This window comes from Lepisma saccharinum, chromosome 3 (genome assembly GCF_977018435.1).
Source record: "Lepisma saccharinum chromosome 3, izLepSacc3.1, whole genome shotgun sequence".
Taxonomy (NCBI): domain Eukaryota; kingdom Metazoa; phylum Arthropoda; class Insecta; order Zygentoma; family Lepismatidae; genus Lepisma; species Lepisma saccharinum.
In genome coordinates, this window is record NC_139231.1 from 45,245,021 (window position 1) to 45,533,378 (window position 288,358).

The 288,358-nt window shown below is 38.1% G+C and overlaps 2 protein-coding genes across 6 annotated transcripts in view; both read right to left on the reverse strand.

The window, feature by feature from the left end:
- Window positions 1-73,673: 73,673 nt before the first annotated feature.
- Window positions 73,674-235,448, reverse strand: sigmar (Tumor necrosis factor alpha-induced protein 8-like protein sigmar). Of its 5 annotated transcripts, none has more exons than XM_083119854.1 (5): window positions 235,366-235,448; window positions 151,973-152,120; window positions 142,619-142,692; window positions 88,194-88,345; window positions 73,674-75,081 (listed from the first exon to the last, which is right to left on the reverse strand). In XM_083119854.1, the coding sequence occupies exons 3-5, from the start codon at window positions 142,626-142,628 to the stop codon at window positions 74,668-74,670; spliced, it is 576 nt and encodes a 191-aa protein (XP_082975980.1). In that variant the 5' UTR covers window positions 142,629-142,692; window positions 151,973-152,120; window positions 235,366-235,448; the 3' UTR covers window positions 73,674-74,667. The 5 variants fall into 5 exon arrangements, with proteins under 5 accessions (XP_082975980.1, XP_082975981.1, XP_082975982.1 ...); XM_083119855.1 differs by having other exon boundaries at window positions 235,261-235,401; XM_083119856.1 differs by lacking the exon at window positions 235,366-235,448 and adding an exon at window positions 186,549-186,609.
- Window positions 235,449-245,307: 9,859 nt separating this feature from the next.
- The window catches only part of betaggt-I (geranylgeranyl transferase type-1 subunit beta), a 75,577-nt gene continuing 32,526 nt past the window's right edge, over window positions 245,308-288,358 (reverse strand). The window contains exons 5-9 of the mRNA XM_083118497.1: window positions 285,252-285,371; window positions 269,084-269,194; window positions 266,849-266,978; window positions 265,938-266,093; window positions 245,308-251,442 (exon numbers count right to left, since the gene is read on the reverse strand). Of these exons, the coding sequence (XP_082974623.1) occupies window positions 265,966-266,093; window positions 266,849-266,978; window positions 269,084-269,194; window positions 285,252-285,371 (489 nt within the window). The 3' untranslated portion in view covers window positions 245,308-251,442; window positions 265,938-265,965. The remainder of the gene's footprint in view (window positions 251,443-265,937; window positions 266,094-266,848; window positions 266,979-269,083; window positions 269,195-285,251; window positions 285,372-288,358) is intronic.

Genomic DNA, 288,358 nt, shown 5'->3' on the forward strand with positions numbered 1-288,358 from the left:
TTTCTCAGATCATTACGCTTCGTTGGAACATAAGCTTCAGTCACTAAATTCTGACTTGAACATCGTCAGTAACTGGTGTGTATCTAACGGTCTTAAAATAAATCCAGAAAAATCCACTTTCATGATCATTGGTTCTAATTATTCAAGGTCGTTAATTAAAAATATTAAGATCGAGCTCAAAATGAACAATTTGCCCATTGTCAGGAATAACACTGCTAAAAATCTTGGTCTGATTTTTGACGAAATTTTTGATTGGACAGAACATGTAAAGACGCAATGTAGGAAAGCCTATGGAACACTTAGGAATCTGAATCGTTTCCGTGACTTCCTCCCTGCGGAATGCAAGCTAAGACTCATCCAAGCATTAATCTACCCTTTGTTCGACTATTGTGATAATGTTTACGGCCCTCAACTCTCGCAAAAGCTCAGTAAAAAAATACAAATGGTGCAAAATGCCTGCTTCCAATACATTTTTCAAGCAAAAAGATCCGATCATATTCTTCCATTCTTAAATAATAATCAGGTTCTTACCATGGCAAACAGAAGGAAGTTGCACTATCTCTGTTTTATACGCCGCATACTGACAGAAGGTAAACCACAGTACCTGTTTGAGAAGATGCATTCCCGTAGGGAAATCCATCAGTATGTTACCCGTAAGCGGAACCACTTCGATTTACCCCATCACTCTACCACGGCCTACAAATCATCTTTCTCCTTTTCGGCTCCCAAAGCATGGAATGCATTGCCTGCAAATATCGCTAGTGTAAACAACCCATTATATTTCAAAGGAAAAATAAAAGATCTGCTGTTAATGGAACAATGGCAGAGTCGGGGCACATACTAAAGGTATCAAGTCACTCACTATAAGGAATTGTATTATTGTATTATTATTATTATTGTCTTTTTGTATTTCTAGTTACTTTTTTTTTTGTATGCAACTAATTCCTATGTATTTTTTTCTTTCTTATTTTTTTTCTTTTTCTTTTTTATTTGTATTATTATTATTATTATTATTATTATTATTATTATTATTATTATTTTACGTTTAGCTTACTGCTCCATAAGCTTATAATAATCTCATATGTATTACCATATTGACAAGGGTTAGGTGGCAGAGCAGCCCTTGGCTGAACCTCGCCCGCTGAATAAAGAAAATTTATTATTATTATTATTATTATTATTACTGTCCCAGTAACACAAGAAACAGCAATATTTTGTGTAACCAGTCTGCATTCCCAGCACAACCCCAGAACTTTGAGATCACCACAGATTTTCCATTTGTGGTTTGAATAGCTAATATACTTCAGAAGTAGTCTCATTTTCTCGTAGGTTTCTTTTAACTGAATGGAATGGGCCATTGGTATCGAAGGTTTCTCATTTCTGTTATGCAAAAGAACAGCTTTGAGACTACTTTTTGAGTAATCTATGAATAGGCGCCATTCTTCCGGATTGTGAATCATTCAAAATTTTGTAAGCAGCCCATTTATGTCATTACAATATACCACACACACTGCCATTGAGAAAAAAGTGGAAAGACCAAGCTGTCATTTACGGAAATATATACTAGTGTTTGGTTGTAGCAGGTTTTTTTCTTGAAGAAGAGACCCAAGAAATTCTGCTTGCCTTTTTGAAAGACTTAGATCTCTTACAATGGCTATGGTTGAGGCTGTGATTTAGATGGCGTGTAATCAAGATCTTAGTGATCTATTGGTTGGTCACTACCATCGTCTATTTCATCTTCCAGTGTCCATTCCGCTGGTAGTTTTGGAACTGGGAGAGAATCAGAATGCGGAACTGGGCGCATTGCAGAGTCCAAATTTGGATATGAAACTGTTTGTTTTGATTTACTTGAGATTCCTGTTACTTTCGTTAAACAAAAGTAGCAATCTTTTACGTGGTCTCTAGGTTCCCTCCACAACTGTGGTACGGCAAATGGCATAAATGGGTGGGTTCCATGCAACCAGCCTCTTAAATAGCAGGAGCAACGTGAGACACTTACCTTCATCTACCTTTGATTCAAAATACAACTCGTATGCCTTTTTGACGAGCAAAGAAATGGGATGTCTTTGGGACTTGGTCATAAACTCGCCACACACATAACAGAAAAGGTTTGGTGAATTAACACACTTCCTAGACATCACTGAACACAAGAAACACGAGAACACACATAAACAGTATTCTACACGTTAGGAGTTTTGCACGACATGCACTGCAGGAACAGACACTGAGTGATCCCACTAGCAACTGACTGATGCAAATAACTACAACTCCACTATACCTCAACCAATTGGCTATCTATCCCTTCCCTCTCCACCCCTTCCCATATGCACTGTCAAGCCTAGTAACAGGCTGTGCTGATAAGCACCGCGACAACAATAACATGCAGTAGTGGGCTGATAAAATTGCGTTTTCGGAGAAAAGTTTAGGTGATAGCGAAAAACTGTTTTCACTATCATCATCAGGGCACTGAACTCCATAGGAATCACATGTTTTTGTTCTGCGGCAATTTTCATTGTCGCACAGTGTAATTATGGTTTAAAAACAAAATAACATTAGAGAGATGACATCGTAAAACAAACTCACCTACACAGACGCCGTGAATTCAACAGCAACAACACGCCAATATGGCCGCTGCTTCTTCTTGACTAGTGGAGTGTAGTTCACAATCTTTCCGCTAGAGAGGATAACTAATAACGCCAGAACCAAGGTACCCAGTTACACACCACTACCCGATCTTACCCCACCTTCCCCTATAAGATGATGTTTTGTAATTTTCATCATTCTAGTGTGAATATTCGTCTGAAGAAGACACTGTTAGAGGGTGAAAACGTTACCTTCTTAGTGTATATATTTTTTATACAATAAATTCTGCCTTGGTCAGTATTTTAATGTTTTATTAACATGGTAGCAAGGTTTAACAGTTCTTTCATGTCATTGATTCAGTAAAGTTGGCTGTTACTATTACCATAAGTGAGACTAATAGCGCTGATGGCAATGAAAATATCCCTTGTACGCCACAGCAACAAGAGAAACGATTTGGCAAGCACAATCTCAATAAACAAAGTAAGAGTATTATTGCAGATGTGTACAGTTCATTTCAAACATTAGCTGATAATCGAGAAATGGCAAATACTAAATTTCAAATAAGTTCAGAAGTTGACTGGAGACGCATGTGGTATAAGCAGAATGACTGTTCGCAGCATTAAAAGGGTCACAGAGGATACACAAGGAAATGAAAACAACTTCCATACACCACAGAAACACTACAAGAGAGAAGAATATAACCAGATTAGTAGTCTGATAAGGAAGTACTGTGTAGGTAGGCTTACCATACGTCCGGGATTAACCAGGACAGTCCTGGTTTTTTAGTGCTGTCAGGGATTGCAAAATGTACAGGATTTTGAGAATCTGAACATGAAAATAGCTACCTGTATTGAATATTCATGACCAAAATTTATGACCGGCAAGGATCGATTATACCTTTTCTTTCTTCGAGATATCTAATTCTGAGCGGTTCCGTTTCCGTACTTCCGATAGCGTCTTGGTGGTCTTGCAAGCGTGTGAAGTAACTCGTCTACACGTTTTTGATAATTCTAGGTACTTACAAGGGCTTTGCATTGGCAATGGGCAAAAGAAAGTGTGTATCTAACGTTAACAAAAAAATATGATCCCATAGCAGCACAAGGTTCCTTAGTTTGTTGCCTGCAATAGAAAGAATTCTTGCCATTTTTGATGAGCTAAAATCATTATTCCTGTCTTGTGACAAATGCCCAAAATTATTATTTGATTTTTTTGAAAATCCAGAAAGTGAATTGTATTTGTAATTTTTGCATGGTTCTCTACAGTTATTTAATAATGTAGTTTTAAATTCGAAGCTAATTCTATCACAGCAACAGAAGCATTTCAGACATATTCTCAATTAATTTGTCAACTTCAGGAAAGAAAAACCCATAAATTTAAACAATCCTCTGCTAAATAATTGCCATGTACTCGAAAAGAAAATAATTATGTTCAGGAACAAAAATTATTCTCAAGTGTAGACAATTTTCATAATTCTAGTATCCAATACTTAGAGTTGTGGAGAAACAATAATAATAATAATGTTCCAATAAAATGTTAAGGCTTTTAAGTAATTTCAATTTATTTTTGTAAAAAAAAAAACTGAAATTCAGCAGTAATGAGTTGATCGTGAGTATGTCCTTGGTTGGACCCAAAAATATATGGTAAGCCTATGTGTAGGTCCGTTTGTAGTGTGTATGATTGTGCAGAATATCCAACTGCTCGAAATATGGGACTTGATTTATAATAGACTTTCGAGGTTGAAGGAAATAGGTATTACGAATTTTGCAGAATAGTACATAATAAAGTACAAAATAATAATGTAAAAGTATAAATTATTGTAATTAGAGAGAGAGAGAGAGGGGTGGGGAGCATCAGCCCAACATGGCAACAGCACCCTGGGAATACATGACTGTGAGGCTCACATTTCTGTGTCCCGCCCTACAGTATGATTATTAATTATATATATATATATATATATATATATATATATATCACATTTAATACTCTCGCAGTTGCAACAGTATCCAACCTAATGTAATCATAAAAGAAAAATATTGTTCTGCACAAAAACGAAGTAACCAGAAAACCAATTCAGTATATGTTGATGGTTATGTATGGAATTCATGTAAAAAATACATGTTTAGCATGATATCAAAATTACACAATCAAAACTTGGACTAAACTTCAACTCTTGAGAGAGAGAAAATACAGTACTGCAAAATAGTACTAAATATTTTGAAGATAGCAGCACTAGACCATTGGGTGTAAGAGCCTCCCCGATGGTGCAGTGTCGTCACTTAGTAATCAAGGGGTCCCGGGTTCAGGTTCGATTCCCAGTGGAGGCACATACTGGTTCGGATCCCACTTTAAACTATGGGTTCAGTTCCAATTAGCCTGGACTTAAATCACCAAATCAATCAACCATTGGGTAGACATCAATTGACGAATTCCCATTTCATGTGAAACTAGCATATAAATGTGTTGGCTTACAGATCCAAAAAATCGTTCCATATGGAAGATGCAGTAAGCAGGCCACAATTAGGAAGGTGCAAGGGATCTCGTGCCTCAGATGCTGAAAGACCAGTGATTGTTTTATTTTACTTCACTTTTGGCTAATCACAAAGATCAGGATGGAAGGTAGTAAGACAACATTGATAAAAGAGCAATCACAAACACACAAGGACAGAACACAATACGATCCCCACAGAAGATCATACTGGCTGCAGGTCCAGAAGCCAGAGACTAATTAGTCTGCAAAATAAAGTTCAGGGGTAATTAAAAAAAAAAAAATCCATCAGACCCTGAAAAGGTTGGCGAGGAATCATGTGTATTATAGAGAGGGTAAAAAATATTGTGATTTTAATATTAAAATATATTTCATTATATTTATATTGAAAAAACACATTCTTTCAAATCATATGCTTCTACAAGGTGCATATGTTAAACTGCCCAGTGCTTCCACAATATTTCATACTCTTGCTGGTGCAATTAACCCACTGTACCTCCTCAGAATTATATTGGTTTTTTGTTTGTAATTGACAGATTTTTCACGTTTTACATAACATAAAATTGGTTCCAGTGTACTGAAAACACAAATGATGAAATTATTTGATCCTAAAGTATGGCCAGCATAAGTAAAATCATGCCATCTGTAAGTACTTTTGTGCTTTTTTATTAGTAAAACAGTTTATATGCACACTAAGGTAGGGAAAGAACAAGTCTGAAATTACTATCAGCTCCAAATCTTAACACTCCTAACCTAAAAATGTAAAATTATCGCTGCTGTTGTGGAATGTTGGGTTGGATGCTACATTAATTTGTGCGAAGCTTTCGGGATATTCTGCTTCACAGTAAGGTAACAGAGACTTTACTTTACAATAATGCATTTCTGAGAGGTAAAAACAACTGAAAACATTCACAAACAACATAATGTTCATAAACCATGCAAAATATTTCACTTCCTCGAGGGGGTACCTTTTCCAACCTTATATCTTAACGTGCCTCTCCAAGGACCCCTTCTTAGCACTCCTCCATTAAATTCCACCAATTTTACAGGCATAGTATCACTTGCTCAGGGAAAATAGCAACTGACTTGTAATTTATGGTATGAATTTTACATTCTAATTATGTATGTGAACACACACAAACATACTTCCTTAGCTAAGTGATTACTTATTGTGTGTTTCCTGGAGTAATTTACCATTGTGCTGTTTATGAGCAGCCATTTGTTTACTGTAAGCTTTCTTCGAAACTGCTGCTCGCATCTAGGTATCATGGTGTGAAGGGTTTTCTGCTTTGGGCCTGATACTGCATAAAGAGAAATACTAGAGTTGTTAGGTTCCGCATGTCAGGTTTTGGTTTAACATCTCTGAATTCTTTCATATCTACTCTTGATCACAATAGCTCTTCGAACATTGTGTGAACATGTGGCAGCATAAAAATACGGTAACAGTCTGTGTCTAAGATGACAGAAGAATGGCTGCTTGATGCTTGCGTTAAGTTACTCTTTTACATTTTCCTTTTCAAAACTATAGGCTGTGCTTACTCAGGGTGGCTACAAAAAAGCAGAAATGAAATTCCCTGACTTTTCCAGGTTTTCCAGGACAAAATTTACATTTTTCCCTGACAATTACAAACTAAACTACATTGATGTTTTTGCAAATAGAAATAATAAACTCATACAGATCCACGTATGGTTTTGTTAAGTTCCAATATTATCTTCTATGAAATTGACTTAATTTCTCTATTCTCTATGATTTGAATTCAAACTGCAAAATAATGAATTTGGAAAATTATTACAATTCACAAGCTAGGGAAGGATTATGGAATTTTGTCATACGCAGTAAGTTTGAAATAAAATAATTGATTATTTTTAAAGTTACGACTAAATGAGATAAGAGTGAAGAGTGATTGATTAACAAATACAATTTGTAATTTATCAGTCTCCTTATACATTCTCGGTATTATATGTTGATATTTCCACAGAGGTTTGGAACCCTCTGCTTGCAAGAACCATGAGTGCGGACTCATTTTTCAATGTATAAAGCTACTTCTCTATTCTCTGTAAAGCAAACAACTCAACTCTTGCATATAAGTGAAACAATTGAATCGAACAAAATAAAGTGTCATATTTCCTTACATTATCAATGGGATTTCTGCTACAGTACAGTATATCTAAGTGAAGTACTGTGAAACTGACAACATGCAGTTATATCATACCATTAATGCTGACGAAAAGGGTATGTAGCTATTAGAAATTAACGCAAGGAATTTATAGAATTGCATTGTATAGGTACCTAATTTAGCTAACCAAACATTAAAACAGGAACACTCTAATAATAAAAGCTTCTGAAAGTTCATATACGAGTGGCATCCTGAAAAAAGCTCCAATGGTGCCTATACGCAGCACTAGTGGTCGGAGAGCGACACACACACATGCAGGCAGAAAGAAGTGGCATGTCGATGTAATCTGGTACAGTTGCAATGCAGCCGTTTTAGGACAGTTCTAGGTTAAAGATTGCATCTCTCATACAGTCTCTCACCGATTGCAATGTAGCCTACATTGCACGCTCGGAAGTTGGCACAGAGCCACCAGCAATCGTGTGAGGTGTGCAGACCGGACGTCGCGAGTGGTCAGAAGACTGTGCAGACATTCATGGAAGACCAATCAAATGTGCACAACCCCATACAGCTGAGTACACATGGGCCTTTTGCATCACTTCAGGTGATATCTTGGACCACTCCCTGTACAACCCTGGCCTTGAATGTACCGACTTTCATCTCTTTGTTTAACTGAAGAGGTTTCTGGCAGGGCAAGGATTTGACAGCTACACTGCTGTAGAGATAGTTCCAGTCTTTGCTGTCAGACACACATAACAAGGGTATACAAAATTTAGTGCATGCTACGACAAATGCCAGAACAATGGTGGTGATTATGCTGAAAATTACGTTAGGACTCACTGTTACTAATGCAATAAATTACAATTGATATTCTTGTTTATGCCTAATCGGTAGGGACCTTGATATTTTGTTATTTTTTTTAAAAATTGGAGTTTTTTTTTGTTTTTTACTATACAGTGTTATTTTCCCCAAAATTCACATTTTCATTTTAGCGCATTTTCTGGCAAATATCTGAAATTATACTTTCATGGTGTTTTTAAACTACTGTTTCAAATTTAAGTCACATGGCTTACGCTTCTTCGTGAGAGTTTGATATCTTGAAAGTTATTTTGGGAAAGTTATTTTCCATACCCCTTTTTTAATTTTAAGGTAAGGATTTTAGATAATCGAATTTTCCCCGTATATACTGAAGGGTGCATAATGACCATAAGTGGCAACGTACCCAAAAAATTAAAATCAATCAATCTCACATGACAGATACCGATATATTATGGCACCAAAAATTGGCATTATCTTTTTTGACTTGTTAGTGTTACGTTTCCCAAAATTCGCGTTTTTGTTTTAGAACATTTATCTGCCAAATATACCGAAACGTAATACTCCATTGTGCTTTTAAACTATTATTTTAAATTGTAGGTCACATGGTCTACGTATTTTCGTGACAAGTTTGATATGTTGGAACAGATTTTTTAAGGAAGTAAAAGTAAAGTGCTCCCCTGCACTTTTCCATGAAGGTGTATAGTAGGTGTGGAGTTAGGGCCCCACACTTTCTTGATCACGGCTGAAGATAGGGGTGATGGATGTAATCAGCACCACGCTTCTGACTTCCTTTATCCCTCAAAGTTTCCTCAAGGTACCAGCTTCATATGATGCTGGGTGGGCGCCGGAGCAGTTTCAATAGGTGGAAAACATCCCGGTTCTCCACCTCAAGGGATCGACCCCGGGTCCCTCGCATAGTAGTCAGCTCCATTATTACTCGCTCGACAAATGCCGATGGTGCGCACTTAGTTTGGTAATTCAAAACATATCTCGTGCGACAAATACGAAGATGTGGCTCCCGTGTAGCAGTAGATACACACTCGATCTCCTGTTAGAACCCTGCCACTTTGCTCTGTGATGCAAATGGTTTTGATAGAAGTTGAAAAAATCATGGGAAATACATGATTTAATGTGGCTGTCGAAATAATTCCGTGTATAAAACAGGCATTATAGTTTACTCTTGAATAAAATTTTGGAAAACATGCATGTTCTATGTACACAAACATGGCCTAGAAAAGACAAGAATGTTTTCATTTCATGGAATTTTTCGTTGTTTTAGGACATTACTTTTAAAATAATCGCTAAAAACGCCAACAATTCGCATTATTTCGAACGGGCGAAAAATGTGTCCAGACATCACTGCACATTCCTAAACATAACTTCACAGCAATTACCATTCTTCACGGTTTTGGCGTTTGCGAAAAATCAATGTCCCCTACTAATTGGGAATTACTTTCTGGACACCCCTCGTATAAACCAGTAGATGGAAATTAAAAATTTAGCAGGGCTGGCAGAGAAAAGTCAATTCTTGAAGAAAGTGATTTGCTTTTATGATTGAATGATTCGAGTAAATATATCAGAATATTGACGTATTTATTATTAGTATTTTATTTCATAATAGTGGACATTAACCTTACTCAGTGAGATATTAATGACCATCTCTCATGAGTTTACACAGACAGGACAGAGAGTGGCTTTAATTTCATTGCAATACTAGTGTTGCCGTAAATTTGAGATTGGGAGCATGCACTTGCCAATTTCTATAACGTTCACCAATGCAGATTTATGTTTCACTTTTTCGTGATAGTATTCAATATATTTGGTTGGATTTTTCTTGATATCTAAGAATAGTGCAATGTCATTGTAAAAGTATGTGAACTTGTGCGAAACCAGTAATACGCCAAGATGATGAAAGAAAACCTTCGTAAGCACTGCTACATTAAATAAGGTGAAGTGAGCCAGAAGAGTAATAGAATTCCAGCAGCATATTTACAGTCTAAAGCTCTTCTTGTTTATGCATTCGATTTTTGTTGGATGTTGCAGTCCATGCAATTTCTGTCTCATGTTGTAGTGAGATACTTTGTCGGGTGGCGATGTTCGACAAAAATCGTATGTATCAATGGAACCTATTTGTTTCCATGTTCCTTCAGTTTGCCCAACAAAATGACTTACTACGACGTACGACAACTATCGGACGGCGCCACCCGCTCTTATTCCCTCCATCTGTTGACAAGTCCAATTACTACTCCAATACGGACAAGAAAAAATGATAATTCAATGGATTTTCCACGTAATATTTAGAGGCTTAACCTTTACTCCCCCGATGATACCATATGGTATCATGGTGCTGATTACGATATGAATGTGCTTTTTGGACCTTCATACTCTTATGTTTGGGTGGAAACTCTGACACAGGTCTGGAGCAAGCCTGGGAAATTCATATTGATGACCAACCTCCCCCCCCCCACCCACCTTCTCCGCAACATGCCACATTTCCGAACAGAATTTCACATTTTGGCTCATTATTCAACTTGTATGGCACCCAGGAACATGAAACATGTTTCACTCTCTTTGGAAACGTCCATTCTTTGAAGGGAATACTAAGGTTTTCGGGGCTTCTCCCGAAAATAGCGAGAGAAGAGGGGGCGAACTCCAGATTTTTGTTTTTTTTCATTGAAATTCGGGGGTCGTGCCCCCAAGCCCCTCTTCCTCGGTCCGGCGTTCTGAATTGTACACGGTTAGCATGCTCTGATGTCTTAGCTGCAAAACAAAACTTATCCGAAGTAGATTTCTCCCATAGTGCCAGAGTTATAACAATTTTCTGAGCAATATGCAAATTACCTATTTTTCGTAAAAAACAGTGTTTCACATTTTGGCTTATTATTCAACTTGTATGGCACCCAAGAACATAAAACGTGTTATGTTCTCTTGAGAAATGTCCATTCTTTGAAAAGAATACTAAAGTTCGCGAACTCTCCCCAAAATAGTGAGAGAATAGGGGGCAAAACTCCAGATTTTTATGGTTTTTCGATTGAAATTCGGGGGTCGTGCCCCCAAGCCTCCCTTCCTCGGTCCGGCGTTCTGAATTGTACACGCTTACATGCTCTGATGTTTTAGCTGCAAAACAAAAATTATCCGAAGTAGATTGCTCCCATAGTGATAGAGTTATAACAATTTTCCTCCAAAAATGCAAATTACCTATTTTTCGTAAAAAAAAAAAATCACATTTTGGCTTATTATTCAACTTGTATGGGACCCAAGAACATGAAACATGTTTCATTCTCTCGAGAAATATCCATTCTTTGAAAAGAATACTAAAGTTTGCGGCTTCTCCCCAAAATAGTGGGAGGGGGCAAACTCCAGATTTTTATGTTTTTTTCGATTGAAATTTGGGGGTCGCGCCCCCAAACCCCCTTCCTCGGTTCGGCGTTCTGAATTGTACACGGTTGCATGCTCTGATGTTTTAGCTGCAAAACAAAACTTATCCGAAGTAGATTGCTCCCATAGTGCCCGAGTTATAACAATTTTCTGAGCAATATGCAAATTACCTATTTTTCGTAAAACCTAGTGTTTCACATTTTAGCTTAATATTCAACTTGTATGGCACCCAAAAACATGAAACATGTTTCATTCTCTTGAGAAATATCAATTCTTTGAAATGAATACTAAAGTTCGCGGCTTCTCCCCAAAATAGTGGGAGAAGAGGGTGCAAACTCCAAATTTTTATGTTTTTTCGATCGAAATTCGGAGGTTGCATGCTCTGATGTTTTAGCTGCAAAACAAAAGTTATCCGAAGTAGATTGCTCCTATAGTGCGCGAGTTATAACAGTTTTCCTCCAAAGAGTGTTCGAATTTAAAATTCCGCCGAGAACCCCGGGGGAGAGAAATTTCGCTCTCCCTCTCTCTCTCTCTCCTCCTGCCATCACTGATTTTTGGCGCCATGGTTGTGTTGCGCATAAAAGGAGCCTAAAAGTTGAAACTTACGAACGAGATTTCCTGTTCCCGTTCAGAGTTCCATAACGATATCTTTAAATAAATAAATTTTTTAAAAAAATTAAAAATCAATGAAGACGAAATTCCCTGACATTTCCCTGACTTTTTTTGACACCTCAAATTCCCTGACTTTTCCGGGTTTTCCAGGTCTGTCGCCACCCTGTTACTACTTTCTCAAAGGTTACAATTTACTTTCACCATCAATTCCACTATTCTGTAAGACTTCCTAATTCTTTCATCAGTTACCATCATTTTAAATGTTATTTCCATTTGATGTTACCATTCTACTAATGTTTTTCTTTAATCAATCATATGAAAAATAAGCAAAATCTTTGAAACTTAATTATATTGCAAATGTTTTCAAGTATGAGGAAAAAAACATTGAATGTCTATCAAAACAAGTGAAGTGAAGAAAAATAATATAAACAGAGCTCACTCTAATTGAAACTGAATATCAGAGGAAGCAACTCTCACTACATGCAATAAAATAATCAGATCTAGTATACAAGATACTTAGGGACCTCCCTGGTATCATAATAGTCCTGTCTAATTTACTGCACTTTTTGACATTAGGTGTAGTACAGGTTTATCCAGGTGTCACGTTGCTGCAAAGAAATGAGGCTCAGCCACAATCAAGTAGATGGATAGTGGTGTTCAAGTTCAGAAGACTCAGCAGTCTGCTGCTTTAAATGTTCATTTGATTGGTTAGCATGCACCACATGACCATATACCACACATTACACCACTCCAGAACTTAGTGCAAATGGTGCAGGCACCAAATCAATGAAGTAGAAGATTCTGTGTTGCACTGTGACACACGAGTGCAGAGAGTCAAAAGTGCAGCAAACTAGACGGGGTTATATTCTAACACTGGTATGGGATCCAAAACAAGGTAACAAACTGCATGTCCAGTCCTGAATAGCCTGAAGGGGTATTATAATGTATTCTCAAGTATTGTTGTTACTGCACTATGCAGTGTTAGATTTCTCTTTTAAAGCAGTTTTCACATTATTCAGTAATTGATTGATTGATTTAAAATTTTTGGGTGTGTTGGCACGTGTGGCTATTTTGCACCATTCAATATATACGGGGAAGATACCCCTATCTAAAACTCTTACCTCAAATTTAAAAGTGGGCAATAAGTCCCTTGAGAAAGTTTAAAAATGCAAGCCGTGGTTGGACTTCCATCGAACAGACATTAAAAAACGGTAAGGGTGGCTTAAAAACTAATAGGTAATAAATCATAAGTTAAATCATTCACACAGCACTGTAAAACATGGATCGATGGGGAAGGGATACATTTTTTCCTAAACAGCCAATAAATATCTAAGGAGCAACAAAAAAAACCTTCTACTATAGGTCTTTTCTACTCTTACGGCAGGAGGCCCTCATCCTGGCAAGGGAAGTGGGGAATACGCAGCAGACCAACCATACAGCAGAGGTGGTACAGAGTGTTACGATGTCGAGGGAAGTAGGTACTACCCCCACCTCGTTCTACAGGCTGCTGCGTTTCTTATCGTGCTGGATTGGTTTCTTCCCCGCTCTCCATTTCCCTTGCCAGCATGTAGGGTGACCACGGTAAAAGTAGAAAAGACCAATAGAAGCCTTCGTTCATCTTCCTCTCCATCCGTTCAACTCAGGAAGGAGACCTGCTCCATTCTGGCCCTCCCCTACGATTTTTAAATGCAACCACCAGTAGTCCGAACCACAAGCTGCCCCTGAATTTGCATAAATGCAACTTAATGTAGGAAGATAAAAACGTAACTACCTAAATATAATGGGAAAAGTGTGAAATAATGAAAAACTAGTAATGATAATCAGCACTATTACGAAGGAAGCTACACTTAGCACTTATTTTGAATCCCATTATGGTCCAAACCAAATGCTTGAAGTGAGGGGTTCAGGGAATATCATAATTTGTGCAAATCATTCCCCCACCTTCTTTAAATTAGGCACACACAGGAGATGTACTACATAGATTTTTCAGAGAAAAATGCAGGCTCAACGGGATCTATTGCCTTTGAAACACTGTAGATGTTGACGTTGCCTGGTGTCAATTCTTTAAATTAGGCACACACAGGAGATGTAGGTTCTACGTAGATTTTTCAGCAAAAAATGCAGGCTAGATCAGGACTCAAACCCAGGTTTCTGGCATACCATGACATTGCTTTACCACTGAGCTACTGAGCAGGCCTGATTCTTCGCTGTCGCCTGTTTTACCTGTGTGGAATCATCTCTGCAATTGCTACCCCAACAGGATCTGTTGCCTTTGTAACACTGTAGACATTGCCTGGTACCTTCCAGTGTAGAGATGTCAATTCTTTAAATTAGGCATACACAGGAGATGTACTACATAAATAAATTGAAAATGCTGCATGTCTGCGAGGGAGAGAGAGAGACAGTTTTTCATAAGAGTTTTCTCTGCTCTTCTTAGGTTATTTAGAGATGATTCCACACAGGCAGGCCCGTAGCTAGAGGGGGGGGGGGGACTGACCCCCCTGTGAAAAATACAGAACACATTCCTACCTGGAATTCTCATTAATCTTTGCAATTATATCATGTGTTACTCTAGCAAGTAACAACATAACAAAGACACTTATTGATTGTGATTTATTAGGGTGTATGGAATTACATATAATGGAATTGGAAGGAAAAATTCCATTCCAGATTTAGACTTCGGGAAATGATTCGCAATTTTCAGTAGTATTGTATTAAAGGTGCCTAATGTGTTCGGATGTTTTTCTTGGATGTGTAGCTATGAACTTGGAACTGCTTAAATTTTTGTTTCCCAAGTATACCTTTTGGTAATAGTGTTTCATGTGGTACAGAGAGAAAGTGGATATTTGATTTTTCTTACTCAGCGTTGCTTTACTGCCACTTCTAGCTAATCGCAACAATGAGTGATGGCATGAAATTGATGAAGACATACTCATAAACGGTGCCGCAACCGCAGGGGGCATTATCCCCCCCCCCTCCCTCGACCTTGGACAGAAGTCCATTCTAAGGGAAGCAAACATTGAAGTAAAAAAACAAGACTAAGAGAATCTAAGAATAGCAGGACAATTGGATACTCATGATGGAATTAGTTTTTAAGTGTTCCTTGCATTTTTCATCCAGATGGCCAAGGGCACTTACAAGGGGCAATTGGCCGGTAAAAATTTACTATCCTTCGGACACCTCTAATTTTTTCGTTTCGTCAATTTTTGACATTCGTACTTACGTATCTGCTTCGCGGAACATTCCTGAAGGTGTATCAACGTTGTTTTGATGAAATTTGAACTATGTTTCCTAACCTAACAGAACTAACCTAACCACGCGCCAATGGTTCGTGGTGCTAGCACCAATGGTTCGCAATTATTTCCAATTTCTAGATCCTGATACTAACACGACACCAAATTTTAACTATGTTTCCTAACCTAACAGAACTAACCTATCCATGCGCCAATGGTTCGTGGGGCTAGCTATTCTCCGTCGAAGAATTAATTTTCAACGAACAACATGAATTTCAGCTATGAAACATTCCCACATCACACAAAACACCTTCCCGATGTTCGACAATGCTACAGGAACTTATTACGGTAAGTAGTTTCTTCTGTAAAAATAAATAAATGTGTCCGAAGGATAGTAAACGAGTACCCAGTACGGTCTTCTCACTTGTACTTACCGTAAAAAATAAATGGTGAATATCAATATAACTTTTCGCATGGATTTCTGCTTTCACTTTAACCATGCGATAAGTGGACTCCTCAGTAGAATGGTTTAATTTTCATACTTGCATTGGCACATCAGTTTCGCTAGAGAGTTCGTACCTATAAGTGAAACTTTCATTGAAAAAAAAATATCGTTAGTTGTTCCCTGATACCAATATCTCAATTCAATGAAGTAGACGGAGTTATCATAAAATATTGCCATCTTTTCGTTGGAAGCAAAATTGGTGACAAGTTCATCAGGTTGCTCAAGTCAGTGTCACTTCTAGTCGAATGAACACTCGTCATTCAACTCGTTTAGTGAATATATCAACTGCACACGTAAATTAGTAAGTGAAGTTAAAAAAAGGTGAAGTTCTAACAAATAGTGGCATTTACGGTATTATATCTAAAGTTAGTGAAAATGATAACAATATAGATCATGGTCTTTAATTCATATCTTACCTACAATTTCTACATTCTCTTCCATTCGATTTAGTGTAAAATTCCTTCCATACACGGAACGCGCAACACCTGAGCATTTAATTTTCGTTCCAGCCGATTCCTGTTGTTGCTGATTTCCGGTTCCGTCTGTATAGCAATGTTGTTACAAAATGCCCCACACAGAGAGAAGGGGCCATATTGGTGGTGACGTCATAGCAGAGTATTCTGAAGATTTTATAATTTTGTTTGGTTCTATTTTCCTTGAAATCGAGTAGAGGGAAGCACGGGTGCCCACAGCGTGGTTTCATGACGCGCCTGCGTCATGGGAATTTTTAGGGGGGACAAAATTTTATACCAATTCTATATATCTTCACACAAAACTTCGGGGGGGGGGATCGATTCGGTCGATTGACTTTGCTATTGGTATTTAGTTTTGGTTATTATGTACAGTTTTTCTACCTACCTGTGGGTGATTGCGGCGATAGGGTTGAAATGAAACACCACCTCTTACCTATGCCTTTAGAATCGGTTTGGATGGGGGGGATGCTGTTCGCATTAATATAAGGTTAGTCGAGCAGACAAATTGTGAAGAATAAGGTTCAGTACACTAACAATGGCAGTGGCCTGAGCAGTTTTGTACGTTTTATGTTAGCAAACATGAAAGTGAGCCTATAGTACCTAAAGTATACATATATTGCTTAAATATGTCTGTATTACGTATATTGGGTGCGTTCCGAAAGTCTTAACGAAACGAACGCATTCAACGAAAATAACTGGGCTCATGAATCTGGTGAAACCAGTTATTTTAGACTTATGGCACACTCTAGGCGAGAGCAAAGGCGCAGCGTTTCGTTTAGAGAAAGTATCCACATGGCGTCCAGCGGAAGAAATGTCCTTATGGCAAAAATAAATTCTACTGGGGACACTATTACTCATTTTAATCACATTCTAAGAACAGTTAAGGCATACTCATCTTGTGCATGTTGCTTCATATCGCTCTCTGTTAAAATTATAATACATTTCCCGAACTAGTCCCGCGACAGGTTAAGTTTGCAGCAACTTTTCGCATATAATAGACCCAAAAGTGCACACAGAATGTAGTTCTGCTGCAATACTACCGATTGTCTCACTGTCTGTGATATGAACAGCTCGGCAGTTGAGGCAAGACTTGCATGGGAGATGCTGAGCGCCATTTTCGCGTGGTTTAATACATAAAATCTGCTGCAAACTTAACCTGCCGCGGGGCTTAGAGCAGTTTGAATCCATCAAGCACGCGCGTTGTCTCTAACTAGCAGACGATTCTCAGCGAACAAACCTGCCTTCTGGTTCGTGCGTTTGGTGAATCTCGTTCTTGCACGAAACGCACGGAATGCGACTTTTCATCATATCATCACTCATCCCCATCTTCGCAAATTAGCCAAAAGAGGCACAAAAGGCGAAGTCAAATAAAGCAAATCAATCAATCTGTGGTCTGTTTTAAATAATGCACACAAACTTTGGAGTAGCCTACGTTATTTCTTCCACATCTCAACAAACACCAGTTACAGCCCGTCTTAAATGAATGGTTTCCCTACTCCACTACTCTCTACTCACATGTACAGTGGGATCCATGAGTATTAGCGTGCAAATTGTCCATGACTATTTTCATTAATTTTTCTCTTGCATGCAATGTGTTTTTAAGCGAAGGATTTTTATGTATGCTGGTGTAGAAGTTGTCAACAGCAAGCTTTGAGTTTTATTTTAATGCTTGAAGCTCTTATTGGGTCAAATAAAGTGCATGAATATGGTGATGGACAATTTGCAGGGTAATACTCGTGGATCCCACTGTACAAGTAAACTTCAAATACCAAGGAAATTGTATTACAGAAAGGTACTGTTATCGTTGTGAGTAGCGATCATTAAAATATCGATCAATATTAACACTATACCCAGCGTTCTGTATTACTATTTACCCATTCAGCACAAATCTCCCAGGGATATCCATCCATTGGATATCCACAATCTCCAGATCAGATCCATGGATATTATGAACATCCATTGGATGTCCATTAGATATTCATTTCTGGATATCCGGGAAAGTAGTAGTTGAATACGATAGTGGCAGTTTTCTCCATGGGTGGTCCTTTATTTATTTGCACGTACTTATAACTAATTTGCACGGGTTTTAATTAATTTGCATGTATTTAGAACTAATTTGCATGTACTTAGAATACTTTACATTTATGTATTTGCTTATTTATAACTTTTATGAATATATAATTATTTATTTTATTAAAAATATGTATATAGAAGGTAATTAGAGGTACTAAACGCTATGCATATGGTTTTATTGTTCATTACTGCAAAGTATCTAATGTATAAATCGATAATATTAATGTTTATAATATTGAAAATAAGTTTTCTATGGTTTTTGAACCGCTATGAATGGTGGTAATGGTACGAAAGAAGACGGTCCCGGTACTCGAACCCGCGATATGCAACGTTATTAATTAGTACTATGCAATAATTTCATTATGTTATGAAAGACGGTGGTTTCATACGCTAGACAGAATACTGTCTCCGAATCTCAACTTGACGGTGAGGGTAGACGAGAAAGGAATTTGGGAGATGTGCGGTCAAGGTCAAATGACGTCAGAACGTCAGAACAAAGAAAGAACCCGATTGACCAATCCGAACCGGTTTTTTCAAGGTTAACCAGTACGCAAGAACAGGTGAAAGGTATGCAATACTGTAGGGCAGGGGAGGGATTGATCCAGACAACAAAGGAAGTCTGGGAATGCGCAGCAAGGGTCAATTTTTGAAACTGTGCGTCGCTTGCGTGCTAATTCAATATTCCGCTCAGGTTTGCCCCAAGGCACAGGACGCTTTATACGCGGGTTTTAGGCTAGAGCGCTTGCATGTCACAACAGGTCTTTGTCTAAGTAAGCCAAGTTTGCCCAGAACACAAGGAAAAAGGATTTTTGGATACCCAATTAGATTGGAGCGAAAACTTTACTTTGAACAAGGAGAACGAAGCGTAAGGGTTTTTTATATGTACTATGAAGAAGGGAGAGCTATCAGGGACGGGGCCTACAGTTTTCACTATTTGCTTTTATCACGGGGTATCGAACCTAGGACCCTTTGATTATTGATTTAGGTAGTAAATTTATGTTACTGTGTGCTATTTAATATAATATTGAGTTTATTTTTTACCAAACTTTGACTTTATGTCAAACATTTTCCCAGCTTATTCTTATTATTACTCAAATAACACAATTTAAACGATTCTAGCAACATTTTTTATTAAATTTTGGACTCACAAAGACATTTTTTTCAACTTTTGATTTATTATTTTACAACTTCATGTTAATTTTTTACCAAAAGAACACTATTTATACTATTCAGGCAACATTTTTTATTAAATTTTGGACTCACAAAGACATTTTTTCAACTTTTAACTTATTATTTTACAACTTTATGTTAATTTTTTACCAAATAACACTATTTATACTATTCAGGAAAGACTTTTAGTTACATTTTCGACACACAAAGTGTGTGTTCTCAACTTCTATCTGTGTATTTCACAAGTTTAGGCTTATTATTACTCAAATAACACGATTTGAACGTGTTTTTTTATTACATTTTAGACTCACAAAGATATTTTTACAACTTTTTAAATTATTATTTCACAAATTTATACCTATTTTTACCAAAATAACACTATTTATATTATTCAGGAAAGAATTTTAGTTACATTTTCGACACACAAAGTGCGCTTAGTCAACTTCTATCTGTTTATTTCACAAGTTTAGGCTTATTATTACCAAAATAATACAATTCAATCTGTTTAGGAAAGACTTTTAGTTACATTTTCGACACACAAAGTGTGTGTTTTCAACTTTTATCTGTTTATTTCACAAATTTATACCTATTTTTACCAAAATAACACTATTTATGTTATTCAGGAAAGACTTTTAGTTATATTTTCGACACACAAAGTGTGTGTTCTCAACTTTTATTTGTTTCTTTCACAAGTTAAGCCTAATATTTACTCAAACAACACGATTTGAACGTGTTTTTTTTATTACATTTTGGACACACACGCACTCACACACACACACACACACACACACACACACACACACAGAGAGAGAGAGAGAGAGAGAGAGAGAGAGAGAAAGAGAGAGATTTTTTCCAAGCTTACAGGATTATTCTCTAGTTTACTCAAATAACACAATTTAGATGTGGTTTGAATTAAATTTTGTACACATGAAGTGTGTTTCGTCAAGTTTTACCCTTTTATTTTACAATTTTAGGCTTAATATTACTCAAATAACACAATTTAATCCAGTCAGGAAGGATTTGTTATTATATTTTGGATGCACAAAGAGATGTTTTTACCTTTTTTACTGATTTTTTGCAGGGTATGTATTATTTTTTATTTATTTTGTTTTGTATCATATATACATTTACAAATTTTTAACTTAGAGTTTAGTATTTATTTAAATCTTTTCAGAAACACTAAAGAAAAAGTACTTTTATCTAAAATGTAAGCCACAGAATATATTATTATTATTATTATTATCATTATTATTAGGGTTTACGGATTTCCACTATGCTATTTTTGGTTCTGTATTTCTATATGTATTTATTTAGGTCAGGTTATGCCTGCTACGTAGGAGAGTTTGTTTATTTTGAGTTTGCTGAGTATTTTGTTACTTTTATACTAGGTAAAGTTCCCTAAATATATCAGGTAGGGCTCCATCCATATATTTTTGTTTTTGCTGTTTGGAGATGATGCGATCAGCATCACTCTCCATCTGCTTTTTATTTTATGTACCCAATATTATTTTGATGCTTAGTGAATTCTAGAGCCTATTTATGCAGGAGAGAGGGCTTGAAAATTTTGATCTCAGATAACCCACAACTATTTGTCAGAGTATTTTAAAGGATATTTTATATTTATTATGTGGCACTAGAATATCAAAGCTTGCTTAATTTTTATGTCTGTAACGCTGTTATTGTATTTCTAGCTAAGGCTTACTGGATAAAGTACACGAAATGTTTATCATTTCGACTATTTACCTTTATACGAGGCCAAATTTTTAGTGTAACGAAAATTATTGTGTGTCTATAAAGACTGAAATTCTTTTACCGATGGGTCCATAACTGGACGCTTACCAACCTTGTTCCTTTCTTTTAAAAAATATATATATATATATATATATAACCATTTATCAATATATTGACAATTCACAGGACAAGACGAAGTTCACAGACGACTGACTATATGGACCATAGGTCCACTTGCTAAACTTTTTTCTATGTTAGAAGAATAACTTAGCCTTATAGCCTTTTTCAAGGTATATTTGAAGTATTACTGGTTTTTTGGGTGCATCATCACTTGGGTTATTTCCATTTGGTTTATTATACGAGGCTACAATCACTATCTCAACACTGAAATTCTCTGATTGAAACTAAAAGCTTAGGCTGTAACTAGGGACTTAGTATGTATATCGACAATTTATAGGACAACACGAACCTTACAAAGGATTATAGGTGACTAGGACCACACGCCAGAGCTTTGTTAATCTGCAAGAAGCATTTACAGCTAATATTACGTGGAAATGAGTTTGATTTTTACTGTTTCACAAGAATGCTATGCTTTATACACCCAATATTTGCTTTTTCAAGTAACTACTTGTACCAGAAGCACTTACAGGCCAACCCTAACTAGACTTCGACTTATTCTATATCAGGTACTAAATTTATAAAGAACTATGATTGTGTATATTTCTGAGGAAGTACGCAAAAGCAGATTACCCGATTAAAGTATCTGAAAAACAGATTTTTCTATGCAAGTATATTTTTATTGACTGGATTTATTTAACAGATCAAACAGGAAGACTGCAAAATTCATTAAATGTAGTTCTATAGTATAGGTGGTTTCAGAGATATAAAAAGAACAAATATAAGATTTCGCTTTTGTTTTGCTTTTGATGCTAATCGCGACGCTAAGGGTAAATGGCGAGGAGATGTAACGGAGGAGAAACAGTCCCAAAAGTTATGGGCTGCATGTAAGTTAATACCACAGAGATATTACAGTAGGTGTAGGTTCTACCACCAGAACATTTCTATTATAATAATACTGGTTATGCTGTACTGTTAGTAAAGATGCTGATATTTGAGAAACTTAAAAGCTTATTTGCAAAATTTTAAGATAAATAATAAATATAAACATATTTTATATCCATTCTGCACAAGATCCGATGACAAAATTTAAAAATTGTAATCGCCCAGACAGGGACTCGAACCCTGGACAGATAGGTTAAAAGCCTAACGCTATACCAACTAATCTATCTGGGCACAAGGTATTCTTTTTTTTTGAAAGTTAGTTATGTTAAGAAATATATTGAAACACTTGAGAACACTCTTGGTCTGGTTCGACAGAGAAGGAGACAACATTTCCAAATTTTTACAGACTGAGTGTATTTTTCCACTATAGAGGCCTTCACTATATGTAATTCGAAACGCTAAAGTTCAGCTAGCTTCCAAAATTGAGGTAAAGATTGTGTTTGGCGAGATTAACAAGTTACAATTATATCCAGTTACGGACAAATAAAGCTAAAACTCTCAGATTTACTGTACTAGCCAAGTTTTAGTAACATTTTCTTCACTTAAGTACAAATACCAAAGAAATAGGTATATTTTATTTATAATTTGACAAAATGTACTAGTATTTAATTCACAAAGTTAGGTAAAAAAACAGTATTTTTTAAAAATATTGTTACTGCCTTCAAATTTTATGTTATTTAGCCACTAACAACTGGTTTACACTGTTTGGCATCCTTTAAAAAGGAATTATTTGTTTAGTATTTTTACTACTTTATATTTATTTAAGAAAACAATTCTACAGTTTAACTTAATTTTAACAAATTGTTACTAATTTATATATCAAAGTTATGTTATTTAGAGTGTATGAAGGCGTATAAAGTTAATATTTGTACTGATATTTGTACTTATCAGTTCAACTAACAATTATATTTTACACACAAAAGATAATGTTTACAGTTAAATTACTTGAATCAGAGAATAATATTTTACAGTAATTGATTCATTCAGCACTAGTCAGTACTTTTATGCATCAGAAAGTTTTCTTAATTTTCTATTACGCATGCTATTTTGGGCTATTCTTAAAATGTATTTCTAGGGCAAACTGGTTTAATTTTCTGCTTATAATGCAAAGTTGACAGTTTTCGCACAATGCATTGTACATTTGTTATATTCACTACTTACAATCCAAATATTATGCTTATTTAATGTATAACTAACTAACTCTCTAGCCTTCTTAAACCCGAATGTTCATGGCTGCAGCAACACATGCCTTTCATCTGTCCCTGTCCTGAACAAGATCTATATACTCCTTTCCTTCCCTACCAATTTCCTTTAGGTCCATCTCTACATTATCCCTCCATCTTTGTTTTGGTCTTCCTATTGGTCTTTTACCATCAGGTTTCCCAACAAGAATCCTGTATACTCTTCCTTTCTTCTCCCATTCGTACCACATGATCTACACACCTAAGTCTTCTTGATTTAATCATTCTAATAATATCTGGACATGAATACAAATTATGTACTTCTAAATTATGTAACCTTCTCTACTCATCTGTCTCCTCATCTGTTTTTAGGCCCAAATATTTTCCTAACGATCTTATTTTCAAATACTCTCAATTTATCCTTTTTCAATGTAAGAGACCAGGTTTATTTACTGTATTTAACTTTTATTTTTGTAATTAACAAAAATTAAATAGCTTATACTGTAGTTATTATATCTTTTTCTATCAGCTTATTTTGAAATTAATATTATTAGGTATAGTCTTTTATTTATAACTATATTGCTTTTTTTTATCAATTTATCTAAGAGTGCATGCAGACAAACACATGTGTACACACTTTTATGTAAATAGATATTCCTTTTTTCAATATTTTAGTATGAAGATTGCACTTTAGCTATTTAAGCAAGGGTAGGAAAGGTAGGATTTCTGAGAATTTGTTGCAGGATTTTGTTATCCAAGTATAGATGAGAACTGAGCTGGGAGACTGTTTTGAACCTTTTCATGAGAGTTTGCATGTGAACTGTATGCAAATTGAGCACTATTGACTGTGCATGCTTCTAAGTTTTGCTGTTATTTCACATCAACTCTGTGAGACTGTAGACAGTTTTCCCATTTCAAGTAGTTTTTATTGATTGTATTTGTATATGTTTTGGGGACTTAGCAGTTTTATGTTATGAGGCAGTTTGTTGTAGAATATTTTTACCGGATTGTTTTGAGATATTGAGTGTCTGCTGTTTTACTTGTAATTATTTTCCTTCTTGTGTTGTGTATTTGACTATATTTTGTCCAAGTTCGTAGTATTTAGAATAATTGTTATTGACTTGTAGATGTAGGGAGTAATAATCCTTTGCAAGATGCCCTATACTTTAGTCTGAACATTATTCTTAGTGTTCACTTTTGAAGCCTTAGTATTCTGGTAGTATTATTAATGTAGAGGTAAATTAGGCTGAAATGTAGGCATTTTTCTGATACATTATACTCACTTAGTTGTTTCAGCATGTAGAAGTTGCATGATGGTTTACTGCTGATGATGTTAATTTGCTCTTCTTATGTACTACGTATGATGTAGCTTACTTGAGTAATTGGAATTTTCTACTGAAAAAAGGATTGCTTGTCTATTTTATTCCTATGTTGTTGAGTTTGTCCATAAGCAAGCCATGTTTTTACTCTATCCTATGCCTTGGAAGAATCTAGATATATTGTGTTTGCAGTTTTATGTTTCTCTAAGGTTGCAGCTATGTAGTTTTTTAAACTGTGCTATGGGTGTGACTATTGATTTCTCTCTCTGGATGCCATGTTGGTTTCTGTGTATTCCTCTTGCTGCTTAAATTTCACTTAGGTTGTTTGCTTTTTCTTAGATCTTTATTTGTTTATTTGTTCAGTATTTTTGATTTTTTTGAATTTTAATTACTTTAATTTTACATTAACTAACATATTTTACTTTAACAACAAAAGAATTTACTCTAGTATAAAAAGTTTTTCTAACAAAAATGTACTATAATAACTTTTAATTTTAGAAAATTGTATTTGTATTGTATGCTGAAACAACTAAGTGAGTATAATGTATCAGAAAAATGCCTACATTTCAGCCTAATTTACCTCTACATTAATAATACTACCAGAATACTAAGGCTTCAAAAGTGAACACTAAGAATAATGTTCAGACTAAAGTATAGGGCATCTTGCAAAGGATTATTACTCCCTACATCTACAAGTCAATAACAATTATTCTAAATACTACGAACTTGGACAAAATATAGTCAAATACACAACACAAGAAGGAAAATAATTACAAGTAAAACAGCAGACACTCAATATCTCAAAACAATCCGGTAAAAATATTCTACAACAAACTGCCTCATAACATAAAACTGCTAAGTCCCCAAAACATATACAAATACAATCAATAAAAACTACTTGAAATGGGAAAACTGTCTACAGTCTCACAGAGTTGATGTGAAATAACAGCAAAACTTAGAAGCATGCACAGTCAATAGTGCTCAATTTGCATACAGTTCACATGCAAACTCTCATGAAAAGGTTCAAAACAGTCTCCCAGCTCAGTTCTCATCTATACTTGGATAACAAAATCCTGCAACAAATTCTCAGAAATCCTACCTTTCCTACCCTTGCTTAAATAGCTAAAGTGCAATCTTCATACTAAAATATTGAAAAAAGGAATATCTATTTACATAAAAGTGTGTACACATGTGTTTGTCTGCATGCACTCTTAGATAAATTGATAAAAAAAGCAATATAGTTATAAATAAAAGACTATACCTAATAATATTAATTTCAAAATAAGCTGATAGAAAAAGATATAATAACTACAGTATAAGCTATTTAATTTTTGTTAATTACAAAAATAAAAGTTAAATACAGTAAATAAACCTGGTCTCTTACATTGAAAAAGGATAAATTGAGAGTATTTGAAAATAAGATCGTTAGGAAAATATTTGGGCCTAAAAACAGATGAGGAGACAGATGAGTAGAGAAGGTTACATAATTTAGAAGTACATAATTTGTATTCATGTCCAGATATTATTAGAATGATTAAATCAAGAAGACTTAGGTGTGTAGATCATGTGGTACGAATGGGAGAAGAAAGGAAGAGTATACAGGATTCTTGTTGGGAAACCTGATGGTAAAAGACCAATAGGAAGACCAAAACAAAGATGGAGGGATAATGTAGAGATGGACCTAAAGGAAATTGGTAGGGAAGGAAAGGAGTATATAGATCTTGTTCAGGACAGGGACAGATGAAAGGCATGTGTTGCTGCAGCCATGAACATTCGGGTTTAAGAAGGCTAGAGAGTTAGTTAGTTATACATTAAATAAGCATAATATTTGGATTGTAAGTAGTGAATATAACAAATGTACAATGCATTGTGCGAAAACTGTCAACTTTGCATTATAAGCAGAAAATTAAACCAGTTTGCCCTAGAAATACATTTTAAGAATAGCCCAAAATAGCATGCGTAATAGAAAATTAAGAAAACTTTCTGATGCATAAAAGTACTGACTAGTGCTGAATGAATCAATTACTGTAAAATATTATTCTCTGATTCAAGTAATTTAACTGTAAACATTATCTTTTGTGTGTAAAATATAATTGTTAGTTGAACTGATAAGTACAAATATCAGTACAAATATTAACTTTATACGCCTTCATACACTCTAAATAACATAACTTTGATATATAAATTAGTAACAATTTGTTAAAATTAAGTTAAACTGTAGAATTGTTTTCTTAAATAAATATAAAGTAGTAAAAATACTAAACAAATAATTCCTTTTTAAAGGATGCCAAACAGTGTAAACCAGTTGTTAGTGGCTAAATAACATAAAATTTGAAGGCAGTAACAATATTTTTAAAAAATACTGTTTTTTTACCTAACTTTGTGAATTAAATACTAGTACATTTTGTCAAATTATAAATAAAATATACCTATTTCTTTGGTATTTGTACTTAAGTGAAGAAAATGTTACTAAAACTTGGCTAGTACAGTAAATCTGAGAGTTTTAGCTTTATTTGTCCGTAACTGGATATAATTGTAACTTGTTAATCTCGCCAAACACAATCTTTACCTCAATTTTGGAAGCTAGCTGAACTTTAGCGTTTCGAATTACATATAGTGAAGGCCTCTATAGTGGAAAAATACACTCAGTCTGTAAAAATTTGGAAATGTTGTCTCCTTCTCTGTCGAACCAGACCAAGAGTGTTCTCAAGTGTTTCAATATATTTCTTAACATAACTAACTTTCAAAAAAAAAGAATACCTTGTGCCCAGATAGATTAGTTGGTATAGCGTTAGGCTTTTAACCTATCTGTCCAGGGTTCGAGTCCCTGTCTGGGCGATTACAATTTTTAAATTTTGTCATCGGATCTTGTGCAGAATGGATATAAAATATGTTTATATTTATTATTTATCTTAAAATTTTGCAAATAAGCTTTTAAGTTTCTCAAATATCAGCATCTTTACTAACAGTACAGCATAACCAGTATTATTATAATAGAAATGTTCTGGTGGTAGAACCTACACCTACTGTAATATCTCTGTGGTATTAACTTACATGCAGCCCATAACTTTTGGGACTGTTTCTCCTCCGTTACATCTCCTCGCCATTTACCCTTAGCGTCGCGATTAGCATCAAAAGCAAAACAAAAGCGAAATCTTATATTTGTTCTTTTTATATCTCTGAAACCACCTATACTATAGAACTACATTTAATGAATTTTGCAGTCTTCCTGTTTGATCTGTTAAATAAATCCAGTCAATAAAAATATACTTGCATAGAAAAATCTGTTTTTCAGATACTTTAATCGGGTAATCTGCTTTTGCGTACTTCCTCAGAAATATACACAATCATAGTTCTTTATAAATTTAGTACCTGATATAGAATAAGTCGAAGTCTAGTTAGGGTTGGCCTGTAAGTGCTTCTGGTACAAGTAGTTACTTGAAAAAGCAAATATTGGGTGTATAAAGCATAGCATTCTTGTGAAACAGTAAAAATCAAACTCATTTCCACGTAATATTAGCTGTAAATGCTTCTTGCAGATTAACAAAGCTCTGGCGTGTGGTCCTAGTCACCTATAATCCTTTGTAAGGTTCGTGTTGTCCTATAAATTGTCGATATACATACTAAGTCCCTAGTTACAGCCTAAGCTTTTAGTTTCAATCAGAGAATTTCAGTGTTGAGATAGTGATTGTAGCCTCGTATAATAAACCAAATGGAAATAACCCAAGTGATGATGCACCCAAAAAACCAGTAATACTTCAAATATACCTTGAAAAAGGCTATAAGGCTAAGTTATTCTTCTAACATAGAAAAAAGTTTAGCAAGTGGACCTATGGTCCATATAGTCAGTCGTCTGTGAACTTCGTCTTGTCCTGTGAATTGTCAATATATTGATAAATGGTTATATATATATATATATATATATTTTTTAAAAGAAAGGAACAAGGTTGGTAAGCGTCCAGTTATGGACCCATCGGTAAAAGAATTTCAGTCTTTATAGACACACAATAATTTTCGTTACACTAAAAATTTGGCCTCGTATAAAGGTAAATAGTCGAAATGATAAACATTTCGTGTACTTTATCCAGTAAGCCTTAGCTAGAAATACAATAACAGCGTTACAGACATAAAAATTAAGCAAGCTTTGATATTCTAGTGCCACATAATAAATATAAAATATCCTTTAAAATACTCTGACAAATAGTTGTGGGTTATCTGAGATCAAAATTTTCAAGCCCTCTCTCCTGCATAAATAGGCTCTAGAATTCACTAAGCCTCAAAATAATATTGGGTACATAAAATAAAAAGCAGATGGAGAGTGATGCTGATCGCATCATCTCCAAACAGCAAAAACAAAAATATATGGATGGAGCCCTACCTGATATATTTAGGGAACTTTACCTAGTATAAAAGTAACAAAATACTCAGCAAACTCAAAATAAACAAACTCTCCTACGTAGCAGGCATAACCTGACCTAAATAAATACATATAGAAATACAGAACCAAAAATAGCATAGTGGAAATCCGTAAACCCTAATAATAATGATAATAATAATAATAATAATATATTCTGTGGCTTACATTTTAGATAAAAGTACTTTTTCTTTAGTGTTTCTGAAAAGATTTAAATAAATACTAAACTCTAAGTTAAAAATTTGTAAATGTATATATGATACAAAACAAAATAAATAAAAAATAATACATACCCTGCAAAAAATCAGTAAAAAAGGTGAAAACATCTCTTTGTGCATCCAAAATATAATAACAAATCCTTCCTGACTGGATTAAATTGTGTTATTTGAGTAATATTAAGCCTAAACTTGTAAAATAAAAGGGTAAAACTTGACGAAACACACTTCGTGTGTACAAAATTTAATTCAAACCACATCTAAATTGTGTTATTTGAGTAAACTAGAGAATAATCCTGTAAGCTTGGAAAAAATCTCTCTCTTTCTCTCTCTCTCTCTCTCTCTCTGTGTGTGTGTGTGTGTGTGTGTGTGTGTGTGTGTGTGTGTATGTGTGTGTGTGTGTGTGTGTGTGTGTGTGTGTGTGTGTGTGTGTGAGTGAGTGCGTGTGTGTGAGTGCGTGTGTGTCCAAAATGTAATAAAAAAAACACGTTCAAATCGTGTTGTTTGAGTAAATATTAGGCTAAACTTGTGAAAGAAACAAATAAAAGTTGAGAACACACACTTTATGTGTCGAAAATATAACTAAAAGTCTTTCCTGAATAACATAAATAGTGTTATTTTGGTAAAAATAGGTATAAATTTGTGAAATAAACAGATAAAAGTTGAAAACACACACTTTGTGTGTCGAAAATGTAACTAAAAGTCTTTCCTAAACAGATTGAATTGTATTATTTTGGTAATAATAAGCCTAAACTTGTGAAATAAACAGATAGAAGTTGACTAAGCGCACTTTGTGTGTCGAAAATGTAACTAAAATTCTTTCCTGAATAATATAAATAGTGTTATTTTGGTAAAAATAGGTATAAATTTGTGAAATAATAATTTAAAAAGTTGTAAAAATATCTTTGTGAGTCTAAAATGTAATAAAAAAACACGTTCAAATCGTGTTATTTGAGTAATAATAAGCCTAAACTTGTGAAATACACAGATAGAAGTTGAGAACACACACTTTGTGTGTCGAAAATGTAACTAAAAGTCTTTCCTGAATAGTATAAATAGTGTTATTTGGTAAAAAATTAACATAAAGTTGTAAAATAATAAGTTAAAAGTTGAAAAAATGTCTTTGTGAGTCCAAAATTTAATAAAAAATGTTGCCTGAATAGTATAAATAGTGTTCTTTTGGTAAAAAATTAACATGAAGTTGTAAAATAATAAATCAAAAGTTGAAAAAAATGTCTTTGTGAGTCCAAAATTTAATAAAAAATGTTGCTAGAATCGTTTAAATTGTGTTATTTGAGTAATAATAAGAATAAGCTGGGAAAATGTTTGACATAAAGTCAAAGTTTGGTAAAAAATAAACTCAATATTATATTAAATAGCACACAGTAACATACATTTACTACCTAAATCAATAATCAAAGGGTCCTAGGTTCGATACCCCGTGATAAAAGCAAATAGTGAAAACTGTAGGCCCCGTCCCTGATAGCTCTCCCTTCTTCATAGTACATATAAAAAACCCTTACGCTTCGTTCTCCTTGTTCAAAGTAAAGTTTTCGCTCCAATCTAATTGGGTATCCAAAAATCCTTTTTCCTTGTGTTCTGGGCAAACTTGGCTTACTTAGACAAAGACCTGTTGTGATATGCAAGCGCTCTAGCCTAAAACCCGCGTATAAAGCGTCCTGTGCCTTGGGGCAAACCTGAGCGGAATATTGAATTAGCACGCAAGCGACGCACAGTTTCAAAAATTGACCCTTGCTGCGCATTCCCAGACTTCCTTTGTTGTCTGGATCAATCCCTCCCCTGCCCTACAGTATTGCATACCTTTCACCTGTTCTTGCGTACTGGTTAACCTTGAAAAAACCGGTTCGGATTGGTCAATCGGGTTCTTTCTTTGTTCTGACGTTCTGACGTCATTTGACCTTGACCGCACATCTCCCAAATTCCTTTCTCGTCTACCCTCACCGTCAAGTTGAGATTCGGAGACAGTATTCTGTCTAGCGTATGAAACCACCGTCTTTCATAACATAATGAAATTATTGCATAGTACTAATTAATAACGTTGCATATCGCGGGTTCGAGTACCGGGACCGTCTTCTTTCGTACCATTACCACCATTCATAGCGGTTCAAAAACCATAGAAAACTTATTTTCAATATTATAAACATTAATATTATCGATTTATACATTAGATACTTTGCAGTAATGAACAATAAAACCATATGCATAGCGTTTAGTACCTCTAATTACCTTCTATATACATATTTTTAATAAAATAAATAATTATATATTCATAAAAGTTATAAATAAGCAAATACATAAATGTAAAGTATTCTAAGTACATGCAAATTAGTTCTAAGTACATGCAAATTAATTAAAACCCGTGCAAATTAGTTATAAGTACGTGCAAATAAATAAAGGACCACCCATGGAGAAAACTGCCACTATCGTATTCAACTACTACTCGGGAAAACCCGTTCCTTATATATATTTAGCATAGACAGTAGCTATGCATATCATTTCAGTTCGTGTGTTTTACACCTGAGGCCCGAGTGAATCAGAATCTTGTGACTGTTTTATTTGTTAGTGAGCGTCTTGTTATTTGCTACTATATTAGCGATTGAAACTTTTTAAAATCTTAGAATCAGAAACGCTTCAATATACTGCATACAAGAATCGGGCCAATGCTCGCTTATAGCATCACAAATCTTCAAGGAATATTCCCAGATAGCACACAAGCTTGCGGGAAGCTTACGATAGCAAGCTTCATATGACAAGCTGGACGCAAGCTTGAAGTAATTATGTGGTGCTTAGCGTGGGTGGGTAAATGTTTAAAAAATATAACAGAAGACACACCCATTTAATATAACAATAGAGCAGGCACGTATCTAGAAATATGTTTCGGGGGGGGGTCCGAACCAAGTGTCTCAGGTATAATAATAATAATAATAATAATAATGTTTAAATTAAAATAATTATACTAAACGAAACTAATACTAATTACAATACATAAATTAATATTATTAGGCTACACGAATAGGTAAAAAGACTGTATAAGAATAGAGATATAACAACGCATATTCATTACGCAGCTTACCTGTAGTTAAGATCGGAATAATTTAAATAAAAAGAAGTGCCCTGGCAATGAAATTAATGTCAAATAGATGAATAATTGAATATTTATGCAACAAATGCTAATATTTTCATTACTTAATTTTAGTACTTCGTAAGTCTTTGGAGGGGGGGGTCCGCACCCCTGGACCCCCCTAAATATGTCCTTCCAGTCCTTCAAAGCCATATGATCCCAATATAATCCTTGTCTTCCAATAAGTTCAGAGGAAATTATACAACAAATGCTAAACGAGTATATTTTCATTATATTTAATTTTCGTATTTAATAAGTCATTCGGATGGGGGTAGGGATTCCGGACCCCCTAAATACGTGCTTCCTGTCCTTCAAAGCCGTATGACTTACTTGACTTAATTCCTTCCGTTCCTATTGGAACATAGGGCATCCACGAAGTGTCTCCATCTCACTCTGTTGCATGCGATCTTCTTCATTTCTTTCCAACTTTTCCCCTGTTGTTTTCCTTCTTCTTCAACAGTACGTCTCCATGAGCTTTTGGGTCTTCCCCTTTTTCTAGCATTCCAACACCCAATTCTCGTTTTCCCTTTCTTGCCAAAAGTCGTCATCTTAGAGTAAGTCCGGCTATTCTTCGTGGATGTTTCTTTAATAGTGGAGTTTAAGGTGTGCGGGTTATTAACCCACAGCACCCGATCTTGGTGGTAGGGCTGCTACCTGGACCTCCAAGCAGGACGATTTTCTGTAGGGGTTTTCTCCCTTAACCTTTGAAGATCCCTCTTCACCACAAGGCATTGGTTTTCTCTTCATTACTCCCAAGAGAATGGGTTGCCTCTTCCGCCGTTTGCGCCATACCGAAGGATTCCTTCTCTGCCGCATCTGCCGTTGAGGACCTCGCCGTAACCCTGCAAGGGGCCCTTACATGGTACTATCAGCCGGAGCCATCAAAGCCGTATGATCCCAATATAATCCTTGCATTCCAGTAAGTTCAGAGGAAATTATTAGGGGTGTGCGGGACAGAATTTTTGGTCGGGACGGGAAATTTTTTTAATCCCGACATTTGGAACGGGAAAAATTCGCCATTTCCCGACAAAGGAAAATTTTCGGTACGGGAAATGTTCAAAATTTTCCGAAGCTCTGAAAATCTCGAATTCTACACGTCATTTTCAAATTAAGTGATTTTTTTTCATTTCTGGAATAAAAACAAACAATTTCCGATAAGTTGAGTTGAGTTGGTGTTTTAAGTCCACTTTATGCACAGTAAGGCTAATCGGGACTGGACCTACAGTTTAAAGTGGGATCCGAACCACTTGCGCCTCCACCGGGTATCGAACCCGGGACCCCTTCATTACAAGGCGGCGACGCTACCACTGCGCCATCGGGGAGGCCCCAATTTCCGATAAGTTCCAGACACTTGCAATGCAGAAAACGTCGAGAATTAACAACTTTTTAAAATGACCATTCGGTATTTCATGACTGCTCGGGATCCCGAAAAGTCGAGAAGTCATTTCCCGAAGTCGGGATAGGGACGGGAAATTTTTTTCCTGATCCCGGTCCCGACTTTTCGGGATCCCGCACACCCCTAGAAATTATACAACAAATGCTAAACGAGTATATTTTAATTTGATTTTCGTACTTAATAAGTATTTTGGGTGGGGGGATGGGTCCGGACCCCCTGAATACGTCCTTCCTGTCATTCAAAGCCGTATGATCCCAATAAGTTCAGAGAAAATTATACAACAAAGGCTAAAATAATATTTTTTCATTAATTAATTTTGGTACTTGATAAATCTTTTGGGGGGGTCCGGGCTCCCTGGACCCCCCCCTAAATACGTCCTTGCAATAGAGATACTCATTAAACACAAACAATAATGACAAAATGAAATAAAACCGAAATACAGTGCTATGAAGTGAAATGTGGATACATTATGATCTTGTTACCTTCAGTCGCTAGATGGCACTGGCAAAATATATAAAAGAAACTAAAGTTTTCGTAACACAAATAATGGTATGTTTGATTATAAATATAATGAAAAATTGTGTTTTAACACCCTTCGAAAGAAGTGTGAACATTAAGCTACAATGGTGAGAAGAAAATTTAATGCAGTGAATAAAAATGAATCTCCCATGACCAACCCTTGTGATTCATGACTGTATAACCAGGAGCTATGTGAGGTAAAAAAAATCTAGTTGTTAACATGCAATTTGATATTTTTGTAGGAGCACGAATTCCTGTGTTGTCAGAAGAAGGGAAATTCGATGAAAAATACCGCAATTTCAGGGAAATTTTAAGGTCATCTCACTTTACATTACTATAGTTTATGCTAATGTTATTTTATTTTATTTATTTATTTATTTTGCTGTTCCTACTTGTTCGGCTCCTTTAAGTTTATTCTACGTTGCTTTTATGCATCTTTGGATAAATACGAGTAACGTAGTAGGATTGAGGATTAACGATTTTAAATGGATTCCTGACCAGGATTCAGAAGCGTCAGGCCCGTAGCTAGAGGGGGGGGCAACTGCCCCCCCCTGTGAAAAATACAGAACACATTCCTGCCTGGAATTCTCAGTATTCGTTACAATTATATCCTGTATTATTCTATCAACATAACAAATACACTTATTGATTTTGTGATTTATTAAGGTGTGTGGGATTCCGTATAATGTCGTACCAGGATTGGGTGGGGGGATTCCCTTCCAAATTCAGACTTCGGGAAATAATTTCGCAATTTTCAGTATCTAGAACAGTTGTGACATTTTGAGTAGTCTTGAATTAAAGGTGCCTAATGTGTTTGGATGTTTTTCTTGGATGTGTTTGTGTTGCTATGAAGTTTGAACTGCTTAATTTATTGTTTCCCAAGTCTACCTTTTTGTAAAAGTGATTCATGTGGTAGAGAGAGGGAGTGGATATTTGATTTTTGTTACTTAGCGTGGCTTTTCTGCCACTTCTAGCTAATCGCGTCGATAAGTGACGTGAAATTTATGAACAGACACTCACCCACAGTGCCGCATTATCCTTTCCCCAACCTTGGATGGAAGTCCATTCTAGGGGGGGCAAACATTGAAGTAAGGAAACAAGACTAGCAGAATCTAAGAATAGTAGGACAAATGGATACTCAAGATGGAATTAGTTTTCACGTGTTTCTTGCATCTTTCTTCCAGACGGCCAAGGGCGCTTGCAGGGGACATAGAGGGGCAATTGCCCCCCTCGATTTCACATTTTATACAAATAAAAATACATCTCCTAAAATTTCCTTGCTCGCTTCACTCGCAGTGTCTGCTGTTTTTAAAGTTCATGTTCAGAACCATAGCTATGGGTCGGCGGGAATCAGCCCTGGGAGCCAAACGATCTAAAAGAATAAAATGTTCAAGAGAATGCCATAGCACCCTCTGAAATTATTTGCGCCGTATTAAATCAATATTGTTTTCACAAAAATTTGGATTATTTCGGTTAGAAAACGATAAAATTTGTAGTTTGATACGGTTACAGTAGGCATCTTGTGGAGTGTAAATATAAATTTCAAATCTTATGAATCATTTCTCTTATGCAAACGAATCAAATATGATAAGCAACATAGGGCGTGTGTTACGAACGATAAATGCATTTTATAAAGGAAAAGGTAAGTGATATCCCTGACTGTTGGCATGATATCATTTCCATAGCATGTTATATATTGCTCTTAGAATTTTAAACGGCAGCAAAAATAAATGCTATTTGCAACTGCGAAGCTATCAATGGGATTGCATACATAAGGTCAAGAGATGTCATACTTCGATTGATTGTAACATCGAAAGAAGAATTGGACGAGCAAATAGTTACTGAGAAAAGTTGCTTGCCTTGATGTCCGGTACACGCTGTGAAAGTTGTCGGTCTTATCAGGCGGCACCCTATGAATATAGGTTCAAGAAAATTACAAGTAGAAAAAAGCTCCAGTGAAATAAATACGAATGAAAAATCTCTCAAATTATATTCTAATTATTTTCTTATATTTATAAGATTCTACTGTGTCTGTAACAGACGTTGTCTGTAAAGATACCTCAGGCGCAACCTAATTTTTTGGCAAATAATTCTGTCAACTCTTCTGCTGTGGAGTGGCTTCTCCTAATTGTATTCATATTTCTTAAGCCAATATGCGACTGGCAGAAATCAGTATCAGGATAAAAAAGAACTGATATTAGGGGTTTGTAAGCTTCTGCTCAAGAAGTGTGGTGATAAGCGGTCCAAACCTCGTGCCGCGGGGATGGGATAAGGCGAAGGAGGCCCCTTAATATCGTTTGGTTTCATACCATAGGCATTAAGGAACATATTTTTCATAATGTAAAGAGGATACAAAATTTTCATCTATGAAACTTAATATGAAATATTAATGAAGACACTGTATAATCCAAGAAGTCATTGATCAATCAAGGGATTCCTATTTGTTTGTCTGGTGTCAAACACGTATTTCAACAATAAAATACAATACACACAATATTATGCAAAATGGTTAACGTAAACAGTAGGCAAACATTGCTCTCCTCTTTCAAGCAAATAGAAGTAAGGGACTAAGGGACCCATGTTTTAATGTTTTAGCAAGTACAAAAAAGGTATTACAAATTTTAATATGTAACTATCACTGTTTAATTAATTCGATTTTTCTTGCATAACACAACACAATGGTGTTGTTGGATTCTCGTTAGATTCCTTTGTGCGTAAAAATCTTACATACTGGAAACTAGAGGGCAAGCGCCGATTGCGTTGTTTTTTAAAATATTTTTGATATCTTAAGTTCGTGCTTTTCAATGCCTTTATACACCTTAGAATGAAATTTATTTACCATAAGATATTTACATTGCAGAATTTTAATTTCCTCTATTTCCTGTTGTATTGGCTTGAAACATAAACTGGCTGCACCCTTGACGACGCTGGCGATGCGGCACGACTGACCGCGTTAGAAGAAGAGGACTGCTCGCCTTTCTCCCCGCTTTTCGAGTGACTTATGCAGTTCTTGCATGGTCACTGTCCATCTCCGTTCACGAAGAAAAAGGACCGAGGGCAAGCGACACCAAGCCCGCATCTGTCTTTGGCGAGGGTGTTGGAAAGAATTCGTCCACACTGGCCACAAGTGTTGCTAACTTCCAGAATTTTCTGTGCATCCGTAGCACTACATAACGCGGTACGATTTTCATGTTTTAAACTCTATAGTAATCAACAAATTACATTATGAAGTTAGCCAGTGATCACCAGTCGTATGCTATTTATAAGAAATAAAATCACAGCCGGTACTTGAACATATCCGTCATGTGGTCAGTTTCTCGGAAATATGGAGGGCATGTAACGCTGTGCGTAGGGTGAAAAGGAAGGTTAATTGAGAAGCGTGGGTTCTGCGGATGAGTGTTGTTTTTTACTGTGATATTGTGCTGTGTTTTTCTGTTCTTTGTGTCGTGTTTTTGTACCTGGTGTAAAAGTATGATTCTACATTGAAAATTTCCGCCATGGTTGACATACCAGACGAGTATGCAGTGGCGCAGGTAAGGACTTGATTAGGAACCTTCTTTCAAAACCATTCAGTTCGAAAACATATGGTGAAAAGTTGGAGCTTGTGAAACATGTGCATAACCAAACCAACTAAGAAAGATGGGAAAGTTTTCATTAGGCAGTTTAAAACATCTCAGTACAACAATATTATGTGGTTATGTGGCAGCAATGATCTTAAATTATTTTGTTGGCCATGTGTTTTGTTCAATACAAATTTAGAACCATGCAACTATACAGGCTACAGTGACTTGAGCAATTTTTATAATGCAGTGCAAATACATGAAAGTTTCCAGAATCACATCTGCGCTTGCATCCAACTGAAGACAAGTCATGATTCATAATTATAACCAAGTAAGAAACCGAAACCCGTCCTTTTATTTAAGATCGAAACTTTAAGCTAATAGGATGTTTCTTATTTTCAGGGTTAATGAAGAACGTAATTTAATTTACAGTTACCACTTCACACATACTTCACCATTATGAACATTATTGTAAATGGGGATGTGTGTAGGCCTATATTATATTTGAAATTGTTTTAGAGCCCGGATTTTAGGCAAAATGCCTATTCGTTTCCGACGCTGGTAAACAAAAATTGAACACGAAAGTACACCGATCCGAAGTTTCTTAACATTCTGAACAATACTTTATGTTGCCTTTTTTTGTCTATTTCACCTTACGCTGCCCTTTTCAAACATTTTTGCCTTTTTTTGCCTCTTTTGTCATTCCGACAAGGCATTATGTTGCCTTTTTTTTGCCTGTTTCACCTTACGTTGCCTTTTTCAAACATTTTTGCCTCTCTTGTCATTCCAACAAGGCATTTTTTAAAATTATAGTTCTCTTCTTCTATTTGATTTCGTTTTTCAATAACCCTTGTTATTCAAATTATTGTCCTCCTCCGTGGCCGTGTGGTCTAAGGCACCTTGCTTTGGACGGCGACTACGACTCTTCGATCCCGGGTTCAGTCTCGGGAAATTTCGACCTGTGTATAGGGCCGGTGGCAACCCACCATCGTGAGGAAATTGGGGAGCTTCGAATGAGTAACCGTAATCCGATCCCGGAAACCTACTATAACGGCTGTCAGGGTGATGACTTTTTCATTTTTTTTCTCCGGATCCGGATCCGAAAGTTTCGGATCTGGATCCAGATCCGTAAGTTCCGGATCCGAGAGTTTCGTATCTCAATCCCATTATAATATTACCACACCTTAAAAGGCATTATGATCTTCGATTACAAAGAAATTTCTCATTAGTTAGTCCTACAATAATTTTTTTTCAAGTGTTGTTCCTAAAATACTTGCTACGCATCGGCTAACACACTCGTGCACAAAAATAGTCTTACTTGTTTAACATAAAATGTCAGAGGTGATTTTGTAAATGCCATTGAAACGAATATGTATTCATTCGAATGTATTGGAAATGGAAACACACATAAATGTGAAACATTCCATTCCAATATGAAACCTTTAACACATATAACAAGATAGAAATGTTATACAAAAATTATACAATTTTTCTACAGTTACAGTTTTACAAATTAAAATAAAACATTATAATATATGCAGTGTTATATAATTACAAAGTGTAAGACTAACAAGGGAGGTTATCTAAGTGTCACCCTCCGATTTCCATGAAACTTGGCAGGTGTATAGTGGGGTCCAATGGAAGAAATAACTGTTTTTTTGTTTCAGCTAAAAAACTGTTTTAGGGGGCAAAACACCCTCAAATGTCAAGATGAGGACAAATTGAAGTGAGGATCTGACCCCTGTTACCCCCTCCGATTTCCATGATACTTTGGCAGGTGTGTGTATAAACGGGCCCAAAGGAAGAAATACGTGTTTTTTTTGTTTCGGCTAAAAAAACTGTTTTAGGGGGCAACCCCCCCTCAAGTGTCAATATGAGGACAAATGTAAGTGGGCATTTGACCTCTGTGTCCCCCTCCGATTTCCATGAAACTTGGCAGGTGTATAGTGGGGCCCAAAGGAAGAAATACGTGTTTTTTTGTTTCAGCTAAAAAACGGTTTTACGCGGCAAAACTCACTCAAATGTCAAGATGAGGACAAATTGAAGTGGGGATCATCTGACCCCTGTGTCCCCCTCCGATTTCCATGAAATTTGGCAGGTGTATAGAGAGGCCCTATGCCCCCTGTTTCTTCCTATGCCATATATACGTGGTTTCGGGGTCGGATCCCCACTTCAATTTCTCCTCATCTTGACATTTGAGGGGGATTCCCCCTAAAACGGTTTTTTAGCTGAAACACAAAAACACGTACTTCTTCCTTTGGGCCCCTCCATACACCTGCCAAGCTTCATGGAAATCGGAGGGGAGACTTAGACCTCCCTTGTAAGTGTATTAATTAATTACAAATCGCGCACGCGCGCACACACTATATATATGTGTGTATGTATGTATGTGTATGTATATTATATATATATGTATATTAGCAGGTAACAATATGTTATAAACACATTTTTACTTTCCAAAGAAGCGCATGTGGGATGGCAAAACGGATCCTGATCCGAAAGTTCTGGATCCGGATCCTAAAGTTCCGGATCCGGATCCGGATCTGAAAATTCCGGATCCGAAAGATTTTAGGATCCGGGTCCTTAGGATCCAGAACCAACAGGATCCGGATTTCGGATCCGCCAGGATCCGGATCTGGCCATCCCTAGTATAAACTGCTATATAAGCGAGGTGTTCAAAGCGGGTAGTTGAGTTTTAATTAGATTAATTTGGTGTCAACATTATTATTGCCTTATTATAACTATTGCACAATGCGCAATTGCGCATTATCCAGAGTATATTATAAAGAAATCCTTGTATAATTTGGTGAACTACGTTGAACTCTCTCGCTAATTATAATTGAGCATCTAATATATTATCAGTTCTGTCTTTTTATTTTCTATAATTGTTTTTTGCTTGTTTTTAAATAAAATATATGGAAACTCAATAACAGTTTCTTTAATTTGTTACGTATTTAATATTTACGTTATGGCCTTTTCTATTTCAGTTGCTGAGTAGAAGACAACATGTCGTTCAAGAAGAGCTCTTCTAACACGGAGAAGAACAAGGAAACCTGGACAAAAAACTTAGTCCAGTTTCAAGCGCCATCAAAAAGAGGCAATGTGGCAATTTATGAAGCACCCTTGAGTGAACGGAGTCGCATGCCCTGAAAAGCCACGTCATTGGACGCTTCAAATTTATTGAATCCACTGCCAAAGAGCGGAGAGAGAGGATCGGTCTAATTGCTGTGGAGCTTAAAGCCCTATGAAGCAAAACAATGAACTTCTCGCATGTATCTGATAAAGCCATTTGTGCAAAACTAGCAAACCTTCTGAAAGACTATGAGCCATGCAGAAAGAAACAAAACTTTGATTCATTGAATGAACTGTTTGACGTGACCAAGGTGAAAGGCGAATGGATGAGCAAAGAGGATGAGAACCTCTACAAACTGCAAATTGAGAGGAAGGGCCAGGTTGGTTATTCCAGTGGCAAACGTGCTAGTGCAAAGACCATCCACCCATCCAAGCGAAAGAAGGCAATGGAAGCGACTGTGTCAACACTTACCAGTTCAGCGCCACCTGATTGTTTCGACAGTTACACGGACTCATCCGACAACAGCAAAGACAGTCCTTGGGAGGATGAGAATGAAGCATCAACGAGCACAAGGAAGCATAACCCAACAGGCATTGCAAGACGCCTTGTAACAAGCTCAAAGCTGTCGTCCCATGGAGCAGCAAAGGTGTGCCGCCAGCTTTCTGGTGAGGGCATTGAAATCCCAACCCCATGTCAGTCGGCAATCCACAAGGCTATCTACACGAGAGCTGCTCAGATGAAGAAGCACTTGGTGAGCACGCTTCATCTGGAGAAGTGGAGCATACACTTTGACGGCAAACACATCGATGGCTTTGAATATCAGGCCGTGGTCCTCAAGAATGAAGCAAAAGAAATTAGGTTGTCTGTACTCAAATTGAAAGATGGGAAAGCCCAAACAATCGTAGAAGAACTCCAGGATGTGTTAGAGGAGTTCAACCTGTGGGGATCAATTATGATGATTGTTGCCGACACAACAAGCGTGAATACCGGCAAGAAGACAGGCGTTGTTGTTCGGCTGCAGCAAATGTTCGAAGAGAAAGTCACCCCAAACCCAAGTTCATCAGTTGCCAGCACCATGTGCTGGATCGCGTTCTTTCCGTTTTCATGGACGATGAGTTCCATGGTTCGACTAAATCACCAAACATCGAGTACTTCTTTGTGCAGGATTTGATGAGCAATTATGATAAATTGAAAGCAGCCTTCAGCAAAGGTAAAACTGAGATTAAGGAAACAGGCGGCTGGAGAGATGACATGAAGTTTCTCTACCACCTCACTCGTGTCTTCCGTCACTTCACTGACAGGAATGAGATCCCCTTCGTGAAGTTTCAACAGATCCCAAACATTAGCAATGCAACTCTCGCGCCATTCTAGCCCTTCTTGCGATTATTCTGATGCCTGAAATCCGGAACAGGCTGCGTCAAATTTGTTCATTCATTTCCTGCTCATGGGCTGACCATTGGTTCAGCAGTCAATTGTTCCGCGCTGAAGATTTTGATGAACTATCTGCAGTTCTGAATGACTACCCAACAGGTCTCAAATGCTTGAAAACCCACTGGAAAACAGATGAATCTCCAATCAACATTGCCCGCAGCAACCAGTGCTGTGAGCGTGCGATCAAAGTTATGCAAGACTTGCACGACTCGTGCCGCAACAAGGACAACCTCCCACTGGGATTCATCCTGTCCAATGACATTATCGTGAATAATTGACTTCCTTGTGTGTTTGATGACCCTATATAATGTTGTATATATGTGACTCTAAAGCTTGTGTTCAATTTTATATCTGCTTACAGTGACTTCAAACATTGGGCAAAAAAAATGATAAATAAAATTTTTAAAATCATTTTGTGAGTGAGGTTCTTTTTATCTAATCACCTTGAAAGTAAGATTTTATCTAATCTTTAATGAAAGCTCATCAAATTATGATACAGGGAAATGAGGTTGTAAAAAAGTCATCACCCCAGTGGGGATACGTCGGGCTGACCCTCCGTCTATTCCAATCCTGGTTGAAGATCTCCACGCTTAGAGGTGACGAAGGAAAGCGTGGGAGGGTGACCGGCAGTCGGTAGGTAAGCCAAGGCCCTTCATGGGCTGTTGCGAAAAGGACTATATTATATTCAAATTATTATCTGTAAGTACATTTTTAAAGATTTAAGAAGAATTTAAGTCATTCTCTTCAATTTTTAATGCCTCTTCTTCAATTTTCACTGCCTCTTTCTGAAACTTGACTGCCTTTTTTTCGACATACACTGCCTTTTTTTTTTCAATTTTTCTTGCCTTTTTGCCTGTCATTTTTAATACTTTTCAGTGGCTGAACATCCGGGCTCTAGTTATAATTAACCGAAATGAAAAATTAACCCATCGCTTGCCTATCACGAAAGGTCACGGCACACCCCTGGCAGGATTCAAACCTGGAACATCTGGCCAGGAAGTGAAACTGAAATGTGACTTTTTTTAAAAAAAATATATTTTTATTCATCGAACATGGACCAACGGAATACTTAAGTACGTACTACTACTGCTTCCACCACCGCCACTAATAATGCTGCTGCTACTACTACTGTTAATAATTAGCTGAGGTGAAGGGAAAATTGGTCCAAAAAGGGAAATTTTGTCCCTTGGAAAGGGAAATTGTGCCCTCATATTGTGGCAACACTGCCGTGCACTATTACAAACAAAATATATTTTTAAAAAAAACACAACACAGATGTCACACTCCAAACGACAGAGGTAGGAGTAACAGAAGTCAAATCACCAACAACACGTCAATAGTTAAGTCCACTCAACATAAATAGAATGCGACACTTCACAGTAAAAAGACAGCCAGAATAAAAATGATGGTGGTGAAAAACTGACACATTTACTCAGAGATCTGTTAGTTCATATGAACTTTCCAGCCTGTTCATTACCAGTGCGAAGTTATAAATCGGTTAGTTCATTGAACTATCCAACTTGACTAGTGCCTACTTTAAGGGGGAGCAAGAAAATTAAGAACAAACATTGGTGGTTGACTGTTGCATGCATCTTTTCATATCGAAATGATATCCAGATGAGATCCAAATGTAGTCCAAAATTTGTACTTATCGTGTCCATACAATATCCAAATACGTACAAAAAAGTCTAAATCAAAGCATATAATGTCCAGATAACGTCCCCCCTGACAGGGGTGCCCATCCCTCCAAGGCCAATGGCGCAATCCCCCCCAAAATCATATCATGCGTCCCCCCATATCAGGGGCGGCGCCAGAAATTATCGACCGGGTGGGCAGAAGCTGTATATTCATAGATTAGGGTGGGCAGGCATAAATGTAAGGCCATATATATATATATATATATATATATATATATATATATATATATATATATATATGCATGAAAGACACATTATGTACGACATACATGCATATGTATCCCCTTCTGTCTTTCACTCCCCATTTCCCTTCACTCCTTTTCCCTTTCCTTTTCATCGTTTCTGTTTTACTCCCTAATGCCTTCTTATATCTTTCTTTCTCAGCTTGTTACCTCTTCTCCCTTCCACTTTCTCTCGTTCCATTCTTCATGCAGACACACACACATCACATGTACGTGTGTGTCTCTTCGGTGCCTCTTTCTATTCTAATCTATTCTCGCATGATGATCCACTTCTTTGTCTCCGATGGACACAATTATTTCAAGAAGTGTTTGTGTGCGCGCAGCCATACATTCTAATCACATTATTTCCTTCATGTCAATGTAATTAGTGAAATAAATGTTAATTGGTAGCATCACATTTTGTCCTTCAAGTGCCAAAATACAAGGAACATACCTACTCCACTTTATATAGAAATGATAGAAATTATGATGGTAGACAATGGTGAAGAATTAAATTACTTTTTCGTAATTTAAATGCATGTTTCCTGATCATATTATTTTCATCATATGGAAATCACGGAAAAACCAATTCTTTGTTCATTCTGCATAGTATACCCAGGCTTATGAAAGGCTATTTTGACAAATTATCGCCCCAAAGTAATAATCAAGTTACATTGAAAAATGTGTTAACTAAGTTGTTATTGGTTTTCTGAAGTAAGTCTTCGTTACTGATGCGGGAGAAGTGATACACGTACGGTTAGGTAAACACATGCACTGAGGTAACAAATAGTTTAAATTTTGTAGAATGTGATTCATATTCATATCTTTTTCACAGACGACTTGGGTTGTATGGCGTGACCTTTTCGAAAGCGCTCAAATGTCAACCTCTCTCCTACGCAGTATACCCTGGAAACTTTAATTTTGCAGGCGAACGTGTCTCTGGCGCCTGGAACCACAGTCAAAATAATAATTTGTGGGGGGTTGTATTTTCAGTGTTTGCGTGTATTTGTTTTCGTCCTTCGTCAATTTCACCTATCACCATTGAACCTCATCGTCGCCATTAGCCAAATTAGCAGAAAAGTGACTTCACATAGAAAAAATCAGCAACAACGTACTCTTCCAAAAGTGGAGTTTCATTAGTTCATACCACTTCGAAAGTTGAGGAGGTAGTTTCAAGTTCACAGTGTTTCATTGTTGGATCAAGGCAGCTAACTCCCTGAACAATAACGTTGTTCTCAGAAAGTCTCAAATATTTGTCTCTGGTAATACACCCTACAGAAACAGCTTGTTTTGTAATGTTTCCACTTTTCACAATTACAGTTACAATTACAATTGAAATAAGCACGTACCTTGTCGCAAGGATGCTGGAAAAGATGTCCTCCCAAATACAAATATTTCCGGCACCTTATTTCTGACATCTAATCTTAGATTAGACATCGCTACTTTATCCTCAGTTGACAGAAATGGAAGACAGCATCCCGGCGCATAAAGCAAACCGAAAGCGTAAAATGATATTTGAAAGTAATAATAATGATGATCACTAACCTCCTGTGTTATAAGAGATGTTGAAAATGATCTCCTTCAACCATGGCCGTAGGCAGGAAAAAATTTCGGGGGGGGGGGGTTCATTCATAATTGTTCCCATGGGCGTCGCCAGAAATTTGAATAATAGAAATAATAATGTTATATCCTTGAGGGGGCTTACTCAATCCAGCAGATGAGTGAATATCCAGCACAAGTTTCTTTTTTTTTTTTTTTTTACGTTTCATACAGTGTGTACTGAAATGCACAATTATTTTACTTCATCATTAAACTTTAGATACCTTCAAGAGAAAAGCTTTAAAAGTTAGATGGAAATTTTAGTCATAAAGCTTTTGTTGTTTCACTTTAAAATTAAATTTTTGGAATTTTGAAAAGTGTGGAACCAGTTATTCTTTTTAAAAACTTAGCCTGGTTCATGGATTGTAACCTTAATCGCGAACTAAATGCGCTAGAAAACTGGAGATCCTAGGTTTGAACTCCTATCAAGGGGGATTTTCGACTTTATCGGACAGGGAATTTAAAAGCTGGAAAGGGAATTTTGGGACAATCATAAGGGAATCTTCAGTCTATATTCCTTGTGACGCGGGAGCAACACTGGAAAGATGACAACAGAAGTGATAATGGTGGGGTCGCGGGTGGGCTACGATTCTGAGAATAAATCCTGTCTTACTCAAGTTTCAGAATTCCAAATGTATGAAAATTCTAGCTCGATCGTTTCAACATTGTCTCCATGTATTTTTGTGATGCTTCGAAAAAAAATTGAAAATTTGTTACAGATTTTGGTTTCTGAACTTCCATTAATCCAACATATCAGAAGTTTCGGGGGGGGGGGGTTGAACCCTAGAAACCCCCCTCTAAATACGGCCATGCCTTCAACAGCAATACAACACGTTTATTAGGTTCAAGAGATCATGTCTCTCGTAATTGCCTGACCACTTTTCTGCAAGAATTCGTTTTCACGTAATTATCGTACATGAAAACTCTATGTTCAAGACTATATTTGTTTAGCGGCATAACTAATGAATGAATAACAATTAACACACAATAAAGCACTAGCACTGAATAGCACACAAACTCAACACAGTATAAACAACACGCGTACTGATAAACGCAAACAGAAGTGAACATGAGCGTAGACTCACAGTCACTACGTCTGGTAGCCGACAGTGTAAAAAAAAAAGGTAAAGTGCTCCCCTGTGCATAGCACCACGCCATGAAGGCGTATAGGGGGTGTGGGGGTAACGCCCCACACTTTCTTGATCCGGTCGTGAGTGGGGGTGATGTGATCAGCATCACGCCCCTGACCGCCTTTACCCCCCAGGGTTTCCCCCAGGTACCCATGTTATTCGACGCTGGGTGGGCGCCGGTGCTAACCATTTTCCTGAATTTTCTTAACTTACAACAAATTTTGACTTGTTTTTGAACCCTCAATTCTTGAGTGGTTTTTGTGACTATTAAATTACAAGTGCCAATCGCTGAAATCAGGGTTGCAAAAAATTACCTAAAGAACTTGACATACACCATCACATCCATAGTACATTTAATGGACGCCATTCCAAAAGACATGTTTCCGAACTTATGCAGAACGTTGCAAATTGCAGTGACAATTCCTGTGACATTAGCATCGTGTGAGGGGAGTTTTAGCTGTTTGAATCAAGACATTTTTGCGTAATAGTATGGGCCAAGACAGACTTTCCTCACTTGCAATACTGGCCATAGAAAAGGAAGAGTGTCATGAATTGTGTGTGGATTGTGTTATTGATAATTTTGCAAGAAATTCGAACCGCAGAGTATAGCTGATACATAAAGACATAGTTCACCAGCATTAGAAAAACAGGACAAGAATATCCATCTGTTTTCATAAAAATTAATGCAGTAAGTCTATGTTAGTTTTAATTCCTTATCCTTGTTATATATTATTGTCTTATTAATCACTTAGCTATTTTCAAACATTAAAAATATTTACAATAGTAATAAGTCATGTATCTGGTTGCAGCACCCCAAAAGCAGATGCCCTAGCGACGCCACTGCACACACACAAAAAAGAAAAGTCAAACTTTTATTAATACACTTGTAATAATAAGGATTTTCATTTTCAGCTAATCATATTTGTCACGTACACATCTCATCGCTTTGCCATAAATACCTAAATATTAATGAACTGAACACGAATGCAATGCACGTCATCTCTTTACTTTTTTTATTATCGAGAAACGGAGAAACTATAACATAAACAGCCAGCACTCGGAAACCACAGACAAAAAACGCTCCTTTGCAAACTCACAGATTATCTTCACATGGCGAAACTTTGCTCTGATTGGCTGTTCCATAGAATCCAGTCGAGGAAAGCTAGTAGCAATTAGAACATGTCCTATTCCTCCAAACCAGTCAAGCAGTCAGCCAGGCGGCCATGATTTCACCCGTCACGTTGGTACCACATGTCCCTCCTTGTCTGAAGTGGTATGTCCTCCAATAGTACAGGCAGTTCATGTTGTAAAAACTGTATGTATCGGTCAGCATTCAGCGTCCCTTGTATAAAAAAAGGGCCAATGAGATGTTCACCCACTATACCACACCACACGTTCACACTCCATGGGCGCTGGCGTTCCACTTGGCGAAGCCAATGTGGATTTGTCACCGACCAATAGTGCATGTTCCTTAGGTTGACATTTCCATGATTGGTAAAAGTTGCCTCGTCAGTGAAGAGGATACGTGACAAATCGGGTGTGTCGTGTCGTAACAACCATGTGCAAAACCCAACACGGTCCACAAAATCATTGCCGTGAAGTTCCTGATGGAGGGAGATATGATATGGGTGAAACTTGTGTGTGTGCAGAATGCGCAATACACTTCGCTGACTCATCCCAGCATCCCTGGCAATTTCACGGGAGCTAACGTGCGGATTCACAGCAACAGCAGCGAGAACATTTGTTGCACCTGCCTCACCTGTAGTTGGCTTGTTCCGCACACGTGCTCGTGGTGTTACACTTCCGGTGTCTCTTAATTTAATAAATAACTTACCAAACAGACGTCGAGATGGCTGTCGTCTGTCCGGATATCTCTCTGCGTACACACGGTAGCTTTCTGAGGCATTCTTTCGGCATTCCCCATAAATCAGGATCATGTCCGCTTTTTCTATGTTTGTGAACACCATAATCTTCGCTCTTACCACTACGACTGCTTGCTATGAACTAACACGATCTCGTGGACCTGCTATCAAAACTTGCTCTGCGTAAAGGCAGTTCTGTCAGGCACCTGAGAAGTCTTACTTGCCGTGGTACTGACGGTCAAGTGGGCCACTTGTTAGTTTGTTTACATATTTTGACATGGCCATATCTTCGTTCCTATGTGCAGTAGATGCATGAGACCAACGGCGTTGTGTTTCTCTGCGTGTGCTCTTTTATATTATGCATGTTATTGTATATCGTTCCATTTTAAAAAATATGACTTTGCTCCAGATGCCCCATTTGTCGATATTTTTCGACCCACCCCATACCTCCGATTTACGAGCCCCATTTGATATTATTGTTTCCCGCAAACCTCACATCGCTACTGTTTCTGGTTTTTTCGCTATTTCAGGTGGTACTTTTAGGTGCCTCACGCGGTATATATATATAATCTTGTTGGAAGAGAACATTATTTTCTCCTGTAGCCCCCAAAAATTTACGGATATAGACTCGCGAAATCCACGGCCATTATTCGGGAATCTAAATGCAGAATGAACTTATTAACTTAATAGCATCTAGACAGTCTTTAAAATTCCATGTATTTTCTCTTATGTTAGATTTTTGAGACACCAAGAACAATGTCATTAGTCCTTACTCCTTAGATTTGTAAATTTGCTCGAAGAAAATTGAGAAGTAGAGAAAACTCTCTTCCGTGGATTTAGAAATAAAAAGGGTGCTGGTATCAGGTGTACGTACAAGTATGACAACGGTGCGAAAATGAAATGTTTGTGTAATGAGTTCAAGATAGGCATCCCATCTATATTGCTTATACCAGAATCGAGTCCGGCGGCCTTTATTCTATGGGACATGCACGAGTCTTTTGTGGCGTCGTACTGTTCACATTGGAGAATGATGACGATATATATGAAATTTTATGCACGCATCTAGTTTCTTAAAAGTAATCTTCTTTGCGCGTGCAAAACTGAATATATGATGGCAATAGAAACAACAAAATTCCCGCGCGCTCAAATTATTGCGCTCTAGTCTTTCAAGGTTCGATCCCTGGTAGCAACTCCAAAATTTCTGTGATGGCCTAACATCGTGAGGACAATTGGAAAGCTACTTGAAATCAATATGTAAGCGAATTCCACTCTCAAAGCTAGATGGGACTCGATATGATGACCACGCGTCACCGAATGGAAAAACACTTCGGAGGCTTTGTCCTTCAAAATTAAATGTACTGAATAACTGTACTTTTCTTTAGAGGACCTAAACATGGCTTTTTTGCACAGTACAATGTTGTTTTCTTTCACCCTACTTTTATAGTTTTTAATTCAAAGGATTCCACTCCCGAAGCATGAGCATGACGAACTGCGAAACCAGAGGTCCAAGGTTCGGACCTTGGACAGGTGTGGTTGCATCATGTCTCGCATCGCTATTCCTTCGGATCATCATTCAGTCTCATCGTCGCATTTAACACAAGAGGGAGAAAGCGGCGTAAAATAACGAAATAGAAATTATTGATTGACTTGGTTCATTTTACTTCACTTTTCTGACACTTTTTGGCTAATCGTGAAGATGAGAATGAGTTAAGAATAACTTGATGAAAGGACCATCACAAAGAAGACACATTCTCAGGCCGGGATTCGAACACGGGACATTCAACACGGAGTTGTCGGCCCAAATAGAAATATAAATTAGAAAATGCCGTCTTGAATTTGCAGGAACAGAGTTCACCACCAAGAGCAAAAGATTTTCGCTCCCACTAGGATAGGCAAATAACAGAAAATGCTTGATAAGTAATTTGGCTCTCCGTATTTCATGATATTATTATGTAAGCAACTATTATTCGCTATATACCTTTGGATAAATTTTATTTGTATGTGTAGTCAACTTTCCCGCCTAAGCAGCAGCCACAGAGTCTGCATTTGCGGGTGGAGGCCAGGTTTATTAAAGATCCAGGAATTTTAAATAAATTCAATTCCGGTCCAGGAGAGAAAATCAGCACGCGTAAATGGGTTCTGGACCGTAATGAACCTTTTCATTTGTCAAGTTTTCAATTCGGCCCAGGAATATTTTCCCAGATGAATTTAATTTCGGTCCAGGAACCTTATTTCCTCAAGAATTTAAATACGGTCAACGAACATTTTTTTCCGGATCAGTTTAAATAGGGTCAAAGTTCCGTATTGAAATGAAACAATTCGCAACTTGGTACGAATTTAGATTGTGCGAGAGAAAAGGTTCCGGTCCTATAATGGGATTAGAATGTATGCGTTCCCTAATCTTTAACAATCCCAGGGTTGTTAATGGTCCAGGTATTGTAAATAAATTCATTTCACATCCGGGAGAGAAAATCAGCAAGTGTAAATGGGTTCTAGGCCTCAATTCGGTCCAGGAACCTTTTTTCCGTATGAGTTTAAATACGGTGCAGGAACTCTTTTTTTCGGTAAAATTTAAATACGGTCCAGGAACCTTGTTTTGCGGCTGAATTTAAACACTGTCCAAGAACCTTCTTTCCAGGATCAATTAAAATTCGGTGCAGGATTTTTTCCGGATCAATTTAAATACGATCCAGTAACTTTTTTTTTTAATGGAACAATACACTACTAGGACCTAATTTAAATTGTGCGAGAAGAAAGGTTCCGGTCCTGCAACGGAACTCAATAAAACCCATAGAACTTATGGGTAGATGGACCTTTGACAACCCTGGTGGAGGCTAAATGAAGAAAAATCACAAAATAAGCAGAATTTTGAAACGTATTATTTCTAGAGCACGCACACTACTTTATAAAGTTGACTACATACCTCGTTTCCTTCCTTAATTGAAATGTGACTTATTCTTCATCACATGTAAGATCAACCGTCCTGGGAGTCAAGCCCGGTCTCCTGTGTGGTAGTCGGACACCAATTTAGAAAGTCAATGTGTTGGACATTTGGTTGATCAGTCGATCCTACTTCAACTTTTTCGAGACGAAAACAAGCTGGCAGCTTCACACTCGAAATTTCACTTAGCCTACCCCCGTGGCGGAGTGGTTAGCACATCGTGCTACGATGCCAGGTGTGCCGGGTTCGAATTCCGGACTGAGCATGGATGTTTGTTGTGTCCATTGATCAACTTAATCATATCATCACTCATCCCCATCTTCGCAATTAGCCAAATGTGGCAGAAGAGCAAAGTAAAATGAACCAAATCGATCGAAATTTCACTCGCAATGCATGAAAATGAGATCTCAAGCACTCCGTGATCCTACCGGAATCTCACGTTTACAGAAGCTAACTACGAAACAACTTCTTGGATCAAACTGTTCTTCGAACTAGCTGACAGTCATCAATTGTCGACCAATCAACACAGTAGGGCAAAAAGAAGCAGATGTTTCCTTGAAAATGAGTGGAAAGTTACCAAGGAAGGATATACGACGTAAAGTCCATTACAAAGACTTATTATGGTCTTTCCTTTCATTGCAGGTTATGAGCACAAGGGTTGAGTGTGGGAAACTGAAGGAACCGCGACATCTTTGTCATTCATCTCCCGCCAGAAAAGAGACAAACAGTAGAATTTTGTCTCTTGCAATTTAAAAAGCCTATGTCCATGCTGAACCATAAAGTAATTAACCCAGAAAGTCCTAGCTACCTGCAGTTCGTTTCGGCGCTGCCGATAACCAGAGCCAGATGAAGAGAAGATTTTGTGGGAAGGGGTGACCTGGCTTAGGCCCCCTGGCGTGCATGAAGGGAAAGTGTGTTTTCAAAAGTTCCCCGACTTCCCAGAAAGGGACGGCCCATAAAATCACTGTATTTCCTACCAATGCATCCGTTTGTGTTCAATCAAAGTGTATGTCACCGTAGGATCCGAGCGCTTCGAGTTCTGTAGGTTGCGGGACTTCTTGAGTCTTTTGTCAACATGGTGCCAATCAGAGTTTCTTTCTGCCAAGGTCGTTGCACCTATTAATCTGCTCTTCAGCTTGAGTGGCAAAATACATGTTGTACGGAGGAAAGTTGCACCGGAAAAATTACCTTCTTAAATACGACGAAACCTGTAAAACATCCACAGATATTTATTCGGGGGTGGTCCCTTTGACAAAACATCAATATTCTCAAAATTCTTCGAACGGACTGTGTAAAACATTGCAATACTCCAAAAACTGAATCTTCTCTGCAACACATGGAAAATGCCTCATTTAGCAATCAATGCGCCTTTGTTAAGTTGGTAAGTTCAGTATGGCACTACATTTTAAATAATGCTGATGGAATAAATCAATAAAGTTTGTTAAATGACAACGACTCCTTACCACAAGAATATAATTTTTCTTTATGGATATCCCCTATAACGGTTGGGGGTTCGACGTGCTGACCCCACGTCACCCCATTACTGGTTAAAGATCTCCACACCTCTAAAATTTTAGGTAGGATTGTGGGCGGGGCTGGCGGTCGGGAGATAGACCAAGGTCCTTCCAGGGCTGTCGAAACACGGGTTATTATATATTTATAGATGCTTAAATATATGTGCAACCTGACATGTCTTTCCAATAACTTATTGCAAGGGTTTTTATTGTACTTGACTCAACAAAATAAGCTTACTGTGTGAGGCAGATTCATACGAACCAATACCCAAAATAATAACAATAATAATAATAATAATTTACTTCAAAATTACAAAAATGTATTTACTTGTTCTTGTTTAAATTTTCGATTCTTCGAAAAGTTTGTTAAGGAGTTGAGTTGAGTTGGTGTTTTTAGTCCACTTTATGCACAGTAATGCTAATCGGGACTGGACATACAGTTTAAAGTAAGATCCGGACCACTGTGTATCTCCACTCATGTATCGAACCCGGGACCCCTCGATTACAAGGCAATCCGGGAGGTTAAGGAGGATTTTCAAAATCGGTCTTCACGATATCGAGAAAAATATGCGACTCGAGAAATCGTACAGTTTGTGAAGATAATTACTTTTAACACGTTGCGTGTTTTAGGCTGTTTCAACAGTAGAATAGTTATTTGGTGCGAATAATACTACCTTACCCGGAGATATGAGGCATCCTGCCACCATTATACTTATTTAGCGTGTATTGCGCTCTGATTCGGGACCAGTTGTAACTGTTTGCATATATGTGGTTTACCGCTGCACAAGCGGTGGTTCTTCAATCTACTCAAGCTCAAAACTTTGTTTGGACGCAACGGCAACACTCAACGCCCAACCCTGCCTGTTGTTGACCTGCGACTGCTAGGGGGGGGAAAGACAGTTCCCTCAAAATTTCGAGAAACAACGAAGTTCTAGGTTGCTACACTGACATCTACTATAGCTAGAACGAGGAAAACTAGAAAGAAATGTGGTTTTGGGTTCATGCCACTCAAATTAAGTACAGTGTTTCTAACTGAAAGAAAAAAATACTGAAAAACTATTTTGCAATATTTGTCATGAAAGTAAAATTTTCAGCAAATGTAGAACAGTTTGCCGGGGCCACGTGAACGTTTCGGGGGGCCAGTGCCCCCCCGTGCCCCCCTAACGACGTCCCTGCTGCCCACACTGCTGAGTGACGTGTGTGCAGGTGATCACCTGATCACGTGATTCAAAGATGATTTCGATGTAGGAAAAAGCTCAGTGCGTGTTATGGCTTGCCAAGTTAAAATCTTGTGTTTTTGGTGCGGAGAAGGTTCCAAACAACGTTTGGAAAGACAACTCCAGCGGAGACAATTATCCAGAGATGGTACGAAAAGTTTAAGATTACGGGAAGCGTAGAGCCACTCAATGGCTTAGGGTTAATTAATATTATGTAAATAGGAAATTCCACTTCACAGCAGAATCGTTGCTAAATTTTTGGGGCAAAAAATTGCCTGAAGTACTTTTAACATATGTCATTTGTCCAAAACACGCTAAGTAAATTATTATTTACGAAATTCTGTCAATCAGAATTTGTTTTACTGCAACTTTCCTTCTTTTTTACTTGTAATTGTCTTGAACATAAATACACAGTGGTGTGACCGTACAACAGACAACTTCCACAGTGTGCAGAGGACATCAAGGCCAAAAAATTTGATCCTACGAGCCGTTGAAAATGGCATTTTCTATCTCACATGTAGTATGCAACCCATTTAATAACTTCTTGGTTGCCACTAGCATTTATTTTTACTGTCGAATAAGATTCTAAAAGCGAAAATACACCATATAAACAATATTATGCCAGCAGACACACTGCCAGGGTGAAGTCAGTTAGCCGTTCCCTTCAGATAATTTATTTACAGGGTTTGCACTGACTCCAAAGTCTTGGACAACTGGAGGAGTCAGAAAAACAAGGCTATAACTAAGGTCATTGGAAACAAATTAGTTTTAAAAAAAAGCTTTCAAAACCTGGAAAAGTCAGGGGAATTAAATGATTTTTGCTTCACAGAATTTGTAACCGGAAACACATTTCGTTTTATCTTCCCAACAATCTTCCTTTTTGGGTAATATTGCTTATAAAAAGGTTCTTTAATTTATTTTAAAAAAATGTTCAACAAACGTGATTCAATTGATTAACTTACAAAGTTGAAGTGTAACTCTTATTTTTTAGCATGTTAAATCATTACACAGTTATGTAAAATACCTGGAAAAGTCAGGGACTTTGCAAGATGAGTGTGAACCCTCATCTATCAACCCCACACAAATATGTTGTTTTTCGTAGGCTATTTGAATTGTTTGTATTATGCATACATGGAGTCTACCCGTATCATACAATTTTTCTTTTCGCTCTCTGACAGAAACAAATATCAGGGTCAACTTCAAATATTTATCACGTGGTTGTATGCATATAGGTTAGAAAATGCTGTTCTTCAACATTCCGTAGCAAAATGAGCAAATTTCTCTAACCACCCTCTCCCATACCCCTATATATATATATCATATATATATATATATATATATATATACACACACACACACACACACACACACACACACACACACAGTGTATAATATGAGAGAAAATATGAAAATTTGCCTATGGGTCTGCCCCCCCTCAAAAAATTCCTGGGTATGGGCCTGGGGCAAGAGAACGCACGTTCATATTGTTGTAGGTTTGGTTTATTTTACTTCACTTTCCTGCCACATTTGGTTATCGCGAAAATGAGGATGAGTGATGATATGATGAAATTGATGAAGGGACCTCAAACAATCCAGGCTGGGATTCGAACCTGTGATGAGCGCACGTTCTTGTTCCTGTGTGTTGTACTCTGCAGTGAATAATGAAATAATTTGGAATGAAAAATGTATCTCAGAACTCAAAAAGCCAAATGAATAGTATTGAGGAAACTACAAAAAAGGTGCATCTTGTTACCTAACCAACCGTGGGGGAGTGGTTATCACAACTAGGTTATCAACACTAGGAGTTCCAGGTTCGAACCCAAACCTGGGTGTTCTTTGTGTTTGTACCTTCATTAATTTTATCGTATCATCTTCGCAATTAACCAAATGTGACGAAAACGACGCTAAGTAACAAAAATCAAATCAATCAAGATTGATTGCTTGATTTGGTTGATTTTACTTTGCTTTTCCGCCAATTTTGGCCAATCGCGAAGATGATACGATAAAATTGATGAAGGGACATACACAAAGAATACCCATGGTCAAGCCGAGATTCGAACCCAGGTACTCTGGCTTAGTAGTAAAATCAAATCTTTTTTTTTTATTATTTTCGAAAGGGGATGGTGGTTACGTGTACTTTTTTTAGTGCACATATTTATCATTTTGCAATCTTTTCCTGTTATTGACGTTATATATTTTTAGGAATATTGGGCCCTAAAGGGGGGAGGGGTATGACCCACATAAACCTCCCTTGAGCACGCCACTGATTGCTACCCCAAGTGTCAACGTCACTGGTTGGTTTCATACCACAGCCATTAAGGACCCTTTGCTCTATAATCTAAAGAGCATACAAAATTCAACTATAAAAGTTCACATGAAACATTAATGCCACTATAATGGATATATTTAACTTGACATCATCATGCAGTGCAGTATGGGAAGAAACAACATGAAATTGGGCAGAGAGATTTTCATGTGTCAAGGAAAGTATATGAGAAGCCTTGTTACAGAGGAATTTGCGATATTTTGAACATTCCTCATATGATCATCATATCTTGAATCACTGAGAATCACTTCAGCAAAGATTATACGCACATTGCTTATCTGGCATGTTTCAGTGCAGGATCTCATCTGTTTGCCTGAAATATGGCAGTAGAACGTGATTTCACGCAATGATTTGGGGAAGATGTTCGCTGAATATCATCCATTGAAGAAATTAGGATTCTCATTTGTCAAAGGATGTTGACCAATAAAAATCTAATACAATTGAAGGGGTTAACGAAAGAAGAGCATCTCTCTCTCTCTCTCTCTCTCTCTCTCTCTCCGAAGAAAAATGATATTTTTACTGAAGTTAGAAGCCGAGGCCATCTAGTACCTCATGTGCAACTACGAGCTAGAGGGATGTGTAGAATAACCTCCTCTCTTATAATCCATGATTAAGATGTTGGGAGAGTTGATTTCTGGGTACAAGAAGGGTGGTTACTTTTACTGTTCTCAGTGTTTTATATAGTATATATATATAGAAAAAATGGAATGTGCACATTTCAGATTTAGCAGTGGCACAGGAGCACCTGCCCCCTAGCAAACTGATGACTACGTATTATGAAAATTAATGGTAACATTATATCCCAACAAACAACAAAAAATAAATAAATTCTAGCATAATTCTTAAATAATATCCTTTATCCACTGTGGTCGTGCAGTCTAAGGTGTCATGCTTTGTGCTCCAGCTATGGGACGTGCACCGGTTCAAGTCTCCTGAAGCAAGCGTAACAACTTTTCTCCAGATTTCAGCATGTGTATGGGACCAGTGACCACCCACCATCATGAGGAAATTGGGGAGCTACGAATGAGTAGCATAACCCAATCAGAGAAAACCTACAACAATGACTGAAAGTTCGTCGTGCTGACTACACATCACCCCGTAGCTGGTTGGATGATGTCCCACCTCGGCAGGTGGGAGTGAGGCTGGCAGTCGATAGGTAGGCCCTGGCCCTCACAGGCTGTTGTGCCACAGGTTCATATTCTTTTCCACACTGTCAAAGAATACAAAGTAAAGGTTGAAGACAAATAGGCTAATTGTGACTGGATTTACTTGAAATTGAAACCAAATTCAGCAGCAATCTTGGTTACTCTTTGTTGGTGACTTCTATATTTCTTCAGGAAAGTAGCTTCTCGAAATAATGCAGAATATTTCATGAATTTCTCCTTAAATAACTGGTAAATGAAACTGGAGATGTTTTCATTTATACTTCGGTGGTAACCTTAAGCTACTAAGGAAACTTACCATTACAGAACTGAGATTTTAAAGTTTATTTTCCTCGATGCTTCCTGCAAGTAAAGGCATCAAGGGGATTCCAGTTAACCAAATGATTTTCACTCTCAACTTTCATACAAATGATCCTGGGGTTTTATACCAGGAACTCAAGATTGTCAGTGGTGACTCAACATCTTGGAGACAAATGGGGTGTACCAGAAATAAATATTAGCCAACTCCAGTCTATAGAGAGACAGCAACAATGGTCAATACACTGACTATATTTCACTCAATTAAAAGTTGGCTTTCGGGAGACTGTTGTATCATTGAGTTTAGTTTTAACTAGACTCGACTTCTTACACTTTTCTGTATCACTGAATACACTTATCATATACTTTTTCATAAAAAAAAATATGTCAAAATATTAGTCACACACCTCAACAGAAATATCGAGAGTTCACTTCACAAGTAAAAGTAAATTCAAAATTATATCTGCTAGTTCAACGTAACATAAAAAAAAGCAATTTGAAAAAATCCCACAAAATTATAGCATCCTTTTGCAACAGAATAACTTTAGAACATCCATTTTATTTTCATTGACATTGTTGTCTGATACATAATTGAGAACCAAATGGGACCAGTGGATACATTTAAAAAAATGAGGCACAGAGTCTTCTGAAGCAACTTTTGGGTCTGTAAACAATGGCTTGATACTATAGAGCAGGGGTTCCCAAACTTTTCGTTCTACGGCACCCTTAGTGTTTCAAGATTTTTCCATGGCGCCCCAGTCATAATGTTGGCATATCTAACACTTTCAATGCTCAGTTTGTGTGGTTAGGTTGCTTGCCTTAAGTTAAAAAATAAACACGTATTTCAAATTCAGAAACATTTTGTGTAAAAAGTAGTAAATAAGCACATATTTGGAACAATCATATAATTTCAGCGAAAATATTGGAACATTTCGCGGTGCCCCTGTAAGCCAGCCACGGTGTCTCAGGGTGCCGCAGCGCATACTTTGGAAACCACTGCTATAGATTTAATTCCAATTACTAATGCAATTTCTAAGTTGATTTCTTAAATCTAATTTTTGCATATAAGAAACACTGCCTGTTAAATTTCAGACACCGTAGCTCAGTTGAGAGAAATGAACGTTCGGATACGACATGTATATTCTTCAAATTTTACGTTAATTAAACTTATAGAAAATACCAAAAATTTCCGTTTATAATTTCACAAATGCTGGACAAGGTAATTTATCCCCCTATAGCAATAATGTTTCCCAAAGGTTATCCGTTGTCTCTTGTAGTTAATTATATAATTATGTTGACTTGTAGCAACCCACGTGCATTGTCGTACAAAGAAAGATACCCCTAGACAAATCAGAGCCGAGTATGAAGTGCACCGAACCTCGAGTGCGGAGGTAAAGTGTGGGGGGCCAGACTAGTAACAAGCACTGTATGCCAGAGAAATGGGTTTGAGTTATGGTCAAGCCTGCGTTTTACACTGAAATTTCTATGCAAATATATGGAGATATTAGAGATACACAAAATTTGAAGAGGACATAGACAGCATTACTGGGTCCCTACACTTTGAGGCTTCCTCACATAATGGGGAGGGGGCATCTGCTACATCTTCCTATCACATCATAAAATGGAAGACAACTTGTTCAGAAGGAGTAAAACTTCAGATAGATTGAGAATTGTGAAGTAAATAGAATACTATTTCTAATCGCAGGGAGGAAATTTCCAACTTGCACTTGGGTCAAAGACACTTAACACTATTCCTTCCCTGCTAAGAGCAGTATCCTTTCCTTCCAATAGCCATGACTTCCCTTTCAGTTTGGTTTAACAATTTCATTCTGTATGGTGCACTAATAAAGACATTTCTTTTTATTATGTGCCAAGCGATGTCTTCATTATGCCTTCACTTTCTTATTGAAATTGAACAATTTTATGCACATTTTCCAATCACCTTTTTTTTCTCTCTATTTTAGTCTCCGAGCCTCAGGTTTTGCAGATAGCCTTGAATATATGCCCCTGACTTTAATGGTAAACATATTCTGAAGTAAACAGGATGATAGCATAAGAGAAGCATAATATTTTACAACTAGCAAGCAACTGAAACTATCAAGTATTAATATTAGAATATGTGACTAAATTAATATTACCTTTGATCAGATGTAGAGATGTCAATTGGAGAGCTCGAGTGATGCTATACAAAACACTCATTTGTAGTATTGTAGTATATGGATGTGAAGCATGGACTCTTACGGAACAAGTTGCTAACGAACTCAACTCATTTGAGCGTAAAATCCTCCGAAGGATCTTTCGCCCTATTCAATCACAAGGAGTGTGGAGAATTAGATATAATGACGAAATTTACAAACTTTATAAGGAAGTACCTCTCTCCATATATATCAGAATAAAAAGACTAAACTGAGCTAGCCATGTAGCTAGAATGTATGAGCACCGGATCTCGAAGAAGATGCTAGAAGGAAACATGGGAGGAAGAAGACCTGCAGGAAGACCAAGGATCAGATGGGAGGATGGTACCCAGAAGGACGCGGACTCCATCCTTCACATCAGAAACTGGAAAAGAGTAGCCCAAGACAGGACGTTCTGGAGGAAAAAAGTTGGCGATGCCAGGCCCGAAAACGAGCCGAAGCACCATAGGTAACAGGTACATAACTGTAATGTTGAGGAACTAAAATATTCTTACTTGGGTTAAGAACTAAGGCTGTAAAGACTATTGGGTGTACATGTGGAAGAGAAACCTCTTACACCCCACTATGGTCGATGCAATAATCTTTCCAAATTTACAGATTTCTAAAAAATCTGCCTGGATGCCGGACAGACACCTAAAAAGTAGGACATGTCCAGATAAAAGAGGACGTCTGGTCACCCTATTTCTATTATAATTTTTCCTGTTTTCTTCATTGTTTTACATTCCAATGTAAAATGGGTAACACTGTATTTTGAATTCTCTGGTAAATAACAAAAGTGGCAAAAAGTTAGTGAGAAGGGGAGGGGGAGGCAAGTGCCCAACTGATCATTGCCACTGCATCTATACCTTGGCCAGGGTTTGAAGCTTGGGGCTCTGGAATCTTAGCATTTGATGCTGCTCACCCTGCCACAGAGCTGGATGTAACTTAGCTCTCATGCTGTACAAATCATTAACTGCACATGTACTGTCAAAAGACAAGAGTATAGTCCCTTTAACATATGTGTTTTTATGTTCTGAGCAGGTACTGTAGTCCTGAGGTAGGCAACTCTGGAGTGGTTGCTACTGGCCTGCAAACACCAGCCGTCCTTGTACTGAGATAGGGGAAAGACAAGTATAGTGTCCAAAACACATATAAAACGATAGGAAAGCCTCCAACGCTCTCTTGAAGTGACAGAAAATAAGTACACTACCGCATGGAAAGACAGAGATTTCCATCCTGTACATAGGCACACAACAGAAAATGCTTGGGCAGAAATTTCCCTTATGATTACACTATTATTCACTACACAATAAGTTTACTAATTATCTATGCAAATCCAGAAATATGTTGTGGTTGCACAACTTTGTCACCTAGGAGCAACTGTCATTGGAATACTTGAAATCCTTTTCCTTGCTGTTGTTTCCTTATCATAATTATTAGCAAGGTAACATTTTAATCACAATGTCACATCACTTCAAAATACCAAAAAGTAAATAGCAATTTTCTTCCCATTCAAACACTATGGTGTAGTGAGATAACCCAGGTTTTGAATTCAGTATGTACCACTGATGACAAGGTATAATGCACTGGCTAATAAAAAGAAAAATAAGATATTTTGGAAAACATTTATTGCCAAAGAGGTTGCTTACCTATTCATTTCTAGCTTGGGAACATCATTCAAGCAATATCTACAATTTGTTCCCTAAATATTACAACAGTACGGTTACTACTATAGCATTTTAGGGGGAAAATACATACACATACGAATGTTGAAGTATATAAAATACAAGAGTAGAAGAGTATCGCTTCAATACTACTGGATGATGAAACAAGTATAAATATTTATTTATTATTATTTTTAAACTTGTAGCTGTTTCACATAAAGTCCGGTAAGTACAAAATACTTACAAAAATACTTGAGTAAAAATGGTCCACTCATAATGTGTGTTGAGCATCATTCATACTTACTATCATGCAAAGAATATTCTATGGGTAAACTGTGAATAACAACTGGCAGTATATGTAAACATATTGCTTATCATGACCGGAAGTCACACTGGTTTATTTTGTATTACCTTGTTTATTTTTAAAACATCGCACAGGAAATGTGATATGGACTTTTTCTTGTAGCGATATGTGGACAAATTCAATTTCTAGCCTTGCCTCCATACTTTAACAGGACAATGTTAAATTACATCCGATTGAAATCTTGTTAAGCCACACACAAAGTGAATACACACAATCTCTGTTATCTAGTTTAACAACTAAATCATTTCAATTAGTATTAAAGTACACTTTACGCTTAAAATCGTTCTCAACAATTAAATTATTTGTAAGAACCCATTGATTTTATTAAACATTGATATTTTAATGTAAACCATACAATACTTTTGGTGCATCTTTTATAAAATCAATTTAGCAGTTCTTCACTAGGCTGAGTTGTAGACCACTGATATTCAAATACCCAAAGATGTTTCAAGAAATACATGTCCTTTGTTTCTTTTGTTTAAATTATTACCTCAATATGAATGTTTGTATCACTAGCTCATGATCTTGTTTTTAATTTTAGTGCTTGTTAATAACAAATATAAAAAATGGAAAATCAATGGACATCTTAAATAATATAGTAACCAAGAGTCAGATCTCATTTTAAACCATAAACTTTTCATCAATATATTATAAGTCAAAGATACACAATATTTTGTTATTGATGACTCAATTCGTTCAAGTTAAACAAATTCAGGAACCATAATTTTGGGTGTGACTTATGCTGGACACAATCAGATATTTATTACCATTGCTTTACAAGGACATTTATAAAATAACTATTTCCATCAAATAAATATAAAACAATTTCATGTAAAATGCTGCAAGACAGATGGAATAAGGGGAAAATATTTCAGTGCATAAATTATTAAAATAACTATGAAACCATGTAAGTTAGAGATTACAAAGTTTACTGAAGATTAAGATAAAATATTTTTTACACCAATGCTTACTTCTATCATGATTTCATGATAGATTTAGCTCAGTGTGTATTCCAAATAGTATTTCTCTCATGTCAGCATTAATAGTGTTCTACATCATTAAATTTCAAAGCAATAACAATAAATACAATTCCAGATTTACACCTTTCGAGTTCAGAAGCTTGATAAGCCAGTTTAACATTGACCCTTTGTCAAGGATAATGAGGAAACATTTTCAAACTCCTGTGGATATTTTTACCATTGTCTTTGCTTAATATCATGTCCGTAACTAAATATACTTTAATAACTGGTATCAAAACAGACACAATTAAATGATGAAATTAACCAATTCATTGTTTGAAGTGATTATTTTTGCAACATAGAAGTCACCCTTTGAATTAAAAAGAAGAAACCATTTCATAAACAATATTCTCATACTACTGATGCATTGAATTTGATTCATTATGAAAGAGCAGTATTTATAAATTTTTACTAAAACTGTAAATAATAGTGTGACTTACTTTAAACACCATCAATTCCCATCTGAATATAGATAGATGTTAGAAAAATCCTGAACAGTGTGGAAATTTCACGAAAGAACCTTTGTATTTGTCAAGTTTTAATCTGATCAAATTCTTGCATACGCCTTTCTCTAACATTTCAAACACCAGCAAGCTATCTGCTTTATAGCATGCATAACCTAATGACAAATACTTCTGGGTATTTAATCTTACAACATCAAAACATTTACACACACAAAGAGAAATTTACAATATTCTAAACTTTTTGCATGGATCAATCATAAAGTGTCTCAAAATTTACAGTTACAAGATCATGCACTAGGATCAGAAACAAGCATGAAGAAGAGTTTATAAAGGTTTCAGCATGTTAGGCGTAGAAAGCTGTTGACCAATCCGACATGTGATAAACTCAAGAAAAATGAGAGGTGCGTAAGGTTTTGACCCAATGTAAAGGAAATATAACAGAATTTCCCCTTCAATCAATCCCTTAGGCATGAAACTAATCACTGAACTTCATCAGAAGTCAAATTTTCAATTTATTGATTACAAGCTGGTCTTAAGTGATAAAATACTAGGTAAACTTGACAAAAGAAAAGCAATATTAAAAATTTCAGTTCCTTAAGTGTGAAAACACAGACAAACATCAAAGATTCACAAAAAAGATACCTACACCCTAACATTCTACAATATCTTTCATATTATGCTTGTATGCAGTATTCCCAATGTTCAACGATATGGCACTGCAGTCTAGCATGTACATATCTATATGTAACAGTTTCATATCTATTTCAATATACTCATTTTCTTATTTCCAGTCATAGTGCATCCATTCTCAGTAAGATGATTTGAAGGTGTAAAATCCACTAATTATATCGGAGATAATCTAACTGCCCTATTTTTTTCCTTTTGTATAAATGAAGGCTCGCACAATACGTACAAATACACAGTATCCAAGGACAATACAAATAATAATGACAATAATTTACATTGTCCACTGTAAAACATAGAATATTATCTTCCCTTTTCGGTCAAATAATACAAATTATGAAGTAACTGACATTAAAAAATTGACACTCATCTCGACAAATAACTTATACCAACAAAATTATGAAAACATAAGCATAATTTCTCTTTACAACATTTTTAATACTAGATAATAAATATTAAAACAAGAAAATGCAGTTCATTAATAAAACATTTTAAAACCAATAATTTGACTTTTCAATACTTCAAAGTATTTTTTTTCTCCAGAATGCAGAATTGATATGAGAAGCAAACACCAAACACATTGTCCACTCACATATTTTAAATATTTTATATACAAAATAGTACAGTTGACTATATTATTGCTGCATTTCTAATACAATAGTTGACTGAGTGAGAATTGATTTGGTTTAATGCTATGTTTGGTTACCTTAGAATTAAATAATTATACACATTAAATTTCTTACAATGTCATGATTTTAATTAAAAACTAAAAATATCTTTTGAGCACAAATATTCTGCTGACTTATGGACAATCATAACTCAATAGTTCAACTAACAAGTCTGGTATCCATCTTTAGTGTTGAGTCACCAATTTATAAATTCCATGCTGTTTTAGAATATATGTAAAACTAGAATTTTGGTAAAACTGGTTGTAACTACTTTTAACAAATACCTAGTGAAAACTGATTTTGTTGGATTTTACATGAACATACTGATTTGTAATGAAAAAAACAGTCACATTGACGAAATTGTTCATTGTACATTGCTTTTTTGTTCTACTAATGAACATATTACACATTACAAAAAAGAAAGAAAAATTCATGTGAGGAGATACGTACTTTAAAATAGTTTGAAGTGAAGTGCAATGAGTAAAAACTAGTTTCATCCATGGTTATGTTTGTAAAATCTAGATACCTGATTTATTTCTAGTTTTTCACTAGTAAAACTAAATTTCACTGTGGGCATTTATTCAAAATAATCTCAAGGGTAACACCTATACTACACTTACCCAAAGCCAGATATATACCTGAATAATTCAGTATACGTATATGTCTACATATTTGGTGAAATCTGTTTAATGTGTTGCAAAATGAGGGGAGTGAAATCTTTTATCTGTCATAAATTTAATATCGTATCATGCCAAAGGAGTGATTCGAACCAGGGACCCCTGGCATCATAGCTCGATAATCTGATCACTTCGCCAAGGGCCCCGGCTGAAGCACTGGAAGTAACTTGTTACAAGCATATTGCATTTTATTGTGTGATACGATATTGTATGTAATTAAAAATGGGAAGTGAAGGAGCAGTAAGTGATTCAGAAGGTCAACATTGTGCATGAGTGTGAACTACTAAAACTAAAGAAATAGCTCTAATTCCTGCAGGCTTGATGGATGCACATATGAACCATACCTAGATAACATTTTTAACAAACCCAAGAGTTATGGAATATAAATAAGAACCTAGTATGTAGCTGGGGGATGTTTGGTCGAGCCTTGGTATTAGCTGGAGGGATGGTCCCATGGTTGAACATGGCGACATTGAGACAAATGTGAAGATGTTCTTCACTTCAAGTGCTGCTCGTATGGATAAATTTAATTTAAACTAGACCCAGCAAAGGACATACATATATGATAGGCCTGAGCAGCCTGATTATGTGTGAGTAAGAATATATGGATATAAAACATTGATTCTTATCAGATAATATGTTGCAGTAAACACCTTCAAAAACTCGTGTCTAATACACATGCAACTGCCAACGTTACCACAATATATGTTTCAATCTTACATGAAGGAGCTATCAAATTGTAAAACACATAAGAATCTTACATTTGTTTTGGTAAACACAAGTGCTGTATTATTCTCAAATTTAATGAAGTATAAAGGCTCAACCAGGAGTCAAACCAAGGTTTCTGCTGCTGTTTGGAAAATTACTTTCTAAAAGTAACTGAAATACAGTTATGGTAATGGGGGTCATTAACAGAGTGGACAGGGGGAGATGCATCACTCCCAATAATCTGTAAAGTATTATGTATATGAAAAGTATTGGTGTATTGTACATCATGTACCCCCTCCCCTACCACCTTTCAATCACTCAAAGACAATGATGCATTTGGTTACATTTAGCTTTACTTTTAAAAGTAACTATGTTACTTTATTCTATAAGATAAGATATACTTGCATAACATATTTTGACCAATTTTTATATCACAAGAACTAAGGAACAGTGCGTTGTGCTGTTACAATTTTTAAAAAAATGTCAGCAATAGTCTACGTAGTTTCACTTATGTTGGTGAGCCAAGATGTAGGAAAACATTTCACAGCTCACAGATCTTCCTTGTCAAGTGGCAAAGAAGACAATTGATCTTTGAAAATTGTTTTCTTACATTTCAGCTAACCAATGTAAGTGAAATTAGACTATTGCTAATAGAAAAGTGAGCTATGTGCACCTATTGTAAGAATTTGAACAATGTAGATGGTTACAGTATCAAGTCTCCTGCAACGACTCGTGTTCAAGCTATAAATGAAAAAATTACGTGCTACATTATGTAGTCAAAAACTCTAACTCAACTGGTACGGTATGTCAGAGACCCGAGTTCAAATTACATTAAAGCCTACATTTTTCACTAATTTTCAATACTAGTTAAGAATCTGCTGAACTTGTGGCCAGCATCAAAGAATAAAGTGTAGTCTCAGCTTGAGAGTGTTTTACTTAAGAGAATTCTCATTTTCAGACACAATAGGTGTCACTTTATGCATTGAAATATTAGTTTATGATACTCTAACATACCACCTACCACATTGGCACAATTACACAAAATTTCCATTCCACTTAAAAGGTACAATAATTGCCTTGAGATTTTAATATGAGGCTCAAAAGATTATAATTATCAGACAGAAATAATGAAGCATAACTTTAGTAAGTATAGAAGGAGAATTATTAAAAGCTGAAGGTCAAGAACATTTCTTCGTATCTACACTACCTACACCCAATACTTGTGACATTCATAATAATCACTACACTTTCTGTGTCTGTAACATTTACCATTAACGTAATGCTTAATATTATAGTGCATTTACTCACTATTAACCTATATTTTACTTCCAACTCACAACTTGGATTCGGTTACTGTTATACACATAAACATGTTGACTAGTGGAATCACATTCAGTAATAAAGTTTTCAACTTGTCCTGATATTTCACCTGATGAGATTTACCAGATTTTTTTCTATTATGTGACAAAAATTTCAATTCAGTTTACTTTCCTTCCATTTCTTAATTTCCGCACATACATTAAAACATGTACATATACACATTTAACAAGATTGAAACACAATATATTTACAAAGCTGTCTATTACCTTACAGAAAACACAGCTATAAATATTCAATTGAATGAACCTTGATCCCAATTATCTGACAATTCAAACTATTACAAAACATGGTTGCTTTGGGTAGTAGTTCAGATTGCTTGGATCCCTTCCATTGTATAAACAAGAAAATACACTACCAATTCCTTTTATATTAATTTTTAATGATATGGCTTACAAAGACAAATATATGGCAGAAAAAAAAAAAAAAAAAAAAAAAAAAAAAAAAAAAAAAAAATGGCCGCCGGTCATAGTAGTGCGTGTAGAAGAGCTCCTGAAAAAATCGTTAACTAAAAGTTAAAAGGCTGTAAAGAAGCTGTTTGTAAGTGCACAGACATTGCGAAAGCTACAAGACAACTGTATTTGCTTGGAAAATAGGTAAAGTAAGTGAAAAGTAACAAAATGCCGGTTTGTTGTGAGTGCGACAGAACTAAACGAGAGATAGAAAGACTGTATCTTGAGCTCTCATCCAAGAATGAAATCATTAAGGTTCTTGAATCAGACAAACTAGAACTATTGAACGAGAAAAGAGGACTAAATGATGTGAAAAACTCAAACATGTGGTCGGAGGTTGTAAATCGCAACGTAAATAAGAAATCTGTGATAAATTCGAGTTCCAACACAAATAGACAAAATCAAAATGCACGATACAAATTTATACACCATAATCGATTCGAGGTGCTAAACAGTGAAGAAGTTAGCCCCATGGCAACAAGGCTTGACTGCTCGACTGGGAGAAATGCGGGAAATTGTGCGAATAGTGACAGCAAAAAGAGGGTTATTAATAAGACAAAAAATCGCCCATACATGAAGAACCAAGGCGATAACGCTGTACAAAACAAAGGGCGCAAAGGGAAGATTTTGATCTTGGGGGATAGCCATAGTCGTGGCTTTGCGACGAGAGTAACAGAGAGACATGCAGATTATGAAGTAACTGGATTTACCAAACCTGGGGCACCATTAAGTGAGGTAGTTAATTCAGTGGCTTTCAAGTGCAAGGACTATGGAAGCGACGACTTCGTCATCATAATGGGTGGATCTAATGACGTAGCAAGGAACGATACAAAATCAGCAATTATAGCCCTCAAAACTTGCCTTGAAACAGTAAAAAACACAAACGTTATTGTTAGTACCATCCCACTACGATACGACCTAATACAATCATCATGTGTAAATGTGGAAGTAAACAAGGCAAACTCCAAATTCTCCAAAGTTTGCAAAGTTTTCCCAAAAGTGCAAATGTTAAGTGCAAATGAAATAGGAAGAGATTGTCATACCACCCACGGCCAACACTTAAATAGAAGAGGGAAAGATTTGCTGTGTGACGAACTCTCCCTATTGGTAAACAGTACACCTCCCCCCCAAAACGGGAAAAATGCCATAGTTCTTCCGGCTCCAAATCCTACTGAGAAGACTAAGAATTTACCCTTGGCACAATCCTTACTTCAAGATATCACAGAAGTAAATCAGGAAGTAGTAAATAGTGGTAACCAAACCAAGCAAAATGCTAAAAACAGTCAAGATGATAGTGAATCAAAGGAAAGTTTGACTAGTGAAATTGCAAATAGAAGTATTGAAGATACCCGTCGGAAATCTACAAGGGAAAGGAAAGTCCCGTCAATGCATGACAGTAATTTTTTATGGGGAATGTAACTGGATCAGTGGGCTGTATGGATAATATGGTAAGTTATAGGAAGTCAGAAACCTTAAATAATTCTCACCAAAACCTTCAAGTTGTAAATTCAAATGTAGATAAGAAAATTATGTGTAAGAGGAATGTTAAGAGAAACTGTAATTCGGTAAGAAATGGTAGAGGATCAATATCCCTGAATATATTCCATCAAAACATCCAAGGACTAAACACTGAAAAAAAACTAATGGTAGAAACACTCCTAGCTGATAAGTTAGCAGATAAAAACATCATCTGTTTCACTGAGCATTGGCTAAAACATGATGAAATATGTTGTGTAAATTTTCCAAACTTCATTTTAACTTCAAACTTTTCAAGAAGTAAATTCAGGAGAGGTGGTGCATGCATATATAGTAAAATTGATATCGCAGTAGAGGAATGCAAAAAGTTTGCTCACCTCAATATTGAAAAACACTTTGAATCATGCATTATCGAATTGCCAGAACTAAAATATATAGTCATATGTGTATACAGAACGCCAGATAGTGACTTGAATATATTTGTCAGTAACATGGAAGTTATTCTAAATCACTTTCAGCAGTCCAACAAAAAGGTAGCAGTGATAGGTGATCTAAATGTTGATTTTCTAAAAAAGAATGTAAATCATGAATTAAACATGCTTCTTAACATGTTCAACCTAGAAGCAATGGTTAAAGTACCTACCAGAGTAACAAAAAATACAAAAAGTGCTCTGGACCAAATTCTATTGAACACACTAGTCGACCAATGCACAGTAGAGGTTTTTGACACTGGATTTTCAGATCACTTTGCACAGTCTTTCTCACTTTCAACACCATTTTCACAAAGCAATAGCAATGTTAAACAAATAAATGATTATACTACCAAAAGAGTTTTTAATGATGAAAATACAACTTACTTCAATCACTTACTCAGCAATGAAGATTGGAAACATATATATGAGTGTAGCACAGTAAATGATGCTTTCGACAAATTTCATTGCATATTTTCTTACTACTTTGATGTAGCCTTCCCGAAGAAGGAAGTTAAAGGGGCAACACAGAAAGAGAAACCTTGGATCACTAAAGGAATAAAGATAGCTAGTGATAGAATGAGATTCCTAAACAGGGCTAGGAAAAGCACAGCTGTAACAATTGATTTTGAAGAATACTTCAAGAAATACAAGTCAACATATAAACGCGTGTTACAAGCTGCAAAAAAAGGGCATAATGGGAAACTAATTTCAGACTCTTCAAATAAATCCAGAGCAATGTGGGGCATAATAAAAAAAGAACTGCAGGGAAATTGCAAAAAACTAGAGAACATCACACTTAATCAAAATGACACAAACGTAAGCGATCCTTTGGTAGTGGCAAACTTTTTTAATAAATATCTAATCAATGTAAATAAGGATAAAGTCAAAACCAATCAAAACTCTGGTAAGGTTAAAATGAATACACATAGTGCATCAATGTTTCTACGCCCAGTTTCTGTTGAGGAACTGACAGACATCATCTTAAAAATGAAGAACAAATGGTCAACTGGCTTGGATGAAATTCCATCCTCAATTATAAAGAAATGTCACACGCATATCCTACACCCATTATGTTATCTAGTGAACTTATCCTTTGTGACTGGTGTGTTCCCAGATAAACTAAAACAAGCAAAAATCAAACCTGTGTATAAAAAAGGGGATAAGCGTAGTGTAGATAATTACAGGCCCATAGCTCTGCTTTCACCCTTCTCAAAAATCATGGAAATTGCAATGAACAAACAAATTACAACCTTCTTAAATAAAAACAACATAATATCTAAATCACAACATGGTTTCCGTAAAGGCAAATCAACAACTACAGCAATATTTGAATACATCGAACATGTCAGACAACTCCTGGACAATAGGGAACAATGTGTAGGTCTCTTTCTTGATTTATCAAAAGCTTTTGACACAGTATCGCATGACCAACTTCTGAAAAAATTAAATCACTATGGAATAAGGGGTATAGTAAACACCTGGTTTAGATCTTACCTGCAAAATCGCAGTCAAGCTGTAGAGATCTTACATGTAGAAGGGACAAATACCAATGCATCTTCCCATATCTCTAGGTTAGAAGAAGTGACATGCGGTGTTCCTCAAGGCTCTATTCTAGGGCCAGTACTATTTACCATATACATAAATGACCTGCCTTCAAACTTACCCTCAGTTAAAACTACCTTATATGCAGATGACACGAGCATTGTGATAACTGGCAAAAATGAACAAATTCTAAATTCAAATATAAAAAACACCTCAAACGAACTCTGCAAATGGTTCCCCACAAATAAGTTGACGATAAATAAAAACAAAACTTTAGCAATAAAATTCCATCATTCAAGAAATAAGAACAATGAAGAACCAGTAATAAAAATAGAAAATGAACACGTCAAATATACAAATTCCATAAAATTCCTGGGTATTTGGATACAGGAAAATCTGAACTGGGACATACATATAGAGCACCTAGCAGGGAAATTAAGCAAAACCATATATGGTATACGAACCTTAAGAAACATAATAAACAGGGAGACAATAAGAATAACATATTTCAGTCTTTTCCAGTCACAACTAACATACGGAATTGTATTTTGGGGGAATGCTAGAAACAGTGCAAAAATTTTTATTTTGCAGAAGAGAGTAGTACGAATTATGGCAGGAAAGAAAATAAATGAACCATGTAGGAAAATTTTCAGGGATCTTGGTATTCTACCATTACCTTGCCTATATATATTACATTTACTGTGCTATGTAAAACAAGATATGTCTCGTTTCTCCAAACGTATCAAGGAAGTACATCAATACAACACAAGAAAAAATCACAATCTGGTTATACAAACTCATAATACCACTCTCCTTGAAAAAGGTCCTAAATTCGTAGGTATCCACCTGTATAATAAATTACCTGATCACATGAAAACAATGGAATCAACTACCCAATTTAAGAGGGAATTAACAAAATTCTTATTACGACATTGTTTTTATTCAATAAATGAATTTCTAAATTTGTAAATATTAAATTACATAAATTGTCAACAAAGAGGGTTCGGTTGTACAGAAAATGGAATTATACTATTTATATTATCACGTATGAAGTATTCACTATATGCTATTATTGTGCCAAAATAATCATTAATCGGTTCTGTATAGATATTGCATTCTTCCATGCAATAGTTACTTTTACATCTTATTTTTACACTAAAAAAAAAAAAAAAAAAAAAAAATTCTTTGCTTATTATTGTGCTCGCCTTAAATATTGTATGTAATTTTACTCCAATAGTGTATTCTTCCTCTATTTAGATTTCCTTATGCAGAAGTTCTTCAAATCATTGCTGTAATTCTTGTCTATAATTGTATTAATATTTTTATTAGTGTATTTGGATTTCCTTCATGTAGTAGTTCTTAAAATCATTACTGTAATCCTTGTCTAAAATTGTATTAATATTTTATTACTGTATGTATTGTTATGTGACGATTTCCATACCTATGGACATAGGTCAACGGAAATAAAGAATATGAATATGAATATGAATATGAATACAATTACACTGTACGTGTGTGCGTATATTAATTTTTTAAAAAAATGTTTCCACAATCTCATATGTAAATTGAAATAATGATATGAAACAAATGCAACAAAAACTATGCACTGTAATTCAATATGTTGTACGAAACTTTGATTTACACTATCTGCATGCCCATATAAATGTCATAATATTCATTTCAGTGGCCTCTGCCAACATTCATATTAATACAAAGACAACCGTACAGATGCAAAGATAGCACAATTATGTGTTTCACATTTGTGTTACATTGTTCACATATTATTTTTATGGATTTGGTAATAAAAACTACTAAAATACATTCACACATGAGATATGTAGCTATTGAAACATGAAACTATCGTTAGTCAAAACAAATTTTGTTGAAATATCGAATTTTCATCGTTAAACTATGTCGACCTTTCACGAAAGTTAAGCTCTCAGAAAAAAGAAGCTTATATTATTCAGAATATCTTCATATTTATCAATGTATGCCTAGCCATTAAAATATCCCCATGCAGTAACATTTTTGTGATTTCCAACTACACACTTTAACAGCAACAAAATATGACAGTAGCAAATAAAGTACCAGATATGCCAACACTTTTTTCAGTAACCCTTGTAATAAATATTGCTATACCTACAAAGCCTTATACCTAATTTCATACCAAATAGATGACTGGTACAGGCTGATTCAAAAGTCTCCCACACATTGCTCACTATGGCTTTTGCACTTCACTGCACTAGTTTAATAAAAATGCCTACCTAGAATAAAGTGTATGCACAAACAAAGATGCAACATGCACAATATAAAAAGACCAACACAATTTACTCTACACACCAGGTTTTCCTCTGAATATGTTTGTGCTCGTAGACTTAAGGCATTGGGCAAATACACAAACGGTGTCCGGCAAAAAAAAAGATGTGCAGGATATACACAGTGGTCCATGAGTGCAAGGTAGGTATTGTTCTTACATCCCTCCTTCATCCAATGCCTTGTTCATATCATTCACAATGCGACCAAGATGCTCCCGATATTCCGAATTTCTCTTGAACACCGTGTCAAGGAATTGGGGATTGGAGAAGAAATTGAACACCATATCTATCCTCGCAAGGGACTTATCGGTAAGGTGGTTCTGGACAAGTTGCTTAAGACCTGCTCGACACTCGTTCAGTCCCTGTGTCAAATAATTTCGGTCGTAGCTGAAGTCAACTTCATAGAAGCTGATGATAGCCATTGCCATGGAATGGAATTTGTGTTTGAAGCGTTCCGCAGACTTGAGTTCTTCCACCGTGAACTGACCATTCCTGTACAGGATCCCTAGCTTGATGACTATCTTGATGACATTCTTTACGATTTTCTCTGCTTCTTTCTTGCTTCCACACTGAAAGAAAGAAGAACCTTGTGAGTCAATCACATACAAAAATGAAAGTTTTTCACATTTGTCCACGATAGTGCTTTTACTGGGGACAGGCTTACATACGAGAATCTGAATGTCATCTTGAGAAGAGGATAAATGGACACAAGAAAGAATCAAATTGCAAAGGCCTAGTCCAAAACCTTATAAGCCATTCCAGTGTAGATTTTAAGCAAATATGGTTTCCCCTTCTCAGGAAATAGCATTCCAGGGGGGCCCAGTGAAGTAGTTGGCAGGGAACCCAATTTGTAATAAATTACAGTTTTGATCTCACTATCAGCAAAAATGAAATTTGTCCACCTAAAGAGAAGATATGACTTCAAAACATGGTGTTTTGAGTAAATAAGTACGAATAAATCACTAGACAATTGTTAATGTCCAATTAACATTGTATGATAGTATACTGTTAGAACTACTGTTACTAATTCAGACATGTCCATGATAATACATTAGTGCATGTGGTAATTCGTCTGTGTCTTCAGAGTTTTAAATGAAGGGGGAAGACCAAATACAGATGAGAAACATGGGTCTAAGGGAAAACTCACACTGAAGCGACAAGCAGCACACCAGACTTAACCTATCCAAGACACACACCTGTCACTTTGGTGTGTTCTCCCTTAAAGCTTCAGGACGAAGATATTGTACACGTCCATGTAAGACAATGGATATGTTTTTACAATAATGCAATTTCCATCTCTGGAAGTGCTTGTGTAATAGTTATATCTATATTGAGGAAGGATAAAACAGTAAAAAAAATAAATGTCTGACCATCACACTGGACCAGTATCTGCAGCAGATGTTTACAGACTATCAAGGGGTAGGGTTACCAGATCGCTGTAAGTGAATTGTAGGACATGCTGTCCCAAAATGTAGGACATTAAGTCAAAATGTAGGACACAAAACATTCTCAATAAATAATACATATTTCTATAGAACACATTAGAAAGTAGTTGAAAAATGACACTTTTCAGTTTTAAAAAATGGATTCTTAATGATTTTTTAAATGCAAAATTTCAAAACTTGCAATCACATTAATCAATGCACCTCTTACTACATGATTTAAGTGGTACTTCTCAGAGGAGACAATTTTTATCAAAATTTCAGGTTTAGTCAAACTATATTTATGTTAGAGTGGACAGTCAATTTGAAATTATGGTCCAGTACCAAACGAACATTTTACAGACTTCATGAAAAAATAATTTCTCTCGTGAGTCTGTTGTGCTGATGGTAATGAAAGTACTCTCTCAACATTTGAATTATGACCTGTAATGGCAAACAAATATTCAGCAATTACCGTAATTTAAAATGGTTTGTGAAGTTTCATCTTGGGTAGTTTTTAGTTCAATAACAGGGTGTCTACCAAAATAACACATCCAGAATTCTTGAATTTTTCTGGACTCTTCTAGACCTTTTTTCAGTTTTTCTTAACATTTATTTATTCGACCTCTACTTAGGTAAAGCTGGAAATTAGTAATTAAGAAAATAAATATTTATTTAATGAAGACCCCTACCAAAGGACCAGTTAATATAAAAACTGAAGCTGAATTTAAGAAGAGAATTAGATCTGCTTTCTCATATTAATGCATCCTGAACTGTGTTTGGCAGATAAGCGAGGCTTTGGCATCTGGACTTACAGCCAGTATAATCTTATGTGGGGCTTGTGTCAGTTGTCCCTATATGTTTGTGACTGTCCCTTTATCCATCTTATGTTACCACCATTCATCTTCATCTTCGCAATTAGCCAAAAGGACAGAAAAAGTGAAGTAAAATAAACTAAATCAACCAGTCATTATGATAGCAAAAATTCTTGACCACAAGAATTTATTGCCTTTTTATTGACTTCTTACTTGTTGATTTCTTTACTTTTTCTTGACTACCATGACTTTCTTGACTGGCATACACTCTGAATATCTTTGTTCCCTATACCTCTGCTTTACAATAAAATTATATTGAACATTGAATAAGAATGGGCAACACCTCGTTCCATCAGTATAAACCCTAACGCAAGAAATTCTGCTCAGGCATTGAACAGTAACGTTATCAGAAAGTGGTCCCAAAACTTTGTTCATTAATTGCTTCCGTTTTCCCCGTTTGTTTAATAGCAGGACAAACTTTTTTCTTTTTGTTCAATGACTGAATCAAAATAAATTTCACCATTAAGTTTGGAAGCGCAGTCCATAGTCTTGTAACTTGCATGATTTTCTTCTGTTACCTATTTTTATAATTAATATTATGTAACGCCCAAAATGTAGGACATTTATGATATTTTTCAAATTCCTCCCGGACGCCGGACATAAGGCTAAAATGTAGGACATGTCCGGGAAAATCCGGACGTCTGGTAACCCTATCAAGAGGCAAAACAAGAGATGGTGCAAGCGATTGTGTACTAGACTTTTAGATGCCATCACTTGAAAACGTGATTTTCGGAGGACAGATTATGCATTGCTAGTATTGTAGACCATTTCATGAAATTTGATTATGATACTTCGAGACTTTCATCACAAACAATACCATATAGTTTTCGATTAAATTATTATTTAGTTGGAAAATCTTATTAATAAATATTAATACATTTAAGTGATACATTCAACACCGTCCTCAGAATAAAACTCAGCCAAAAAACGCATTCCAGTTGTAGTGAAATTAGGAAAATGCAAAGTTTTGTTGTAGAAAAGTTAAGTGTAGAAGATATTTGTTTTAGTAGCTTTGTTTGTAAAGATTTACTATGATCTGGCAACTGTGAGCAGGCAGTAGTCTTTTTTTTTTCTGCAAGATGATGTGACATATGTAAGTCACCGACACTTCTGGGTTGTATTGATTCCATTGAAGGTAAATGATATTATGACAAACCAGAAGTGTCCGTGACTGTACGTTTATATGTCGGGCAAGTAATGTCAAATCTGTTTTTTGTTCTTCGTGCATGCATAGCTTTCTTGGTACTATTTTGTTCTACTGTTTGAAATGTCCATTACTTTGTTAATAAATAATTCAACATTAAGGAAATTTCAATTCTTACTATTTCATTACTATGTAGATAGTACTTTTAAATGCCTTGCAGCATTATAATTTGTTCATTACCATGATTGTAAGATTACATATTAACATTATAACATATTAAATTTATAGTTCTTTAATCTAAAGAAGAAATCTTTTATTTAATAAATTTGAAACCATCCATAATAGCGAGTGTATTCTTTTCATAAAAGTGACACTCAGCATCAACACAATTTCATTTCTTTTGGATAAGATGATATGGGGGTCACCTGTTTCCCAAGTAGAATGCCTGTGATGATTTTTGTAATGGATAGAAGCATGAATAATGTTAGCCCCAGTTAGCGCCTATACCTATCAAGTTTAATAATGAACTTTGATCCACTTACAACTGCAACACGAGGAAAAATTAACAACCTAGAACCAGTGGTCAGAAGTAGAGCGCTACTTGTAGCGTCGCTACTGTAGCTAGCTACAAAATTTGTAGCTGTAGCGACGCTACATTTTGAAAATTGTAGTTGTAGCGAAGCTACAAAATTCCTGTAGTTGTAGCGAAAATTTCGCTACATCTACATTTTTCTCAGCAGGAGGTTCACAAAGACAGTTTGTATTACATGGAAATTCGGATAGTCTACATCATAAATATCTTGATATTGTAGATATCTGCGTAATATATTTCATTAGTATCTAAATAATTCAAATATGCAGATAACTAACTGACATGCCATATATGAATATATTCCAGCTAACAGCTACGTTTTTCTTCTTGGGGAGAAACATGCCTCGTTTGTTGCACCACTGGAAAAAAAAATGTCTCGTTTGCGTCACCCCCGGAACAAATCCTGTGGATATCCAAATGTAATTAATTACTGTGTAAAACACAACTTCCAGTGCAAAGACCAGCGATCCATTTTCCACTAAAATAACAAAGCAATAGTGCCAGCAATCAATGCCTCAGTACGTTAACAGCATTGAAAATTGTCAGTGTATAAGGGTCTCACCAGCAATAAATTATTGTTACAAGAACGATAGACATACACTTTCTGGAGTTACAGTTATTTTCATCATAATATTTGTTCACAAATTTTAAAATTTCAATACGTTTAGAACACTCGGGTTTGCACGTCAGTTTCCTCATTTTGTGATATTGTAAAAACTACGTACGAGTTATTGACTTCCCTGCAGAAACGACAATTTTCTTTAGTTAATGTGCAGTTGCCAAATTTATGTATTTTTCCTACTTTTCTATAACTTTCGTTATTAATGAAAATGAAAATGAATGGTTTATTTAGTTATTATTTTATCTATAGTCGCTTTCTGCCACTTTCGGCTAATTGTGAGCACGAGGAAGGAAGAATGATGAATGACGAACAGTGTGGGGAATGGAGGAGCAGGAGGATCCCATCCTCCCAACTTGGCGTCTTTCCTAGTTCTTGTTTTGAGTCCATTTTATGCATAGATAAGCTGATCGAGACTTGATCCGAACCACTATGTGCCTCCGTCGGGTATCGAACCTGGGGCCCTATGATTACAAAAGATACTTTTCATTCAAAATGCTGCCTTCATATCAGTCTATTAAAGAATGAAATATTTATTCTCAAGAAAAATATGTTGATATGTGAACATAAATACGTAATCCTACCAAATTTTATTTGTGTATAGTTGCAATAATTAATTTGGGTAACACCCTAATTGAAATATTCATGTCAAATTTGAATTGATATGCCACTTGCATAGGTACGTTATTCTCAAATACTATAGTAAAAATAAGTAACTGAAGTAACACTGCTATCAAAATTATCGAATGATGGGAATCATGATAATAAATAACAGAATCTATACGTATTTTCCAGTAAGTACAACTATCATACTAGGGGCTTCTTTTGAATATCCATATGGTGGTTTTAAGTTTTTTTATGCAGAAGTAGCAAAGCAGCGAACAGGAGTAGTGTAGCGAGCTACTTTTTGGTAAATGTAGCTCTAGCTGTAGCGAAGCTACATTTTGGAAGAGTAGCTGTAGTTGTAGCGAAGCTACTTTTAAAATGTAGCGTTCTGATCACTGCCTACAACTCACTGTTCTTATTTTCTCTAAGATTTTCTGCTTGTACATATTTCAACAGAACTTAAATAAATTATGCGAAACCATACCTCATCCATTTGATGTATTAGATATAATCTTACAAATAGTTTCTTCAAAAACTACACCATTTTTAACTTTGTTGCAATGTAGTAGCACACACACACACATACAAACATACAAAATGATGATCTGTAAAAGTGGACGCCTTTCTATTTCATAAGTGCTAATGCAATGACCTTGTATACCACGAAAAATTCTCATCTTGAGTGCTCTAGCTATTACCAGCAAAGCTATTACTTAGTCTGGAATGCATAAAGAACAAAATTATTCATTTTACAAGCGTTTATCTAATGTATTATTTATGAAGACATTATTTGAAAGGAATCCTGCAATGCTTCATTATAAAGTATGCAAGAATACATAATTTCTACCACCAGGACCGACGTATGAACTACAAAGTTACGAGCTGGAAATAATAGTACCCTAACAATCTCTAGGTCGCATATATTTCATGCATCAAAGATGCATACAAATAACACCTAAACGATTTGCATAAAGTTGCCTGCACCATTAATTTTCTTTAAGCACTGCACAATATGAAGGATTTAAGTAAAGCTTTCAATTTAGCTTTTAGAAAAAAAAAACCTGAATTTTTACAAGCCTGCTTTCAAGATTTTTTTGAAAAAGGGAAAGCTTTGAAACCTAATAAAATGTAAAGGATGTTCATTATGTCACTATTACCTTTATGAAATGACTTGAAAATGTACAGAATCAGTTGTTACTGGCCTCCCTGATCGCACAGTGGTAACATTGTCACCTTGTAAGCAAGGGCTCCCAGGTTCGAAACCTGATAGAGGCATGTGGTTGGGATCTTACTTTAAACTGTAGGCCCAGTCTCGATTAGCCTATCTGTGCTTAAAGTTGACTTAAAACAAAAACTCAAACTCAGTTATGTACTAATAAATGGCTAATTAAAAAAATATAGCTTATGATATGATAGTTCAGCTTTCATACAAAGCTTATATCTAGCTAAATCGATATTATTTTAATTAATTTGGCCTGATGGATAATTTGTAAGGAAGCTGAAGTGAGTGAAAAATCTTAAATTATGCTTGTTATATTTGTAATGTTGTTAAAGGAAGATACTAGTAACAAATGAAGTGCATAAGCTTATCTGACAAGAAAATACTGAGGAAAAGGTACAGTGCAATACACGACAAGACACAATAAGAAATAAATAAAAATAATACATATTTGTAGTAAAATTTAGTAATATATGTATTAATCATAATATCAACCAAACACAATCCAAAAATTGCAACAAGAAAGTGGTAAATACCAACATCCACTCCACTTACTGCAGTAGATTTCTACTTGAAAATAGTTCAAAACATGACCTCTTGTCCTATAGTTTGTCAACAACAAATATATATATTTTTTTTGCTTGTCATTTTTCTTCTCTTCAAAAACCTACTTCTAGTGCACTATTACAAAAATGTTGAATTTTCCAGAAACGCACAGTAAATTTCCCGGACTTTTCTAGAAAAAGTAAATTCTCCGACATTTCCAGCATTTTCAAACTGGTAGGGAACCTGACATAGCTTAAAGCAAGAAGATGGAAACACCATGAAAATTTCACGAAGACACAGAATGGAATCCAGTTGCAAGAGAAGCAGAAAGATCAAAGTAGACAACGAACAGAGTTCACTAAAGTCACATGGTAGATATTCTTCTAGGTTCCTCTGATAAGGAAGAGGATTACTTCGAATAACGTAGTGAGGGGGATTCGATAGAATGCTTTCCTGCTGTTCTTGCTTTTCTCAAACAAACCATTGACAAGAAAGGGGAGGCTGTGTCAACAAACAGAAAAAGAAAATCCTACCTCCTGAAGGCTTATTCAGTTTCCCACGGGCTCGTCCATATTCTTTCCGATCGATACAGATTTTCTTCAGAGCATGTTCATCCCGCATCTAAGAGCTTTTCCATCTTTCTTCGCCAGTAATAGCATTTTTGATTCTCTTGTCTTGCCTCGCTCTATTCAGGAATGAAATAAAAGCAGCTTCCACGGAATACTTTGAAGTTCGATAACTCGATTGCCGACGATTGCTTCAAATAAGAGCGTATGTAACGATTTTTCCGCTCATTTCTACATTTCATTTCAGTCCTTTTCAGTGTCTATGACAGCAACTGACATTTGAGGAAGGAGCTTAGTCCAGATTTTGCTATTAATATAAGCATTACCCTACTAATCAGAATTATATATAATGCTAACATCGAGACATCGTGTAAAAGACTCTCAGTTTCGTTTGGGGAAGCGAATGATGACGAAAAAAAAAATAGTTCAATGTGGCGCTGAAACATCCGTTACATTCCGATTACGTCACTGTATGGCATGGATTCACCGCTGATTTCATTTTGGGCTCCTTTTTCTTTGAGGAGCTGACACAGGGTCCTGTCATGCGTTTCATTACGCTCAACCCTTTGCACAAGAAGTTGTTCCAGTCTGCAAGAACGATTATGTTTAGAGACACCTGACTTCATGCAAGAGAGAGCATCCACGCATGCTGGTCGACAAGTGAATGACCTGCTTCGTGCTAACTTTGGTGACGATCTGACGATCGTGCCATCTCAAGAGGATCTTCCAGATGCTCGGCCAGCCTGTTCTCCGGACTTAAACCCATGTGATTTCTGTATGTTGGAATTCCACAACGCGTACGGACTCTGCCAGAGCTGAAAGCCAGCATAACACGGCATGTCGCTACCATTCTTCGAGTAACTCATTTATGACGCTGGCTTACGCTTCCAAAGGGCCATTCACGCTGACGGCGCATATTAACAATGCTGTACCGACATCAACTGAAAATATAGTTTTACATTTTCGACTTTTGCCGTCGTTATTTAAGCGCCACATTCACACCTGGTGATGAAAATCTGAACTAACTTTTTCGTCTGCATTCGCTTCCCCGTGGTCTCCATATCCTCTATACCAAGTTTCACAGCAATCCGTTGCTTTGAACGGGCTCCACAAGGTACTCGAGTAGGGGAATTTTAATTCTAACCACCGAGGTATGATATCTGAAACCCAAAACAACTGGTATCTACCTGATTATTTATAGATAAGACATACATTTTGTTTATCGTAGTTAAAAAACTTCATCTACTATAATGCAACTGTAAATCTCTGCATACATTTAGGATAAAATTCCGTTTCTCAAGGGTTCGCAGCGTATTTCGAGATTCGAGACAAGACCAAGACGGCCGTTTGTAATTCCAAACTAAACGAGAACGAAACGAAGAGGCCGAGAGCAAAACAGACCTCCTCGCACACGAGACGAGACTTATCACAATCCTAATTCAGAATGTAGCACAAAAATAAATATCATTTTCCTACATTTGATTTTTCCTCAGAATGAGAGCAAATTTTGTTATAAACTGTCTTTTCGAATTGTCATTAGAAAATGACACTTACTTAAGTTTCCATTGTCTATGTAAACTTATACCCTATAGCACATCACTGTTTACGATTCTTAGCTTCCTAGTGCAGTTTGCTAATCAAACTGAGACGAAGTATGATGGTTTGAGGCATAAAATCTTAGGTATAAAAACTTGCATATACTGTATAGGAAACTGGGCGGATATGTGGTATTTATTTTCTATGCAGAACCGGCCCAAGCAAATATGCTAAATACTAGCACCAATCTGAAAATGGCGCTAGCAAAACACTAAAAGCACTATTAAGAGAAATAAACAAATTTTGATTAGTTTCAAACACACCGGTTTTTGAATGTAAATTAAAGAACAATAGTTATAATAAACGCAGGCTACTAGATACTGAGCTTACAGTTTTGGCAGGTGCATTCCAATCGAAGATCGAGAACATATCAAAATATCACACTATAAATGCTACAACAAACTTGTTTTCCGTTGGTGGCGCTTCCGAATTCACACTCGTGTCATCCCGGCTGTCTTCGTGCAGTTTCGATTTTTCTTGTAGAGGTAAACAAAATGCTATGACTTCACAACACAAGACATTTTTCACCACGGACTTCTTTTCGACCCACCGTAGCAGCGATAAGCTTAAAACAGAAAAATGTGGTTTTATTCTAGTGAATAGAGCAACAGTTGTGGATGCAGAAAGATAACGCAAATTGAGTAATGTAAAATAATGCGATGCTAGCGCAATTACTGAAAGAGTAACGTAATTTTATTCCCCGGATCTTGTGTTGTTGCTCCCCATTTCCTTCAAACCAACATCGACTTCTTTTTATCAGGTCAGAGGCGGGAAAATCACTAAATCGATACGGGTTACCTGAATATCATTAACCTCAAATTATCGCTCGTCCTGCTTCCCCCCGCCATGTAATGAGTTATGTTTCTGCTTGAAGGCGTTTCTCCAAGACGCAAGCCCGAGGTGCACAAATTTCTTGAATGACCGATAGCGCCGAGAGCGGGGTGCATGGTAATGTCTGAAGCGAGGACAAGGTTCAGGAAGATAGGTACGTATGCAACTGCCGAAAAGTGAGAAGTACAAAATGGGGCAGTTATAGGAAACTTGTCAGCTGACACTTTAACGGTAGACGCAATAACTGAGGGAAATATGCATTAAACGTGGCTCGGTGGTCGATTATAGGACTCGCCACCGAAGTTCCAGGAGTTCCGAGTCCTGATCTGGGCATGTGTGCTCTTCATGAGGAGCTCTTCATCAATTTCATATAATCACCAATCATCTTCATCGTCGTGATTAGCAAAAAGTGGCAGAAAAGCGACGATAAAAAACAAAAATACAAATATAAATTAACTAAACGTAGAAAAATAAATAATAATACAATTAAATATGAACTACTTTAATAGTGAAATAGGCAACAATATAGTGAAATAAACACAAAGTGGAAAAATAGGCAACGATTAAATTATGTGCGGATATAAGCATATACATAGAATTAAACAGGAGTAAGACCGGTCCACACGCTACGTCTTGCTTGCGCAGTTCAAAACTGTACAGGAAAGGATGTTGTAGCTCTGGTGCGTCCACACGCTACGTTTTACTGTACAGTTTTCTGTACTTAGTTCCCCTCAGTCCATTATGGAGGAAGTGCTACTCTACTCTGGCCAATTTTCGCAGTTTGTCTTCCAAAAAGAAAACAGATTAAATGTCTTAATAGCACGAGACGTTCAGGATGGTACAGGCACTGGCTACTGAAAATGCACCAATTTTCTCACGTGACGTTTTACTTTTCTTTTCCTCGCTTCTCTTCTCTTTTCTTAATTTTTCTCTGTCTTTCTTCTTTCAACAACTTCAAACAAGCATCAAAATTATAGAAAACGTTAAAGAGGGCCTCGCCCAGGTTGAAGATCCTGTGTATGTACAGACATTGGATGCAGTATTGAAAAAGAACAGTGGGTATGCAACAATGATGAAAGTTTGCAAAATTCTGCATACAAATGGGCAACGTGTAGATGATCTGGAACTTGATGTGTCTGACTTTGTTGCCCTAAAATACAGTCTACTTGTATCTCGCGAAGTGGAACGTGTGTTTTCTGAATATAAGACTATTCTAGCTGAAAACAGAGGGAGTTTGAAGTTCGAAAATTTGAGACATCATGTTGTTATCAAATGCAATCACGATCTTGATCTGTAATGCATTGTGTTTCATTTAACGCAGAACCATATTAATTGAATGTGAAGCGAATGAGCATTCAGAATAATGCATATTCATTGTCTGGCATCTGATCTTTCATAGTTTGTAATATACAGCTTTTATAAATTAAACGGGTTTTTAAAGTGCATATTTTACACTTCTTTAATGCATATTTGCATGCATATTGTGCATTTTCTTAATGCATAACTATCCGAGCCCTACTTATCACCTATGTACTCTTATAAATATGTGAATAAATAAACCTTCATTGCCAACGTATAATATTATATTAGCACTACCTAAAAGACAATTCCAACAATTCACTACGATTAGTTTTCGTAATTCAGGAGATTGATTGATTTGAGTTGGTGTTTTAAGTCCACTTTATGCACATTAAGGCTAGTTGGGACTGGACCTACAGTTTAAAGTAGGATCCGGACCACAATGTGCCTTCAACGGGGATCGAACCCTGGATCCCTTGATTACACGGCGACGACGCTACCACTACGCCATCCGGGAGGCCCTAACTCCGGAGAATACTTTACAATGTTTAAAAATCAAAAGTTAACATAAATACCCTTTCTTGATGATTCTATTATGAAAAATGTATTTACAATTCAGTTTGCTTAAAAATATTTATATCATATAAATAATAAAATATTTACAATGAACAAGTTATTTATATTTTCATTCATTTATGCCGCTCTTTTACCGCTTGGATTAATCTCGACGATGAGAATGGATGACGAAGTGCTTAAATGATGATGGGACGAACACAGTGACACACACGCACATGACCATAGTTTGAACTTGGGACATCTGGCTTTCTAGCGCATTAATCTTACAGTACTGCCATGTGAATCGGGTAAACACACACTTTCTGCGCGGTTGAAAAAGGTACCACCTTGTTACCATTTGTGGTTTGGCTTATTTTACTTCGCTTTTCCGCTATTTTTGGCCAATTGCGAACATGGGGATGTGTGATGTATGATCAAATTGATGGGACACTAACAAATACTCATGCCCAGGTAGGGATTCGAACCCGGGACCTCCGGCGCCATAGTGCGATTGTGATAACCACTAGGTTGATGAGTCAAAAATCCAAATAAATGAAAATACCTTAACATTAGCTTGTAAACATCATAATCCCCAGCGCCAGAACGAACTGATTGGTTTGTTCACTTTAGCGAACTCTTTTCGCTACTACTGTATTTCTGTTCGCTGAAGCGTCAACCTCTTTGTATTTTTGTATTAAGCTCTCATAGCCCTGATTCTTCTTGTTATGGTCACTGTAGTTCTTTGATTTTACTAGCTACCAACACGGAAATTTCTTGTAGAGTTCAGTGAACTCCGCTAAAAACTTTCGTGAACACTGACGAAGATTGGTCATCGTTGTACAAAAACGAATTTATAAAGCAAAAAGAAAACAAGATTTTTGAACTCCGTTAATAGTGTTTCAGCACTAGGGTCGAAGGGAAACTGAGCAACAGGGGGACAAAAGACTGCGGGGAGCGTCCACACGCACATACTTGTTTGCGCAGTCCTTTGAGATTTGCGAACACATTTATGCCCTTGGGCTCAGTCTTTGGTTGACAATTTCCGCATGTGCGCAGTTCTAAAATTTGCCGTCTTCCTGTCCACACGCTGTCTTACATGCACTGTTCTGAACTGCACAAGCAAAACGTATAGTCGACGCGCTAGCTACGTAAACGACCGGCTGGCTTTGAAGTCCACGAAGCGCGCCCACCAGCTGCAACAATCACATTCTACGCACAGTGTTGCCACAAACGCCACCTTGTTCCCCCGCGCACACATTGTCCAACGGTCTCCACATTGAAGTTGCAAAGTACGACAACAGCGTATCCGAAGGCATGTGACTGAGACTCCACGTGGAGTAGACGAGCAGAATGACAGCTGCGCCCATTAGCTGAAGGTTGAGTGTGATTGGACGAAAACAACTCGCCCGCTATTTATCCCCACCCACGTTCGTGGCGGCGGCCTTCTTCGTTCGACGTTACCGAAGTAAACGCGTGGACTATACTTTAAGACGCAGCGTTTGGACTGGCCAATAAACGTGAGAAAATAAGCAACAATAGACGTGAATATGGAACAATAGACAATAATGGAATGAAACAACCACTAAACAAAGCTAAGTGGATAAGAACAAGACGAAATAGGCAATAATGGGAGGAAAATGACCATTACAAGATGCTATGTACTAAAGAAAAGGGTAAAGTAGAATTGAAAGAGGAAAACTGGTACTGCTGAAAAGAAAATAAGTACACAATATATGTATGAGGGAAAATTGTGGTTAAAGAGGCAAAATAAATATAACAAACATGCCACAAAATAAGCAAACCCATACTCACGTAGGCCTTGGCCAGTTTGTACACGTTGTCCAGCAGGCTGCCCGTCGTGTCGTCGATGAACACCTTCGCGACATTCTTATTCGTCATTCGACTCAGGATCTTCTTCTGGGCCCGAAGACCTATCTCGCGGGCTTTGAAGTTCTCCGACATGACTGAAACGACACAAAATACAAACAATGAGTATCCAGCATGAACAAGTTTGTGTTCGTATTTTATTTACTCCAATCGTGGTAATCAGTACGAACGGTCAAATGGTGTATAGTGAACATGAGGGAATTTGGACCAACATCCACACATGAAAATTCACTGATAAGTCACTCATAAGTCCATACGCAGAAAATTCATGCATAAGTAATGTATAATTAGCGGTCTCCTGAAAATATCAAGCAATTCCGATGTTCGAGGTGCAAATTTGGTGTTGGCTCTGTGAGAAGACTTCCCTCCCCCATTAAACGATTAGGTAGAAGGGCTGCCTTCCCGATGGAGCAGTGGTAGCGACATCGCCTTGTAATCAAGAGGTCCCGGGTTCGAAACTGTAGGTTCAGTCCCAAATAGCCTTACTGTGCATAAAGTGGACATAAAACTCCAAATCAATCAATCAATAGGTAGAACGGCTGTAAGCTTATATGACTATGTGTAGTACAGCCATAATATTAAATGATTGGTTTCAATTCCACGAACTCCAGAACAAGCAATAATTTAACATAAGTGCTCCCCACTCTCATACAGTTTAAAGTTAAGCAAACATGATAACTCTTCAATAAACTTCTGGGCTGACAACCAAAAAATCATAGATTCTACCATCACGAGCAAAGGTCGTTAAAATGGTTCTGCACTCATTTTTCTGCATTTGTTTACAGTGTGACACCCTTTAGATATTTTTAATGACTATTTTGGGATTTCAAGCGGAGGGTTCCAGCTTCGGATCTCTATCTACGTAGAAAACTGTGGAAAAACTGCTATCAAAGCAGGCACAAAACGAAGAAAATATGTATTTGAAATATTGTGAGAAACATTAAAAATATATACATACTAACTATCTGACATACATTGGCCTAAAAGTTCTAAGTTGTATATAGGAGGGCCTCACGATGTTGTTAGCTCCGGGCCTGTCCGTATTTTGCTAGATTTGTGCATACATCAGTGTTGCCACATTAAGGCAAATTTCTCTAAACGCAGGGAAATTCTGTAAAATTTTAGACGAAAAGGGAAAATGAGAAATCTTATGAAACATATTGAAACTAAATTTGCAAATTTCAATTTGGCCTGAGTACAATAAATACCTTTAAATCATTGAATTTTTAAATTATTGTAATAGTACAGCCAATATAAATTTCATTTTTGATTACTTATTATCCTCTTTTATTTTCTAATTATTCAACCAATGCCAGTATTTTGTAAATTGGGTTCTTTTTCTGGGTGGTTGGAAAATAATAATAATAATCGAAATTTATACTTTTCTGAGATGAACATGAAGGGAAAATTTGTACGCAAAAGAGATGTAGGAAAGATGAATTTTATTCACTTGCCGTGGCAACACTGACACACGTCCGAATGCTCTCTGGAGGCCAGCAAATGCAAGAGTGGGGGAAATGGTTTTAATAAGTGCGTTATTCATTAAAGCCACATTATCCGTTACTTGACGACGAAGAGGAGCAGACGGTAAACAACGGCTGCCTTGTCTGCCGCATGAGAGGACTGATATCCGATCCGAACCACTGACGAACTCCGTCTCACGCAAGATGCAATTTCTGTCCTTGCGCTTCATCTCTAGGAAGGGCTCGACAGAGGCGTCGCTATTAGAAGGGTGCGAGGGTGGACTCTAGCCCCCTGATAAAATATTCTTAGTTTCATGCCCTCCTAAATGCCTTATACAGGCTGTCTGCGCGAGTCGCGACCATCGAGCAAGTACGCATGCGCCAACTCGACGAGTTCACTGGTAAAATATGGGAGACCGCTGCAGGTGGAACGCGATTTTAGTTCCACTTTAGGTTCAGAAAGCGGTAATAAGCAAGTGAAATCAGCGTGCGTCTTTCTACCTTCTTCCCCTCTTGTGTTTGGATTCGTCCACTCGAGCTAGACGCATTTTTCGTGGTCGAACAGTAAGATTTTTTAAAAACAAAAGAACAATGTGTGCGGGAGAAAGAGGAAAAGGATGAAAAAGTAAGAAAAGAAATACGATGATATATAGGGTGAGCCAAAAGTCCCTGACCACCCCTTATAAAATGAAAGGGAGCGTAGATTGCAGCAATTGGTTATGGTAGTAATATGTTAGGCCTAGGGGGAAACAATGACTATAGTGAAAAGGGGGAAATGAGAAAGAACATTAAATATTTCCTATTGATGAAATTTTGAGTCACTTATAGGAATATGTCTTTTAATTCAGGAAAAAGACAAAAAGGAAGGAGGAGGAAGAGAGAAAATATGACAAAGAGCGCAATATAAGGAAAAGGAGACCTCATGACCACAAAATAAATTCTCTGGCATTCCCACTGAGTTTTGATAGCTCATTTTGACTTGTCTTCAACAGAAAAACTTGATTAAGGGTTTAAAATAACCTCTAGCTTCACGCGTTTTGTAAATTTTACTGATTTCTTGAAAATTCTTTCACAACAGTCAATACATTGAGAATGTCAGAATTATTGTTTTTTAAAGTGAATAATATTTCTCAATGAGGACTGCATGTTTTTGCACGCAATGCGAGTGAAAAAAGTTTTATATTACTGAAGTATACTTCTATCAACTATAAGTATTTGCACTTGTCAATGTAGGGTTGAGTTGTTGTTTTAAGTCCACTTTATGCACAGATCGGCTAATCGGGCCTAACAGTTTAAAGTGGGATCCGAACCACTATGCGCCTCCACCTGGTTATTGGTCTTAAATATCGATATAGGCGAAACCGAACAGCCCTAAAACAGTAACGACTTGATCAAGCTCTGACGCTGGTGCAATCGTTGACCCACCCCGATAATAATTCTCTGGACGCCAATGACCGTTCGTACCACATAAACTCCCTTGTACTGGGAGATTATAAAATATTGAACACTTTAAAACAAAAGAAACCTTTTGTTACAACCTCTGGGAACATCTTAATAACGTTCAGTTTGGAAGCTTAAACGATAAACCTTTCTTTTTTTCCCATTGTTGTATTGTGAAACGGCACAGCTTGTAAGTTATTGTTACCACAGGCCATACATTGTGTTCGCGTGAACAAAGGTTTCAACCCTTTTGTGTCTTAAAGAATCATGGAAGAGCGCTGTTTAGATCCCCAGCTGTTTAGCAGAACTGAGAAGGGAAACCAGCAGACTGGATGCAAGGGGCTACTCTCACCGGAACACTGATCGAACGAGAGATGCATGTAACTTACTTCAGAAGGTCAGGAACATGTTTTGACTGTGTTATTCATGGCGTCCTAATTCTATCAGCTCCTTATATGCGACGAAAGAAAGTGAGGATGAATAAGACACTTGGATAAGGTCCTTCAACAATTTTAATCTGCATACACACAGGGTCAAGGCAGAACTCTGTAAATTGGAAAGAAGTCTCTAAAAGAGACACTCAATTGTGACACATAACTGATTGCTTACAAATTTATCACATGTTTTGTTTCTTGTAAAATTGCAAAGTTAATCTGTTAGTGGCAACTGTAAACTTGTGCAGCAATTCAGGATATGGTGCAGTTTTTCGAGGGTTTGTAACGTCGAAAGGAGGAGTTACTCCAGATCAGCGGTTCTGTACCTTCTTGAGACCGCGGCTCGGTAAATTATTTTTCTAAACGTAGGTTCACCGATCTCAACAATTTTATTCGTATATGCCTATTTTTTTATATTTGTACAGTAATTACTATGTAAATATAAGTAATAAATAAATTTAAATGTTAATAAGTAATTATGGCATAATCATAGTTTGACTATGTCGAGTCATGTTGACAAACATAAAATTAGGCTAAATTAGTTGTCAGCCACCGGATCTAATGAAATCTTGTGTTTCCTCAGGCGAACATCATTTAATTAATTTGGCAATTGATGGTTTGCTGATGGCATGTTGCATCTTGAACACCGAGAAATTTCAATTAACCCTTAAGTGGGTGCGTGGTGAACCTAGTTCACCACAGCTCAACTGACTAAGTATAACGTCGCCAAAAAAAACATTTTCAACAGTCTTAATTTTTCTAATCTTCAACAACATGTTTGCAATCAAATATGATAAAATAGTTATTTAACATCTTGATATGAATACTGCATTTTTTTAATGGTATTGGCGAACGTTCACCACGCGTCTACTTGTGTAACTATTTTAAACTACATTTTTTTTTTCAAATGTTTGGTAGTGTTTGGTATGTGCCAGACATCTAGTGGAGTTTTGCTGCATTGGAGTCATATAGTGCTGCTTTGAGAAGACCAAAGACGTGTCTGCGGTACAAGCTGATTTGTAATTTAGACTTTGCAACTTCATTTGCTTCGATAATGGCTGCAAAGAATAAAGCTATTTCGGATGCTGAAATTGGTGCTCTGTTAGATGAAAGTAATGAAAGTCATAGTAATGATGTGAACATACAAAGTGATTACAATGTCAGCGATCACTTGTCTGTGAGTGAACATGACACATCTACTGAAGTTGAAGGACATGATGACAGCGAAGATGAAAGTGCCGATTCTGATACTCTCAATAAATCAGGTAGTGAGATATCTGACTTTGGCTCATCAGGTAACACTGTTCAATCAAATTAAGATGAAAAGGATCTACCTTATTACGTTGCAAAAGATGGAAAAACGAAGTGGCTGAAAGATCCTCCACCAAAAGCCAGAACCCCAAGACGTAACATTGTAATGAACTTTCCAGGATTAAAAGTTGGATTTGTTTTTTGCAAATGTAATAAACATGTTCTACGTGCATAAGAAAATAGTACATGACTTTATTCCTTCACCTATACATCTCTGATGATGTACAGTAATAAATAAATATCCCACAGTAGTATAATAATATATATAAATTCCATGAATTACAAGTAGGCGCAATGGTAAACAATTTCAGAACATCTTTGTGCGGTTACACGTTCCATGTACCGTAAATTTCTCGACTTTAGGACGAGAGACACGTGAAATCAGTGCCCCTTCCCCTTTTGAAAAGCAAATTGTTATTTTGGATATGAACCATGCTCCCTGAACTGAAAAATCAATTTCAATGCCACAAGTACGTAAGTTGACAGCCACCGATGGATGAAAACAGATTTGTCAACCCCTAAAAGTTGTGCAATATTATCTCTTTGAACCGCATGAACAGCATTGGCAGTAATTATGAACATATCCGTGTCTCACTCCGAGATTGTTTTATTACTATGACGCGCATTGTAAATTAAAAGTTATTTTGGTATCACAATGTGGCACAGAACTCCTGCGAAAGACAAGAATGAAATAAAAAAAACAGACCTGACATGTATCTCGCCATGATGAAGTCTGATCTAGTACAATTCTCACTTGAACTTGTCACACGAGCACACACACACACACAATGCGAGGCAATCGCCAATCACAACATCCGAAGCACTTTCCAACAGGCGTCGCGGATCTCAGAAACCACACTCGGTCTCATTCGCACATCGCTCTACTCTGGCGCGAAGACTGAAACTGAGGAGTCGAGACACGCACGAAGGGAGAGCTTTGGTGCGAGGTGGGGAGAAGAAGAAAAAACAGGTGACACACGCACTGCGGAATGTTGATCACTGTTGGCTGACCAGCGCCTACGTAAGCGTGGACTGAACAATGAAACAAGCAAGTCGGCGAAACCATAACAAACACAAAACACAAAATCAGCAGCTCATTATTGAAATTTGCTGTAGCGTAACGTAACAACGAGTTGCTTATTGGCAATATTTTCGTGAATCGTATATCTATGCTTGCTAACCATGCAGAAATTGCTTGAAGTCTCCCAATTCCCGAAAAGATTCGGCAGGAGTCGAACATTTCTAAAAACTGAAGCTCAAACCAGTCCACATCCATCTCTTTCGGTAGGCCTTTCCGCTATGTCGCCTTGCAATCAAGGGTTCGCGGATTCGATTCCAGGTGGAGGCACTTGTGGTACAGATCTCAATTTAAAATGTGGATCAGTCTCGATTAGCCTCTCTGAGCATAGACTTAGAATCCTTTAATCTATACTCTGTCCCGGATATCTCTGAAGCAAGGCCACGCATAGCGACAGAGAAGGGAGGAAATCGAGTGGGCACGCTGCTGCGAAGACTGGTAACTTCAGTCCCTTTCTCCCTCCACGCAATCCCATTCCCTCTCACCTGTTCATTGGTGGAGCCGTATCGCGTCACTACTTGCGCAGAGCCTTATTTTCGTTCGCTTGCTCCAGAGATAGCCTGGACAGGTTGTAGTGGAGGGTGGGGGAGTAACACATTTCAGACATCCATATCATATATTAATTTCACATCGTCCGTCGATCCCTTTTTATATATTTTTTTAAAAAATAGTTGGCAGAGAAATTATTATTTCCTTGCTTCTCTTTATTAAATGAATTTTCGGTATTTCATGACACCATAGACGTGAGAACAAGAGCATGGCGAGAAGCTAATAATAATACACTCAACGAATATTAGTAACATATTCATATTAACCACGACACATTTTATCCACTTCTGTTCCAAAGGAAGATTACGGCCACAAATGCTCATGTAGCGACAAACTTTACAAATTTGCTAAAGGGGCGGGGGGCTAAACCCCTTTATTACGGTAACAAACCCTTCACGAAATTTCTCAGCACGCCACTGATTAGAGTAGAATTTTGTTAAATGGGCTTCGCCAATACACGTTGAGGTTGCTAATGGTAATGTCCACTACGTGGCTGGCATAGACAATCAGTCCCAACAACATGTTATTGAACGAACTAGGGCTTTTTGCCGTAGTCAATGTTTTTGCTGTACACGAAGATGGAATTAGCTGGGCAAGGAATGCCCAGATCTTCTTTAAAGGGAGCGAAATGCTTGCAGGGTTATTTCAAGGCCGCAAAACAAGAGGAGTGCCTCGTCTTGTCCTCTCGGGCCGTCGTTGAAGGTCTCTCCCGACGGGCAAAGAAAAAATAGTGAGTCAGCTACAAGCATAGATTCCACCAGAGCTTGCGATGAGTGTGATGTTTATATCGTTGGTAACTTTCTGTTTTTGAATTTTTTTGTTATTTTCAGTGGCTTTTCTGCTACTTTTGACTAATTGAGACGATTCGAACCCAGGGCCTTGTTACGAATACCCTTTATTGAGTAGGTGGACATTTAAAATGTTAAGATTAACACCGAATACTGATCATGTGTTATGATGTCAATTCTAGCCGATTACGCAATGTTGGAATTTCACGGAGTGGTTATTGACTAATCTGTAGATTTTCGCTTTCCTAACACATTATTGTTTTTTGAGACGTGAATATGTGTGTGTGTGTGTTCTGATCGAATGTTGTCTTATCTCATTTGTGAAATTTTGACAACTGCAATACTAATATATCATTATTATTAACTTGAAAGTACAGGGTGTTCATAAAGTCCCGGTACCATTACAAAAAACATAGCTCGGAAACTACATGCAAAGAACAATGCTGTTGGTTGCAAAATGATCTACAACTCTCCACGTTTATATGCCATACACCTCAATGTGCGACCCTCTTGCTCTCAGAACATCAAGGCGGAACCCACTTCTGCTCATACACGCCCCAGAAGTTTAGGATACTCTCAGTTATTCTTCTTCGAAGAGTAACAACATCTGGAACAGAAGTGCGGTAAACACAATCTTTGACATACCCCCAGAAGAATAAATCCAAGGCTGTGATATAAGGAGAGCGCGGTGGCCACTGAATAGGTCCATCACGGCCTATCCACCTGCCAGGGAAATGCCTATTCACAATACTTCGAACATCGTTGGACCAACAAACAAACCGTCATTATCAGTGTTATAATAGACATTTTGCAATCAACAGCCAGTATTGTTCTTGTATTGCATGCAGTTTCCGAGCTATGTTATTTTGTAATGGCACCGGGACTTTATGAACACCCTGTATATAGAACGACTATTAGCGGTAAACGAACAATAGTTTCTTGGCCACGTAAGCCTATTCAACTATTGCAAATACCTATACAACAGCGAAAACAAATCACACCAAAATTCATGTGAATGCTCTAGAAAGAATTCTAAGCAGATGCAGTTTTTCAGATTTTTTCAGAACATTATAGCGATTTTTCTAAAGGAAAACAAATTTCCAAAACGCCTTCGCTGGCGTTGGCCAAAGGTCAAGCCGGTTTATCGTTGGTAAGAAATACTGCGATTTACATAATGACTCAGCACATTATTTTTTGTTTCCAGCAAGGTTACACTGATTGATTTTGCATTTTTTAAAACTAGGAGAACAGCTTAAATTTTATTTTAGGAACCTTAACCACACGATTGATTGGATTGGTGATTTAAGTCCACTTTATGCACAGTAAGGCTACCCGGGACTGGACCTACAGTTCAAGGTGGGATCCGAACCACTATGTGTCTCCACCGGGTATCGAACCCGGGACCCCTTGATTACAAGGCGACGACGTTACCACCATGCCATCGGGGAGGCTCTCAACCACACGAAATGTATATAAGAAACACGTGCTGTTATGTATCTATTTTCTAGTCTTTTTAACTGTGCATGGAATAATAATAATAACAATATTAATGAATTGATAATAAACATTGGAAGCGTGCAGTCTGATTCGGTTCCGTAAAAAAATAATTTCACGTTGAACCATGTGCTGGGAGAAAACAATGGGTGCCAATCGTAATTCAGCACAGCTTGGCGAAACCCCTTTGTGATGCCGCCCCGAGGGACAGCCGTCACGGAGGACAACGTGTAGGGAAGGCCAAGAATGGAGAAGAGGCATGTAGCGACGAGCGTGAGAATTTTCACGGGTGCTGCTATGAATTATTCCGCTGTGTGTGTGTGTGTGTGTGTGTAGTGCTATAGCTGTACATATCAACCCAGTCGATTACTTGCATCATGTGCAGAAACATGTTCGTCTTTTGACAGATCCCAAGCTGTATACAGGGTGTACATAAACTCACGGCACACCATTTCAATAAATTATTTCGTTGCAAATAATAGGGATAGCAGTGTTCTTTCGTAAAGTGTTCTGCCATTCCTTTCCTTTTGCACGATACGTAGTAACTGATTAAAAATGGCAAAAGACTCAATGTGTCCGATCGCGGATCCCGACTCGTGACATATACCATCAATTTTGTCCACAAATGGAGCACACGCCGAATTGTACTGAATGAAATAACAGAGTAGCAATACTTTTCAAAACACAACATTGTTCATCTTGTATTGCCACAACATAATGAATTATTGAGGTGGTAAAATAATTTTATGACCACCCTGTTAATTTCGTCTAATTATCATTAATCCTCCTCGCTGTGATTAGCCTAACGGATAGAAAAGCGAAGTTAATTAAATAACCGAGCCGTTCTCTCTGGAGGAATGTCTATCCCAGACCCCCTACTCTAGTGGTTCTAGGTTCGATTCCTGGGTGGGGCACAGATGTGTTTTTGTCCCATCATCTCTCTCTTCAGCTCATTATTAATATTCATGGTTCGATTAACAGAGACCGAACAGTGGAAACAAAATAGAACTGCTGAATGGCGAATTGATTAATTAGTGATTTGATATTATTCATTAGTTATATTTGAAGTCGTATTTTTCCCCCTGAGGATTAGCTGAGAGTTAGATGAAAAGGAAGGTTTCACGTAGGCTCCAGCCCAGGGGCTCAAGAACACAACACGTCGACTGTACATTCATTATGTTAGTAATTTCAATGACTTCCTGGAAATAAATCCTTAAAAATCCTTCTAATTGAATTTAGTTTTATTGGTTTTCATGACTAAAGCATTAAGTACTAGAATATACTTGAATATTCTATTATAAATGCTTTGAATAGGAGTTCGATATCTGGTGGATGGACATAATGGTTCGGATCCAACTTTAAACTGTAGGTCCAGTCTCGATTAGCCTATCTGAACATAAGTCAGCTTGGGATATCAGAACGAAATATCAATAATATTCACAATATACTCCACCCACTGCATCACTTGCCAAGTATTGATCTGTCTGCATGACACGTGCGTTCCAGAAAGGTGATCATGGCAACGTTTCAGCAAACATTCCAAAGCGAAGGATTTAACAAACGATTATGCAACAGATTGTGTCTGATTGATTGATTGATTTAGTTTATTTTACTTCGCGTTTTTTTTGTGCCTCTTGGCTAAATTGCGAAGATGGGGATGGATGATGAAATGATGAAAGTGATGAATGGACATTCACAAACAACCAAGCCCGACCAGGATTCGAACCCGGGACCCTTGGCGTCGCAGCGCGATGTGCTAACCACTCGGCCACAGGGTCGGGCAACAGATTGTGTCTGGAAGACGACGGCTAGACAAGGATATCTAAATACAGAGGAATATGGGTAATTTCTTTTTTTGCACTGCTTTTTTGAACGTGTACTGCCAATTTCCAAACTTTCCGTGCTTGTTTCACCATCGGTGAATTTCCAAAACGGAGATATAAATTTCAATTCACTGGCGCGCTCTGAATTTCATCAACGAGACGGTAAATTCCCCGACTTCTTGTCTGAATGTCCGTAACAATCAGACAGTTGACTTTTCATTGCCATTACCAATGTAGTTTTCACTAATTCCCTCAATACGTTTCACAACCTTCCATAACTAATATAGATTTCGCTGGGAATGGTACTATCAAGACAAGACGAGAATTGGCAGTGCCTTGGTCTCGGTCTCGTTCTCGTGGGGTAAGTTTCATTCACACCCTGAGACTAGAAATGTACGTATAAGTAGTATAAACTAGAGTATTGCATGTGACCACATCCACTCGTTCGAGTCTGCCACGCTCGAGCGTTTACAATGGAATGTCATTTTAATGTGAAGATAATCGTAAACACATATATATCCTGGCAGTTTCAGCCCACAATCCTCTATTTTATTTTCATGTATTGGTAAGATGGACTAAACTATATTTTTAACATGGGAGATAATGACTATGTTTACTTAAGTTTCAATTTTACTGCGTCTTTCACTTCACGATCCATATTTGAGGGCCCACTACCACAGACAAATTACTGGTATAAGTGTACTACTGGGTTTCGAGCGTGTACCGAGCGTTATTTGCTCGAACGAAGAAGATCTCGATTCCGAATGCTATCTCGCGTCGTCCGAGCGAAATCCTCTCACTGCAGCACTCCAGTATAAACCACGTATACAGCATTCAACGCGCAAACTTTTGCAGCGTATAGAAGTCATTAAAGGAAACAGCTTCTCTTGAACCGAGCAGAGAAAAGTTATCAAGAAAAGTTGCCTCCTTATGACGTTTCACTGCTTGAGAAAACATACTTTTATCCTGCATGTATATGTAACCACACTGCACAGACTCAACTGATGGTCTGATTTTTTTTGATTTGATTTATTTTACTTCGCTTTTTGTGCCACTTTTGGCTAATTAGCGAAGATGGAGATGAGCGACGACATGATGAAATTGAGGAATGGACACTCACAAACATCCATGCCCAGGCCAGGATTCGAACCAGGGAGCCCTGGCGTTGTAGCACGATGTGCTAACCACTCCGCCACGGGTAATGGTCTGATTTTGTAATCACCATAAAGAAAATATATGAATTATCTGTAAATAATCAGGTAGATATCTACTTGGTATGTCTAAAGAGGTGGCATAATAAGGTAAAGTTTGCCTCAGGTAATTGTTTAATGTCTCGGCCTCGTCTCGATTTTACATAGGTCTGTCTCGTTCTTGGCCTTGTCTTGTCAAGTCCCGAAAGGCCTGGTCTCCTTCTAGTCTCACCACCAACCCTAAATTTCGTCAATTTAATTTTCTTATAGAGTAAAATAATCCCCTGACTTACGCAATCAAATCACCAAATTTACTTGACGAATGTCTGAATTCCCTTAGCGAATCAATCCACGCCAGACTTTTAATCAGCAATGTAGGGTTCACTGACTCTGAATTTCCTTAAAGAAGTAATCAAAATCATTGACTTTCCATTATCAATGAAAGTTTTAAAGATTCCCTCAGAACTACCTGACTTGCCATGGGAAAGACCACGAACTCTCTCTCTCTAACTATGTTTGCATTTATTTACCGATTCAATAGATTTCCATCACCAATGTCTATTTCAATGATTCTTTCCTGAAATTTCCACTACGAGAGTCAAGAAATTTCCAAATTTACGCTTACCATCGCATTTACTCGTTAAAGATTTTCTTTACCGAAACAAAAATCCCCGGCTTCACTCAATGTCCTTACTGAGACAAGAAATAATCTGATTTTCTCAGACAAATTTCCACTTGTGTGTCTCAATTTCCACAACTTTCCACGACGAATCCAATAAAATAACTCCAATTTCCACTTGTGTCTCTCAATTTCCACAATTTTCTACAAAGAATTCAATGAAACAACATGAAATTTCCTTTACGAACCAATAAATTCATGGACATTCCATTATTTCCAATATCATATCAATAGAGTGTTGAACTTTCTTGACTTTACAACTTTGCAATTTTTTTACTGCATCTTACTCTGAAATCCGTCAAACAATTCTGGATTTTCGTTGATCTTGATATTTCTACACCATAAAAAACAAGAACTATTATTCACCATCCATAGGCACACTCAAATGGTCTTCTTTGTTGCAGAGAGTGCACGAAACGATACAAGAGGACATTGCTTCGTGTGACTTCAGTGTTGTTTCAAAAGTCACTTGTACGAGGGTCACTATTTATATTTTGAGCCTAACAATGAAAAAACAGGAATTTGGCATTGAAAACTGCTTTATTGTTTTTCGAAGTATTCTCCTTTATGGTCAATACACTGTTGCATTCGTTCGAACCATTTGTCAAAGCAGTTTTTCCAATCTTCTTGAGACACCTCCATAATATGGTTTTTGAACGCATCAACGGCCTCTTCCACCGACGAAAATCGTTGTCCACGCAATTTATTCTTGACATTCGGGAACAAGAAGAAGTCATTGGGTGCCAAATCAGGACTGTACGGCAGATGACCCATCAATTCGATTTTTTGACTGTTCATAAAGTCGGTTGTTAGACGAGATGTGTGACAGCTGGCATTGTCTTGATGAAGAATGATCCGACGGCGTTTGTTTGTTTTCCGTATTTGACCGAAGACCTCTGGCAAACAAATTGTTGTGTACCATTCAGAGTTGACATTTCTACGTTCCTCTAAAGGCACAGTTGCCACATGACCAGTTTTCCCGAAAAAACAGGCGACCATTTGTTTCGATGTGCTTCGAGCGCGAACAACTTTTGTTGGATTGGGTTCATCTTGAAACACCCATACAGTCGACTGCTGTTTACGTTCCGGCTCATATGCATATATCCATGATTCGTCACCTGTTACAATCTTATATACGTCTTTTGAAGCACCACGATTGTATTTATTGACCATTTGTTTGCACCAATTGACGCGAGCGTCTTTTGGAGTTTTTGTCAAATTGTGTGGGATCCAACGAGAACATACCTTTCTCACAGCTAAATGATCATGTAATATTTTATATATGCTGGTGGAACTAATGCCTATGGTTGCCTCAATCTCACAGTATGTCACATGACGATCTTGCAGTATTAGGTTTTGCACAGCATCAATGTTTTCTCGAACAACAACTGATTTTGGACGACCTTCGCGAATGGCGGCCACGATTAAATTCGTTATACCAGCGTTTCACAGTGGCAAAGGATGGGGCGTCATCGCCAAATGTGGAAGTAAGTTGATCGATGCACTCTTGTCTTGATAATCCACGTCGAAAATCGTACAAAATCATCGCACGAAAATGTTCACGAGTTAATTCAATTTTATTGTTGTCGCGCAATCTCCAAGGCAACATAAACAACACAAATGAAGCTATTGACAAAACATTTGAAGTACGTTATGGTCAATAATGCCAGACGATTCCGTGCAAACGTCAAATCGCGCCTAACTTCAATCAGTGTTGCCAAGGCTCAAAATATAAATAGTGACCCTCGTATTAATCTTCGTACAGTGACAGAAGACGAAGCACGCACGAAACATATGATAATAGAATGCAGGAATGAGCAGGAGATGCATCATAAAAGAAAACGACAGCAGCGTTACACATCAAAGAATTATGGAGACAAAATTTGCATGGAAATAGAGCAACAATTGCACTTAAACATTGTTAATTCCACTTTTATCGTAGAGTATGTGAAATGCTGATGCGTAGTATTCTGATTACTAAGTGAAAACGTGATTTGGAGCAGGTTCTTACTGTAACTTTCGATACAAGTGCGCGCTCTGTCTCTTTATGGATAAAACGCATTGGATTTGGGAAACTCAGTTCCCTTATTTCCAAAATACATTCAAATTGTGATCCAATCTAGGTATATAAATCTCCTTGTACGAATTGAGAAACTATTTTCTACAATAAGATTTCCAAGACCTATGCAAATACAACCTTTTTATTTAAAATCCTTCAAAAGTTGCCAAGTTATATTTTCACTAATCACACTGAATTACCAATCTTTATAAGAGCTCTATAACTCCCAAGTTATAATTTCTTTCACGACGCAGTTATCATGAAAGGCAAACATACAAACTTTCCAAATTTATTGCACCAAAGTTGTGCACTAACAAAAGTACACTGACGTTACGTTTCCAACGGAAATACAGAAATCTCACTAAAACTATCATTATCTTCTAGTTCAATCATCACCGGTGATTTTTATACTTCGCTTTGCGATCTCTGGCTACAAAAATCTTCAAAATTCCTCAAAATCAGAATCCTTGACCTTCTTTCCATCCGTAGTCGACACACCTAGGTAGGACAACGAAATTGTTTCAAAAGTCAAAACAGGAACCTATCCAGGAGAACAGATTGACCCATAAAGCAGTAAGCATTACGCAATTCTTGCAGTGCAAGGGTAGGAAGACCTAATTTCTGTCTCGATGTTCCAATGGCCTCGTCTGACAGGAATTCGTCCAAATATTTCCCCACGACAATACCATTTTATTACCGCCAGCTTCTTGCCGCTTATCGTGAGAACCATCTTTCACGCATAACGGTTATGCTTCCTTTAGATCTAGGTGAAGGCCCTCTGCACACGACATCCTTCCTGAATGGAAGTTAACCAAACGTGGTAGCTGTTGGGGAGGCCATTGTACTGATCCATCTCCATATTTGAACCTCCGCCCGGAAGCAGTGGCGCCAGTGTTGTGTTAAATCACGGGGAAGCTTGCATATATCTTGGCATTACAGTAAGCCAGATCTTTGTAATTTGGCGATGCTACCGAAACAAGGCTTGGCACAGTCTCGTTCTCTTAAGACTTATTCGATAGCGCAAATGATTAAGGCTCTCTTTAGACGAAAGCATTTTCCTTAACATTCTTGCCATGACCAAAATGCTACCGTGTAGTGAAAAATCTTATGACATTTCTCAAGGAAATGATCGGTTCTACGTATTTCCGTAACACAAACAATCAGAAGCGACCTCTAGGTCACGAGTGCAGTTGTAATGGCGGCGGCGTGAGATGCAAACAACGTATCACTTCACATTTTTAAAAGACGATAACTATTCAACTGAGAGGAATATCGCTTCGTATTAAATGGTTTTAGGTAGAGAAGAATGGCGCTGATAAAATACATACTTTACAACGTTTACTGTACACGTATGGAAGAATATTTTAGCTTTTTCAATTGTAAACACCGTGCATTCACCATAGATGGCGTAACTCGACGTACCTTTCGTGCTGTATATAGTACAGGGTGATTTTTTTAAAACTCATGGTTTTCTTTGTTGTGTAAAATTTGTAAATGAAGTATTATTTCCATGCGGTTTGTGGCAAATGAATAAGGAAGGATGGGAGATTTATTGGAGTATGTATACCGGTTTATATGCATCCCGGGTAATATCGCCCACGCCTCAACAAAAACAGCAAATATTCACCAGTGTACCTTTCGCATCTATATGGTCTGGGGGTTTGGATGCAGTGCGGAGGTTTAGGTTTCCTCCTGTAGATAGCACCGTTGTCATTCTCAACAATAACCAGGAAACTGCTATTCAACATGTCAAAAGGCAGCAAAAACTGCGAAACTAAGTGCGTACAAAATTACAGCTGTTCAAGAATTGAAGGATCCAGATTAAGTTAAACGTGTAGATTACTGTTTATTGTGCGTAATCCGGATATCCTGAAAATAACGTGGCTTACTGATGAAGCCTGGTTACATCTCTCTGGGTATGTTTATTCTCAGAATACATGGATATGGGCAGCTGAAAATCCACATAGTGTAATCGAAATTCCGTTCCACTCACAGAAAGTTGGGGTATGGTGCGCTGACTCAGCATCACGTATAGTGGGTCCAATCTCCTTCAATGAAACAGTGAACACAGAGCGGTACAGGGCAATATTCAGTTTGGACGACATTGAACTCACAAAGGGTTATTTACAACAGGATGGTGCTACATGCCATACATCGCATGACAGTATGGCACTGATTGAAAGTTTCTTTGCGAATAGGGTTATTTCAAAGGGATTGTGGCCTCCGAGGTCTCCAGACTTAACTTCACTTGACTTCTTTCTGTGGGGCTTCCTAAAGGGACATGTGTACACAAACAACCCTACATCTCTGGAAATGTTGAAGCAGAACATTATCACTGAAATTGCGAACATTAGCGCAGAAACACTGTCAGACAGCCCTTAACATGGAGCGGCGTGTTCGACTTTGTTTACAGGAAGGAGGTCGACACTTTCAGCACCTTCTTTAAAGGTGAGATGTTATGTCATATGTCTGTGCTATAATTTTTATGTTTTATTTATGTTTGAGTGAATACAAAAAAAAAGAACTCATTTTCATTAATTCATTTTAGCAAAAATCCAATACTTCAATGTTATTGTTGGGTACACTGGTGAATATTTGCTGTTTTTGTTGAGACGTGGGCGATATTACCCGGGATGCATATAAACCGGTAAACATACTCCAATAAATCTCCCATCCTTCCTTATTCATTTGCCACAAACCGCATGGAAATAATACTTCATTTACAAATTTTACACAACAAAGAAAACCATGAGTTTTAAAAAAATCACCCTGTATAATACATTGCAAAATCTAACCGAAATGTTACATGAAATACTTTCGTGTAAAGTACTATCTGCTTAAGACTTTTGGAAGCATTTACATGGCATTTATGCTAGCAGAAATGTTAAAGGAAATGCTTCCGTTGTTACGAAAAATAACGTATCACGCTTATCTCTGTTTTGTGTACACCTTTATTTACACCGCTGCCCTTCTCCGTATATACATCTTTACGTTACAATCCATTAACAACTGCTCCCGGTTGCCTTTTGTCCCAAAACAGAGGACTTCACTCTACGAGCACACTATTTAGGATAGCGCTAACCCGCCTCCGCAGTGCAACTGTATAAAAAACTGCCTCAATCCATCGGGCCTTGTATCCGAGTATCTTAAAGCCGACAAACAGGAAATAAGTTGAGGGAAAACAACCGTTGGCTTCCCCGGCTACAGGGCACAAAACAACCTAGGCAAGACATTTACAAATATCCAAAACTACTACATATATATTTCCATTTTCCAGCTGTGTGCATCAAAACCACACAGCACCGCCTTTAGCGGGCCTAAGATGTTTACTTGTAATCCACGGATTCCGCGTTCGATTCCCGAAGGTGGAACATTCCACGATGGTTCCTATCCTGCTATAACCTGCGGATGAAGGACACTGCTTATGTACAGTCACTGGCAATGAAAATGGGACACATAGATCCTGAAATATTCTCTTCCCTGCGAGGGGCTATGTGTGTTGCCTAACTCTAAGGCGGTGGCAGAACTTGTCACTTGAAATTTACTTATCGACGTAGAGCTAAGCAACACACAAAACATCTTGCAGCAAGGGCGTCCGCAGGACTTTTCTCAGGGGGTAGAGTCATAGAAACTTCTATTATTATTATTATTATTATTATTATTATTATTGCTATTATTATTATTACTACTACTACTTTACAAATCATAAAATTCAAACTGAATTGAATATACTTTAGCGTTGTATACAAGTTCAGACTCAAGTCTACTATTTAGATAGACACTGGATTCTCTTTGCTTCCTTTCAATAAATATCTATCACTTTGTTGATGAGCAGTTCTTTGTCTCTTTGTACTTTCTGGCATGCACAGATATCAAACAGAGGCCACTTAATCTACTGTCGTTCGTGGTACCTCTGATCCATGTTTTTACGTGTCGCAGGGTACTGTAAAATAATAACTAATAATAATTCAAAATTATTATAAAAATTATGAAATGCTTCCTTCACTTGCGCTACTTGAAAAACTGTTTAAACTTTACTTACTTTTCTTTCTTATGTTTTCTTAATTACGTTATATTCTGTGTATCTATATACAATTTGCATAACTGAATACTAAACAAATTAATTCATGTAGAACAAAAAGCTTTTTTTATATAGTTTGACAATCAGTGTAAAATAGACTGTGAGCTTAAATGTAACGCTACTTCAAAGAATAATAATAATAATACTCGTTTATTTTAAGTGTTGAGCACAGTATGAAACCTAATACAGCACTAAGTCAAATACAAAAGTACAAAGTTACACGAATAAAATACATAATCTGTAGAATAACATAACATAACAAGTTAGCATATTTACACTTCAAGTTACGGTTTTCAACGAGATCTATTGTATCTGATACTAATAATTCTTTATTGTTATATAATATTGTGCAATTAACTCTGTATTGTTCTAATAATAATAATAATAATCATATTTATTTAAGTGATGATAACGATTAAACAACCAGGTATATCACTATGTCAAAATTGGTTATACAAAATTAAAAAATTGAATACATAATTATAAAATAAAACAGTGGATCCTACAATCTTATACATCAACATAAATACAAATTGTAGGTTTCAACAAGATCAGCTACTAAACCTCTGGCCTTGTTTAGGCATGTGAGAATTGAGATATACCTATGGGAATATCTGGGAATTTTATAAGCTATATTATTCAAAAAGTATTCACTGTCAACTTGGAAAGTTAATATCTTCTCTACAAAATTTATCCTTTTCATTTTTCTTCTTTCTTCTAAGGTAAACATATTCAACTGTGTTAACCATTCAGAGTAATGTTGGTCATAGTATTTTCTTTTTAACTTTGTGCATAATAACCTGATAAAAAGTTTTTGAACGGATTCAATAATATAATAATAATAATAATAATAATAATAATAATAATAATAATAATAGTTGCTCTACTTACGGCCTGTAAGTCACAGAAAACAATATTTATTGTTATAAAATATCGCTAAAATTTCACCATTCGAATTACGTTATCTCTTTCCAGAAATCCCCCGACCTCTCCCTGCGGGAGCCCTTGCCTTGCAGGGAAGCGAGTATTAGAGGATCGAGGTATCCCATTTTTTTTTATTGCCGGTTACTGAACAATGTTCAATCCCAGCCAAAATGTCTGCCACAGTTACAACAGTAACGTATCAACACTGCCATCAAAACCATTCAGGGTGGACATGCTGTATTGTATATGCAACGTCCTCGATTCACATACCGAATAACAATAAGCACAAAATAATAATCTTAGTTTTTCATGGGATGGAAATATATTTTTTGTTATCTTATAATCCTTGCATTATTAATTTTGCCATTATTTTCTTTCGTAAAATAGTTTCCTAATAAATTTTTTTCAAGGTTCTTAACTATTTAGAAATGAGGCGATACATGGGTGTATGCTGTTACATATACTCGTATATTTCTGTACCACCTATTAATGTAATAACAATTACAACAATAATAATAACAACACTGCTGTGATGTTAGTACCGGTAAACATATTGGAGTTTCCCTGTCCGTTGATGTTTGCACGTCTTTCTATCATAAATTTGTAATTGTTCTCTATTACAGCACAAATCAATGTTTCTTATGTTTTCATTGTAAATTTAAATATCTCATTCAATTTCTGTTTTGAACTTCCAGATGTGCTTGTTTAAGTTAATGTACAATGGTCAATAACGTATTTTTTTTATCTGTACTAATAAGTGGATAACGTTTGGGATATAATGATACAAATGGATTTATCAAGACTTGATTTGGCGTCTTTTCTTTCTTACAACTGCCAGGTAATTGGAGTAATATTATCAACCCACAGAAGTTAGCCTCATATTCGCCAATTCTTGAACGATTCGATAGTTTAATAGCAGTCCGTGTTAAGTTGTGACGTTCACAGCACAAATAGTTATATGTACTAGATAAATAAAGCTTTTCATTTTTTGTGGGCTACCCTGTATAAAGAAATACGTTAATGAGTGTGGATGGAATGCATGAAATATGAGAACCTGAAGGCAGAATTGGAACTCGACTCGTTTTAAAGGCCACCTAAAAACAAGAAGAAAAAAACAAGATGTGTACCACGAAAATTGCATCCCCGCCCAGCTACCCGAAAGAAAGTTTGCACCAAAGTAGTGTTTAAGTGGAAGTCTGATGAAAGACAAAAAAAGTTTCTGGATGTTTTCTTCTTTGAACGCCACTCTGGCATTTGGCGAACAACAGGATGTGCCCGAAGGAGAGATGCTAATGAAGCAGTTGGGAATCTTATGTGGGTCTGGTGAGAGAGCCTCCCGAAGCAGGAAGGGTAGACCAGTGTTGCAATATCAAGGGAAAATCTTCCCTTTCCACACTGAAATTCAGATAAAATTTTGGACGAAAAGGGAATTATGTAAAATATCACAATTAAAGGAAATTTTGATTATATCGGCTTGGCATATTAGAGTTAGGTTCGTTATCCCATTCCTTCCTTGTATACTTTTTTAAATACCACAATTTAAAATTAAAATTTGGCTTAGGAACAGACAAAGCATCCCCATTACTATTTCGTGTTCCTACACGAAAGATTCTAGCGGAGTAGCTTGCATCGAAATTAACCAATAGAATTTCTCGTAAATCATGTGCATTTGTTTACGTCGAATTCGATCTTACAGTGGACAGAGATTAGTATAAACTACATGTTAACTGTTGCATTAAAAACTTTTTCGAATTCTGTTCATTTTCTTGCAAAGAGTACAATTTGCTGTCAATAACATTCATTAACAGTGCTCTAAATGAGCGGAGATTGGGAGGTATCGCCCCTGCTAGCAAAAATTTACGCAAAGTATCCCCCAGCTGACTCACTGTTACCGTGTTAAACATAGAAGCCCAGCTAGCCCCAACGCTTTAGATAACATCCCACAAATATTCTATTCAAGCGCTACTTTCAATCAAACGTAGTACGTTTGTAATAATAATAAAAAATAAAAAAAATTTAAGATGAAGGAAAAAACTGAACGTAAAATGATAAATTTTACACTTGAAAAGGGGAAATTGTATTGTTATGTTGTGGCAACACTGAGGTAGACCGCAACTTCCTATGTGCAGATTTCGATCATCGCCCCGATTTAGACAAGCGGAATGGTTACTAGAATAGACCTTCATGATTAAGGGGAAGAGTTACACTTTCGTACCAGTTGTGCATTTATTTCAATATCGTCCGAATGGACACTGCTACTAAAAAAAAAACCCGGCGTATAAGAGAGTTTGAATTTGTTCCCATGTTGTAAGTTGAAGCGTTTTTTTAATGTTGATTATTAAGCTAGACACGATACTTGAAAAATATGATGAATAAGAATTTTCAGGATCCCATGTATTCCTTATGGAAAATCAACTTCAAGTTACGGCTAATCAAATGTCAGTTTCGACTTTTCCGACTGTCAATTACATCTTCAATCTGTCCTCTTTCCGTTGATATCATTTTCTATACCATCGTAAGTTTGATATTCTCAAGAGAACAAATAAAATAATGCTCCCATAAGCGCAATGCATTTCTCCTTGCCTCCTACGGTCATCCTGGCAGTGCTGCCAAACCTAATGCGCATAAAAGAGCTAAATTTAACCTTAAATGGAGTTAAAACTGATTTTCAAGGAGATACATTTACGAAGGCTGGATAAAGTGCCTTCTAGAGTAATTTTAGGCGTAAAAGGGGTGGGGCGCTGCTATTACAGTTAACTTTAAAGTTATGACAATTTATTCTTAGTTTTCACCGTCTAGATGCGGCGGCATCACCAATCTCAATAATCCACCGATGGTCGTATGAAATCGAAAATAAAGGATTCTTGGATATCAATATTATGTCATCTTTACGTCAGCCACGGCGCTACAAAAGAGTAGCTGGAGATGTAAGAGGGGGTGGGGCGACGCAGCCAATATAACAATATCACGTCACGGGCAAAATATATACTCATGGCAAAAGTTGGTCTATGTGGGCCGGAGCCAGTGATGTCATCATAGTGGGCGTCCCAGTTCACAGCCAAACGAGTGTACGAAAGAGCCAGATCGAAAAGAGCTAAGTTGGCAACAGTGCCGCGGAGGGAAGAGCCTCGCGGAAACTTGTTCCTCATGCTCTTAAGGTCTTTTCAAGAGGATCTCGTCTTGAATGACACTAAAGTAGAATGTGACGCAAGGTGTTAAAATGACACCTAAATGAAAAGTGCTCTGCTATTCATACAGGAATTATATCGAGACGAGACGGTCTCGGTCTCGAAATTTAAAGTACAAACAACATATACAGAGTGTTACCGCTCAGATTTTTACATTGTATAGAGACCATTAAAACAAACAACTTTATTTCATAACGTTATTCAATTCGGCGTCCTGTATCTACACAGGGAAACCTCGAGAGAAAAAAACACTGAACATACTCGTACATAGAAACATGCAGAGTGAGCATGGTTGCATATGCATTTTGTGGATAGTGGAACCGTATGCATACCGCAAAGATTTTTTTGGGGAGGGGGGGGGGCACGACAATGACACCGAAGAACATGGAATAACACAAGTTTTTAAAAAGTGCCCTCTCCTCTCGGAAGAGAAGTTTGTTCAGAACATTCCATCTGAGTGAGGGGAGGGGGCTGTCAATTTTGCGAAAGGACGAATGCAAATTAATACCAACATTTGATAAATAAAGCTTATGTGTTAAAAATTGCAAAAATATGGTGAGTGTGTTACAGTATTATTATTATTTATTACCTTGATAGGGTTACAACCATGGACTTACACATGATTTTTTCCAGAGTGACAAGCAAAGTATTTTTTCACAGAGGGGACAAACGAGGCATTAGTTCCCTAGTATAATAGTTTGGCCACGCAAAAAAAAAAACACCCATTCAGTTTGGAGTTATCATGTGCCTGCAACGTCCTTATAGCCCTAAAATTGACATAAATGTTTGTGTGTGTGAAATATATACCTACTTTTAGAATGTAATATTTATATATTTTGTAGGGGCGTGTGGCTCTCGGCCGGACGTACACACACACACACACACACACACACACACACACACACACACACAGACAGATATACATATATTGTTTGAAAGGAAAATAGGAACATAAAGAGTATGTGCACAGAGAGAGAGAGAGAGAGAGAGAGAGAGAGAGAGAGAGAGAGAGAGAGAGAGAGAGAGAGAGAGAGAGAGAGAGAGATAGGGACCACTGAAACATTTTCGATTGATTGGATTGATTTCGTGTTTTAAGTCCACTTTATGCACAGTAAGGCTAATCGGGACTGGAACTACAGTTTAAAGTGGAATCGACGCTACCGCTGCGCCATCGGGAGGCTCTACCACTGAAACAATATTAATTGGTTGAGAGTTCAGAATTTACAGACATGTTAACATATATTAGGCGACCAACTTCGGACGCATGTGTACCAGCCACGAAATGCTACTTGCAGTATTTTTTTTTGGCATACAAACAAATGGCCCGAATACGACATGATAAGTTAATTGTACTCTGTGAAACATTCCTTTCCTTGTGATTACATGTAGAATATAACAACAGTCATTGTCTCTGAGTATTGAAATACAACTTTTTGTTACTTATCACAGGTTCATTCTCCGAAAAGTGTGACGAACGAACGCAAAAAACGCAACACATTCCAACGATAATAAAGCTTTTAAGATTTGCAATACCATGTGGTTTTTTGTGTTCTCTCTACGGAGCGTAACGAGAAGTGAACACATCATTTCTGCTTCGGTGAGTAAGTTATTATTTAACGTCGGTTAGGAATAAGAAGATATTAAAAAATGCACTAGAATAAAAGTCGAATAGGAAAAAAATGAACAAAAAATCTCATGCAGTAAACCCTGTTCAGCTCGAATCCGATGATGAATGACATCATCGCTCTCAACCAGTATTCGAAACTGAACCATCTTAATACTTCTACTTGTGATTTCGTCGTTTGGGGAAATCCCCAGAGAAATAAATTTCTTCCTCGAATGGAATTGTTTCAAAAACACGGCACTACCCACACACGCCAAATTACGGAAATGTGCAACTGCCCCTATATTATAGTTGACCTAAAGCGAAACTGCAAAGAAAACACATTCGTCAGGAGACATTATTTTTCAAAGCAAAAACCTAGCCCTCCCTCCCGAAATAGAAGCGTAAGTTCGCCCCTGGCGAGAGCTACGACACTCATTGTTGCTGCTGCACTGTTCTCGACGTACCTACTGTATTGCATTGAAACAACAGTAACAACAACAAGAAATAATAAGGTTCACAATCACGCTACGGGGAAGTTGTTACCCATGCCAAAAGCCTTTCTAGTCCGGGACAAATTTCTGCTCATATTGTTTTCGATGGTTGCTAGGCAACCAGAGTCCTTGAACAACTGCATTATTTTTAAGCTCTTTGGAAAGTCAATAGGAAGAAAAATCTCTCTCTCTCTCTCTCCGCCTTTCTTTCTTTGCATAATGTTCCTCCACTCCTTGTCTAACGACAGTAAATGAGATTGTGAATTCATTCTTTGTTCTCGTGTTACATGCAGCTGAAAGGGTTCGAAAAATGGAAGAAGAAAGTAATTCCAACTCTACCAATTTGTAATAACCTAGCATGTGGTAGATACATCGGCGCACCAATTTCTCACATACTCATGGAGTATGGAATCATTAAAATGTACGCTAATTTTTTACCAAACCTATTGTAAGAGTTTGGTTTCCTCCCTCGCGAGGTTGTAAACGCGGGGTTTGCTAACGAACCCTGTTACGAGTGAGAACTGGAAGAACTTTGACGCACACACAGCAACAAGCAAAGGCAGGATTACGCTTGGCAACGTTGATACAGGGAAGCCGATGTCCATTTGGCAACAGCGAACTCTCTCTCTCTCTCTCCGGAACATGATTGGTAGATATAAATAGCTCCCAAGGTCAGCCGCCAATAGAAATGGGAAAACAATTAGGGCTACTGCATACAGCGTTGCCTTTCAGATAAGAAATCATGTTCAGGTTTTCAATAGTACGACAGCAATGATACACTTCTTCTGACTATATATATTGTTAACATGGACGGACGAACTCGAAGGGCGTCGCCACCGGGTGGGCGAGCGGGCTGTAGCCCGTAAAGTAATTTTAGCCTGGTATCGCGCCCACCAAATATTCTAAATTTACAGCAGAGCAAGATTCACACGCACACAGAGGAATACAGAGAGAGAGAATGACAGAAACTGATAGAAAGGAAGGGAACGAAACGAAAGAATAAACAGAATTGAGAAAGAAAAAAGGGTAAAAAAGAAATGAAGAAAGAAAGAAAAGAATCGAGAAACCGAGTAAGAAACAAGGAGAGAGAAAGAAACAAAAACAGAGATCAAGAAATAGTGGAAGATACAAAGAGAAAGAAAGAAACGAAGAAGAAAGATCGAGGAACTGAGGGAAATATAAGGAGATCGAGAAACAGAGGGAGAGAAATAAATAAGGAAAGAGATTGAGAAACTGAAGAAAAGAAGAGAGAAAGAAACAAAATAGATCGAGAAAATGAGGAAGAAACAAAGAGTTAGAACGCAGTGGCGTCTCGTGGCCTCAAATTTGGCCGGGGCTTATTTTTTAAAGAATTTAAAATATAATGACAATTCACATGAATTACAAAAATAGGTATTTTTTCTTCTAGACTACAAAACTGGACTTACTTTTTTGAAAGAATTTAAAATGTAATGACAAATTACATGAATTACAAAAAAACGGGTATTTATCTTCTAAACTACAAAACTGGACTTATTTTTTAAAAGAATTTAAAATATAATGACAATTCACATGATTACAAAAGAAATAGGTATTGTTGTGAAACATACCTTTCTACGAACGTTGACTCCTGTTCTTCTGCTCAGCAAATTTTGTTATTACTTTTTCGATGAAGCCCTCTATGTTTGAAATGTATTCTATCTCTATTGTAAGCAAGTGCCAAGGCATTTGGTCTGTCTTGTCCCGTTGCATTTCTTAAGCAGGTTTTAATACGCTTCAATGTGCTGAAACATCGTTCAGATTCAGCTGTTGCCACTGGAGTTATTAAAACTATGTTTGTCATTTTTACTGTTTTTGAAAAGGTACCCTCTAAATAATTTTAAATAAAAAATGAATGCAATCTACTGATAGAGTTTATGTTTTTCAACTCTTCACTACAATAAAGAACACGAAGTTACCTCTTCTATGAAGGGATAATAAATCTGGGAAGATGCCTCTGTTTAAAGATTGTTCTCTCGTCCGTTTTTCTTTAGGGGCTAAGCCCCGGAAGCCCCAAGGGACGAGACGCCACTGAGAACGAAAGAAAAACAGATCGAGAAACTGAGGTAGACACAAAGAGAGAACAAAACAGAGATCTAGCAGTAGAAGAAGCGAAGAGAGAGAAAGAAACAAAGAAAAGGGACAGAGAAACTGAGGGAGAGAGAAAAATACAGATCGAGAACAGAGGAAGAAGTACAGAAAGACAAAGTAGAGGTCGAGAAACATATATAGAAGGAAAGGAAGGTAAAGAACAGAAATGCACAGGGAAATAGACGAAGAAATAAGGAAGAAAATGTGATAGAAAAACAGAGGAAAAAGAGAGGATGTTAACAAACATGACCTACGATTCGGAGCCCACGTTCAAACATTTCATCCATCTTCAACCATCAGGAACAACCGCCACATTGAATATCTTGATGGCTAAATGTATCTTTTGCCCTTAAGAATTAATGAACATTACCCCATTAGACCACAAAAGCGAGGAGCTAATTGTGCCTGGGTCATGTGCCGCACATCTAGGCCACCGTCGCTAAAGCTTGCTGCCTTGAACCCGCCGACTGCATAATACCCCATCATTGCCACACGACCCCCCCTCCTCCTCCTCCCATAGCTGGGACTTCCCGCTGAAGTGGGAAGCAGCTCTACACATCTCGCAAACAGAGCATGAGCATTACAGCCATTTAGAGGAGAAAAAAATGCTCAGGACGATATCCTTCGTTTGCGCACGTCACTATTAAATGCAGGGCTAGAATAATGACAACTAGAGCCTGGAATTTTATCTAAATACATTTTTTTTTAATGTAGACATTCATAAAATGATAAATGCTAGTGAATTATACTTTCATGAATTTCATGTACATATTTTTGCTTTGGGACGGGGGGGATGTTTGTGATTACATTTTGGGAGGTAGGTTGATTTGGTATGCAAGTTTGTGTATGTTACCAGCGTTTGCCTACGGTTCTAAGTACCTTTGAACACTGGTTCTAACCAGGGTTGTTAAAAGGTCCATAAATTCTAATAGGTTCTATTGGGTTCCCCTGCAGGACTGGAAAATTTTTTCTAGCACAACTTAAATTCGGTTCAAGTTGCGTATTGTTTCATTGAAAAAGGTTCCTGGACCGAATTTAAATTCATCTTGAAGCAAGGTTCCTGGATCGAATTGAAATACTTAACATATAAAAAGGTTCTTTACGGTCCAGAACCATTTACGCTTGCTGATTTTCTCTCCTGGACCGGAATCGAATTTGTTTAAAATTCCTGGTCCTTTAACAACCCTGGTTCTAACCTAGACCATTAAATCTTACGATAACATTTACACGTAATTTAGAAATAGCATATTTACATTCGAAGAAAACCCAAACTAATACACAAAAAGACCTATCGAACTATTAAGACCGAAAACTTGACCAAATTTTTATTGTCAATTTGAAACTTAATGTCCATCTAACAAACCTACACAGTGGCGACGAATGGGTTCCAAATCTTAGAGGGGGAGCAAGGTGCCAAAACTGCGGGGGCAGGACAATTTAGTTTCCCTTGATACATAGTGCGGGAACAAAAGTGGCAAAAAGAGTGTGTGTGTGTGGGAGGGGGCTACTGCTCCCCCCCAACACGCCCCCCTAATCACAGCCACTGAACCTCAGGTATCTTGTGAACACGTTAATACATGTAAAATATCAGCACTATGCCATGAAAACTCAAGTGGAAAACAGCCTGCTGCTGTCTTTCTCTAATCGACAAGGCTGCATACCTTTCGACAGTGAAATCTTTTATGACTGGACCATTAATGGCCACGGCAGATTTTTCATATTATGTTTGTAACAAAGTTGAGAAATGGTATACGATATGCTTTCAATTTCATTTTCTTTGAGGGGGATATCCCTGGCGGTGATAAAATTTCTTGCGGGGGGAATCCCAGGCATCCCCCCCGTTAACTCGCACACTACTTTTACATAAAATATGGTATTTGTGTTATTTCTCCAGTTTTTGTTGAGTGCTGCAGATATCTTTGTCAGGCAAACATTGAAAATATAAATTTTCGAAAAATTCAGTAATTTCTATAATATTGTGACTTGTGTTAGCATCTTCAAGCTGTCGCTAGCAGCTTGTGTTCAAATGAGTATAGTTCCCAGAGCTGCCACAGGAGCGTGGTACGCACTTTATATCGTCACGCTATATCAGTTTGAGTGTTTCTTTTCCTCTGCAAACTGAGCATCAACTCAACTTCTACATAACAGCTCTAGCCTAGTGGAAAGTATTTTTGGTTCAAGGTTGAGGTCGGAGTTGCTTCACGGTATACAATACCTGTCAGCACAGCAGTTAAGCCAAGCAAACGGTAACTAAAACCCGAAACCAATATGCGGATGGCCGGCAAACGTTGTGGTAGAAGCGACAACATAACAACTATCCAGTTTCCTTCCAAACAACTCTCCAGACACCTCGGAACAGCAATAACAATAAAATTCGCAAACGTATCGGGTTATTCAGCACGTGGGCCTTATAAAGAGTGAAAATCCTATCCTCCCAAAAGGAAAGAAGGTACTGTAGAAGTAGTTCACCTTTCTGCGAGGGAACTATACACTACTTTCAAGCAGAGGCGTAGCAAAGTGTGGACGAAGTGGGCCTCGCGCTCATGGGGATTATTTTTTTAAATGTGATTTGTAGCATTCTTAAACAATGGGTACAGCTGTCAAAAACGCGTGTTTCCCTTATGTGCTAACTTTTTGATGTGTTCCTTAAACCAGAGGCTCCACGATGGCGCAGTTTTAGATTCGTCGCCTTGTAGTGAAGGAGTCCCGGTTTCGATATCCAGTGGGGCACATAGTGGTTCGGATCCCACTTTAAACTGTAGGTCCAGTCCCGGTTAGCCTTACTGTGCATAAAGTGGACTTAAAACAACAGCCCAATCAATCATGTGTTCCTTAAGCCAATACCAAGACTATCATTGGGGGGGGGGGGGGGGTTTGAGGTTTCAGCATCTTTGATGCCCTGATTTCGAGTTATGAATTTTGGTCTTTTATCCTTATGCTTGCTGCGTAGAAATTGATGAGTCCTTCCTTTCATGTTACGAGTACTAGAGAATTTCCACACGATACATGGCCAGGTTATTAAGCGACACGTATGTAAGAGAATGTCTAATGTACGCATTGCGTGATGAGTCAGATATACACAGGTGTTGACCCCAGAGGTGCCCGCAAGGGGAAGTAATGACGCGCCTGCGTCATGGGAATTTTTTGGGGGGACAAATTTTATAGTTTAGCTACCAATTCTATATATCTTCACACAAAAATGGAGGGATCGTTTCGTTTGGTTGACTTATTGATTTTTAGTTATGGTTAATATGTACAGTTTTTCTACGTACCTGTTGGTGATCGCGGAGATGGGAAAGACCACATCTTATGCCTTTAGGATCGGCTCGGAAGACGAGGAGGGGGAGGCGCCCGTGCTTTTCGCATTAATACAAGGTTAATCAAGCAGACAAACTCTTAAGAATAAGGTTGATTTAGTACACTAACAATGGCAATGAGCCTGAGCAGTTTTGCACATTTTATGTTAGCAAACATGAAAGTGAGCTCTTTTTACTCTTATAATTTGAACTGCAATGAAAGGATTCGAATTTCCTGCGCCTTTCAATTTTTGGCATCTCGGCGAGTGGTAAACTGTACGGTGTTTTTTTGTGGTAGTTCCGAGTATGCTCGGAACTTCCGACATGTGGACCTAGTTTTAGTGTTGGATGATTTCAGGCACGATTTGTTTCGCTTGTATGTGTTCCTCTGCTACGACTGACTGGATAATTGTAACATACTGTCAGCTTTCGTTGTCTAAAACTTACGTACTTCGAAAATTTATTTTTTAAAAAAATGAAATCAAATTATCGAAACAAAAATCAATTACTGAATGTTTATTCAAACTATATGTGTGTGTGGGGGGTATGATGAACAATTATTTTGTGGGAGGGTGATTTTGATGAACGATTTTGGGGGGATGCGTCCTTGGCCTTGGGGGGATGGGCACCCCTGGTTGGCCCAATCTACTTATTCTATATTTAGATGGAGATAATTAATTGATAGTATGTAGAATATTTAACATGATATATTGATTATTGATTGTCAGTTACCCATCGATACATTGACCGAAGAAGATGCTGGATGACTTTATGTGATGTTACATTTAAGTGTTCCCCTGTGCTTTGCACCACGCCATGAAGGTGTATAGGTGTTGTGGAGTTAGGGCCCCCCACACTTCCTTGATCATGGCCGAAGGTGGGGATGATGTGATTAGCACCATTCCCCCTTGGCCGCCTTTATCCCCCAGAGTTTCCTCCAGGTGCCCATTTTATACGACGCTGCGTGGGCGTCGGAGCCGCTTGAACAGTCCCGCCGGGGATCGAACCCGGGCCTCTCGCATGGTAGTCAGACGCTCAACGACTGAGCTACCGAGTTTTTGATCAAGCATTTCTCGAATCTGCATATTGGAATCATATTTATCTGCGCCTTAGATGTTTCCTGAATGTTAAACCCTCGTCCAAGAGGATCACAAGGTACCTACCTAGCCTTGCTTTCCTGGAAATATTGTGTCTTACCAGTCTGACGTTCAGTGGTCCAGGTTTTCTTTTCTTTGTGAATAATACACACACATTCTTGTTAGGATTGATCTTGATCCTCCATTTCTCGGTCCATCTCTGAAAATCCCACAAATATCCTTGTAAATTGCAGGTACACATTCGGAAGTTAACACCGTTGCTAAAGATTGCTGTGTCAATAAAAGCATGATCTAAGAATTTTATGTATTTGAGGCACAACAATGTTTAACATTCAACAGTCATTGTTCATTGATGAAGCTCGTTACAGTAGCTATGGAACTACATTCAAAAACTGACGGCCCGACGCGTATAAGATTTCTATTCTACTTTTACTTAAGGTAAAAGTTCTTAATACAGGATTTCCATTCAAAAGTGGAGAGATGCTGGCAGCTGGAGGATAGTACGTAAGTTTTTAAATTTTATTATTTTCAGTCGCTTTTCTGCAATTTCTGGCTAATAGCGACGGTGCGGATGAGTGATTAAACTAATGAAAGGATACTAACAAATGCCCAAATTGAGATTCGAACCCGGGCAGTCGGTGTTAAGATCGAACCGTAGTGTTTATATTATTAATGCTACATTGATTTGGCTTATTTTACTTCGCTTTTCCTCCACTTTTGGCTCAGTCGGTAACGCGTCTGACTACCATGCTCAAGGTCCCGGGTTCGATCCCCGGCCGGTTCAAATCCGGGAACTTTTCTAACGGTGAAAGCGGCCCCGGCGCCCACCCAGCGTCGAATAACATGGGTACCTGGGGGAAACCCTGGGGGGTAAAGGCGGTCAGGGGCGTGATGCTGATCACATCACCCACACTCACGACCGGATCAAGAAAGTGTGGGGCGTTACCCCCACACCCCCTATACGCCTTCATGGCGTGGTGCTATGCACAGGGGAACACTTTACCTTTTTTTTTCCTCCACTTTTGGCTACTCACGAAGATGAAGGTGACAGGACATTCACAAAGAACATCCATTCACAGGCCGACATTCGAACCCGGGCCCCTTATTAATGCTATATATGTTCAAAGGCGTTTGTCTGTAAAATAGACAAACCCTGTAACCAACCAGAGATGGTGCCTAGTAAACTCATAGAGTCCCATCACCGTTGCTGTCTACCTTGCTACATTAGATTACAGGATGAATGCTAGTTAATCTCTTTATCTGCTATTTTCATTGTTGACAGTAGATTATTGTATAGTGTATGAAAGATAACACATAGAATTTGCCTGAAGTAACTTGGAGTCTCGCGGTAACATGATTAAGCCTTGTTTCCATATTAAATACACTACAGTTGCTGACCAAGGCAGTTTAATTAAAAATTGAGCACTTTGCACGTTACGTTTCCACCCCATATCTCATGGATTCCTGTTATTTTGGATGGCAAGTAGGACCTCTCCCGATAAGGTTTTTCCCTACCGTTTGGTAGGAGACCTCGTGGAAGTTCCACCTAGGACAACGGACCTCCCTCTGCGATGCTGCTATACTAGGTCTGATAGTACATGAGGTTTTTCCGAGCTGTACGAGTTCGTCAGCTCTGGAATATTGCTGGGTCGGGAAGGCCCTACGTTTGGTCAGCATCCACTGTTGTTATGCTTGGGTAAACTTGTCCAGCTTACCACGGTACAATTACAGTAATGAAGTAAGTATTGACAGCCAGTATGTAGGTATGCAGACAATAGGATGTAATGTAAGACCACTGACGGTTCTTCCATTTGGGTCTTCGAAGCTTGTAGGTTAGGTTGAGTGATAGGTATTTCAAGTGCTTTATGCAATTTTTATTACCTCAGATTTATGTATATTTGCAGACTCAAAAGGATCGCTGTGTACATGAATGCGAGTTCTTGTTATACCGTACACAGATGCAATCGACATGTATATCGGGTGTATATTTTTACATCGATATAAGTATCAAGTCGATTGCAGTTGGTTCTCCGGCGCAAGGCTGTACGGTACAAATGGTCTTGTGCCCCTCTTCCGACTGAAAAAAGAGGCCCTCACAGATGGTAGAGACTTTGACGCAGTTGTGAGGCTTTTAACTGACATCTACCTGTACCAAGCTAGTTGGTCACATCTTTTCAGGACCTTAAGAGACAGTTTGCCAGGAAACCATCGATAGAATTTTAGAGAGCTATTGTGCCGACAGAAAAGCATATCAGATGTCTAACTTCAAGGCCTGAAAATCAACAACACAAATCCATAATGTCCCGAATGTGGAATCTAAACTTGGAGCCAGCTCTTGAAAAATCAGGAAATATTTCAGAGATCAAAAAACACAATAGACTATCCAGATGACGTAATAATTGTAATAGAAGGTAATTCAAGAACAGAGTTGGAAAAATAGTCCAGGTTATGCGATAAACTCTCTCGAGGACTTGTGTAACAGATTACACCTTTCCAACGACGAATGGTAAATGGACTTCCGGCTAATCGTCGATCAGATTCACGGTTTCCAAATTCCTCAGCGCACAAAAATTACTTTATGCTTAAATTCTGCATCATATGAGTGATGCTTCTGTCTCTCTATTTTTAATGAACGTTTAATATGCACTTTACAAAAGCTGACTCACTGGCCACCTATTTACTGCAAAAAGCATAAGAACAAACCCGCTTTCTTTGTTTCCCTTTCGTGATTCACTGTTAAAAAGAAACATTGTTGCGAAATGTTGATTGTTGTAACAAAATTCAACAAATTTAAAGGAAACAAAAACAACAATAAACAAATTTAAAGGAAACAAAAACAACAATAAACAAATTTAAAGGATACAAAATCTCGTTAAGAGAGAACTTGATTATTGATATTTGCAAATACTTCATTCCATTTACACTACTACCATGATATACCATATAAATACCTCGTATTTATACACAGGGTTAGAAAAAACTAAAATTAATTCAGGCGCCAGCTCCTTTTTCTCAGGAGCCATATTTTCGTTTACTTCCTTCCTTTTTTTTTTCTAAATATGGTCTAAGAAACCATGAATCCAACTGAGATAAAGCTACACATTTTTAAATATGGTTTTAAAACATTTAATTTATTAATTGGATTGGATTAAAAGTAATTCATTCTTCCGACAGAGTGGCATTCCTAAAGAAGGCTCAACTGGTAACAACATGGAAAACTATGCAATACATTCTTATACAGGGTGAGGCTGTCAAACGGGAAGATTTAAAAAAATAGTGAGAGCAAATATTATTTATTTTTTGAACATGAATGTACTGTACACGAGTGGAAATTACTAGTGTACCTGAAAAATGTTCATTTTTTGAATATGGTGTCAGTAAGATGGCGTCCTTGGTTTTGCACACATTGTCGGAGTCTCAGAGTAAATCCGCCCCTGACGTTGCGTAGCATCTCCAACAGAATGTTGTGGATCTCTTGGCGAATTCGCTCCTTCAAATCATCCCTGGTTCTTGGGAGGGTTGTCCTTCAACACTTTGGATTTGAGGTAACCCCAAAGAAAACAAGTCAGGAGCCACCAAGTCGGGTGAACGGGCGGGTCACGGAATATCGCCGAATCTGCTGATGAGACGACCAGGAAATACGAGTCTAAGCACATCCATAGACACACTGGTAGTATGGCTAGTTGCACCTCTTGCTGGAAGAGTGTTTCTTGATCTGGGTCATAGTCATGGAGGGCAGGCAGGAAAAAGGTTACAAACATGTCAGCATAACGTCCAGCATTTACCGTCACCGTGTTACCGTGTTCATTTTCAAAAAAGTAGGGGCCGATGATTCCACAAGATGATAATGCACACCACACTGTTACTTTTTCTGAATGGAGAGGTGTTTCATGGAGAGTGTGTGGATTAATTTCAGAGTAAATCCGAGACTAAGACAATGTGTGCAAAACCAAGAACGTCATCTTTCTGATACCATATAAAAAAATGAACATTTTTCAGGTACACTAGTAATTTCCACCCATGTACAGTACATTCATGTTCAAAAAATAAATAATATTTGCTCTCTCTATTTTTTGTGATTTTTAAAAAATCTTCCCGTTTGACTGCCTCGCCCTGTATATGGCCAACTCTACCATATCGCCGCAGATTTTAGAATTCGGCTAGCAATAGTTGGAAATTTCCATAAGCAAACTCCAAATATGTATTTTTGGCTAGAATGTACAATATAAAGAAAGTCTCTAATTCGCTTCATACTTCTTATACTTACTTCTTATGCACTCCTAGAGACGTATCTCGAGTTACGAGACGGGGGTCGCGTGTTAAAATTGTATATTTATTTGTAGAAGTTGTAAAATAACGTTGTTAATTACATCGATAATTATCCATAAAGAAACACGGGCACCATCTTCCATGTCAGAACAAATGACGTTCGAAATTCCTTGCGCCGTCTACAGCGTTGCCACACTGTTCAGAGCATTGGTCGTTGAAAGTGATAATTTAGGCGGGAGAGAAAATTATTAACGTGACATAGCCCCACGAACCATCACGGGGACGAGGTATGCCTACTAGGTTAGGTTAGGTTCCATTAGCACTCCTTTCGTTCAATTTAGCATATACGGACAACTACAGGTAAGTTTGGCAACAGTGCTTTAACGTTGATTTCAGGAAAGTATGGCGTCTCCTGTATTGATGAAACGTTGTTGGTCAGTTACGTGCTACAAAACTATAAATTTCTTATTGAAAGTGATCATTGGTTCACAAATCATTCACGGATAACCATTTCAGGTAATGTTAGGTTAGCTTTAGTTATGTTAGGTAAGCATAGTTATAATATTTCGTTTGTAAAAATACGCAAATACTCCACCGTTGATTTTAGGATAAATGGCGTGTTTTTTGAAACATTGTTCGTCATTTACGTGCTACAAAACCACGAATTCCGTATTCAAAGTGATTATTTGCCCAAAAACCATTCACGGAAGGTTAGGTTAGGTTAAGTTAGGTTAGGCAAGCATAGTTATAACATTTCGTTTGTAAAAGTTATAAAATTTCGTTCGTAAAACTACAGATATAAACATTCATAAAAATTGGAAAAAAAATATTTTTTTTTTCAAATTTCCGACTTCGCCGCCGATTCTTAATAACACATTCCTGATTAGGAGGCCAAAATTAGTTAGTAAACCAAAAATTAAAAAAATTGGAGACTTTCTCTATATTGTAAATTCGCTCCAATGCATATGTACTCGGATTAATGCGCCATCGAATCCAAGGCGCACCTAAATTTGAAGATCAAAAACCCGAGAAAAAGGTGAGCCTGGAATTCGAAGAAATCCGGTATTTAAATTGCACAATACCTTTGCTGACGTATGCCTGAAAATTTTGAATCTATCCACATTGAGATTTCAAATTTAGAGAATTGATTGGAGCCTCGCATTCTAATCTCGCCCAGCGCTCTGCGATATGCTGCTACGCCTATGCTTTCAAGTACTACAATATGCAAACTCGCATGGCTCTCGGGATAAGGGAGGATTGAACCGATGAGTTGACCCCTCGCCTTGCAAGTGCTATCTTTGTTTTCAAATTAGAAAAAGAAACACAAAGTTTATTATGTTTGTAGTTGATAACAGAAATCGTGGTCGATTAATTGATATTCCAATTGACAACCAAAGGGAGGAAAATAGTGTAAATGCAAAAACCAAGCCAGAACTATATGTTTTCTTATTATATTACTTAATCCAAAGAATAAATGGTGAGAGGCACACGACGTTAATGTCACGACTAGGATTTCCTCTAAATTACAAATATTTTTCTTGAGAAAGATGTATAGAATAACTCTAATTTAAGTATATTAACGGTATGAAATTAAAAACTAAAGTAAAATAGTTGTGCTGGATATTCACTCAACTAGTGAATCGAGTACAAGTCTCTCCCAGAAAATAATAATAATACATCAGCAATAAAGTAGTACCTAATAGTTTATTATTATTTTTATTATTCGATTATTATTATATGCACAATTCAATATTATGTCAAGGAATTGACCCTCCGTACCAAACTTTCTCGGGACGTCCATGTATACCCTTTACTTTCATATTACCTTGATGTTATTGCACTAGTGGAAAATAATTGGAAACAACGGATTGTAAATGTCTATGGATTATGCACTCGTTGTGTGAAAACAAATTACACGACTTTTCTAGGCATTTAAGATTCAATCCAACTTACTTCAACCCCACAGTATATTTATGGAGAAATTTGAAAGAGCTGGTTTTAGTTTGAGGTTCCACATGAACGAACGTCTTTTGTATAAAAAAAAAATGTGCCTACAAATCTGTACCTAAGTATAAAAACGATATTCATGATATGGAAAAAAAAATAATCCCTTGACTTCTCCGAGCTTACGAATATTTTTATGAATTCTACAACTTACCTAATTTTGTTACATTTTTTATACTTATTATATTTTATATTGTTTTATTACAAGAGCCGCGGTGGTTTAGTAGGTAGGGCGTCTGATTGCCACGCGGGAGACCCGGGGTGGGTGATCTAAGGTCTGAATTTTTCCGGCCTTGTCCCCACATAGAGCGGCTCCGGAACTCACCCAGCCTCAAATCAATGAGTACCTGGGGGCAACCCTGGGCACCCGGAGCGTGGTGCTGAACACATAGTCTTCTCCAAAATGGCCGACATCGAGAATGTGTGGGGCCCTACCTCCACATCCCCTAAATATGCCTTCATGGCACGGTGCTATATTCATGGGAAACTTTACCTTACCTTGTTTTATTACCCCTTTAGGCTAATCGTAAAAATGATGGGCGATTATTAATTGAAACAGACGAACACAACAGAGAATCCTCGTAGAAAATTTGATTATACTAAAAATATTTATTGTGATTACATAAATATTGTATAAAATAACTTGTAAATTGAACATTTTAGTGGCACATCTTCCAGTTTTCGAATCTTATAAATAAATCAATATTGTTGTTTCACCGTAAATTAAAGCGAAAACACATTTTCCTTCTAAAATAAAATATTTAAGAGACGATTCAATAGAAATCCACTCCGACTGGAAAATTTACCAGCACGATTAATAAAAGAACAAGTTTGGGTGCCATATCGTCCAAAATTTACGAGCTATTATGCTTTTAATGAATTTGTGAGAGCCCTGTTCTTGAAATATTGATGAGAGCACGATGTCGCTTTCTTTGAAGGTACGTGAACAGTTAACATAAAGTTGGATGCGTTTTAATGCAATGTCTCTCGCACAAGACCTTCCTGGGAAATACTGTTCGGCAAGGCATAAATCCAACGGTCCTGTGTTCGACATTCGCTACTGAGCCACCTGCGTCCCAGATCAGTGTTGCTAACTCATGATTTTTTTGTCACTAAAATGCTACTTGGAAGAAATCAATTTGTTTCCGTTCTTCACGAACTGTCGACAAAATACGGTGTTAGGTTATATATGGATTATTCGTAGGTATTTTTTTTAACAAATTAGATTATTTTATGTCGTTTTTCTGCCACTTTGGCTAATCGCAACGATGGGGATGAATGGTGACAAGATGACAATCACGAACACATGTGAGCAACACAACACAAGACCCACAGTCCAGAGTATCCATGGTAATATGAATCATCCTCATCGTCGCGATTAGCCAAGAGTGACAAAAATAAAATCTCAACAAGGCTGACTACTCGCGGACTGATATATTTTTTCGCAACAGGCGGCGAGTGGGTCAGTGCATATGCTATTGCATGTCCAGGTTGTTCAACGACCATAACTTAGTCCTTTCCGCGCTTCAAACGAATTCTGCAGAGGTGGCAGCATTGCTCTTCCAATTGGAGCACTGAGCTTAGTATCTGCGCAAGCGCTTGAACTCGAAAGGTTCAGAGATTGAAATGCATCAGGTGGTTGCAGAGTTCCAGGCGCTATTTGTGCAGGCGGGCAGAGGCCTGGCACATGGTTCTTCTGGAAGCAGTCCGTCCGTGCACGGAACGAAGTCGATGAAATATTACATCTTCCACGCCAGGCAAGCAAATAGACCGGTTGCGTTTTCTGGATTTAAGGCAATTCTAATGGCGTTTCGCTCGCACGGAGCACAATATCACTGCGGTTTCCATTTCAAATATATTTTTATTTTATTATTTAACTTTTTCATAACATCTCTGACTGTCACACTGGGAACGCTTCATGCGACAGAAGTTACTGGCGACGTGAAGCTGTGGAAGAATAGTGCACAACTTAGAAAATTTGTGTTAATTTTCACTAATGTAGATTTAAAGTTATTTGACCTACATTTCAGCATGGGCCTCCCTGATGTCGTAGTGGTAACGTCGTCGCCTTGTAATCAAGGGGGTCCCGGTTTCGATACCCGGTGGAGGCACATAGTGGTTCGGATCCCACGTTAAACTGCAGGTCCAGTCCCGATTAGCCTTACTGTACATAAAGTGGGCTTAAAACAACAATTCAATCAATCAATTTCAGCATGGCTGATCAGATCAATCTAGTGAAGCATTGTTGCCATCTTCGCCACGTCATTCTCGCTAACGTATGATATTTTGCTATCTTTAATTGCTTCACCTGTATGCACTTGCGCAACTCGTGAGTGGCCTCCCGTAAATTGAGATGCGTGACCTAATTCTTGGTGATATCTCAAAGAGCAGCTGCTTCATCGGTACTTGTAACATATTGTCGCCTTGTAATGTACACAATAAAACGAGTTAAGAATCAAGCACGAAAGATATAATCTCAGTTTATTCTTTTCTTAGGTGTAACTAATACATCTAGGTTTCCAAATCTTGTCTGGATTCCAACCAAAGAATACCTTAGCTTCAAATCACGCTAAATTAACCACATAAGGCACTTCCAAATAATTGTGAATAATACTTCAATAACACTGTTCATCGGAATATGAGTGAAAATAATCTTGTTTACTCCAATAGTCACGAAAGTAAAATTGGAAACTGGAGTAAGGACAAAATAACTAGATACTGTGATCAAAATCACAGCATATGAAGAATCATTTCTGGGGAATCTCCGATGGCGTAGTGGTAAAGTCGTCACCTTGTAATCAAAGGGTCCCGGGTTCGATACCCGGTGGAGGCACTTTCACTGTGGTTCGGATTCCTCTTTAAACTGTAGGTCCAGTCCCAATTAGCCTTTCTGTGCATAAAGTGGACTTAAAACAACAATTCAATTCAGTTCAAAGAATCATTTCTGAAGCCGATATAGGTGTAATGCTAATACACTGAAATAATAAACAACATAATATAGATTTTTGAAATAAGCACACAAGAAAATGAACTTAAAACAAGAGCGCAAAAACAATGCTTATAATTTAAAATGTTCCCACTGAGTGGCCAACGCAACGCACTACGAAGCCAGAGGTATCAGGTTCGAATTCTTAATAAGGCATGGATGTATCACTGTTTGTCTCATCATCGATTTAATCAGATCGTCATTCATCCTCGATATCGCGATTAACCCAAGAAGTATGAAAGTGTACAGCAACAGAAATAAAAAAAAGCAGGAAGGAAAGAAGCAAGAAAGAGCGCCAAGAAAAAAATAGGGAAAAGGAAGAACGTTAAATGGACGAGAGTACTAACACAAAGAAATACCATGATCCAAACCTAGAATCTGGCTTTCATGACACGAGGACGTTCTATTCACTTCACAACGAAGTTAAAATACTTCAGCACGATGCTCATTTGGCCACATAGAAACAAAGCCCACATTGGGAGAAAAAAGAAGCGAGAAAGAAACTTCTCGAATGCCCCTCGTATATAGCAAAGACGTTTCATCGTTACCAAAGTTGCATCTAAGCATCAGTTCCAAAAACTTCCGAGCCTCCATCCCCCAGAGCAGAGATTTATCTTCAGACCACCAGCGACTGAAATATAGCAATCGCGGAGGCTCTGCGGGTAGTATACGACCTAGGGGTAAAAAGGGGAGAAGGAATCCTAACTTGGAACTTAACACAATGTTTCCAGGTTCACTCAGACCCTCAGGATTTATCTTTTCCTTCTAATTGTTCTTGTGTAAATACGACTCTCCCTCTGCGTGTCTGTCTTCCTCCTTTATCTTAGTTTGTTTTGGGCGCAGCATCTTCTCTTTTTCTTCTCCATGGGATGCTTGTCTTCTCCTCCCGTCTCCCTGCTCTCCTGACGGGAGGAAATGCGAGGAAACTTCACGTAATCAAATATCCTGCGGGAAGGCAACCCTTTCTGCATGGGAGTCGATACGAAGAGGAAGTTCGCGGGAGATGAGAGGAAGGGAGAATTCGAGGGAAGAAAAACCTGCAAGGCTGATCTCACGGCTTTATCAACCAGTTCGGATTCTAACACACAATCAATGCGAGACAATGTCATTATATTCCGCACCTTGTAATTAGTTCCAGTCGTTACGCCACATTTTACTAGTTGCACTGTATTCTGATTTTAAATATTTCACGTTATTTTCAATTAATTTTGGAAATGGCGACGAAATTATTCAGTAATTCAATGAATGAAATGAAATTACCGGTAATTTTTCCTGTAATTAATTGAAAAATTATGTCATTGCGTTCTTATTTTCATGAATTTGTCATGGTTTTGTAAAATAAATCTAAACACGCAGTTCTTATTTTAAAGGCAAAACTGATTGCAGTTTCCTGTACTTTAATGACGTTACTGAAGAAATCGAGCAGTTGCAATTTTATATTGATTCGGTAGAATATAGTATGTGGGTACTTTGTAGGTATCGGCAAACATTTCATATCGGTCCATTCCAAATATTCAAACATACATGTATACACACGCACACGTATGTATGTATACGACTGTGTGTACACATACACACGTGTCATCCACAATATGACTACAAACATCCTATTTACGACTCTATATGCGGCTTTAATATCGTATATCGGATACACTGATTTGCTCGATTTTACAAAGAAGTTTGGTTACGCTTTCTGGTAATCGTAAATAACAACAAAATAGTAGCCTCTACTAAATTTGGTAATTTGGACTACATTTTTTTTGGTACATAGGAAAATGTACACAATTACTAAAAATGTATTCTGGTGAATAATCATTTGTTTTTCGCCTATTTAAACAATTTTTTGGTTACAACAAACTACTTTTTGCTTATTCCCTCCAAACGTTTTTCTCTGTGTATCTTCTCGAAACAATACGTAACAGTTGGGCTGAAAAGTTCGTAGGCTAACATAGTAAAAAATATTTTTTTGACAAAATTCGATTTTATTATTCAATATAGTTGCCTTTGAGGGTGATACAACGATTATAGCGGTCATACAATTTTTCGATGCCATTTTTATAGTACGATTTCTCTTTAGCCTCAAAATAGGCCTCAGTTTCGGCGATTACCTCTTCATGAGTGCTAAATTTCTTTCCAGCGAGCATTCTTTTAAGGTCTGCAAACAGGAAAAAGTCACTGGGGGCCAGATCTGGAGAATATGGTGGATGGGGAAGCAATTCGTAGTAGTCTAATTCATATAATTTTGCCATCGTTTTCATTGATTTGTGACACGGTTCATTGTCTTGATGAAACAGCACTTTTTTCTTCTTCAAATGGGGCCGTTTTTTCGTGATTTCATCCTTTAAACGCTCCAACAACGATATGTAATAATCGCTGTTGATGGTCTGGCCCTTTTTGAGGTAATCGATGAATATAATACCATGCGCATCCCAGAATACTGATGCCATAACCTTGCCAGCCGACTGTTGCGTCTTTCCACGCTTTGGATTCGGTTCATCACGTGCAGTCCACTCGGCTGACTGTCGATTGGACTCTGGAGTGTAGTTATGGAGCCATGTTTCATCCATTGTAATATATCGACGGAAAAATTCGTGTTTATTAAGGTTGAATATCGCTAAACATTGCTCCGAATCATCAAAACGTTGTTGCTTTTGATCGATTGTGAGCACGCGCGGCACCCATTTTGCACACAGCTTTTGCATGTTCAAATATTCATGCACAATATGTCCAACACGTTCCTTTGATATTTTTAAAGTCTCAGCTATCTCGTTCAACTTCACTTTACAATCATTTAAAATTATTTTGTGGACTTTTTTTATGTTTTCGTCGGTAACAGCCTCTTTGGGGCGTCCACTGCGTGCATCGTCTTCGATGCTCATTTCGCCTCGTTTAAATTTAGCAAACCACTTCTCAACGGTTGATTTTCCTGGTGCAGAGTCCGAATAATGTTTATCAAGCCAAGCCTTGGCTTCAACAGTATTTTTTTCGCCAAAAAGCAATGCTTTATTAACACACGAAATTCTTTTTTATCCATTTTTTCACAATAACAAAAGCTGCTTCACTCACAATGCTATATCTCACGAACTAATTATCCGGCAGCTGTGAAATTTATACACGTATCTTTTGAAGGTTAGTACTAAGTAAAAATCACATGGATTTAATTCTAGTAACGCCATCTATGAGTCAGCCTACGAACTTTTCAGCCCAACTGTTAGTTGTGGAAATACTCTGCAATCACGTTAAACAACAAATAGCCTATAAGTACGTAAACACTATCTCTGTGTCTCAATGAGAAGATAGTAAAGGGATTTTGTCGGTCAGGGCAGGAATTGTTAGGTTAGTAGGGCCAGGTTAAGAACTCTTAGCATTTAGTTTTAGCGTTTGTTGCAAGGTGGGTGTGCCCTGTACCAGACCCGAACAGTAGAGTGGAATAGCAGAATGAATCATTCTGTGGTCATTGACGGTGAGATCGTGTAAAAAGAAACCTTGAACAGTTACGCATTCTTTTCTAAATTAAATGAATGAAATTCATTGCGGGAAAGAGAATTTCATCAGTGGTTGACTGCCTTTACTTTGGGAAGTTCTCTTGTTGACTTCTAGCCACATTTAAAACCTTGGATTCTGTTTTTTTTTTGGGGGGGGCTTTTGCCTGTACGGATTAAGCAAAGTCCGGCTTATCAAAGTCCGGATTAACGAGGTTTTACTGTATATGTAACTGTTACTTTATTTCAACTCTAATACAATCTGTTTCATCCATTTATTTCTTTAGTGTGTTTCCATTCACACTCATGTCATGATCCACAAACTTTATGATCCAGATTTCGAGCCACCTCCAATTCATAACAGTATATATATATATACTCCTTACTCAGTCTACTCTTTTGTCGCGAAGCCGTTTCCATTCAAAGAAAATTATCTTCGTTTCCATTGGCCAAGTGACAAATAGAGTCCACGAGCGAAGGTAAAAGACGAAGGAGAGGGAGGCACTTGACCATACTCAACGGATTGGCTGTTCTCCTTGGAGAGTCACTCGATTATCCAAAGTAGCCCCGTCTAGTTCGCTGCACTTTTCGACACTAGGTGCAAGGCAGGTGTATCCCGGTGTCAGGCTGGTGAAAAGGAAATGAACGTTCAACCAAGTAGACCAATAGTGTTGTTCAAGTTCAGAAGATTCAACAAATGCCTGTCTGTTGCTTTAAAAAAAAACGTTCATTTGATTAGTTAGCATGCACCACGTGATCATACACCACAAACTACACTCATGGGCGGAGTTTGCGCTCTTGCTTTGGGGGAGGGGGGGGCAGACTCTGGGAGAAGCATATGATGTACCTGAGGGTTGTTGAATATCCCCTAGCTTATAAGGGATCCGGAGACCTTCCCCCGGAAATTAAAAAACAACAACTTAAAAACACTGAGTTCTAGGCCTTTTAGATTTGAAAATGTTAAATTTCCTCGCTTAAGTAAACAAATATTAATTAGTATATTGGATGTCAGTTTTAAAAGCAGCAAAACAGTACGATTACTGCATTTTGCATTTCATTAATTTTTTTATTGTACAATACTCGTATTACTTTTAAAAAGTTACGGTACAATAGTAAGCTTCAGAAATTTTAGAAAAATTAAATTGAAAAGTTCTTTTGATGGCTCAGCAGTAACTGTTGACTCAACACAAAGTCATTTTACGTTTTTCTTTCTTCAAACTGTACACATCAATCAAATCGTCTAAGTCCCGCTATTGCGGCGCAATTACCGCACATGCCACCATGCCAAACGTCAAGATTTGCGGTATGGCTTCATAACAAAAATGTAGTAACTGAACTTAATCATGTGTTATTTTTTTAGTATTTTTTAAGTTGGGGGCAGGCCCCATCTGGCCCCTCCAGAACCCCTCCCCTCGACTACACTGCTCCAAGATGTAGTACAAACTGTGCAGGCACCAAATACACCAAATCAATGAAGTAGACGAGTCGGTGTTGCACTGTGTAAACTAGACACGTGAGTGCAAAGAGAGTCAAAAAGTGCTGCGAACTAGATGGGGCTACAGTAATGGGGCGAGTAGTAATTCCAGTACTCTTTCGAGTCGGTTACACGAAGATAGTAGCTCGCTTTACCTTGCCTACTCGATCAATCTAAACGACTCTTTAGTAGCGAAACAATATACAATCTACTTGGCATATATTGCTAGTTTCGTACCTAGTTCGATGGCCAGTAAGGCGCGTGGTTGGTTGACCCACATGCAGTAACTCAGCGAAGCATTGAGTAACCTTGATATAAATTTACGTCCACGTCTTGAAAGATCGGATGCAAAAAGTAGAATCGCTACGAATGACTAGGTAAGAGGGGGAGGGAGGGGGGGCTGCAAAATTACCCTCCACGACCAAGAAAGGAAGCACAGACCGTCCCATGAGTCTCCCTATTAATTGTCAGCTCACGCACTTATCCTTTAACGATTACGCTACTAATAAATCACGGACCGGTTAGCCTTGATTCTCGGAACGATCGTCTTTTGTTTTTTGTCCCTTCTTAAACACGTTCGCGTGCAGCGACGAACATTTTCTTAAATAACGTCTCTTGCATAACATACTTCAGGCGACATTTTTTTCTATTGTTGTGATATACTACTTATAGAAGAGTTAACATCTTCAATTAAAACAAGTGTAGTACAGTTAGTAATGGATTTCTTTTTTACATTACAACGGGGTAAGAAAAAAGAATGAACGAACACACAACTGCGTTTAAAACTGCATACAATACATGAGTATAACATTAATTAGAGTATATAGAGTGTCTGTGTACCCCCCCCCCATATATATATACACAAATAGAGGGCGCCTGAATTTTTAAATTCAGATTTTTTTAAATATTATTTCGAGTTCGCTTATGGAAATGTCTATTACCTTTTTTTAAAAAAAATAACGAGTAAAGAATGTGTTTGTGTGTTTTCTGTATCACGTGTAACATTAAATCAGAATAATGAAATTTTGCACTGTTGCTAGCCAAATTTTAAAATTGTAGCAATATGTTGGAGTCGGGCATGTATTGAATGCTGTTACCAGCTGATTCTTCTTAAGGAAGGCTACTCCAGTGTAACGATTAATTTAAATCCAATTTTTTATTCATTAATAAATAAAATGTTTTAAAATCACATTTCATAGCTTATCTTAGTAGGATTAATCGCTTTCTGCTTAGTCGTAATTGCAAAATCTTTCATTTAATTATATTTTAGACATTCTAGTTTATTCGCAGTATCCCCTCGGTAGATAAGTAATTATTCTTATAAACGATCGAACATACTATCGACACACCACCCCATTCCAATACAAGATACAGCACGAAAGAAAAGCTAAAGTTTCTACAAAACAAAATGGAAGTCAAAACTTACCAAGCGTCCAGAGAGCAGGACTCAACCATGAATTTCTGCTGCAAACTTCCTCCCATGAATTACGCATGTTTCCTCGCGTCAGGAAACAAAAACGGAGCAAAAAGGAAACACGTGGTCAAGATGGCAACACTTGATCTTTACGTTTCCTTCCGGGAACCTCGGTACTGATTCTCAAAAGCATATTTTTGCCATAGCGGTCGTTACAATAACAGGCTAGACTGTAATAATTCTTCGGCTACTCTTTACAGAAACTGAGTTTCAAGATTTGTTTCTAAGTCCACTTTATGCACAGATAGGCTAATCGGGGTTGACCTACAGTTTAAAATGGAATCCGAACCACTATCTGCCTCCGCAAGTTATCGAACCCGAGACCCCTCGATTACAAGGCGGCGACGTTAGCACTACGTCATCGCTTCTGTATAGATTGCCCGACTATCTCTAATACATACAGCTTCAACAAGAAAAAGAACAATACACTAAGAATATGTAGACAGTGTTATTCGCTTTGCCTTTTGTCCCTTAGATGGTAGCACAATAAAATCTTCTGATATATAGAAAATTTTGAAAAGTGGAATAACCGTTGCATAGTATTTACAAGTATTAAATTAAAAATAATTAATTTTGAAACGAATAATAAAATTTTGGAATCAGACTAAACGCATTAAAGATAGTGCAATACAGCAATTCATTCTGAACAAAGTAAAATCATAATTATGTATTCTATATCATCAACTAACATGTAATCTCATCCACCACATAAACATATCTACTTGCTTCCCGCCGAGTCAAATGTACTTTAGTCTTCTCGGATGGCGTTAAAATTTCTAAAACTCGATATCTTGCAGACTGGCCAGATGGTAAATCAACTCAAATTACTAGGGAGAGGATTTATAGGCACTAAAAAAACCTCTAAAAGAGAGGCAAACAGGCACCAAAAATTCTGGAAATAGACACCGCAATAGGCAGTGAACATTATCTTGTTATTTCAATTCACCTTGTCAGTTGCACACTATTTCATTTTTCTGCATCCCATCCTTATTTTGCGTCGCTCTTTTTCTTATTTTAGGCTAATCGCGACGAGGAGGATGTATAAGCTGAGGTGAAAATGAGGGTCAAACTCTCGCGCTATGCCCGGCAACAGGGATCTCCACTAGCTAGATCAACAATCTCACCGATTTTTCTATAGCAAATTGAATTCTAATGTCTATTAAAATTTTGTTTGCGATCCAGAAATACATTTCAGCCCAACATAAACGTAAACACTATAGTACAGTGCCCAGGTAAATTCGTTTATTTTAAATAAATTATTGCATAATCATAGATAATATTAATTGATTATATCTCTGCTTGTCGACAAATATAAAATTTGGTTTACATTAGTTGGAAACGACTGGATTTAATGGAATATTTAGTTTCTTCCGGCCAATATCATTAAATTAGTTTGGTTAAGTGCTAGATTTTCATTGGTATGTTTCATTTCGGACACAGAAAAATTCCAATTAATCAGAATATTTCTACTTCAATATATGTGTTAATTAAAATTTCTGTGCGAACTAAATTGACCGTGGAACCCGTCCATCAACCTCCAAATTTGGAGGCGAGAAACAACGGCTCCCCCCCCCCCCCCCGACCGATTAGATGGATTGATCGCTCACTACCACTGGCGCGGAAACATTTCCTGCAATCATGATCGAAACCCGAACAAACGGCCATCTTTCGAGGTGGTTACCAGCTTACAATGACCTCTGATTACCATTTTTGTCTTTGAACAACTTTTAAAACGAAGGATAAAATGATAATTACGAGATATTTTATTATCCCCCCCCCCCTTCCGAGAACACAGATAATATCCACCTTTACAATTCCAGCCTCGTCAGAAAATAAAATCCTGCGTACTGTAGTGCATATGGAACTGTTATCAAATCAGTTTCACTGCATCTACTAACTATTCGATAAAGGCAACCATGAGGAACTTTATGCCGCTCCCAATACAAGGTTAAATAAAGTCAAGGTCACTGAAGACAAAACTTTGCACAATCAATTTTTACAACAGCATTTACATCCAATCACGTTGCATGTTTGCTCTGTGACGGGCTGCTTTCTTGCTGGCAGCGGAAACAATGTTTAAATGCAAATCGTGCCACCGGTGCTCTCGAGAGACCCAACCCTGGTCATCCGAGCAAATTTTGGAAATGTATCCCCCACTTCCTAGAAATTCCGGGGAAATCAATCAAACTGCACGTTATCCCACTCCGTTCGGAATTAACACGATGGCTCGGTTCCGGGGGGAAAGGGACCAATCCCCGGGTAGAGAACATAATCGACTGTTCCAAGAACGAGCGAGCCGGTTGGGCTAGAGGAAGTGAGAGAGATTGGAGAAGCTATGGCAAGTAAATATTGGTTTCCTGGAACCTGGAATTCGCCTGCTCTTGCCGCATCGGGTGCGACGTAATCTAGGAACTGGGAAGGAGGGTTCGCAATGGTTCTGCGGAGATCAGTGTCAGTTCTAATAAATTATGGCGCCCGAACAGGGACTCGGCGGTTTGCTTCCTTTCCCACCGATCGTCGATACCCTCCCTCTCTCTTTCAATATCGGCGCAACAGCTGTCGTCGGATCATCTGTCCACGCTCCGACGAGCGGAAAGGAAACATCTGCCGAGCACGGTTGCATATAACCCGAGGATGTTGACTCCTTGAGCATCGATCAGTGTGCTGAGCGTGGCAGAGGAGCTTTCAGGATAAAATTGGGTGTGTGCGTGGAACTCGAATCCGATCCGATGCGCTACGAGATACTCCGGTCTTGTACAGTGGGATCCATGAGTATTACAGTGCAAATTGCCCATTACCATATTTGTACACTTTATTTGACTAAATAAGAGCTTCAAAAATTAAAAGAAATCTCAATACAAGCTGTTGACAACTTCTGAACCAGCATACATAAAAATCCATAGCTTAAAAACACACAGGATGTAAAAGAAAAATTAATGAAAATAGTCATGGACAATTTGCACGGTAATAATCATGGATCCCACTGTACAGGCGGCGCAAAAAAGTAGGCTAATTGCACTTCAGCAGTCACAAAAAATTAATTTCCAATCAATCTATGCTACGTAGCAACGCCAACCGATCCCCAAACCAAAGCAGCACTGATGCATGACCTACGACCCCATAAAGTACTATAAATTTTAATTCAATCAAAAAATTAACTAACACTGTGCCTTTAACGTGATCTAATTTTGGCTTCCTACTAATAAATGCCAGATTTTTAATACTAAAATATGAATTACTTTTGAAAAAGGTTACTTATAAAAACATATATGAAAGGTGGCAAACAAAGTGTTTGAAAGAGGACAGAAACTAGGGAACTGTCCCTCCCCCCATTTCTTTCCCAGGCCTATATATTTCTAGATTAGTTCCCAACCAACTTTCCCTGTCTGTGAGAATATGTATCTTCTTTCATCTTTATGTATTCACTCATTATTCATCAAGAATTTTGCATCATTACGACTTTAAAGGAAAGAAACTGATAATTGTACTGCCTACATGTCATATCATTGTGAAAAATAGAAATTCTGAAATTGACGTATATAAGACGTTACTAAAAACCGGATTGCGATTTAAAATAGTACATTTTTGCTAATGTTACTGTAATGATACAATTTGAATCGACTTCTATTAGGCATGTCATAACACTTTAAAACCAAAATGTGAAAAAGTTTATAAAGTCTCCTTCCCATCTACATTTTATTCAAACCAAACATTAGGCTAACTTCCATTAAATGAATCGGAACCCTATAGTATTTTCCATGATATGTGGAAAAGCACAATTCCAATAAATTTTGCTGCATGCTCTTCGGTTATCATTAAGTACTAGACTCGACTGAACAGGAGAGTCCTCACTAGATTTTATCAACATTTTTTCTATGAGAGTTATTATTTCTCGCTTATCAGTATTCAGGCAGGAGGCGGGAAACAATTGAAACAATACGCTTAATTATACACCTTTCTTCACATTCTTTGAAAAGGCGTTAAACCTGACGTATTTCTTAATAGCTATTGCTGGCTGGTAATAATACTAAGTTGGCTGGTAATAATACTAAGAATAGTTCTTACATTTCGTCAATGTGAGCAATGTTTTTAATGGTGAAACAGACATTAAATATAATACTTCCAGCATATAAGCTGAACAAACACTACATTTTTAAAACAGCGAACATATTTTAATTCGCTTCAATTATAATAAATAAGTCACAGAATATAAACCTAGTTCTTTAAACATGACTTCGCCTAAAACGAATATCTTTAGCCACTTTCTGCTACCCTGACAAATGTTTCCCATATTTATTACAAGTGAGAGATAATTACAAGCTGGGCTGGTACATGTTCGAGGGAAGACAGTTATAAATTCGATTTCAAGATGCGTTTGTTAAATGAAGCTCTGTTTTGGGGAGGGAGAGAGAGAGAGAGAGAGAGAGAGAGAGAGAGAGAGAGAGAGAGAGAGAGAGAGAGAGAGAGAGAGAGAGAGAGAGAGAGAGAGAATGTTTTCTCTCCCAAGAAAGTACATCTGCGGGCATTCATGCGTTAAGATATTTATTTCCCTTTGCTGCGGCTTTTATGAATAATAGGCCACTAATAACAATTTTTTTTTTACTTTGAACCATGCTTTAAGGCAACGTGAGGTTTTAACTTGCAGCATTGAGTAAAATAACACGAGAATTGTATAAAAAATCTAAAACTTATCAGAGTGTGCTAGTCCCTTTATATCGCCCTGAAGCGCTGAAACTGTTACGAGTACATAAGATTTTCCACCAAAATTAGAAAGGAGATTCTTATTAGCAAGACTCACGTTCGTTAGGCTGCCGAGAACATATGCTTCAAGCACGTGACCATGCAGATTCTCATCTCGGTCGCCATGCCAACTTCTATTCCATCACGTGAAAGAACCGTCGCAGGTGAGTTGACAAGCAGAAACCTTGAAAACGCCGTGACAACCTCGGAGAGATTTCGAAGAAAAATGTCGCATTTCACCATGACAACGCGGCGCCTCACACATGGCTGCTTCCCGTGACGACGCAACTTGACAGCCGATTCCAATCCCAAGGAGAGACAATTTCCATCAACTTGAAAACACTAAGTTGACAGATACTCAAGCACTCGATTTCTGACCACTAATATGATCCTTCTGGCTTAAAACGGCAGAGGTTGCATATCCTTTTGTTTCGCTAATGTATGGATGTAAGGTTTGCATGACAGAACATACAAAAGAAAAAAAATTAAACAAAGAGAGAATTTACAAAATGTTTGTTATGAATGTAGACGAAGAAATACACAATTGGAACGTAATCATTACCACCATCTTCATCTTCCTTCCAGTCACATGTCCGGCTTATCGAAGTCGTCTGCGTTTATAATCCTTCTAATAATATTACGTGATCAATAGAGATCATACAGTTCAGAATTGTGTGACCTTCTCCACTCACCTCTCTTTTCGGTTCTATATATATTTTTAAAGCCTTCCCGATGATGTATTTATTGGCAACGTCGTCGCCTTATAATCAAGATGTTCCGTGTTCGATACCTGGTGGAGGAACATAGTGATTCGGAACCAATTTCAAAGTGCAGGCCAATTAGCCTATCTGTGCATAAAATAGACTTAAAAATTTAAAAAAAAAATGTTCTAAGGATTTTATTTATGCTCTTGATAAAAATCAATTTGAATGGGATAAAAAAAACTACGAAGTATTACTCTCCAGAATGATCCATCAAATCAGGCGTCGTTATGTAGTACGAGCTTCAGCTATTGCTAAACAGTACTTTATTGCAGTACTGATATTACATATTCAGAATTGTAGAATACAAATTTGCCTTATATCAGGGCCAGATTTTAGAGCAAATGTCACGTAAGATTACAAAAAGTTATCCTCAACATATGCAACCCAACGCAACTCGCGAGACAAGCGCGAAGCATCATTCCAGGATATCGATGTTAAAAATGTATTTCACGAGCTTTCACCCTGCCCGCCGATTCCCTTTGCCTCTTGTTGGGCTTTCAGCTTGCAAGAGTTAATAATCTGCTGGCATTTTGCCCCCCTAAATAACTCAAATGAGCTCAGGACAATTTGTCTAAAGAGGCAGCATGTCGAAACGACTCCCATACATCTTGCTTTTTTCTTCCTTCGAGGAACCGTTTTGCCATTCTTCTGGGAATATATCAGCATGTTTGCTCCTACATTCAACCCCGGGGGCTTAGGTTTACTAAGAAACGACCACGACAAAGACCCTTTCGCTGGCGCTCTTTCCCCTCTACGCCATTTATTTTCTTTCCCCCTTTTTCAAAGAGGTCGTCGTAAAACGAAATCTAGTGCTCCTGGTCTTAAAACCGCCCTTCTACATCTCCTAACGCCCTCGGGATGACCTCTCTCCCATTCTGGGGAAAGAGAGGAGAGATGAGGAAACAACACTGGACTCGGGAAATCGCCTTCGTGGACGGACTTCAAATCGCTCGTAATTAAGTATTGCTTCACGCCTATTCTCCGGCATTGAATGGAGAAAATGCCCTGGCTTTTAAATCGAAGAAACAAAGTGGGATTTACACTCTACTTTAGTCACTACTCTCCCTTTGCATAGCACTTCTGCCAGTTGTGTCTTGCAGACAACTTACAGCGTGACTATTAAGGCTGAAGAGCAGTCTGCTTCTCAGAAGTGCCAACACCCGAAAAAGAGGAATATCTACGCCTCTGGCGTTGGGCAAAAATAACATTTTACATGAGAGCTTTTGGAAGGATTAATTTATAGATACTCTAGCAACATGTTACTAAACACATCTGCACAAAGTGATAGTGTAATATTAACACTGTCGCCTAGTAATCAAGGAGTTCCGGGTTCAATTCCCGGTGGGGACACAAATTAATTGAGGTTCAGCTTAAACTGTAGGCGAAGCCCCGATTAGCCTATCTGTGCATCAAGTGGACTTTAGAAAATGGCATAACTGCTCAAACCACATAGACAGAAAGAAAAAACGCAGAGAAATACTATGCCGGAATAAAAAAATGCCAAAACAACGTTGATTGGTGTAAATGTTCAAGATGCAGTGTTTTTATTTTAAAAACGTAATAAACTAAACACACTGGTTGATGGTATTTTCAAAATAATAAAGTTTCTATAGCTTAATAATCAACCTCAAGAAATGCTTGCATCTGCCACATGAGCAAAATACATAATCTGCTCTGTTCAATATTCGAAAGCATTTCGACAGAACTGTGCACCTTGTACGAAACTGTACTCCAGGACTGTGTAGTGTGTTCCATCAAAACTGCAGCATATTTTATATTTTTTGTTTTCTACCTCACTAAATTAATCGCTACAGTAAAGATGAATGTAGAATTGAAGGAATCAGTCAATCGTAACACATGAAATATTATAGAGTACCATTTGCACCAGTACAGGTGGCAAAAATATATAGCTAATACAGAATGAATGGTTCTTTAATGTTCCAAAGCACACTACATTATGCAAATTAACATTTCACCTTCACCATCACACACACATGCACACACAAACACACACACACACACACACACACACACACGCTGCCTACAAAACTACTCACCGTCGACCATGAGGACTATTTACACAGCACGCACCCGTCCAAGGAATATTATGCCTGCTTTCACCTGCCGTGGCCTGTACATGGGGAATAAACCAAGGTCGGATTAACAAAAGCAGAAATCATAAACATATTTATAATGCGAAAAATAATACAAAGGAAAAAGATAAAAAAGCAGCAAAGCAACAACAAAAAAATGCACTCCGGGTTCTTAAAACACTTACTCAAATCCATTCCACTCAAAACTAAATATAACTTATGAGTTATACGTATATTCTGAAGAAAAAGGAAATAAATAAAGGCACAGGCTCAGCAAAATTTGTACCATTAATGTTGTTTTCTTCAATCGGGATTATTGTATGTAGTACGCTTTAACTAAAAAATAATATGTCATACATGAGTTAGCAGCAAATCAAGTTCTTGAGGTAAGTGAAAACGGGAACAATACATCCAATTTCCTTAATTTATTTACAGATGTATTGTTTCCAAGGTACCTCTGTGCATACTTGATGTGGAGATTAAGTGCGTTAAAATATACACGTACATCGCCAATGACACTAAAGGTTCAGTCACTTATTATCTGTGAATTTGCTATGGAAGTCCGCGAACAACGGGAAGCGTTGCAATGCGCATGCGCAGTGTGTATAACAGCAGTTGGGGGATGCGCAGTAACCTCGTACGCCTGCGCAGAAGAAGGGAAACAGGAATGTGGGAGGAGCCACTTCTGCTACATCACGTGCCTGACTCGCGTTGAGTCTGCGCAAAAGGTAGCAAAGGAAAAGTGGCGGAAAATGTGGAAGTTTGAACGATGGTACTGAAGTTAGGACAAAGCAAGGCTATGTGCAATATTTACCAACAAGGTTATAAATGGGGGATGGGGTGCGGCGAAGGGACGCTGTCCCCCTAGTTCTTCAGATTTATCAAAGTATAAAAGCAACAAGATGAGATATCAGAAGGAGAGGAGGAAAACAAAAAACGTTAACAAAGTGTCCGTCTTTCAAGGCACATGAAGCCGCGCTGAAGGAGGAAGCTAAAGACAAAATAGGGTGCACAGTCACTCGTAGTCACATGTAGTTTATGAAGGCAGTTCACTAATAGATATTTTTCAAACCTTCAGACTTGTCATCTGAATTTGCCCCTCAGACATTACAGGATACGCCACTGGCTGGTCGTGCCCCTAGATCCTGAAACCCATTTCCAGCTCTTACAAGCACTAATGTAAGTGCCATCTTCAAGATCTTCAGATGTAGCCTAGTATCAGTAAGAAAGGTTTTGCCATTTGTAAGCTAAGAAAACAAAATCAGCATATGCCATGCTGTACATTCTGCATCATTGTACACAGAGAAAAGCGACGTAAAATGACCAAAATAGAATATAAATTCAATTATTATACATTGATTGGGTAATGTGCTCATCTCAGAAATAGAGCTTTTCACACGGAGCACATATAATGGGGGGGGGGGGGTGACACAATAGAAGTTTCAACAGTCAATAATTAAATTATATACAATCATCAGACCATACTTACTTTTGTGGCAATCATTTCGAAATATCTTTTTCTTCTTCTTCTTCTTCTTCTTCTTCTTCTTCTTCCCCTTCGTGCTGTTAGGCGTCGGTGTCCTTCAGCCATCTGCTAAAACTCTTCCTATCTTGTGCGATTCTCTTAACTTCCATTAGTGCCTTCCCTCTTTTAGTAACCATCTCCGACAGGTATTGCTCTCATTCTATCCGAGGTCTTCCTCTTCCTCTCCTTCCTTCTGGTCTCGCTTCCATTACTTGTTTCGGTTTTCTTTCTTCTCCCATTCTCATGACATGTCCATACCAGCCCAGTGTTCTTCTCTCTATTATCTCTTCAATTTATTCTACTTCTAGCTCTTCCTTGATTTTAGTGTTCCTGATTCTATCTCGTCTGGTTTTTCCTACCACTCTTCCAATGATTATTGGAACATTTCGAAATATCGCTTTCCATAATTTAATGCTCTTGAATGGCATCCAACTTCTTCATATTTGCAGTCATATCCAACTTTTAATTAATGTTATGTTAGGCAAAGTATTAATTAAAGAGGGTGTTAAAATAATCACGATATTAAAACAAGATATTGGGGAGAAGTACCGAAATGTTAATCTGGACAAGTAGCTATTCTCCATCAAGTGTAAGAACAAAGTAAATGTAAATAAAACCGCGTGACTTCTGAGGAATATTTTCTTGTTACTTCCGGTGTTATTTCGCCCATGAATACATTGATCGTAGCCGTACAGCTCAGAATATAGGGTTCCGCAACTTCAATATACCAGCTGTGTTATGTTGTGTGACTTTATCACATGCACTATATTCCTGCGCGCAAGATTCCTGCACAGCTGCCATTGGAACAACCAATAGAATTTCTCAGAAACCACGTGCATTTGTGTACATTGACTTCATTCTCACAGCGAACAAAGAATAGATCAGAAGTCTGCAGTGGCAAAACACAGGAATGGACAATGTTCGATTTCTGATGTTCTTGACGATGGGAGGGAGACTTTTGACGTCAACTAGTGGCCACAAGTGTATTACGCAATCCCAAGGGCACCGGATCAAATCGATAGTTAACAATGCAGGGGAAACTTCTAAAAGGAATATTTTCCTTGCATGCAGATATTCCTGTACGTTTCGGAACTTCCCGGTATATCTTTCTGCAAATATTTAACACGACGAGTAATAAAATACTTCTGGAAATATGAAAATTTTGAAAGTCTACTTATAAATTCAATTACAATTACGGACATACGGTTGAGCAATTGTGCAACTTTTGCGGTACATCTGGTAATCTACTTAAACGTCCAGAGTCCCGTCGATAAACAACGAAACTATTTGAAAATTAAATTCAAATTGCACACGCGACACAGACAGTGAGGACTGTCACACGAGTGTCAAAATTACAACAAACACATTTCAATTACAATTAGCTATCAATATATTTAAATATTATGCAAATGCCACATTGAAACGATTTTAGCAGCCTGTTAATTTAGATGTGGCAAGACTGCACCTCATACAATTTTCCTTACGTTGTAGCCTGATGGTAAAAATAATTGAGTTTATATTTAACTTTTCCCTCAAGATGACGTTATCGGTGGGTGGGTGGCAGAAATTGATAGATTAGGGCTAGAAAGTATAAACAAACGTTTGATTTTGAGAATATGTGCACAATCTTTCTCTCTCTCTCTCTCCCTCATGTACATAGGACAACACACTCCCCCATCTTTCATCCATCATCCTGTGTTCGGCTTATTGTCTTGCTAGTTATATCTTCCTGCCGCTCTTTCTCTGCTTATGGACACCTTTCCCTCGCTTCTCTTTCCTTCAAGCACCTCACTTTATCTTCAACATCTTTCTCTATTCCCCTCTGTCTTGCTTTTCATGTCTTTCTGCCACTCTTTCTATGCTCGGGTGTGCACTCTCATTTTTGCCATATCCAATTCATCTCTTCTCAGTTAGAAATTTATTCAAAGTTTGTTTTGGGTCTACTTTATGCAAAAATACGCTAATGGGGACTGAACCTACAGTTTAAAGTGGAATCCAAACCACTATGCGTCTATACAGGGTATGATTACAAGGCGACGACGGGAGGCCATTTCTTCCTTTTAAAGTTTCATTATTTCTGTCACTTCCCTATCTATTTCTCTACAGTAATTTTCTCTTTCCCTTGTTACTATTTTCTCTTCAAGAACAATGATAATCACGTGAATTACAAAAGCAAAACTAAAAATTCCTATTTGAACCGCAAGAATTGCCACAATTTTCGAAATTCCACTAAGTAAATAAATGCAAAGGCACGTAACAGCATGGAATGACAATTAGTGGACATTTCCTTTAATAATTGCATTTGGAAGAAAAATATGCATACTGTAAGTCCAGCCGAAAGTATATTGTTTATGGAAGCATATCTTCGTTTAATAAAACCGCAGGTTTTTTTGTTCAATTTGTTAGGCTGAGTAAGCAATGTTAATTATATACTTTTGACGTCATATTGAAGGATAAACATTTACTTCATTTAATACTGTTGTGTGCGCAGTAAAGCAGTGTGTTTTGTTTCATTATCGTTGCTTTATTTTTATAGCGTAAAGGTTATATAAAATTCTGTGGACTTTGGGCCAAGCCTCGTATACAAATGCTCACCTTAATGATCAATTTTTCTGATAACGACCGAAGTTACCCATATATCAAATTTCCTTCATTTAGACATCCAAGAACATCCTTGGGCGTTGTTTCGCGATAAAGTGCATCTTAAACGACATCTCTCATTAATCACAACGCCATCATCTTCCCTGCGGACAAAAACTGTAACACAAAGAAGAAAAGAAAACAATAAAAAGGAGACAAAGAAGGAAAGATAAGCAAGCCTCAGAGCGAGTCTCGTATTAGTTTATTCTCTTTCGAGAGAGAAAATTCCACATCATGACATGAAAACAGAAGCATATATCTTATGTACGGCTAAGTGGAACTATTTGTCTATGTCTATGTCTATGTGAAGCTGCAAGTTCTACACGTGTCAGTGTTTGTTCTCCGGGTAAGTCTACTTTCTTCGGAAAATGGAAAGCTAAATTAAGTTTGGCGGGCGAGCCTATTCTGACAGTGATACATTTGCAGTTAAAGGGTTTACGTTTCGGTTTAATGGGATTTTACTTTTACAAACACCACTCTCTCGTAGCACTACATTTGGGATCAGTGTTGCCAAACAGAGTTATCGGAAAAGTGCTAAATTGTACCTACAAATTATCTGATTTTACTAGAACATCACCTCCATAAACTAAGTCCTATATTCGAATTTACCTTGCGCTGAAACGATCATTTGGGTCGAAGTTGTGTACCCACAAAAAAGAGCCGGAGGGAAATTTGATACTACAGATTGTGTCCATAATGTCCTAAACTACATGACAGCTACAAAAGAAGTGGTTGTCCATGTAGTCTAATATTCCTGGAGCTTTCGATACCTTATCGAAAGCGGTAGCAAAGTCTATTCGTTCAACAAAACATGACATCCTAATGTCTCAGGGACTCTTTCACCCCATGATAGATCGGGTAATCAGTGCAGCAGATATACCATCCAGACTTTGAGATGTTCTCCGTTCGTCCGCCAAGCAATTGTGCAAACATAAGCAAGAACAACGAACCTTCACGTTAAGGGAGATGAACTATGCATCTCAGACTCCTTCACTCTACATGTTTTTTTGTGTTTTTTTTTTAAAAAAAAAACACGTTAAATTGGCTTCAATTCACACCAAAAGCTGTTAGAATCGGTTGATTGGTCCTCGAGTTAATCCAAGTTATGTCAAGATGGTATAGATACAATGTCCATAATTGTTGGATTAATTCACTCTGTAAAGGCTTCTTCCTTAACAATTTCAAATGTATTCTAGCTCTCAATATATCATACAGGATGGGGCATATTGTATCTATCAATGTCAGTTGGCAACCTTGCCCTGACGCAGGAATCTCCCATGCTTAGGCAGATACAATGTTGGCAATCAGCCTGCCATCAGTGTTGCCAAACGTGGGGAAATTTCCCTTTTTTTCAAGGGAAATTCGGACCGAATTTTAGGCTAAAAGGGAAATTCGATGAAAAATTCCAAAATTTCAGGGAAATTTGAAGGCATCGGCCTCAACATTTGTTCAAGCTATACTAGATGCCAGTTTCATATCTATAAATCTTATTTGTTACTTCTTATTTTCACTCCTTTTAGCATGAACCTTTATATTTATTGTTACTGTTATTGTTATTACTTGTATTATCATTATTATCATTATTATTAGTAGTAGTAGTAGTAATATTACTATTTTGTTACACGATTTCTTTAGATAAAGGAAAAAATTGGGCCAAAAAAAGAAAGTTTGCCACTTGCAAAGAGAAATTGATTGTGCCAACACTGTCTGCCGAGGTGCTCATCCAACAGATTTCGTTCAGAAGACGCAGCGAAGCACTTCGTTGGTCCAGTGAGGATAGCTATGAATGCGTAAAAGAGAGGCACAGCACAATGAGATAACATCTCCTGAGTGGAACCTGCGCCTGCTATGCCGTGAATCATGATCAGCCGACCAATAGACTGATTCGAGTCCTGCAGCTGCCTAAACATGGACGATTCCTGCGCATGCGCGCCTGCGTTCAGACAGGGTTACCAACTGACATTGGTAAATACAATATAACCCTTTTTTATATCAAGATTAAATTGTTTTTGCAACCGCTATGACTGTAGATATAACACACTCCCTACAGCCAGTCTGGTGGAATATTTTTTCTCTGTCAGTTCCTAAAAAGGTGGGTTTAGCAGCGGGATATCCCACCTCCCTCCCTGCCCCCCAAAATTATGAGAATTTCTTCTACATTGGCACCTGAAAATGCAGAAATCCAAAGCAATGCTTTAGTGATCGTTTAAAAAAATCTTTGAAATAAATGCGTTCCCTCTCAATTCCTAAAACAATTTAACTTGGAAACGTTCAGACAAGTTCTAAAAGTTTTGTTGATTTCCAAGGGAAAAATAATTTGTTGGAACAATTGAATGGAACAGGTTATGATTTTGAATTTTATACTTACGTGTAACGCCATACGAATTGTTTAAAAACACAAAAAATCAGGTGTTAGGGAAAAAACGTTATGTGAGTATCTTAAAACAGAAATAAATTTCTAAGAAGCGATTAATGAATATCTGAAAGAGGAAACGAAAAAAAGGAGGAACTTAATTTGTAGAACGAATTATAAATTTGTGAACAAAAAATGTTCACAGAAACGGGTTTAATTTTTTAAATCTCTCAGAAAAATGGTCAAATTCGTCGAAATACATCATCAGTTTCTTAAAAAAATAAATCCCGGGGTACGTGATGTAAATTTATTTTTAAAAAGAGCTTGAGAGACATTAGACAAGCGAATATCAAAATAAAGCGAAGAGCTTAAAGGTTATGAATATCTTTATAAATAATAAAAGCACGGAAGATTGCGTGAAATTTTGGAACATTAGTTTGAGAAAATACTTTATAAGCATAGATTTGCCCAGACGAACGCATGAAGAAGTTCTATACAAAAAAGAAGGAGATGGTAAAAAAAGGAACTGATGGTGATATTCTAGAAAGAGGACGAAAAACAGGAACACATGGTGTTATTACAGAAAGAGGGCGAAAACACAGGAACACATAGATTACAGAAAGAGGACAAAAACACAGGAACGCATTGTGAGATTCTAGAAAGAGGACGAAACTACAGGAGCGCATTGTGAGATTCTAGAAAGAGGACGAAACTACAGGAACGCATTGTGAGATTCTAGAAAGAGGACGAAACTACAGGAACGTATGGTGAGATTCTAGAAAGAGGACGAAACTACAGGAGCGCATTGTGAGATTCTAGAAAGAGGACGAAACTACAGGAACGCATTGTGAGATTCTAGAAAGAGGACGAAACTACAGGAACGTATGGTGAGATTCTAGAAAGAGGACGAAAACACAGGAACACATGGTGAGATTCTAGGAAGAGGACGAAAACACAGGAACGCATGGTGAGATTCTAGAAAGAGGACAAAAACGCAGGAATGAATGGTGAGATTCTAGAAAGAGGACGAAAAACAGGAATACATGGTGAGATTACAGAAAGAGAACGAAAACACAGGAACACATGGTGAGATTCTAGGAAGAGGATGAAATCACAGGAACGCATGGTGAGATTCTAGAAAGAGGACGAAAAACAGGAACACATGGTGAGATTACAGAAAGAGAACGAAAACACAGGAACACATGGTGAGATTCTAGGAAGAGGGCGAAATCACAGGAACGCATGGTGAGATTCTAGAAAGAGGACGAAAAACAGGAACACATGGTGAGATTACAGAAAGAGGACGAAAACACAGGAACACATGGTGAGATTCTAGGAAGAGGGCGAAATCACAGGAACGCATGGTGAAATTCTAGAAAGAGGACGAAAAACAGGAACACATGGTGAGATTACAGAAAGAGGACGAAAACACAGGAACACATAAATTACAGAAAGAGGACGTACACACAGGAACGCATAGTGAGATTCTAGAAAGAGGACGAAACCACATGAACGCATGGTGAGATTACAGAAAGAGGACGAAAACACAGGAACATATGGTGAGATTCTAGAAAGAGGACGAAATCACAGGAACGCATGGTGAGATTACAGAAAAAGGACGAAAACACAGGAACACATGGTGAGATTCTAGGAAGAGGACGAAATCACAGGAACGCATGGTGAGATTCTAGAAAGAGGACTGAAAACAGGAACACATGGTGAGATTACAGAAAGAGGACGAAAACACAGGAACACATAGATTACAGAAAGAGGACGAAACGCATGTTGAGATTCTAGAAAGAGGACGAAACCACATGAACGCATGGTGAGATTCTAGAAAGAGGACGAACACACAGGAACGCATGGTGAGATTACAGAAAGAGGACGAAAACGCAGGAATGAATGGTGAGATTTTAGAAAGAGGACGAAAACACAGGAACGCATGGTGAGATTACAGAAAAAGGACGAAAACACAGGAACACATGGTGAGATTCTAGGAAGAGGACGAAATCACAGGAACGCATGGTGAGATTCTAGAAAGAGGACGAAAAACAGGAACACACGGTGAGATTACAGAAAGAGGACGAAAAACAGGAACACATGCTGAGATTACAGAAAGAGGACGAAAACACAGGAACACATAGATTACAGAAAGAGGACGAAACGCATGGTGAGATTCTAGAAAGAGGACGAAACCACATGAACGCATGGTGAGATTCTAGAAAGAGGACGAAATCACAGGAACGCATGGTGAGATTCTAGAAAGAGGACGAAATCACAGGAACGCATGGTGAGATTCTAGAAAGAGGACGAAAACACAGGAACGCATGGTGAGATTCTAGAAAGAGGACGAAAACGCAGGAATGAATGGTGAGATTTTAGAAAGAGGACGAAAACACAGGAACGCATGGTGAGATTCTAGGAAATGGACGAAAACACAGGAACGCATGGTGAGATTCTAGGTAGAGGACGAAAGCACAGGAACACATAGATTACAGAAAGAGGAAGAAAACACAGGAACGCAGGGTGAGATTCTAGGAAGAGGACGAAAACACAGGAACGCATGGTGAGATTCTAGGAAGAGGACGAAAACACAGGAACGCATGGTGAGATTCTAGGAAGAGGACGAAAACACAGCAATGCATGGTGAGATATTTGAAAAGGATGAGCCCAGCGTTTTAAGAAAAGGACACGCGAAGAGGAACGCACCGTGAATTTCCAGAGAAAGTACGAGCTATTTACGAATTCTGACCAACTGAGTTATGCTTATGAATAGAAAAGGGCACATTTTGATACTTACAGGGCGTGTCGCTCGTCAGCCAATGAAAGAGCAGCCAGCTCTCGACCTCAAGCAGTGCAGAGCGGCTGCATGCCACGAAGCCTGAGTACGCCAGCTCGAAATGATTTCCGCCACCACAGCTGCTTGCGAAAAACTATGCCACCGTCACCTGGAAAAACGGAAAAGACATATTAGAACGCCAGCACAGGAAGAAGTACAAAGAACATTTTACACTTGATATTAAACTAGGAGTAACTGTAGTAACATCAAGAGCAGAGTCAGCCAGTTTTACGCATTCAAATTAGCTTCCTAATTGTCCTTAGGAATACTGGCGGAAAATGATGAAAACAGTCTCGTGATATCGGCAAAGTCTGTTCCGGAGAGGTTTCCGGACTTTCCAGATTTGACGTCACTTTCATCATAAAGATTTGGAAAAAGCTTAGGAATATATCCGGAACTGACCTGGTCGATGTCCCGAGATAATATCATCATCTATGTCTATTTTGAGTATTTTACTTCGCTTTTCTGCCTATCGGGTTAATCCCAGCGATGAGGATGAGTGGTGAACACTAGGGATATGGCCAGATACGAATCCTGAAATTTCCGGGTTCCGGATAATAATGGTTGCGGATAACTGATTTTTTAGATTCGGTAACAGGGTACACAATTATCGATTCGGAATCCAGGTACTCGATTGTCGATTCGGGATCCAGGTTACCGGTTCGGAATCATAGTACCAGATTTTCAATTCAGGATCCGTGTTTTGGGTTCGGGATCGGGTTTCCAATTTTCGGTTAGGGATCAGGGTACTCGATTGTGCGTTCCGATCCGTGTTTTTATTTTGGACCGGAACCCGGGCTCTGATTTTCTGTTCCCGTCAAGACGACACCGAGAACAAGACAGTCATTTTCAACTTGGAAAAAAAAAAAAACAAGACACTGTCAAATCTTGTACCAACAGCCTTCTTCACCTTAGCACGAATCAGCGATTGTCAGAAAATTTCGCGATTCAGAAGCAGAACCAAAAATTTGGTACCCCGGACGCATTATTTCAGACGACCCGGATATTTAACAATCTGGATTTGGTCTTCCCTCGTACGAGTGTTCTCGAGTCGAGACGAGACTTGGCGCAGTATAGTCTTGTGACTGTCTCGTTCTCGGGTCTTGGAATTATAGACACACAATTATAAGCAAATTCTTATTAAACCTAACTAGTAACATAAGTGCCAGCAGGGTGTAAGGTGTTACACTTTCGGAAGGCACTTAAAATGCCAGCCTCTATTCCATGTAGTACATCCTGGTTGCAGACTAACGAAGCTCCGGCGTCTGAACTTCTCTGTGGGACTTGTACTGTCTCCTGTCCATGTGTGTTCGTGATGATTTATTGGTTTGCTTTATTTTACTTCGCTTTTCTGAAAATTTGAACTAATCCCGAAGATAAGGATGAAATATGATGAGATCGATGAAGGGACAAACATATATGGACGACAGAACCAGAGCCCCACAAATACTGGCTGAAAGTCCAGTCGCCAGAGCTTCGTTAGTCCGCTACAATGCAGTTCAGGGTGTACTACATGGAAGAGAGGTTGACATTTGGGTGTCTTTAGAAAGGTTTGATTTACTTTACTTCGCCTTTTGTGCTACTTTTGGTTGATTTGCGAAGATGAAGATGAGTGATGACTAGACCTCGGATCTTAGGTTTTTAACAACAACAGATGAAGTTTTAAAGTGCCTAAAAAACTATTTTGCTTGTTAGAACCTATTTTTAGGTCTATGCGCCTAAATCGAGCGTTTTTTTTTAGGTTTTTGTTTTGTTTGGGCATGAAAAAAATTCAATGACGAACGTGTTTGAAACGTACTCTCTATCGATTTCGCTTCCTTCAAGTGAATGATGATTTTTCAAAACTCTAAACAAAGCAAAACGTCTAGTGCCGCTGTTACCTGTACAATCCAAAGTGGTCTGATCTGTGTGGTCTTGCTCACTTTCGCGTCCCTTCGGTGCTTTGTGGCATTCACGCCTTGCTAACACTTCAGCATTGAAGTTTGCACCACTGACTATGTTTTTCTTGAAAGATTATTTTCAGCATATAAGATGGTCCTCACAGACAAAATTGCAGAGCTTGACTGTGGATAACATGAAAAACGATTGTTGCCTAACTATACGGCGAAGAGTGGATTTTAATAGCAAATTTCCAATGGTAAGTTCTGCCATCGCTGAAGGGTTAGGCAACACACATAACGTTATGCAAAATAGTGCGTATTTCAGGATATGGTGTCCTATTTTCATTGCCGGTGACTATACCTAATCAGTATTTTTCAAGAATTGTGAACTATTTTAATATTTTTAACTTACTTCACGATTTTTCGAGCCTAACTTAAGATTTTTATGAACTATTATAGCATTTTTAGAACCTATTTTATAATTTTTGAAGCCTATTTTAGGAACCCAAAATCACACTTTTCTGAACCTAAAAATCGGAGATCTAGTGATGACATGATGAAACGGATGAATGGACACTCACAAACATCAATGCCCAGGCCGGGATTCGAACTCGGGACCCCTGGCGTCTTAGCGCGATATGCTAACCACTCCGCTACGGTGGTCGGCTTCTTTAGAAAGGGTCACCCCTTGCACCCCACGCGTGTTTGTGATTGTATTTTCATCAAGTTCATTTTAGCATTATTCCTCCCGTCTTCGCGATTAGCCAAAAGTGGCAGAAAAGCGAAGAAAGACAAAGCATGTCAATCAGTAAGTCGTCTCGGTAACATCTCTACCAGGTGTGACCAACACAACATTAAAAAAGAGGGCAGTGCATGGTGAAAAAGGAGGACAAAGCCCCAAAAAAAGAGGACACCGCCAAAAAAAAATCTCACCACATTTGCAAGTATTACTCTTAACCCTAGTTCACCCGACAGAGGTGGACGGTAAGCTGACCGGAACAGCATTCTGGTTTCATGAATATCTGTAACCTTTACCGTTCCGTCTCATCATTGTCGTAATCGGAGATAAAACACAGACAACAGCATAATAACGAAAGTAAACGCTGCGACACCAATAGTCCCGGGTTCGAATCCCGCTCGGGCTTGGTTGTTTGTGAACGTCCATCCATCAATTTCATCATTTTATCACTTCGCAAATTTGCCAGAGGCACAAAATGCGAAGTAAAATAAACTAAATCAATCAATCAATCAATAACGAAAGTAAAGCATTCCGTTTTTGTCAAAATTTCTACTTTGAACCCCAGGCTGTGCCGGGCAAATTTTTTTGGGTCGGGACGGGACCGGTACGGAAAATGTTTTTAAACCCTGCTTTCGGGACGGGAAAAATTTTCAATTTCGGGACAGAAAATGTTCAAAATTGAGTGATTGTTTCTTTCCTTTTCTTTCTTTCTTTCTTTTTTATGTATTTGTGGGGGAAAAAATCCGAGAAGTTTCAGACACTTGCAATGCAGAAAACTTTAAACTTTATCACATTTTAAAATGTCCATTTGGAATCCTGACTGTTCGGGATCCCGAAAGTTGGGATCGTGACGGGATTTCTTTCCCGCTTAACCTATTTACAAAACTGAATTAATATTTTGTGTAGTTTAGGATGGGGCAATAAATTTTATAGCCGCGAACATTTCTGGCAGACTTTCATCAACAGGGGAAAGTGACTGACTACTTTACACCCTGCCTCATATTCGTTTCTCCCATCCTTAAAACCTTAACATTTTCTTGCTTACATTGTTGAATTTACACTTTCGTTTTGGTATTTCAAAAAAGTAAATATTACTCAATAATTAAAATTCTCACTACGCGTTTCTGTATCGCTTACATATGACTTGTAATGGAAATGCAGAGACTGTATGATAGTATACTCTCTCATAATACTGATGACATGTTTGGATAAAGTGATGGTAGATCAGCTCCCAGATGATCAGTGAACCTTGCTCGAATATTTAACGTGCTCCAAGGGATATGCTTTAGATATAAAATAACAAATGACGATCCTTATGGATGGATATATTCTCTGTGCAGCACATTCGCTATACCCGATGTTGTATACTCTTTCCCAAAAAAATGAGGACATTTACGGATTTCTAAAAAAAAACCGTCCGGACGCCGGACAGACACCTAAAAAGGACGACATGTCCGGATAAAAGAGGGTGACCACAACACAAGTTGGGGTTGAATTGGTTCGGGACATTGCGAGAAAGAGCAAGGGAGGCGCTGAACAACCAATCGGCCTACTCCTTGAAATCAGGTTTGTTCAGGGTTCAGGAATTTAAAAAAATTCAATTCCTGTCCAGGAGAGAAAATCGGCAAGTGTAAATGGGTTCTAGACCGCAAAGAACCGTTTTATGTAGAAAGTATTTCAATTCGGTCCAGGAACCTTATTTTTTTCGGATCAATTTAAATACGGTTCAGGAACTTTATATTCAGTGTCAATTTAAATACTGTATTGAAATGAAACAATATTCAACTTGGACCGAATTCAAAAGGCTCCAGTCCTGTGACGGAACCCAATAGAATTTATGGGTAACTGGACCTTTCAAAACCCTGCATGAAATTTCCCCTTATCACAACCGTAGGTCCGCTATCTAAATCCACAATCATGCTGACCTCACCCAATTTCGACAGATCCCAAACCTCCCCCTACGCACCGTGCGAGCACAGCGCTTGGAACACCCCGTCGGCCAAAATGCACTCGCACGCAACTACACAAAAGCGGCAGATATCGATCCGCTAACCCCCAGTAACGAGCTTCACGTGACTCGGAAGGTGCGAGAGAGCCAGCTGCGTGCGTACAACCGGTTTACGACCGAATGTACGCAAGCAGGAGTGAGCCTACTACGACAGACTAAACGCATCATTTTCTAAAGTCACACGACACAGGGCCGGACTTGATAAGTTATCTGTGTACCATCATCTGCGAGTGATTCCTTCGAAAATGTTGCATCTAAATGAAAAGAAAAATTGGGATACAGGAATGTAACAAAAGTAGTTCAAGTCCACTTCATGCAATGACTAATCGGGACTCCACCTACAACAGAAACTGGGATACGCACCACTATGTACCTTCACCGGGTATCGAACCCGGGACCCCTCGATTACAAGGCGAAGAAGTTATCTAATTATTTCCATCCAACAGAAAAAGAATCTCCAATTACAGGAAAGCTTCTTACACATGTATACTTTTCAATTCACTGCAACTCCCAGACTATCACTCATACAACGTTCATTATTCCATAGGCTACCGAACAAATTCAATATCATCTCAACCATTTGTTTCGATGTGCTTCGAGCGCGAACAACTTTTGTTGGATTGGGTTCATCTTGAAACACCCATACAGTCGACTGCTGTTTACGTTCCGGCTCATATGCATATATCCATGATTCGTCACCTGTTACAATCTTATGTACGTCTTTTGAAGCACCACGATTGTATTTATTCAGCATTTGTTTGCACCAATTGACGCGAGCGTCTTTTTGAGTTTTTGTCAAATTGTGTGGGATCCAACGAGAACAGACCTTTCTCACAGCTAAATGATCATGTAATATTTTATATATGCTGGTGGAACTAATGCCTATGGTTGCCTCAATCTCACAGTATGTCACATGACGATCTTGCAGTATTAGGTTTTGCACAGCATCAATGTTTTCTTGAACTACAACTGATTTTGGACGACCTTCGCGAATCTCGTCGGTGAGCGAATGGCGGCCACGATTAAATTCGTTATACCAGCGTTTCACAGTGGCAAAGGATGGGGCTTTATCGCCAAATGTGGAAGTAAGTTGATCGATGCACTCTTGTCTTTTTAATCCACGTCGAAAATCGTAAAAAAATCATCGCACGAAAATGTTCACGAGTTAATTCCATTTTATTGTTGTCGCGCAATCTCCAAGGCAACATAAACAAAACAAATCAAGCTATTGACAAAACATTTGAAGTACGTTATGGTCAATAATGCCAGACGATTCCGTGCAAACGTCAAATCGCGCCTAACTTCAATCAGTGTTGCCAAGGCTCAAAATATAAATAGTGGCCCTCGTATTTTCAGTTCATATTCGTATTTTATCACCAACTTAAAAAAAATTGTACATAAGTAATGTATTGTGAAAGTAATCTGTTTACCTTGGTACTGTTTTGGCTTGTTTATGTTTATATTTATGTTTATATTTTGTTTATTTTATTTTATCTTGTTTCGTGTGTTCTTGTTTAACTGTTGTGTCTTTCCGGTTTAAAATGGCTTCTGTTGTACTGGAAATTGCAATAAATAAATAAATAAACAAATATAAGAGTACATGCATAAAGTCATATCCCCCCCCACACACTAGTGTTGCCCACGGGACGAGACGGGACAGGCTTTTAAAAATTCGAGACGAGACGAGATTGATCATGTGTTCCTTTGACAAACGAATATTTTCGAGACGAGACAGCATTTCCACGAGACGAGACAGGCCAAAGTCTCGTCTCGTGGGCAACACTACCACACACACACAGTTAGAACGTAACCAAAGAAAAACAACAAACTGTCTACAGGGGCCCCGGGTTAAAATACCGGCCTGGACATAGGTGTTCTTTGCGAGTATTCCTTCATCAATTTCATCATATCATCACTCATCCTGATCTTCACAATTAGCCAAAAAGTGGTAAAAAAAACGACGCCAAATAACAACAATTAAATCGAATTATACATCTTGATCCTTTAGCAAGGTCTCCACGCACGTACCAACATGCCGTGAGGCCATATGGGGGTGGGGTAGAGGTAGGGATCCAGACATTCACAATCTTGGCCATTTGTGCACATGGTGTGATCCCCACCATGATCCAACCGCCTTTACCCACAGGGCTGCTTCTAGGTATCAATTTATTAGAGGCTTTATTAACCCCAGAGCCATACCAAGCAAGGACATTGGTGGAAGCAGCGATAACCTTCCTGCCTCGTAATGAAGAGGTTCTGAGTTCTATCTCTGGCAGAGGCCACATTGCGCAATGGTTCGGACCCCATTTTAAACTGTAGCTCCAGTCCTGATTACTCAATCTGAGCATAAAGTGAGTTTGAAGAAAAGGAAACAAGGTCAATCTTTCCTCTTGATTTTTTACTTCTTTAATTTTCAAACTTTTAGTTTTATTATTTTGGTCTATTTTGGTGGGCTAGCGGGTTCCCGTGGAACTTTAGAGTTTCCGAATCTGGTGCGAATCGACCCTGAAACGCGTGGCTAGATGTGGTGATCCAAACACAAATTTTGGTGCGCTACTTCAGGTACTTGTATCAACGACATTCTCCATTCACTTCTAGTACGAAGGTAATGTACACAAAACCACGTGATTTCTGGGAAATATACCCTTTTCTGTGTGCGAGTTCTGGTGCTATTTTGCCCGTGAATATACAGGGTGAGTCAAAAGTCAGGTTTCTGACCGTGAGTGAAGGAAGGTGATTTTCCTGAGTGGCCACCGCGGTCTCCAGATCTGAAACCAATGTTTTTTTTCCCCCTTAGTGGTCATTTTAATGCGCTTGTCTAATCAGTTAAGATTCAGAATATCCAGCATCTGAAGGAACACACTGTGTAATGTGCAGACATGATTATCCCGGACGTTCTGCAAAAGGTTCTGGAGAACTGGAAACGTCGCGTGCACAAATGCATTGATGTTCAAGATGTTGAAGATATACTATAAATCTCTATGTAAAATGACTTTTGAGTCACCCTGTATTAGTCATTGCTGTACAGCTCATAATATAAAGTCGCACAACTTCAATATAGCAGCTACTTTGAGTGTTATGGCTTTACGTCAGGCATTATATTCTTATGCACAAGATTCCTGCACATTTGCCATGCTAACAACCCATAGGATTTCTCAAAAGCCACGTGCATTTGTTTATATTGACTTCATTTTTACATCGGACAGAGAATAGTGTGATCAAGACAGGGCCGAAAATTAAACCCCGCCTAAGTGATACTTTAGTGTGAGATGGGAAAAGGTAGAGGGGGAATTCCCGCCATCCTCATTAAACCGTACCCTGCACATGCAATCACCACCAACACCAACCACCCTCCGAATTTGCCACCGACCCTTTCAAACAGTAAACACGCCGCCTTCACCCCTACGACCCCCCACTGCAAGATAAGCCACATTTGAGGGCAGTTAATCCCAAATTAACCGGCACATGATTTGCATGAGAACGCCACCAGCTTTGGACGTCGCCACTTTCGCTCGTCTCCTCTTTACGCCTGTCGCATTCAAAACGTGAAGTGGCTGCTGCCTTGATTGGACCACGTAGATGCGAGGGTCTCCCGAAGAGCTGTCTTGCATTGTTTATTGAAGCACCCGCAACACTACACCTCTCTCCCCCTCAGCCGAAAGTTCTTTTTCACTTAGGTTTCGAGGGATTTGCATACAAACAAGATTCCTTCACCTACCGGTCTTTCTAGGCGCTGCTCTTGCGTCATTACCCCCTAGGAGTACACTTCTGCATTTCCTGAACGCATGGAGTACTGAAGGGAAGGTCTGATGATGCAGAAACCACTGTTACACCGTCAACTATGCATTAGTCACGCTACCTCCTCGCCCCCTTCACAGCGCAGAACGGTTATTTTGGCAACATCCTGTTTCCCTGCTGGCCGCTTCGGGGACGAGAGGATTTTGGATTGATTTGGTGTTTTAAGTCCACTTTATGCACAGTAAGGCTAATCGGGACTGAACCTACAGTTTAAAGTGGGCCGTATGTGACTCCACCGGGAATCGAACCCGGAACCCCTTGATTACAAGGCGACGACGCTATCACTGCGCCATCGCGGAGGCGGAGACGAGAGGAGACGCGGGGAAACGCGGCAACCGAACTTCTGTTGTCTGCTTTTATTGAAATCAAATGGTGTAACGCCCACTACACCGAAACGCGCGGAACCAAAGCGGGAATTTCCGTGCCAGAAGTCTGCAAGTTATCTTAAAGGTTATAGGGTGCCAGCTGTAGGCCTAATTGGGTGTTTGACCGCAAGTTCCTTCGTAGGCAACCGCTGCAACAGAGGGTCACTGCCATAAAGGCGTTTCCTGCGCCGACTGTTACCGTGGCACACTTCCGAACTGGCTTTTAACAGACTACGGCCCAGTATAGACGAAAGCATTTCCCTTAGCATTTTTGGTAGCATTAAATGTTTCCTAAAATCTTATCGCATTTTTTACACAGAAGCATTACCTGTAACATTCCGGTCAGATTGCGATGCGAAGCGTGCAGAGAACGTTAGATAATATATACCGCACGAAAGGCATACGAGATGAGCCAGTGCCTGGTCTTTACAGTAAACACTAATTTATTATTCCATACGTGCACTGTATGCGCTATAATGTATGCAGTGCCATTGATTTGTAACTAATACCTATTTGTAGGAAACGTTATTTCTCTCTGCGGATCAGTTATCGTCTTTTAAACATGTGAAGTTATACATTGTTTACATCTCACTCGGCCTCCATTGCATGAGACCTAGAGGTCGCCTCTGATTGGTTATGTTACGGAAATAGGACCGATTCTAGACTTGAGAAATGCCATTGCATCGGATCTGAAATGCCATAATATTTTTTTTACTTTACACGGTAGCTTTATGGTCATGGCATAAATGTTGAGAAAAATGATAAGGAAAATGCTTTCGTCTAAAATGGGCTTAATCCAGAGGTTTAGCGACGTTGAATAATAAATCATTGATTGATTGATTTGCTTTATTTTACTTCGCTTTTGTGCCACTTTTGGCTATAGGCGAAGATGGAGATGAGTGATGATATGATGAATGGATACTCATTCTAGGCCTGAATTCGAATCAGGGACCCCTGGCGTCGTAGTGCGATGTGCTAACCACTCCGCCACGGGGGCTGGCCCACTAAATAATAAATGAAATCAAACTTACTTTAAATGTTTTCCAATAATATTGAAATATAGTTTAATTTTTTTTAAAAAAACACTTAATATTCATGCTAAACCCTCACTTCATATCCTAAGCAGTTGTTACATCTCCCAACATCTCCAGAAATCGGATTTGTATGTAATTACATATTCCATTCCTTTCTAGATACATACATTGAATTATATAACTGACATGATTTTTCATAAGTTTTATGTTACACCTTTTTACATATTTGCCATATTACATATTTTACATATTTGCTAATTTTCTTTACAAAAAACAACATATTTCGGCAATTTTTTCCTCATCTTGATCCTTTTTCCTGTTTTCGATCTCTGAAACATGATGAAGAAAACTTGAAGGTCATGTGATGTCACATTTTCTAATCAATGAGATGGTTAGTGCTTACGTTCCTCTAAAATCGACTGCCAAGTCGACAGACAAGCTGAAGAAAAGAAAAAAAGAAAAAATTGCGGGAACTGTTATTTATCGAAAGATGCTGGAGCCCCCCTTTCTTCCGGTTACATATTTTCGTCTCGCTTTTAGGTTTAGGCAAAGAACCTAGAAACTTGGCATCAGTGGACAACAAAGCTACTTTTCTGTACGTAGCAAGTTACCTTTGCACGAAAGTAGCTATGTATTTTCATTCCATTGTTCTTTCTGTAGGTGCTAAGTAAAGTAAAGTGTTCCCCTGTGCATAGCACCACGCCATGAAGGCGTATAGGGGGTGTGGGGGTAACGCCCCACACTTTCTTGATCCGGTCGTGAGTGGGGGTGATGTGATCAGCATCACGCCCCTAACCGCCTTTACCACCCAGGGTTTCCCCCAGGTACCCATGTTATTCGACGCTGGGTGGGCGCCGGGGCCGCTTTCACCGTTAGAAAAGTTCCCGGATTTGGAACCGGCCGGGGATCGAACCCGGGACCTTGAGCATGGTAGTCAGACGTGTTACCGACTGAACCACCGCGGTGCTTCTTTTTACAATTTGTTTCGAAAGTTACAAAGAGCTCTCTTACATATTATGCAATAATTTGCGATGTAAAAAGTAACTAATAGTTCACAAAATTGATGTCTTAAATATGTACACGTTGCTGTGTTTTTGACTTTATAAATTTGATACAAATTTTAATTTGAACAACTTATGTCCTTAAAATTAAGTTGAATATGTTCAAATAAAATAAATATCTATCAGAATTCTTGAAATTGTTTGGACACTCGATTGTTATTAATATTACATATTCTTTGATACTACATATCTAGCTACATATCCTTTTGATAATACATATTTAGGTACATATTTTATAAATTATTGTTACATATTTATGTACATATTTTGTAGTTTGATACTATAAAAATCCTGGGTCTAATAATAATCAACAAGGTGGTAGAGGAAACCAGATAACAAACATCAACTAGTACGAAAAAAATGGGGCGACATGTGAGAAAAAAAAACAGAGCAGGATGGAAGCCTTTGAAGTTTGCGCACGGACCAAATCGTCGAAGGAAGCCAGCCTTTGACGTGACTGGCTGTCTTTGGGTAGAGAGAAGAGAAAATGCATTTATTGATCAATCTTTCAAGCGGTTTACACACTGCCATCGCTCTAATCGACTTCGATCGCCCCGGGGAACCAAATCGGATTCAATGTCTGAGGCGAAAAATGGGAAGGGGAAACACGTTGAAATACACCGGTAGAAGCTAGGAATCGACTTTTTAAGGCCTGTTTATGTACAGGGTGTAACCGCGAAAAACCTGCAGAGAATTTCAAAACGAACAGCTTTCCTTGGTAACATTTTGGTAGAATACTGCATGGGGCCACTTTCGCTAGCTCGTACTCGTTCGAATTTCCCACGCTTGAGCGTTTACAATGGAATATCATTTTAATGTGACAATGATCGTATAGATAAAAAGCTATGTAAAATATCCGTCATGACAGTTTCAGCCCACAATCATCAGTTTTATTTTCATATATCATTGCATTGGTAAGATAGACTAAACCAGAGGTTCCCAAAGTTAATTCCTGTGGCACAGTAGCTGGCTTACAGAGGCGCCCCGAAATGTTCCAATATTTCCACTGAAATTACCTGATTCTTCCAAATATGTGCTTATTTAGTGCTTTTTACATGTAAAATATTTCTGAATTTGAAATATGTGTTTATTTTTTAACTTAAGGCAAGCAACCCAACCACACCAACTGAGCGTTGCAAGTGTTAGATAGGCCTACATTCTGACTTACGCGGCGCGGAAAAATCTTGAAATACTAAGGGCGGCGTGAAACGAAAAAGTTTGAGAATTCCTGCACTAAACTACACTTTCACATGGAGATAATGGCTATGTTTACTTAAGTTTCAATTTCACTGCGTCTTTCACCTCACGATCCGTGTTTGAGAGCCCACTACCACAGACAAATTACGGTTACACGTGTACTACTGAGCTGCTAGAGTATACCGCTCGTTTTTCCTGTTCGAGCAAAGATCGCACGGACGCTATCTAGCGTCGTCCGTGCGAACTATTTGGCGCTCGAACGAAATCCTCTTCCTGCAGCAGTCTAGTCCTTAGGGTCTCGTTTCCAGTGCCTCGAAACCGGCAATTTATGTCCTGCATTTTTAAAGCCGAATTTATGCTCAGATAGGTTTCACTCACAGGCGTACGAAGGATTTCTTTTCGGAAGGGGATGGAAATCTAAAGGTGGATATTGCACAGCTGTGTTCTAGGCGGGGGGCAAAGCATTTTCAGGGCGGCCACTCAATAACATGATAAAATTCAACTATAATTCCCGGTTTTCAAGGCTAAATTGTAAAAAAAAAATCAAGGGTACAAGCAGATGTTTTCTCCATTTCAACCTTAAGTATTACGTATTCAATATATTAAAAATATAAATCGTCTCTGTGATTGCAACATATCCAAAAATTATAATTAAATTAAATTAAATGGTATATATATTTAAAATATTAAATTTAAGGTGCGAAGTTTACATTTGCCATTTGAAATACTCAAAGACTCGAATTACATCTAGAAACACAAGTCACAAATGTTACGGGATATACTCATGTACGAAAAATTGTTAACTGGATAAGAGTTTCAAACTGAAATTTACCTAATCAACTTCGGGATTCTTATCTTGCAACAATCTTCATCAGTCAGACAGATTGTTCAGCAAATGACATAACAAAGTAAACGGATGTAGAGAATTTTATTTTATTTCCACCCAGATATCTTTTCTATCCTCGATAAAAATAAAAAATAAACTGTGAAAAACTTGCCTCAGAACATTTATAAATATGTATATATTCAATGAGGTTTGGATTAATAAAAGTTGCAATTTTTAACGTCTACGGAGAAACGTTCATGCATAATTCACACATCATTCCCGGAGCTAACCATTCACGCACAATTCTCGGAATTCAATGAATTTCCGGTGAGTAGCCACCCTGGTTTGGTATTACATAGAAACGCACAAATTTACCTATAGTTGATGAGGAAATGATAATTTTAAATTTTCGATGGCGATAAATAAACTTACATGAATTATTTTTCGAAGTACTGGAATCAGCTGTTGTAGGAATTTGTAGGAAAATCTGAGTTCCACACAAGGAAAATGAATCGCGAGTACTCGTATATGACATCAAAGTCATACATCCAGGGACTCTATCCCTGCGTGTTTACAAAAACAACTGCGTTTCGAAAATGCAATGCTGAGTAGTTTAACAATCCCTAATCAATTGTTTTCAGTTGCTATGGTAAGTAGAGCTTACTCGATGTTGATGAAAAAAGATTTAATCTAAAACAAATCCAGGTAAAAATAGTGCTTAATTAGATACTATAAGGATAATTAACCAGACATGAAAAGTAATTTGCTTCAATAATCTGATTAATACCTAGCACGTAGCATGCAATACCAATGACTCATAAGTCCTAAGTAAAACCCGGATTCTTACATCATATTTTTATTCAAGCACATTTTGTCGCCAGGTTCGATACCCGGTGGAGGCACATAGTGGTTCGGATCTCACTTTAAAATGTAGTTCCAGTCCCGATTAGCCTTACTGTGCATAAAGTAGACTTAAAACACCAAATCAATCAACCAACATTTTGTCGCACAAAAACCTGTAATATCGACAGACTAAATCAATAGATTATTCACATTAATTTTCTCTTTTGCGTACATCAATGTATTCTACATATTTGTAGTAATCTTATACAAAGCCATATATTTTAAAGAAGTTTTTCTAATTAAAGTTATGTCCTTCTGCAACACGTGAGTACAAAAGTTTAAAATAAGGACACGTCGAGTACCAAATACCACATTTTACCTCGAATCGCACAGTTGGATCTATGATAAACAGATGTACAGTCATGGAAAATAGTTCTTGGGCCACGTGACCTACGATATCGTAACATCTTAAAGCCTGTTGTCTATGCAACCCAAATAACAAAATTGTCGCTTGGGTTTGCCTGGCGGACCTGGATTCTCGGGAATGATTGAGTATTGACAGCAGCGTGAGTCATACCCCCAGGTCCAGCCATAACAAACAACAGCTGGGTGCCGTGAGACCACCAGAAAAAGTTTCAGGAATTGGTTTCTTAACAACAGCTATTCGTAAGAAAATGTTCTCTTTACTGATATTAGAGTCATTGTCAAGAAAGTTCACTGAAATGGTGGTTTTCGTCGAATCATCATCGCGCAACACACATGCTGTCAACCCAGAAGTCCTTGAAAAAGATTGGAGTTAAAAACAACTACTTGACAAATGATAAGACAAATCGATATTCATTAGTCCCAAATTAGAATTTTGTGTAAGACATGGATCATCATGTCCTATCATCCGTTTCATAACTTCATTAATCATCCTCATCGCCTTTGTTGACGCCAAGTGCTAGGAAAGTAATATAAAATAAGCAAAATTAAGAAATTAATAAATGACATTCTCAGCGATTTCCCGCAGCGACTCAGTTGCATGTAGACAAAGTTTCATTAATCGGGAACCAAGGGCCCCCTCGTTGTGCTTCATTGTCATTTTCCCTCCACGTTGCCTGCCGCGATTAACCTGATGTTGATTAATGCACAATCCACAAAGTGCACCAACGCGGCGCATATTATGAATAGGTAAACTATGTGATATTATGCTAATTTAGAATGTAATAATAAAATGTGAATTTTGAGGGCTTCAGTTAAGTGGCTGCACATCCATTACGTAATCGCGATATCATCAAATTGTACGAAGCGTGTCTACACCTACGTAAAGTGTCAGTCCCCGTCATAGGCATGCGCAGACAATCCGATTAGAGGGGGATAGCCTTGATTATATTTCAGGCCGGAAAAGAATAACGTAATTTCATCTCACTCGTTTAAATTTTATTGCATTGATGGGTGTGTTTATATATACACCCCTCCCCCCGCCCCACACACACATATAAATACATACATATATATATATATATATATATATATATATATATATATATACAACACCCACACTCACACACACACCCACACACACACACACACACACACACACACACACACACACACACACACACACACACATATATATATATATATATATATATATATATATATATATACATATATACATATATACCAACAGTAAAAATCATATAAATTGTCACTCAAATCTGCGCGTTCCTTTTCCTCCAAACAATTGTTCATGCACTTAAGAGAAAACCTTTTAGCATCAGTACTTCTCTCCTCGGTAATTTAAAATGCATTACAGAAAACAAATTGCGAGCGAAGCGACCAATAAATTTTCAGATCCAAATTTTTGCAAAATGAAAACAATGTCGATTTAATATGGGGGAAAAAATTCATGGAGCGCCATATTATTCTCTTTTATAATTTTTTTCGATCGTTTGGCGTCCAGGGTTAACACCCGTCGACCCCTAGCTACGGCTCTGAACTTGACTAGACTGCAAGAAAAGCAGACATTGCGAGCGTAGCGAGCAAGAACATTTTACAAAAGGTATTTATATTTGTATAAAATTTGAAATCAAGGGGGCAATTGCAGCTCTGTCCCTCACCCCCCCCCCCCAGCAGGTGCTCTCGGCAGTCTGGAAGAAATAATGCAAGAAAGACGTGAAAACAAAATCCATCTTGAGTATCCTTTTGTCCTGCTACTCTTAGATTCTGCTACTCTTGCTTTCCTTTACTTGCATGTTTGCCCCTAAAATTGATTTCCGTTCAAGGTTGTGGGGGCTGTGGTTTCGCCACTGCACCCCCTTCCCATATAGTTGCCTTTAGTGTTGCCCACGAGACGAGACTTTGGCCTGTCTCGTCTCGTGGAAATGCTGTGAAATGCTGTCTCGTCTCGAAAATATTCGTTTGTCTCGGGACACATGATCAATCTCGTCTCGTCTCGAATTTTTAAAAGCCTGTCCCGTCTCGTCCCGTGGGCAACACTAGTTGCCTCGAACTTTCATCGGCTTGAAAATACTTACTTTTCTTTAAGAGTATAATATAGTTTAATAACGGCGATAGGATTCATCTATCCTAAATTTCTAGGTGAAAATATAATAATATAGGGGCATAGATGTCTGAAAGGGAGGCAAGGATTGCCACATCTTCCCCTTAGAAAACGAATGTCAACCAAAAAGTACGTTTTCACATGTATAATTTGATTTCAGTCATAATAATTTACATTTATTATTATAATGAGGATGCAGGAATGCGATAATGCAACACTATTATCGGGGTAATATGCCCCATGGAAAAATACCTTGCTTGTCTCTTCGTGGAAAAAATCTGCAGACGTCCATGATTAGGGGTGCATTTGCCCTCCCCCTGGCCCCATGGGCGCACCCCTATGATCCCCGTGATGGAATATGTAGCGCAAAGCCAGGGCTTTAAGATCAAATTTGTTTTGTTATTGTTTTTATTAGTAATTACCTCAGTTTTCTTCCTCTGAAGTTAAATTATTCATGACGACGATTTATGATTACATTAAAGACATGAATGAACATACACAATGAATCCATTTTGGTCGGAACTCGAACTCGGAACCTTGTTCGGCAAGAAATAAAAATATCCATAAGGCATAAGTGTTTCATTGGAGATGTTCCTCTACTTCCGTCATTTTATCACTAATATATTTCTTTAATATACAATAATAAGTCACAACTACCTAAAAATAAATATTATTTTGCATTTTCACATGCATATGTTTTTCTACGGTTAGAGCGTGAACTGGCAACTGTTTATTTAGATTGTTCATTATGTTTCGTGCGTAGTTAAAGATAGGAAATATGCTTGAGGAACGATTAGGGCTATAAGAATTCCGTCCGTGACGGAGTGGTTAGCACAGTGCGCTACGATGTCTGATGTCCTGGGTTCGAATCCGTCGTGCGTATGGGTGTTCTTTGTGAGTGCCCCTTCATCAATTTCATCATATCACTCATCCTCGTCGTCGCGATTAGCAAGAGGTGAAAGAAAAACGACGCTAAATAAGAAAATAAAAAGACTTATAAGAATCAATCTTATTTCCGGACGTGTCCTACATTTTATAGTTTTGTCTGGCCTCCGGAAGGAATTTGAAAGAAATCTCAAATGTCTTATACGTATTTTGAGCATCACGTAACTTCAAATTAGATGAAGAAACAGAAAAACTGAGGGAAGTCTAAGATAACGTGGTTCCTTGGAGAAGTATGCTTAAATCAAAGTGTGTGCATGGTTGCTACTGGATGTTCGGAAAAACAATTACAATCCCAGCTCAGAAATTACTTCACGATTTTCTAGATCCGAAAAAGTCCGGATATATGTATAAAAATGCTTACTTTGTGAAGTTTTATCGATATAAGTGTCGGTAATTTGTTCGAAATAACAAGTAATTTTTCTCGTTATTGGAGAAATAAGGCACACAATTCTGTTTTTTCCCAGTGTATAGTAGTTTTTTACATATTAATAAACAAGAACTTCCAGACTTTGTTTACGAAATTGTGATTTTTTCCTTCCCGAATTCATGGATTGTTTTCTCTTCCTGGCCCCACATCGACGAACAACGTTCTGTCTTACATACACAAGTTGAAATCACATACAGCCGTGCTATTAATTAGCAGTTGAGGAATTTTGAACTCAACCGTTCACTTCAACATTAATTTTTCAGCTGAAGATGTGTCATATTCTCGTTATATGCTAAGATGTCCTAGTAACCTATTATAGTTACTGCAAATACGATCGTGTTCAACATTTTGAGACAATTTGTCCTTATTTTCCGCTGACGAGTGATCTGATAGCCCTATGTGTGATGAGAACTGTATTTACTCAATATCTGATATAATTTATTCCAGCATTTCCTTCAACTTCTATTACCTTGTTATTACCTCCAATGCTTACACAACTTTTCCTTCGTGCTCGACCTTTGGGTTCAGAAATGTTTACAACACTCCCATCTCCCGCGTGTAAATAGCAGGCAACAACACTCTGGAAGACCATAATGTATACAACTTGTTTACTACATATTTTACGAAAATATTAGAATGTTAGCTTGATATAACTGTGGATTGGAACGAACGAAATAAAATACCTGTTTTATACGCACACTGGAACGAGCGCAGGCCTGCTGTGAGTCACTCTGGCAGTGAAGGTCACTGATCGAAGCAGTTGGTGCTTGCTTACTACAAGCAGGCGACTTATCTTTCCTCAAGGAAACACGGAAATCTTAGTTTCTTTCTTTCGCCAGACTAATGGTGAACATTTACAGGAACGTAAGGAGTAGTATCGTATTCTATTGGAATTAGATTTCGTGGTGTTTAAAAGATATCATAACAATATGTAAATCTCTTTTGTGACCTACACTGAACTTATTTTAAAGTTTCATTGACATGTGAAAGCGGAAATTTAGAGATCCTTCTTCCTTACGATTTCTAAACAACCGAAGAGTGTGGTGAACGTGAAACTACTTATTGTTCGCATCAACGATATGCATTATACAAATGGTCCTTAATCAAAAACCCTATTACATCACAGGAAGTGATATTTAAAAGAATTCTACCACGTATCCAACGTAACCAATATTCAGATTGATTCCAAGCTTCTGTTTGGGTTATTTGTGTCGCTTTTTTACCTCTTGCGATAATCGCTACGACGAAGATGATGGGTAATGATACGAATGCAATGCTACATCTAAGCCTCAACAGGTTTCAAAAATGGATCCTCTGGCTTTGTAGAGAGTTACGGTGATTTTTATTTTTATTTTCATTTGGTATTTTAAGTCCACTTATGCACACAAAGGCTAATCGAGACTGCATCTACAGTTTAAAGTGGGATCCTAACCACTGTGTCTCCACCGGGTATCGAACAGGGGACTCCTTGATTACAATGCGACTCCTCTACTACAGCGCCATCGGGAAGGATGAGAGAGAGAGAGAGAGAGAGAGTTACGGTGACTACGATAATGAAGAATTGAAAGTAGCAGAACGCCTAAGCTATTCTTTTGTCAATATTGGAATCGTTAATGAATGTTATGAATGTCAGTTCAAATTGAAAAAAATAAACTACTTGTAAAAGATTTCCAGAGTGCCGTTACAAATCGTTAATTTTTCTCTTTCCACACATTACTTTGCTACTATGTAGATATTTGCATGCTAAGATGTAGAAAGTGCTGCATTTTCAGTGTTTGGAATTGCAATTTATTTCTGAGAATGGAGTGAGTAGTGGGAAAAGGATCACCTCACATGTTTGGATTATACCTCCCCGCCAAAAAAAAAAAAGACACAAAATATATATCGGCTGTTGTTCTTATAAGGAAATATAGCATATATGCATTGTCTCAAGAAATATTGGAGCCTATTCACATCCCTACGGAACTTGGAAGAAAGCCCACGTAGAGATTGGGAAGTTTTGTTACGACAAAATTGGGATGTATAGTAAATTAAAATGCAAAGTCCTACCTTGTGCTTTGCACCAAGCCATGAAGGCGTATAGGGGGGTGTGGAGTTAGGGCCCCACTCTTTCTTCATCAGGCGGAAGGTGGGAATGATGTGATCAGCACCACGCCCCTGGCCGCCATACCCCCCCCCCCTTTCCCCAGAGTTTCCTCCAGGTACCGACTTTATACGACGCTGGGTGGGCACCGACGCAGCTTGAACAGGTGGACAAAATCCCGATTATCGCAAGTCGACGATCGAACCCAGATCTCTCGCATGGTAATAAAACGCCCTAACGACTGTGCTACTGCGGCACATACAGTAATTAAGACAAGGATTGTTTTAGCGTTTCGTTCAACGTTTTTAGGGGAATCATTTTCGGAGATATAACCGGTAGCTCTTGTCGGTTCTGCGACCTGGGTTGAGAAAAGGCGATTTTCTGACGAACAACATTCCACCTGACAAGTCACGTGACTTTCCTACATTTCCTGTGCCTGTTGGCTTTTGCATGAAAGACGAGTTGCTCTTGAGACAGACAGAATCACCCGATCACCTAATGGTGCAATGTGTGTTGCCTATCCTTCCGGCATTATTTACTGCCATTAAAGCCTTATGGGAAAGAACTTTTTTCCACCACTGTACTTATCATCTAGACCCAAAAATATTTTCACTGGATATAGCAGTTTGTTATGCAAAAACAAATTGTGTAAGTTTAAAGTTAGTAATAATAATAATAATAATAATAATAATAATAATAAAATAAAATAAAAAGCAGTATGTAGCTAGTCGACATTTAGTCTGTCAAAAATATAAATGTCAAGCTGCGTAATAATATTTCAGTTTCATGAAGTTATAAGTTAGCATGCTCCGAATTTATGCTAAAGATAAATCAAGTTTCACTTGAGACATCCAACAGGGTCATATAATGCGGACTTCTTAAAAAGTAGCAGAGCTGCTTAACTGAAATAGTAATGCAGTTATACGTGTTACAGATGCGCCAAATTTGGAAGGCAAGGTAAATTTTGGGGGGCAAGGTTGGCATAAACAATAACATATATGTATGTGTAAATATATACAAAATCTGTTCCTCCTTGTGAATTTAAGGGGGGCAAAAAGTTCCTTAACCCCCCTCCAAAGCTGGCGCCTATGCGTATTTATAAAGGTACAAGTAACATTGGAGCATGATTCATTTGCGCTTATAGTTAGTCATGGTCTGACAAAAAAATACACATTAACATTATGAATATAATGAATGCAAGAACAGAACAGTTTTGTGACATTTGCATTCAAGTACTGCTAATTTTCACTCTATGTGTTTATTTATTATATTGGTTGACGCACGAGCATATCATTCTACTTAGAATGCAAAATAGTTTTGGCAAAACAATATGAATTATACATATATTAATAAAGGACTTGGACAATGTTTTGTTCACTTTCAAAATAATAATAATAATAATAACTGTTGCCATATTTCACTGCGTTCATATCATTTTGGTAATACATGGGGAAAGTAATCGCCATAAAGCTTGGGTCACACACCATTGTCTATTCAATAGCTTTAACATTGAATTTTAGTGAACCATAGACGGCAGTGTGAAACTCCTGAAGCCTTCCCGATGAACAAAATAACTTAAGACAATATCTCGTTTATTCATTTTTTTTAATTGTGGGAGCACAGACTTAACATCTCTTTGATGAACGGTAAAACTTGTAAGACAATGTCTGCGAGGCTCATTTATATTTCAATTCAATTTGGGGGGAGCGCAGCCAACAGCGATTACTCCTGGAGCCTTCCCGGGAAAGACGAGCATTGCACTGCCAAAGCCTGTGCTCTCAAAAAATTGGGGTGAGAGGTTGAAAAGCTCTTTGCCTATATGCGGATAGGCTTAAGATCAGTTTAAAGTACGTTCCTGTGTTTTTTTATGTGCAAATGCTAAATATTCGTACTCGAGTCCTTAGTGTTACCATAATTTTTTTTAGTTTTGTAAAAAAAATTTAATTCTTTTATAGTTTTCCATAAAGCTCGGTAGAAATTTTCGATTAAGTTGTTAACGATTCGAATTTTACTGTCAAGAAACTTGAATTCATGGGATATATTTTAGCATGCGTATACGTGCCATCTGTAGAGAGTTTTTAATTATATTTTTTTTTTAATTTAAGGTTATCAACAATGCACTTCACTATAATAAGTACATGTACAGGCTATTATCGTATGTAGTTCAGCTGTTTCCTCTTCTCTTGGGTAGTATTTAGAAGTCCTTAATGGTAAAATTTACCCTGTGAAGACGTTTTAATTACATCTTCGTGGATTGGTCTAGGTTGGATGAATTCGAAAACCAAAATAATCAAGCCTACTTTCAAGGGAAGAGGATGCACCAGAACAGTTGGTTCTCCGACGCAAGGCTGTACGGTGCAAGCAGCCTTGCGTCCCTCTCCAACTCAAAAGAAAAGAGGCCCCCACAGACGGTAGAGACTTTGACGCAGTTGTGGGGCTTCTCACTAACCTCTACCTGCACCCATGCAACGATCTCTGTAGCCAGGAAGAGAAAACTGCCTAGAGTTCTTCGGAAATGTTGAAAAGTGAGTATGAAATGATTTTTTTCCCCTCAAGGATAGTAAGAAATTGGAGAAGTATGCTTTCAAATTTTATACGAGCTATTACGAAGTGTCCCAGTGGGGTTAGCAGGTTGGGTTCCATTAGCACCTATAATAATTGATTGATTGATTGATTTGATTGATTGATTTAGTTTATTTTACTTCGCGTTTTGTGCCTCTTGGCTAATTTGCGAAGATGGGGATGAGTGATGAAATGATGAAATTGATGAATGGACATTCACAAACAACCAAGCCCGACCAGGATTCGAACCCGGGACCCTTGGCGTCGCAGCGCGATATGCTAACCACTCGGCCACAGGGTCGGGCACCTATAATAATTAAGTGCCTCCTTGTGTGCGATGTTCAACGAAATGAATTACAGTAGACCAAGGTAGCCTACCGGTGCAATACACTGTAGATAAGAGCGGCAATATTTGCGAAAGATCTGCTTTTACTGATGGATGGCCAACTTGTTAGAACCTATTCACCGAACCTAACAAATATTGTGGATACAAATTAGTCTCAACCGCCAGTGGCGGCGATTAGAGGGGGCCTCGGGCAGTTGCCACACCACTTTTTCCCACTTTTGCTCCCGCACTAAACCTTGTATGCCAAGGGAAAGTAAAGTGTTCTTAGCGCCCTCCCCCCAGTTGTGACACCTTGCCCCGCCCCCAGTTTCGGAACCAAATTGCCGCCACTGTCACCCGCTCATTAACATGGTAAGAAGCAAGATTATAATGATTAGAGAGAAGTTTTTAAAATTTTACCGTTTGTAAGAAAAGTATTTACATGTTTTCACCTCTTTCAGAAATAACAGCCTCTATATGTTGCAGAGAAATTAAAAAGAATAATTTGATGTGATTTGATATTTATTAGCGTCATGAGAATGAGTGATATGATGAAACTGATGAAGGGACACTCACAAAGAAAACACATGCTCATGCCGGGATTCGAATCCGAGGCCCTTGGCGTCTTAGTGCTATATAAAATGATTATATATATATTAAAGTTTTTATAAACCAGCAAGGGATCGTAAAAAATTCAATCCACACTTGGTAGCTCGTCGTGTATTTTTAAATGTGGGAAGTAGCTCAATGTTTCTGTGAGTTTGGAGACCTCTGCAGTAGACTTTGCTGATCTGTCCTTTTCTCTGCCGGCAGCATTGAGTTTCCTTTGAAAAGCGAATTCATCCTCCTTCCAAAGCGCGGCCCATGGACTGGCATCACGTGTGGCATGGAAGAAGTCAAGCCGCGGAGAAGAGTTATTCGTAGACACTTAGTGCTGCGAAAACACACCGGCCACGTGCAAAAGGTTTCATAGTTGACATTCTTCTACATGTTATCATATGAATTTGATATTAAGTATCTTGCCTTGGCCCACGTTCCCCTACCACGACCAAAAAAAAAACGTAAAAAATCACAAGACCGCAATGACGTGAGCTGACAATCGTTGGTTTCAATAATGCTGATCACTTGTGCCCCTGGGTTAACCGTGGCTGGAGCACGTGAATGGATGAAGCGTAAATTTCATTCCTCATTTTTCCATTTCACACTCTCCCAAATTCCAACTAATCCGCCTTCTTTTCTTCCCTTGTGATTATGCCATTCGCAAACAGCACTGCTTTTGCGAATTCTTCTTCGCTTCCTTCCTCGGAGCAGAGCTAATAAAATCACTACTTCGTCAGCTTATTGTACAACTCTGCTTCTATTTCCAAGAGCTTAACCACGAAAAGTACCGGCAAACGGAACAATATTTAGTGGGTGGAAGGAATCCACTAGCTTCGCATTTCTTGTAGTGCGTCAATTCCTCCACGAGCATGAAAATTTCACGAGCGAAATAAATATGAATGTAAAGATGTTCGATTTTCTGAGGCAAACATGCCTCTCTTTCAAGTTTATCAATTTTGCCAAAAAATTGCTAACTTTCCGGATTGTTGGTAATAGGACGACGGAACGGAATTACATGTACCAAAAAAGTGTTAGATATGTAAATACATACTTAGTAATTTTAATCAAAATATGGACTTACGGGTCACCTAGGTCTCCATTTCACATACTCAAGACTCGAAATACATCTACAAAAACAAGTCACAAATGTTACGGGATACACAATCTACGAAAAATAGTTAGCCTAATTGTATAAGAATTTCAAACTCAAATTTACCTAATCAAGTTCAAGTTATCTTATTTTGCAATAATCTTCTGTCTGTCAGATAGATTGTTCCGCAAAGGACACTAACAAAGTAAACGGATTGAGAGAATTCTGTCTTAATTTCAAGGCAGCTTTCTCTTTTTTCCTCGATAAAAATAAAAGCTAAACTGCGAAAAACTTGCCTCAGGAATTTATAAATATGCATAAATTCAATGGGATCTGGATTAATAAAAATTGTAATTTTTCACGCAGAATTCCCGGAGCCAATAATTCACGCATAATTCCCGGAATGCAATGAATTCCCAGTGAGTTGCCACCCTGATTTTGTAATTACTAATTACACTGGGGAACAGTGAAATTGCGGCACAGTGTTTAAGAGCTAATTTAGGGCGATTTCATGCTGCTGAATAATGATATAATAATATATTTCCTGAATTGGCTCTAATTTATGAAATAAATGCAACTAAACCAAAATGGCGGAAACATCAGACATACATATTAATGAACTTCTAACAACAATTTAATATTTCTTTTTGTGATTACAATCATTAACATGATTTTTTGGTTCACTCCATGTCATGGGCACTCCAAATTTGAGTCATTTTCTTCCGCTTTGGCCCCAATAACGAATTGATTCCAAACAAGTTTTGCAAACTATATGTGGGACCCATTTTTTATTCTGTTGTCCCAGATTTTTGGCAAAATAAGCCTGATACAAATCTCTCACTACATCCTTGATATTTCTTCTTTGTGATGGTAGACAATATATTCCACATATAGAGCAAAAAACATTTGGGTTATTGAAACACTTACTACGTGAGGAACCCATATTTCCAATGTATTCACATTAAACGCATTTCGCTTAGTTATACTACAAAATTCAACATTAAGAGATATATTGCCTAGCAATGCTTCATAAGTTGCCTAGCAACAATTTACAAATAAATAAATAAATAAGTTTCTTAATGGGAATTTCAGCCCATTGTCAAATTTTGATATTACCGAGAAAAGCGTGGAGTAATTTTACCTCCTACATTTTTCATGGAGTGTTTATTTTTATAACTGGAGTCAATTCAACTGAACCAATCAACAATTGGCAATCACAGTTGTTTTGTGTTCTGAAACTATTATTAAACTTTATGCCACAAAATAAAATCTTTTTTTTGTTCCCCAGTGTTATCATTTGTAGTGCTCGTTTTAAAAATTATTCAGATAAAGATGGTAGTTGAGGAACATTTTAAGGGGGCTTGCATTTCACCACTATGTTTTCTCCCCAGAGTTCCTTACTGCATTCATTTTTTTTTTTAAAAAAAATCCCAAAATTTCGGGAGGGGTTGTACTTGAAGCCTCATCAGTTTCCCCTTGTGAACGCCAGTTTCTATGGTGTATGAAAAGTTGACTGGATAAATAACGGTTCAAGACCGTCAATTGATGTTGGCATCCGACCATCGAAAAATATAACTATGACCGTTCTTAAAGTATTAACGGCTATTACATAGTTAAAAGAGTTAGAGTAAATTTAAAGTTTTAAAAATACATTTATGGTGCACGCCATTGTAATTTATAATCACTGTCTATATTTTATTCCATGTTAAAATATTCAAATTTAAATAAAAAATTAAGTAAAAATATATATATATTGACTGTCCAGTCCTCGTATAAATGATTGACAGTGGCGGTGATTGGGTTCCAAAACTAGGAGGGGGAAAGACAGTTTACTTTCCCTCGTAGATAAGGTTTAGCAAACAAAGTGCGGGCACAAAAGTGGCAAAAAGTGGGGGGGCAGCTGTCCCCCCCCTCCGCCACTGAAGATTGAATATATGTTTCAGAATGAACGGATCCAGAGCGAAATTCTGCCGGAAGTGGAGAAAATATCCACGACAACTGCATTTTGAAACGGCCCCTTTAAGACGTATAAAGAAACTGCACACCAGAGAAGATATACGTCTTGTGCAGTAAGCTGGTTAGTGGTAATCCTGCACACAAAACAATACATCATCCCTTCATCCACCACCGGAGCGCTGTTCTTAACCAGTCCCAACATGGCTTCCAAATGTCTTCTATAACTCATCCATCACTCTTCCCTCTCCGAGGCTCCCGGCTTAGCATGATTAATTATGAAACAGCCGTCCTCGCAGCAAGGCAATAAGGATTATGGAGTCATTAATGTGTCCTCCCTCAAACCTCCGCAAGAAATGAATTTGAAATGATAATAGCTACTCGCTGCCTTCGTGCTAAAGTGAGGAGCATGAATAATGAAAAACGACAGCCATCTTTGTTCATGATTTAAAGGAATCGAACCCAACAGGCAATGTGGCACCAACGTCAATCTTCTAACCTTTTACGAATCTTGTGCATAGGAAAATAGTGCATCTGATAAAGCCATAGAACTCAATATAGCTGCTATGTTGAAGTTGCGGGACTTTATATTAGGCCCACTTTTGACGAAATCCTTTTCCTTAGCACTTTTCTTAACATGTATGCCATGACCAAAATGATACCACGTAAACTGAAAAATCTTATATGACATTTTTTTAAATTGATTTGCCTTATTTTACTTCGCGTTTTATGCCACTTTTGGCTAATTTACGAAGATGGGGATGAGTGATGATATGATGAAACTGATGAATTGACACTCTCAAACATCCACGCCCATGACGGGATTCGAACCCAGGACCCCTGGCGTCGTAGCGCGATGTGCTAACCACTCCGCCACGGGGGGTAGGTGGTTCGAATCCTGGCCTGCGCATGGATGTTTGTGAGTGTCAACTCATCAATTTCATCATATCATCATTCATCCCCATCTTCGCAAATTAGCCAAAAGTGGCACAAAAAGCGAAGTAAAATGAAACAAATCAATCAATCAATAGTGCCGCCTGAACTTGGCTCATGTTCCATATGCTCACCGAGACGAAGATGGATGCTTCGACATCGGTGTCTTCCAGAATTGCTTCGTATTTTGAAATGATCATAGATACGTTAGTTATAATAACAAACATCCCAGTTGTCCGTACGTTAAGTAAAACACATAGATGATATAAATAATGAGGAATATGTTTTCACTCAGGTTAATTTTCCTGATTTTTCAGTTCTTCTCTAATCAAAACTTCATTTCCCTTACTTTCATGTACCGTTTCTACTCATGCATTGATATATCCTGACTTTTGCATGGATTGCATTGACTCCTAGCTCATTTCTATGATTCTTTCAACACTTTATTCGTTCAACTACAACAATCATTTGTTGGATTTTCATGGCATTTCTACTCAGAGACTGACTTCCTGTCTTCTCCGTAATATTTTTGCTCGACTTTTCTACTCATAATATTGATTAACCGTAGGTTAATTCGCTGGTCTTTGAACTCACGTGTTGATTTCCAAGACATTTCCGTGTTTTATTATTTCCCTTACTCTTTTACTCGTATGTTGATTTACCTGACTTTTTTGCTCACACGTTGATATCCCTGACTTTTTATCTGATACGTTGATTTCCATGACTTTTTACTCATACGTTGATTTATCTTACTTTTTTACTCATGCGTTGATTTCTCTGACTCTTTACTCATACGTTGATTTCTCTGACTCTTTACTCATACCTTGATTTCTCTGACTCCTTACTAATACGTTGATTTCTCTGACTCTTTACTCATACGCTGATTTCCCTAACTCTTTACTCATACGCTGATTTCCCTAACTCTTTACTCATACGCTGATTTCCCTAACTCTTTACTCATACGCTGATTTCCCTAACTCTTTACTCATACATTGATTTCCCTAACTCTTTACTCATACATTGATTTCCCTGACTTTTTACTCACACTGATTTCCTTGACTTTTTACTCATACTTTAATTTCCCTGACTTTTTATTCATACGTTGATTTCTCTTACTTCTTACTCATACGTTGATTTCTCTGACTCTTTACTCATACGTTGATTTCTCTGACTTTTTTACTCATACCTACGTTGATTTCTCGGACTTTTTACTCATGCGCTGATTTCCCTGACTTTTTACTCATGCGCTGATTTCCCTGACTTTTTACTCATACGTTGATTTCCATCACTTTTTGTTCATGCACTGTTTTCCCTGACGTTTTACTCATACGTATATTTCCCTGAGTTTTTACTCAATTACTGATTTCCTAGACTCTTCCAAGTTTTCTAAAATTTGCAGCGGAGTGTAGAGAGAGTTTTAGTGGGAAATTAAGTTGCACGTGCAACGGGTAGAAGTGCCTGACATGAGCCACCAACTTGTTTACTTTCATCCACTGAAATCTACACGCCTCTCGGAAGTGGATCGTACACCATAGTCACGTATGAATCTCCGTGCTAATTCGTTCTTCAACCGTGCAATTTCCTAACCCTTCCTTGCCTTACGAGATTAGACAAAGCTCCGCTCAACCTCCCCCTCCACGTTAATAATGAGAGAATCAATTAAACTTCTAATGAGGTGCGCGGCGCTGGTGCGGACTTAATTAATGACGAAGCCTTGACGAGAAAGTCTCCCCCATTCCTTTAGTTCTCTTTCCTCCTGTCCCTTCAACATTATTCTCTTCATCAGGGATGCTGGTATCCCTGTGAATTATCCTTCATAATCTCAGCTTTTAGCAGGCTATGTAAGCAGTCTAGTACGATAATGGCGCTACGAATTAGCCTACACACAAAAGTTAACCGAAGAAAACATCGGTGTTAAAGCAACACATAGAGTGGAGATCCACACCACATTGGTTAAAATGGTATTCAACGTGTTATTTTACCACCAATGAAGAGAAAGGTTGACAAAAATGTGGCGTACATCGCCAGTGACTATACCGCGTTTGTTACAACCTGTCCCGGTTCACGCGCTAGCTGATCGCTGGCTTTTCTCCGTGCTGGGGAAAGTCAAAACCAGGCAGCCAATTAAAATACGCAACGTCGCAACAGCGTCTACGTAAGCGCCTCTCTTCTGGCTTCCATTCGCTCCTCGCTGCCCAGCAGACGATTTTTTCCTCGTTTCTCATTGGCACCGAAACTGTCGAGCGATCGCTAGCGCGGGAAACGGGACAGGTTCTAACAAACGCGGTATAGTATTGTTTGTGTCGGTTTAACACCATTTTTTTAACAGTGTACTCTAAAACCAAGATAAAATTCAAATATAATTCCAGATTCTCAAGGTCAAATTACCAATAAATAACGTTCATGTTAAACCTAACTTACATTAGCATTTACACTAAACATTTGCGAATAGTTGCTTTTACAGTTAGAGACGCTTCTGCTTTGTAACTATCCCATTGATTTTCACTGTCCGTGACTGTACGCCCTTCTTCACTCAAAGTGGCACATACTTCAACTGTTCAACTCTATAAAATGTGCTACTTTGTGAGATTTGATTTGCTTTATCTTACTTCCCCTTATGTGCCACTTTTGGCTAATTGCGAAGATGGGGATGAGTGATGATATGATGAAATTGATGAATGGACACTCACAAACATCCATGCCCAGGCCAGGATTCGAACCCGGGACCCCTGGCGTCGTAGCGCGATGTGCGAACCACTCCGCCACGGGGGCGGCTACTTTGTGTGAACAGGAGTGTAGATTTTACAAAGTATTTGAATAATTAATGGGCAGGAAAAACACACTGAAAATTTTCACGTTATTTGCACTAATTTGTTCATTTGCGAAGTAAACATTAGGGAATGTTCAGGCTATACTTAAACAAAATAATATTTAAGAATATTAAAACACCTTCAATAATCTTCAGACTGTAACAAGGTATCACTGAAAGAAAATATCTGTGACAAATGCACGCACATTACAAGTTTTATGAACGTGTAGATTTTTTTTAAAGTTGCTGTTTTTAGAGAGTTTGTAGCATCGAAACGTAGCTTCAAGGAGTAAATCGCTATCACGGAAAGTCGTTCACCTTGATTTCTCTACTCTTTCTGAAAGTGTGTCAGTGTTTTGTGTAACACTCTGTAACTAGACGGTAAGCCTGAAAACGAACACTAAGAAATAATATGCAGAAAGATGCGCTGTGGCGAGTCTGATAGGCTATCGACGAATGGTAAGCGATGTGCGGGTAGAGACTGGAACCAAAATTACGCAAGGAAGACAGGGGTGTTTTGAAACTAAGCCACCGTTACCACATGAAACGATGTAATCAAGTGGTTTCTCAACAAATAAATATTGAAACAGCACGAGTCTAATATGAAACTATGACGTCAGTAGTAGGCGAGCTGAGCTGTAAGCTTTCAATACGATCTCAAACTAGGAGAGCGCCGATGTTGCAAATCGTCCAGGAGGAAAGACAACTAATGAGCTGCCAGCCCTTTTTCCTCTGGGACAATTCGCCGATTCGCTCCAGCGTTAGTAACGGAAGTGTTTGCATAATACATCCGCCACCTGAGCAGTGTTTGCATATGAAATTCATTTTTATTTACCAGAAGGATGTTTCACGAGTATTCCAGAAAATGATTGCTAATGAACATCTATGATTTAGTTCCAAGTTAATGAACTTGCCCACATTATTTACTCTGACAGCTTCGTTATCAGCGTACATACAGAAACAACAATGACTAGTTTCAAGTAATAGCAACGGATAACTCAGTAAACTGTAGCTGCTAGAGTGGCTACAACGTCGCTTGGTTTTCAATTTCAAAGCAGTTCACAGACTGTGCAACAAATTTATGAACGCATCTCATATGTTGAAAACGACAGAGTATTAGGGTGTAAGTTGTCAATTTCTTTTCAATCCAGTACACCCTGTAAAATGCATTTTTGTAGACACACGAGGCTCTGTACCTCGACTCACAGCCAATACAAATTCTCTATGGAGTTTGCGTTGTGTCAATGTGTGTCTGTGTCTCTTCATCAATTCCATGCAATTACCTACCATTCGTCCCCATTGTAGTGATTACGCAAAAGGGGAAGAAAAGCAACGTACAATGAATAAAACCAAACAAACCTTCGGTGTACTAGGTCCGTCTATGATAGGACGAATACGGGTATCCTTGTAGGAGTCACCATTCCGCGGAAATAATATCAGGCCCAAAAATACGAACACGAAAAGATAGATCAGTAAGGCAAGTACGAAACTTCTATACGTTCGGTATGATAACAATAGACTCCCCTCTTACATTCGAATACTAAAGTCGTTACTACTATTCATATGCTAATGGAATCTAAAGCAAAAGCCATGAATCACATTAGATTTGCCTATTCTTGCTTCATGAACAAAACAGTAGTTACAATAATAACAATTCTTATAATCAGTAAATGAAATAAATGTAGCTATTTTACCATGTTGCAATTAGCTATAATTATTGTTTCCTGTTAGAAAACTAATATTTCATAGTATTCAGGTTATCATTCATAATAATAATAAATATTTCATTACTTTTACATTGGTACACAGCAGCAGGAAAACACAATAAATACAATGTTAGGTACATAAAGAGAAGGTCAAAACAAACGTATTAGGAAGATCTGGCTAAATTCTAAACTGACATGAAATTACCAACGTGTAAATTATACTAAATTAAGACGGTGGAGGACACCTCATTGAAGGTAGTTCAGAGAGCTAGGTGTTGGGACAAGGAAAGATAGCGTAACCGGCAGAGGTTAAGGTCCCCAATTGTGCAGAGTATCTCCAAAAATTGGACTAAAGATTGGATATGGATATCGACGCCCTCCGTGTGTGCCACTGGCCCTTTGGGTGTGTGTCAGAGGCGTCTGGAGGAGAAGCAGCGTGATGACGGAACCCGTAACACACGAATCATTACATTTTCAATATTTTTTCTCCTGCTGGTTTTGGTCTACTCCACTGCTCCCTTCCTTTTGATGAACGGTACCAGATGTATTTCCTTATTCATTGAGACACACAACTTACTCGATACGGCGAACCTAGGACACCGAAGGCGAAGTCTGCGTGAACCGTTACCCTCTTAATCGTCATTATTGTTGGCATTTCCGGTTTGCGCCAACAGAAGATGTTGTCTGAGCGCAAATATGTTTTAGTGGTGATCTACCCTGATTAGAAGAGAAAAATTCAGACCCCTTTCGTTTCGAAATTTTATCCTTTGTTCATATCACTATGCCATAATGAACAACCTCTATTTCGGATATCATTAACCACAATTACAGGTTTTGTAGTTGTGTGCTTGTGCGTATGTGTGCGTGTGTGTTTGTTTCTGTAAACACACTCTCACAGACTTCTTACTTTGCTTCTAATTTTACGTCATCATTCTCAATTTACCGAGTACAGTACGGTGTTGCGATAATGTAAATGATCCTTAAGGGCGAAGCATGTGACAACAAGGCAATGCCAGTTCTCATTCAAGCACTTTAAATTGAAAACCTCATATTTCCAACAACTTTCTCCTCTTTCCATTCTTCACCATCTGCACTAATAGTTGTCCTATGGAGTCAAGACTTTTGAAACACCCTGCACATATACAGATTGTCAAAAATTGAACTATTATTACTTCCTTGGAACTATTATTATTTCATGGGCTTAGTCTGACACTATTTTCGATGCTACTGTTGAGTTCTGGCACATCCAAAACATAAGGTTTGATCCAAAACAGGATTAAATAGCTGAAAGGGTTATTTTTAGACTTTTATGGCCGCCATATCTAATATCATTTGATAAAGTGTTTTTTTTTTTAAATTTCTTATTATCATAATACAGTTATAAACTGCAAATTTGGTGAAAGTAAGATGTCATGAATGATAAATAACTGCAATAAACTAACAGGTTTCAGGTTTAGAATGTTCGTCATGACCGCCATTTTGAAGACGTCATTATAGACAAACGAGGGCTTAAAATCTTGGGGTCTGGAGCGTTTTAGGTTCGGGAATTAATGTAGTATCCGCCCCCCAAAGGGCACGTTCTCCGCCGGAAGAGAAATATTTTCCGGCGTTCCGACCACACTATATACAAAAGTAGGAATTGTAGCTTTCCTGGCGACGTGATTCGAACAACCTGGCTGGTAACCCGAGAACACTTGTTCGACATTTATACAAGTACTCCACCTTAATTTTCAACACTATTTCATCAAGTCACAGCTTATTCACAATTTCTTGTGTGGCATCGGTTCTTTGGATATTTAGTCATTTATGTTGTCATAACACAAAGTGCAAGTTAGTCATTTCTCAATTGTAGAAGAATGCATTCTAATTCGAATACATGCTACAATGAGTAAGATATTCTAGGTCTACTTCCGCTCAGAAGAAAATGTATTTTTGTATCCATTTGTCTTCCATTGGCTCGCACCGCTGTCTTTTGCGGTTTCCTGCCAACGTTGGCGTTTTCTTTGTATATATTTGGCCTTAACCAAGCATAGCTCACGATTCGCTAGTTCAGTGAGTAAAGCTTTTTGTTGGTAATAACCGGTGACGTCATCGGCAGTAAAAGAAGCTGAGTAACGTCTTGAACATCCCTTGCAGATACCTGCCCAAGCAGTGAGTCACAGAGGATCGAGATGTTTCTTTTTTTTCTATTCTTTTTTCCATACGACATCTTTATCACTCACTGAAAGCAAGGGCCGACTAGCTGAACAGAATGAAAATGCTCATTTGGATTTGTAGGGATTTCACCCGTTTTCCCGATCTTGCTTTCGAACCCCCGCAGAGACAATGACATTTGAGTGATGAAAGTTCCTCCAAGAAAACCAATACGCTTCCAGCAGCAAAGGAAAATGTACTTGGAATTTCGCTGTGATAATTTCAGTTTAGAAATCTCTCTTGCGTGCATCAAGTGTATTTTCCAAGTTTTGGATCGCTGACTGCTCCCTAAAATACAAACGATTGAGCATTGCATTTGTCTTTTTGGATCGCGACGGTGAGGATGACATAAAGTCACAGAGAACTCGTAAGCTTTATTGGCTGCTGGTTTCCACGCTACTGTGTTAAAACACAAAGAATGATGATGGAATACATGAAGGAATAAAGAAAATGAAACGCCCAATTTTGTTTTTAAAGTCGAAACGGACGTCTATAATAGTTACGGTCAGAGTTACGGTGTCTCGTTCGAGACTTTGATATCACATAGAGAAATACACCTAAACTTGTTTTACTTTACTATATGACTTCTTCTGAAAAATCGAAGCTACTTACGTATATTTTACAAAGTCAATCCATTATTGTTTGAGATCCACAGATGGGTTAATCGGGACTGGACCTACAGTTTAAAGTGGATGGGATCCGAACCAGTATGTGCTCCACCAGCTATCGACGAAGAAACTGTGTACGAGTCACTCGTACCAGTGGCACCAACACCTACGCACGAGACTAGGTTTGTAGGGTTTTCGCGGAATGTGATCTGCAAAATGGAAAACCTCGCCAGCCGTCTCTTCCACCTGAATGTGCATATCGACCCGCAACCATAAATCATGGAAGTAATCTGCGTACGCCCATTGGACAGTCACGCAACTCTACCTGCACGACCTTGACTCCCGCTGGCTAAATGCACCACCGCAGTCACGGAAGCTGAATTTTCAGCTGGCCATTCATCGGATCTGGCTCCCAGCAAAGGCTACTTTAACACCCAAAGCAGTACCGTTAATTCTCCAAGTCAGGGATTACAGCTACCGGAATTAAGTTCGCTAAACAATGGACGATTGATTCTACCTATCTGATACGGCATGTGGCGAGAGATATTCGAACTGCTTGAGCTGGGAATGCTTGCTTTGCCATGTGGACGCAAATGGAGAAAACAAAGGCCGAGTACATTGATAATTTTGCAAGTTTATTGGTTTGGTTTATTTTACTTCGCCTTTCTGCCACTTTTCGCTAATTGCGTGATGATATGATGAAATTGATGAATGTACACTCACAAACACCCATGCCCAGGCCGGGATTCGAACCCGGGACCCCTGGCGTCGTAGCGCAATGTGCTAACCACTCCGCCACGGGGGCCGGCGATTATTGAGCAATTGTTTCTATCTAGAGACCTTAAAATAACTACAATCATCCAACATTTCTTCCTTCACATTTTGATGATTCATATGTTGCCATCCCAGGATCTTTTTTTTTTTAATGCAAGACAGGAATGGATCTCAAAATATGAGTTTGAGTTTGATTTGGTGTTTTAAGTCCACTTTATGCACAGTAAGGCTAATCGAGACTGGACCTACAGTTTAAAGTGGGGTCCGAACCACTATGTGCCTCCACCGGGTGGATCTCAAAATATGACATGCATCATCACACATCGCATTAAACTTTTACCCGATTTCAATTCACTGACAAGTAAAGGGTCACTTACGGTGAAACAAGTTGCACGGTGATGCATATATTTTTGGAAAGTACTCATCTTAACTAAGGTACAGGTGAAGTATTATGAGTCGGAGGTTAAGGAGATAAGGGGTCTCAAAGTCAACATGGGAGTCTATGGGAAGACCCTAAAATACGTCGCCAACTGAAGCTCAAGCACTAGTGTTTCACTTCAAACATAGAGTGATGAGATTTTTAGAGGAAATGAATTTTCAACTACAGAACACAACCCATTCATTAGCCATAGGAACTCTTGACTTCTTTATCTAAACGTTTGGCTTGATGTGGTAGAACAGGTCAGGGAAATACTGTAGTGACTTCTGCTTCGACTGGATCGGAACCGACAAGTCCTTCAAGTGCGACGAAATCGCATTTGTAAAGTAGGCTCACTGCGAGATGAACATTTGTGTGAGCCACGCAATGTTTTCTGAACTTCATATTGATTGTATCACTCTTTGAATCCAATTTCCATGTTTTCTGCTTCCTAATAACAAATTAATTTCAAATTTCATAACAAAATGTGTGTGAATGACACTATAAAAGTTGTCAAACTTTTGAACCAAGTGATACAACGTGTTCTACAAACGCGCTTATTGAAAGTGGTGACTGATGACTTGGATTGTCAATATGATGACATACGATGGTTGAATAGAGGAGTACAACGGATATAACAGAAAAGCTCAACGAACTTAATTACCAACTGCACGACAAGGATAGGGAAACGGGAGGAATGAGTTCCAATGTTCGGGCATTATGCAGGAAGCTTCAGTTATGGGAAATGAACCCTGCCCGAAGTGATGTCAAACACTTTCTCTGAAAGACAAACTGTAAAAACCGGTAACACACATAAATTATTTCAAATTTGAGAGAGTCGTTTCAAAAACGTTTTCAGGATTTCAATAAAATTGAGCTCTTGCCTATATTGAGGAACTTTCAACTTTGTCATCTTAAAGAAGACAACTCCACAGCGGAAATGTAGTTCATAACTTTTTAAAGTGATTTGTCCTTGAAATCTCTCGTCTCAAGTTCAAGTGCAATTTGTCCTAAAGGCGATACTTGTGCAAGGTTACTTTATTTTGAACATGAAGCTGATTAAAAACAGGCTCAGAAACCTGATAAATGGCCATCTGGAAAATTCCATTCTTTATGATAGCTTATAAAATCAACTTAACAAAATGTTTGAGTTTTTCTTTTATGCGCAGATAGGCCAATCAGGACTGAACATACAGTTTAAAGAGGGAAAGGAACAACTATGTGCCTCCACCGGGTATCGAACCCGGGACGCCTTGATTATTTACAGAAAATGTAGATGAAAGTGTCATCCGTCTTGATTGATTGGGTTTATTTTACTTCGCTTTTATTTCACTTTTGGTTAATCACGAAAATGAGTTTGAAATGATGAAATTGATGACGGGACACTCACAAACACCCATGCCAGGATTCCAACCCAGGACCGCTGGCATCGTAGCGAGCTGTACTAACCACTCCGCCAAGGAGGCCGGCCTTGTCATCCTTCTTATCAACATGATAAGAAGCAAGGTGATAATGATTAGGTGGTAACTTTTCTAATTTTAGTGTGTTTTGTGAGAAAAACATTTACATGTCTTTAACAAATAACATCCTCTGTACGCTGTCAGGAAGTTAAAAAGAGTGATTTGATTATACATCTAGAAACTTTTATAAGCCAAGAAATAATCATAAAAGGCCACACTTGATAGCTCGTTATGTATTTTGAAATTCGAGAAGTAGCGCAATGGTCCTTGGAATTGGGAGACCTCTGCTCTCTGAGCGCACTCTTCATGCTCATACAGACCAATCCAGACTGGGCCCGCGGTTCTATGGAATAATTAGCGTTGTATGAGTGAGTCTGTGAGATGCAATGTGGAAAGTCTCTTTGCTCCGTGTCTTATGTCTAGGCACTCTGAGGGAGAGTTCGTGGAGTGGGATGCTACATCTTAGGTTTCCATTTATGATCTTACGTAGTAATTTCATATCTGCAACATATCTACGTGATTCTGGAGTATTCATATTTAAGTTTACAAGCAGATCTCTCTTATGTAGGTGTTTCAGGGCCGGCCGGCACTCTATATCGAACGATGGAGAGGAAAAAGCTGAGAACACTGTCGATCTTGGAGGTATGAGAAGGGGAAGCCATGTTCCAGATGGGTGAACAGTATATTCTAGAATGGGGGACACAAATATTTTGAGGTAAATGGAAAGCGCTTTCGGGTTATGGATTTCGGTGAATCTGTAAAGTAAGCCTAGCATACGCATTGACTTTTTTGTGATGGTTGATATGTGATTATCGAAAGTTAGTTTAGAATCTATGAGGATACCTAGATCTCGGTGTTGTGCTTCTTTTGCTAGAGGGATGTAGGTGAATATATAATTACCTTCAAGAATGTTTTGTTTCAATGAAATTGTTATGTAAGAGCATTTCGAAGGTTTTATGGACAGTTTCCGTCGCTTACACCATTCATAAAATCTGTTTATGTCATTTTGGAGAAGTTGCATGTCTGATGGCTGTTTTATTTATCTCATAATCTTGCAATCATCGGCGAACATTAGAATTGTGCTTGAGATTGGGGAATTAAAGAGATTTGTGAGATCATCCAGATATAATACAAATAATGGAGGGCCAAGAACGCTTCCTTCGACAATGGAGGTTTTTGAACGTAGTTCACGAGAGAACAACAGCGTTATGATTTATTTCCTGCGGGTTCTACAACAGAAGTGTAACATTACAATGTAAAACGTACTCGCCGACATTTCTAGAAGGCAACTGTTAATCGGTCAACCCTGGTCCAGGAATTGTAAATAAATTCAATCCCGGACTGGGAGAGAAAATCAGCAAACGTAAATGAGTTTTAGTTCATATTTAAAGCATTTCAATTGGATCCAGGGACCTCTTTTACGGATCAATTTAAATACGGTCCAGGAACCTTTATTCCGGATGAATTTAAATTCGGTCCAGGAACTTTTTTCCAGGATCAATTTCAATTCGATTCAGGAACGTGTTTTTTCCGGAAGAATTTAAATTCGGTCCAGGAACCTTTTTTTCAATGAAACAATACGCAACTTGGACCGAATTGTGCGACAAAAAAAGGTTCCGTTCCTGCAGGGAACCCAATAGAACCCATTAGAATTTATGTGTTCCTAGACCTTTAACAACCATGCAGAAAACCCGGCAACATGACGACGTGCTGCGCATTTCGGCAACACAGGGCAAGCAGCTGATTGCATCACCAAAGCTCTCTTTGCTCACTTAGAGTTGAAAATTCGATGACACCGACAGAGGTTTTTTTTCTCTTCTTGGCAGAGCAGTAGATGCCCATTCGTAGACAAGAAGTCGAACCCAAAACCTTTGATGACGACATCATGGGTCGAGCGCTCTGGCTACCCACACAGCTGGCTAATGAACGAACGACCAAAGACAATTAGGAAACTGGTTCCACATTCGTCAGTTACCGAGCAATTGTTGACAACGCGTTAGGAAACCATAAAAGGCTGGTCGCTCAGGCTTTTAACGGCAGAACTCGTTTTTTTGTCCGCCCAACCACTTTGCGTTGGTTTCGCTTCGTTTGGCAACTCATCTCCCGCCCCTCGCAAGTACATCTACCCCGAGACCAGGCGATGGAGTTCTCTCAGCCTTCCTTTTCAGTCGCTAATCAATACAAGCCGGATTCAAACGCACTAAAATGCCAATATATGCACTAAAATGCTAAAAATATGCAATATGTGGCAAAATATGTACTTAAATGCTAATATGTGCAGTAAAATGGCAAAATATGCACTAAAATGCTAAAAATATGAAAATGCTAAAAAAAAATATGCAATAATATGGCAAAATATGCTGTAAAATGCCTTGAAATATGCATAAAAATGGCAAAATTTGAACTAAAATGCCGAAAAAACATGATAAAATATTAAAATACTGTATCTACGCATGTATTTGCCGCACTTTGTCACCCATAATTTGAAGGGTAAAATAGGGTTCGGCTTTTGTTTGAAATACAAATGAAAATCACACTTCATTTTGAAACTATTAATCCTTAATTAATTTAGGATACCTTGGAAAAACTACCAGTATAACAAATGACTTGATTTCTATATAATTACAAGGTAACATCGTTCCATAAAGGCCCTTTAAGCTGTATCATCTACACATGCGCGCGCGTGTGTGTGTGACTTCATTTCTCTTTCTTCTCTGATTCTCTATCGCCTCTTCTCCTTCGTCTCTGATTCTTTATCGCCTCTTCTCCTTCTTCTCTGATTCTTTATCACCTCTTCTTCTCTGATTCTTTATCGCTTCTTCTCTTTCTTCTCTGATTCTCTATCGCCTCTTCCCTTTCTTTTCTGATTCTCATCGCCTCTTCTCTTTCTTCTCCCATTCTCTATCGCCTATTTTCTTTCTTCTCTCATTCTCTATCACCTATTCTCTTTCTTCTCTGATTCTCTATCGCCTCTTCTATCTTCTCTCATTCTTTATCGCCTCTTATCTTTCTTCAATGATTCTTTATCACCTCATCTCCTCCTTCTCTGATTCTCTATCGCCTCTTCTCTTTCTTCTCTGATTCTCTACCGCCTCTTTCATCTTCTATTTACTCTCTTGCTTAATAGTTTCTTCCATTTGGTAACACAAACATGAAAACAATATAAATGAAATAAGAATTTTTCCTCACTAACTCGAAAATCTTCTACCACTTCGTTGTGCTGCACCCATGCAACAAAACCCACAAGAGAAAAAACGAAATGGTAAAAAAATATATCTTTTTTTACAAAGCAATATAACGAAATGGAGATTTCAAACTGCCAACCCTTTCACTTTGTTTTTTTTTTTTCAGGAGAGACAGTCACAGATGGGGTCGTCCATCCTGTCACAGACGCTTATGAAGTTGTTCAGAGTTATCTGGAGAATCGTAATTCACTTTTTCCCAGTCTCCATCTCATTAATTACTGGAGTTACGCACGAGGACACAACGTCCGGAGCAATTCTGAGGAAATGTGTCGTTTAACGAATCCTATTACTCTTGATTTAATGAGTCCAGCAATGCCTCTTGAACACAGATAAAGTACTTTGGATGTTTCCGAAATGTGCTGCCGAATGAAACTGATTCATTCATTCATCAAGTTATTTTTACCTTGCTTTCTGCCACTTTTAACCAGAGATGTTGAATATCCAGGAATTTTAAATAAATCCAATTCCCAGCCAGGAGAGAAAATCAGCAATCGTAAATGAGTTCTGGACCGTAAAGAACCTTTTTATGCTTAAAGTATTTCAATTCGGTCCAGTAACCTTTTTCTGGGTGAATTTAAATTCGGTCCACGAACCTATTCTTCGGATCAATTTAAATACGGTTCAGGTACCTTATATTCACCATGAAACGTTACGCAACTTGCACGAACTTAACTTGTGTGAGAAAGAAGGTACCGATCCTGTTACGGAACCCAATAGAACCCATTAGAATTTATAGGTTCCTGGACCTGTAATCACCCCGCTTTTAAGTAAGCGCGACGATGAAGATGAATGGTGATAGATGAAAGAGTAATCACAAACGCACGTGGACACGATACAACACGTCCCACAAGGGGAGTCCAAAGGCAAGAGCCTCGTTAGCCTGCAAAAATGCAACCCGGGTGTACTATGTGTAAGTAAATATAGCACTTCAGTGTCTTCTGAAAAAACACTCCTTACTCGCCTCTACCGATTATTGTTTTCTCATCTAATTGATATATCTATATATAAATACACATATACATCAGCGCACCATATATACACTGTGATATATATGGTCATACTCGTCTAGGGCGTCGAATTTTGGGGAGCGGGATTTAAAAAGAATTCACAGCGACATATGAATACGTAATATGCACATTTACCATACCAGAAGGATAAAATTGCAATCTAATATATAAAAATGGATGTATGTGTGTGTGTTTGTTCCGGCATAACTCTCGAACGCCTGGAGCAATTTCAACCAAACTTGGTACACATATGACTTACAATCTGGAAAGAAATACTGTGGCGGTAAGACACCCTTAGGGGTGGGGTGGGAAGGGGTGACGTAAAAATAATCCAAAACTAGCGATATTAGTGTGGAACCCATAGTTTTCGGGGTGGCTAAGATGAATAGTGACACTCCGAATGCCGTTCAACTCCAAGTTCATCACCTATCGGCATGGGGGGTGAGAGGGGAGAGACTTGCTTTCTCGATTACGATCAACAAGTCAATAGATAAATAAAATTATAAAATAAAATAAAATACATAAAATACCCGGGCAACGCCGGGTAATCAGCTAGTTTTAAAATATAAACAGGCTGAGAGGAATGTCAAAACTGTCGAGGGATTGTGCAAAAAATCTAGACCTACAGGCAAAAAAGGACTAAAATCGAATATGATGCTCGAAAGTTTTTAGTTGTTTTCCTACAAGTTAAGTTTGTTTACTCATGTATACAAATATTATTGTGGAGTTGGACAAAAGTTTTTATTTTGACAATTAACTGGAAGAATGGTCGACCTCCGTGACGTAGTGGTTATCACAACACGGTATAACACCAGGGGTTCCGGGTTCGAATTCCGGGCTGGGAATCGGTGTTTTTTGTGATTGTCACTTCATCATATCATCACTCATCCTCTTATTCGCGATTAGCCAAAAGTTGCAGAAAAACGAAGTACGAGGGGCGTTCAAATAAATCCGGGACTTTTCTTTTTTACCGGTTTTAAAACAAATCCCAGGGTGGAGATAGTGCATGCAGTAGGAACTGGCAACTGTGTCCTGTTACTGGTAGGCGGTGCTCATTGCACACGCCAGCCAGACCAGTATTCAAGATGGCGGACAACAGTGTGAACGTGTACACGGAACAGCGTGTGGTGATGAAGTTTTTAGTGAAGGAAGACATAAAACCAGCTGAAATTTACAGAAGACTGAAAGCACAATACGGCGATGAAACAATCAGCCGCAGTAAGACATTTGCATGGTGCAAGCGCTTCAAAGGCGGCCGTACGGCATGCGGATTCACCACCATCAAAGAAATTTCGAACAATTGCGTCAGCAGGTAAAGTGATGGTAAGTGTATTTTGGGGCAAACATGGGATTATTCACGTGGATTTTTTACCCCGTGGTGTGACTATCAACAGTGAATATTACTGCCGTATTCTGCATGTTGTGCTTAAGAATCTGAGGAAGAAACGGCCTGGTTTCATCATGAAGGGTGTTCTGTTTCTGCAGGACAATGCAAGACCTCATACCGCTCATCGCACTATGCAAACATTCCAGGAAATCGGCCACATCCCCCTTACAGTCCGGACTTTTTATTATTTATTAAATAAATAAATGTTTAGTTACATACAATGAAGTTCATTTCCAGCATTACCACAAACCCTTGACTGCCCGAGAAATTCTGTGGGAATGTGTATACAAAATACACTCCATGTAACTGTATGGAGGGAATTGATAAGTGGTCCTACTCCACGTAAATAAATTAATCAATCTGAAAATTATTATTGCTTTTAATTTCAAGAGGTTTAAATCTGCATATTTCACCAACCAAAATTACTACCATCTGTAGCATATATGTTTCACACATGCAATATATATATATATATATATATATATATATATATATATATATATATATATATTTCGCAAAGGCCCTTCATGACCTTCCCAATCAGTCAAAAAAGTCGAACTTTGCTATAATTTAAAAGCGTCACACACGCAACACATTTTTGTTGATGCATTTAGGCTATGCCATCATCATTTGTTAGCAGACACCACAAAGTAGTACTTCATAATTCTTTGAAATCAGTGCTTTGTGAATATTTAAATACAATCTGACGTACAGAACCTTACATTTTGTGTGCATTAAATGTCACACACGTAACGCTGGAATGCCCTATATATGTACAGTCACTGACACTTCTGAGTTGTAAAGATACCATCCATTGACTTTCAATCAGGCCCGTAGCCAGAATTCATCTCCAGGGGGGGGGGCTCACGGGTTATTAGGGGGGCTTTGTACATCAAGTTCATTTTTCAAAAGTTTTAACTGTATTAAATGAAGGTAAATTATCTGTGGGAAGAGGGGGTCATTAAGTTACATATCACACAAATACTACATTTTCTCTATATCCTTTCTGTGCCTCCACCAAGTATCGAACCCGTGACCTTCTTGATTACAAGGCGACGACATTACCACTAAGCGAATAACCTTGAGATGGCACAGATGATACAGAATAGTTTACAGTGAAATGCATGCGATTATTGTACAGCAGCTACACCATATCTAATTTGGTAGAAAGCTGGATTTTTATTCAATTTTGACAGAATTGTTTTAACAGTGTAGAACCACTGATTTCGAAGGATGTTTCGCTAACAACTTCGCCACAGACCGGCAATAACAAAACCGTTATAACCTTGTCACCACATGTAAACGGTTTTTCGGATATTCCTAGTTATGCAATATTCTTGTGCATATTTACAGCGGAAGTAAGGTGCACTGCCCACCTGCTGACTGTCGAAAAATTTAGTAACACGATAAACACGGAAACAATATTTAGCAATGCAGAATAGATTTCACCGAAGAGTTCCGCGAATACAATGAAACGAATTGTAAAACCAGCACAGACTTACTTGACAACAGAGTTGCCAGTGCCTCTTGAAAAAAATATAAGTAACTGCACATTTTTACCACAGTTTGCGTACTTTCTGCAAAGCGCTTATGGCAATTACTACATTGCATGCTGAATAGAACAAGTTAACATCTCAGTGTAAAAACACAGAATAAGAACTTGGTAAATGTTAATGATTAATTTTATTCCGTGTACATGCAACAGTAATATGTATGAACAAAACACAGTCGAGTTTCGAAGTAATTCTGAAAAGTTCTGTCCTGCGAATTAACTGCAGCATGAAATGTTTGTCCTCACGGACTCATCGTCGAAGAGCCCGAACTCATGGATCTAGAGTGCTGCAAATTTAGGGTATCTTCCTCTTATGACGTAAGCACCCAGGAGTTCGTTTTCTACTTTGATACGTTTACAACCCAAAACCATAGACCTTGAAACTACTTACCAAAAGTAACAATTTTTTTCTTGACTGTGCATATTATAGCAAGCAAAGTGTCCATTATTTTCATTCATGTTCTTTGAATTTTCAATACATTATCTAAATTTCTTTACATCCTTCATGATGCTAAGGAATGGAATTTCACTGATGTTGGTACAGAGGTTATCCATTAAGTGGCTGATTTGATTCAATTGTGTGAAACAAAAAGAATAAACATACCGGCGGACATTTTGTCTGGTTTGACTTAAGCATTGAGCAATTAATTTGCTATCTAATGCAGTTTGCATTTAAATAAAGTCAATGTAGTTTTGCAGCACTTTCAAGGTTACATGGTTTATTTCTGAAACAATTTTATAGGTCATGAAACCAGCATGTCCTTAACTCAGCACCGGCTGGTGCGGGTACAAGGGGATTCTCAGAAACTAGATGATGAGGCCCTTTTTAAAATGTGCGCTGTGTTACTAGTGCGCTTGATAATACATTGTGATTCTTTCTTAAAGGACGAATTTGGATTTTATCTGGTAATCGTAGCTATATTAGGTGGGCAACGAAATTAGGCGTCTGCTAGATTTGCGCTGTTGCCGCATCTAACACTTGGATTCGTTCGAAAGTTTACAATATACGAAGGGTTTATGTTCTTTCGCAGCACGTAATATACGTGATGATATACGTATAGGAGTGGCAACGCTCATCATGAACGTTGCCACATCTTGTGCGCAAACATGGAATCTTGGCTTTCGCTCGCTTTCCGTGTCCCATAATGTGGCAACAGGGCATTTCTACATCGACGCCTAATGTCGGGGTGGCTGGTATAGTGTACTTATCCGACCCACTTACACACGAATGTTTTCTACTTATTGTTTTGATGTTTAAAATTCATACTCTCAGGTGTAAAAGTTCCTCGTGCATATAGCATCGTGCCATGAAGACATATTTAAGTGATGTGGGTGTAGGGACCCACACATTCTCGATCTTGACAATTTTGGAGGTGATGTGATCAGCACCACGCTCCGGCCGCATTTACCCCCACCCCCAGGTATTCATTGATTTGAGGCTGGGTGAGTTCCAGGGCAGCTTTGTGCGGGGACAAGGCCGGAAAAACTCCAACATTAGATCACCCACCCCGGGTTTCCAGCGTGTCAGTCCGACGACCAACCGACTAGACCAGGGGCTCTACTCTCAGGTGTATCTATTCAAAATTTAAGGTAGACACAATAATTCTCCCATATAATATGTATTTTTGTTGTTCTACGTGACGTTTCTTTCACCATTGACCAGTCCCAACGAAGAGGATGCGTGATGATTAGATGAAATTAATGAAGGGACAGTCACAAAGAACGCCCATACTCAGGCAGGAACTTCGGTGGCGACTTCAAGAAAAACGTTTTTTTTTTCTTTCAACGCTGCCAATTTATGAAAACATTAAAATAAATCACTACATCTGGCAACCCTGATCTGAATATGGCTGCACCTGTAGCAAGAGCATTATGTAGAGCTAGCTGTCCTTATCTCCGAATGGGCGGAAGTGCACAATCTGGCAGACGTGTAGATTCGAAGTCCAGCGAGCACGCAACTTCCGCTGCAGGTGCGTCGTATGAGGAGGTTCCGACTCACAAGTCACGTCCGTGATATCCTCTATTCGTTAGTTTACAAAAATAATGCGGCTTGTTTTCACGGCGGACATTCAAACCAGCGGAGGGAATAATGTAGCCAGAGACTTGATAGTTACCAACAATCCTCTCTATATTTACATATTGATAATGTTGACTGAAGTCAACTGACTGACTCACAAGACTGAAATATTGGGCTTTGCCATCCCATCACCGAAAAACAAACCTTAACCTGTTTTTAAAGTATTAACGGCTACTACTGTACACAGTAAATGGTAAAAGCAGAGGGTTTCTCTATTTCAACCTTAGGTATTACCGCCTCTCACCACCCATACACACAAATATATTATAACAATATTACAATACAATTGTGTGATTCTAATGCATCCAAAAATTCTAATTCAATTTAATTAAACGCGTATATATTTAAAATATTTAATTTAAGGTGCGAAGTTTATATTTGCCATTTCACATACTTAGACTCGAAACACATCTACAACACACGTTACAAATGTTACACATCTACGAAAAATTCTTAATTGTATACGAATTTCAAACTTAAATTTTTATCTAAGCAACTTCAAGATATCTTATATTGCAATAATCTTCCGTTTGTCAGAGAGATTTTCTACAACACTAACAATGTAAACGGATTAAGAGAATTCTGTTTTATTTTCCTCAATAAAAATAAAACCTAAACTGTGAAAAACTAGCCTCAGAGCATTTATAAATATGTAAAATTCAATGGAATTTGGATTAATAACGTAATTTTTCACGTAGAATTCACGCATAATTCCCGGAATTCAATGAATTCCCGGTGAGTAGCCAGCCTGTAATTGTAATGATTGTTTTTAAAAATATAGTGCATTCATGTTTACTTCTCACTTTACAGAGAGGTGACGACATAAATACGCTTGCGTTTACGAAAATAAAAGGCTGTATAAATAAAACAAGTTGTAATTGTGTAAATTATCACGCAGACTAACATTTTAACGGCAGATACTGGAGGGAGCAGATGGGGCCAGAACACCTGCAGAAATTGAGAAAATCAAAATTTTGAAAGCAGTAAAGAACTCGGGAAAAACCGAAGTGGTAAATGCAAACATCCCTTAAAATGACATCAGTTTACAATTTTTGTATTTGAACAACTTCTAAAACGAAGATTATAAATGGTAATTACGAAATACGGATTTGATAGTGCATCCCGCCCCTACCTAGAACGCAGCTATATAATACAAACCTTTATCATTGCAGCCGCCTCCCGAAAAAAAAATTGCGACGGTAGAATTTTGCAAATTGTCGTCTCTATAAATTATTGCACGGAGGGGGGTTAGGTCTCTGTTATAAAATTGCTGCCGAAATAATAACAATATTTTAACAATTATATCTTAAACTAATGACTACTACAGAGCATTCCCTGACATTCGCTACGAGACTCCGCGGCAAGCGGCCCGGCATCAGCTCTTGTCTTTCCCGGTAAACGGGCCCTCGACAGTCGCTAGAGTCGACTATTAAAATTACAGTTTTCATATTGTGTACTAACCTTGACTACAGAAGGTGTTGAAAATGATGTCCCTCTGCTGCAACACATTCCTGGCATCTCCCAAGGAAATTGGCATTTACACGTGCAAGTTCGTCTATTTTAATTCTCCCGATTTCTCGTACAATACTCTCTTTTAACTCACGGATGATGTGCGGATTGTCTTTGTATACTTTATTTTTTAGATTTCCCCATTTATTCAGAACTGACCCTGTTACTCTAAACTTTTTTACGAGGTTTAATATAGTGGTTCTATGTGGAACGGGAACACCAGGAAATTTCGTTGCAAAACGTCGTCGCACTTCTCCACAATTCCTCTTTCCGAAGTAACACTCGACAAGATAAATCCTTTGTTGTAATGTAAACTTTTATGGTGCCATATTAAGCCGCAATCTTCAACACAACTTCCGAAGATTATACTGGCGTCAGTCTGCAACGTCAACAGAAAGGGAAAGAGAGCGAAAAAAACAGACTGTAGCGTGCGACTGTCGCGGACCCGTTCACCGGGAAGGACAAGCACTGATGCCGGGCCGCTTGCCGCTGTCTCTCGTACCGAATGTCAGGGAATGCTCTGTATTATTAATATATCGCTGGGGATGCTCTTCTAATGGATACACGCAGGGTTCCAAAGTTGGGGGGGGGGGGGCAAGGTGCCAAAACTGAGGGGAGCAAAGACAGTATATTTCCCTTTGAAGAAAAGATTTAGCATAGTGCGATGGCAAAATTGGCTAAAAGTGGGGGGTAACAGCCCCCCTTGCCCCCCGAATCGCCGCCATACACGAGATGAGGAACTAATCGATACAACTGTTCTTCTTTACACAGAGAGAGAGGGGGAGAGAGAGCAGGCTGATAAGATAGTTTCTGACTGGATAATGAATTGCAAAATAACGTCAATTTACATAATTGCATGGAAGGAGAAGAGGCAGTGCATTTCGAACATTATGTGGTGCCCCATAAGGAGGATTGATTGATTGATTGATTGATATGTTGTTTTAAGTCCACTTTATGCACAGTAAGGCTAATCGGGACTGGACCTACAGTTTAAAGTGGGATCCGAACCACTTGTGCCTCCACCGGGTATCGAACCCGGGACCCCTTGATTACAAGGCGACGACGCTACCACTGCGCCATCGGGGAGGCCCCCATAAGGAGGAGGAATACCTCAAAATTTCAAACGGTATAGAAGATAGAGCAATACTTCGCTTAAGGTGAGGAGTTACAGTTACGCACCATTTGTGCACTTATTTCAATATATCGTCGGAATGGGCACTGCTACTAAAAAAACCTTGGCGTATGCAAAAGCATAAATTTCTCCCCATGTTGCAAGTGGAAGCGCTTTTTTATGTCGATTATTAAGCTAGACACGATCTTGAAAAATATGATGAGTGAGTATTTTCAGAATCCCATATATTCCTTATGGAAAAATAAAACTCTACAACTTCAAGTTGCAGCCAATCAATTGGAAGTTTCGACTTTTCCGCTGGTAAAAAGCTTCTTCGAACTGCCCTCTTTCCGTTGATATATTTATCTATGGCATCGGAAGTTTGATATTCCCAAGAGAACAAATGAAATAATACTCGCATAAGCACAATGCATTTTTCCTTGCCTCCTACGGCCATCCTGGCAGTGTTGCCAAACCTGATGCGCATAAAAGAGCTAAATTTCAGCTTAAATGGAGTTAAAACTGACTTTCAAGGAGCTAGATTTGCGAAGGCTGGATAAAGTGTCTCGTAGGCTAATTTCAAATGTCAAAGGGGTGGAGGTCCTGCTATTACCGTTAACTTTAAAGTAATTATAGCTAATTTATTCTTAGTTTTCCGGCGACATCACCCATCTCAATAATCCACCGATGGTCGTATGAAATTGAAAATAAAGGAATCCCGGGTAACAATAGGCTATTGTGTCTGATTGATTTGTTGTATTAAGTCCACTTTATGCACAGTAAGGCTAATCGGGACTGGACCTACAGTTTAGTGTGATCCGAATCACTAGTGCCTCCACCGGGTATCGAACACGGGACCCCTTTATTACAAGGCGACGATGTTAGAGTCGAATTACTTTCGGAACATCTCCAGCGGACTGCGCGAGTCTGTCTAGCGAGCCTAGTGGGCGTGCAGAGCCTGAGCAAGGGGCTTAGCGATAGGTTCTGGGTGGAGATGACGTCAGCGGCTCGCTTGGTTAATTGGCTGCTTCGAGAGTTGTGACTCGTTCCGAAGCTTCAAATGCATAACTGCCAAAGATGTTACGGAAATAATCTCCCTCTACCACTGCGCCATTGGGAACACTATTATGTCATCTCCATGGCGCTATAAAAAGTAGCTGGTGAGGTAAGAGGGGATGGGGCGTGCTGTTTGATTTTTACGCACACAGCTGGAAAATGGAAAGTATATGTGTAAAAGTTTGGATATTTGTAAATGCTCTTGCCTAGATTACCTTTTGTCCAGTAGCCGGGGAAGCCAGCGTTCCCTGTTTGAAAGATAACAATAGGACCTTGCCTCGGTGGTTGGGGGCAGGTTGTTTGTCGGAGGTATAAATACTGGGTTCCGACTTGTTACGCTCTCACATTTCTCAGAATCCCAGGCTCTCAGATATGCAGGAAGTTGCCGGCTCTCAGATAATCCGATACAAGACCCGATGGATTGAGGCAATTCTGTGGATGCACAGAGAGGGCGCCGTATGTTTCGGCCCCTCTGCGTGATAAACAGCGGGGGCGGGTTAGCCCTATGCTAAATAGTGCGCTCGTAGCTCTAATATGATGTACTGCACTGATGAGAGGACGGCGTAGGGACTCTTGCGTGATAAGCGGCGAGAGCGGGTTAGCGCTATGGTAAATAGTGCGCTCGTAGAGTGAAGTCCTGAGAAGTGCAATTATCTGTGTGATGGGGCAAAAGGCAACTTAGAGCATTTGCGATTGGATCTGTAATGAAAAGATGTATATACGGCGAAGGGTAGAAGTGTAAATAAACTGCACATAAAGAGATAACTGCGTGAGACGTTACTCTTGTCAGAAGGCGACACAGCCAATATAACAATACCACGTTACGTGGAAAATTTCATATACTCATGGCAAAGGTTGGTCTATGTGAGCCTGAGCCATTATATTGGGGCATGAGGGCGGGCGCCTCAGTTCACAGCCAATCGAGTGCAGATCTGGCTCCAAATGAGCTAATTTGGCAACAATGAATCGGAGGGAAGAGCCTGGCGTTGATTCAACATTGTGAGGACAATCAGGAAACTAAGCCAAGCGTCAAGTCAACCTTGCAGCAGGTTCTCGCATATGTAGATCCAAACGTGCGCTCAAGAATATAGTTCCACTGAGACGGGTTCTATTCCGACACAACTGCATACTTGCAAGAAAACAGTTATTTAATTTGTAATATATAGACAAAATAATACATCCATTAGCAGGTATGGACTTAATTGGTTGCAATCACTGTGCAGACGAACTTAGAACCGCAGATTCGCCAACTAAAATGTGTATTGCGTTGAAGAGACACTGAAACTTTAGAGCGAGTCGAGCGAGACTGAATGCGTTGCAGAGCGCGTCGAATCGGTGATACCAGTGTTGCACATCCCACTATTTTAACCCTATGTTTATTGTAGAGCGGCGAGAATGGCTGAATCTCCTGTTCAGCGCGCGGTTTTACCTGAATGTTATTTTGGGCTTCATCCGAAGGGAAATGCTCTTTAAAGTCAAGCAAGTTGTTTTAAATGCATAATCCTCCTTGCGGCAACAAGATCAAAGTAAAACAGGGCGTGAGGTGACTTGCCGTCAATGTGCGCACGAATTGTATCACGGGTGTTGAATGATTTGCGGTTTGAGTTTAGCAAGAGGAAACGATTGTTTGACGACAAAAGAATCTCCGCGGTATTAAAAGATATCGCAGTGAGAAGAAACATGTTTATTATTTGGGCGAGACGTCCTCCTTCAACTCTGTGGGTGGGGGAAGGGGGAATAAAACATGGAAGGATACCACCATGCAAAACCACCGCCAGGGCTGAAGAAACCGACGGCGAGGGGAAGGGGGAGGCTTATTGTTTCACCCACTGGCGGCAATGAAAGCTTTGTTGAAGGCGCATATTTACTGTTCCGCGCAAAGAAAGGGAAGGGTGATTATCAGCAAGAAATGGACAGACCAAGATTTGAATCCTGGTTTAGTGAAGTGCTTCATAAACTGAAACCAGAGTAATAGCGAAAGACAATGCACCTGATTGTATATATCACCAATAACAAATCATGTATAACTTGAAGTGTGTGTTTCTTACAGTAACGGATGTACGTTTTTCATAAATGTATTTCTTTCTAAACCAAAAACAATAATTTGTCATTAAATTCGCTCTTATATTAATGACACATTTATTAAATAATCTATGCGCAGAAAGTACTTCTAAAATTTTATGTTTCAGGAGACAAAGAGAAGCAAAAATACATTCCACTTGTCATGCATACGGGTTTTGGTGTGTTGTGCGGTTGGCAATACTGTAGATTTTCTCAGTGTCTGCGATGTAAGCAGCTCGGCGGTTGAGGCAAGACTGGCACGGAAGATTCTGAGCTCAGTTCTCGCGCGGATTGATACATAAAACCTGCTGCAAACTTAGCCTGACGCGCGGCTTAGTTGCAAAGATTAAATGACGGCTCCGGTCTAGAACGTCAGAAAACAGGTGCGACAGGACATGATGCGGCGACCGCGCATTCCCCAATGAAAAACTTGACATAGCTACCTTATCTCTGAAAGATATGTTGGATTATGAAGCTTTATCGGTTCAAAAAACATGAAACGAAATAAAAGCATTAAAGTCTATGTTTTGCTACAAATTGATTTTAAAAAAAAAAAAAAAAAAAAAGGCGAAAAGGCCTGTTGATAATCATACTCATAGTGTTTTATGTGTAGACGTTTCTGTCTCATGTTTAGTATTCACGTTACGCTAGGGTGACCATCCGTACTGATTTTCGCAGTACAGTCCTTGTTTTTGATGGGCTGTCCTGCAGAATGCGAAGCCATGTATAAAATTACGATATGTCCTTTCTTTCACATGTGTCCTGCGAAATGTCCTGATTTCTACTCAGGTCTCCGAAGTCCAAATATTTTAAGGCAAAAGCGATAGTGATGTTCACTGTGAAAAATGTTCAGGTGAGTTTTCAATTGCAAACAGTGGAAGGTCTGAAATAACACATCTGCAAACGGCAAAACACAAATCTGCCAACGCTGCTGCTGCATCTAGTGCTATTCTTTCTAAATTTTTTCGAAACAAGAATTTTGGGCCTAAGGAACAAAAATTGTAAGCAGAAGAAGCGTGTTTTGCATTTCATACAGTGCAACATAATCAATCATTTCGTTCTACAGACTGTAGTTCGAAACTTGTTAAGAAGTGCTTCGAACCACAATATGCTTGTGCAAGAACAAAATGTGAAACGATCGTGACAAATGTGATAAGCCCCTATGCAATTGCAGAGCTTCAGAAAGAGTTAGATCAGGTAAATTACATTCCAGTTTTCACAGATTCGTCGAGCCATAAAGCTACGAAATTGTTTCAATTGTTGGTGCGCTACTTCCTTCCTTTGAGCGGAGTGCACGTTAAAGCATGGTTAAAGTTCTGGATTTTCAATATCGGTGTGGTGAAACGTCCGATATTGTGTCTTTGTATATCCTGAAGACATTAAATGAATACAACATTGGAACTTAAGTTGTTGGATTATGTGCTGACAACACCAACTGCAACTTTGGAGGAGCAGCAAGAAAAGGTAAAAAAAAAAAAATGTTTACAGTATTGTTCAGGAATGCTTAAACAAACCAATTGTAGGTGTAGGTTGTTCGGCACATATAGTGAATAATTGTGTACAAACTGCGATGGACTGTTTACCGATTTGCATAGAAAGTGTGGTGCACAAAATATACTCATGTATACAGTACGTGAACATGCTTTACGTGAATTTTGTGACTTCGTGGAGCTTCTTTCTTATAACAAAACTAGGTGGCTCTCTTTGTAGCCAGCCGTAGAGCGCATACTATCCAGCATTGAAATCATACTTTCTATCACAGGACAAGTGTCCCACAATCATTAAAATGTTCTTTGAGGACCCCCTATCTGAAATATGGCTTTATTTTATCCATTCCAATGCAGCACTTTTTAATGACTTTGTTTACTTTCTAGAGGGTCAATATGTCTATGATAGAAGATTCTGCATTGATTGCAGAACTTAAACAAAAATTAGTTGACAGATATAACTGCCTTTTTTTGCCTCCTATAGTGCAGTCGAAACTGAAAAGTCTGGAGGAAAATGGGTTTGTTTGTATGTCAAGTTTTAAGGAACATGTGCGTTCATTTTATTCAACTTGTATTGAATATATTAAGCAGTGGTCCTCTCCCTTTTCTGAAATGACTGTGTTGGATTGGGTAAAACTTGATTCGATGATCGAATGGGACAGGGTGCAAAATAGCATACAATGTTTCAACAAAAGGTCAAGAAGGTAACTTAATGATCCTTATCTCTTGGATGAAATTTCAAATGTAAGAGCGTATGCTACTCTTGAAAGACTGAAAGCATGGAACACTGCTCAAATGAGAGTAGATTTAAAATGGGTTGAGATATTAAAATATTTTCAGGAAAAAGTATTTGATATTGTAGAGTTCAGTTTGTGCCTTCCAGCCACAAATGCACCCACTGAGAGAGTTTTCTCATTAATGAATAACATGAGGACTGCTGAGAAATCTCAATTGAAAACTGAAACTCTGAAACACCTAATAATAACTAAATATAATTTCAGTTGTACCTGTAATGAAAAACATGATATGGATATGGGAAATACAAAGTTATTACATGCTATTCACTCGAAGCAAAAGTACAGAACCATTAAGGATGATACTTAAATATTGGTACATTTGATTATGAAATATTTGTTAATTTGAAGTTATTGGAATTGTTTTAAAGACTTAAAGTGTATTGACATGTTCTCAACAAAATTTTGCTCACAACTGTAGTTTGTTTAATATGTCAAATTTTAAATACATTTAGTTTTCATTTTTGTTTTATGCCACTCATATACTTTGGGGATTCATCAAATAAAAGAATAATTATTTTTAAAACTTTTGTCCTTTATGTCTTTCCTTTTTTTAAGAAAGTTTGTCATGGTAGTGTGTGTACTGATTTTTGCTGGTAAGGATCTGCTCACCCTACGTTACGCTAAAAGAATGTCTTATTTCAAACTTACATTCCATAGCGATGTTTTCCTTAAACATTCTGAGAGAGCTACCTCACCTTGCTGCTCCCATATCCTCAGGAACGCTACTGTTATCCAACACGCAGGTGGCCCTCTTATAAAATATAGGCCTAGCGATATTTCGTACAGGTTATTATACCAGAAGAACGTCAACGGAGAAGAAACCGCTAAGATGTCAAAGCAAACGTCAATATATCAAAAACATGGGTCACGAATCACGGACAAAAGAAGTTTCCCTTCAAAGGAAAATTCCAACTGAGACTCAATTTCCAAGTTTCTCCAACTACCCCAATCCACAATTTAGTCTTCGCTTCAGGGAATTCTAGAACATTCATTCAGAACACCAGATTCAACTTCCAGACAGCCTCGTGCGGTTCATATTGGCCTCTCCGGCTCCCTTAATCTAGCTCATTGATTGGTTGCATTTCGGCGCCAAACTTCATTACTTGTTGGACCAGACAGAATGGGATCCGTCTGAACAATGAGCTGCCGAGTAACAATGGGAAGCAGCGGAGTCAAATAGACCTAAAGAACTCTTGCGATGCTCTCGACTGGGATCAGCGGTTCAACGATAACTAACTCAATTACCATATGAAGCTGGAGCGGATATTAATGTTACTGTGATAACTAGGGCCCGGGACTTTATGTTATAACATATTTTTCATTTGGCTTCGGATCTAATATTGGGGTGAGATCTTTACATATCTGATGAAAATCAACCGAAATAGACACACTTGACAAATCATATTTTGACATATTTCACCAATTTCGCGTTTTTACAAAATATTTCTTCAATTTTGTTGTTATAAGACATATTTCTGTATAATTTCGTAATTCTCTCGCACATAATAGGTTATTTCATATTTTTTTCTTCGTAGCTTTAGCACAACGGATAGTTCATATTGTCGATGGCAGGATATGAAAATTGCGGAGGAAGAAAGGTGCCGTATGCATATTATAATGGGCAAAAACGGCTTCAAAGCTGTTAGGTCCAAAATAAAAGAATGAATGAATGAACTGGATTAAGGAATCGGGGTCGTACCACAAAGTCGTCTAAAACAGTGACCACCTCCCCTTGGCATTTAAAGTTAGGTAATCACACCAAAGTAACAATAAATAATAAATTAACATGAGAGTAAATGACGTTTTCCTTGATGAGATCAGTTAGCTCTCGGTTGCGTTGGTCCAGTCGGTACAATTTTTCCGACAATATCCCTACATAAAGTGCTTCTGGGGTCCGCCCAGCCTCCGATGATGGTAAGGCGGCCGGAGTGTGATACTGATCATATCACTTCCAGAATGACCGAGATCGGGAAAGTGTGGAGCACTACCACCACACCCTCTATGTGACTTCACGGTACAATATTTTACCCCCACCCCTCAAAAATCGTGCAAAGTAAAATTGAGGGGAAAATATGGTCATATGCCACTGAGCATAAGCATCGGCATCGATTTACAGCAAACGTAAGACATGGCCATGGATGTTATGGATATAAAGCAGCTATATAATTGAATGTGTGAGAGAAAGAAGGAACAGATTCCACAGAGTGTAATTTTTGGGAAATTAACGAAATAGTTCCGGGGCTCAAAATACTTTCTTTTGTGAAATTATAATACAAAGCTCTGACAATAATTCTAAAGCAATACATTTTGTAAATTGTTCATACGTAAACACAGTTACAAAAACATCGTGCAATGTTTTCCTTTTGGTTCTCATTTAAACGCAGCAAGTATAGTGGAACTACAAGGAAAGAAACCTGCGCAGACCCCATCGCGCTGGCGGGTGGGGGAAAAAGACAGGAGGAAGGAGCCTTCAGAGCGGCCAACGGTCAGTGTTGCCAGACCTATTGATTTCTCGGTAGGATTCCATAATAAACTATTGCTATGGCACCTCCGACGGCCTGCTCAAAAACAAGTTTCCTGGTCACCTTACTTGAACATGGAGGGGAGAGTGGAACTCCACTCAGCCATGAAAAGTGCTGTTTGAACTGTGAAATTATGCCAAACGATGTGCTAGGACATTATTATTATTTTATTACTATTACTACATTACCATGGGCGTCCGGAAGGGGGGGGCGTGCTCCCCCCTGGAAAATGAAAGTCAACCAAAAATTATATATTTTTCACATATAATTTCATTTCAGCTGCAATAATGTGTGTTAATTATTGCATGAATATGATACATTGAAATTTAAGCAATGTTTTTTGAGGGAACAACACTATTATTGGAGAAAATGTGCCTTCCTTGCCCCTGCCTGGTAAAAATCCTGCGGACGTCCATGTACATTACTATTTTTAGATGGTTGTATTTATCCCACCCGAAAATCTATTTCTATTTTAGTTATTTTACGTCGCTTTTGTGCCTCTACGGGTAAGTACGACAACAAGGATGAATGAAAAACTGATGAAATGAATGAAGTGACACAAACACAGTGAAACGTCCTTGCCTTACTAAGTAGAAATACTGACTTCGTAGCGTGGGCAAATTATTTTATATATGTATGTGTGTGTGTGTGTGTATTATATATTAAATGCAGCAACATAGAGGCAGCATAACTGACGAATAAAGCATGTGTTAATAACAAGAAATTTGCTAGAGAACGAAGCGGCATAGTTCAATTACTAAGGAAATAATGCACCCCCCTCCCCCGTAGTTGCTTGGAACTTTCATCGGCTTGAAAATACTTAATTTTCTATCCTTAATATACTATTCTATACTTAAATACTTAATTTTCTACAAAATTATAAAGCGGCATGGGCGTCCAGAAGGAAGTGCAAGGATGGTCGCCACCCGCACATAAAAGGACTTATTATTTCAGACGTATGAGTTGATTTCAGTTACAGTAATTTACATCCATTATTATAATAGGGATGTAGGAACGTGATAATTTCAAACTCAAGTGGTGTTTTCTGAGAGGGCAACATTAGGCTATACGGGGTAATATGCCTCGTTTACCCGCCTGATAAAAATACATTGTTTCCCCCTCGCTGGAAAAAATCTGCAGACATCCTCTTGCCCCACAGTGCGCAAGCCTATGCCGCCCCCGAGAAGGTCGTTCATCCGCTACAATTAGATCATCGGATTTTGTAGGAGATCTTCTGGTTTCCCAAGGAACAATCTCCCGATTTTTCAAGTCTGACCTGGCAACACTGCCCCGAGGACCGATAACGGCAGGGAAAATGCGCGAACGCTTTTGAGGGAAGGTTTTTTCCTTGTGGTCGAGCTATAATAAATGCAGTTTTTAAATATTACAGCCCAGTTATTAGTTGATATAACATTACTGAGAATGCAAGATAAGTGTGCTGACCCAATAAAATGTTTACATTAACAATTCTTCATAATACATTTCAGGTAACACAGCACTTTCTTCAAATACGGGTGAACCTGCAACATGAACATTACTTTGAACAGAATTGAAAGCTAAAATTGGTAAACGCTGTAAGTGCCACAAAAATTCAAACACAGTTTTCCACGTTAAACTGTGAAATGTGCCATGCTTTATAATGTGGAAATTTCGCTGGTAGCCCTCTAAGTAGTTCAATGGGCGTGTAAAGAGGTCACTAGTGTGCACGGTCTTACGGGCTGATGTGCGGAACGATGCGATTTCCTAACACTTTCGCTTTTGGCACTTACAACGTTTACCACTTTTAGTCCTCAATTATCTGTACAGTACTGCTAGTCACTATCAGAATGTTCATGACATGCAGACTAATATGATAAAATGATGTCGTGCAACTCTTTGCAGTCGTCTGGTACTTAATGCACAATTTGTGCCACGTACACAATTTCTTTTATTTTTATTTTTTAACATTATTACTGTTTATTTGAACTTTCTCGCCATAAGCATTAGTAGTAGCAAGCACAACCTCACCGTCTTTGTAGAGCTTGAACACTTCTCCTAATGCAGTCTATAAACTCGTGTGTTATCTCATCTTTTTTCTTCTTCTTTTTATATGAGATGCCTGTACTTGCTAATTTGAAACATTTCTATTCTTTGCAAGCTTTTAGTGCTCTTTTTAAACAGCGTAGTCCACCATTGCTTAAAGTTGATTTATCGATTTTCAACATTTTTTACTTCAAATGTTGGCTGGGAGAATGTTTGCTCTCTCTGTGTCAGTTGATGCAGCTTAGCTTAAGGAATAAAATGACTATATCAGCTCAAAATGACCAAAATGTGGAATCCTTACCTTCTTTTTCTCACCCATTCAATTACATTAACGAATACATTCATTTTGCACCATAAAAATAGCCTACGGTGCCGTTTTGAGTTCATCCGAAACATCCAAATGCAACGATCAACACCATTGCATTATACATTGTAGTAATTATAAAATCGAACGAAAGAATCCTGAATAAATATGATCAAGTTATAACCGAGCTGCTTCAATTAATCAAATCGGCAAGCAAGCCAAGTAGTAGATCAGCTTTTATGTTTTGCCTTGGGCACACCGTCCTTGACCCTCTGCCTGTCAAAACAGCTCCCAAACTTGAAATACGATTCGCTTTCAACCTGTTTAGCACGGATTCGAAGTGCAGGATTCTTTTACTTGTAATCATTCCTGTGACTATGCCCTCCATATAAGGGAAGCAGTCTTGTGACCTTGGCCTCTCGATACGAGCAGAAACGGCGGCACTGCAACAACCATGGTGTTCTATTTACACTGTGGTGCAACTGCCGACCCCGTACGTGACATTGTCAATCTTGAAGAATCAAGTACGCCCCCAATAGATACAAAGAATCGTGTCGTGAATACATAACTACGAACTAGTGATTTCAGAAACAAACTGCACTTGAAGTTGAAGGTTATCTTCACTCACCACACGAAGGACTAAGCTATTTAACTGTTCTAAACTAGAGTGGGGTCAGATCTGACTCAAATAATAGATTTGCTAAACCTCTCTCTGTGAATGATGTACTTCACTTGACACCACTCATGGTTGAACTGACCTTGGAATTGCTGCACTTGAAAATAATCGGAAGATGACTCCGTTAACATGGCGCACTAGACTACGTACCAAGGTCGATTGACTTGAATCGCTATTTAAATCACTTTGTATATATCAGAATCACTTTTGGTGAATGTACATAAATATTGTAAACATTTAATGGCGTTTATTAGGCTCTAAGGAAGAAAAAGAAAGGAAACAATATATATGTACTGATGGAATGAAGATCATACGAAACGAAATTTAGTATGTACACTGTAAACACACTTACATTTCTCTTAATTGAAAATTAAATATTTTTTATAGTAAAAGTAGCACACATTTTGTGTAGAAAAATATACAACATACATATCAAGTTAAACCGTAAATAGTGTCATTATTATTAAACCGTAAATAAACATGGCAGCTGATATTTTGCAAACTAGATTCATATATGCACTATCAGAAACATAAAATTGTACATTTACAAGTTGTCAACGGCTTGTTTTGAGATTTCTTAAACTCTTGAAGCTCTTATTGTGTCACACAAAGTGCACGAACATGGTGATGGACAATTTGCACGATAATACTCATGCATCTCACTGTGCATTGCTGCTATGGTAAGTTACGAATCTCTCGGAACTGAAGTAATGAAAGTTGAAAGCCTAGGCCAACGTCCATATTTCTGCAACGCGGAAGAATGAGTCTCGGATATGATTTGAACCACGCTACCAGAGCGCAGCACTGTCGCTACCAATAAGGTTGTTCAACGCAAAGAACTGCGATGGTATGAATCAAGTTTACATTTACTCATTTTATGTAAATTAGACGACTCACTCGATAAAAAGGGAAAAGAACAAACACTCAAGGTTCTGTGAGAAGCAGCAAATAAAAATCTCCATAATAATAAAGTCACCCACATTGCAGACAAAAGAATAAACAGAGAAAAGGATTGTCTTTAAAGCCTTGTTTACTGTTTGCGGTATTTCTATCCTACATATTCGACGCCACATCATGAAGCTTACCATTTACACAAAGCTATGAGAAAACTCGTAAAAAATTGCCTTCTCTGTACATGAGAAATCTCCCAGGGTTGCATATGGCTTTTGCAGCTTTCAACTTGTTTTTGCCGACATGTTTACACCCCTCTGCAGGGTGCTCATAAAGAATCGTGATGTGCTTCCAACATAATAGTCTCGTGAAATTTGTACATTGTGTTTGTTATCCATTACAATGAGAAATATTTCACAAGAATGAGCATAAAAAAAACAGGTCAGTTTCGGAAAACCGTGTGGGTATTCAAAATTCTGAAAAATTTGTTTCGAATTTCTAGAGGCTCTTGAGATTCCATTTACTGCTGTTTGTAATGGTGTCGTGGTGCAGTAAGTTTGTTTTATATTACATTTGCAGCCTTCAGTCTTTATACCTCTGTTTCTCTCTATACCGTTCATTAATTAGCGTCGCTTTTCTTCCACTTTAGCTAATCGCAACGATTTCACGTTGGGCTGGAGCCCCTCCTCGCCCGCTCTGATACAACATTCATGCAAACAAACACCTGCACTGAAGAGAATGCAATTCCTCAAATGCAATACGAGGAATTATAAACTGATAAGACACTTTTCAAAAATGCTTACCTAAGAAGGTCTAAGGATCTAGTGTTTCGGACCTACTGTAAACCATAGACCCAGATCAATTGTCGTATGTGTGTGTGAAACAAATATTGGTAAACATTTTGGCAATGTTTCTCTAAGACTTACATGAGCACTGTTTACTTTGTCGTATTTGTCAGGATTTGGAAAGTTACTTTTAAAAGTAACTTACAGTTACTTCAATTAAAAAGTTGCTCAGTTGCAGTTACTTCAAAGTTTATTTTATTAAGGCAAGTTTATAACTCCTAATATAACATGGTCTCCTTTATTTACTTTATAAATATTTTGTTGTAATTAACCTCATATTTCAATGTACAAAATTATGAGGGAAGGCTGATAACTATTGAGACTAGCCCAGAAAAAAAATGAGCTAGGAGGCTGAAATATGCAGGGTGTACTGGTCAATTATTCTACAGGGTGTGCCAAAAGTCCTATTACCCCCCCCCCCTTTGAATTGTAGACAAAAATGCAAAATGTTATTTTAACAGCATGCGTATGATGAGAGGATGGTATACCATTAAATCAGACCAATGACCACCATTTAGTCCAGAGGATCTGTATGCACACCGCCATTTTCATGGCACATTATTATTCGCCTCCAGGTGCGATGTGAAATCCTCCGTAAAACAAGATGTCAGATCTGGATTTCAGGTGGCCATTTTAAGAGAATACCTCAATGATCTGTTCAGAGACAAATGGATTGGACGAGGATCGCCAAATTTACCAGCACCTCTAAAATGGCCAGCCCAAAGTCCAAATCTGATATCTTGTGATAATGCGCTACGGGGGCATATCAAACAGAAAGTCGCCCATAATCGTTACCAGGCAACTGGGGAACTTCAAGAAGTTGTGCGCAGTGCGTTTGCTTCCCTCACGCCAGCCATGTTACGGAGGATTTCACATCGCACCTGGAGGCGAAAAATACTGTGCCATGAAAATGGCGGTGTGCACACAGATCCTCTGGAGTAAATGGTGGTCACTGGTCTGATTTAATGGTATACCATCCTCTCATCATACGCATGCTGTTAAAATAACATTTTGCAGGTTTGTCTACAATTCAAAGGGGGTTAATGGGACTTTTGGTATACCCTGTATATGCAATGGTGCAAAAATCGACTTTCTATTATTTTAAGTTCCCTTTGTTTTTCAGGTCCAAAGTGAATATGGCAGCACCTCCAGAAAAGTTGGGGAAAGCTCTCCAAAGGCGTCATCCTGTTGCATGACAATGCCTCGCCACACACTGCAGGTGAAACAATGGCGACACTGACCTCTTAGGCTTCTTTTAAGTGTTGCCCCCATCCACCCTGACCTGGCTCCATCTGACTATCATCTGAAAAAAAAACCTAAAGGGACAACGATTTTGAGTGTTCAGGAGGCAACTAATGCTACAAATGAGGGGTTACTTTTGGACCTGGAAAACAAAGGAAAGTTTAAATCGTAGAAAGTCGATTTTTGCACCATTACATATAGAACAATTGACCAGTACACCCTGCAAATTTCAGCCTCCTGGCTGATTTTTTTTCTGGGTAAGGCTTAATACTTATCAGCCTCCCCTCATACGTACTTGAAAATGAAGATCAAAATATTTTAGCAAACCATAATTTTGTTAATTGCTGTTGAACCATGAAGCTGTGACATTTCGTACAGGATGATTATCGCAGAATGTCCATGCGTTCTAAAATAAATCCACTTGAGGCAAATGTTCTGTTGAGAATTTGACGATGACAATTTTTACAATCACCAATTCTTCGAGGCGATAATTTCGTTCGTAATTTGCCAAAGGCCCAAAATCTTACCGAGGAAAATTTCCTACCGAATTATATTCACTCACTAACTTCAAAAAGTAACTACAGTTACCGTCGGTGGCGGCGATTAGGGGGCGGTTGTCCCCACTCTCTCTTTCTGTAACTCTTGTCCCCTCACAATGGCCTCTAAATGCCTACCAAAAAAAAAGTAAACTGTTCTTGCCTCCCCAGTTTTGGCACCCAATCACCGCTGATTACCGTATAAAAAGAATTAACTGTTACAACTAAAGTAACTCGCTGTTATTTGCTACTGTTCTCGCTTTCTGTTCTGAACGAGTATCGGCAGCCAGGAAGCACAAATCACGGATAGCGTGACCCATCGTATGACCTTGTGGGCGAGTCAAACTGTACGGGCCTTTTAACAATGACGTAACACTGAGAGGAGGGGAGGTAAACGGCACCAAGTCTAGTACCCGTACAAAAAGGTAACGCAAGACATCGGGTCTATCTGCTCTTGTAACGTTCAGGGTCAAATATACGAGTCAACTACGTGCTGATAAATGGACCAGAAGTTCAGTGGCGTATTTACTATTTCATATCTGGGTGTCATTTATTTCACTGCAAACTTGTAAGCAGTGATGTGCGTCTACGCGTAAACAACGATAGTCTACATTCTACACGTAGACTTTTTTATACACGTAGATGATGTAATTTATGTAAACAACATGGCGAAAGGTGATAACTTAGCAATGGGCGCCGTGGAAGTAAAACAAAATTATACAGCGTATCAGTTACTGATGTGTGAGGAGAACTTTTCATACTCTTTCTTCCAAATTCGAACAATTTCTCGCCTAGGAAGAAACCTAACAAACGAAATATTCTAGTGTTTTATGGGAAAAAGACTAATTTTGACTCACGACTGCCATCTGTTGTTGTTTTTTTTTCATACTATTTATCTTCTTCCATAATTGATGGTAGAAGAGAAGATAATTTTTGTTGTAAATAGGATTCTTGTCAGTTCGTTAGGAACCAATATAGTTGAAAATGTCACTTTCCTTTCATGAAAGCCTTGGAAATTAATTTTAATGCACTTTAGATTGTCTACGTAGTCTATGTAAACTACAACCCAATGTAATCTACGCGTAGATTACGTGTAGACAACGCATGTAGACGTAAACTTATAGTGTACGGCACATCACTGCTTGTAAGTGCCCACGGTCCGCAAACCAACGAGTGCATTGTAGTTGCACTAATACTAGGTTGAACTAATATGCGAGAAGAATACATTCTGAGTTTATGCATTACCCTTTGAGCAGACACAGAAAGTCTAATTCATTCATCCTCATCATCGTGATTACCAACGAGTTGCAGAAAATCGAAGCTAAACCAGAAAAAAATCGAACACAACAATGCATTACCTTTTGATGTCGCTCTTCCACAAATATGATTCATGCCTGCACCTTTAATTTGACTACTTTCGTATCCTGTATACTTATTGTGACGTACGTATATGAGGAATCAAATCGGCAATTAAAGCAATATTATTCATATTGGCTCTGTACGTAATTAAATAATGATCTTACAACAAATTTAAGCAGTATCAAAGTGACTGACGCAGAATTTTCACTTGTTACTCGAATGTCCCTGGCCAACACGTTCTTGCTTTTATGTAGCGTCATCATTGGTAGGTTATTACAACGTTATTATTATTTATATTGGCGACTAAGTAGTCGGAATGTAGTGTTTTTTTAGCATGTGGAAATGAGTAAAAGCATAAGAAGAATGCTGACTGTAATGCTGATATCGTGTTGTTATCCATAACCAGTGGTGTGCCTGTGGGCGAAGGGGGGGCACAAACCCACCTTTGTCCCGGCACCCTCCAAAAGAATCTTTAAATTCTAGAAAATATGGCAAAAGTAGAACTGACTACCAAACCCCGACCTTTCCAAAAATACTGTCCATTACCTACCACTGACGAAGTTACATGTAAAAAAAGTGCGCAGACACTGCCCAGTTTTAGCTACAAGTACAGTGGGATACACAAGTAATGCTCGACAAATTGTCCATGACAATTTTCATTAATTTTTATATTACTTTTACATCCTACGTGTTTTTAAGGACTGGCTTTTAATATGTACTGGTATAGAAGTTGTCAGCAGCTTGTCTGGCGTTTTGTTTCATTTCTTGAAGCTCTCATTTCGTAAAACAAAGGCAATAAACATTGCGATGTACAATTTGCTTGGCAATACTTATGCATCATAGGCGTGCGCAGAGCCTCTGATTAAGAGGGGCAAAAGCTTTGATGAAAGTTCAGTCGGAGAAGAAAAACCTCATTCCATCTCTTTTATTGCATTGATGGGAAATAAACAGGGGCGTATGTAGTGTGTGTCCGGACCCACCGAAAATCACTCCATTACAAGAATTCCAGCTTCCGTGGCACAAACGTTCTCTGTTTCCCTACCCCTTTATTCTTCCATCTCTGTGGTTCAGACTAATTTACATGTAAACATGATTTCGAACAGCGTATTCAAGACAACTACACATAATTCATTTCCAATGTGGGACCAATTTATTCTACGACCACATAGTTACGTAGGTGTAACACAACTAGGCTAACAAATAAAATGCACGAGTCTTAATAACAAGTAATTTGCTAGAGAACGAAGTTAGATAGTCCAATTACATAAGAAATAAACCCGCCGTAGTTGCTTGGAACTTTCGTCGGCTTGAAAATACTTTATTTTTTAAAGATAATAATATTGTTTAATAACAATAATAAGATCTCTCTAGACTAAATTTCTATGAAAGAGTATTAGGAGGGGCAACTGCCTCCTTCCCCCTTGCGCACGCCTATGTTTTGCATCCCACTGTGTACAACCACAGTTTTTTGGTGCAGTAGTGTGCTTACATCTGCAGCGCCGTCAGTCACTACTGCTTATATAAACCAGTAAGCTTGATTCGCCATTAAACTTCAACATTACACGCGAGATGTCGAGACAAATGCTTCGAAACGACCAACATAACTTCTTCACTAACTGCCATAGTTTAGTTCCAGAAGGAACCGCAAACAACAAAGCAGCTTCATTACTGCTGGCTGTAAAGGGGCCGCTAATGCAATGGCTGGGTCCGTGACCGATGCCGGTTTGGGAGGGCAGCACTGTCGCGTGCCGCGGGACCGGGAGGGTGGGGAGAGAGTGGTGTCAGTGACTCCGTACACCTGGGCACGTCCCATCGAGGAACGCCCGCCTCGTGGTGTGCGCGACCACTGCAGAATCAATAGCAGCGAAACAACCACAAATGGAACCGGTTTTCTGAAACTGGATGGCACACACAGCCATGCCATTTCAGTGCAAAATTAATTTCCACATTTAATATACTATAATCTAGCGGGAATATATGATAAGAAAATTCAGCCTGGCCTAAGCATCTCGGTGGAGGCGTATTGCACAATGGTTTGGATCCCACTTCAAGTTCTTGACTAAAATGAATTTAACAGAGAGATATTATAGCAAATTTCATACCACTGCACTATGACTTTGTTTAAGGCTTTCCTTGAATGTATAATCCCAGAATTTTCCTTGAGAGAGAACGCACGGAAGGGAGTTTGAACGCAACTTTTCGAACACAATCTCGTTACTTTATCCACTCAATGAAACAGTTCGTTTTTATATTCCTACTTTCGGCAAGATCGTATTTGATGGGAGATAGGGGAATTCATCCCTTCTGGTTTCTGCAACCCTTCTCACGTTAATATTTTTCTCTTGGGGACGGGGTCCATTATGTTCAACTCAATTCAAATTTCAGTCTGTGACTGTTCTCCCATATAATAATTTACATCAGCGTTTCTCAAACCAAATAAATATTTAGTTATCACAGTTTTCCAAGTAAGTAATATAGGTATCGATTTCTCAATTAGTTTTAGTACAAATTTTTAGTCAATGAAAATGAACGCTTACCAAATTAATTTAAAGACGTTGGCCTGAGGAAACTACAAGTGCTCAAACTTAAAACGAGTAAAATTAATAGGAGTAAAGTTAATAAATGGTGAGTTATCAGGAATAGATTCACACTTTTTAACCAAATTGCCATTCCTTTTAAATCACTTGTAAAAGCTGAAAGCTTTCAAACGTTTTTGTCATCTCTCAGAATGCATTAGATCCAGCGTTTGACAATTTAAACGTAATGTTATACGCCTAGACATAGTAAAACCGTAATTATTTATGATTATACCATACATTAATTATTATTATTTAATCTCACGGGAGCCAGCCCCCGTGGCGGAGTGGTTAGCACATCGCGCTGCGACGCCAGGGGTCCCGGGTTCGAATTCCGGTCTGAGCATGGATGTTTGTGATAGTCCATTCATCAATTTCATCTCATGATCACTCATCCCCATCTTCGCAAATTAGCCAAAATGTGGCACAAAAACGAAGTAAAATAAAGCAAATCAATCTCAAGGGTACATATTATTTAATAATAATAATAATAATAATAACCCGTGGCTCTACAGGTCGTAAGGGCCTCCACAATCCTACCTAGAGGTGTGGAGATCTTCAACAGGTAATGAAGTGACGCGGGGTCAGCACGTCGAACCCTCAGCCGTTATAGGAGATTTCCGAGACCGGATTAGCTAATCACTCGTAGCTCCGCAATTTCCTCACGATGGTTGGTTGCCACCGGTCCTATACACAGGTCGAGAACCCAGGTACTGAACGCAGGTGGACTTGAACCCATGTCGTCCCGCAGTCGGAGTCCAAAGCACAGCGACTTAGATCGCACGGCTACGGAGGAGGGCAATTAATTATAGAGGTTAAAAAATATATAGAATGGTATTTAAGAGTTGTTGCGATCCAGGCATCGATTTCTAAAATTACATTATTTACCGGGCCGCGGTCTCACGAAGGTTGCGAATAAATGGTTTAAATAATATGCTAATGCTTCAAGAGCAGTTTCTGGACCCCCCCCAAAAAAATAATTGAAAATACCACACTGGTTTAGTGTTGTCCACGGGACGAGACGGGACAGGCTTTTAAAAATTCGAGACGAGACGATATTGACCATGTGTCATGACACAAACGAATATTTTCGAGACGAGACAGTATTTCCACGAGACTCCCACGAGACGAGACAGGCCAAAGTCTCGTCTCGTGGGCAACACTAACTGGTTTCGTGTTGAAGCTTTTGACGCATCGATAGGCAGTAACAGCAGTAGTGCAACAACTAGTTTGTTTCTGTGTTGGTTTCCAGTATGTCGTCCAAAATTAACTGTACAGATAGAAGAAGAAGAAAATCGAAAATATAAACTCTGGACTGAGACCCTGACAAGGGAAGAATGTAAATAAGAAAAGTGATAAAACTATCACCGTCGTCAAAGGCATTGTGTGGCCCTCCGCAATCATCACTTCTAGGAAGAACCTCTACGGCTTCGCAAAAGAATTCGGAGCATGCGCCCGGATATAAGTTATGACGGCTCAGTCGTTACGCATGAAAAATGACGCAATGTGACATTCCTCGAATAGCTACACATCTTCAGAAAGTGATACTAGAGATCTTCACACCTTCATTTTCTATTGTTGAGCACTGACGAGAAAGCAGAAGCAAAGAGCTTGAAGGTTCAACAGTCCCTTCCAATAAAACGAACGTTAGAGTATAAGTTAATAGGACAATAATAATAATAATAAATCTCATGTCTATTGTTGAGGCCTCCCCGATGGCGCAGTGGTTGCGTCGTCGCCTTGTAATCAAGGGGTCCCGGGTTCGATACCCGGTGGAGGTACAAGTGGTTCGGATCCCACTTTAAACTGTAGGTCCAGTCCCGATTAGCCTTACTGTGCATAAAGTGGACTTAAAACACCAAATCAACCAACCAATCTATTGTTGATATTGATAACTTTCTATATCTTATATCAATTCCTACGCTTCTGTCCGTGACCATGGAGCTTTCAAAGTTCAGTTTACATCATTGCATACACAAGGTATATAGTTAAACTTAATTAGTATGCAAATAAAATGCACAAAACAGTAAACGTTATACAGGGTGCATCATAAGTAATGGCGCAAACTGACACAGTTGAAAGTACGCGATAATAGAAGAAAGAAAGTCTCAGTAAACATGGGTCTGCAAACGAGCTGTTTTCATAATTGCGAATGTGTGGTTACAAGCTGCCACTGACTTCATTGTTTGTAAACGTCGTCCTAGTTGGTAAAATGCTAATAATGTGTGCGAATGTGTAAACACCGAGTGCTTTACTCCTTGCGCGTTCCGAGGTTTGTTCTTTGTTGACAAAACAGAACATTTCGGAGAGGTGGCGTTGTAATAAAAAAATATGGATATCAGTAGACAGAATTGTACATGCTTGTGACCAAGGGGGGTTCTTTTGTTTATCGTACAACAATCACTACGAGAAGGCAATCTGATAACACGCTTGCATGTGTTCTTTTTTAAAGCATTGAAATGTTCTTGCTCTTTACTCTTGGCTGCATATTTTTGAAATGCAAAAATCAAATAATGCCGGGTCCAACGAAATCCACAATCTGCTCTGGAAAGCCCCTTAGAGGACAGGCCAGATAAATTGTTTACAATGTTGCAACATATTTGCGAAATCAGAAGGAGTTACATAAACTTTAGTATAATGTTGTCGAGTCCACAAGCGCCGACACGGGAGTATCTAAATGGATGGTTTCTCAAGTTTTAAAATAATTGGATTGGATTGATTTGTTGCTTTAAGTCCACTTTATGCACAGTAAGGCTAATCGGGACTGGACCTACAGTTATAGTGGGATCCGAACCACTATGTGCCTCCACTGGGAATCGTACCCGGGAACCCTTGATTACAAGGCGACGACGCTACCACTGCGCCATCGGGGAGGCCAAGTTTTAAAAGAAGGAAAAGGGTCATTGGCGAAAGGTGAGCTGAATTTCTGTACTCCGACAGGTAGAAAACAGCCCACGAAAAAGCGAATACAAATTTCGTTGAAAATCCTCAGACTATTCCGTTCCCTCCAGGCTGCAACATTGCGAACCAACGTCGCTGCTGAGAATGGAGTGGGGAAATGGGGTGCGAGATGCGCAACAACTATTTGAAGCGTCTTGTCAAGTTATAGGACGACGTTTACAAACATTGAAGTCAGTGGCGGCTTGTAACCACACATTCGCAATTATCTCGAAAAAGGCTCGTTTGCAGACCCATGTTTACTGAGACTTTTTTTGCTTCTTTTATCGTGTACTTTCAACTGTGTCAGTTTGCGCCATTACGTATGATACACCCGGGTATTTGTGCTGGGTCTTATGAGTTTAATTTTAATATTTTTTTAGTCTTTTTAACTAAACAAAGCATATAAAACAACGGTAAAAAATTGTTCAATGTCTGGACAGTTGGATGATTGTGGAGTTGAAGAACTAATAGTATCACCGACAACAATAGAGAGGCTAAAAACTCGTATCGTCGCCACTGCTTCTGTTGGTGTGCATTAGCATTATTATTGTCGTATTAACGTTGTCGACTTGTAATCAAGATGTCCCTTATGAGGGCACATGTCGCTCCGCCCCCCCCCCCCCCATTTTCCCAAGGGTAACATATTCGAACTCCCAAGACTTTCCACAGCTCACATGCACTGTTATTATACAATATCCTGGCGCCTATGCAACGAAGTTCAAAGAACTGTAATCAAACAGTTGAATCTGTGCCAAAAAGGCTTTAGTCGCGCATACGAAGGGGAAAAAAGGAACTGATCTACAACACACTCGGTACTAAAGACCCATGGCGTGCTAGGAAAGACAATCAGCAGTGGAAAAAAAATAAAAGACTGTGGGGAGGCTACAAGCATGCCATCTTGCGGTAGGTTGCAAGTTTTGCCAAACGGAGCGCCTAACTCTTAAACAGCTTAAATCCAGAAGGACGCGTCACATACATTTACAGGAAACAGACACTTGCCAGGAAGTGACCCAGATAAGACAATTCCTCCCCGTCGACTACCAGCGGAGCCTTTGCTGGTCGTAATTAAAAATAAAGAACAGAAAGAGCTAAATAAAACTAGGCGAAAGGGGTTTCGAGCAGATGTCAGTATTATTGCGAGTTCAAACTGTTTTCTCATTTGAACGGTAGTTTTCAGTGAATGCTTTTAAAGATACGGTTCATATTTTGTAAAATATAGACCAAATCTTGCTAACCTATTAATTAGGGATGTGACGAAGCTGAAAATTTACCGCTGCCGATGTACTCACCGATAATTTTTTGGAACCGATACCGATGCCGATATTTAACCGATTCCGATACATAAGATTATTAAACAGAAATGGTATGTTATTTTCTGCATGACAAAAATAAATTTGCAATGTACATTTCTGTTGCATATCATATGTATATACATATATATTCTCAAGAGATGATGACATTTGCATCTACAAAAGGTTATGTGAACCTAGAGATTTAACATTAGTACACAAGCAGTTCTTTCAAATGCAAAATGAATTCCTGTTCTGCCAGATTCAACTTCAGAAATACGAGATTTGGAAGCACTTCAGGAAGTAACCTACTTCTTCTCTTGTCGCAAATCTGTTCAGCAACACTGAACACTCAATCACTGAATACTGATGCAGCAGGTATGCCCAAGTATTTTCTCATCACTTGCTTCAGGTTTGAATACTCATTTTTGAATTTCCAATACAACAGCAATGTACTGTTTTATTTCCGATTTATAGTTAGGTTGATCCTCTCAATGAGAGTTTGCAATAATTTTATTACAAAAACTCTACAATAATCACGAATCATAACCAAATTTTCAATAAATCTTACAAAACTAGAATCGTATCAATCCCTAAGATTGTATGTTTATTTTATTAAGTCTCTCTGAACGCTTCATGTTGACCAGGGCATTCACTTGTTTTTCTCAGCTGTCTCAAGCCTCTTAGGCATGTTTACAATGCATTGTGTTGTGCCATGCAAACCTCCTGAGCATTCAGGAAACAGGTAATACTTCTGGGTTTGGTGTCAGCGGTTTGCATGGTAGCAATTATAATAAACACGATTCGGCGATTCGGCATCGAGGAAGAGCTCGATGGCCAGGGAATATAGAGGTGAGACAAGCTGGGAAGGGACTGGACTTTGGGAATTGAGTTGGTAGAGAGAGGAGGTCAGCAAGACAGGAGGTCGATAGTGGAAGCACGCTTTGGTCAGCATAAGAGAGAAGCTTACAGAGGACTTCGCTATTTTCATTCAGCTAAAGACTTCAGTTAGACAGGTAATTATCCTACACCCAGCCATGATACAGGTTCAACGGTTCACAAAATCCAAGGAGTTACCATTGTCTTTTCAGTAGTTTAATTCCTTTGTGTAATTTGTACCTTTCGCATGCCAAGCAATAACTCGTCATGTCAATGACGAGTGGTCTCATCAAGAGGATGAATGATGAGTAGTTTACATCACCCCATCAGTTAACTGGTTCAGATCCCTTCATTCTAAAGAATGACACGTAGAATATAAAACTTGTTAGAAGGTAAAACTCGAGTATAATCTGTACCGGTTTAAATATCGGATTTTTGCCGACTTCGATACCGATATGTCAATTTCTGCCGATTTTCATACATCTGCAATCGACTTCGGCACATTAATAGTACCTATTAATTGAACAACTCTCAGAAATTCTTAAACACACATACTGATTCTCTTGTACTAAATTTCTCGGCTTTGTAAGTCAATTATTGCCAAATTATTATAATGGTTGAGTATCTTTTGAAAATTTGGGGGAATTTGCATGGTTAGTGCATCAGGTGAAGACATTTTTCTTTTGACGGTCGGTATGACTCATTAAAGCAAAACTTGATATTTTTTAAGAACATGCATTTACAAAATTAAAAAGTTTAGTAAGAAGGGGGAAAAGTAATTTTTATTTCAGTTTGGCTACAATGCTCGCAAACGCGCATATTTTCATTTAATAAGTAATGCATACATTTATCTTTCTCACTCGACATCCATTTCCCAAGTAGTGGTACCTCTCCCTAACATATTTCATTTTAATCCTCCTCATTCATCACTAAAGCTTTTAAGACAATTAAGTTCAGTTCTTTTAACCTTCCTGCAGAATTCAACGAGTGAACACGAAAATGTAACGAGATGAACAATGTCGCTAAAAATTTTCATCACGATGGAAGTGGCGTAAAAGAGTAAATGAGTGGACGTAGAAATAAAGGCAAGAACAGAATATAGCAATTTTCGTTCGGGCGTGGTGTGGATCACGCCCATCATTAAGGAAGCGTAATCAAAAAGAAACAACACATTTGGAGACTGTGATGAAGAACCTAGTGGAGATTAGTTTATCTTTCACTTCGAGTCATCCTGCGTCGACACGATTACATAAGGAATTGATGACATGCTATCTGTTTCAATGCATAAAACTTATCTGTAAAGTATGAAACTACGCAACGTTATGGATCAATACCGTGGTGATATCAGGTTATACCCTGGTTGGGTTATATGATACACAGGGATACCCTACTACCACGGAAATAAAACTACACGCAAATGGGATGAATGCGACAGGAAAAATATGTCGATATGAGAAAATAAGACATTTTAATATTGGATTATAGTCGTCATTATTTAAGTTAATTGTGATGAAGTGGATATATGACGAATGAATGGAAGAAGTGTCACAAAGAAATGTTCCAGTTGTATACTCTGGATTCTAGCATAGAATATAGCTTTGTAGTGTGTTGCATTAACCACTGCACCATGAAGGTCGAGAGCATTACTAACGAAACATGTCCGTACAGTGCATAAATGTTGGCAGGAATTTTGCCGTCCCCAGATTAGTTCGTTTTTTACTTACATCCTGCCCCATTTTAATGTATGTATCTATACTGCTTCGTTTGTGATTGTGTTTTAATTGTTCGAATTACGCATTTCATAAAACAAAGTGAATAAATTCAGAGTTGGGCAATTTATCTGCATCTCACTTTGCATTAAAAATCGAATAGGATCGTTACCTGACTTTCAAGAACCGTCCATTTCTACCGTCAAAGGGCTCATTACAATGTGTCACAGCAAATACCAAACACAAGCTTGCGGATATTTCACAACAGAAGAGCCGTCTTGTTCAAGTCTCGTCAGGTTCACGAGTTGGACAATAAATGGAACCACCCTGTCACGCATACGATATCAACAAGCACTATTTCAATTTTCAAAACGATTACCCTCCGAGTCAAGCACACTTTACCCAATTACACACCTACGCGTGCTGTACAAAAGATAACATCGCCTTTGAAATATCGCATGCGTCGTCTGACTGCGCGCGGATCGTCTGCACTGCATAGACTTGTGAAGATTACAAGAACGGGACATGTTGTTCTTGCCTTGCACGCAAAAACATGAGATTTTTTCCCACAATGATTCCATTCAAACCTTTTTATGGGCTTCCTTCGAGCTCATTAATCGTAAAAAGACACGATTTAAAGGAAATTATTCTAGTTTAGATCTCTTGTACTGCAGCTCTGACATTGGATAATTTGATAACGACAATGCTCAAGAACTGAAAAATGCGGCAGAAACAGTTATTGAACACATTTTTATTGTGTATGGTAACTGGTTAGCACAGGCACTTTTACTATTCTTCCGAATAGCGATTGGGTTCCCAAACTGGGGAGGAGGAGGCAAGGACAGTTTACTTCCCTTTGTAGATTAGGTTTACCATACTTTGGGGGTAAAAGTGGCAGAAAGTAAGGGGGGCAACTGCACCCCCCACGCCCCCCTAATCGCCACCACTGCGTAAGTATATGAGTAATTTATTTCAGAAACCCCTATCGACCACGTCGACGAATTTAATATTAGTTTTTAAAAAAGGTTCAAAACCAGTTATGTGTATATATTCAATAGGCTAGCTACAACACCATGGTATTCTTTATGTGACGAAGCAAAGATATTTTTGGTGGTTTTCTCAACACACGAGTTTGAGATATTTTTGCTTTAAAGATGCATATTACAGTATAACTGAACCAAACTCTATGACGGCAACAGCCCTCAGCGCATCGAGTCCCATCGCAGCTGTTTTCTGCCTTTCGAGACCGGAGCCCGCTACTTCTTGTCAAATAGCTCCCCCCCCCCCCCAATTGTTCTCACGACGCTGGGTCAACGCCGAAATTTTTGGAGCTCTCACCGAGAATAGAACTCTGGACATCCCGTGCCAAAATCTAGAATTCTACACACTATTTCTCTATCAAGTGATTGTTCTTGCACTTCTGGAATAAAAACTTCTAATTTCAAGAAATTTCAGACACTTAAAGCGCAGAAAATATACCAAGAATTCATTCAACGTCAATTATTCCATTGGCTACCGAACCAATTCAACATCATCTCAAACCAAGTAGATATATTCACTTCATATTCGTCTTTTATCACCAACTTAGAAAAAATTGTACGTAAGTAATGAATGCATTCTTGGAACTGTTTTGGCTTGTTTATTTTTGTTCATTTTATTTTATCTTATTTTGTATGTGTTTTTTTAACACTAGTGCACTGTTTTACTGTTGTCTCTTTCCGGGTTAAAATGGCTTCTGCTGTACTGGAAATTTCAATAAATAAATAAATAAAAGAATTAATCACGATTAAATACGATCATTGGAATTTCTCGACTGTTCGGGATCCCGAAGAGTCTATTTGATTTCCGTGCATTGTGAAAAAATATATAAAAACACAAAGAGCTATTACACAAACAATTTATAGATGTTTATAGAAAGTAAGCACAGCGAATCCAGTTTCTATTTAAATAGTGGACTCAAGTATGAACTGGTCAACAACGCCAAAGTATTTTCAAGTCAAATTTTATGATTTGTCTAATAATAAACGGTAAAATTTAAGTTTCTCTGACTCAAGGGCAAGATATGAAATCTTACTTTGCCCCCACCAAGAAAAAATTCTGCGGGCGCCCTTTGATGATAATTGATCTGTTTATAGTTGAAAATGCATTAAAGCGCACATTGTATTATTTTTAGTATATATGAATAAATCCTCTAGTTACGAGTTAATTTTAAATTGTGTATGTTCAAGTTATTTTACGTTCTTGTAACATGTTTACATTCATAATCATTAATTAATTGTAATAACTGTTGCAAAACCACACCTTTCTGCTATTTCTAGGACATCACAGGAAAATACTGAACGTTGCGTGACTAAAGGATGCATGGACGTGATAAAAACGTTATTTTCGGAAACACGTCGGCGCGATTACATGTTGAAAGAGAGAGACCACCCTGTTCTACCAGTGAACACGTCATGTTCACCGCCTTATCCAAACATACGCATGCCACTAACTGCTGGGCTGATGACAACTCAAAGATAATTGAGTTGCCTGCACGCACTCCTCTCGCATATTGGATACGACTTTGTTACCAGTTTCCCGCCATCTGATCATAAATCTGCTTTAGATGTAAAAAACAATGCATAAACAATTTTATTTTCTACTTTAAAGCATACTTAACGCTAAACTAGGCACAAAACTGTTACTCAACTACCAATTGTCGGTAAATCACCCACAGTGTTCCAGAACATATTTCTTGTTGGGACACTTATTGTATCAAACGTTACTTAGTGGCCAACTGTATTGTATATTTGCACTGTGAATAAAAAAAAAAAAACCAAAAGGATAGTACTTTAGTATTATACGGACTACCTCATTTCAGACCGTCTGTTTTCTGGGAAAGCAAAAGAAACATTTATGGACAATATAGGTTAGGTTAGGTTAGGACATCATAATGAATGTCGATTACACAATTGCAAATGAGGTTGTCCCTATAATACTAAAGTATCCAAAAGGTAAACAAAAATGTATCCTGGCATTCAACGCAAGAAATTGAAACCAAGTTCTTTGCCACCTGGCAAGTTATACATTATGTAGGTACTAGGTAGGGGGAATCTCATGATATCATTTTTAATATCATCGTATTGAGTATGGAAAACAAAAATTCCCCAGCATTTCTGTAGGAAATTTATTATATTTCCACTTGTTTTAACATTACTATGTAGAAAATACTATTCACGTTATTTTCTCGCCTTTGCTCCGATTGATTGATTTGCTTATTTCACTTCGCTTTTCTGCCACTTTTAGCTTATCGCAAAGATGGGAATGAGTGATAACATGATTAAATTGATGAAGCTGAAGGGACACTCACACCAATGCCCAGGCGCCTTTGGTCCGAGTGGTCACAGGTTCGACATCCGGTGGGAGCAACAAATTTCGGTGTAAACATAGCATCGCAAGCGCTACTTTAATAGAAAAATCTGTACCCTCCGATCTCGAAAGTCAGAAAAACCAAAAAAGGCAATGGAACTGCAGATATGACAAGGAAGGGGTGGGGGTGGACAAGTAAGTATATGACTGGTATATACAAGTATGTGCATCGATTTGCAAACTCCAATGTGGGTGATGTCCACCCCACCCCCTTCTCGCTATGGTCCGAACTGTTGCATTACAGTCTCGTATTGTATTTTATACAAAAAAATAAGAACGGAAACTATTACCAGCTTTAATGCACTTCTTTCTGGGTGATAAAGGGTATCCCAATAGTAACGCAGGATTTAAATTCTGCGTCATTTCTTCCCCGAAGGATTGCCAGCGTTCTGCAAGGTCACATGTAGTAAAAACATTGCGGTTAGTCAATATGGAGCGCTACACGACGGAGGAGCGAGTCACGATCGTTAAAATTCATTACAAGTCCGGAGTCTGTGGGTAAAATACCCGACATTTTCGGTAGTAGAAGCGCCCCAAATGAAACAACTGTGCGACCTCACACCGTGCGATATTTTTCCTCTGGTGATTAATTAAGTCCAAAGTTTATGCTGCGAAAATAAGAACTATTCCTGAATTGAAAGCAGAAATTCAAAGAGCTGTCGGCGAGATTGGGCCGCAGTTATGCAAAAAAGTGATTCAGGATTTTGTGAAAAGAATTCGAGTGTCTCAAATGCGTCGTGGAGGACATTTGTCAGATATACTCTTCCACATTTAATGGCAATGTTTATCCTTTCAAATAATGTAATAACTTTGCCAACTAATAAACATATAAAATGTTTTTATCTTAAATTAAATCCTGTACTTTTTTTGGGACACCTTTTATTTATGTATTTTTGTTTTAAGATTCCGATCTTTTCTGCCTTCTTCAAAATTAATCCCATTCTCTGACTCTTAGGTGATTTGATTTGCTATATTATACTTCGCTTTTTGTGCCCCTTTTTGCTAATTTGCGAAGATGGAGATGAGTGATGACAGGATGAAACTGATGAATAGACACTCACAAACATCGATGCCCAGGCCAGGATTCGAACCCGGGACCCCTGGCGCCGTAGCGCGATGTGCTAACCACTCCGCCACAGGGGCCGGCTCTGACACTTAGATTGGGATGCATAAGTATTATCAAATAAACTGCAATCACTAAGTTTATTCACTTTGTTTTACAGAACGAGAGGTTCAAGAATTGAAACCAAACTCCAAATAGGTTGCTGACAGACAATCTCTGCACCAACCAGCACACACGTAACAATCCAGCCAAACCTTAAAAACACGTAGGATACAAGAGAAAAATTCACAAAAATAGAAATGGACAATATGCCTGGCAATACTTATGCATTCAACTGTACATAACTAATAGACTTGAGAGAAACATATTTTTAATCCCAACAACGAGAACCAGAAATTCTATATATATATTCTCTCACAGCACGATATTTCACGGTTGACTAAACCGTACAAAAACACAATGAATGAACCCCTATCTAAACTTTCTCGTGCATTGGCAAAACTCAGAAAATCATTTCATCCGTTGAGACGAATGCTTTTACGAAAGAGGATAGACGTAATTTCATGTAACACATCATTAAGAGAAAGCTATAAGGCCATTACTTCACGCTTCTTTCGAAGCGAGAAAATCACAGTGATTGGTCGGTTTTTCTTTACTGATAATATATAGCAAGCTGCAAAATAACAGGATGGCCGCTTATGCAATTTAATTTCGCTTACAACAACATAACTCGGTCATTAATAGTTTCCTCCGGCACAAAATGCTTTCTCCTTCACGATAATAGATGTAAACATGATGATAACACTGATTTGGTTTTCACACATTCCTTTGCAAATAAGACTTGACATGGATGGAGGCAAATTTAGGTATGCATGGCTACCATATTTTAAAGTGCGAGACATATTGGCCATTTTGAACCGTCAATCTGAATGATGATTGTCGTTTTTAAATATTTCGCCCCACACGTTTTCGATCTCGGCCATTTTGTAGGTGATGTGATCAGCACCACGCACTGGCCGCCTTTACCCCACAGGGTTGCCCTTATTCCGACCTTAGATCACCCACCCCAGGTATTGAACCCGGGTGTCCCGCGTTGCAGTCAGATGCCCTACCGACTACACCGACGCGGCTCTTATAGATGGTGCCTTTCATTTGATTTGTGTTATTTAGCGTAGTTTATCTTTCACTTTTGGCTAATGGCGACAATGAGGATGAGTGATGATATGGTGAAATTGATGATGGGACACTAACAAAGAACACGCACACCGAGGCCGGGATTGAACCCGGGACCCTTGGATTTGTAGCGCACTGTGATAACCACTCTGCCACGGAGGTTGGATGCAGAGATGGTGTCGAGTCGAGACTTGGTTATTATCATCTCGTACGTCAAAAAGTCCATCTCGTTCAAGTCTGGATATTGTTTAACACTATACATCGGTCATTCACGGAAACGGCTTTTCTTAACATTTTTTTGTTAGACGCCTCGTCTGGACGCTACAAGCCCCCGAAAAACAGAAACATATCCTGAACGTAGGCAACCACGCTGCACGTGGGCGTCGCGATAGTGGGGCGTCAGGCGACCCTGCTGGAAATTGTTAGTGTTCACTTCAAATTAGGCAAAAAAGCAAATATATATATATTACTATAGCCGACAAGCGACAAAGGTTAGTTAACGCACCTATAGGCTAATCGGGAGTGGACCTACAGTTTAAAGTGGGATCCGAAATATCATGTGCTTCCACCGAGTATCGAACCCTATTTTCGAAACTATGCGTCAGTCTCCTCTCGATACCATCGCATTGATTATCTTGTAGGCGATTTCAACGTACTTTTACTTGTGAGTGTACACTGAGAAACTCATTTGTACAGCACAGTCAAAACATAACGCATTCACACGAAACCGCAAGGACATCACTTATTGTAGCTTGAAGGGTGCAGTGCAATACGCGAAGTTAGCATTTAAAGTGCCCTACATTTCCCATTGATCACTTGAGCTGGGCGCAATGACCTCAGCATTGCCAGCTTGGGGATCCGATACTTGGAAATGACCTGCACGGACCTGGAAATGGAACTGTGCTAAAACGTTTCGCTGCTGTTTTCGCATGAAAGGAAGACAACTTCAAACGGCAGTGAATATCGAAGCTATATTTAGTTATTTCAACTCATATCACAACAGTACTACCACTAAAACAATAATACAAGATTTAAAACAAATTTGCTCTTTCATTGCATGAATCCTACGAATTCCAGCTAAAATGCACTAACGAAAATGTGTATATGTTTTATTGTGAATATTGATTGTATTTCTTACCCCTTTGGGTAATCGCGTCGAATAGAATGAATACTGTAATCACAAACAGTGGCGTGCCCAGGATTTTCGAAAGGGAGGGGTTATGTACACTTTTTCGGGTAGTCAGCCCTCATTTCGTCATCTTTTCCTACCTTTGATGTTCTTTTTTTAGGAGTATTGAGGCAAAGGGGGGGGGTTATAACCCCCCACCAACCCCCCCTTGGGCACGCTACTGGTCACAAAGGGACACCGATGACCAAGCCAGGACTCGAACCTGACAACTATCGGTGGCAAGATCGTCTTTTCAACGTCCACGGCCACCGAGGTGGCATAAACGTTATTAATTGCAGTTTGTTTTAAGTCCACTTTTTATGCTCATACAGGCTAATCGAGACTGGACCTACACTTTAAAGTGGATTCCGAACCACTACGTCATGCACCTCACCGGAGATCTAACACTGGATCCCCTTGATTACAAGGTGACAGCGACACTACGCAATCATGAAGGCTCGCATACTTAATTCCATAGCACATGACATGTCACGATACCACGCTTCTGAAGACTACTGACCACTTACGCATTTGCCTTGTAATACAATCGTCTCTCCTTCGATTCCCGGCCAGATCTCGAGGTCTCACACGTGCAAGGTCAGTTTCCATTAGCTTGTATGCAAATATGAATCTGTCCATTCACGCCCACATATTTTTTCCATTGTCCTAACCCACACACCAAGATGTCCGCATGCACATAATGCTACGTGTAAAACTGAACTATTATTCCCGCAGATTGCATTTATCTAGTTATAACTAGACACATAAACCAATGCATTATAAGATTATATATCCGGGTAGCATTGACAGGAAAGAATTAATATGAAAAATGTTCGCATTAAACAAAATCTGCTCTACACTACGAAGTGCTAATACACCAACAGAATTTAAAACATTTTGTATAAACTTTATGTACAGGAACTACAAATTATCGACTTATTTAAACTTCTGTCTGCGCAACAGTATAATTTCGAAAACCCGGGGAGGGGGCGTGTAAACACGAAATATTTACGATAAAGGAAGGATTTTGCTCAAATTCGTTTATCGATGAAACGTGTCTCGTTTCATGTGTCATATTAAGTTTTATTAAAATGCACTACATGTGCAAGGAAAAAAAATTCAAGTCAAACATTTTAAAGTAAGAGCCATATGAATTTTCAAAAGAGAATTCAAAAATGAATTTCTTGCATTAGTAAATTGTGAATTTTTCAAGTAATAAAAATAAATTCTCCTACACGAAAAATTGGGGAAAGGGCACATGTAAGTGTATGGGGTCCAGGCCCCTTCTCTTAACAATGTCCCTGCGTTAGGCAAATAATAACAGTAAAAACAAAAGGGAGAGAATCGAAAGTTGGATTCAGCAAAATTGTAAACATTCAGGGCATAAACAATAAACACCGACTTGTTTTGTTATAGTGATTTTATATAACCGTTTATACGATGTTTTGATCGGATTGCCTTCATTTACGCCGAATTACAAAACAGCCTCCTAAAAACCAGTACGTGAAGCTCTGGTGTACAGAAACAGACGCCCATAAAATTAAACTTCGTCTTCTTCGGATCAAGTTGTGGTCAATTGCCCATGCACTCGTGTGAACTTGGTCTAGGAACAGTTACGTCCAGCATGAACAACGAACCGGCTAATGACATCAATCTTCTTGACAGTCACTACACCAAGTACACGTGTTTCGTTAAGTACGAACGGATTCTCGTGATATCGAAATGGGGTGTGTCAAGTACTACCAAAAACACAGTCTTATCAATTCTGTAACATTTATGGTAGATATATATGCTGCCAAATGTGATTTGAACACTACATGTTACGTTGGCCCCCGAACCATATTCAGAAAACGCTTCGCCTCGCTTGAGGCTAACAGAGCGATTCTTTGCTCTGGGCGCGTTGTTCAACAGTCTCTCGAACATCACCACCTGTTCATACAACGCTATTCGAAATACATACTCAAACACGTATTATAATAATATTTTAACGTCTTTGTCATTATGTAGCACACGCCTGACATATAAATATAAGCTCCGGGTGTAAACACTACAGTCAAGCATTTGTAATTTTTATTTGTTGACACTATCGACAGTTGACTGAGCTAAGCATGCATAAAAAGTGCAATGCACCGGTATTTGAAATCATCCAAGATAAAATATTGCATTGACTTACCTTTTCGTCAGCACTTGTTTACACTACGTTAACACGTACACACCGACACAATGCTTCACAGGTTTCCACACTCAAAATATAAACAAAAACACTGTTGCTACTCACCAAACAGCCTCCTTTATCACAACAGAGCTCGTCAGTTCTACTGCCAGATTTGTGTAGCCAGAGACTTGCAGACTGCTTTTCGGGCGACTGCGTATCGTGCTGCCATCTGTTGGTCTCCAGATTAACTTCCAGCAGTCGATAGAAAACGAGAGTTGCATCAGTGGTGTAGTGGTGTTCCCAGGATATTCATGAAGGAAATTATGTCTTCTTTTTCAAACAGTCCCAGCCTGGATTTAGGGAGCTTCGGGGTCTACAGCCCCAGACTTCCACTGGAGGCAAAATTTAACTACCATCTGACTTAACTTGTACTAAAGGTTATAACTGAAATTTTATGTAATGAAGGGGAAAATGCAGGCCCGTAGCTAGAGGGGGGCAGGGGGGCAACTGCACCCCCCTGAGAGCCTGCGCTTGCCCCCCTGTGAAAAATACACAACACATTCCTACCTGGAATTCTCACTACTCTTTACAATATTATATCCCCTATTACTCTAGCAACATAACAAAGCCTTTTATGATTTATGAAGGTGTGTGGGATTCCGTATAATGTATCAGTATTGGGGGGGAAAAATTACCTTCCAGATTCAGATTTCGGGAAATGATCTCGCAATTTTAAGTATATAGAACAGTTGTGACATTTTGAGAAGTCTTGTATTAAAGGTGCCTAATGTTTTTGGATGTTTTTCTTGGATGTGTTGCTATGAAGTTTGAACTGCATATTTTTTTGTTTCCCCAGTCTACGTTTTGGTAATAGCGATTCATGTGATAGAGAGAGGGAGTGGATATATATATATTTTTTTACTTAGCGTTGTCTTTCTACCACATCTAGCTAATCGTGACAATGAGTGATGACGTGGAATTCCTGAAGAGATACTCACAAACAGTTTTGCAACCACAGGGGGGCAGGGGCATTGTCCCCCCACCCCCCAATGTTGGACAGATGTCCAATCTAGGGTAGGCAAACGTTGAAGTAAAGAAACATGACTAGCAGAATCTAAGGACAGCAGATTGATTTGATTTGATTTAGTTTATTTTACTTCGCGTTTTGTGCCTCTTGGCTAATTTGCGAAGATGGGGATGAGTGATGAAATGATGAAATTGATGAAAGGACATTCACAAACAACCAAGCCCGACCGGGATTCGAACCCGGGACCCTTGGCGTCGCAGCGCGATGTGCTAACCACTCGGTCACAGGGTCGGGCTAGGACAGCAGAACAAATGGATATTCAAAATGAAATTAATTTTCAAATGTTTCTTGCATTTCTCTTCCAGACGGTTATGGGCACTTGCAGGAGGCACAGAGGGGCAATTGCCCCCTCGATTTCAAATTTTATACAAATAAAAGTACATTTTGTAAAGTATTCTTGCTCCCTTCGCTCGCAAAGGTGGGACGCGCACATTTGAGAGACAATTTGGCGGATTAATTTATCATGTAATGTATTTAAATAATATATATATATATATATAAATATATACTGCTTGTTTTCCATTATTAGCTAACATAAAATTGAACGTGTTGGAAAAATTATTTCAAATCATTTATTCAAACACAAATGCTTTAGCACCGACTTCTACCCCCCTTTTGCACGATTTACGCCGATAATAACGTCTTTTAATGCTACTATTATTACTACCACTACCACCACTACTACTATTATTATTATTGGCACGTTTCTTAGGTGGTGGATTCACATAAATTCACCAAGCCGTTCTGTAACATTTATGTTTTTGTACCAATAACAGAGGGCAGCGAAGAAGCAAAGCGGAAAAAGGTGGAGAAGAATAATCGACGCAACACCCTTGAAAAATTTATTTATTTATTTATTGAAGCCCTTATTCACGTCGTCGATTTGCAATACATATAGTAAATATTTTTTCCTAGCTCTGCTGTGTTTCTGTAAGGTTTACCTCATTGCCTATAAGTAGGGTCCAGGACTTTATGTCCTTTAAACTGTAAAATATATGCAATTATGTCATAAAAAAATTAAAATATACCAGAAAAAATTAAAAATGTCAGAAAAATGCCGAAAATTCCCAGTAAACCCAACAATATGCACAACAGTACTTTCAAATTTCTCTTTATACAGGAAATCAGTATCTTCCAGTGAAGGTCGACTAAGGAGGGAGTGGATATTAAATTAAGTCAAATCCTTTTAACCAAAGAATGTAGTGGAAAGTACTGAAAATATCGTGGGGTTCGCAATTATCCTAAGTTTCACTCATCATTATGTCAGATTTATAGCTTTATGGAAACTAAAGCATAACTGGCAGCTCGCTACAGTTCTGGTAAATCTAGGCAATAAATACATAAACGCAACTTTTTTAGGCAGATTTCCTGCCTTGGCCACACAACAATGAAGGAGAGCATTTTCCCTCAATAATGTTCGCACGGCTATCAATTGTCGGCGGGATAAAAAAAGAGAGCGTATTATTGTTCTGTACTAGATAGTAAGAATTGAATAATATACTCCTTTTAATTACTTTGTCCGTAATTTCCTTATCATGTCATCAATAATATAAACTATCCGTTGCGCTACGAATAATAAATTATAAAATAACAGATTATATGCAAGACATTTACGAAATTACACAGAATAGAAATATGTCTTAACGTGAAACTGGTAAAATATGTCAAAACATGCCTTAACAAATTCGTCTATTTTGGCTGATTTTCATCAGATACGTAATGATCTCGGCCCAGTATTCGATCCGATGCCAAATAAAAAATATGTTATAACCAGTTAAGAACTGGTTAAGAACCTGGGCTATCGCTCCATATCATAGTGTTCGAATGGACAACAATTTGCTGGTGGGGGTGTTTTTGTTTCTTTAACTCATTTAGGGTGGCGGGTTGAAGTTATGTGACTCCGTGATTAAAAATATATACCTCATAAATAAAACATGGAAATATACACTGTCAGTAAGGAAAGGATTTCAAGAATTTCATTCTTATTTGCATAAATGAGAGGCCCATATTGGGAAATATTATGTACGCCTATATACGAGAATAAAAACAAATTCAACCTACCTATATTCACGATTTTAAGTTCGAGTACTCCTTGTTGGCGCAGTAATAACGTCGTTGCCTTGAAACTAAGGGGTCCCGGGTTCGATGCATGGTGGTTTATATACCACTTTAACTGTAGGTCCGATCCCCATTAGCTTATATGTTCATAAAGTGGACATACTTTCCCCTTTTCTCTCGCTCTTCCCTTCTTTCTTTCTCTCTTCCTCTCTCTCTCTCTCTTTCCTCCTTTTCACTCTCTCTCTTCCTTTCTCTCTTGTCCTATATCTCTCTCTCTCGTCTCTCTTTCAGAAAAAAAGGAGGGAGAGAGTGGGATGAGCCTCTCTCTCTCTCTCTCTCTTTACTTCTCTTATCTGAGAGAGAGAGTTCTTCTTCTCCTCCAAAAAGAGAGAGAGAGAAGGAAGAAGAGAGAGAGAGTTCTTCTTCTCCTCCAAAAAGAGAGAGAGAGAAGGAAGAAGAGAGAGAGAAAATATCTTCTCTCCTTTATTTCTCTTTCTTTCGATCCGAGAGAGAGAGAGGAGAAAGAGGGCGGGGGAGGAGAGAGAGAGAGAGGGGCAGGGGAAGAGACTCTTCTTTTCTCTCTCTATTTCTCCTCTCCCTCTCTCTCTCTCTCTCTCTTTCTTTCCTCCTTCTATCTTTTATTCCTTCTTTCCTCCTTTCGTCTTTTTATATTTTTTTGAGAGAGAGAGAGGAGAAGGAGAGTCTTCCCTTCTTTCTCTTTTTCTTGCCTTCTTTCTTTCTTCTCTTCTTTCGGTCTCACTCCCCCTCCCCCCTCTCTCTCTCTCCTCTCTCTCACGAAAGAAAGAGGAGAGAGAGAATAGAGACAGAGAGTGTTTCTTTCCAAGAGAGAAGGAAAGAAAGAAAGAAGGATAAAAAGAAAGAAGTAGTAAGAAAAGAAAGCGAAAGAGAGAGAAAAAAGGAAAGAGGATCTCTTCTCTTTTCTCTTCGTCTTTCTTTCTCTCTCTCTCTCTTTCAATGAGAGAGAGAGAAAACTCCCCTTTCTCTCTTTCTTTCCTTCTTTTAAAGTGAGGAAGGAAAGAAGGAAAAAGGAAGAAATAAGGAAAGAACGCCAACTTCTCTCTCTCTCTCTCCTCTTTCTCTCCTTTTTCTCTTTCGTCCCTTCCTTTCTCTTTCAGAGAGAGAGAGCGAGAGACTTTTTTGTAGGGGGAGAGAAAAGAAGAAGGGAGAGACAAAAGAGAGAAATGAAGTAGGGAAAGAGAAAAGAAGTAGGGAGAGAGAAAAGAAGCTCTCTCTCTCTCTCTTTTTACAAGAAAAATCCACAACGATTTGGAGCTTATCGTCATTCGTAAGCCGAAAAGACAGCTTGTTAATTATGTCCCTCATTTCAGTTCAACTCACAACACACATCACATACAATCCACTCACTACTGTATTCACACACTGCCTCTAAATAAATTCCACGCACCAAAACCACTCGACGCGATCTAGACTGGTCCTTGTCATTTCGGTAAACCATTCCCGATCAGCCAAGAATTTTCTACTCCCCACTGTATCTCTAGTTGTTTGAAGGTCAACGACCTCTTTTTCAACTCCTCTGCAAGCGTTCAATTATGTTCTTGTCCCTGCCACATGACACTTTTCCCTTGCCCGCGATAATTTGGCTTCAAAATTCCCCATTCCTGGGAAGATTATGTGCTGGGAAAAATTGGTTTGCAACATTGACCCAGACTGTTGAGGAAGTTCAGACGGTTTTTTCCAAGCGCATATGCAACCCTGTTCTCTCTCCTGTAACAGTTTGACTCCACGATTCCCCGATCCTGGGGAAATTACATGGTGGGAAAATTTGGTTTGCAACATTGATCGGAGCCCTGTCAAGCTTACCCGTCACCCCCGTGGAGTTGCCCGCCAGCTGTCTCGCGAATTCAAAGAAAGCGGGCAATGTTTCCAACTTCTAAGAAATAGGTTCATCTTCTTATTAAAATGAAAAATTTTATGCACATTTTTTGATAGATATTTTTTTCTGTATTTTATTCCCAGAGTCTGGGCTTCGCAGATAGCCTAGGTAGCTCCGAATATACGCCTCTGGTTATAACATAAAGTCCAGGGCCCTACTTATAAAAATCCACTAAAAATCTGAAATTAGGCTCGAAAAATCCTGAAGTAAGTTACAAAAAATTTTAAATGTTAAAAATTCTTGAAAAATACTGATCTGATTAGATACAATCGTTGAATTGAAATGTTAATAGGTATATATAACAACCAAATATTAATTTTCTAACCAAATTTTCATTTCTTTACATCAGTGTTTCCAAACCTGTGCTCCGCGGAGACCTAAGGGCTCCAGGAAAATAAATAAAAATTGAATGGAATTAAAGATTAAGAAACAAAAAGTAGAATCAAAGTAAGAAAGCTAGGAATTCCATTCTGAACGAAAATTTGGTCCACATAGATTTGACATCTCACAGCGAACTAAAAATCAAGTTTCAAAACCAAAGTCTACCGGAGTTTTGGCTGCATTTACAAGATGAATCCAAAATCTTGTCTGAGAAAGCAAAATTAGTATTGCTGTCTTTCTCAATTACATATCTCTATGAAGCGGGATTTTCAGTTTATACAGCTACCAAAACAAAATACAGAAGCTGCTTAAGTGCAGAATCAGACATTCGCCTGCGATTATCAATTGAACCTGAAATAAGAAAACTGGGGGGGAATTCAACCACAGGTGTCTCATTAAACTTTTGTACGTTATTTTATGGACCATACTGTTGCTCTCACCAACAAAGCAAATGGTTTGATTTATTGAACTTTGGAAGAACTTTTATGTATGGCCAAGTTTTGACAATATCATGTGTATTGATGGTAGTTCAGAATAAATTGAGTATTATGGTAAATATAAAGTTTTTAAAAATATAATTTCATTGCATGGACATTGCGCAATTGTTTAGATATCTCTTTACTTTACATTCCCGTACAATCTACCACCTAATCCTCCGCTCTGTAACATTATTACTAAACACCACTAACTTGCAAGACAGGGTACGGTAGGCCTAAGGGGCTCCGCCATAGAAATTGATTCTAAAAAGAGCTCTGCAAGTAAAAAATTTTGGGAACCACTGCTTTACATAATTTTCAAATTTATCCATAAATTATTGTAATGCTATACTTGTGCTGTTAGCAAAAGTTACTCTTTGATATGAAAAATGAATTTTGTATGTATAATTTGCTGAGGTTAGGATAGAATAGAGAAAACATGGGCTTGTGCCCAATTTTTTTTTGAAGTTCACCTTGATAACCGGGAATTATACTTGAATTTTATCATGATCCTACTGACCACCCTGAATCCTTTTTCATCTTATCCACCGTCAAACTGCACCTTTTGTCTGCGAGGATTCGGGCAGTTATGTTTGTATTTTACAAGGTGGATGAATTGGGTATAATATTACGTCTTTCTTGTTTGAAAATTCTTCCCTTTTTAATAATAAAATAATATATGCTAGAGGGGATGTGATTTCTTTCTTATTTATCTTCTGGTGGCTTTAATTAATAGTTCATTTGTTGCTGGAGAGGGGTATATTAAATCAATTGATTGTGGATGAAGTGAATTGCTTTGTGGGCAAGGGATGTATAAATTTATAAGGAGTGGTTCTTTAAATATTCAATTAATTCATTCTATTTTAATATTTATTTTATATTTTCATTTTTAACAGAAACATAGTCAGTGCTGTAAAATGGAATGCTGAAACGTTACTTTGCAAGGTGTGAATGCCATAAAAGGACCGAAATGACTGTGTGCAGGTAAGAGTGGCATCCAACATTTTGTTTTGTTTAGAGCTTTGAAAAACATTCGACTTGGAGGGATGGAAATTGACAGAAAACATGTTTCAAACAAGTCAGTCATTGAATTGTTTCATCATCAAACCAAGTAAATATCTCTGCAAGATATAAAAATCCTGTAAAACCTAATTTTATATATATATATATATATATTGGATAAAAGCAAGGAGGGCCAAAAGGGCTAAGTAAAAATCAAAGAAGGTAAAAGGAAACACTCACCGGACAGTAGAAAAAATCAAAATTTTCGCTAATTTCATAGCATCATCGGTGTGAGGAGAAATAGACGGAACCGGAAGTTGGGGCCCTGCAGAGTTATGTTTAATATGTTATATATGTTTAATTTAGGCACATTAGGCACACCTAAAATAGGTTCTAATTGTTATGTATTCAAACACATGCAGATTGCACTCAAGGTGTCGAGTTGACTTTAAAAGATATGCACCGCATAATGCAATATTATTTATTTAACATCAAATTAACAATTTATATCAGACTCCATGTCTAACAAGACAAAACACAATCTGTTAGTAGAAACATATTAAGTTCCAAAGATCTTATAAACTGTACAGTTCATTTACATACGCAGCATCACACACGACACTAATAAGCAAGATAGGTTATTTTAGGCACTATACAACTTTTGTCAGTTGTTTTTTTTAATGAAAAGCTGACATAATTTATTTCCTACTTACCTGCAGAGGGAAAAATAGATTAAAAACCTAAAATCCGACGTCTACTTACAAGTTATTATACTGTATATATTTTTGTTAATGATGTGCTGGGAATGAAAAAATTAGGTACAGGGTCAACGAAGTTAGTAATAAGGTGTGTTTTATACAGCGTATATTGATACACCTATAGACTGAATTGTATCTTCTGCAAATATGCTGTATAAAGAAACAAACTGCCAGAGTACTAAGTGAGGTGAGTGTACAGGGAAGTTCTGAAACTTGGAAACAATAAAAATTTCTTGACGTTCGTAATCCATTATTATAGAAGTTCTGCAATTGACCCGGAGAGCCTATGTTCCACTTTCAATAACGAAATCATCTGTGTTGTCAAATCGCCATCCCTGAAGTGTCTCCTTCATCTCAAGGAAGAGAAAAGAAAACGCTGGGTGCAAGTTCAGGTGAATATGGTCGATGGGACAAAATTTCGTAACCACACCTGCCAGCTTCCAGGGCGGAGACGGATGCCTTTGCTGATGCATTATTCTTTCGCCGCATCTCGAAATTTCTGCAGAAGGGTACAGTAGTAAGCCCTGGTGATAGTCTGACCTTTTAGAAGATAATCAGGTTAGGATTATTCCACGACAGTCCCAAATAACTGACATCATGACATTTCCTGCAGACACCTTAGTCATTTTGGAAGGGAGGAAGGTGTGTTTCTACTACCGATTCATTTCTTTAGTCTCCGTATCGTGCTGGTGGATTCACAATTTATACAGTTATGAGACCTGCAAAGAAATCCTGCTCCAACCGAGCCAATAACTGCTGTGTAAGTTCATATTGAGTATGTTGCTGAACTGGGTCCCGCAAGTGGTGAACCCATTGTGATGACACGTGCAATTGCTCATGCATAATTTTTCCATGTACTTCAGTAACTAAACCAACTTCATCAATGGCTATTCAAAAGTCTTCAAGGAGATTTTCTTCATTCTGTCAAGATTATCTGTAATTGAGGGTCTCCCATATAGAGGCTCGTCTGTGAGGGACACGCGTCCAATTTGAAAGTTCCTTTTCCACCTCACAACATGGACTACCATCAACATAAATTTATCATAGATTTGGTGGGTGCTGTTACCCTTCAAACGGAGGAACTTGATAACACTGTAGACTTCAATTTATTCCATCAAGCAGTTTAATGTTACCTACCAGCTCTTGAAACAAAACAAGTTGGCATAATTTACATAATACAAATAAGAATCCATACTCATGATGATCAAATTACTTATGGATAGCTCCATAACTAAATGGTGATAATAAAAACATTAGGATCCCTGCTTGTATACTACATGGGATTTACAAGACAAAAAAGGTCTCACTATTAAATAATGTAAATTAAAAATGAATATTTCATGGTGGAGTTGCATATTTAAAATTCAATGCATGCATCATTTTTCAATATTGTTCCAGTAAAAAAATTATGGTTTCTCTTTGAAGTACTTAATATACTATATAGTAACTCACACTAAATTATTCAATAGAATAGAGAAAAATAAGGTTCAATACAGAACTCGGATTTCTGGGAGAGTCACATGCATTTATTATATCCCTAAATACCATACAAAAATGAATATTTGGGTTGAGAGTACTTATTTATTAATCTACATAGTTTTCTGTGTTTGGGGCATCCACCTTTTCTCTGGTGTGATACCTGTTCACACACTTCACTGACTATGATCTCGCCATTTATCTTAGTGTCTAATGTTGTAATCAAAGGGGGTCCAAGGTTCAGTTCTTAGGGGGAAGGGGATGCAACTATGGGGTACGTAAGACCAATTAGACTATCTCAAGTGGGCAAAGGAGGAAGTGTACAAGACAAAACCCCACACTGTGGAACAATTGGAGAGATGGATTCAGGATGTTATCACAAACATCTCTAAGGAATTTCTACAGAAGACCATGAATTCCATCCCTGTTCGTTGGAGGAAGCTGGTGGATACTGCAGGTATCTGAGCTGGCACATATGTAACCTTATTCCATAATATATACATGCAAAGAAAATTTCATTAAGATTGCTTAAATATTACAAAAACTTCAGCAAATTTTCAATGCCTAAAAACCCTATAGATAGGCTAACCAGGACTAAGTCAACAGTTGAAAAAATGCGGTTCAAATCAGAAATCAAACAAACTACCCTTCAATTACAAGGTGACAAGATGCAGGTTAAAAGTTAAAATCAATAAAATACAGTGGAACCCCGATTTTAAGTTCCTCGGTTTTACATTTTCCCACATTATTCGTTCAACATTCATGGTCCCAAAAGAGCAACATGCTATAAAATTTCCCCCTATTTTACATTTTCCCGCATTTTAAGTTTTTTGAGCTTGGTCCCCTGAAAAACGTAAAATCGAGGTTCCACTGATTTATGGGTAAATAAAATCACACAAGTTAAAAAAAGTTAACCAGATAAATTACTTTATTTACCAAAATGTTACTTGAAACATACTTAAAACAACCATGAAATATGGCAAATATTCATCGCTAACATTGCAATTCCTTTGCATACGGTAACTACAAATGTGTAAACACAAACAAATTACACATTCAGTATCAACACAGTCACATATTAAGATTTAATATCTTCCATAATGTAAGTATGTATTGCAGCTCTAACAATTTTGTTTTAAAAAACACTTTCCTCAAAACCGTTCAATAAATTTTCATATCTCAAAAGTTAAAATTATCTGGAAACAACTCTTGTTGGCTTAAATGTATCCACTTCCAAAGAAAACTAACTGATAATTGCAGTATCTGACAAATGGCGTACCTGTCTCTTTCACTGCAACACAATTCATCAGGGTTCACCAGAGCTTTTACCACATTCAACTACAACATTATTTTGTAAAAGTAGCATCGTTTCCCTTGAATGAATGTAATTCTTCTTCTTAATATCCGTTAACACAATGTCCTTTCTTTGGGCCAAGATCAAGCAAACTGATTGCAGACACATGCCGTCAGTATCTTAAATAATTTTGTGCACGGATAATAAATTATAATATAATGCTGGGGCTTTCCAGGTCAAAGCAGCCCTGAATCTCATTTTTTTAAAATTAAATGCAATGCTGTAACTCTATTCTATCTTGTGAATGAACAATGCACATTTGTCATTTGGATAAACATTCAAGTATTATACATAATTAAGTTAGAAGGTAGAAGCTATTTTACATATTGTTTATTTATTTTAACTTTTTGACTTACGTTTGTTTTCTAATCTGTTCCACCCATGACACCAAAAAAACAATTAATTTCTGCTTTAACCGTTACATTTCCTTCTCAACTCCACTAGAATATTTAAAGGTCAACTAACTAACTCTCTAGCCTTCTTAAACCCGAAGATTTTTGACTGCACCAACACAAGCTTTCCATCTGTCCCTATCCTGGGCAAGGCCAATTCATTCTTTTACCTTCTATCCTTGTCTTAAATAATTTATTTTTCATCATTTGACAATTTACATAAATTAAATAAATTTCTTATTAAGTAAAGAGGCAGTGTTTCGTCTGTCCCACCCATGACACAAAATTGTTCACTTACAGCTATAAATCAAGGAAAGTATTCTAAGGGTATTTAGGTTTAATCAACAGTGTTAAGTTTCATATTTCACTGCCAGGAACTGTACGAAAAATGTTGCTTAACTATCAGTAGAATAGTTAGTTTAATATAAAAAAATATAGCCCCTGATGCATCCAGGCACTTATAAAAATATATTTCCAAAGGAGTTCTTGGATGGAAAGCAAGTCTCATGTACAATAATAATAATAATAATAATTTTGATAATTGAGAATAATGGATATTATTATAATATCTTTATTCATCATAATAATTATCATTGCATGAAAATATGTAATAAAAGTGATATAGCTTATTCCTAGTAAAGAACACTAGAATCTATAAAAAAACTATTCTAGTACAAAACTGCAAGTTTATAATAATAATGTAGTAATTTCCAACTGATGAAAAATAAAGGGCTTATTTTTCTTTATCATCATCATTATTATTATTATTATTATTATGATTATTATTAGGCATTAATTTTCATAGATACTGCCAATACAAAACTGATTCGTCTCAATCGAATATTTCCTGCATGCAAGTTTGGCAGAAATAAAAAAAAAATCATACAATACAACACACTGCATCCAAATATTTTACTTATTTACAAGTCATTGGCAACTCTTTATTTTTGGGGGAGGAGTCTGAACTCCTATAAATACATAGTAGTTCCTTCATAAGAAACACACAAGGTTGTTTTATTCATTTATAATTACCATGTAATTCTAATCAGTGATTCACTGTAGAACGATTACTCATAAAACGAGCTCTACAGAAAGCTAGATTATATTCTAAGCTTGTATCGCTTAGGAGTAAGATCATTAAACTTCATAAACAGTCCAGAAAACCAAGCAGAAAACTAAGGTACACCATTTACCAAATACCACAATAATATGCTTATAAACTTATATTAAAGACTTACAATATACAAAACAACACTTATAATAAAGTGCTTACATATTCTTTATAAAGCAGTTTACTTATTTAAGTAATAAAAACACTGTTTGAATAAGACACAATACTAAACAGATTTATTGCATCTATGTGTGTATGTTTGTGGTGTTTTAAGTAGTAGAATTTACTTTATGTTGCATAGAATAATAATTATAATAATTATATATCATTGCACTTAATGCTTCATACCATATACAGCATATATAAATTTTGACATTTCAACTTACAATTAAAATTACAATGGGGCATCAAAAATAATTTTCTCAGTACACATCTCCTCAATCACTTGTTTTTTTACTTGTTTTGCTTAATTTTTTAGGATAATCATAACAATGAGGCTGAATTATTAACTGATGAGGGAACAAATACATACAGTGATGCAAGATACCATGCACATCTCATGCTGGAAAATGCATTTCGTTCACTATTTATTAATGTAAGCAGCACATTTGAGTTTCACAAATGTCATTCCTTGAAAAATGGGGGGGGGGGGGAATGTTCCATATGCAATACAATAATAAATAGTGAACAAATAAACACATACATTTTATCAGTATTAAAAAAAAACAATTATCAGGGTTCCTACACAAAATCATGTAATTTTTTCCATGACTTTTCAAGGATTTTCTACAATTACTCCAGGACAAGTGTACAAAGTAATCATGGCAAAATACACATCAATACATATTTTCTTTTATTAAAAACAAAGTTTTACACATATAATAATAAATAAACGTGTGGGCCTTAGATAATCTTCCCTATCTCTGAGCGATACAAAATAATACAAAAACACGGGGCATTATACTTCAATCACAAAAATAAAAATTAGCACAAAACTATGACTACAGTACACAGCAACGTGACATATGTAAATAAACCACTGTCATGTCACTGATTTGTTTTAAATGAAAACTTATTTTACTTCATACAAATAAAACGGGGCAAAGGCATTTCCAGGACAACCTCCAAAATTCCAGGTACAACTTGGAAAAATGTGAAATTTCATAACATTTCCAGGCCTGGAAGGAATATTTTAAAATTCCAGGTTTTCCAGGATGCGTAGGAACCCTGATTATGCTACTCTCTGACTCCACTATGGCTGAGATCAAGAATATTGGGAACCTTACTTTCACACCCCTTGTATGCCTTTATGGAAAGGATTAATGTATGGTGGATTGCAGCCAGCCTCTTGGCACCCCTCCTCCCACCCAACTGCAATAATTTCAAATCAAAACCTAAGAACTTTGCAAAATAATATACAGTAATTTTAAGTGGTTTTTATTTTACTTCTGGGAAACAAGGACGAAACAATGCATGAATAATGAAATAACAACCATTTAAAATTATCATATATTATTTTGCATCTACAAAAAGTGGTTATGTGAACCTTTAAGAAGAACATAGATATCAGTGGCATATTCTCCCACGCTGCATGCGGTTACCAGGGTAAACTAACTTTTTCATACATATACGAGGTGCATTCAAGTTCTAAGGTCTCCTATTTTTTCTTCATTACTAGAAGCAGTTATAGACGTGAGAGTTGTTTGAGAAGAAGCATCCATTCTTGAAGGTTGATGAGGCCAGATGACAGCACGAAACGGCCCATAGGAAGCTAGTGGCGCTATCTAACGATGGACATGTTTTTGATACTGGAAATGACATCACTTACATTGAAAGAACAGCATGTTATTATTAATTTTCTTCACCTGCGTGGAGTAACACCCATCAATATTCATCTTAAATTGACTGAGATATGCTGTGGTGGTGTCATGGACGTGAGCAATGTGCATTCGTGGGTCCAATAGTTCAAGGAATGTCAAATGTCGTGTGAAAACAAACCAAAGGAGCCTCGCCCATGAACCAGACACCAGTTACTCCATTGCTGAGAAAAGGGATATTTTGGGACAGCGAAGGTATTATGCTCACGCATTGCTATCCTAAGGGTACCACAATGATGGGTACAAACTATGAAACTGATCTGAGGACAAAGTTGCTTCCAGCATTGCGAAAGAAACGGCCGGAAAATGACTGAAGCTGTGTTCTTTCATCAGGACAACGCACCTCTTCATTGGGCAGCCATTGTTCAGCTGCTCTTCATGGAAAACAAATTTGAAGTGAATCACATGCTCCGTCCATACTCCCCTGACCTTGTACCTAGAGATATTTGGCTTTTCCCAATGCTGAAGGACTTTCTCCAGGGCCGCACACTTTCCTCTCGTACTGCTATTGCATCGGCAATTTTCCAGTGGGGCAAGGAGACCCATAAAGAAGCGTTCGCGGCCGCCATGCAATCATGGCGTCAACATTGCGAAACGTGTGTACGTCTAGAGGGAGACTATGTTGAGAAGTGAATGAAGTTTCATCTCTGTTGTGTAAGTTGTTTATGAAAGAAAAAATAGGAGACCTTAGAACTTGAGTGCACCTCATAGAAATTGCCGGAAAATGTCAATGTCGGATTTTTGTTTTTGTTTTACTTGCATCCCTGCATTGGTGTTTTATTTATATTATATCTAATTAATATGTAATAAATATATACAATAAATAAGAAGTGTTTTGGTAAACCAGGTCAGATTTTCAGAATGTGCCATCGCTAGATATATTAAGAACTTTGAAAGAGAGAACTGAAAGATAGGTTGATAAACTTCAAGTAATAAATTCAATATCTGACGCAACAGAATTTTCTCCTTATCTGCTGTGTGTTCTATATGCTATACTGGCTTTTATCATAGCACAGTGGAAATGAGCTTGCAAATGCTATTGAAAACACTATAATACCATTTAAAAAAAACAAAAACTAAATCACATCATCGTATGGGGATGTTCTATTCATTATGAACAAAATAACAGTTACAATAATAATAATAATTATTATTATTTCTTGTCCAGATAGATGGTAATTTTCACATACTACTCTGGTTATTAATATTTTTACCAAAAGTTCATATTTTGTTCGTAATTGAGTAGTAGTGCAGATTTTCAGATGTCAAATCGTTTAAATGTACTAGATAACAAATAATATCAAATAAATTAAACTCAACGTAGCTACACTTCTCTCAAACACTAACGCACTTACTCTCAGATTTCCTTCAGCACATAAATATGTGTACTGCATAGGCGTGAATATACTAATCTACAAAATGAGTAGTTAAAATAATAAGATGTGCTAAGAAGTGAGGTGCTGAAACATATTGTAGTATAGATCTCGAAGTTTGTTTAATAAGTTCATTTTATGCCAAGACAGGCTAATCAGGACAAATATAGATGTAATACTAGGAATAAAGAAGTATAGCAACTGAGCAAGCGAGCCAGTCCTGGTTGCTTCTACCTTTTTACCTGTGTGTTGTCTAGCCTGAAGCTAGAATCACCCTGCCGGGATCTCCGCTAGCATGAAAAACTATGTCCGCAGCATCCTACCCCTTGTTGTAGGTTTTCCAACAGAAAATATAAATGAAACTGGCAACCATGGATCTGTACTGTATGGCTGCAGCATAGAAAATGCCATTTTCGATGACTCATAGCTTTGAAACGAAGGCTTCATGGGCAAAACATTACCAATACAAATTGTTTCTTATGATGTCCTCTACACCGAGAATTTGTTTTAATATTCTTGGATCCCCTCCTTATGTATACAGTACGGATATCTATAATACACTAACGTTTGAGGAACAAATGCAATGCTTATAATATAAATAATTAAATGCCATTTAGCAATAATAAAACTGTTCAGGATGTACACTATTTACATGCATTTACAAGCTGGTCATCCAATAAATAAAAAATGATCACTTTCTCAGATCTTCACCTCATCAATATGCAGAACAGTTTCACTTATACCAGCCACAAAAAATCACTCTTGTAATGCCTGTTGCTATTAATTAACATTATACTAACATACTTGCTTATCTAATTCTTCATATTTCATACTGGTCTTTGAAATGGAACTGGCTACTGGGGCATGAATACCTTTGTATCTGAGCAGAAGATTTGTCTGTGGAATTTTAATTGTTAACTCGGCCTTGCCAATGAAATATCTGAAAAAAGAAAGAACAAAAAAACAACTTAAATTCCATATAAAAATTGAATGCTGCTTCTAGAACCAATCTTGTTAAAATGCATTGCATAAATACAAATTTGACCTGAAGCATCAATTAGTGATCATCACTAAGTGTACCTATTTGTGTAAGACATACGACAAATTCGTCTACAGTATCAGTATCAGCTGATATAGGCATACTGGTGTGTCAGTATAATTGACCAAATTTTACTAAGTTGACATTTATATAAATGGTTTGTAATTTAGTGCAAAATTCCACATTGTGTTGATTTTATTACAAAGGTACAGAGCATTCCCTGACATTCTGTATGAGACTCGGCAGCAAGCGGCCCAGCATCAGCACTTGTCTTTCTTGGTGAACGGGTCCACGACAGTCACTAGATTCGGCTATTAAAATTAGTTTTCTTATTGTGTACTAACCTTGACTACAGAAGGTGTTGAAAATGATGTCCCTCTGCTGGCATCTCTGAAGGAAATTGGCATTTACACGTGCAAGTTCGTCTACTGTAATTCTCGCAATTTCTCGTAAAATACTCTCTTTTAACTCACGGATGGTGTGCAGATTGTCTTTGTATACTTTATTTTTTAGATTTTCCCATTTTTCTTTCCACTTTTATTCAGAACTGACCCTGTAAATTTTTTTACAAGTTTTAATATAGTGGTTCTATGTGGAAAAGGAACAGCAGGAAATTTTGTTGCAAAACGTTGTCGCACTTCTCCACAATTCCTCTTTCCGAAGTAACATTCGACAAGATAAATCCTTTGTTGTAATGTAAACTTTTGTGGTGCCGTATTAAGCCACAATCTTCAACACACGGGCACGACACAACACAACTTCCGAGGGAGGATTATACTGGCATCAGTCTGCAACATCAACAGAAAGGGAAAGAGAGCGAAGGCAGGAAGAGCGAAAAAAAACAGACTGTAGAGTGCGACTGTCACGAACCCCGTTCACCGGGAAAGACACAAGTGCTGATACCGGGCCGCTTGCCGCCGAGTCTCATAGCGAATGTCAGGGAATTCTCTACATAACTCTTATAATCTGGTTGTGTCAAGTAACTGTCTAAATATGGTTTCTTTGCTTAAGGTGGAGAGTCACAGCTTCGTACCAGGTGCGCATTTATTTAAATATACTAAGACTACTAAGACACCCATGGGTGTACAAGAGAGTATGAATTTCTCTCCAAGTTGCAAGTGGAAGCTGTTTTTTAAGTTGATTATTAAGCTAGCCACGATCTGAAAAAAATATGATGAATCAATATGTACAGAATATGGAGAATCAACTTCAACTTATGCATGGACATTTCAATTTTTCCAAGAAAATCATCAACCTTCCCACTTTCTGTTTATGTGCATTTCTTTGTCATCGGGAGTTTGATATTCCCAAGAGAACACATAAAACAATACTCCCATAAGCTTAATGTTAGATTTTCTCCCTCTTCCTACAAACATCCTGTGCCAGACCTTCCCCTTCCACAGCTCCTCCCACTTAAAGAGTCCTGTAGGAGGTGCAAAGTGTCTGGTTGGACACTGAAACTGTTCCTCGTGGCCTTAAGGAAAAACTTCGCATGAAAGGATGGAGGGAAATGTAGAAGCAATGTGATCATCATCATGCTCCATCTGCTTTTACTTCTCCGCAGATATCCATTTATTAGAGCTGGATGAACCTCAGAGCCACTCCATGTGTGTGTGTGTGTGGGGGGGGGGGTGCCCAAGACACCAAAGCAAAAGTGCAAAAAGAGTAAACATCACGACATGCTCGGAGTTTTGATGTCCTATTAAATTAATAGTATTGTAAGTTTAGAAAGAAATAGATCAAAGAATTATCTTGCTTCCTTCGCTCACAATGAAACCATTTCAGTAGGAGACCTATAATGTTTTAACTATTGCTTAAAAACATATATTAAATTTCATTTTATGTCCATGTTCATGTGATATAAAATGTACTGAGCAATGGATAAAAGTATATGCAGAGATGTTTTAAAAATTAAAAGGATCAAAACAGGGAATGACCTCATGGAACACAGTAAAAAGAATGCCGAATGTACACTTCAAACTTTTTGTTGAAGACCAAGTTTGTCTTAATTAGCTTTGCAGTTGAAAATATGCATATATATGTAAATCATAAAGGGGAGAGTGCACTTGAAAATGATATGCTGGTGTGTGATTCTTATGAGATTGGCATTTCTAGCTATGGGTCTGGTTACTAGTATTGGAAAAAAATATATTCTGCAACATCATGGGTGCTGCGTTTGAATCCCAGCCTGGGCATAAGGATTCTTTGTTGTGCATCCTTTCATCAATTTTACATCATCATTTATTCTCATCACCTGCCAAAAGTGCTAAATGGCAAAAATCAAATTCAAATAAAAAATCTGGTATCGGAAAATGTTACATTATCTAAGAAAAATTAATATCAGTCAATTGCTTAATATATACGTAACTCAATTTTTCCTAAGGTCTATCTCAACATGGTTTCATCATCTTTGTTTTGACTTTCCAACTGGTCTCTTAGTATCAGCATTTCTAACAAAGATCCCACACACTCTCTTTTTTTTTCTGCATATACTTTCAGCTACGTAACATGGTTTGCTGATCTAATCATATTCTCTCAAATAATATCACAGGCATACAATGTAAATTTTCTTTGTACATTTCCCACATTTTTGGGTGCTGAAATCGAAAATGAACCACTTTTTCTCCATCACGTACCATTTTGTACATGAATAAAGTTTCTTTCTTTCTTTGCCATCTAATTAAACAATAGTGAGCAGAATGTTGTTTTTAATAAGAAAACAATTTTTATTTTTAATTTTGCAGGGCTGTGTAATAAAAATAATAACATATCTGCACAGGATGACGCACATACATAGTACCTACCAATGGCAATGGAAAATCCTGTCCAAATGAAAATTACAATGAAAATTAAATGTTTGATTTCCCTATTAATATGGCGGGTGCAGAGAATGATAGAAGGACGTAAGGCACTAAAATGAATTAGAGTAATAGTTAAGATGAATTATCGTCAAAGTATACCGTATTGGACTGTGTTTTAAGTATGTGTAATATTGGACTGTGCTTAAGTAAGTGTAGTGTTATGTATTTGCTTGTACGTGTGTAAGGGCAAAGATATGTATGTGTGTGTGTGTGTGTGTGTGTGTCCGTATCTATAGGTTAGATTACCTTTCTTATATGTAATTTCTCTTTGTATTTTTTATTTCTCTGTAATTTTTTATATATTTTTTTTCTTCCTTTTTTTTCAAAATTTTAATTATTTCATATTCAATTTTTTTGTAAACATGGTCAAGTGGAAGAAAAGGCTCCACAGCCTTAACTTCGCCATGTAAAAGAAGACGAAATAAATAAATAAATAAATAAATAAATGCAAGCACACATATGCATGAGGATGAGTGATGATTAGATGAAATTGCTTCCGTGCTTAGGAAACTGCAAGGCTTACAATTAGACTGCCATGGAATGTTGGCTACTTCAGACATGGAACAGTATTGGAGGTGTTCATCCGAGCAGGTTCCATTCAGGACAGAACTAGGAAGTAGACTCAATCTGCATTCTCTGCCATCCTTATACTTCTCCACTGACTTGGAGGGTTCAGCATACTGCCACTTGCTATCCATAGTCTGACCCACCACCACATTATGCTGTACTGCTCCGGCATGGGTTAAAGTCGGCTTTAGACGGAAGCACTTCCTTTAACATTTTTGCTAGCATAAATGCTATGTAAATGCTTCCAAAAATCTTATAGCAGAGAGTACTTTACACGGAAGCATTTCATGTAACTTTTCGGCTAGCTTTTGCGATTACAATGCATAACATATACAGCATGAAAGGTACATCGAGTTACACCAACTATGCTGAGTGCACGGTGTTTACAATTGAAAGAACTAAAATATTCTTCCATTCAGTAAACGTTGTAAAGTATATATTTAAGCAGCGCCATAGTTTTGTTATTATTTTATATGAAACGTTATTCCTCTTGGTTGAATACTTATCGGCTTTTAAAAATGTGAAGTGATACAGTGTTTACATCTCACGCGGCCGCTATTACATCTGCACTTGTGACCTAGAGGTCGCTTCTGATTGGTCATGCTACAAAAAATGCTATGGAAATAGGATGGGTTCTATCCTTGAGAAATGCCATGAAATATGCCATGGCATCTGAAATGCCATAAGATTTTTCAGTTTACACGGTAGCATTTTGGTCATGGCATGAATGTTAAGTAAAATGCCAAGGACAATGCTTTAGTCTAAAGCGGGCCTAACGGCAATCCTCACTGGGACCATTGTTACAGTGCCTACTGTGTCTCCTGAATGAAACCTGTTCGGATGAGTGCTTCCACTTCTAATGCCTTAGATATTACATTGTAATTGTTTGTTATTTAGTTCAAATATTGTGTTTGTTCATTTTTTAATTTGGCAAATATTTAAGACGTCACAGGCAACTAGTATTAGATGGACAAATAGACTAACCCAACATGTTTTATTTATTTTATTTTTTATTTTATTTATTTTAATTGAAACACAACAGGCGCATGCCCAATTACAGTGTTCAATATGGGATGACACCATTACATAAACAAGAACATAACTAAGAAAATTAACAAGAAATATGAATGAAGCAATATACATTTTACATTTAAAAACAATTGTGAGAAGAAATTAATTATTAGATTATAGAAGCAAAGGGAACACAGAGACAATACAATAATAAATGAAACTAAACTGTTGGATATAACCTTACAAGCTGAATGAAAACCAAAATTCAATGAACAAAACAAAACAAAACATACAGAAATTCAGCGATTAGATCTTATGTTACAATTACATTTAAATAGGTCTACGCTTGGATTATTCTTAGAAACTGAATTAAATAACTTGCACATTCTCCTCATGGGTTCAGCTTCGGTCATTTTGGTTCTTCCAAGGGGGATTTGAAAGAGATCAGTTCTGGGCCTTAACATACAGTTTGGCACATAAAAATTTAAATTCGACAACAGATTAAAAGAATCTATTTTACCATTGATAAGCTTGGAGAGAAAAGTTATTTGACTTGTTTGCCTCCTTTCGTCGAGTGACGGAATATTAAAGATTTCGCGTAATATGTTGCTAGGAGTGAGTTTTGGATATGTACCATCAAGTTTAAATAGTAGATATCTGAGAAATTTATTTTGAAGCTTTTCTAATTTTTCGATATCTTTCTTGAATTGCGGGTTCCAAACAAGAGAAGCATATTCGAGTTTAGATCTGACGAGCGTATAATATAGCAAGAGAAATGTTTCCTTTTTTCTAAATTGATGACCCATTCTCATTATAAATCCCAAATTTCTGTGAGCTTCGCTTAAAATGCGGGCAATATGTGATTGGAATGTTAACTTTTGGTCAAAAGTGACCCCTAGGTCGGTAACTATATTCTCACTTTGTACTAACACATTAGAAATAGTGTATGAATGTTGAATAGGGTGTTTGTTGTGGGTGAATGATACAAGTTTACATTTCTTTAGGTTCAGGCTGACTTTATTAATTTCACACCACTGAAGCAAGTTATTCAGCTCTTCATGTAATATTGTACAGTCATCAGCGTTTTCGATATTTTTGTATATTTTAACATCATCAGCAAAGATTAATGTCTCACATTTTGTGAGTAGTTCTGGCAAATCGTTTATAAAAATTAAATATAGCAAGGGACCAAGGTTCGACCCCTGTGGAACTCCCGAACTGGCCACGAATTCGGTTGATCTGCAGCCTTGATACACGACATATTGTCGGCGGTTCTGCAGATAGGAAGAAAGAAGGGTAATAAGTGGAGGAGAAAGGCTATTGTTGGCAAATTTCTGTATTAATATATCGTGGTGAACTGTATCAAATGCCTTTGAAAAGTCTGTATATAAAACGTCAACTTGCCCTTTATTAGCTATACTGGGTGCAATGTAGCTTGTCAGTTCGACAAGATTGGTTACGGTTGAGCGTTTTTGGACAAATCCGTGCTGTTTGGGGGAAAGAATGGGTTTAATATGAAAATATATATGTTTGTATATTATCTGCTCGAAGAGTTTTGCTGGTACTGACAATTTTGCAATAGGCCTGTAGTTACATATGTCAGCCTTATCAGCGGCTTTGGGAATCGGACAGATTTCTGTTGTTTTCCATATTGCTGGAAATCTCGAAGTTCTGACAGCCAAGTTGAAAAGGGTGTGAAGAGGGTACTTAAGAGTTTCCAAACATCCTTTAATTACATAAGGGGGGATTGAATCAGGGCCGGCGGATTTTTTAGGTTTCAGTTTTTTAATGGCTTCCTCAATTTCATTTAGTGATATTTCAGAGATATTTAAGATACTAGGAAGTGAGTTCATGTTTACATTAGGATGCGGATCTTTGTAGATAGATGGTTCTTTGGAATATACGGATTCAAAATACTTTGCAAAGAGATCTTGGATACTTTCATTATCGTCAATGGTTTTATCATTATACTTAGTTGGCTGCACGGGTGGATTTTTTCTTTGATTTTTAATGAAGGACCAGAACTGGTTAGTATCATGAGCAAGATTGATTTCGGAAGTTTCAATATAGTTTTGGTAAGCTTTACTGATCTCCCATTTTAATTTCGTTCTTAAGGTTTTATACTTAATTTCGTGATGCGTTACATTTCCCATTCTTTGTTTCCATTTTTTGTGGTGACGTGATTTTGCTTTCAGATTTTTAATAATTTCCCGCGTGAACCAACATGGGTTTTCGATTATTTGATAAAATTTATCAACGGCAATATCTACGTCTTCGCATTCTTTTATTTGGTCCCAGTCAGCTAATTCGAGTTTCCGATACAAATTAATGAAGTCTGCTTTCTTGAAATTATATCGTTGGATGTTTGGATTTAAAGCTCTTTGTTTAGGCATGGTTTGTGTTAAAGTTATTCCTAGAGCCGGATGGTGTTTATCTTCGCTTACCAGAGGCTCTTGGCGAAATATTTTAGTATTTTCAATATTTGTTAAGACTAGGTCGAGTTTTCTACTATTGGCGTTCTGGATGAAATTTTTGCTTTTGAGGTCGTTGAAATCGAGGAAATATTTCAGTTCCAGACATTGTGCGCCTAACGTGAGCAACTCAGTGTTGGAATTTTTAATTTCAGGGATGTTAAAATCACCTGCAATGACCAACGGGCTCCCCAGAGGATAATGTGCAGTTATATGACTAAAGAAGTTCTCGTATACGTCCACGGGAGATGCAGGTTGAATATACACTACACACATGTAACAATCGCGACCAGATTCTGTTTTAAACTTTGTAATTAAACTGCCAATGCTTTGTTCGTGTAAAAGAGCATCGACCATTACAGGATTAAATTTTCTCTTTATGGCGATGAGGACACCGCCACCTAGTGTTTTGCCAGTTTCTAACGTGTTGCGATCTGACCTGAACACGCTATATCTATCGTCGAGTAGTTCGGAATCTGAAACTGAAGAATTTAGCCACGTTTCCGTGCACAAGACCACGTCGTAATTGTTACTCAATACACTTAAAAAGAACTGTTTGGTTTTTGATCGAACTCCTCTCAGATTCTGATAAATTATGTTCATGCTAATTATGTTTTTTTCATTGTCGCACAGAGTTTTGGAAGGGTCAGTTCTAGCAAGATTGATTGGCGTCTCCACAAAAGCAGGGACACGAACAGGTGAAATAAACTTCTTACCTGACAAGTTGCGCTGGGCGTGGCTACCTTGACGTCCTCAAAGAGCTCGGAGACCGCTACCTCTTGCCCACTTGCTCCCCCTTCCATCCTGCATTCCTAGATTTCCTGGACGAACGAGGGGTGAGGGTTCTTGACCTCCGCTTTCACTTTGCTCCAGGCGGGGACCAACACTTTGGGCATCAGAAGGGTTGCCAGGGTCAGCTTGCAGATCGCGCAGGGAATATCTTGTGTTGTCGACCACAAGATGGCGATAACTAATGTACGCACGGTGACCAGCGTTCCGGGCTCGGTGCATATGCTCGAGTAATCCTTGGCGTTCTTTGCGAGTGGAATAACAGAAGTCTTGGTCCAGAAATATCTTCGTTCCCTTCAGTTTGTTGCGGCATCCAATAACTTTTTCTTTTTCCTTGTATCGCAAGAAGCGACAGACGATGGGACGAGGACCTCGGTTACTGTTTGTGTTGATCCGATGCGCTCTCTGGATGGAATCCTCTTGCAGATCGATGTTTAATTTGTCCTTAATTATCGTTCGCACTTTCGCCTCCGTCTGGCTCCAGTCTTCTCCCGAGTCCCCTTCTTCAACACCGTATAACACCAAGTTATCGCGTCGGCTTCTGTCTTCTTGGTCGTCCAGTCTTTGTTCCAGCCAGTTATTTTGTTGAGACAGTTCCTCCACACGTTTCGTAAGGGAGCCAACATCTCTCTGCAGAACGTCCACTCTAGTGACGAGGGTTTTGAGTGAGGTGCCGAATTGCCGAACTTCGGAAACTAAGGAGTCGTTCGAAGCCTTGAGTTCTTGCAGCATTGCTTTGATCTCTCCCATTTCATCACTGGGCCCAGGATTTTGTTCCACACCACCTATCACTAGTAGCACTAAAATCACTAAACCATATGCACAATAACATTGCTTCGATTCAGAGCTACATTCCGCAGACACCTGACATTTCAGGCCTGATTTCACCACGAACATTCCAATCCGGCAACGCCAGGTCTCGGTCGAAACCCCCATTGCTTACCACGAGCTTAGAACGGAGCGGCTAGAAAACACGTCCTTCCTCTTCAACTGAGAGATTTATCAACAAGCTCAAAAGAGCATAGCAACAAGAGGACTGTAATATGAAAATATCTAGAACAATACCGATGTGCGTGTATTTGTTTCTAAATGTTAAGTGCATTTGCGAAGATTAAACTTTTCTATTAAAGTAAAACAAGATGGTTTGTTTACCAGAACTAGCGATTACCAGAGTACTTTGCCAACAACATGAGGAGCCAAGGGTAAATTCTAGAGTTGGAAGTGGTCTGAAAAGACTGGCTTTTTTTGGAAAAAAAATTGAGTTTTTTTCTGCAGCTTTTTTAGTTGGGCTTTTTCACATCAACAGGAGTTGGCAGTATTTTCCCTCTTCCACGGTTTTAGTTTATCTCCCTACTGTGAAATGGACACTCATTTCTAAATATAAAATACAATTTACAATATGAAATTTGTAGCTAGACATAAACGGTGTTTTCAAAGAAGCTGACTTTTTTTAATGGTTGGTTATTTCCGAGTGTTACCTTCATATTTCGGTAGGCTTATTAAATATATCTATGTAGTATAAACATATTCACATAACTAGAGTAGTTTTGTATTTGTTTTTAATAGAACCTAATAGCATGATTGATATGATTTTCAATGTTTGAATTTGTTATACGAACACTCAAATGAAGCAAAAAAGAAAATACTGCTCTACCTTTAGAAAATCTAGTATCAGATCTCTTTACATTAAATTTTGTGTTCAGTAAAATATATTTGTATTCTGGCTTTCCAGTACATCATATATAATTTGGTTAAATGGCCACTAAACCTGGTCATGGAGCAACTAGAGATGTACAGCATGCCCACAAAAACACTCCTCGATTTTATTTGGTTATAAAATGAAAACTTTTTGCAATATGTTTGTAAGTATGGTGTCAGAAGGAGTAGTAACTCAAAATACTTTTGTTTATTCCCTACAGGTTGTGAAATTGACCCATTTTTCCGCTAGAGGGCAGTAAATTCAAGATGGTGCTTTCAAAACAGCAACGAAGTTGGTGTGTGTTAGAATTACACACAACAAAGAGTGTCGTGTCTGTTCAACGTTCGTTCAGGCGTAAATTTGGTGTGGAACCACCTTCGAACAAGTCCATTTTGAAGTGGTACAAGGATTTCGTCGAAGAAGGGTGCATCTGTGACAAGCGGAAAGGGCACTCTGGCCAACAGACAGTCCCACAGCAAGTTGTTGAGAGTGTGAGGGAAACCTTTGTTCGGAGCCCCAAAAAGTCAGTGCGCAGAGCGAGTATTGAACTACAAATCCCAAAAAGTACGATTAGCAAGGTGTTACGAAAATGCTTGCATTTTCAGCCATATAAACTGCAATTGGTGCAGAAGTTAAAACCTGAAGACCGTCCAAAGCGACAGCAGTTCTGTTCGGATCTCCAGCAGTTAATGGAAAATGATGACAATCTTCTGTCGAAGATCATTTTCAGTGATGAAGCAACCTTCCACCTGCATGGTAAGGTAAACAGACACAATGTGCGGATATGGGGATTGGAGAATCCCCACGCCACGCTGGAGATACAATGTGATTCTCCTAAGTGTAATGTGTTTTGTGCCATATCTGAACAGAGAGTTTATGGTCCTTTTTTCTTTGAAGGCGAAACTGTGTCCGGCGACAGTTACTTGGATATGTTACAAAACTGGTTGATGCCTCAACTTACTGAGGTAGGTGACTACCTTTTCCAACAAGATGGGGCACCACCGCACTGGCATCGTAACGTCTGTAACTTTCTCAATGAGGTCCTGCCAAACAGATGGATAGGTCGTGCTGGATGCCATGATCAGGTGTTTCTTCCCTGGCCTCCTAGGTCACCGGACCTTAGTGTTTGTGATTTTTTCTTGTGGGGGTATATCAAAGACATAGTGTTCGTACCTCCGCTACCCGCATCCATTGAAATTCTGCAGGACAGAATCACAGAAGCTGTAAACACAATCACGCCCGATATGCTTTCCAGAGTCTGGAATGAGCTCGATTATCACCTAGATGTTTGCCGTGTGACAGGTGGGGCACACATTGAGTGTCTGTAATGAAATTCAATCACATGAAACTTTATGAGTTTTTACACGTTTACCCAAAAAATGAACACAATATTCCTCAAAGTTTTCATTTTATAACCAAATAAAATCGAGGAGTGTTTTTGTGGACATGCTGTATTTTGGCTGCTTGTTGCAGTGGTTCTCAACCTTTGTGAGACCACAGCCCCGTACATTTATTTCTTACTAGTCAATGACCTGATCCCAACTATTTCATTCATACATACATTTCTGATCTTTAAACTTTATATGGAAATTAATATTAATATATCAAGTATGCCATAATCATAGTTCAATTACGTATAGACTTGCTGTGTGCAACGGCGGCTGAAAAACACTGGCACTAAAATTGAAGTATAGAAGCAAATAAGACTGGCTGCAAATCTTGACTGGACCTACAGTTTGAAATGAGATCCAAAGCACTCTGCCTCCACTGAGGATTGAACCTCAGACCTCTTCTTATTACGAGGCAAGAGCATTACTTTATACCACTCCAGAGGGTCATTCATGATTATAAAAGGAACCTTCTTTCAAAAAGCTGGTGTTTTTCCATCAACAGTACTTGCAATTTATTCTCTGTGATTTAGAGGCTAAATTAAATCTAAATCTCTTATGAAGTAGCTAACAATCTTGTCAAGTATTGAGAACGTTCAGACCGAAGCAACACATGACAGTGTGTGTGTGTGTGGGGGGGGGGGATCACATTGAAGTGACAGGTGACATGGACCCCTTCAGTCTGTAAGCAAGCATCCACAAGACCGAGGCTGCATGATGCACGTCAATGAGGGAGCTTTCAGATTGCAGTCACAGATGATCACAGTATAAAGCAAAACGTTCACCATGCATGCAACAACAACAGACCATGATGCACGCCATTGAGAAAACAGTGTAGTCCGAGCAACATGTAAGTGACATGTTTAGCTCGTTGTCCCATGTCGCTTTAGAAGGTTTAATGAATTACTGAGGGTCTGCTTCCAAGCGACACATGTCACTCGTTGCTTCAGTCTGAAATTTCCCTAAGAAAATGGTACAGGTTAAGTGACAAGTGACACTTGCAGTTTATGTTGCTTCGGTTCGAAAGGTTGCATTTACTTCTAAGGGTTGGTTTCCAAGAGCCACATGTCGCTTCCATCACAAAGCTCTGTTAAACAGGATATATACACAAATTCACGTAATACCTATACTTCTGCACATGTGTTGTGAACAGTGAAGATTTTTAATTGTCCCGAAACATCGAATATTTTGATATTAACATTTATTTCATATTTTATGACATCAACATTTAAATTGAGACACAAACATGTAAAAGCTTGTTTCATGGTCAGATGTGCTCATCAGGACTACATGTTTAGTTCTAATCCTAGCTTACCCATGCCATACGAGAAACTTACATACTGGGAGGCAACTCACAAGCCCATACTTTTTTTTATCACTAAAATTCAAGAAAACATTGTAATATTGAATCACTGCTTCCTTAGCTGATTATGTGCAGTTATTTATTAATTATAATAATTACAAAAATTACTATCATTATTAAAAAATAATAACCAATTATTGCATGAGTGTCTCACATATATTTTATCATTCACTAAAACTCACAAAATTTGTAATATTTTTTTATTAATGCTTTTTAGTTCGTAGAAGTGTGATTGTTTATTAAATATAATAATAGGCATGCACATGGGGGAAGAGGGTGCAGACTGTGAAGGTGCAGTTGCCCCTCCTAATACTCTCACTTAAAAATTTATTGCAGAGGAATCTTATCACCGTTATTAAACAGTATTATGCTTTTTTTTAAAAAATTAAGTATTTTCAAGCCGATGAAAGTTCCAGCTACTACGGAGGGGAGGAAGGTGCAATATTTGCTATGAAATTGAACTATTCAACTTCGTTCTCTAGTAAATTTCTTGTTATTAACACTCCCAAACACTTTATTCGTTAGTTGTGTTACCTCTTATGTGTTTAACTAACTAACTAACTCCCTAGCCTTCTTAAACCCGAAGGTTCATGGCTGCAGCAACACAGGCCTTCCATCTTTCCCTATCTTGAGCAAGTTCTATATACTCTTTTCCATCTCTACCGATTTCCCTTAGGTCCATCTCAACGTTGTCCCTCCATCTTCGTCTTGGCCTTCCTACAGGTCTCTTACCATCAGGTTTCCCAACAAGAATCCTGTAAACTCCTCTTTCCTCTCCCATTCGTGCCACATGGCCTGCCCCCCTAAGTCTTCTTGATAATATCTGGACATGAATACAAATTATGTAGTTCTAAATTATGTAACCTTCTCCACTCACCTGTTTCCTCATCCCTTTTAGGTCCAAAGATTTTCCTAAGGATCTTATTTTCAAATACTCTCAATTTATGTTCCTCTTTCAATGTAAGGGACCAAGTTTCACACTCTTATGTGTTTGGAGAAAAAAAATATCATTCATTGGAAATCAGCAGCGGCGATTGGGTGACAAAAATGGGGAGGGGGTCAAGGGCAGTTTACTTTTTCTTTGTAGACAAGACTTAGCATTAGGAAGTCATAGTTCGGAGACAAAAAGTGGAAAAGTGAAAAGTGGGGGGATGCCTCCTCCCCCAAAGATCCTGTACTGTTGGAAATGAATAAATTATATGTAGTTGTTTTGCTATACGAAAGCATGTATATATGTAAAATAGTCTCTGAACTACAGAAAGGGGAAATGAAGGAGGGAGCAAAAAACACTGGTGCTACAGAAGTTTGAATTCTGTTAATTCAGTGATTTTTGGAGGTCCAGACACACACTATATACACCCCTATTCCATACAATAAAACAGTAAGATGAAATTAGGGTTTTCTTTCTCCGATTGAACATTCATTAAGGCTTTTGCCCGCCCCCTAATCAGAGGATCTGCGCACGCCTATGAATATAATAATTACAATAATTACCATCATTACCAACCAATTCTACACTGTTACTGGCATGAGTGTCTCGAATGAGACACATTCAAAGATGGCGCCTGTTATGAGCACCAAGTGCATTTTGCCTCCTAATTACATTACATTTGTTTTTATGCACAAAAGTAATAAATAAATATTAAGGACATCCTAGGAAACAATGTAATTTATTTTCAAACAGTTGAAAAATCTAAAAAATAGAGGTGGTGAGCCTGCAAGCCCCCCCTCCCCCCTCCTCTCGGTAAGCTAGAGTTAAATTTGTATCTGAACCAATATGGATTGGCCAATATCTGTCTCTTGGCTGCTACATCATGTAAATTTCCTTTAGCTAGTTGTAAAATATGTCACTACAAGCCTGTAAACTCATAACAGTAACTTCAAGTGAAATAGGTTAGCTCTAATTGGTAAAAAGCCAAAAAAGACAAATTTTCGGGTTCCCCCCCAAAAAAGCCAGCTTTTTATCGAAAAAAAAAAACCCATCCATTCAAAAAAGCCGGCTTTTTTTGCAACTGCTAAATTCTGAAACAGACTCAAAGGTACATAAAAACATTGCCACATTTGTGTGTGAACCGGCCAACATTTTTCATAGCACACTGATTGTGAGCTGCCTATGCATGGTAGATTCTTCTGGATCCGTGCCTATGTTCAGACAGAGTTATCAACTGCCATTTGGTAGATGCCATATGTAAATACAATTTGACATACTGAAAGAACCATATCATCATAGAAGAGACTGCTACTTACAGGAAGAGATAATCCATTTATGCTAGGGTCACTTATCCACCTTATCCCACTGCTTGTGAAGACTGTGAAGGTGCTCCAGAGCTCTTTCGCTAATATTTAACCCTGCATGAACTGTCAGTAACCCTTCTTCGCCCATTAAGCTCAATCCACACAGTCCTATATTGGAAGAAAACACAAATAACATTAGAAGCCCAACAGACAATTGGTATTCATATTGAATAGTGAATGGGTGTGTACATATTTGTATTTTTGTTATTCAGCATCGCTTTTCTGCACCTTTCACCTTTTGGATTAGATTAGATGAAATTGAGCAAAGAACACTAATGCCCGGACTGGCACTTAACGAGGCAACTTTGATGGTAAGATCAAATGTTGGGCTCTTAATGGCTCAGCTACCTAGCCAGTAATTGGAGAACTGATAATTACACACACACATTTTGTCATGAATAAAATATCAACATTTTGTTACAAAGTACTGACTATATTTTGAGTTCAATACAGTTATGAAAATCACATTATGGTGTTGTAATAGTAAATAAAAACTCAAACTGGATTTAAGAACTACAAGTTTCAGCCACAAGAGATTTAGAATTCAAGTCCTGGACTGGGTATGGGTCTGTAAACATAAGTAAACATATGGCATGCATGTTCTCAAGATGTAAAATTTTGGGGAAAGATAATGTCATCCTTAGCTCTCCCATAATGTTGTCAATGAGACATGGGATTTTAATACTGACAAATAAAAGAAATCTGATGCTTAAAATCCATGATCATTCCCAAAGTACAGGAGCTAAGACTGTAAAAACGTACATCGTAAGAAGAGAAAAAACAAGAAAAATCATACAACAGAACTGTAATAGTTTAAAATATGGTGCACATAAAACTAAGTCCCATACATAGTAAAAACCTACCTAAATAAGCATGTAACGGATCAGGGGTTGTGTTCACCCATTTAGAAAAGCCTCCAATTATGGGATCCTGGGTAGACATAATGTATTCTCTGTTTTGGCCATAGTCTATCATCTCATATACCCCAAGCAGCTGAAATATATAATGTTGTCTCAACTATACGAAAGTGTAATTACATTCTACAAAAAGAACTAAGAAAATTTTCAAATTGTTCTATATTCATAAGTATGTTTTTTAGTAGAATGAATGCAAATTAAACAAATATGTTTATGCCATGCTCAGCTCAGACTATAGTTATAGACAATTAGAATTGAACTGATACCACTGCTGACATTTTTTTTATTTCCACTAACACCATTACTTGAAAATTGTAACAATTCCAAGTAGTATGGAATATTTATATATTTTAATTAGGGCTGAGCCCGATACCCATACAGATTTCCGCCGATACCGATGATTGGAAATTGTAACAATTAAAAGTTGTTCAAATTATTGAATAACACCAGTGGGTGAATATTCATTCCACTCCAGTTATAAGCATCAATTTACCAGTTTTTTGCTTCAAAAATTACATGAGAATATTGAAATACCTGTTTCATAATTGCAAAATACAGTCTTTTCACATAATATTTGTGCAAAATCAATGGAATCTTCGACTTTTGAATCACTTCCAAGGTAATTAGATTCCCAGAAGGTGTCATGCATTATTTTTGCAGACCCCATAATCAACCAAAATGTCGGAAAAGAATCAGCTGGTATTGGTCAATAAAATGTAACCAATACCAGTGTGTACGAATACATCAATATCGGCTCAGCCCTAATCTTAATACACACATTTTCCATTGGAACTATATCATAGCAATCTCCCACTTTTGTTCTCAAATATTCATAATTGCACGTGAGATCACAAATTCCAATTCTTTCCCCAATGTTGTAAAAATATTGAAATGGTTTCAAAATTTCCAGGGTATTTATATTTCATGAAAGTGTATTGTGACATTTTTGCAGACTCTGCAAGACACTAGGCCACTGGAAAAGTATCGGTCTCTATCCGTGACTAATTTCAATCTGATGCCGATGCTCCTGGTATCGGCTGAAACATTGGTATCAACTCAGCCCTATAGATGATAATTTAAAAATCCTTTTCCCAAACCACTGAAATTTCACATCATCTACTGATTTCCACTGACACCAATATTTGAAAATTGTAACAATTTGCAGTAGTTAACAATATTTATACATTTTCCATTGACACTAACAACTTGATAACATTTTTCACTAGTAAAGAAATTTAGAATGATAATCAGGTTTCAGAAATAGTTGATGGAGATCACATTTGTGGTCTTCAGATAGACAAAGTTACAAAAATGTCAACACATTGCTTCAGGGAAGCTTAACCCTCTGTAAACCAGGGTCTCCCAGACCCTGTACCATTAATATGCACAATAGACAATGTAAGTTATTGTTGCCTATGTGTAAATCCAGTTTGGTGTTAGTTGTGTTAACAGGAAGGAGTGCAGCATTTAACAGCTTGAAACAGAACTAGTGTGATTCATTTAACTTTCTGTTGCATCTCACAGGGTCTGTCAGACCCTGGTGTACAGAGTAAGTTACAATTCATGATATCCGTGGTAGCTCAGTCGTTAGGGCATCTGACTACCGAGAGACCCGGGTTTGATCCCTGGCAGGGGGGAACCGGGGTTTTTCCCATCTATTCAAGCTGCTCCGGATCCCAGCCAGCGTCATACAAAGTGGGTACCTGGAGGAAACTCTGGCAGGTAAAGGCAGCCAGGGGCATGCTACTGATCACATCACCCCCACCTTCGGCCGTGATCAAGAAAGTGTGTGGCCCTAACTTCACACACCCTATATGCCTTCATGGCATGGTGCAAGGCACAGGGGAGCACTTTACCTTTTCTTTTTACTGAAATCTACATTTCTATTGTTAATTATTGATGTAATTTGTACATTGTGTCCATTTCAACATTAACCTAGCACATTTTTTTACATTTTATATTCATTTATGACAATCTAAAGACAGAACATAATGACAGGGTCTCTCAGAAACTTTGTGTACAAACCATATAAGAAAAATATATGTCTACAGACGAAGAGTTAAAAAAAAATGTTCAATTACATAAATGATCATTTTCACCCAAAGTGTGAACATTGCTGAATATAATTCATGTTCCACCATAAATATTTATATGAATTTTTTAAAATAAAAAATACCCCACCTTTAATGTTGCTCCTAACCAGAACGAGTAGCAAGTATCAACAGGTTTATTTGGACGGCCATGGAATCCATTCTGCTGTCTTGAGAGACACCATCTTTGCAAGCCTTTGAGCTGAAATACAAATATAATTATGTATAAAGAATTACAGTTTTAATAATTCCTTGGAGAATGACTTTTCCAAAGATATCCTATTTTAAAACAATGAACTGATTTTTATTATATTAAATCTTGTGATGTAACAGTTGGGCTGAAAAGTTCGTAGGCTAACATAGTAAAAAATATTTTTTTGACAAAATTCGATTTTATTATTCAATATAGTTGCCTTTGAGGGCGATACAACGATTATAGCGGTCATACAATTTTTCGATGCCATTTTTATAGTACGATTTCTCTTTAGCCTCAAAATAGGCCTCAGTTTCGGCGATTACCTCTTCATCAGTGCTAAATTTCTTTCCAGCGAGCATTCTTTTAAGGTCTGCAAACAGGAAAAAGTCACTGGGGCCAGATCTGGAGAATATGGTGGATGGGGAAGCAATTCGTAGTCTAATTCATATAATTTTGCCATCGTTTTCATTGATTTGTGACACGGTGCATTGTCTTGATGAAACAGCACGCGTGGCACCCATTTTGCACACAGCTTTCGCATGTTCAAATATTCATGCACAACATGTCCAACACGTTCCTTTGATATTTTTAAAGTCTCAGCTATCTCGATCAACTTCACTTTACAATCAATTAAAATTATTTTGTGGACTTTTTTTATGTTTTCGTCGGTAACAGCCTCTTTGGGGCGTCCACTGCGTGCATCGTCTTCGATGCTCATTTCGCCTCGTTTAAATTTAGCAAACCACTTCTCAACGGTGGATTTTCCTGGTGCAGAGTCCGAATAATGTTTATCAAGTCAAGCCTTGGCTTCAACAGTATTTTTTTTTCCGCCAAAAAGCAATGCTTTATTAACACACAAAATTCTTTTTTATCCATTTTTTCACAATAACAAAAGCTGCTTCACTCACAATGCTATATCTCACGAACTAATTATCCGGCAGCTGTGAAATTTATACACGTATCTTTTGAAGGTTAGTACTAAGTAAAAATCACATGGATTTAATTCTAGTAACGCCATCTATGAGTCAGCCTATGAACTTTTCAGCCCAACTGTTACATCATTAAGACACTAAAAACATTAATATCATTATATTAATCACCGCAACAGATAATATTTTGAATAAACAATACTCTCTCAGAAAGGTAATGTCAATTATGAATTATCCACTCCAATCATATTCTGTACTTTTGTATTGTCATATGAACCTAGGAATAGATAAATTATTGTATGTTGAAATTATTGTATAAAGTTTCCACGATATTAATCTGCTCTCGAGTGGGAGAGGTGTGGATGGAAAGAGATTAAAAGTAAAATAAAGGACCAGTAAAGAAGGAGGAATCAAAGCAAGCAGGAAATGCCCAATTTTGAAAATTACAGTTTTCTAAAATTTTGCATAAAGAGTGGTCTTAAGTCATGCTTCCCTGCAACTTTTGGTCCATCCAGCATCCATAGGGCCATCGCTAGAAGCAATTTTCAAAAATTTTTGTCCGTAAGATGGTAACACTACTTTCCATATACAGCGTTATTATTTTTTACCCAAGAAGTACCAGCCTATTTTCAACATGACTTTGCATGGTTGTAGGAATATACGATTAAAAACTACATTTTTCATTCACTTTGGTCTATTGTGGCAGCCACAGAATTTTGGTGTAAAACTTTATTTTCTTCTTCCTATAACTTTTGTTATTTTGAGGTAAAATGTATAAATCACACCTCTGCTAAGAGTCCTGTCATTTCAAAGAAGAAAGAAAAACAGATAAGTTCTCTTGACATGATAAGTAGTGTAATTGGGTTGTTTCAACGCAGTACTTGGTACGAGCGTTTTTGTAACCTCTTTTTTTATCAATTGACCACTTTTTGACATATTTTGACAAATTTTTGTCGATGTTTTAGCGTTTAGCGATGTTTTTGTAAAATTTCCTATTTTTCTCCTTTTTTCCCACTCGTACTTGGTACGAATGTCACGATCTTACGTGATATAACTTAACCTATTCATTTTTTTTTTCGTGCTAAACTATACGAGATCCTCTACGTGCTTTGACCTACTTTAGAGTAGAACCATAAAGACAGAGCTGCAACCGAAAGTGAGGCTCGACTTAATGGTTTGCTCTTGTAAGACATAAGCCTCATTTTCTCGCAGTGTTGCCAACACCTTACTCGAAATAAAATCACCAAGGTTTTTTCCTTGGTCTAACCTATGTTATTGAACTGCGTCGTCACGTCCAAACCCGCATGACTTCCGGACAGTATTGGTTCTATTCATATTTTTTCTTATGTATAGGTGTACATGATGAATCCCCAAACAGATTTTTCCTAAGTCTTACTGTTTCCAAGATAACCCCACTTCCGGTCGCTATTTTGGATTTCCGAGCATAAGTTCTATTCATATTTTTTTTCACGTATAGGTGTACATGACGAATCCGCAAACAGATTTTTTCTAAGTCTTACCGTTTCCAAGATAAGCCCGCTTCCGGTCGCCATTTTGGATTTCCGAGCATAGGTTCTATTCATATTTTTTCTCACATATAGGTGTACATGACGAATCCGCAAACAGATTTTTCCTAAGTCTTACCGTTTCCAAGATAACCCCACTTCCGGTCGCCATTTTCGATTTCCGAGCATAGGTTCTATTCATATTTTACTTACATATAGGTGTACATGATGAATCACCAAACAGATTTTTCCTAAGTCTTACCGTTTCCAAGATAACCCCACTTCCGGTCGCCATTTTGGATTTCCGAGCATAGGTTCTATTCATATTTTTTCTCACATATAGGTGTACATGATCAATCACCAAACAGATTTTTCCTAAGTCTTACCGTTTCCAAGATAACCCCACTTCCGGTCGCCATTTTGGATTTCCGATCATAGGTTCTATTGATATTTTACTTACATATAGGCGTACGTGATGAATTCCCAAACAGATTTTTCCTAAGTCTTACCGTTTCCAAGATAATCCCACTTCCGGTCGCCATTTTGGATTTCCGAGCATAAGTTCTATTCATACTTTTTCTCACGTATAGGTGTACATGACGAATCCGCAAACAGATTTTTTCTAAGTCTTACCGTTTCCAAGATAAGCCCGCTTCCGGTCGCTATTTTCGATTTCCGAACATAGGTTAGTAGGTGGAACCGTACGTTCTGGCGACACCCTTTGACCTACTTTTTATTTTACGACGTTTTACGCACTAAACTAACCTACAATGAGAGAAAAATGGACAGAAAAAGCTCTGGCATCACTTTTTAAGCTATTTTTTACCTCCTGCAAATTTTGCTCTTATGCTAACTCGCCCTTTGACCTACTTTTGAAATGACTTACGACATCTTCCTATAAGGCTGCCTCCTCATACTGTAAGGTCCCCCTCAGTGTAATCTACTACGACCTGCTAATAGGCTTCTGCTCTCAGCGTAATCCAGATAGTAAATGTATGTTTGACCACAACCCTGATTTCTTGACCACACGACCACCAAAACATCAAAAACTCACTTTCTCTCCACGTTCCGCGCCTCAATTATTGCGCTGACGATGTTTCACGGCGCAGAAAAGCAGTGATGAGTGAAATGCACTCTCTCATCCTCTCATCCTTCGAAGGATGAATGCACCTTATCGTAATTTTCCAAGTCCCGGGGCCAAATGTTTATATATCGTGATCTTTTGTAAACCTATCTCGGGGGAACGATGTGCCACACGCGCGCTCGTGCCTCTTATTATTTCCGTATTGTGACGCAAGCAAACAAATAATAATTGTTTTTTTTTTTTTTTTAGGATTCCTGGCCCCTATAACCAGGGTGCGTGGTGCCCAACCCAAAAAAGGTTCTAACGGCTGCGGTTAGATAACCACGCCTCTGTAGATTTTCACGTGTTTTTTTTTCTCAAAGGTCCTATGGGACATCTCTGTTTGTCAAAAATTCGAGATATTAGCAATTTAACGCTGGTACATTTTTTTTTGTTCCATGACGACCTATGTTTATTTTGGTATGGGAGGACAGAGGACACCGAGACTCGACCGACACACTAAACCCAACCTCTCTATGCGTACTCTACGTCACCAAATAAGGTTAAGGGTTCCAAATAACAATAGTTAGAGTTTTGCCAATCTAGTAAAGTGGATTGGTTGAAATCTCCAAGGCGTATTTTGCATTTTTTTTTCCAAATATGAACACGTTAAAACTGAACTGTCTCGGATTTTTGAGTTTTGTATTCGCCCTGAGAAAATTCTATATAAAATAACATACCTGAAAATTATATTCACAGTAGATTGATTTTTTTTGAGTTTTGTAATCACCTCAAGAAATTCTATATAAAATAACATACCTGAAAATTGTATTCACAGTAGATTGAATTCTTGAGTTTTTGTATTCGCACACAAGAAATTCTATATAAATAACATACCTGAAATTCTATTTACAGTAGATTGAATTTTTGAGTTTTGTAATCACTCCAAGAAATTCTATATAAAATAACATACCTGAAAATTGTATCGCTATATACTAGATTTTTTTGATTTCTGTGATTTTGGAGAAAGCAATGGCATCCACCACCAGTTTCAATCGTAAAAATGATAAAACTGAATGTGTTACTTGTGGGAAGCTAATCTCAAGGAACAATTTATCTGTACACAGGGCAAGATGTAGCGAAACAGGTTCGAGAATTAATCGTTCGTTACCTTCTAAGTTTTGTGCTGGATGCGGAAAGATGATCAGCATTGCACATTTAAGTAAACACCTCAAAATTTGCAAACCATCGACCGAACAAGGAACATTGAAAAGAAAAATCGATAATTCAGAAACGGAAGCTTCCACTTCCAAGCAAATTAAATTATCTAATAAACGCAAACCAATTAGATCTGCATTCAACGACCAACTCCAGGATTTTTCAATTAAGTCAGAACCAGGCCGTGACATTCTAAGTTTCTTGGACGAAACAAAAACATCTGTACTAAATATTTTGAAAGATAAACTTGAAAACAACTCTATAAAAGTATACGTTGTTCTGTTTTCTGAATACGAGAAAGTTGATGGCACAAAGAGTATTTTTTATCATCGTACAAAAAACCAGACTCTTTATTTTGCTGACGTCGAAAATTTAGACAACTTCTATTATAAGGTTTCCAACGAGCTGGTTAAGAAACATGACGATTTCGAGGCTAAAGGGTCGGGATGGTCTCTATGTGGAAGTCCTCACACGTTAACTGTTTACGTGAACCAATTCTCGCCTCTTCGTGCATCCAGCTACGTTCCTCTTCCACCGAACATTCAACACAAGAGGGCTGTGTTAAATATACAGAACAGCGATAAAAAGTGTTTCCTTTGGTGTGTGTTGGCAGAACTTCATCCGATTCATTGGTCAAATAATCCAGAACGGGTTTATCATTACAAGCAATACGAGTCCGAGTTTGAAAGTGTAATGTCTGGCATCGAATACCCGGTGACATTGTCGGATATAACAAAGTTCGAAAATCATGCAGGAAAACGCATCGCTATTAATGTATATTCCTTCACGTCAGATAAATATCTCGTGCATCCCGTCAGGATAACCGATATCGACGATGACGATGCTCGTGTAATAAATCTCCTTCTCATTTCCAACGAGGATGTTCATCACTACACGCTAATTCGTTCAATGTCTCGATTACTAGGAAGCCAAACAACCAAGCATGAACATTGCATCGAAGTTTGCCCAAGGTGTTTGACCACGTTCGACGATCGTGACCGACGTGATCATCAAAATCTTCATAGTCGTCAAATTGCTATCGATAAACTTGCCGAACATAAAATTTATTGCGGCAACAACAGACCGGCTAGAATGATGATGCCCGAAACGAACGAAGTCGAAGAATTCAAAATGCACAAAGCATTGTCGGAACATCCCGCAATCATCGTCGCAGATTTCGAGGCGTTCCTCAAACCACTCTCCTACTGCGAACCGGATCCTGAAATTTCCTCCACAACGCCGTACCAGCTTCATCAACCTAATAGTTTCGGCTATGTTGTTGTGCGACGTGATAAAATAAATGAAGCATATATATACCGCGGGCCAAATGTAATCGAACACTTCCTGGAAAAAATGGTGGAGGAGGTTGAGGTAATTGGTAGCGTACTGCTTACATCAAAACCGATGGCACCTTTAACTGAAAATGAACTTCAAAATTACAATTCCACTGAGGTGTGTCCGGTATGTGATCAAAGTTTCACTGATGAGAACAAAAAAATATTCCACCACGATCATTTCAGCGGAAACTACATAGGTGGAATTTGCAACACGTGCAATCTTAAAATCCAGAAACCTAAATTCATCCCCATATTTTTTCACAACGGAAGCGGATATGATTTTCACCACCTGGTGAGACATCTTGGCTACGATCCGAAATGTATAGGTGTCTTGGCCGAGAATGAAGAACGCTACATTAGTCTCAGCAAGCAAGTGTCGATTCCGGGAACGAAAAATACAATCGAGATGCGCTTCCTGGATTCGTATAGATTTCTCTCTGCAAGTCTGGATGCTTTAGCGAACAAACTCACCGACGATCAATTTAAAATAACTAGAGCTAGTTTTCCCAACGTAGACATAGAACTCGTTAGACGTAAAGGGGTTTATCCTTACGAATACGTTAGTGATGGTTCTAAATTTAACGACGACGCTCTTCCACTTCCAAGAGAATTTTACAGCAGACTCAGAGAGAAAGGAATCACGGACGAAGAATACCAACACGCGCAACTCATGTGGGAGAAATTAGAATGTAGGACACTCGGAGACTACCACGACGCATACTTAAAATTAGACGTGACGATACTCGCGGATGTTTTTCAAGCGTTCAGGAAAACGGCAACGAATATTTATAAATTAGATCCAGCGTATTTCTACAGTCTACCGGGATTAGCGTGGTCGGCAATGTTATTCCAGACAAAGGTCAAGCTGGAACTGATATCGGACGTTGACATGTTGCTATTTATCGAAAGAGGGATACGAGGTGGAATGGTGCAATGCGTACAGAGACATGCAAAAGCTAATAACGTACACATGAAAGAAGATTACGATTCAAATCGAGCATCGAATTACATCTTCTACGCCGACGTTAATAATCTCTACGGACATGCAATGGTTCAGAAACTTCCTTACGGGGGATTCGAATGGTTAGATACCACTTCGATAGACATTATTCATTTCGACGATAGCGAGTGTGGTTTCTTCACAGAGGTAGATCTCCAATTCTCCGACCACCTGCACGACACGTTTTCGGATTTGCCTCCGACTCCCGAAATCAAATGTCCACCCGACTCGGTTCAAGACAAGCTTTTGTTAACATTGGACCCTAAACGGAGATACGTCGTCCACTACAAGAATCTCCGGTTTTTGATTGGGAAGGGTGTTCAGATAGTAAATGTTAGAAGAATACTAAAGTTTAAACATTCCACGTGGTTAAGACCTTACATAGAAACTAACACACAACATAGAACAGCTGCCACTTCCGATTTAGACAAGGACTTCTTTAAATTAATGAACAATGCGGTGTACGGAAAGACCATGGAGAATGTTAGAAAGCACGTAGACGTGAAATTAATTTCCGATAAGAATAAATGTCAGAAGTGGATAGCCGATCCTAGATTCAAGTCGAGAAAAATTTACAACGAGAATTTGGCACTTTTCAATCTAGATATAAAATTGATGAAATTCAGAAAACCAATTTACGTTGGCGCAACGGTTCTCGACTTGTCGAAACTTTACATGTTCGAATTTCATTATGACGTGATGAAACCCTTCTACAATGATAAGATATCACTTTTGTACACGGACACCGACAGCTTTATTTACAGCATACAAACACCTAACCTATACGAAGACATAAAAAATCCTTCCATGCTTGAGTATTTCGATACTTCTGCGTATCCTCAACCCAACAGATTTGGAATTCCTTCCCTCAACAAAAAAGTACTAGGTAAACTGAAAGATGAATGTAACGGTGATATTATTGTCGAGTTCGCGGGTTTGCGTTCGAAGATGTATGCCATGAGAACAGAGAGTAGCGTCACGAAGAAAGCAAAAGGTGTGGGCAAAAATACGGTGGAGAACAAACTCACCTTCCACGATTACATCGATTGCCTTTACTCACAATCGACGATACTAAGTATAGAACAAAGAATCCAAAGCGTAGACCACGTGATTACAACAAACAAAGTTAGGAAAGTAGCATTAGATCCGAATGACGATAAAAGATGTATTTTGTCTTGTGGAATCCACGTTGCCTTGGGGACACTATCGTTTAGAAATTAGTAAAAATTGTAGGCAATGCAATTGAAAAAAAAATGAACTTAAATAACTATAACTAAAATAAAAAAAACTTTAACTGTCTCAAATTATCACATACACAATAAAGAACTAGCAAGGACAATGAATCTCTTTGGTTTCCGAAAGCAAACAATGGAGACTGTACACCGCAAGGCAGATCATGAATTTCTACCTTCCATGTTATCTAAACTCAACGGCCTGTTGATCAATCAATTTTCGGAACGCTGCTCTTCTTGCTGGAACAGTGACGATTTCGGATTCGCGACGATCGACATGACGAGGAAACCCAACGACGATAAATACAGAAACGAAATCAACGACTTTCTAAACGTTGCAACGTTGTGAGAAATATCACCGTTACATTCATCTTTCAGTTTACCTAGTACTTTTTTGTTGAGGGAAGGAATTCCAAATCTGTTGGGTTGAGGATACGCAGAAGTATCGAAATACTCAAGCATGGAAGGATTTTTTATGTCTTCGTATAGGTTAGGTGTTTGTATGCTGTAAATAAAGCTGTCGGTGTCCGTGTACAAAAGTGATATCTTATCATTGTAGAAGGGTTTCATCACGTCATAATGAAATTCGAACATGTAAAGTTTCGACAAGTCGAGAACCGTTGCGCCAACGTAAATTGGTTTTCTGAATTTCATCAATTTTATATCTAGATTGAAAAGTGCCAAATTCTCGTTGTAAATTTTCTCGACTTGAATCTAGGATCGGCTATCCACTTCCGACATTTATTCTTATCGGAAATTAATTTCACGTCTACGTGCTTTCTAACATTCTCCATGGTCTTTCGGTACACCGCATTGTTCATTCATTTAAAGAAGTCCTTGTCTAAATCGGAAGTGGCAGCTGTTCTATGTTGTGTGTTAGTTTCTATGTAAGGTCTTAACCACGTGGAATGTTTAAACTTTAGTATTCTTCTAACATTTACTATCTGAACACCCTTCCCAATCAAAAACCGGAGATTCTTGTAGTGGACGACGTATCTCCGTTTAGGGTCCAATGTTAACAAAAGCTTGTCTTGAAACGAGTCGGGTGGACATTTGATTTCGGGAGTCGGAGGCAAATCCGAAAACGTGTCGTGCAGGTGGTCGGAGAACTGGAGATCTACCTCTGTGAAGAAACCACACTCGCTATCGTCGAAATGAATAATGTCTATCGAAGTGGTATCTAACCATTCGAATCCCCCGTAAGGAAGTTTCTGAACCATGGCATGTCCGTAGAGATTATTAACGTCGGCGTAGAAGATGTAATTCGATGCTCGATTTGAATCGTAATCTTCTTTCATGTGTACGTTATTAGCTTTTGCATGTCTCTGTACGCATTGCACCATTCTACCTCGTATCCCTCTTTCGATAAATAGCAACATGTCAACGTCCGATATCAGTTCCAGCTTGACCTTTGTCTGGAGTAACATTGCCGACCACGCTAATCCCGGTAGACTGTAGAAATACGCTGGATCTAATTTATAAATATTCGTTGCCGTTTTCCTGAACGCTTGAAAAACATCCGCGAGTATCGTCACGTCTAATTTTAAGTATGCGTCGTGGTAGTCTCCGAGTGTCCTACATTCTAATTTCTCCCACATGAGTTGCGCGTGTTGGTATTCTTCGTCCGTGATTCCTTTCTCTCCGAGTCTGCTGTAAAATTCTCTTGGAAGTGGAAGAGCGTTGTCGTTAAATTTAGAACCATCACTAACGTATTCGTAAGGATAAACCCCTTTACGTCTAACGAGTTCTATGTCTACGTTGGGAAAACTAGCTCTAGTTATTTTAAATTGATCGTCGGTGAGTTTGTTCGCTAAAGCATCCAGACTTGCAGAGAGAAATCTATACGAATCCAGGAAGTGCATCTCGATTGTATTTTTCGTTCCCGGAATCGACACTTGCTTGCTGAGACTAATGTAGCGTTCTTCATTCTCGGCCAAGACACCTATACGTTTCGGATCGTAGCCAAGATGTCTCACCAGGTGGTGAAAATCATATCCGCTTCCGTTGTGAAAAAATATGGGGATGAATTTAGGTTTCTGGATTTTAAGATTGCACGTGTTGCAAATTCCACCTATGTAGTTTCCGCTGAAATGATCGTGGTGGAATATTTTTTTGTTCTCATCAGTGAAACTTTGATCACATACCGGACACACCTCAGTGGAATTGTAATTTTGAAGTTCATTTTCAGTTAAAGGTGCCATCGGTTTTGATGTAAGCAGTACGCTACCAATTACCTCAACAGCCTCCACCATTTTTTCCAGGAAGTGTTCGATTACATTTGGCCCGCGGTATATATATGCTTCATTTATTTTATCACGTCGCACAACAACATAGCCGAAACTATTAGGTTGATGAAGCTGGTACGGCGTTGTGGAGGAAATTTCAGGATCCGGTTCGCAGTAGGAGAGTGGTTTGAGGAACGCCTCGAAATCTGCGACGATGATTGCGGGATGTTCCGACAATGCTTTGTGCATTTTGAATTCTTCGACTTCGTTCGTTTCGGGCATCATCATTCTAGCCGGTCTGTTGTTGCCGCAATAAATTTTATGTTCGGCAAGTTTATCGATAGCAATTTGACGACTATGAAGATTTTGATGATCACGTCGGTCACGATCGTCGAACGTGGTCAAACACCTTGGGCAAACTTCGATGCAATGTTCATGCTTGGTTGTTTGGCTTCCTAGTAATCGAGACATTGAACGAATTAGCGTGTAGTGATGAACATCCTCGTTGGAAATGAGAAGGAGATTTATTACACGAGCATCGTCATCGTCGATATCGGTTATCCTGACGGGATGCACGAGATATTTATCTGACGTGAAGGAATATACATTAATAGCGATGCGTTTTCCTGCATGATTTTCGAACTTTGTTATATCCGACAATGTCACCGGGTATTCGATGCCAGACATTACACTTTCAAACTCGGACTCGTATTGCTTGTAATGATAAACCCGTTCTGGATTATTTGACCAATGAATCGGATGAAGTTCTGCCAACACACACCAAAGGAAACACTTTTTATCGCTGTTCTGTATATTTAACACAGCCCTCTTGTGTTGAATGTTCGGTGGAAGAGGAACGTAGCTGGATGCACGAAGAGGCGAGAATTGGTTCACGTAAACAGTTAACGTGTGAGGACTTCCACATAGAGACCATCCCGACCCTTTAGCCTCGAAATCGTCATGTTTCTTAACCAGCTCGTTGGAAACCTTATAATAGAAGTTGTCTAAATTTTCGACGTCAGCAAAATAAAGAGTCTGGTTTTTTGTACGATGATAAAAAATACTCGTTGTGCCATCAACTTTCTCGTATTCAGAAAACAGAACAACGTATACTTTTATAGAGTTGTTTTCAAGTTTATCTTTCAAAATATTTAGTACAGATGTTTTTGTTTCGTCCAAGAAACTTAGAATGTCACGGCCTGGTTCTGACTTAATTGAAAAATCCTGGAGTTGGTCGTTGAATGCAGATCTAATTGGTTTGCGTTTATTAGATAATTTAATTTGCTTGGAAGTGGAAGCTTCCGTTTCTGAATTATCGATTTTTCTTTTCAATGTTCCTTGTTCGGTCGATGGTTTGCAAATTTTGAGGTGTTTACTTAAATGTGCTGATCATCTTTCCGCATCGAGCACAAGACTTAGAAGGTAACGAACGATTAATTCTCGAACCTGTTTCGCTACATCTTGCCCTGTGTACAGATAAATTGTTCCTTGAGATTAGCTTCCCACAAGTAACACATTCAGTTTTATCATTTTTACGATTGAAACTGGTGGTGGATGCCATTATGCTTTCTCCAAAATCACAGAAATAAAAAAGTCTAGTGTATAGCGATACAATTTTCAGGTATGTTATTTTATATAGAATTTCTTGGGAGTGATTACAAAACACAAAAATTCAATCTACTGTAAATAGAATTTCAGGTATGTTATTTATATAGAATTTCTTGTTGCGAATACAAAAACTCAAGAATTCAATCTACTGTGAATACAATTTTCAGGTATGTTATTTTATATAGAATTTCTTGAGGTGATTACAAAACTCAAAAAAAATCAATCTACTGTGAATATAACTTTCAGGTATGTTATTTTATATAGAATTTTCTCAGGGCGAATACAAAACTCAAAAATCCGAGACAGTTCAGTTTTAACGTGTTCATATTTGGAAAAAAAAAATGCAAAATACGCCTTGGAGATTTCAACCAATCCACTTTACTAGATTGGGGAAACTCTAGCTGGCGAGGTTATATAACAATTATTATTTTGTTTGTTTGCTTGCGTCACAATACAGAAATAATGAGAGGCACGCGCGCGCGTGTGTGGCACATCGTTCCCACGAGAGGTTTACAAAGGTCACGATATATAAACATTGGTCCCGGACTTGGAAAATTACGATAAGGTGCATTCATCCTTTCAGGGATGAGAGGATGAGAGAGTGCATTTCACTCATCACTGCTTTTCTACGCTGTGAAACATCGTCAGCGCAATAAATGAGGCACGGAACGTGGAGAGAAAGTGAGTTTTTGAGGTTTTGGTGGTCGTGGGGTCAAGAAATCAGAGTTGGCGTCAAAGGTACATTTGTGACACTACTACGTGGTAGATTACACTGAGGGGGACCTTACAGTATGAGGAGGCAGCCTTATAGGAAAATGTCGTAAGTCATTTCAAAAGTAGGTCAAAGGACGAGTTAGCATAAGAGCAAAATTTGCAGGAGGTAAAAAATAGCTTAAAAAGTGATGCCAGAGCTTTTTCTCTCCATTTTTCTCTCATTGTAGGTTAGTTTAGTGCGTAAAACGTCGTAAAATAAAAAGTAGGTCAAAGGATGTCGCCAGAACGTACGGTTCCACCTACTGGAAACAGTAAGACTTAGGAAAAATCTGTTTGCGGATTCGTCATGTACACCTATACGTGAGAAAAAGTATGAATAGAACCTATGTTCGGAAATCCAAAATGGCGACCGGAAGTGAGGTTATCTTGGAAACGGAAAAACTTAGGAAAAATCTGTTTGCGGATTCATCATGTACACCTATATGTGAGTAAAATATGAATAGAACCTATGCTCGGAAATCCAAAATAGCGACCGGAAGTGGGGTTATCTTGGAAACGGTAAGACTTAGGAAAAATCTGTTTGGTGATTCATCATGTACACCTATACGTGAGAAAAAGTATGAATAGAACCTATGCTCGGAAATCCAAAATGGCGACCGGAAGTGGGATTATCTTGAAAACTGTAAGACTTAGGAAAAATCTGTTTGGGGATTCATCATGTACACCTATATGTAAGTAAAATATGAATTGAACCAATAGTGTCCGGAATTCATGCGGGTTTGGACGTGACAACGCAGTTCAATAACATAGGTTAGACCAAGAAAAAAACCTTGGTGATTTTATTTCGAGTAAGGTGTTGGCAACACTGCGAGAAAATAAGGCTTGTGTCTTACAAGAGCAAACCATTAAGTCGAGCCTCACCGAGCCTCACTTCGAGCCTCACTTTTGGTTGCAGAACTGTCTTTATGGTCCTACTCTAAAGTAGGTCAAAGCACGTAGAGGCTCTCGTGTAGTTTAGCACGAAAAAAAAATGAATAGGTTAAGTTATATCACGTAAGATCGTGGCATTCGTACCAAGTACGAGTGGGAAAAAAATTAGATGCGGTGAAAATTGCACTGAAAAGTCGTCAAACGCTATAAAATCAACAAAAAAATCGTCAAAATATGCTACCACTGAGGTTAAATCCATAAAAAAAAAAGGGTTCGTACCAAGTACGGCGTAGAAACGCTCAATATACACTACTATGATATATTTGCACATCGTGGCATGTTTGAAAATCACACAAGTGAAAAGTACCCATGTAGAGAGGCTCCCGTTTGCTAAATGTTCAAGTGCATTCTGGACTACTGTGCAATGTTCCTCCACCAGGAATGAAACCCAGAACCTTATTATTACAATAAGGGTTGTGTTTTTTGGCCATGTAACTTTCCTGTTGAGTGTGCCTTTATGGCCACAACATTTATCAAGGCTGTGATAATTTCATAGTTTTTACATTGCTCTTACAGATACGAAGATCACATCTTTAAACCTCCGGTGGGCGCATCATTTTTTTTTCTTTTTTAACATGAAGGGGCACATGGCAGACTTTTTTACCCCAGCCGGTTATCGTTAAAAAAATGCTGTTTTATATTTACATTTGAAGGGATTAGGTGTAAAACATGGTGACATTTTGGTTATTTCTGAGTTTATTAAGAAAAAAAAGGTTATTAGAAGCTATAATGTAGATAAATTGTTTCCATGTTGGGTTTACCAATTTCACAAAGCTTCACTGAGTCCAATGCAAATTGTATGATAAGGCAATTTCACTCGAAAATTGAAAATTGAAGAATGGCACATTTTACCTTGTAACTCAAAAATTACCAAAATGTCACTTACCATGTTTTACACCCGAGCCCTTCAACTGAATACCTTTATTTAGACATGTTTTTGCATTCTTTATTTGTGTCTTTGAATATACAAATGTTTATTTTTTTATTTATTAATTTTCACTCATACAACGATAAGCTGTTGTTCTTACATAATATATAGGTATCTTAGATTTTAAACATATTTATGATATTTATTTTCGCTTTTAAAATAATAATGTTCTTGCATACTTTGTGTGTTTTGAGTTTACAAATGTCATCATCATCCTTCCCCCTTTCCTGTCTCTGGCTGGGTCGGCATAGAAGTCAAGCCTCTCCATTTTTTCCTGGTCTTCTGCCACTCTTATCTTTCCATGATATTCCAATCCTGTCCTCTTCTCCTAACACTCTCCGCTATCTGCTCTTTCCACAGACATCTTGGTCTCCCTCTTGTGCATTGTAAGCTCTTACTGGTATTTTTTCTGCATTCATCCTCTTCATGTGTCCGAACTATCTCACCTGAGCTTGATCTATCCTGTCCTGAAGCTTCACCAATCCCGCTGTCTGTCAGATCTCTTCTCCTTATTCTATCCCTTCTAGTCTTTCCCAATATAGTTCTTAAAAATTTCATCTCCACTGCCTGCATCTTTCTTTTGTCTCTCTCTGTCATTGTCCAAGTATGTGTATCTGTCATTGTCCAAATGTGTATTTTTTATTTATTTGCACACATACAATAAGTTGTTGTTGTTACATAATGCACTTGTATCTTTTAGTTCACACATTTTTATTTCATTTATTTATTTCCTCTTTTACAATAATACAGTTCTTACATACTTTGTTTGTGTCTGAGTTTACAAATGTTTATCTAAATGAATTTTTATTTGTTTTCTCTCATACAATAATAGGTTGTTGTTTATTGGATAAATGGCATAATGAATAGGTAGAAATATTAAATAAAAATCAAACTTCATTGCTATAATAGTAATTGTAAAAGCAACCAAAAAAGTAATAATGAAAATAAAAATTTAACTTACATGAGAAGGAAAACTCAGTTATCCCAAGAATGCAAACAAATGGAAGCATGCCTCTGGTATGTAGACAGAAGAACACCGGCTTCCTTCGTCGGTAGCAGAAACTCCAATGGAAGAATTAGCAGAGCGGACAGCATGGTGGCACCACAAAAAAACATGGCTGTGGGGTAACAAAGTCCCCCAACCTGCCTGCCAGAGGGTTAAGAGCCAAGGCATTTCTTATTGATCTGCTGACTCAAATTTTATTTCTGTTGTTGTTAAGAAGGGTTTATGCTCCTGTATCCATAAGCATCCTACTAGTGAGATGTCTAATAATAAATACCTGATATGGTGTATTATTAACATAAGTGCCTTACCTGCTTTTCAGACAGTCTTGTTTGTAATTGACCCATTAGATGCAAGGATGCTACTGCACAGAAAGTTGTTCCACCATGAGATTCAAGGCCAGGACCCTGTGCTATCCCAAAATCATAAGACTGCAAAATAAATACGAACGCATAGTAATTATATAAATTCTCTACCGTATGTCTTTTACAAATTACAGAAATCTACCAAATGGCTTTCCACTGGGTAACAAGTAGAAGAGAAGTGAGAGCAATACTGACATCCGTATCGGTTAGAATTCAATCACAGATTCTTTTCCGAAATCCACAAAAGTGGAGTCTAAATATATTGGAAATTTCATTATTTTTATAACATTATGGGAAGAAATGGATTTTGTGATTAAATGATTATCTCATGTGTAATTACAGCATAACTCTGGTATATAGTAATGGTATAGTTCCATCGACAAATTTATAGGCCCATATTGATTGATTGATTTGGTTTATTTTACTACACTTTTCTGCCACTTTTGGATAATCACAAAGGTGAGGATCTGTGATGATATGATGAAATTGTGAAGAGACACTCGCAAAGAAAGTCCATGCCTAGGCCAGGATTTGAATCTGGGACCTTTGGCATCGTAGCATGACGTGCTAACCATTCTGACATAGAGGTTGGTTATAGGCCTACATTAAAATTCATAAACATCCTGAACTACTCTGGACTGTTACAATTTTCAAATGTTGGTATTGGGAGTCAGTCAGAAGTGTTATTGACCGAGTACCAGTATTATCATGTTACCCAAAGAAAAAGAAAGATGTGAGGGTTTTTTCCGTAATCTTTCTTATTTTCTTTTTGTATGTACATATTTGTTGCATTGTACAGCTTCTTTCTTCTAATTTACAGCAAGAAAGTTAACATGCAAAGTTTCAGAACACACAACAACTTCACAATACCGGAAATTAAAAAATTGAACAAAAATAAAGTTATACAATGAATCTAGTCAATAATGACAGGTTAACAGTTGGGCTGAAAAGTTCGTAGGCTGACTCATAGATGGCGTTACTAGAATTAAATCCATGTGATTTTTACTTAGTACTAACCTTCAAAAGATACGTGTATAAATTTCACAGCTGCCGGATAATTAGTTCGTGAGATATAGCATTGTGAGTGAAGCAGCTTTTGTTATTGTGAAAAAATGGATAAAAAAGAATTTCATGTGTTAATAAAGCATTGCTTTTTGGAGAAAAAAAAATACTGTTGAAGCCAAGGCTTGGCTTGATATACATTATTCGGACTCTGCACCAGGAAAATCAACCGTTGAGAAGTGGTTTGCTAAATTTAAAATGAGCATCGAAGACGATGCACGCAGTGGACGCCCCAAAGAGGCTGTTACCGACGAAAACATCAAAAAAGTCCAAAAAACAATTTTAAATGATCGTAAAGTGAAGTTGATCGAGATAGCTGAGACTTTAAAAATATCAAAGGAACGTGTTGGACATATTGTGCATGAATATTTGAACATGCGAAAGCTGTGTGCAAAATGGGTGCCGCGCGTGCTCACAATCGTATCATGCCGAAGGCATGACTCGAATCCGGGACCCCGGGCACCATAGTCCGATAGTCTAATCATTTCATAAAAAGGGCCCGAGTATGAAAGAAGCTGGAAAGAGCTTCTTTCAAGCAAACGCCACCTGCGATCTTCAGCGGATGTAAAAATCCGCTGATACGAATTCTTCCGGAATCGCAGGAAGATACTGCAAACACAGCTTTACGCTGAAAGCACCGTTATTGAGAGACGCGTCCTCTCAACTGCCGAAGTTCGAATTTCGTTTAAATAGCTCGAGAGAATATTTCTCGCCCCAGTTGGTATCTGAAATCTATCGCGTGCACACTCGGTGCCTCGGAATTATACAAGTTGTTGAATTAAGGAAGTTATGGCGTGAATAGTTGTTACCGAACATTACAAAAGGAGTTACAACGAGGACTAGTACGCTATCGGAAAGGAGTTTTATTTCAGGAGAGTTTCATCAACGAACCAGCGAGTCGATCGTCACTTCGAGATCTACAGGTAACGAGAACAAGAACGAAAAATTCGCTCAAGACGAGTTACAAATGAAACGTTGCCAGTAGCTTTAGGACTTCGGACCTCGCATGCACCTGGGAAAATCACGTTCCGCCGAGGAATTCAGAAAAGACAGAACTCAAATTACTTTGCCAGAGCCGAGAATCCTGCACGACGACCTGTATTCTGTACCCTCCTATGTAAGGTTCCATAATAATTGTTAGCCGCAAACAAGGGCACAATTTTCTATCCGTTCACTTTCTTAGAACAGAGTTTTTTTATTAACTTACATAAAAATTCATGGAAGCGGATATTCCATTTCCGTTTTTAAAATTTCGTTTCGATGAATGGTGCTTTACTTCGAACATTACATTCTAACGTTTACGTCAGCCTATCGATGTAACCCATTGACATTTGAACACTGTTTATTCACTTGATAAGTGACACTTTTTTAAGGGTTATTAATAAAAAAGGTACGGGGTCCTACAGTGCTCAGCCATTTTCCTTCCGAGTTTTATTGCGTTAATTCCAGGGAATTGGCGTTTGGGTTAATCTTTTCAGCGGCATTCAGAAAACGGTTACCTTCGCTAACCACGACGATAATATCCGCCTTTCAGCGGTACAGTTTCAATTATGTTTCAGTTATTTATAACTTCCACACTCCCTTCTCGTGGCAAGCAGCCAATCATTTTCCTTATTTTAATTCTCGGCACATTTAATTTAATACCTGTAATTCATATATTACGCTTATGCTTTCAATTCAGCCACAATAAATTCTCGCGTTTTAGAACAACGTTACAGAAATTTATTCCCTAATAATTTTTTTTCAGGGGGATCATCTGATGAACATTAATTACATTTTCTTTCGTTTATTGCGTACGCTCGCCCGTACTAGGACCTACAATCGGTTACATTCTCGAAATAAATCGTCGCTTGAACCGATACCTTTGCCTAATCGTAACGCAATCTTATTACCATACCATTCACGCTGTCGTGAAGGAACATATGCAATACCTTATTGCCCTTGTGTTTTTTATTCATTTTCGAACCACACTTTTATTCGTATTTATGCCA

Coding starts and splice junctions, on each gene's coding strand:
- sigmar (XM_083119853.1), bottom strand. Junction 75,082..88,193: donor ACAAACTGGCCAAGGCCTAC/GTGAGTATGGGT, acceptor TCTTTCTTTCAG/TGTGGAAGCAAGAAAGAAGC.